Genomic DNA, 288,358 nt, shown 5'->3' on the forward strand with positions numbered 1-288,358 from the left:
TCCAGCCTGGACTTTCCCAGGGCTGCCCTACAGCCTCGGTGGTGACGTGAGAGTTATTGGGGGAGAGGGGGGAGGAATGTGGTTTCCATTTTCCTGTATATTTGTATATATTTAGTAATTTTACCTATTTATCATTACTGTTCATTAAAGTTGTGTAGTTTAGTTTCCAACCCATAAGTCTCTCTCCCTTATTCTCTCTCCTTTCCCTATCAAGGAGAGAGAGATTAATAGAGAGCGTCTGTTATTCGGTTTAATTGCCGGGCCAGTGTTAAACCGTGACACAAGCGAAAGTATTTACAGAAGGAAGATTTCAAGGTAGAGAGAATAACATTAAAAGAAAACAAAAGCAAAGAGAGAAGGGCCCAAAGGTGATAATTATTAATGTAGTTTCTTCTCAGCTTCTGGGCAGCTGAGTAAATTAAAGGAACATGAAGGACCACCAGCCACAGCTGTGTTTTATCTGTGGCTATTGAAACCGAGTGCTCCAGCAGCCAAGATTCCTCCACTGGCTTCACCCCGTCAGCGATAGATGGCAGCCACGTTCCACGGCAGACCTGAAATGCCACCAGCCCAGGTAAAAATTCCGTAGCTATCCTGAGATTATTTTTTTCCTAACCCAACATCATTTCAAGGAATCAAAAGCATGAAAGTTGCTTACTCTATGGCTATATTTAGGCTATATTCATGCTGCCTTTTGAGCTCAGAGTTCAGCTCACAGTCATACTACTCGTTAGCAGCAGGGAGTTGAGATGCTTACAGCAAAATCTCCACAGTTCACCACCGTTTTAGTCCAGTGATCTCTGTTCTGTTACAAATACGTCCCTCTTCTCCTCAGCTTGCAAGCTGACAGCCTAGGTATGAATTGAGATGGTAACCATCCCTGCTGTATACACAAATCCTGAAAAACAAACAAACAAACAAAACCCCAAACAAACCAACAAAACTCACCAGAAACAGTTACCAGGCAGGCTCCGGCCCAATTATTTAAAGAAATAATGGGAAAAGATAAAGATTTTCTACTGAAGAAAGTAGATGGTAAGCTATTCCCTCACGTGCAAGGATAGGTAGCTTAAAACACTGAAAATACTCAGGAGCTGTAGTAAATTTTTTTTTCTCCCTTGTAGTTATTGAGCCATTCATTAGGCTTCATGCTATCAAGATTTTTCTTCTACAACACTGAATGGTTATTGCTTAATAGAAACACAGAGTTGTTTCCAGCTGAAATGTTCATTTGTGATAAAGCTGTATGTGGTGAATCTCTAAGAAAAGCACCTAATGTCCCAAGGCTTCTGATAAAACTGCAAAACTGGCAACACTGAAAATAAACAACTGAAAGTAACCAAGGGGTTGCGGGAATGAATGCAAAGGGAAAATGCTCCTCTGGTATGGGGAGAAGGAGGACTGTGCTAATCTGAAGGAAGAGGCAGTTGAAAGAGACTTTAAGTTCAAAAGGACAAAAGAAGCAAGAAGACAGAATAGCACTGAAGCAGAGGAAGATTTAGAAGAGCTTTAGCAAGAAGCATGAGAGTTGTTATGGGAAAAAGGGTATGAAGCAAGAACAGTGCACATTCTTCACCATGCTTCAAGAACAGTCCTGACTGTTGAAATACCCATCCACAAATGATGTATCCACATTGCTCTGCCAGGTTTTGCTGACTTGCATTTATGTGCCATCATTTGCTGAGTGGATTTTGCATGTCATTAGTGTTACACGATCAGCTGCAGCCCTGCACAATGGCCACCAGTCTCTATTTACCTGTCCCTTGTACTTAAATACAGCTTTATGTGCAATCATAGGTTAACCTCATCTTAAAGACTGGCACCTGTTTATCTCATAAGAAAGTATTGCCCTCTGCTGAACATAAAGGCTACTTCTGAGTGTCTACAGTGACATACTTTGCCTGAATTTTTAGGACTGCTTTTAGAAACAAAGGTTTTTTAAAAATTATAGTTTAATAAATTTCTATTGCTTGTAAGAATTCTGGTTTAAAGCTTACAGAAATTGCATTAGTTTAGGTACTTTAAATGTCTCATTCAGATTTTTTTAATCTGCAAATTTCTTTAGATCCTTTTGGGATTTTTTTATATCCCTAGTTGAAGCATACTGGACTTTACTCCTCCAAACATCTTTGTCCTGCTTGTCAGTGAAGAATTTATGGTATATCTTCAGTCTTTCATTCACTGCTATAAATAAATAGGGCTTTAAAATACGGATGAAATTTAGCATCCCTTTTAAACCTAGTATCTGGAGTGATGTATTTTAGAACATTCTGACAGTTCCATCAGCACTGCCATAAACAACATTCGAACTGCAGATTAGTCTAGAGTAATTTTTCTCCCTCTACTGGACACTGATGGCCACAATAAATGAAAAATATAATTTGGACAGTTTAGTGCACATAGGTTTTAAATTTCCTTTATAGAAATCAGAAACATTGGAACAACCCTTTTTGGTCTTGTTTACACACTAATCTGAATGGCTAAATCAAGCCTGAGACATCTGTCCTATGCTATTTGTCACTCAGCAAAAACTGCATCTATATTTGCAACTAATAAAGGTGGCAATTTCTTGACTGTTAAAATTATACTTATGGCTGAACCTGGATGTAAGGCTGTAAAAAAAACCTAAGTAGTAAGGAGAGGGTTGTTATTTCAACAAATTTACAGCTAACTGTTTTTGTCATTAAAAACCAGAGCTGGAACAGTGCGATGCTGAATCGTGATTATATGCAAACCATCTGGTGCTAAAAATGTTAGTTTTACAGCACTGGAGAACAAAGTGAACAGGGTAAACATTCTGATAACAAATAGTATCTTATTTTGGTTTTAGAGAAATCCTTGCAATTATTATCTTGAATCAGACGTTAAAACAAAAGTCTTAAAATGTCTGATTGCTCACTTCCAAGAGCTAGCAGGATGAAAGATGCAATTTCACTTTATAAAAATGTGAGCAATATGTGTTTGTTATACCAGATTCCACAGCATTTTGATATTATTTCTTTCCAGTTTAGGGCCCAACCTGACTCCCAGCCCAATCAATAGAAAAACTAACTTGAATTTGGAATAGATGCAGTGCTAAAAATGAAGCAAGCCTCACAAGTCAGTAATGCTAAGTGGAATAGCATGCTTCTTCCGTCTCCTTTCAGTCTGAGACTTCCTTCTGCACTTTGACAAACAGGGGCTGTTCTCAAAAACAGAGACATATTGTTCCTGCTTCCTGTAAGGTGATGTAACTGCAATGCTGAAGGGATTAACACCGATTCTGCATTTTGTGGAAAATGACACAAATAATTTCTAAATTACATAAATAATGTTATATATAAAAAAAATTCCTTTAGCAAGAAACAATAACCTACTGTATCTGGCAGATTAGCAAATATTAACTTTTCCCTGTAAATTAGTCTTTAGTTTGCTTGTCATCTTCCCACCCCATTTACCCATTTCTTATCAGCAGGAGCAAATGCCAGGCATATCTCATTGAAAAAGGGGACTGCTCAACACAAAAGCAAACAGAGCTACTGGAGGTACTGCAGGGACTAATTTTTCTAATTATTCCAGAATTGATCCTTTCTCTACAGAAGTAATGGAAAACAATGAGACAGGAGCAGACTTTCATGCCAACAAGTTGATTATTCTTAAGGAGATGAATTTTAACAGGATAGACCTATTGATATGAAATATAAACACAATTGTAAATATGTAGAGCACTATTTTTCCTCCTTTTCTCCTGTATCTATTTAATCAACCCCTCTAGTAAAAGATAAAGCACTGAGAAACTGGATTATTAATTAAGTATTTCTGTTCAAAAACAGATTGCACATCTCCCAATATAAAATCAATTTTGGATTCCTTAGAGATTCACTTTTGGCCTACAAATAATCTGGAAGTTTTGGGTGCTCACCCTTGGCATTATGTACTATTTTGTATGTCAAAGGATATTTACCTCAATTGGGTGGCCTCTCAGACAAAGCTAGTGCAGTTTTTGTCTATAGGCTAGTTATTCCAACTAGTTTTCTTTTCCACGAAGAATTTTTTTGGTTAATTAACAAGCATGTACATGTTCTTGGCAGGTAAATTCCAGGTGAATATGTCAGAAACCAACATACTTAATCAGCATACTCGAGTTAAGTTTTCCAGTTTCCAGACACAGCACTTAGAGAGCATGAGGCTTGTTATTGCTGAAGGCAGCCACAGCCCCTTCGGTGAACTTGAACCCGTTTGTGAACACGGAGAAAGGGAGCGAGGTTTAAGAGGGAAAAATAGTAGGTAGAAGACAAGGGTTAATGATTATTAAATCACTACTAATGGGCATCCCAGGGAGCGGGGAGTCTCCGGGAGTCTCGTGGAGTGGGGGCGGCCCTCCCCACGGCGATCTCCTTCTCGGGAGCCCCCGGTCAGGCGGGAAAGATCCGTGGGGATGCGTCGTCTTGATTCACCCACCTCCAGACCTCCCTGTAGGTACGCGAAGCTGGAGGAACAGTGACTGGGAGGGTTGTGGGGTGGTTATTCCAGCCCGGAGGCGGGGCCGGAGGGCGGCACCGGGCGCTGGGGCCGCCTCAGCCGCCGAGTGGCTTCGCAGCTGTCTCTCGGCTAAAGCGGGGGCGCCGAAGAGCGCTCCCACAAGTGGTTTTTCTCCGCAGCCGAGTTGTTTGGCCGGGGGAGCCAAGTGGCCGGAGGAAGAGCGAGGTCCTGTGGGCAGCAAGAGGCCGGGGCTTGGCTTGCTGGGTAGTTCCCGCAGGTGCGGGGGAGAAGGTAAGCGGCGCGCCATGGTGCTGGCGGCAGACACTGAAGGAGGCTGAGCTCGTCTCCCCGCCTCCGGCAGTCTTCCCTGGCTCTAGAAGGGGAGCCCCTCGCTTCAGCCCGCCCGCCTCTCCCCTCCAAGCAGCTCAGCGGGACCGTTCCGGAGCGGGCGGCGCAGCATGGCATCCGCCTAAGCCCGGCCAGCGCAGCAGAGCCCGAGACGCTCCGCGGGGGCTGCTCCTCTGCCGCCGGGATGAGTGACAGCAGCGAAGGGATCATCAGCGTGCCGGTGCCCAACCCTCCGAGCGGCGGAGCCCCCTGCGAGGAGGCGTTCGGTCGGCGGCAAGAGGCCGACGGTGGCGCCCGCAGCCTCCTCCCCGAGTTGGCCGCGCCGCCGCCCGGCACTCTCTGGGTTGAGGACGGCGCCGCCGGGCCGGGCATCGCGGCTCGGGCCAAGGGTGGCGGCAGGCGGACGGCCGTCACCTACGTGATCAACGAGGCCAGCCAGGGGCCACTGCTGGCGGCGGAGAGCGGAGCCCTGCAGAGCCTGCGGGATGCGTGCGAAGTAGTGGGGGCCACCCTGGAGACCCTGCACTTCGGCAAGCTGGACTTCGGCGAGACGGCGGTGCTGGACCGCTTCTACAACGCAGGTGAGAACGAGCTGCCGGGGACTGATCCTCCGCGGGAGCCTGTCACCTCCCCGGGCCGGGCTGCCCGGAGTTCACCACGGGGCGGCGGGAGCAGGCGGGGCCCTCCCCCGCTGCGGGGTCAGCTCCGGACGCCGAGCCCTCCGCGGGCTGAGCCCCGGCGTAACCCCGCTGTCCCCGGGCTCTGGTGACACCCTTCGAGCCGCCTTACGTGGAGAGCCTGAAGTGCGTCACAGCCTTTTTTTTTGTGTGTGTGTCCCCGCTAATGTGTTTTGGAGAAGAAATTCTCTGTCGGCAAGCGTGCTGTGAATCAGCACTTGAGATTTTTACCCGTGGAGGAAACCTGACCCGACTGTTTCTTCCCCGTCTCCCGACAGAGTGTAGAGATTAAAGTTTTCACTAACACCCTGAGCACCCTGCCTGAAGCAGGCAGGAGCTGTGAGGCCCCTGGAGCTTTGAAAAGTAGATTTGGCACCAGCCGTGCAGCTCCAGCCATTTCTCTGCGCTGACACAGGATCTGGGACGCTCTGTGTGCTTCTGTTTGCAAGTTTGTGCTTCAGATATTGGTACTGTAAAACGGATGGGCTTGAGCAAAGAGTTACGTGCCCTGATCTGGTTAGTTGGTGTGAATGCCTTGTGTGTACTGCATCCTTTCACCTTGGTTTGCCACCTTTCCAAGCAAGGAAATTGTAATGCCTTCATTTGAAGGTGCAGTGACCTCAAATTGTATAATAATATACTTGGCTTAATGCCTTAAAAATACTAACAAAAAGTTTCCTCTTGTCCTTTTTGTTTTGACAGGGACGTAGCGTGAATGTAGAATTAAAGTGTCTGCTACTAGATTTGTAGACTTCATATACCTAAAGCATAGCACTGAATTAATGTCTTTTTGCCTTTAAAAAATCAAAAGAAGGAAACTGAGCTGACCTAAAATTTTCAGCTTATTGTGTGCCATAGTTTTCACGTGTATGAAATATGTGTGAAAAAAAGACCACTTAAGAAAATTTGGGTGATACTATAGTTTCCTTCTCTCATGGGAAGGGGAGGGGGGAAGAGAAAAAACAAAACGCCACCAAAAAACCACCAACAAAAACCAAACCAAAACCCTGTTGGGATTGTAGCCAGTTTCTGCCAAAGGACTCTTCAGCACAGACGTGAATATGCGTGTCATATCTTTGAAACACCACAAGATTTTTTTCATGGACTGTTGCTTTCAGTTTAGTGAGTTGGGTGATACTCCTTGCACCTCTTGCAGAGCCGTGTCCTTAGAAGTGATATTCTTGGAAGTCAGAGGAGCTGTCCTCAAAGGTGGAAATAGGAAGGCTATAGAGCTTCATTACAGGTCCTGTACTCTCTACAGGCTGATAAGAGGGACTTCACATTTCAAGCACCCTGACACCTTTTATTTGCAGGAAAAATGAGACCTAAGAGTTTCTTTTGGTTCTGTTCTGGAAGCTGTCACATAGTAAGGCTCTGAGTTGTGTGATTTGTGGTTCTATGCCTCTGACTTTGGTTAATTTTTAGACTCTGAGCTGTGTAATAGGCAGGGTCTCTAGTTCACAGAGGCTTTTCTTGTAATGGGAAATTTGACTTGAAGTGGGCCCCTTTTAAATCTGGCAGTAAGTGCCTGGCATATAGTGCTACATAACTATACACTTATGTAATATAGTTTGCTTATTTCAATAGCTTTTGAGCAAACTGCACAAATGTGAAAACATTACTTTTTTTTCTTTCAGTAGTGTTTGGCTGTGAGGAATTTAATCAAAGTATTGCAAAACAGGAAAAATGCGTTGCCCTTCTGGTTTAGTAGCAAAGCCCATAAGCATGTAAAGAACCTGGAGAGAAACATCCAGCTCCTGGACTGAAGAGAGCAGGATGTAAAAGTTTGTCTCCACATACACTCTGTAAGATCTGAGCTGACAAGTTGTAAACCAGCTGCAGTCCCAAAGCTACACTGTGATGCTGACTCTAAGGCTAAACTTAGGTTTAGAAAGATGTGGGACTTTTCATTCTTGTTTCTTTATTCCTGTTGCTTTGTTTGTGAAGCCAAGTCATGATGATTGCACCTTATATGTACACTCTCTCTGTATATATTTGTAAGAACTAGTTATTCTCCAGAAACTTTAACCTAGTCAAAAAAGGACTCAGATTAGGAGCAGAACAGCATAAAATAGTAGAAGTTGTGTAAGCTGAAGAATGTAAGTGGGGAGCAGCGTATGGAGCAAAACCAAAGCATCATGGAGGGTGTGATTGTTGTACAGATTTTAATTTTTTTTAGCTGCTCAAATGGAGCTGGGGGGGACACGGCATTTCTGTTTTACCTAAACTCCTTCCTGTTCCCTTTATTTCCCTCTCTCTTGCTGTGTGCTTTTAGTGATCAAAGATGCTATTAGTAATACTGATAAAGAGTGACTGCATATGGCATTATTTAAATAATATAGTTTATGAGAATAGGACAGCATCACTGACTATCAAATAAGTATTACTTTCAAATTAAGTAATGGTTAATTGTCTGTATTCAAGGTATCAAGTCTTACTGGACTCTGTAAAGGCTGATTGAGTTACAAGAGTAAGGAGTGATTCAATGTCATAAAGATTTGGGAAAATCAGGCTTATAGCTGTATTTGAATGAAATAAACCAATAAATGTCTCAGCTCTCGTAATGCATATAGATCAACTTTGATGTGGGGAAGGGGAAAAGCTACAGTATAGTATAAAGTATCCATCATAAAGCCTTCCCATCTAAGTGTCTTGTTTCTGCTTTCTGTAATATAGTCTGAACTCTTGGTGATCTCCGGTGTAGGTTCACTTTATGCCTTTCACTGCTTCAAAGAGAAGTTCAAGGAGTGTTAAATAAAATCTAATCTCAGATGTAAATACTCATCATCCGCTCTAAATGTAGATTAGCCTACTAATAATCTTCTTGTGCCAACTTCAGTCAACTGATGGTCCTTAAAAGCTGGGACATAATTAGCAATGCATATGATTAGTGAGTGGGTCTCAGCTATGCATAATTGAACCATTCAAGGACTAAATACTAAGAATTAGCCTATTTTAGTATTTTTGCATGCATGGTTTAAATTCTGCTTATTTTGGAAATAATAAAAAAAAGCTTTTTGAGAAGCAAATGTCAAACCAGCCCTAGAAACTGTTTGAAAAGTATCTGACAAAAACAGATTTCAGCATTATCAGATTTTCTTCAACTTAAAGAGATAGTAAGTTGAGGAGAACAAATTCTAATCTGCTTTTTTGCAAAACTACGTATCTGCGTTTGATCAGCCATCTCAAGGGCTTTTTTCCTTCATGAAGAAGATAGCTAAAGGTTTTTGTTGTTGTTTTTTCTATTTTTCTCCAGTTGTTTTAAGCTGCTGCAGGTGAGTTGCAGGTCTCTCTTAAATTCAGAGTTGAGTAGTGTTTAAAGAGTTAGACAATTAGAGACATGCCAAAATATGGCTGGGAAACCTTTCTAGAATGCAGCAGACAGTTGTGTTTTTTGAAAGGTGTCTATAATCACTGATATTTGTAAATTATACTTTCTCTATGCTATAATGATCATATTTACATATCTTGTTGATTTTTCTCTTATTTAAATGATCAGCTCCTTTGGAAAACTGATCTGTAAATGAGTACAAAGTACTTAAAAGAGCTTTTTACTTAGGTAAGCATTATTTTTTTTAAATTTCCTATCGTTTTTGGATAATTGAAGTTAGGGTGGTTTGCTGTCTGTGTGGATCTTTACACCATCATTTGGTGTTAGTACAACCATTTAGCTAAATTGTGACAGACTGGAGAGCTGGGCCAAAAGGAATCTAATGATGCTCAACAAGAACAAGTGCAGAGTCCTGCAGCTGGGGAGGAATAACAAAATGAACCAGCACAGGTTAGGAGATGATCTGCTAGAGAGCAGCCCCATGGAGAAGGACCTTGAAATCCTGGTGGGGAACAAGTTACCCATGGGACAGCAATGTGCCCTTGTGGCCAGGAAGGTCAATGTTATCCTGGGGTGCATTAAAGAGGAGTGTGTCCAGCAGATCAGGGGAGGTTCTCTGCCTCTACTCTGCCCTTGTGAGACCTCACCTAGAGTATTACATCCAGTTCTGGGCTCCCCAGTTCAGGAGGGACAGGGATTTACTTGAGAGAGTACAACAGAGGGCTACAAGGATGATTAAGGGACTGGAACCCCTGACTTACGAAGAAAGGCTGAGAGACCTGGGGCTTTTTAGTCTGGAGGGGAGAAGACTGAGAGGGGATCTAGTTAATGTGTATAAATATATGAGGGCTGGGTGTCAAGAAGGAAGAGACAACCTCTTCTCACTTGTGTCCTGTGATAGGATGGGGGCAGTGGATTAAAGACAGAGCACAGGAAGTTCCAACTCAATATGAAGAAGAATTTCTTTACTGTAAGGGTTACAGAGCCCTGGAACAGGCTCCCCAGAGAGACTGTGGAGTCTCCTTCTCTGGAGACCTTCAGGACCAGTCTGGATGCATTTCTGAGTGACCTGCCCTAGTTTGGGTTCTCCTCTGGCAGGGGGCTTGGACTCAATGATCTTCAGAGGTCCTGTCCAACCCCTGACATTCTGTGATTACTTAAATGCATCAAGAACTAGCTGAATAGAGTATTTTTTGAAAATAAAACAGCTAAAAGTACTGTAAAAAACCCCCCAAAACAATCACGAAACCCAAACCAGCAGGAACCGGTAATCTGGATCAGTTCTTCAAGGGAGGCAGGTGTTTTAAGGCAAGGTAATTTTTTTACACAGGCTTTTAGCATTAGGTAGATTTTTCTTAAAAATAAATACCTCATTTCCTTTGCAATCTGGCATTTATTTTTAAATTGCATTGATTTTAAAGGGCAGGATAGGAGGGGTGAGTGTTCATTTAACTAGCAAGGGAAGTGGTGTACAAGTGTCAAAACCATCAAAATAGAGGGTTTTGGAATGACTTGTAGAATACAGTGCTAACATACAAGTTAGGCTCTCTCTTGAAGAGGGCAATTTTGGGGGAGATATGCCTTAAGTCAGAGAGAAACTTCACTGGAAACTTGTCTTGCTTGGGAGTACCTTGCACACTCTCTTGGAGAAGCTCATTTTGACATACAGTCATGGACAGAGGGATTGTTTAGTATTTCAAGTGTGCATTCTGCCTGCTTGTCTGCCTTGCCAGATGAAGCTATGGTATATCTTCAAGGTGAAGATGTAAAATTAATTTTTTGGGAGAACAATAATTTGTCAGATGCATAGTATCAAGCATTCTGACTTCTGTGTACAGACTCAGAGGGACAATGGAAGATACAGGTCTTATGAGGAAGGGCTGAGGGAGCTGGGGCTGTTCAGCCTGGAGAAGAGGAGGTTGAGGGGAGACCTCATCACTCTCTACAGCTACCTGGAAGGAGGCTGCAGTGAGGTGGGTGTTGGCCTCTTCTCCCCAGGGACTTGTGATAGGACAAGAGGTAATGGGTTCAAGTTGCACCGGGGGAGGTTCAGATTAAATATTAGGAAAAATTTATTCACTGAAAGAGTGGTGAAGCATTGGAATGGGTTGCCCAGGGAGTGGTGGAGCCGATGTCCCTGAGGGTATTTAAAAAAGGGGTAGACGTGGCACTTATGGAGATGATTTAGTGGTTAAGGTGGTGGTGTAGGTTTGACAGCTGGAGCTGATGATCTTGAAGGTCTTTTTCAGCCATAATGATTCCATAACTCTCTGATAAGAAAGATAACACATTCAATGATTGAGGAGGATCTGGGTTTTCTAATTTCTACAGTCACTTGTTTTAGGATGGTTCTCAAGCTAAAGAGCTTGACTGATGTGCTTGTCATACAAATCTCTCTTTGTAATTTGCTTCTCTTAAGCTGCTTATGCTTGAGTTTTATAAATTGATGGTCCTTATGTTATTTTGGTCCTATGGTTATTTTGTGCTCACTCTTTTGTGTGGGGCTATTGAGGGAATTCCCCATGCCAGTGTTGATTGATTATTTAGAGTTCATTCAGGTACAGATAATAAATGGGGTTAGGCTTTTGTCATTTTTTTCTAGAACTCAGCATCATTGCTTTCAGAATTCAGGCAGACTTGGGCTAGAAATTGTCAGTGTCAGCTTACTGGCCTTCAACATACTGTGTTTATGGGGAGAATCTTGGTGTGAGAAACAACAAAATCTTCAGAGATCCAAGATCACTTGTGTGAAAGTGAACTTTGCTTGGAAGATCTTCTTACATGTTCCTGCACACTATACAGAAAATTTGTGAACTGCGCATTTATAAACATCTAGAGGCACAAAGAAATACAGTGAAACAGTACCAGGGTTCAACTACATTCTTGCATTCTGCTCTTCTCCAAATATAAATAATTTTATGATGTTGTTTTTTGAAGTGAATTATACCTTTTATATAAACATCCTGGAAGTTCTGTGATTGTGACACACTAATGCAGACTTTCCTTTTAAACCCAAAAGAGGTGATGTTCTTCCCAAAACTGATGTTCTTGATTCTAGCCTTTAATGTAAATGTTTTCCCTGATAAAGAAATGAATGCTACCTACCATATGAGCTGGTTGAAGGATCAAAAAGCACTAGCAGAGTAACTGCAAGCTTTATAATATTCCACATTGTTTCTTAGAGTGATTAGGGTTTTTTTCACCAACTTTTTCTCTATACTCCCTGATGGTTTTTTTTTCCTTTGTTTCACCAGCAGAGTTTTGTCAGACACCTGAGATACTGCACATGCTTTCTGTGATTATATAGCCTGTGCATCCATCACGGACTTTACTTTTTTGACATCTCTACCCTCACCATTCCCCCAGGTGCTGCTGAATCACCACTGCAGTTTCTATAGAATCATGGCAGGAGAATCCCTGTTCCAAATTATAGTCCTTGTTATGTATCAGAAGAAACTATCCTGCTGTGTTATTCTTGTCCAATTTCAGAGTCAAGGGCAACTACTAAAAAGAAAAAAGAAAAAAAAAAAAGAAACAGCTTTGCTTTTCAGCTTCACCATGTTGCCAGTGATGAACTGAAGCAAGAAATGCTGAGTAATTTAATAATGCAGGTGGTGGTGTGCAGAATAGAGTTGATGATTATAGCTGTAGTCCCAAAACAGACATGTCAGAGATGTGAAGTTTTATGGGTACAGAACTTTTGTGTCTGAATGCATAGTAACATTTAAATGGGGTGGGTTAAGAAGCTCCTTTTGATTCTGGATATTGATCCTGGACTATTAGAAGGCAGCTTTAAAAACCTAAAACAAATGCATGGAAGCCTAAAACAATACTTTATTCTGAAGCACCTGATGTGATCTACATTGACAACAAAAATTATGATGAATCTGAAAAAAAAAAGATCCTGATATAAATTTGCGTTTGCCTATTCATAGTTAGTACTAGTGGAGAACTTCTGAATATATGATGAAATGATGGGATTTGAAACAACAAATTCACAAATACTTCAGTTTCTGGGCCAGCTGTGAATTTTCTAACCAGATTCCAGTATAATTACTGTATGTGTAACTTCCATCAGGCTACCTGTCAATAGGTGGTTAGGAGATTATCATCCCATCAGTTCCTGTATGAAGTAGGAGGAACAGAGCCCATGAAGGGCATGCATGAAGTGGATGTATGTGGGCTGTGAGACCTGGGTTCTCTTTCAAACTTAGTCACTGGGCTGTCATGGCAGTTTGTAGCCCTTATGTGCAGTAAGAGCTTCCTCAGGCCTCTCCCCTCCCCTGAGAGATTTGTAGAGCATCTGTCATAGATGCCCCAGACACAGAAAGCCCTGATGCCAGTATGAATTTCCAGCCATTTCTATAATGTAAATAATACTATGGGGTGTGCACTTGCAGTGTTTATTTACCAAATCTCCAAGTGATACCAGTGAGACACCTGGATAGGCAGTCCACATCCAGGCTTCTGTTGGATTATTAGAAAATACAGGTTTTTTTAAATGCTGACTTCTCTATTAAGTGCTTCAGGGTGTTAGAGGTAGTTTTAAAACTCTATGTTCTGCATAGTATTTGGAGTGGTTATTAAATTATTAGGGTCTCTTAAAATTAATGAATTAATTAATGAAAATTAAGTGAAGATGTAAAAATCATTGTGAGGCATCTATATGAGCAGCCATCATGAAAGTATCCTCCCCAGTGGAGAAAATGCTGAATGGAGTAGATGCTTTTTTTGAGAGTAGTGCTTTTTGAGAGTAGTGCAGAAGAAAACCTGTGACATTTCTTCTGCAGTTTGCATTTCTCTAGCTCTGAACAGGATGTGTTACACAGAAATGACTGCTGAATTTACCACAGCCATTATAAGAATTTTACTTCTCGTTTTAGTCACTTTCTAAAGTAAAGAAGCACAACACAAGAATTTGTACATGGTGCAAAAAAACTAACAAATTGTGTTAAAGCCCAAGAGATCAAGTGAAAACTACAAAAGGCATTAATACATCATTTAGCACCATTATCCTCAGTAAATTTTGCTGTTTCTTATGATCTTAAACAACATTAAGTTAAGCAAGTGAAAGTTTCAGTTTTATGACAGTTCATTTTCTTTTGTCTCTCAGTAGAGAAAAGCTGAGTTTTGAGCATATTCTGTGCTGCTGGTCATTTTAAAGTTGTTCCTTTATTTTCCCCAGCCATATGGAACAATCACTAGTTAGAACTGCTGTTATTTGCCTGCATGGGCAACCTGCAAGTTGTACTTGTAAGCACTACCCAGAGAAACTAAAAAACCACGGTGGCTCAGCAATGATAGGAATTTTTCATCTCTGTGGTTAATAAAATAGAAGTTATTGCCGTGACTCCCATCTTTCATTGTAGGTTCCCTGTTTAGATTGTCCCTGAATATCCACTGTCCACAGAAATTTCCTACTGCTTATTTTGTATGGCTTCTCTGGGGATTTATATTCAGTCATAAAGACCCACTCAGAAGCAGAGTGGTTTTTTTAGAATGACGTAGACCTGTGAAGCAGTCAGTGAAGTGCTCTTGTACAGCAGAACGTGTGTGTCGCAGATGACAGCAGAACCTATTCAGGCAGTTAGGGAATTTTCTGATAATCACTGATGGGCAGACTTTTGTAAGAAGTTTGTAATTATTTGTATTCCAAGAGAAAATGAACCTCAGGCTGAGCTTGACACACAATCACAGTCTGCTTCTTTTTAGTTCATGTTACCTTTTTTTTTAGAGCAAATTTATTCCTTGACTGGAGCAATTATAATTTTTCTTTCAGTTATGAAGAGCTGCTGATCAACCACTAACAATGGCACTCCAGAGCTGAATTTTCTTCTAACTTCCCTTATTTATAACCTTTGGGATGTGTTCAGATGCAGCATGGAGCTTAAAGATTTCCCACAGGCTGACTCATTTGAAGTCAGTGGGAATCAGCACTCTTTCAAATCCCAGAAGAAACATGTGTTTTGATTTAGGAACTAGATACCCTTGTAAAAATTTGGCTCTGTGTTGCTCCCTTATTGTAATAAAGTAGATGGGTTGCTCAGGGACTTGTTTGCTTATGGCATCAGTGGATATGTCTTGCAGTGAGTGCACTATGGGTGAGTAAGCAGCTGCTGCTTTCAGTGGTGAAGACAGCTTTTCAATGGTGTCCTTACAGAAGAATTATCCAAGCTCTTGCAGAGAATTTTATCTACTGTTCTTCACCTTTACACAATACCTGTCTGATACAGGTATAATGCTGTTTTCAGTATAGTGTTTCTTTCTTCCTAGGAACTACAGACTCAAACCTACAGTCTGAAGTGTGAAGATTCAGGTTAAATAGAGAGTTTAAGTCCTCCAGCATCTTCCCATGGACTTAGGTGCCTTCAGCAGAAGGGTGTTCTTCAATATGCAAGAATGTGCAAGTCGAATGTTTGACTGTAGCACAGAAAGCCCTGGGTGTGAACAAGACTCAGTAATGTACCAAGAGGAAAGAAGCACTTGTACTGCCACAGGAATTCATTTATGGTTCTGAAGTGGGGCCCCTTGTGCTTGGGATAAATTTATCCAGTTATGTTGACACAGTAGTTAAGTGCTTCATTTAACTCCACCATAGAGACACTCCCATAAGATTAAAAGCTCCTGTTTTCACTGCTCCACCTTCAATACAGTTTTTACAGCTACACACATTTTTGAAAGAATGACAGTAATAGTTTTTCCCTCTAGAAAAACAGGAGGCAAGCATGCTAGATGTTTGCCCTAATTTTTTGTTTTGTTGGTTTATTACTGCCTTTTAGTGCAGTATCTGAGAAGGTTTCTCAGCCTTCCCCAGGAACATTCCAGGTGATTCATATGAAAATGAATTGACTTTAATCTGAAGTGTGTGTGCTTACCACTGGTTCTGCTTCCATGTGCTGACAATAATGTGGTATGCTGGTGAAAAGCCAGGTTTTTGGTTGTGTGCTGCTCCTGTCTTCACTTGCTCCTCACAGCTTGTGCCACCAATGGAAGTGACATGGGACATCTGTGGGGAAGTATTTGCCTCCTGAATGTAACCTTGTCTTCCAGCTCACAGTTGGAAATGAGAAATTTTTGCCAGGTTGTTAGTGTGAAGAGCTAGGAATCCTTCCAGATCTCCTTGGGAGTGGAATTTGGTCAGTTCTGGACACAGCCACCATTCCTGGGTCAAGTTCAATTGCAAAAATTGCAGTGATACCATCCTGATCAATTTCACTAGAAAAAAAAAAAGGTTGTTTACCTGTGTATATCAACCAAACTCTTATTTATGATCTATATTTCCTTGAGGTCACTTTTGGTTTTGTTTTCTGCAGAGCTGAACTCCACTGGTGTTTCATGGACTAAATTCATATGAGACTTGGAGTCCTTTAAGATGTAGCCACTTAGGAGGGTTTTCAGTGACCTTGCAAATCATACTGACTGCTATGCAGAAACTAATTGCTTTGCTTATGGTGAAGAAACTTATGTCAGGAGGTAAACTTCCCTGATTGTTAATTCAATATTTGTATGTATTTATATATTTATATTTCAAGACTGTGAAGCCCATGCAATGAGACTCTTCAAAAGCCTTTTTTTTTAATGAGTGTATGCTAATTAAGAGCAAAACTTATTAAAGATTTGTTTGTTTTTATATTTTGAGACTGCATAACTTAAGACCTTGGAGGTTCTAGTTAAGAACCTAGCAGGTTTAGTTTTATTTCTACTGGGATTTTTAAAATTCTTTGTATGTCTTTCAGGGTAGTAATTGGATGTGGAAAATTTCCTGATTTATTAACCAGGAGTAACAACTCTAGGTACAGTGAGTGTTGTACACACAAGGCATAGGAGGGATTGCAGAGCAAACCACAGAAAATAAGTCGTGCTTCCAAAATATCCTGTATGTTTATAGCATTTCTGCACAAAGCAGAATCTATGTTTTGTGGTTTTTTTATTTAAAATATGTTGGTGGAATGGGGAAAAAGCATGTTCCCTAGTGCTCCAGCTCTAAAGAGAGGAGAAGAGAGAAGGCATCACCTGTGCCATGAGTGTGCCCAGTGCTGTGATCATTGAGGATGTGTCAGGATCTTGCAGCACTGCTGCCTTCTGGACTCTTCCTGAGGGATTATATTCCCTGCCCCTAGATCAGAGTGAGCAAAGGGTTGTTTTTGGAGTTTTTTAATCTCTTCTTGCTCTGACATACCAGGGTACCCTGATTTACTCCAGCCAGAGGAGGCCATCCCTGGTAATGAAGTCCAAACTTCAACTGGAAAGAAAGTTCCTCTGCAGCAATTCGTCATGAGGAAGGATGCCCTCTGGCCTGGGGTCAGGTTTCCTTTGCTGGGTTCTGGACAGGCCTTCTCCTGTGTTAGGCTCTGTTTGGGCAGCCCAGTCCAGCTGTCCAAGGTGGAGACTGCAAGATGCAGCCCAGTCCAGCTGTGTTGGCAGCTTTTTGCTGGATCGGTCTCAGTGTGTATGGCAGAACTCTCTGTTTACAGCTGACTTTGCAAGTGTCTCATGGACTGGATTTAGCTGCCACTCAAAGAGCTTGTACTAAGCCTTTACTCATATGCCCTTAAGTCTTTGAGGCTTAGTACCAACAAAAGTTTTTTGGAGGTCCTTAAGCGTGAAGTGGTTTTAATTTGGTTTAAATTCCTCAGCGCACTTGGACCTATTTCACAATTTTGAGGAAAACAGAGAAGGTGTTAAAAGTGTGCATTCTAAAAGTGTTCCACAAAAGAAGCAAGAAAATAAGCATTCTTGCCAGTAATTCTGTTACCAGAACCAATGATCTCTCTTTTCCAGCTGATGCAAGAAGGCCAAAGATGCAATAAAAGTGTTGGGAAAATGGACTAATCTAAAGCAAGAGCTTCTGTAGCAAACCCTGCCAGATGGGTGTGTTAACTGGAAAACTTCCAGTCCTTTTTGTTGCTTAACTGCTTGCATTTTGGTTTGTTTTCTGCAGTGTCCCAGAAGTGTCCCTGTTTTGAATGATCTGTGTGCTGACAACCTGATACTTCTCACTGTGTCTTCTCTGTTTAAATACTTCAATAGTAGTTCCAGTGGAAAATTTTCCTGGTAGGCAGGCTTTGCAGGCCTTGGATTTCAGTTTATGCAGTAGCTGGTTGCAGGTGCCTGTCTTCAGAATTTCATTCAGTTCATAAGAAATTATTTATTCCTTATCTATTTTGAATTGAAACTATTGATGTAGAGCTACTGACACACTAATTTCTAGCTGCACTTTTGCAGTAGAACTGTCTCAGACTTCCAACACTAAAAGGCCTAGTTGACATGGCATCATTTCAAATAATCTTTAATGTTGTTAAATAAATAAATACAAGTAAGTTGACAGTCACTATAATATGCATATCAAAATCAGAAAAGAATTAGTCTCCTGCTAGAAGCACACTTCTGCCTCCCTTTAGCTGCAGTGTTAAGTAGGGAAAGAAGATCATAAAATCCATTTTTGTGCTCACTTACTCTGGGTAAGTAGGTCTGGTGGAAGAATTGCGTACATTGCATCCCTTTGAGATGCAATTCCAGAGCAGCTTAAGTGGCTGAAAAACTGGACTAGCACACTTCTCCCTGGTGCTTTCAGTGTCAGAGTTACATGGTGAGGTAGCTCAGGGAGCCGACCTAATTGCTAACTCACCCCTTTGTTTCCTTCTGGTTTGCCTTCTGTTGAGTCAAGTCCTCTGAGCTGACCCTGCATTTCAGGGGACAAGCCAGAAGCAGGACAGCAGCAACCTGAGCTGAGGTTGCCTAAAGGTGTGGTTTCATGTTATTCTCGATCCTGTCTCATGGGTTGCCTCATATCCTTTCCTCTTCTCGTAAGGGTGGCTGAGGAGTGTATATTTCATGTTGGCTGTGCCAGCTGCTTGTGCGGTCAGCCTGATGTTTCTCAGAAACTTTCAGTTTATGGAAATTTTGGAAAACATCATTAGGGTTTTGCACTGGATTGGAATAAAAACTTCAGGATGTCTCATCTGCTGGAAGTTCAAAGATTCTGCCACTCAAGCTGAAATTTGTGATCACATCTTTTCTATCACTCCTGGGTACCAGTTCAGTTGCCTGTGCTATGAAGTTGTTCCCACTTGTGGAATGCTTTTAGCCTGGGCCATCTACTACAGTCTCAGTCACATCCCCAGCAACCTGGGGCTGGGAGAGTTATCACAGAATGGGGTAGGGTTGGAAGGGACCTTAAAAATCAGATGTAAGCCTGACCACTGTAAGGTCCTCATGCAGAAGTGGGACTTGAGGTATGTTTAGTCAATCAGGACTGCTTTGCTGATTTCCTAGTAGAGCTCTAACAAATGTGCTTCTTTGAAGAGATTTGAAGCTTGCACTGACAGCTGAGGATGTGCAGACATGCAGTGCCATATATCTACTCAGGGTGGTGGATTAAAGTTATTGCATCTGTGAATGCACAATTCCACATCCTTCCTTGGGACCTTTAAGCTGAATGAAGTGCATGGGGGAGCTATTGCAAGTCTTAGGCTTCCATAGTAATCAAGTAAATAGTCTGCTAATTTGTGCTGTCTGTTCAAAAGGAAGAACTAGACTGCAAGAACAATGTTTGTGTATCATTTCCCTCAGGGATCATCAGTTCCTTTTTTAGCATGCAAAAAGTCACCAACTGAATATGATGTGAAAATTTTATTTTCCACTCTGGTACACTCAGGCTTTCAGTCCAACTGTAAGGCATAACTGAGAGAACACCACCGGTTTCTGTTTTCATAAAAGGTGTGTTTCAGTTACCAATTGCAGCATAATATAACTGCTCTGCACTACTGCAGTTTTACTGAAAAACCTTCAGTGTGGAAAATTGAATTCTGTTGACTGCAGCAGAAAAAAATGCATTTTCAGGTGCTTGATTTGGACTCATGCTATTGCAAATTATTTGTTCAGTGCTGGCAAAACTGGTTCCTAGGTTTTGTGATTTAATGTGCTGGCCACTGTGTCAAGGTATTTTTGGACATATCTCAGTATTCCTCAAAGTGAAAGAGTGGTCACCGCTCAATATGTGAGTAGGTGGTGGTTGTTGTAACTTTTTTTTTTTTTTTTTCAGTGTCTCCAATGCTTCTTAATCCTAAATTATTCTCCTTGTCCTATTTAGAAATTGAAGAAGAGGTTGAAGCATGAGAATTCAAGTTAATACTGTAAAAATGCAAACTGCATTTCTTACCAGCTGTGTTTGTTACTTAGTTTATGTAAAGCTGAATGTATATTTTGCTGGCAGTTATTCAATTATTATTTTACCAGTGTAGCTTTCCTGTTCAGTAATTGTTGGAGGAAAAAAAAATTCAATTTTTAGGATAAATGACTTATCTTACCATTTCATCACTTCAGCTTGAATGGAGCTTGAACCCTATATTGAATCTTGCAGTTAGATTTTTCATGCTGAGTTATTTTATTTAATTCATACCAAACCACTTGGAGTACTAATTGGACTTCAGAAATTATTTGGAATTAAAACATTTTTACCCATACATAGACTACAGAAGGAATAGAAATATAAGATTAAATAAATCAGCTGTTAAATATGCAAATGGTCACTCCTTCCATTTTGACTCTGCTAACCTGTGGTAGTCATCAAATTTTCTCTCAAACCACTGATTTAGCTTGTTGGATCTGGTGAATTCATAAGCTGCTTTTACTGTCCTCTCTATGGTTCAGTTGGCTAGCTAGCTTTACTCTCCTTGGTTATTCAAGAAATCTAAGCGATGGATTAGTTTATAGACTGTTTTCTCAAGTAGTTTGACTGTGTTCCTATTCTTTTGGTCCTTGTTCTTACTCAAGAATACTATGCTATGGGAGACTATAATGTATAGCCTCATTTGGAGATGGGATGCTAGTTATGTTTAAAAAACTGCTACTGGAAGAATATTATTTACATGAGCCAGCAGTGTGCCCAGGTGGCCAAGAAGGCCAATGGCATCCTGGCCTGTATCAGGAACAGCATGGCCACCAGGTCCAGGGAACTGATTCTGCCCCTGTACTCAGCCCTGGTGAGGCCACACCTCGAGTCTTGTGTCCAGTTCTGGGCCCCTCAGTTTAGGAAGAATATTGAGGTCCTGGAGCAGGTCCAAAGGAGGGCAACCAGGCTGGTGAAGGGACTCGAGCACAGACCCTATGAGGAGAGGCTGAGGGAGCTGGGGCTGTTCAGCCTGAAGAAGAGGAGGCTCAGGGGAGACCTCATCACTCTCTACAACTCCCTGAAAGGAGGGTGTAGCCAGGGGGGGTTGGTCTCTTCTCCCAGGCAACTGAGCAAGACAAGAGGACACGGTCTTAAGTTGTGCCAGGGGAGGTTTAGGTTGGATATTAGAAAGAATTTCTTTACGGAGAGATCACCATCAAGCATTGGAATGGGCTGCCCAGGGAAGTAGTGGATTCTCCATCTCTGGAGATATTTAAAAAGAGACTGGATGTGGCACTCAGTGCCAGAGTCTAGTAACTGCAGCAGTAGTGGTTCAAGGGTTGGACTTGATGATCTCTGAGGTCCCTTCCAACGCAGCCAATTCTATGATTCTATGAATCTGGTTTTTAATATACATGGAGTTTGGCACTGTGCTAGCTCAGTGAATGTCAATATATAAATTTAACACTTAGAGTGCTCCAATTGTTTTCTCCTGAAGTTGCTACTGCTAGTGTGGATTTCATCTGTAGATCCTACAGAGGGAACAAAAAACAAGCTTGTCATGTTAAAAATTGTAAAACGGAAAGGGCAGAGATTTTAATTGACTTGCCTAAGGCTTGGCAGTAGGTTGTTGCCAGAGCTGAGGAGAGAACTCAGTTTTCCTGAGTTTGTGAGGTGTTGGCTAGATCAGACAGACGTGCTGCTGTTGTGTTCATTGGTGGCTTAGGTATGACTAATTTCTGCTTAGAATATAAGAACTTGTATGATCCTTAACATCAAATGCTTTTAAAAAGTCTTACACAATTGTTGATATTAGAGTCTTCTGCAGTACTCCTGAATCAGTGCTGTGGGAAAATAAAAGAAGCTTTTGTTAATGGACTCATGCAGACATGGTTTGCCTTTGGAAGTAAAGTTTGAGTGTTTGTGTATTCATACAGAGGGTGAAAAGCAACAGTAAGTCAAGTCTGTTCTTTTTGCTGTAAAACTGGATTGAATGGGAATGAAATCATAGCTATTGCAGGCCACCTGGAGTTATCATTGACAAAGCCAAATGTGGACCTGCTTATCAGATCTGTTTAATCTTGTTTTGCAGCAATTAGCAGCCATCATGTCAAGCATTAAGAATTTAACTCCCGTGAGTCATATCCGTTTTCTGCTGCGGGATGCAACAGTGCAGTTACTTGTGAGGCTGGGCACCCAGTGCTGCCTTAGTGGCAGATGGTGTGTTGGTGTGAGCAGTAGTAATTTTAGATATATTCTACTTGCTGTAGTGGATTGCAAATTAATAGTTTCTTCTTGGGGAAGTTGAAAATCCAGAAACTTAAATACTAAGTAATGCCTTAGGTTCATACAGTTATTTGGTAGAGTAACAAGTGTAAAGTTTTGTCCCCTCACCCTGATATGTATAAAGGATGTGTTTCATTTTCTCTCCTTTACTTATGCTCTTACTCTTACCCTGACAGGCTTGAAATATGAGGGGTAGTGATGTGATCTATGGGACTGTGCTTCAATTAATTAAAGCAAGGAGTTGTATCTCAGATTCTGAAATTAATTTCAAACCATCTATGTAAAAGGCAGATGGACATAAGCTGCATAAAGCATCTGGGATGAATCTGTGTCTGTCTGAAGTTAAAGATGTTTTGATTCTAAAAAAGTTGCTATGTCACCAGTTCCAAACATCCAGTGATCCTGCACTGTGTGCCTAAATTAAGAAGCCAGCATAAAACCACAACTTGCAATAAAAACTATTGCACTTCACCTTTGAATGTTAATTTAAATTTTGTAAGCCTGATGTCATGAAAATTTAAGGTTTTCCAGTTTTTCCTAGATCATGGCCACATTTTATTTTATCCAAAATTTATAATGCAATTTACAGAACAGCCGTTCCAAACTTCCTTGAAGCTAGCAGTAATACTTATCCTGTAATCAAACTTGTATGTAGAATCATAGATTTCTGAATCATAGAATTGAAGTATCATTTGGGTTTGAGTATACCTTTAAGATGATAAAGTCCAACCATTAACCTAGCACACTGCCAAGTCCACCACTGAACCATGTGCCAAAGCAGGATAGCTGCACAGGGCTGCAGCTTTGCTTCTTTCTGCTGGAGATAAACTCCTTGTCCTTGTTAGCTTCTAACAAGGCCCTTTACATTTTTAAAAGGATTTCAGGCTTTTGTGCCACAGGGCAAGATTACTTAACTCCATTCTGTGGTGCACTTTGCAAAGTGGGACACTGATTCCAGCTAGATCTTCTGTGAACAGTGATAGAAGTCATAGTGCCACGTGCTGCATTAGTGGCATGTGCCAGCTTCTGGTGGAGGCTTGTTTGTTTTAATTTCTCAATACTCCAAGCCATAGTCTTGTCTCTAAATTTGAGAATGTTTTTTTGTGGGAAGTAGGGGTTTCTATGTAGTGTTTCTGGTGGAGGCCAGTGGATATTTTGAATTAAGTTTAATCAGGTCTGTGGTATTTACTCTTCACTTTCCTGTGTGAACTGAAGTACCTTGATTTGTGTGTCTGAGTGCTGCAGGTGGTACACAGGATTCAGATTTTTCCCTACTAAATCCCAAGGAAGGCTGCATGCAAACCTTGTGGTTATGACTTAAAGATCATGGAAGATCAATAGGGTCTGACCAAACCCTGGAAGGGTTCTCTTACCTGCTTTCATATCATGTTTGACTTGAGAAGCCTTAGTACTAGTGTTAAGTGGAAAAAGCAATTTAATTCTGTGGCTTGCTTTTGTTGATGAAAGAGAGTGGTGGTGGTTTCTCATAATTTATTTTTTCTTTTTAAAAGGAAGATCTGGAAACAGATAAGGTATATGAGGTTTGAGAGTGGAGAATAGTGTATCCTTCTGTTTTTCAAGGTTTGCTTTGAAATGGGACATAAATAGGCTTTGTAAAGTGCCTGTGAGTCGGAAGAATTACAAATCTTTTGAACTTAAACAATTAATATTTAGGACATTTCATGTAGACAATAAGACATCATAAATTCATGTGCTAGAGATGGTGAATTTATTGTTGTGCCTGTAGGGAAGGGACATACTTACCTAGAAACCTGCAAGCAATGGAGCAATTTATAAAGTAGTGTTAGTATAGCTTTATTTTGAGAAATATTGGTCAGTGGGGTCATGAGACTGATTTTAGAAGTAAATGAATAGACAGAGATACAAAAGGACTAAATGCTGCTGGGCATGCTTATTTTCAAAGCTACTAGGATGCCCAACAGAGGTTAGAGCCATTGTGAATAAATTTCTGAAAACCTCATGAAAGTAATAAATGAATAAAAATGTTAGGATTTTTTAGGAAAGAATAGAGGAAAAAAACAGAAAAGTTGCTTGCTTTATAAATCTCTGATGCATTGTATCTTTATTATTGCAAGAAGCTTTGCTCATCTAATTTCCAAAATTTAATTTTAACTCAGTGGAAGACACAAACAAAGGGTAAAAGGATTATAAGAAGCATTCATGGAATTGTTTCAATGCAAATGGTGACTGAATAGATAATGGTCTCTTCAGAAGGGAAACAAAGGTGACAGCACCTAAAATCAGGAACGGGAAGGTAAGAATGATTAAGGAAACATTACTCATTTTTAATCTCTGGCCTTCTAGCTCTTCTCTGCAATAAACTTTAGAAGAAGCTAAAGGAAACACTTTTCCATACATAATTATACAGTCTTCCAAAGTACTAGCATTCACAAGGGCTGGGTTTGCTGAGACCAAACATACATGGTGGAGATGTGAAATAACTTGGGTGTTGAATTTCCAGAAGCTTTGAGGGTGTACTGGGTGGTTTTGCAGTTGCAGTTTGTTTTCTTTTCCCTAATAAATGCTGTTGGCAGTGGTAGAGATAAGATACTGGATGAGATGGACTTTTTGATCTGACTTAATGCTGCTACTTTTAAGACCAGACTGACACAGTTCGTTGACAGATGATGTAAATTTTGTGAGTGATTTTCTAGACAAACGTGTTCTGGAACAAGATGCAAATGATGATGACCAAGGATCACCTATATTTAATGCCAGATGGGGGTGGGTCGTCAGCTAATACAACCTGATTCACAGAAGCACACTGGTTTGCACTGGGTGAGGATCTGGCACCAGCCTGGTATCTGAAATAGCAGAAATCCTGTCCATAAGTGTAAGTGCCAGGTTGGCTTTGGGATGTGTTTTCTGTGCACTGTTGCCCAGCCACCTGGATGGCCTCCTTAGATTCAGCACAGTGAAGCTCCAGGATCTCTCCTGTCAGGATGCTTGTCTCAGGCAGTATCTCTGCATCTTTAATTTGTGGGTCACCTTCAAAGTGAAGACAGGGCATTCAGTGTTTAAGCTCATGGTTTTTCAAGCACGAATTTCAGCAACCTGAAACTTAGACCTCTAGAGCAGAATCAGGAGGAGGAGGTCTAGGAGGCACTGAGGGGTGTATCTGAGAGGACCTTCCTAGAATGTACTGACAGAATAGTCTGGCTTGCAAATTCTAAAAGAGCAATGCTAATCATAGAAGAATGCAGGGTCGTCAGGGAGCCCATGGATACTCTAATCCACTTTTTACTCCAGGGATGCATTAGGTATTGATGCCCTCACCTCTCAACAAGTTAGGAATATGACAAGGAAATGTCCAGTAGCAAAATCTTCAACTTCCCCTAAATCTTACATGGATGCAGTTGACTTTAAAGGTAGACTGCTTTTTTCCCCCAAAATCTGTTCTAAATCTCCTGTCCTTTGGAAACAAATGTATTCTAAGATATATAAAAAAACCAACCAAACAAAAAAAGCCCAAACAAACCAGCGCTACAAAGAAGTATTGTCTTCTATTTATTCTGAATGCTCCCTTATTGTTCACAAAGGAAAATCTAATTATTGCTCTGCTTGGCACCAACTTTTTATACAGTGAGGAGTTATTATAAGATATGATATGTTCAGCAATCATTTTTTCCCTCGTAGATAAAACAACTCTAATATGGTCAGTCACATGTCTTTAAATCCCTTGTCCTTCTTGTGTTTTGTTCCTTCTGGATACTTTGCTAGTTTGATTTTCCTCTTTCAGTTATACTGGTGCATGGTATTTCATATGGTGTGTCTTGAATACCGGGTAAGGGAAGATACTGACATATTGTGTTTTTCATATAAAACTCCCCTTCACACAGTACACAATGTGGGGATTTTTTTTTTTTTTTCAGTAGCCCATAGTGCTGGCTCATGTGTTCTGTGCCTGCTAGTACATGCAAAATATTTTTTTTTCTTCTATCCTTCCTGCTATCTGGACAGTTTTACATTTCCACACCCCTAGGCATGGGGGGTAATAAACATTCATGTTTCCAGAATGTTGTCAGTCTTGCATCGGAACAAGTTCTCCTGCCCATCTGGGTGCTTCCCAAAGGGGATCCATATAGAAATTCTACCTCTATTGACATTCAAGTCAGGCATGCAAGTCTGACTTTGCACAGTTCCTTGTGGTACTTTGCTGCAGTTTGACAGTGGATTATAAGTAAATGCTCTGACCCTATAAGAAAATAACACATGGTTTTCACAGACCTTGGAGTTTGTCTTAAAACTCTCAAGAGCAAACACTGTAGGTGTATTTTGTACCTTTGGTTATGAATGTTAGGTTGGAACCTAACATTCTGAAGTCTTGCATGATTTATGAGAGAGTTTTTCTTCTTAGGCTAGAAATGTTTTCTTAAGTGAAGATATTTAACAAATGTGTTTGTTTACATCTCTTCGAATACTTCTGCTTCCAATTTTTCAGAATCCTGGGAAGATACCCATTTTATACAAGTGTTCCAGCTGCTATTCATCATAATCTTAAAGTACTATGTATGCGTGTGTTTTCAGTCTGTGCTTGTTGTTCATGAATCTTCTACATTTAAATCATTTTTGCTATTGCTGGATTGGGAAATGTTAACTCCCATGACTTGAAAATAATGTCATAAAAATTATATTAGTCTTCATCTTCAGATTAGAAATACTTCTGGGTTCTTTTTTTCTTTTATTTTTCGTTTTTCTTTTTTTTCCAGCAGCTTAACAGGTTCTGGACTTCTTCAGAAATCTCTACACACTGCTTAAGTCTGTCTTAGCCTCTTACTTTGTCTTAGTGCCTACCACTTTTGAAAAAGAACACTAAAAAGAGGAAAAGCTTTCAGTTAGCATCAAGACATCTTAAGGAAAATCTCTTCTAGAAAATGCATGCTACTTATTAAAAGGAATTTTAAAGTAATCCACGGAAGGTAGAATTGCCAAGAGGATGGAGGAATGGAATGATGTCCTTTGAAAGGAGAACTTTTGTCCAGATGATGAAACAAGTTAAAACCATAAACTATGACAAAATAAATGTGAGCCTTAGTAAGACAGTTTACAGAAGAGTGAGCAATACTTGCTGAAGACAGGCTACAAGAAGAAAGCATTCCTGAATGCTTCACCAACAGGGCACAAGGTAGGGATCCTATTCATTCAAGATGGAAAATCAGGACTTGAGAAAGATGATTGTACCAATAGGACAAATGGGTAGAAAATGTAACTAAAAAGTACATTGCATAGACACATGGGTAAAATCTAGCAGTAGGGAAAAGGTGACATGGCTTTTTGGTAGAGGTATGTCACACTTTTGTTTTTTATGAGTCTGTACTTGTATGATCCATTTAAGATGGTATATTGGGATGTCAAAAAGCTTTTGACAAGATAAAACTCTTTAAGAGACAAAATGACTGAAGTTGACATCTGTACTTCCTTCAGATGAATGGGTTCTTAAAGGAACAGAAGAGAAGATTGGTTTTGCAGTGAAGCAAGGTTGCCAGTAGAACAACGTGCTGGTGAAAGGGTTGCTCTGTACTTTCTTTTTGAATTGGGCTTTTCAGAGGATTCATGGCTGATCTAGAAACTTCCTGCTGGTGAACAGCATGATGGCAATGTTTGCTGTTGTGCAGGCTAGTTAAAACTGTTAAGACCTGGCTGTAAAATCTTGCCAGGTATCTTATGGCACCAGGCAAAAGGGCAGGTGAAGGACAGCTCAAGTTCAGTGATAGGGGATGCAAATGAACATACATGAAGAAAAAGAGCTCTAATTAGTCACACAATATGAAGTGCTGAATTAGTTGTTGTTCATCGTTTATAGTTACCTCAGGAGTTTTCTGAAAATATCTCTGGACTGCAGGCAGAAAAGGTCAGTCAGTCTTGACCCCATTCTTGCACTCTCTGCAGAACTGACTGCTGGCTTCTGGGAGAGAGGAGATCCTTAGTTAAACAGAGCTTTGATCTTGTATTTCTAGCTGCTACAATAAAACCCAGCATTGTTTTTTCAAGATTAGAGGTGGACCTGCCTAGGCATTCTTGTCTCAGTGAGCTACTCAAAGCAGCCAAATGTGCAACTGTGTTTACAGTACAAATGGTCAGATTTTATTAGAATAAAAATTAGAATCCTTCTCTTCTTAGGTGGAGAAAACTTCAGGTCACTAAGGCAGAAATAAACAGAACAGAATAAAGAGAAATAAAAAGAACTTCTCATCACTTTTCTTCCTGCCCATCCTGTCTAATAGATGGAATGTTGTTTCCTGACTTAGAACTGCAGACTTCATTAAAACCTTTAGACTTCAGAGTATCTTTCCATTAGCTCTGAGATCTGACTGTTTGCTTTCTGTAGTATCTGCATAGGGACCTGGGAGTCTGGATTGACAGGAAGCTGAACACGAGCCAGCAGTGTGCCCAGGTGGCCAAGAAGGCCAATGGCATCCTGGCCTGTATCAGGAACAGCATGGCCACCAGGTCCAGGGAACTGATTCTGCCCCTGTACTCAGCCCTGGTGAGGCCACACCTCGAGTCTTGTGTCCAGTTCTGGGCCCCTCAGTTTAGGAAGAATATTGAGGTCCTGGAGCAGGTCCAAAGGAGGGCAACCAGGCTGGTGAAGGGACTCGAGCACAGACCCTATGAGGAGAGGCTGAGGGAGCTGGGGCTGTTCAGCCTAAAGAAGAGGAGGCTCAGGGGAGACCTCATCACTCTCTACAACTCCCTGAAAGGAGGGTGTAGCCAGGTGGGGGTTGGTCTCTTTTCCCAGATGACTTTCAACAAGACAAGAGGACACGGTCTTAAGTTGTGCCGGGGGAGGTTTAGGTTGGATATTAGAAATAATTTCTTTACGGAGAGGGTGATCAGGCATTGGAATGGGCTGCCCAGGGAAGTAGTGGATTCTCCATCTCTGGAGATATTTAAGAAGAGACTGGATGTGGCACTCAGTGCCATGGTCTAGCAACTGCAATGGTGGTTTCAAGGGTTGTATTTGATGATCTCTGAGGTCCCTTCCAACCCAGCCAATTCTATGATTCTATGATTCTTCTCTGAGCTCTTTTGTTGGCTTGCCTATGATCCCACAGGTGCTTTCTTTTTGGGTAGGCTCATTTGCTTCTCCAGTGAATGAAAAGTCACTGCTTCATCTCATTTCTTAAAGACACATAACTTCAAAGCATAAACCAAAATAATCACACAGATACCACCAAATCTCCTATTTATTTGTTTGAGGCTTTTTGTCCGCTAAGGATCATCTCCAGGCCAAAAGACTGCTTGGTCTTCACTGGGGAAAAAAAAATAATTAGTGATAGACAAAACTCCTAAATGTAGAAGTACTGAGTTCCTATGGCTTGTCTTGTTTTCCTTGACTTTTTCTGCTGTTGTGTTTGTAGATTGTTTAAAAACACATTCGTGTGTGGTGCAGATCCTAACATTTATGAGCCCTGCAATGTGCTGAAGCCTTCAGCTGAGCCTCGTTAGTTGATTTTTCTGATGCAAAGTTTGGAGCCACAATAATATTCAGTATTTGGTGTTCTTGGCACTGGTGAGCCTGTTTCACTAGGACTGATACAGTTGCAGTGAGCATCGAGGTTATTTTTAAATAAATGTCTCTTTGTTTGCTTGTCATCTTTTATTCTTGCCTAATCCCGAGTTCCTCCCACATGCATCAAGCTGAGAGTGGGGTTTTTTTTGTTGGTTTTTTTCAGTTGTTGGGGGTTGGAATCATGTGATAGTATCAGTCCTTTGGGGCCAACAGAAAGTAGGTTTTTTTAAAATCTCAAGCTTTCCACTTATTTTTGTCCTTTTTTTCCCCTTTTTTTACTTTTCTTCAGCAGAAAGCTTTTCTGTATTGTCCCAGTTGTCTTAAGATCATTGCTCTAATTGTTTAGATTTTGCTATGTATTTTGGTGTCTTAATTCCTACACACTCACATTTTGTCATCTACATCTTCCCCTCTTCCTGTTCTGGTATCTATATCAACTTTATTTGTGTTACCAGTTAATTGTCAGCTTTGTCTGTTTCATTTCAGTAAGTGCCTTATGCTTTGCTCACTTCAGCCTCGAGTTACAGAACCAGAATGTTCTTTTCCCTTCACGTCCTTGAAGTGCAGTCAACATGCCCGGGGTTTCACTGGGACCCTCTGTGACACAGCATACTGTGGGATCAGTTGGTTTTTTTCCTTGTCCTCTTCTGGTTGGTTCTGCTCAGTGAAGTCTTGCACTTGCTTTTATGAGAAGGATCTGAGACGAATAAGCCACAAAAGGTGTTAGGAATAGATTCACACAGGCTTTTCTAAGCAGCACCTTGATGCATTGTGGGAGAGAGTGCAGGTTTTGCAGTGCCCCATTGAGGCATCAGAACAAAAACCACTGATCAGTTACACATCTGGGGAGCTGCTCCAGAACATCACAATTTGTGGGTTATGAATTTTCCTGGAATTTCTGTTTTGAATTTATACATGGACAGCTGTTGTGCCACACTGTAATCCTTTAGTTTAGGTGACACATTTTTCTTACCTGGCAATAAATCAGCAACTATCAGTGTTTTAAAAAGAAGAAAAGTTGTTTCTTAAGTGATTAAGTGAGCAGATCTCTTGAGACATAAATTGAGTCACATGCAGAGTCTGTCAGTATGGGTATGGATGCTTAAATTATATCTCTATTGAGGCAGATTAGGAGTGTGTGTGTTTCTTTATTTTTTGTGTTGTGCCTCAAGAAACTCTTCCTCCTGTGATGATGATGATGATGATGTATCTAGAGTTCCTGAACAAGTGGATGTTGCATCCTTGCCCACTGAAACAGTGTGTGTCCTCTCAGTCTTAAGCAGAAGTAGGGAGGTATTTTGTTGCATCCCTGCAGGTATTGTGGTGTCTCTGTACAGGTTCTAGTGACTGTGTGCATGGAATGTGAGATGATCTAACTGATCTGGGTGGCAGCTGATCCTGAATACTCACCCCACCCCTCCAGGCCAGCAAATAGATTTATTCAGTTGTCTCGTTGGGTATTAGCCATGCTGTGTCTGATACAAACAGGTGGGGAAGGATCAGGACCATCCCAAATAGTAAAAGCAAGCTGCTAGAAGTGTTTATCTGAAATGATAATCATACCTTTTGCTTTTATGTCTAGGTGTAGAAGTTCACTTTTAAATTCAAGAGAAGTTCAACTCAATTTAATTTATTCAGGGGGCAATGGGCTTAATACCAGTCTGATGGCAACATGGTACTGTTATATTTGAAGGTAACTTGTTTTTTGGGTAAGTATCAGGTACTCTAGTTATTTCTATCTTGAATTTGTGATACACAGCATCCTGAAAGGAAGACCCACCAGCCTGCTGGACTTGCCTTACATCTACTGGGAATGTGTGCTCAGAAATTCCCCTTTGAGTAGATTACAGGACTAGCTCTAGTTTATATGTGAGTGATGCAAGGCCTCTGCTTCCATTTCATAAGAACGATGCTGCTTGAGCCAGGCTTACTGGAAATATCCTTTACATAGTTTTACATTAGATAACAACTGACCCATGTCCATTGCATGTCTCTTAATGTCCTTGCACATACTTTGCACATCAATTAGATCCTCTACAAATATAGTGCTTTTCCTGTAATATGTGACATATTTAATTTGACTGTCAAGTCATTACCTGCTTTTCCTTCCCCATATCCAAGCCTCAGGTACCTTTATGCAGTTCCTTTTCTGGCTAGCCTCTTCCAACAGACTAGCTCAGCTGGATGGGTTTCCTGGGAAGTCAGCCATTCCCCAGTGTTGAGGTGTTTTCACCCCAGTGGCTACCATCAGTTGTTTATGGCCTTGAAGATGTGTGAGACACTCTTGACAGGAAATGTCTGATGCCAGTGGTGCTGACAAGTCAGTGACACTGTGGTTTGCACAGTTGAACCAGAAATACCAAGCTGTACTTGACGTGATTTCCAAAGCAGGTTTCCTCCCTCGTGCAGGTAAAGAGGAAGATATCTGTGCCAAGCATAGAGAACCATGAAGAAACAGAAGTAGATAAGGATGTTGTTTGCTTGCTTTTGAAAGCTTGCCCAATAGTAAATGGCATTATGGCTTGCTAAAACCATGGTTATAAGGCTGAATAGAGATCCTGATACTGCCAATTAAAAAGTGCTTTGTGTCCAGGCTTGCACTGGAAAAAATACTGTCACAAACCCTTTTCTTCTTATATCCCATCCAGAAGAGTATTTTAGTCTGTCTTTCGATACCCAAGTGGAAAAGAACCCTAAAGAGTGGTCTGTCTTGGAAGTTGCTGTTATCAACTTTCCTTTTGCCCTGATTAATGGTGAGTTGATGACTGTGAGGCAGTGGCCATGTGTTTAGTACCAGTTAATCAGAAGGTAATAGCAAATGTAAACATTCATTAGTTTTATAGCTGCTCTGTTTGTATTCACTCTTTTTTCCTGGCAGCACTGTAGTAAGCAGGTAGTATCAAAAAGTAGGGTGTACATTTATCATATGCCAGGGCATTTGTTTAAACATTCTTCTTTGCCCTGTTGCATTTAAACAATGAGAAGGAGATGAACTTTGACCACTGTATTTTGTTTATCACTTTCTGGATGACTGAAGGCATTGGTAATAGCCAAGTCTTTGCACAGATAGCTTAAAAAGAGCTATGTGGATTTACATTGCAGATAAGAATTGTTGATAGCACAGCTTCTCAGAGAGGTGTCCTTTTCCTTTGCTTCTGAGGCAAAAAGGGTCAAGTTGACTGCCTCCAACTTACATTACATTTTAGTTACATCCATGTAGGCCTGCCAGTTGCTTAAGGAGATGGGAGAGAAGGTTATGGCTAATCTTTACTGTTTGTAAACTAGGAAGACACAATGATTTATGGTAAGATTTATTATAAGACTGTTTAGCACTAATGTTGAAGATGACAGAAAAAAGGTGAAGACCATAATACCCCTGATTTTTTAAATAGCAACAGTGATCTGTAAAAAGGTCCACTTTCATGAAATAGAGAATGTGAAATTGAATCTTATGCCCAAGACTGAAGTGGGGGATAAAATTCATTCTTTTTTGCAACCTGTTGCAGAACTGTAGTTATTACACTTTCCTGGCTCTTGCTTTTGTTTTGTATAATGTGCTTCCACACCCACCCTCATCATTAGTCTTCTGGAGACCAAACAGACTTTCTTTGCTGCAACATAGGAGATGTGCATTTGCAGTAAATTGTCAGTCCCTGCTCTTCAGAGTGCATCATCCTGAGGGCATACGTGTTGAGAGGGCTCGACTCCTGTGCTTGGTCATTATTGTTTCATTTGCCTTGAAACTGAAACTGCAAATACTTTCCTAAGTGGGTGTTACTCCAGAGTAACTGTAGAGAGAATTCTTCCACTGTCATTGAAACACCGTTTTGCCACTTGTGAAACTGTATTTTCTGGTGAACGGAAAACGTAGCTTGCATTGCAGCAGCCTGCTAGGTTTATTTCCTCTGGGCAAAGAGAACTTAAGAGCCTCATAAACAGGATTCTGGTAGTTTATGTATTGGTAAATAAATAGTTCTTTTGTTTTGAGCTAAATATTGGCTCTCCTGAATCTACTGAGAATTTTTACTTGAGTTGTATTTGTCTTGAAAACTTGCTTACTCAGCTTTGCTAAACTTCATACTTTATGTAGCTGAATACAGTATTTATCTGCTTTATGGTGCAGTTGACAATGCATTTCCAGCACTCCATAGGAATCATTACCACTATGCTTTTTTTATGAGCTTCCATTTGCTGCTTTGTATTTGACTTCTCAACTTCTGACCAGTGCTCCAAACACCAATCTTTGTTCAGAAAAGTTGCTGTGTGAAAGAAGATAGTAAAAAATGGGTCTCTTATAAGCATAAGTTCAGGTTAATTTGATAGACACCTGGTCCAAAAAGCACACATACTTTCTGTGGCTTATTGGGATTGTAGGTAAGAAGTGGGCTGTTCCCCTTGGAAACTGTAATACCAGTCCTGAGGGGCAGCCCAGACTTTAGAAATCTGATCTCTTTGTCTTGACTTCATCTTAAAAAATAAAACTGCTGGACTGAGAAGAAAAATTTCACAGAAGTTGGACATATCCTGAGGAAGATTCTTCTTTACTAGATGAGATAATCCAGAAGATAAATTCACAGTAGTCTTAAAATATAAAGATATCCCCTTTAAGAAATATAAGTATGATGACAGTTTATACCAGTATCTTCACATAATTCTTCTTACAAATGTTTCATTATTCATGTGATCCTTCCCTCCTCTAAGTAACTCAAGGCTTTTGTTCAATTTTTTATTTTTATTTTATTTTATTTATTTATTTATTTTTAATTTTATTTCTACAATGGAGATATGACAGGACCCAAGGACTTTTCTTATACTATTGCCCTGGGTCAGATCTACTCCAACAGTCACATTAAAGGGATTTGGCGAGCTAATCTTGATGGTAATTCACACAAACATATATAGTTTATTTTAGTTTCAAAGGGTTATTCTTTCCTCCTTTATGACACTGGGAACTTGGCATTTAACTAAGGATTTCTCAAGTGTTTTCATTATTCTGAGTTTGATCAAGCTCTATGACTTTATTTTTCTTTTTTTAAAGTAGTATTTCTTTTTAATCTTAGTTGTGCAACTCTAGAGAGAGCCTATTATCTCGCAAGATTTGAGAATTAAGTCATGGCAAGTTGCACAAATTTTCCTCCTGCTCAAAGTAACAGAAGCCTACCACAGGCTTACAGCTGCTTGAGATTAGACTTCGTATGAATAAGAACAGTTAAAAATAGAGTTTGTATTTTGTCAACTTTAGGCCTAAAGAAAAGAAACAAACAAGCCCTAATCTCACCCAAACAAAATACAGCATCAATATTGCCATTCTTATTTGGCTGTGGGGATATCTGTTTCCTAAAATTAAAGAAAGTTGGCGTATGTGTGGCCTTAGCAATGCACTGCTTTTTTAACTGCAATAGAATGCATTTGATGGAACCCACACTGAAAATATTTATTTGAAATTGGACAGTGGGAGTTTCTTAAAATACATATTATGAAAGTTTTAGAAAAGTAATTTAATATTTGATTTTTGAGGGGAAAAGTGCTCCTTTTTTTTTTTTTTAATACCATGTTAGTCTCCTCTCTTTTAATCTTGTTTCTTGAAGAGCCTAAGCTTGTATAGGTGTGTTACCTGTTCATCCCCCTGTGTGTATCCATAATTTCTTCATCTTTTTAATAGTTTTGAAGCCTGTAGACCACTACATAAACCATATCAGTAAAGTATGACTTGAAGAATTGAGGTCTCAAAGATATTCAACAAATTGGAGAGATGGCCTTGATGCTTTCCCTGTTGAGAGCATGGCCACAAGGCTTATCTTTTATTGAATTATTGTTATGCTTTATCTTCATTACAGTTTTGATGATCTAAGGAAATAGGCAAGGTGAAAGTTGTGGTTGAATAGAGGTAGAATATTAGAGGTTGAATTGAGGAAAAATGTCAGAGTAGAGCAGCTTCAGCTGCTTTTTGTCTACAGAGTTTCTCTTGGTACCTGTCTTTTTCATAAAAGCATCCACAGGAAGGGGAAGTTGAGGAGAGACACTGGAAACCAAACTGGTGGTTTTTTTGGTGGGTTGTTTTTTTTTTTTCTACTCTTCATAGAACTGCATTTCTCTATTTTTTTTTTCCTGAAAGAAAAGAAAAAACATAAATTGTGTGAAGAGACAGAAGAGTGTTTGCAAGAGAGGTGGCGATGAGTCATTTTTCTTGTTTTGCTGTCTTGATCCCATAAGCCTTTTGCAGTGGAAATACACTGCCTGTTGTAATAGAAGCCTTCCCTATTTCTGATGATACTTTGTTATTTCCTCTGGTTTTACTTTTACATTGGTGTGAATCTGGCCAAGTAAACCACACTTTTCAAGAGAAATTGTGTAGTACATGCCATGTTCTGTTAGCATTTCTGCATGTGCTTAATTTTACGTGTGTAGGTAAAATTTATTCTTAACAGAATTTCCCACAAAATGAAGTTTTAACCCATATGGGGGTTTCTATGGTTTTACATGTGGAATTCCTCTTCCCTTCTCTTCTGCTTTACCTTGTCCTTGTCTCTCTAGTTATTCTCTATGAATCAAAACAGATCTGAATGGCTCTTTATGTTAGACTTTGCCTTTGCCTTTCTTTCAATTTACAGCTCTTTTCTTCCAAAGTTATAATACAGAATCTAAATAGAATATTCTGCAGTGATGTACAAATATTGGATGAATGGTTATTGCAACTTGGACAGAGGGTGAAAATACACATCAGATGTCATTTTTTTTTTCCCATAAAGTCATCAGTTAACAGATTTTACTCTCCAAGGCACCAAGTGAACTTTTTACCCTTTGCTGATAAGTGAGGTTTTACCCCTTTTTACTGGAGGAAATAATCTTATTTCTAGGAAAAAAAGGGGGGGGGAAGGAAGACAGAAAACAGAAAAAATTAAACCGCATCCTACTGATTATATTCACAATTTAGACATAACATCTAAAATGAGGAAATGCTTGTAGGTATCTTATTTCCTACTTAAAATTAGGTCAAGGCAAATTGTGTGAAGAGACATGTCCAAGAAGCATTTCCCTGTCAGAAATGTATGGCACTGACAACACGTTTTTAATTTCTTTCTGCAGATATTGCTGTTGTGGAGATGAGTGATGCCTTCCGTCAACCTTCCTTGTTCTACCACCTGGGAGTTCGGGAGAGCTTCAGCATGGCTAACAACATCATCCTCTACTGTGATACAAATGCAGAGTCTCTGCAGTCCCTGAAGGTAACTCTGAACAGAAAAACTCTGAATGTGTGTGTTGGGGGTGGAAGTCCCAGTTAGTCCAACTCATGAAATGGGTTGTCTGTTTCCATAGAAAATACAGATGCCCCTCGTGGTTCTCAAGAGGATAACAAAAATATTCCTGGGAAGAAAGGCCACAGCAGAACTCTGGAAAACTCTGTTTGATTTCTCAAGAGAGTGATTTAGATAACTTTATCACAATAAGTTAAATAATCAGGTGTTCGATGGCTCTTAACAGCAACCGAAGTTTGACAAATTTCATATGAGAATGAAATATGTGGTTTTGTCATTCAAGGGAATTACTGATGCTTGGGGTAAACTGCTGCGGTAACGGCAATTGAGTGAGAATGGTAGCATGGCAGGGTCAGCAAAATAAGGAAAGTAGCAGTTTTCTGGCCAAACCTGATGAGGTTCTAGATGGACTTCCCTATGTCTTGCTGAGTTACAGCTGGTTACATCAGGTACCTACAGAAAGGCTGTGCTGGAGATTGCTGTCAGCATAGCAGAGTTAGTGAAAAAAAAACCTTGTGCCTGGCTCTCAGGGCCACAGTTCACAGTATAGGAGGTTGGTTGAAGGCAAGATAGGAGTTCAGGATAATCTGTGGGGATGTGAATTGTGTCAGCCAAGGAGCTGATACTTGCTTCCTCCTGGTAACTCTACTATAGTAACTTCCATGAGGATGGGAGAGGGCAGACAACTCAGAGGGCAGTCTTTTCAATTATTTCCCCTATCTCAGATTCATTGGCTCTGACCCAGGAGGTGGTTTATGTTATTGCACTTCCATTCTAGGCATTGCTGAAAAGAAGTATTTTAGTAAGTGGCTCAGTGAGTCAGACTGTAATAATCTGGGCACTGCCTCCTCTCATGAAGGGTTTGCTTACTCTGCTTCTCACTAGTGCAGGATATTTGGTTTTGATTCTGTCCCATTGTTTGTAGCTTGGCCCTCTATTGGGTGGGGCATACCTTGAGTAACCCAGTTTCTTCCCCCTACTCTTGCTTCCAGATTTTCTTGGCCAACAGGACTGGTAGCTATCCAATTACTTCCTTTCTTTTTTTTGCAACACAGAAAGTAATCAGATAAAAGCCCAAACATAAGACTGCTAATGACAAAAGACATATCTGTGAATTGAATTCAATAATGCCAGTACAATGACCTACAGTGTAAACAGAGCAGAACTATTTTTACTGAGTAAGGAGCCAAATTCCTTACTCCCACTGAAAATCACTTGGAGTGGGCACCATGCTTGAGCACTTGGGAGAACTTTTTACTAGTTTAGGAGCTGGACTTAGCAAAGTGGTCACATGTAGGGTTCCCACTGACAAAAGTGGAAGCCAATTTCTGCTCAGAGAGATTTGGATGTCCCAGTTCCCCCTGGTACAGTGTCCTCTGAAAGACTCTGTTCTGTTTCCTTTAGCTTTGAGCTAGGTCCATGCTTCTGCTTATCACTGTTTGCAGGAACATTGTTGGAAAGCCAGACCCTTCTCATGGTGTTTATTAACTGCCTGGAAAAAGTAGTTGTGGGCATGCCTGGACACCTTCTCAGGCCATGTTTGTTCCTGTGTTTGTCACAGCAGATAGAGTAGAAGCAATCCTGGAGTGTGTGTGAAACTTTAGTCATGTTATAGAAGGTGATAAATTAAAAAACCCAAAAATGTTAATGAAAATGTAGTAAAAATGAAATGGTAGTACATGATTTAACTGGGGTAAACTTGTGCTGTTGGAATGTACCTCTCTCTCAACATTCAGGTGAGACTGGACAAGGCTTTGAGCAATCTGACCTAGTGAAATATGTCCCTACCCATGCTAGGGGGGCATTTGATGAGATGTTTATATCCCACACTACAAAAGGTAGCAGCAGTCATATGTGAAACATGCCCCCTCAACAGGGGAAAGAGCAGTGTTTTGGAAGCCTGAGTTCAGCAACATGGAAAGTGCAAGGTGCCTTGGGTTTTAAGGCTTTGCTTTTTTAATGTTGTGTTGTGGGTCAAGCTGCTCAGTGGTCCAGTGGGAGAGGTGTAATGTTCTTGTCTCATAAATCTGGCAGGGTTATCAGTTGCTGGGATCAGAATTTGCAGACTAAATCTTCCTGAAAACAAGGTCGATGTCCAGATATGGTTCATATTTGGGCTGTACCACTCAGATTAGTGTGCAAGAACCAACTCTTTCAATCTGTGGGTATTCCAGCATCTTATTCTCTGAAACTTTACATATAAAGTGTGGGGATACATTCTTTGCATCAGACTTATTAGAGCCGTGTGAATTTCAACCAGTTCTGGAGTATTTTAAAACTTTACAGCAATACTACTCAATAGGACTCACATGTGTTTATGTATATACAGATGCACACAGTACATAAGCTCCTGTGTGTGTAGATACATGTATCTACTTGGTTCCATCAACATTACCTCTTTATTGAGACAAGATTTGTTTTATATTGATTTTACAGGCATAGAAAACAAATACTAATCAGCTTTTTCCTGTCATGTGTCTGTAAATGGTAATATTGCAAGGTGAACTGACTGGGTATTTCACCTAGTAGTTGTTTAGTGCTATTACTTACTGCTATTAATACTGGGTTTTTTTCTTCTTTTTTTATTACAGGAAATTATTTTCCAGAAGAATAATGTAAGTATGATTTCTTGATGCCAACTGAATTCTAGGCATTCCAGACTTCTGATCTACTTAATTTTATTTATCTTATGTTTTTCACTTGAATCATTTGACACTCTCCTACTGTGTTTTACAGAGTTAGATGCAGAATTCTGGGAATCCTAGCAGCAGATCTGTGTATATCACTTTGTTGCTAGGTACCAGCCTTTCATCTTATCTTGCCTCCATCAGTGGTATTTTACTTGCTGCCCTTACTTGTCTTGTCAGATTTTTTCACTATACCATTTTGGTGTTGTTTTCTTGATTTTTTTTTTTTTTTTTTTGGTTGCCTTTTTCCAGACAGTGTTCTTTAGTGTTTTTTAAAAATACTCTATAGAAAAGGAGAGTTATTTGGAAACTGAGCCTCATTTTGGAAACATGTGGCTACAGCTATGAAAATACGTATTTATGAGGAGAGTGTGTGTGTGTACTTATTTCTATAATTTGAGTCCTGGAGCCTGTTAGTCCCAGTGTAGTGCAGATCCTGGTAGTCTGTCTGTGACTGCCAGTCATTAAAGTATAAATTTCTGCACCGTGGCATCTGTCTGGTTTCTGAGGTTAGCTTTGCAAATCCACCTTCCCTTCTGCACTGTCAAGTTGAAGAGAGGCAGACCTGTGACTGTGACAACACTGCTTTCTCAATGTGGTTTGTTCTGGAGCAACTGGGCCAGTCCTGTCAGAATATATATCTGGCACCTTGAGTTATTTTTGGCTTCACTTAGAGACTTACTGGTAGCCATATATGCCGAGGTATGATTTTATAGTGGTTATTCAGTGGTGTGTAGGTATCCTGAGGCACTATGTGTATGCTGTACACTTTCAGATGGTTGAATAACCTTTTCTAAGGGGCACGTGAACTATGTAATTTTAGAAATTGGTCAGGTTTTATTTCCCACAGTGTTAGAACTGCAATAAAACCTGCAGTATTCCTGGTTTTGCTTTTTTATTTGACAGTCTAATTTAGGGATTAAGTACTGGCTCCTGCCAGTGTGAAAGATGATTCTTTGAAAAAGATGCAGTAATCTACTATAGGTGGTTGATCTTCTAAAGAGGGCTTCAAAACCAGTGCAAGCTGTGGCCCTAATGCTGCATTTTAAGCTAATTTTTTAAAATTTATTTTAAAAAGAGGCAGGGGGTTCCATACAGACTTTCTGTATAAGTCTTAGCCAAAAGTGCTTTTTGGAGACTCACAGAATGCTGTGAATCATGTGCTAGACTAAAACTCTCTTGCCTCTCTCTAGGGAAAGTGGGGTAAATGATCAGTTAGGCCTTTACACAAAGTGAAAGAGAACAGTGAGGCCTTTCTTGTAAATGAATGTATTTCATTCTCTATTTTTGCTTGGGTGGCCCAGGATCTAGGGAGAATTGTGTGTGACTAATGTCCCTGGAGGATGGGGGAAGAGCTGCTAGCCGGAAATCAGCAGAAGGTGACTGATGCAGTGGAGTAAGGGGGAGAGGTTGTCATCTTGTCCTGTTTTAAAATGACAGATCCTGAAGCTCAAGGGCAGATAAGTTGGCCTTCATCTGTTTAAGGAAGGATTGTTCTGTTTTCCATTTAAATCTGGATAGTTGGCTATGAAACTGTCATTTATCATTTTTAGAAATGTTTCTATGTGTGTCACAAAAAAATGTGTTCCTTGAGAGCCTGAGATGTTTTCAAGCACACCCACATAACATCTTTTCTGGAAGGAAGTATTTTCCCAGGGATTAGAAGAGCAAAGTCGGTGAAACTGCCTTAGGAACTTTGCAAGTGATTTTTTTTTTCCTCCATTTGCTTGTTTTTTTGGTACGTCAGCCAAATTACTTTTTTTACAGAAAAAGACTTTTTATAGTGTTGGTGCGTGCCTAACTATTGAATATAATTCCTGTGTCGTGAAAATCATGTTTTTTCATAAATAGTTAGATTCTTGGAAGAATTGGAGGCTGTGACTGATGCCTGCCCTGACCAAATACAGTCGTGTGGATGAATATGTGAAGTTGCAAATACAAAAAAATGAAATTCACATATGCATAAACCGGGAGCTTAGCCCTTCTCTTCCAGAACGTGCTTTTCATTATCAAGCAAACATCAGCCCTAACAGGACAATGGGATCAGTGGCATCAGAAGGTTGAAAAGGCTGCAAAACAAGTGCGTGTGTGTGCATATCTATATATATCTGCCTCCCTGAAATGCCTTGTGTTTGCTTTTCCTGAACCTTGTATCCCTTAAACTAGTGGGGAGGAAAAAAATCCATTACCAGCTGTTAAGTTCTTTGTTCTGACTGAATTTTTGTCCTTCCTAATACAATGTTGCATAGCCAGGATAAGCTGCCTGGAGCCTGTCAGGGCAGAGCAGTGCAAGATAACACGGGCTCATTTCCTGTTATATGTGATTTTATAGCTATTCAGCTGGACTTTTTCCACATGTTGCAGGAATACGGAAAACATAGATTTTTACATGGAGTAATACTTCAGCAGGAGGCAGTTACATTGGTATTTGAAAACTTGAGTTTAATGTTTGCTGCTATCTGATTTTTGAGGTCACCCAACCAGCAGAGGCATTTTAGAAATTACTTGTAGAGTTTCAGTCACAAGGAGAAGTTGGTATAAAGGTTACAGTACATGGCTGTACTTTGCTTGTTTTAGCTCACTAATCTTTATTTCATCCTAGCTCTCCCGAGTTTGGATCTTATCAATTAGTGAGGTAACAGCTGCAGGGCAGGTTGCAAATAGCCCTTATTTATTTATTTTAAAATAATTTCACTTCTTGCTGAATCTGAGAAAGCTTACTGTGCATGCATTAGACATGGTTTGCAGCCTATTGTGGTAACAGATTTCAGTTCAGGCTGCTTGATTGGGCCAGGTGGGAGGCACAGAAAGCATCAGGGGCTGCCCAGGGTACAAGGTAGCAGTACAGGTGCTGGCCTGATGGGAAGGGTGATCCAGAGGCAATGGGACCCATTCTGCTCAGGCAGTTGACTTGCAGACAATAGCCATTAAGCAACAGGATTAATGTTGTATGGCTGGGAACTCTTATTAGTGTTTTCCTTTTCTGACACTTGGAACGATCAGAGACTGTGATTTTTGTGGTTTTCCACAGCCCTTCCTAGCAGCCCCCTGTTAAGGTGTAGCTCAGCAAACAGTTGGGTGTAGTGCTCCCTCATCAGGAATGAGAGAAGGAGTGACCCTGGTGAGGCATGCCAGAGGCATCCAAAAGCTTGGAGCTTCCGTATAGGTCTTGCCAGAAGACTACAGATCCCAGAGAATGTGTTTAGTTATTTATCTCTTTCACTGTGGAAATAGGGAGAAATGTCTTTACTCCTCACCCACCTGACGAGTTATTTGAAGGTAGTTTGATTTTTGGTATCCAAGTATGTAAAAATGGTACGTGCTAACCTTCAGTAAATACTTTTTTGATCATGATAACTGTGGTATTTATTGTTATTTATGGGACATCATTATCTCTTGCTTGTTCTGTCATTTTTTGAATTCTTTGACTAGTATATTTGGCACATACTTTCCTTGGAAAAAGTCGAACTTTTCATGTGTATGTTGAAAGGACCATATAAAGTGTATGCTGATTTTTAACAAGCATTTAAGGATATGGCTGTGGCTGCAGAAGAATGTTATTGCTGGGCATATAAAGAAAGAATATATTCCCAAAGAAAATGGGATGTATTGAAAAGAGTAGACTCAGTCTTCTCATTTCAGTTAATTCGAGGTGTGAGGCTTACTAATGTTCCTTTTCAAATCAGTACCAAGGCTGTCATTCATGTGAGTGGGATTTGAAGGAAACCCAAACTTAGTATGTATTCATTAAAACAGCAGCACGTTTTACTGTGTGTCTGGGTGATGGAGGGAATATGTTTAATAACTTTGCTTAGGATTTTGCCATCTGCTACATGTAACACCATGTGCAGGCAGAAAATTACCTTTATGAAAAATCTCATCAGAAGAATTAAAATAAGAGCATGTATTCCGCAAAAGAACTATTAGGAGAAATGCAAAAGACCTGATCTTATTTACAGGAAAGTAAATGAGAAGAACATTTCCTACTGTGAAAAATACCAGCTGTTTTCATTACCTTAGCTGATTTTATTTATTTAAAAGCAAACAAACAAAAAATAAAATTACATTGGATGCTGACCTGAAGCTTAGGCAGGTAGATGAGATTCTGCTGGATTCTTCCATCCATGAGTAAAGCATCACTGTTTTGTTTTGGGGGAGTTTTTATTTTCTTTGACACTTCTTTGAAGGCAGCTTTCTTCTGTTTGTGGATATTTGTAAAATATTCAAGATATTTTGAAAAATATCTGACAAATGATTTCAACTGAGCAGTGTAAGTAGAGAGCCTCAGAGAATTTAGAGGACTGCACACTGTTGACTCCCTGGGGTTTCTGGTAAGAGTGCTCTGATGAAATGGGCTACACCAGATAGTCTTTGAGAAAGTTGCCTGATGTTGTGCTGGCCCAAAGCCCTCAAAGATATTTATGTTTTATCTCATAGATATAACTCATTCAGCTGATCTGAGAGCTCAGGCTAAGTTTACCTTATCTAATGTCCTGAGCTTTTGTTCCATCAGACTGAACCATAGTAACTATCTATCTGCACACTCACAGGCTGTCCTAGCCCCTAATTTTTTCAATAGGGCTTTTCAGCTCAAACTCAGATGACCTGCAATCTCTTTTTAACCTTCATGAGTGCAGTCTGAGCTTTATGTGATTCAAAAGAGGGTTGGAAAATGAAACTTCTTGCGCCTGTTGTTGTCTGGGGTGTGTGTGTGTCTACTTTTGAAGCATCTTTATGCTACTCATGTTTTTTAAAGGATGTTGACATAACTGAGAATATTGCAATTGGATTTAAGTTGTAATTAATTTTAAAGATTGCCCATTTTTCTCAAATGGCTTGAATCTATGACTTTTATTGCACATGGTATGGTGAGTGAGAGGAATGGATCAAAGGTAAGCAACGATTTTGTCATGGGTGCTCAGCAAACTCAATGTAAAGTCAAAATGCACGGCAATGCATGAGCATCTAGGAAGTGTATGTTGGGAAGACTGCCTGATTCTTTCTGACTCAAGTTAGTGTAGCTTATATTTTCACAAAGAAAGCTGAGAAATGAAGGAAAAGCATCTGAGACAGAGGTTGCATAGCCTGTAAATCTGGGAAGAAGCAAGTCATGCACTCTGTGCCAGGGAAGAAGGTTTAGAGGTGTCTGACAATGGAGCCACTTCTCAGCTGCTCCCCCAGCCTGTTCCTCTCAGGCTCCATCCCAGCCATTGCCCAAATGCAGCTGAGTTGGCCTCTTTGTAGTTAGAATTTGTAATGGTGACAGAATTTTTTTTTCCATAGTGGAAGTCTTTACACTTTATTGTACAAGAGCAGTCTTGCCATCACTGTTACGTTTTTTCCATAGACTTTAAGTAATATATAACTTTTTTTGTTAGCTGTTTGTCAGCTGTTAGATATCTAATGTGTTCTTTAGCTAGAAAAGTGAAATTTGGGTTATTATTTCTTGTATTTCTTAACTTTACTGCATGTGGGTTGGAGTAATTTTGAGCCCGTTTCCCAAGGAAAATAAACCACCCTCTCTGTATCTGCCTGTTTTGTCTGTCTGATGAATTTCAGCCAAATTTGAGAGTTTTCAGAGGTAAAGAGCTCCTCACAGAACATACCTGTTTAGGTTCAGTTAGTAACCAGATTAGTGCCCTGACTGAGGGAAAGATCACGGTGTTCCTATACTTCTTACCACTGAGAATCAAGGTGAGATTCTGCCTGGGAACAATTCCCTGAGAATCCTGGGAGACCTCTGAAGAACAGTGAATTTGTTTCATTTTCCTCTCATGAGGTTGTTTCTCGTGTGTTTTACTGTTATGTTCTTCCATGTCTACTTCCCCAAAGGCTACTGGATCTCCATGTCTTGTATAGCAGGCTCTAAAATATAACCAGCTTTTTTTTTTCCCCCCTCAAGTAGCAGGAAAAAATGCTTGTAAACTAATTTTTGCTAGTTCTCCTTTGCCACTGAAACAGAAACCTTCTTCTTACAGAAAGTGCACTCAGGATCAGTTTATAAGAGCTCTTGCTCTGTAATGGGCTCAAGCACTTGACCTCTGAAGGAAGAGTAGTTTTCCTGTGTGTAGGATTATTTATGAGTACTCTAGTGCTGTCTCTGTAGGTGGCCTGACTGCTGTGCCAGGATAAGCTTTGGGTTCTGTGGATTTCAAAATCTGGAAACATCTTTTTTCACGGTTGATTTTTGCTTAAGATTAAAGCTTTGAAAGCGGTGTGCCAGAGGTCGGGGAAGGCCTTCCTGCAAGCAGTCTTGAATTTATTTTTAATGCACTGAATAAACATCGGTAAGTAAAATGCTTGCCCTAGGATCTCTGTAGCCCTTTCTTTTGGCTCCGATTCCCCAAACATTTTTATTTAAAAAAGGAAAGTTGGAGAATAATCTGCTTATACTTAATAGTGGCTTCTGTGCCAGTCACTGCCCACCTGTGTCCAGTAACTGCTGAAACCAGTTACAGAAAATACATGATTTCCTCTCTGCTTTTGGCTGTAGGGCTCATTAGGTTTTGACAAGGTCAAAGGTTAGTCCACTCAGTCTTGTGAGTGTATAATCCCCCTATGTGCTGGCATATTCTTAAGCAGAGGTGTTTGTTCAGTGCTCCAGCATAGTGACAAAGAGTTTGGGTTCTAGCATCACACTCATTATTGTTTGTTAAAAATATTGTCATACACTTCCCAACTCAAGCTACGTTTGGAATTGCTGCACTTGTGCACAGAAAATTGTGTCCTAGCTATTAGGCTGCAATAGTTTGCAGCTGTTGGAAGAGGAAGACTAAATCAATCCTTGTGCAAGTGTGTGCAGGCAGTAATCTCCAACCAAGTTCTGGGTTAGTTGAGCTCAGTGGACTCATGTAAATGGTTACATTGATTAATTTTACATTTTACAGAGTTTATCGGTATCTGTCAGAAGTGTGGATGGGTTACCTTTATAGTGAGGTGTAGCGGGAGGAGCCATTCTTGCTCCTGAAGCTCGACGAGCTGCTGGTCTCTTCCAGGACTCCAGCCACCACACAGCGCTTCCAGGGTAGAAGTGTAGTGGGAAGAGCCTTTCTTGCTCCAGAGGCTCGACGAGCTGCTGGCCTCTCCATGCCTCGCACCAGAGTGAGCTGAGGTTTTCTCTGTGGGTGTGTGTTCCACCTTTATTGGCCCCCTGGTCTTGCTCATGCCCAATAGGGGCCTGTCCTAATCAGGCACAGGTGGACTCACACCCACTCACTGGCAATTCGAGGCACCTGGTTGACAATGTCTCTCTACATTTCCCCCTTTTTTTTTTTTTTTTTTTTTTAACACTGATTACAGGATACAAACATTTTACAAACATTTTAACACAATTTAACACGATTTTTACTAACATTTACACTTCTTCGGGCCCCGCGGGACACTCAGCTAAGAGCATCGAGGGGGCACTGAGGGGCAGTACAGAACACACTTATACAGGATTTAGACATAGACATACAGGATTTTTACACACAAAAATTTTTTTTTTTACACAAAAATACACTTACGACTTACGGGATTTAACCCTAGCTTAGGCAACCGTTCAATGTCAGCCCAGGCACTTTTTCACAAAGTCTCTGTTCTTTCTCCCTCCTGTATCTGCTCTTCTCTTGGCTTCCCTCTGCTCAGGGGCTTCCAAAGAGAGAATCCTTATCTTGGCTTCCCTTTGCTCAGGGGTTTCCAAAGAGATTTCTGGTTCCTCATGGGTTTCTGGTTCCTCCGTGGGATTCCATACTTTATACTTTACTTTAATTAATTTTTTTTTTTTTCTTCTGGTTCCTCCGTGGGATTCCATACCATGGGATTCCATCCTCCTGGCTTCCTTCTGCTCAGGGGCTTCCAAAGAGAGAATCCTTATCTTGGCTTCCCTCTGTTCAGGGGTTTCCAAACCAAAGAGCTTGCTGGTCATACCTTTCAGGGAGAGTGTTAGCCCAGGCATTTTTTCAAATCGGGGATAATGTTCCTGTTGCCAGCTTCTCACACTGCCGCTTCTTTATGTTGCCCGCATTCTCCACCAGATGTAGCGGGAGGAGCCATTCTTGCTCCTGAAGCTCGACGAGCTGCTGGTCTCTTCCAGGACTCCAGCCACCACACAGCGCTTCCAGGGTAGAAGTGTAGCGGGAAGAGCCTTTCTTGCTCCAGAGGCTCGACGAGCTGCTGGCCTCTCCATGCCTCGCACCAGAGTGAGCTGAGGTTTTCTCTGTGGGTGTGTGTCCCACCTTTATTGGCCCCCTGGCCTTGCTCATGCCCAATAGGGGCCTGTCCTAATCAGGCACAGGTGGACTCACACCCACTCACTGGCAATTCGAGGCACCTGGTTGACAATGTCTCTCTACAGTGAGGTCTTAAAATTTAAAGGATAATAGGTGTAATTAACTTAAGTAATTCTTCACTCTTTGTAGCCAGTCTCTGATATGTACACAAACATATGTATCTGTATACATCCATTTATGCAAACTTGAGCACTTCAATCCTTCCTTGTTTTTAAAGCCTAATAATGCACATTAAAATGCATGTTTTAAGGACATAGCTGGTAGTGTGCATTTGAAAACTGTTTAGTCACTGCTCTCTTAATGCATGGAACTTGGCTTGCCAGGGGAGTCTCTGAAGTGATGTCCTTGTTGTTGTATTGACTTCTGGGGGAGCAGAAGATGCTGACCAGAAAGTAGTTCACCTTGGAAGTCATTTAGGGGTACAAAATTATGGGTCTCAAGAACTGCTTCCTTAGGGCTTTCCTTGCTGGGCTGCTGGCCACTTCATTAATGGAGTCTGAGCCTTGAGAGCCAAGTGGCAGAACTGATTTTGATGGTGTGCTGTCTCAGTTAAGACCCTTCAGAACCACAAATATTCAACAAGCTTTCTAGCTTTCTCTGCACACACAAATCTCTACTCGCACACACCACAGGTACCAGACATCTTGCCTCCCTCTTTCCTAGAAGATAAATGATTTTTTGGTTGGTTGGTTGGGTTTTGGTTTCTTTTTTTATTTTTGTAAAGTGTCTGTCATACATTGGTATACAAGAATCAAGACATTTTGGGAGTGTTAAGGCATTCCATAAGTGTTTATTCTGAAATATGTATGGTTTTAAGCCCCCCCCGGCCAGAAGGGGAATTTAAATTGTCTTCTTAATGCTAAACAACAGGAGTAATGTTTGCAATTCATATGAGAACTAGTTTTCTCTACAGTTTTCCTGTTGTGAGGCAGCTAGCTTGTATTATTGTTTCAACATCTCTAACTTGCAGAGTGCTTGCTCTCTTCTGAACATCAGTCACCTTGAAAAGAGTGCACATGAGCATCACTGGTGCCTGTCTGCTGCTTCGGGGTGACTCGGGTGTGCCCTTAGAGTTGTTTGGCTCTTCAGCCAATGTTCTGTCTGTTTTAAGGTCAACGTCGTGCTTCTGAAAAGACTCATGTTACAGGAAGAAGGTCAGAAATATGGGATATTTCAGGCATATATCATGTTTGAGGTGAAAACTGAATATTTTGTAGTCCCAGGCTTCATGGGTAGAATCTTGGAGTTGCTGAAGTAAGCGGCTTTGACTTTATGTCAGTTATATGCAGTTTTATGTCAGTACATGCAGTTGTTTGAGGCCCAGGCTTGTCGAGCAATAGCTGTCCTAAATATTGCACCTTGTTTCCTTCCAGATGTGCACTGGTAACTACATATTTGTTCCGTATATGATAACTCCACATAACAAGGTGTACTGCTGTGATAGCAGCTTTATGAAGGGACTGACAGAACTGATGCAGCCCAGCTTTGAGTCGCTGCTTGGACCCATATGCTTACCTCTGGTGGATCGATTTATTCAGCTCCTGAAGGTGGCACAGGCCAGTTCAAGGTGAGTTGGTTTTTTTGTGCTGCCTCCTGTATAAAATTCAGATATTCCTGCTGGCAGTATAAATATCAAACTCTTGCCTCGGGGTGATGCAGTGCTTTGTCTTATGTTGAGACAAATTGATTATACAGTAATTTAGCTTGATCAAGTCTTTCCACTGACACTGAGTGCTCCACACTTACCCTGTGGGAGAGCTGCAGGGTCTAGAAAAGCAAAGCTGGTGTCCCCAGTTGCTGAAGTTGTTCTTCTCCAGCCAGTATTTCCGGGAATCCATCCTGAATGACATCAGGAAGGCCCGTACCCTCTACACGGGCAAGGAGCTTGCAGCAGAGCTGGCAAGGATCCGACAGCGAGTGGATAATGTTGAAGTCTTGTCTGCAGACATTGTGATAAACCTGCTGCTGTCCTACAGAGACATCCAGGTACGAATCATATGCTTGAAGATAATCTGTAAATTAGCAGTAAATTAAACGACATTCTCAGTCAAATTTTTAGTGTGTTTTATATGGATTTGCTGATGAACTATATGTATAATGCACACTTGTAAAAATATTTTATAGTATACTCACTGAAGCATTTTAATTTTTTTTTTTTTAGTTATGATGGTTATATTATGCCTTCACATAGCTGAAAAGTGTTATTTTTTTTAACACCACCTAAAAAGTACAACACATAAAATAACTCTTCATCTCAGCATTACTATGTCATGAACAGCCTGCGATGTGTCCTACTTAAAGGCTAAGGTGGCATTCTGCTATGGATTGGTGGTATTTGTCACCATGATTGTAACATTTCTCATTGAAACAACACCTTCACACCATTTCAGCTTCTGTAATGGTGCTAGTAATTGCTTACTTTGTTACACATCATTTTAGCTGATGCTCCTTAAACTTTTTGAAGTGACTTGCTTTTTATTTCATTTTTGTTTGCTTTGATTTGTTGCTTCATTAAGTCAGGGAGCAATCTACTTTAAAAACCATGGTGTCAAAGTTTCTTCTTGTTTTGTTTTTGTGGCTCATGTCTACTTCAGAGTTTTGGGATGCCTTAATTCACATGCAATTAGCCTTGTAATGTCTGTTCAATATGAACTCTGTGATGTGTTCAGTCCCTGAAGTTAACTTGAGACATGAACTAGATATACCAGTATTTCCACAGGTCCACACTGATGGAGTACAGGAGACAAGATTGCATTTCTGTGCTAAGTACTGTGCATATTCACATTTCTGATCATTGCCAAGCCACTTACAGTTCAAAAAAGAAGGAAATCCATGGAATTTAAAATTAACTGAAAATACTTAGTATGAAACTCCAGGTGCTTAGTTCAAAGAGGAGTTTATATAGGCATACCTCAGTACAGCCACGTAACACTTCATTATTCCCTTCTTTTGAAAGGATTATGATTCCATTGTCAAACTGGTGAAAACTTTAGAAAAACTGCCTACTTTTGACTTGGCTTCCCATCACCATGTGAGGTTTCATTATGCGTTTGCGCTGAACAGGTAAGAATTTACCCTTCCTTCTACTGTTCAGTGGTAAAGCAGAACTGCAGGTGTCACACAGGGCTGGTAATCCCAGGTGAAGTTCCCTACTGCAGTTTTCATATGCACCCCCAGGGGTTTTTACTAAGAACTCTGGGGACTCAGCTTCACAATCAGTCCAAGCTTGCTTTAATTTTCACACTGTCAAATTTTATTCCTCTTCTCTTAAGCATGAGTGTCTGGTTTGTCTTTTCTTAGGTCTGCATAATTTTTTCCTTTCAGCACCTTAATCAGAGCAAAAAAATACCTATCAGTGCTTAATCTTTGTAAAATACACATTGCTATTTGGTGGCAATGCTGAGGCATGTGTGTTAATTTTAACATCTGAGTTCTAATAGCATAAGGAGTCAAGAGGAGAACTTCCAGCAAATATCAATCAGAAGATTTAATTAATAAACAAATTCTCATGTTTTATTATAAGGTCCATGAAATGTGCCACATACAGTAACATTTAACCCTTTTTTTTTTTTTTTTTTTTTTTTTTGTTAAATGAAAGCCAAGCTCAGGCTTTTTTCCTTGACACTGGCAATTGGGCAAGGCATTTAAAGGGGTTTTCTGCTCACTTGGTGATGTCAGAATTAATGTTTTGCTGTTGACACTTAAAAGAGAAGGGCAGATGTTAGCAGGCATTGGAGTTCTCAAGTGTAGAGAATGTTTACAGATCTTCTTGCTTCTCACAGTTTTGAATAGTAACTCAAGTTCAGAACTGCATGTCTTGTCAAAGTGATGTAAAAAATTTGTCACAAGTAATTATGTGAAAAAATAAACTTGTTCTTAAACCAAAAATTAAACAAATGATAAATTTTAATAGCTATCTGCCATTGTTTTGACTGAATAAAATGCCCAGATCCTTTCTTGCTCTTCCATGCCAGATATATGAAGGTATAAATACAGTACCTTTTTGGTTCCTTCTTTGCCATATGTGGAGCTTTGCAGCTAAATTAATCCAGCACCTGTCTGCCACTTCTCCATAGCCTTCACAAAAATCACTAGGTGTACCTTGGAGTTTTAACAGGTTACTTAGACCCAAAGGTCACAGTTTTCTAAAAGGAAGGTCACCTTTGAAAGCATGATTTTGCTAGTTGTCCTGGTTTTGCTGGGATGGAGTTATAGAATCAATTTTCTGCACAGGGAAGCTGCATTTTTGAGAAGACTGCAGCACATGATTTGGTGGGAACAAAGTTGATAAGACATTTTGTTTTAGTTTGTGGCCTGCCATGCTATGTGGTTTTCTGTAGCAATCTGGGTGTGTAGATCAGTTCTGAGTTAGCCAAGTGCTGCAGCTGAAAGGAGTGGGGGGGAAGGTGTGGCTTTGAAAACCAAATACATCTTGCTGTCTTTGTCTGATTGAAATATGCAAGGGAAGCTTGCTGGGTACCAGGCCTAAGCTTAGTGATGACAGTGGGGCTGTGGTATCGCCATTTTTTTTAACCCGTCATGGTTTCGCTGGGATGGAATTATAGAATCCATTTTCTGCTCAGGGAATCTGCATTTTTGAGAAGATTGCAGCTGCCAGTTTGGTGGGAACAAAGCTGGTAAGACGCTTTGTTTGCAGACAGCCATGGTATGTGTGTCTCTGTAGCAATCCGGGTGTGTAGATCAGTTCTGAGTTAGCCAAGTGCTGCAGCTGGAAGGGGTGAAACCCAACGCAGCTGACCCAAGCTGGCCAACACAAGTATTGCCTACCATAAACATCACACTCATTAGAAACTGAAAAATTTGCTGAGGAGAGGTCTCTTTCCTCCATGCCCACCATCCCTGCAGGGTCTCACCCATTGTTTTGCCCCTGAGGCCTCCTCTCCTGTTTGCTGTGACCATCGTGCCTCCAGCTGGGGCTGTGGTGCTCATAGGGTTTGACATCTGGCATTCACTACTGGGAGCACACAGCACACGACCACTGTATAGTCTGAGCATAATTTTGTGTATTTTATAGTCATATTTAAATTATTATTACTTTTTGTTATTTTCTTAAATATAATATTTTAAACCACAGGTCTTTACATTTCCTAATTCTTTAATTTTGGATGGGGCAGGGTCACTGGGTGACAGAACAACTGCCTAAATGAAAATACTAGTTCACTGGGGCCTAAAAATACTGCAAAAATGCAGTATAAACTTTTGAGGCAGATTCTTACACTCTCTTCATTCTGCTGAGGCTTCTTGCAGACTCGAAGGTCTCTTTTTATAGATATGACTGTAAAATGTAGCCTTTTAGGGTATCTGGCATATATCTGTCTTCACAGTACCTCCAAAGGAGTTCAGACCAGAATTTCCTCTCCCTCCTTTCTCCAGATAGTGAATGTATCTGGAATCCATGATGGCCATGGCAATTTTCATACTTTTGTGTGCACCAAGAAGTCATTACTTGGGCCATTTGTTGCTTTCACCCTCTGGGGAGTATAGAGGGTGTTCCCTAAGACAGGTCTGGAATACTCTGTACATGTGAATGTTTGCTGTGGAAAAAGCTGTCTTTCTCCCTTCTAATCCAGGTCACTAGTACGGAAGGATGGAGCAGCTCGATTAGTCAGGATTAGTCTGACCTAGATCAAGAGAGTGTGTGAGGGCATTGATGATGGGAAAGGAAGCATAAGGAAAAGTAGGGGCCTCTGTCTCTGGAGACCAGCAAAATGTAGATGGTTCCTATTACAAAACACTGCTGTGCTTTACTGCTTTTAAGTCATTAGGTTCTGCTGGCTATCTGTGAAAGTCCACATCAAAAATGGAAGAGTTATCCACCTGAAACTCCATTCTGAAAATCACCCTTCTGTAATGAAAGTAACTGAAAAATGTTGAGCAATTTCAGACTCATCATTGTTGCTTTACTGGACTGATCAATATGAAAAGTGAAACCCAAAGGAATCAGGCTTTCAATAACTGGACACACACTCAATTGGCAGGGGAACCAGAGCAAGGTAGAACTGAAGGACACTGTTACAAGACAGGGGTGCTTAATTTCTCTCCCTTGGGTTGGAAGTACTTGTCCATCTCAAATAAGTACCTCAGTCTGAGTAGACTTTTCCTGATCTGTTAGAATTTTACTGAACACAGAGAAGAGAGGGCTCTGGGTTTTATATGTCTTTCTCATCAGGCTGAGACATCAGTATAGGTTGGCCTAGGATCTAGATTTGCACATTTCACTTGGTTTTGTTTTGTTATGGTGTGTTTTGGAGTTTTTTTTGTTGTTGGTTTTTGTTGTTATTGTTTTGGGGGTTTTTTGTTTGTTTCGTTGTTGGTTTTTTTTCTCAGAAAAGCAGCTTATGCTGTCTTCTCAGAAAAAAGCTTTTGCTCTCTTAAGTATTTTTGTTATGATGCAAGTACTCGTTCTTCCTCTGTTACCCATTCTTGACTTAAACCTTTTCTTCCAAACCTCTTTGTTCTGGAGAGCTTTGTTCTTAGAGGTCTCAAGCTCAGGTTTCACTTGGAGTACCCATGTTCTGATTCCTCAGGTTTGACATTGAAACAGCCTGTGCAATGTCAAGCTTTGTATCTGCTTCTCGAAGGAGAAATTAAAAAAATCCATTCCTGTACCTCTGATCAAGTGGCATCTGCTTTAAGATGGCCATGCTTTTCAATGAGTTTTCTTTCTAGGGTATCCTTTTCTTGGAAGCTTCTTCAGTGCAAAGCTGACAGGATTGATAAAACCCCTACTTTTGTGTGTTCTCCCCAGTTCCGGTTGTAGCCTACAAGTAATTTCTCCAAAAGAATATAATACCATCCCCAAACCACTGAAGAGTAGTTTTTGCTGAAAAAGGAGTTATTTGCTTGTGTAGTACATGAATACATAAACAGTTTTAAACTCTTGATAGTGACTAATGCATGTATCCAAACTGTGAGTCACCAGGAAGTGTCTAATGCTTACAGTTATGTGAGTTATTTATCTGAAATGCTTTTGTTAATGCTACCTTATTGGATTCACTTCCTAACCTTTCCTGTCATGAAAATTCAGTCTGGTTTGTGCTTTTTTTGGTTCATTGCTTCACATTCAAAAAGTGTATTAAAATAATAACAAGCACAAGATTAAATCTGTTTTTCCTTTGAAGAAGGAATTATTATGAAAGAAATACTAGGTAGGAAACCTAGGTTCATACCTTGTAAAAAAGTAGCACATTATCTTTCTAAGAATTCCTCTTGAAGCTCTTGTTGCTTTTATAAGTGCTTTGCTCTAGCTGATGCTTCCTGAAAGAAAAAAAAAAACATGTCTGGGGGCTTTTCAAAAGGTGTCCTATAATGTTAAGGGAAAAAAAAAAAAAAAAAAGAAGGGAGGGAAATGTGTATATTCTGTAGTTAATTGTGTCTAAAGCACGTTCTATGTGGATGAAGTAATATATATGTATTCAAACATGGTCATGAGGAAGTATTTCTCATTAACTTTTTGATCAAAATATTTATTTCTTGATAGGCGAAATCTGCCTGGAGACAGACAGAAAGCTCTAGAAATTATGATTCCCCTGGTAGAACAGGAAGACCAAGTAGCTTCAGATATGTACTGCCTTGTTGGCCGAATTTACAAGGACATGTTTTTGGAATCTGGGTTCACTGATACAGAAAGCAGGGACAAAGGGACATACTGGTGAGTACTGTTTTCCTGGAGTGCTGTCTTTTCTTTTGTTAACTTTGGGAAAATAGTCATTAAATAAATAAATAAATATTTTTTAGCCTGAAGGAATACACTGAATCTTCTCATCTTCACTTACTTGTTAAGGAGAGATTTATACTAGTCATAGATTTGGTTTCACAGAGTTCTTGAAGTTCCTCAGAATTGGAAATTTAGGTAGTTCTTACAAGAGTATATTTTCCTCTTCACTTCCAAATCTGAAGTCTCCTGCTTATTATATTAACTTTAAGCATCTGGACCAGGAATCAGCCATGAATCAATTGGCATATCTATAATTCAGAGCAGCTTGCCCTGGTTTTGGTCCTGCTGTGGCACGGGGGTCAGACCTGATGAACTTCAAAGGTCTCTTCCAACCCCTGAAATTCTCTGATTCTGTAATCAGACAGATATTAGTTAGCTAAGCTTAAAGGTGTTCAGGTTTAGCTCTGTACCAATGCTTAGAATGTACACTTGTGCTTTGATGTCTTTATTTATTTATTATATTTATATTTATTTATTATATTTTTATTTATTTATTTATTTACTTATTAGGTTTTTGTCTTCCATGCTTGCTGGCAACAGTATCAATACCATATCATATAAGCATATTACAGAGGACTGCAATACCACTGATAGTCTAAGAGGGACATAATAAATCAGACAAATTATTGTCTTAATTTTAGAGACAAGTATAATGTTTTTTTTATTGCTTTTGAAACGCATTAAAAATTATGTGGAATAGGCTAAAAAAATTTTTTTGATCTTTTGTTTTATCTGTCAGAATTTTAATTAGCATAAGTGATGTGCTTGAAATGGAGTCACTGGACACCATCCTAGACTTCTGTCAGGATGAGCTGCTTTCCTCCATTAGGAGATATACAGTCTGTGCTTGTATATCCTGCACTTCAGGTCCTACTTCTGGTCTTGTACTTATCAGCTACCTGTTGAAGTTGAAGTAAAACAATAGAATGGAAAGCTTTCTTCTTCCTTTGTTATTTGCCACTTGTTTTCAATAACCTTCAGATTAGAACTGTCTTTAGTAAAAGATAAGATACAATAGTCTCCTATTTATGGCCTCAGAATAGAAGTAGAGTTTATAATTGCTGCTCAAGCTTTACAGTTTTGCAATGCTAACTGAATTTTTTCAAGATGTTGAAATGGCAGGAATGTAGAATTTTGTTGTCAAGCCCCATTCATAATTTGGAATTAAGGAAAAATTTTATTTCCTCTAAGACAAAGTCCCTAAGAAATTTCCAAGATTCTTTTTTTTTTTTAAATGTACTGATATTATGAACTAATATAAAAACTGTAGTCCTGTGTACAAATACTAAATAGAGTTGTACAAAGGCTAAATAGAATAAATAGAAATTAGTTTTGCTATTGTACATCTTTTTTTCTTCATTCAGAGTGCCTTATGAAGAGATAAACTGTGAGATTTTTTCAGACATAGTTGAACTAAGAATGATTATATGTATAATAGTGGTAATTACTTCTGGGATATTTCATGTAGCCATTTCAATGTTGTTTCAATAGATGAATCTTAACAAACATCATATTCATACATTTGATGGGGGGAAGGGATTGCAGTCAGGCATCCCAGCTTGGGAGAGGACAGCAGGCAGGCAGCTCTTGCATTAAGGGTGGGATGCTGACTTCCCAGGCCCCAAGTAATCCCTGGGTTACTTGCAAGTAAGGCCCCATATGGATTTCTCCAGGTGCCTGCTGCTGTAGAACAAGGTGAGCTCTGCCGTGTCAAGCTGGAGCTTGGCTGGAAGCTCTACTGGATGGGCCAGTTGCTTTTGGTTTGCACTTTCTGCTGGATATTGATTTGAATTCTTGTGTTAGTCATACAGCAGACTTGAGGTGGCTGGAGGATTGACTCATAACCCAGTGGAAAGCCCTTGGGCAGGAGCAGAGCTGATGGAGTGCTACAGCCGGCCACAACGGGGGAAGGTGTGGGCAGGAACAATGCCTCTCTGATAGTGTTACTTTATGCTTAGATAAAGGTTGTTATCTCAGCCTTGGAGTAATGGGGATGTAGGAGAAGTATTGTGAATTGCATAAGATAATGAGAGTTTGACAGCAGAAACAGAGCATTGGTTTTGCAACAACTGGTGATAAGTACTTTGGTCTATTAAAAAAAAAAAAAAAAAGAAACAGGCAAGTAGTGTGCTTTCCTGACAATTAAAAAGCAGAATAAAAGACATCTTTCATATAAATATGAGAGAAGAGATGAAGGATTAATAATTAACTGTCACTTTCTTGTGGCAAACTGACAGTGTAAATCACACTTACCAAATCTATGAAGCCTTTATTCAAATCTTTTCACTGCTACTTCTGTAATTCAGTGTCTGCACTGTGAAGTTTTCCCAAATGTCAGCTTTCAGTTTCTTGATGACATTTATAATTGCATCAGCCTCACAGGCAAACTTATAAACCTTACCAGCTTTCTACAATACTGCACGGGTTCCTTCAGTGACATTCAGGGCATGACAATGTACAGCAATTGCACCAGTTGAATTTAAATCACTTCAGTCAACAGATGAGACTTGTGAGTTGTTTGGGAAATTGAATATTTTTATCTGTTCAAAATTAATAAATACAGGGGTTTGTTTTGTTTGTTTGGTTTTTTTCTGTAGATTTTTTTTTTGTCTAGGCTCTGTGCATATCAGGCATGTCTGAAAATGTCAGCATGGGATCACAAAATCATTCTGGTTGGAAACGATTGTTACGATCATAGAGCCCAACCTTTAAGCTAACTCTTATCTCTTGCACCAAATATAAAATTATGCTTTTTGTTGTAACAATTTAGCAGAAGTAAACAGGACTACAGAGATAGTCCAAGATGCTACTATTTCTTGGAGTGAATAGCATGTAAAGATGGTTTGAAAAAAAAAATAATTTCTAATTGGAAAAGGAGATTTGGAAGAAATTTGAAAAGAAAAGACAGAACCCAGGAACAAAAATTCCCAAAACATTCTCTCTTGTCTACTGGGGGTAGGTGGTAAGGTCTTGGTGGCAGGGGACTGCAGAAGTGTCATCTGAATAGAGACAAGGAGCTGCCTTATGTTAGGCACAATCAGTTCCAACCACCTTCATTAGACTTATCACTGACCAAATCAGAGCTTATCAGCAACACTGGTGGCATCTCTGTGATAGCATATTTAAGAAAGGCTTTTTTCAGGCTGTTTCACCAATGCTATTTCAAGTAGTAACTGTTTTGCAAGCTTAAGCTCATCCCTGTCTCCTTTGGCTGTCTGATTAACATTGTTTACAGCACAAATGTACCCACCTGTTGGTAGAGAGATATTAATGTTACTTTAAAATTTAGGAGTTTTGTATGTACCTATCCAGGAAGTAGAGAAATTTTGATAGTCATGCCAGAAATCAGGTATTTGGGGACAAAACAAACATGAAAGTAGAGTCTCTTTTATTAGAAAAAAAATAGCTACTTTCAAGTTGTTGTTTGTTTCTTTTTTTCCTTCTGTCTGTCTTTCCTTTCTCTTTTTTCCTGATACTGCATGAGAATTACAGGACAGAAAAAGGGAACCCAGTTCCAAACATTACTGTGTTTTCAAACAGATTAGACAGTCAATGGTTCTCATCTAGCCTTAATGCTTACAGTCAATAAGAGTGTCCTCCTGTTTGGTTGGAGGGTTTTAATGGCAGGGTTTTTGTGGATTTCTTTTGTTACTCTGGGTTAGTGTTCTGTTGTGGGTTTTTTTTTAAGTGAGCCAAAATGTTATGTACCTTGAGTCATGTCTGCTCATCATGGTTTTTTTTTAGAGGACTAGAATCTTGTCTAATGATCAAGTTCTTTGGAGGTGGGCAACTGGGAGCTCATGTTAAGGGATGCAAGGCCCTGAATCATTAGAGAAGAAAAAAACAACAAACTAATTAGAAATCAACCATATTTTTTGTTTGCTAGGATCAAAATACCTTAGCTTTGCTTAAATGTCAAATCATCATCTGGAAGCCAAATCCTTAGCTTTTGCATAGATTCTTTCCTCCCTTATGTATTAATCTCACAACCTTATTTGTTGGGGTTTGTTTTATATAATCCATTTTTTGGTCTGTGTTTTTCTCATCTTTTTGAAAATAATTTAAGATTTACTGTTTTTGCTGTAGCAAAAGTTTTTTGAGTGAATCTCTTGTGCTCTTTAACTCGTGCAATAGTTTTGTTTGCCTCCTCCTTACAAAGGGTGTGTGTGTGTATACATTTATATATATACATATATATGCAACCAAACATGTTCTTATTCTGTAGAATTGAGTTTAAAGCATTGTAGATCTGTTGCTGTTGTCACCACAGTTTGCATTGCCAGCAGGAGGATAATGTGTGCTATGTTTTTGTGAATTCCCTTGACTTCTCTTAAGACAAGATTTAGGCCAGATGAATACTACTTCTGTTCCTCTTGCTTACTCACTTCCTCTTGAGGAGAATAAAATCTGATACAGTCCTATTTTATGTGAATAAGATGATAAGGACAGTGTTAATGAGGCAAAAAAATATGAGTAGCTCAAACTGCAGCTTAACATGAAGTATGTTCTTGTATCAGTTTGCTTTTGTGCTTATATATTTTTATATGCTTGTATGTCACTGTAGCACAGTAGAATCAAAGGCTTTAAGTCAGTGAAAATTCATATATTTGAGAGTAAATCAGTGAGCTTATTAATAAATATAACTGAAATGGATCTCCTACAAGCTGATAGTATTTTTTTCCTTTAATCTCAGAGAAAACTAGAAATCTAGTAAGATAGTATACGTCAGTGGAGTGGATGAATAGGGTCTGTGCTTGTTGTGTGAGGGGAAAGGAAATGGGAGGAGGATGTATAAATAACAGATTCCTAATGTGTGGAAAACGGTAAAATATTTTTGCTTCCATGGATTCTTGCTGTGTAAACAGAAGATAAGCACTTAAAGCACCTAAAAGTATAATTATGTCCCTATTTGATTGCATTATGTAGAAAGTAAACTTGTATGTTTGTTTTTTCTAGGTTCAAGAAGGCATTTGAGTCAGAGCCAACATTACCATCAGGAATTAATTATGCAGTACTTCTCCTGGCAGCTGGACATTGCTTTGATACTTCTTTTGAGCTGCGGAAAGTTGGTAATTATGGCTTGCAAATTCCCAGTTAAATGGCATTTTAATGAAAGTATGACACTATCCACTCTCATAGGGGAAAAAATCTCATGGTTATATACAAATGTTCTGATAGTAAACCTGTGAATATTTAACTTGGTCTCCCCCACCAACACTGATCCAACCTGATTACAGGTGAGCACTGACATGAAGACCTGGTTCAGGATTTAAGGTGTTGTTACCAGAACTTAGTGCAAACTGAGAGCCCTCCTTTGCAATGGCATCATTTGTGTGCAACAGGAATACCTGAAGGGGGAATCTGATTCCAGGTAGCATTCTTTAAAACAAACAGACCAAACCCCCTGTAGAACTGTAGGAAATATGGAGGAGAAATACATGCTAAGAGAAATACACGTGGGGAGAATGCAGCTTGGGATGGGCTGTGAGAAGAAAGTTTCTCATCCGGTGCTTTCTTTGAGGTGTCCTGAACACCAGTATTTACAGAATCAGAGTGGTTTGGGTTGGAAGGGACTTTTTAAAGATCATCTAGTCCAAACCATGCTGTAGTCTGGGACATCTTTCACTGCATCAGGATGCTTAACCTGAGTTGGAACCCTTCCAATGATAGGGCATTCACAACTTTCCTGGACAATCTGGTCCAATTCTCACCATCCTTGTTGTAAAAAATCTCTTGCTTAAGAAGGAGGAATTAAGGTGTCTGTTTACGTTGTGATATTGCTTGTGATTTTGCTGGATTTGAGGAGAGTGCAAAGTCAAGACCGTAATACTTTCAGAGCAGCTATGGGAGAAAGCATTGATTATTGTAATATGTAGTAATATATCCTTTGCAACAGGTTGGAAGGGAGCTCAAGGATCATCTGGTCCAATCTTTCTTGGCAAAAGCGTTGTCTTGGTCTGGACAAGATGGCCCAGCACCCTGTCCATCTGAATCTTTCAAGTGTCCAGTGCTGGGGAATCTACCACTTCCCTGAGGAGATTATTCTAACAGCTCATTGTTTTCATTGTGAAAAACTTTCTTCTTGTGTCCAACCACCATGTCTCCAGAAGTAACTTGTACCCATTACCCCTCATCTTTTCCATGTGACTCCTTGTAAGAAGGGAGTCTCTATCTAGTTTGTAGCTGCCCTTAAAGAACTGGAACAAGGTGATCTAATCTCCCCCAAGACTTCTTTTTTCCAGAGGTGAACCAACCTATCTCTCTCAGCCTTTTCTCTTATGGCAGGCTTACCAATTTTTTAATCATCTTTGTGGCCCTTCTCTATACCCTCTGCAGCCTGTCTGCATCTCTTTTGTAAAATGGGGACCAAAACTGAATCACAAATTCAATGTGTGGCCTGACAAGAACTGAGTAGAGTGGGTTGATGACTTCTTTATCTCTGCTGTTGATGCAGCCCACCATCCTGTCAGCTTTCTTTGGCACAGCAGCAGTGACACACTGTTCGCTCATACTGAGCTTGGTGTCCACCAGGACCCCCAGGTTCCTTTCCTCAGCCAGAAAGATCCCAGCCCGTGCTGCTCTCATGGATTATGCTTTCCTGTGTGCAAGACCTTATATTTGTCTTTTTACAATGGAATTTGTCAGTTGGCCTGAGTTGTACAAGATTTGGGAGGATAATTTAGCATTTTCTTTGCCTTGGGTTAATGTAAATGTTTTAAAAGAGAATAAGGAAAGCCATAGAGCTTGATTGGGAAGAAGTTTCAATTTTTTTTTCACATCTCAGAATTCTCTTACATGTGTATCATTCTTTTGAAATCACATCTTGTTTAGATCTGTGTGTACAGAACCATTCATTAGCAATAGTTTTGCCTGGCAGTGCTTTCAGTTTGGTGTCCACCTACAGTGTCATCTTTAGCACATAGGAATTAGAGGAAGTCTGTCTTGTGGTTAGGGGTGAGGAGAGAGGCCAGAGCAAGCTGATTGAGTGCAGGTTATATGGAAATTGTTAGGTTGGGAATGGCTAAGAAAGCATATGGGCCCTGATAGCACTTCAAAGAGTTCTTAAGGCTGTAATTAGGTGCATATCTGATTACACTGGCAATAATGTAATCCAGTAAAACTAAGTCCACTATCCAGGATGATCATGTGAAGCATTAATGAAATCCTTCTTCTATTTTCTGAATAGTATTGCTTTCTTAACTCTACAAAACTGTAGAACTTTGAGATCGAAACAGAAATGCAGTCCTTTGCATTGACAGGAATGATCTCTCTAGGCTGTGCCATTTTGACACACAAAGGATCCTGTAGTATGAATTGTTCTGTCAATATTTAAGCAGGGAAAGCAGTTTATTTACAAAGCCTCCACAGTAATATTGAACTGGTAGTATCTACTTACTGTATCTTGTTTTCTTCACAAGCTGTGGGTATACTCTTACAGTATAAAAGTAATGGCTTTTCTGGTATGTAATGGTTGCTCTGTTTTGGCTTCTTTTATTTTTAAGGCAAAATATTTTTGAGAAAATATACTGGAATTCAGCTGCTGCTTATTTTTTTCTCAAGATTATAATGGAAAGAGAGAATATCTTGACTTTGCCTGGGTTTTCTTATACTTGCAAAAAACTTTTGAAGATAGTAAAATAAAAAGAGAAGGTAAATTATGTGAGGAGACCACAAACTCCAAGTGAAATTGATAAAGACGCTTACTTTGCATGTTTGCATGGAAAGGTTGTGGGTCTTTTTTTCCCTTCCCCCCAGAAAGATAAAACTCTCTGTGAAATAAATAAATAAATACATCTCTGTAGAGTAGAGTCATAGTCTTTTGAACCTATGGTGATGTCTCTGTACTGCAACTAAATTTTTCCAGCTTGAGTTTCTGGGGTAAGTAAATTTGTAGATGAGCTTTGGAGAGGAATCTCAGCAAACTAGGGTGCATTTTAGCACTCTGAGTAACTCATCTTTCTCAGAATAATTTGAGGAAAGGCCAATGGTGGGTAAGGCAATAGGATCCACTTCACAGAGTACTTGGATGAAATTTCCAGTTTATCCAGGCTACGTAACAGTAATGGTTCCTAAAATTGTTGTCCTCACATGTCATTGCTACCACACATCCATCCTTTCTTCCTTTCATCCTACTGTCTTCTTCGAGCTCCCTCCCTTATTATGTGAGCTGGAACTCCAAATCCCTACTATCACCAGCCTTACACTCCTAACAAACACGCCTCCCTGACACACCAGTAATCCCAGTCCCTCCCTGTGTGAGTTGTGCTTTTCATCAAAACCACACACTCAGTTTGTACCTTGCTTTGGTTCTATTCCTACGTCTGGAGCACTGCAGGGTTGTGATGGGTGGATCCCTGCAGGTACAGTGAATCATGGAGGAGTATGTAAGCCTGTGAACCAGAAACCAGTGTTGCTGCTTGCTGTGACAAATGGCTTGGGAAAACTTTTCAGTGGCCACTGCAGCTATGGGTGCTGTCACCCTGCTAAGTGAAGGCCCTCAGCAGAGCTAAACGCTCCCTTTCCTTTTCCTCCCAGCACAGGTGCATCCATCTGAAATGATTCTTTATTCTTGTGATAATAATTTATTATTTCCTTTGTGGTGAGGTCACATTCAAAGCTCTGTGGAAGTTAGCAGGTGTCTGCCTTCTTCTGTATGTTGCTGTCATGGGCATGCAAATGTTTTAGACATTCCAGCAGCACCCTTCAGCCTTTGGGGATATTGCTGGAAGTGTTACTTCATGGTCTTGGGGGAGATTTTTCCATTTTCTGTGTTGCATTGGTAGCATGTAGGTTTTGGTTTCTAGAACACAACTGAAGCTGAACACATTTAAAACAAATTCTCCCTTCCTGTCCTACACTGACAAGTGTAGGTGTACATCCTCAAGTGGTCTCTTGACAATATGCATTTGTATAGCACCCTGTCTTAAAGCCTTGCAGAGCTGATGCACATGGAGATGGTAACCACAGTATGTTGTGGAGCTGATGGAGGTGATGTCCCAAGTAGATCTGAGATGTTTTGTAAAATCTATTGTGGGGTTTTTTCCCTTTAGGAATAACTAAACAAACTTTTCCCCCAAGAAGTGAATAAATAATGTCTTTGTGTGATTTAAGTGTTACTTTTTTCTATATATTACTACAGCACGACAATTTCTTGTTGCCAAGAAAGGCCAAAGTGGGAAGTGCAGTTGTGAAACAGGCTACAGACCATTTGAATACAATTTCACATTTGAAAAACATTTATTTTCTGATGCTGTTAACGTAAAAATGTGAACAATATGAGAAAACAAGTTGAACTTTGTAGACTGAAGTGCAGCTAATGTAATGATATCCATTTTGAGAAGATTTATTGCTGCTTCCAGCATGAAATTTAGTCTGCTAGCTACTTAAAGAAGGTTAAGGGAAAAAATAAAGATCAACAGTTGCACTTAAATTTCTTGTGAATACTCAGCCTTAACACCAAGTTGATGTGGGAGGGAAGCTGTCATAGTGGAGTAATGTGGGAAAAAGGAATACAAGACTGAGGCAAAGAGACTTGTAAGCTGCAAAGTGCTTTGTCTGCAGGGCATGGTGTAGCATATTTTACATTAGCTATAAATATGTATCTCTTAATATAAGCTTCAAATCGTCCTGAAGGCCACAGGAAAACCTCTAATACTAAAAAAACTTAGCAAGTCAAAACAAAACCTGAGGTTCTCCATAGCCTTGAGTTGCTGAGGGACTTATGAATAATAATAGATGTCTTTCATTGGAGTAGGACTTGCGGCAATTAAAGGAACATCACTGCTGGAAGAAGCCCAGTGGATCATCTGTTCCTTCTGCATGGGACCTTGTCTATAAAGGTAAGTTTGGGGCTTGGGGCTTGTAAATAAAAAAAAAACAAAGCAGAAAAAAACGTAATAGGTGCCTTATTAGCATCTGTTAAGTTTTTACAGCTATGTTGTGTAGCCTAAGGCCCCAATTTACCTTTACAGATGAGGTCCATGCAAGAACATAGGTAATATGTCTGTGGCCTTGTCCTGACAGTGATGTCTTAAAGTTCCTTTCTTGAGAAGCCTTTAGGAAGAGGGGGAGGGGAAAAAAGTCTGCTACCGCATAGTTTGTTTGGAAGGCATGTAACATGAAATGGTAAGTATGATTTCCATCTTACTTAATTGAAATGGAGAGGCTACAATAATAAGAGCTTTTAATAGATTTCAAATCAGGAAAACAGCTGTTTTAAAAGTGCATTAATACATTCCTGTGATGTGTTATTCTTTTTACTACAGGAGTAAAGATCAGCAGTCTGCTTGGTAAAAAGGGATGCTTGGAGAAACTGCAGAGCTATTGGGAAGTGGGATCTTTCTTGGGGGCCAGTATGTTGGCTAATGACCACATAAGAGTGATCCAGGCTTCAGAAAAGCTCTTTAAACTAAAGGCACCAGCATGGTAAGGTGATAAACAAGGTTGTGTATGCTGCTGTCTATTAAAATTTGGACTCTTTCATCTTTCACATTTCGCATCATATTTACCTCAAAGAAGATTGGTTTTGGTTAACAGATTTTGCTGTCTGTATATGGTTTCACTTCAGTTTTATTCAGACAAGGGACTCTCTTCCCCTTCTGCCCTTATTCAGGAACAGATCTGATATAAGTTCTTAATTTGATTTCTGAGCACAGCAGATTCAGCATTGGCTCCAGGCATGGAGGATAAGGAGGAAAGGATTAGTTGCTTGTAGGTACCTTTACTTCAGCAGTTACATTGCTGAAGAGATATTGGTATGTGCATTTACTCACAACTGCTTAAAAGGTTCTGGGAATGCAGACAGGCCAGAGGGGCACGGATATACCTCGGAATACTTACGGTGTGTGGCACATACCAGCTGTTTTAGGAACACATGCACATTGAATCATAGAATCATAGAATCGGCTGGGTTGGAAGGGACCTCTGAGATCATCAAGTCCAACCCTTGATCCACTACTGCAGCAGTTACCAGACCATGGCACTGAGTGCCACATCCAGTCTCTTTTAAAATATCTCCAGGGACAGAGAATCCACCACTTCCCTGGGCAGCCCATTCCAATGCTTGATCACTCTCTCAGTTAAGGAATTCTTTCTAATGTCCAACCTAAACCTCCCCCGGCACAACTTAAGACCATGCCCTCTTGTCTTGTTGAAAGTTGCCAGGGAGAAGAGACCAACACCCCCTGGCTACCCCCTCCTTTCAGGGAGTTGTAGAGAGTGATGAAGTCTCCCCTGAGCCTCCTCTTCTCCAGGCTGAACAGCCCCAGCTCCCTCAGCCCTTCCTCACAGGACTTGTGCTGGATCCCTTCACCAGCCTGGTTGCCCTCCTTTGGACCCGCTCCAGGACCTTGATATCCTTCCTAAACTGAGGGGCCCAGAACTGGACACACTAAAGTCCAGTTAGGAGAAAGATTATAAATCTAGGGTTAACTACAACCCTGTGCACTCAGTGTCTGTTATACAAAGGCCAAGAGACTCTGCCAAGCAGAGTCACCCAACACCTGTTCTGCTTTGTCTAGGCAGCAAATAATTACTCACCCAGGGCTGGGTTCCTATTAGCTGGGGGGAACCAAGACTCCTTTCTGTCTAAAAAAATTGTCACTCTGCCAACTGAAGGAGTGCATACATCACACCCTATATATTTTTGTCTTTTTATGAAGGCTAGAAAATGTCTCTGAAAGCTGATCAGAGAGGACTGTATGTATGTGTGCTAAAATATGGAAGAGCTAAATTTTTGCATTGACATAACATAGGAAACCCTCAAAATTAAGAACTCTAATTTTCTGACCAAACATTTTATTTTATAGTGGTTGTTTAAAGTGTATTTATCTGCAAGATTTTATATATTTACTATGCGAATAATTTACTGAAAAGCTGGATAACACTCTCTGGAAGTCTCCTGGTTTTCTGAAGTTTGTGAATGCCTGGTTGTCAGGATTTTATGTACCATCACCTCTGGGGTTTAAGTCTGTGGATCAAACTGAAAATTACAGTGCTTCATTTGTTGCCTGCCATGCAGCAGAGCCCACCTGGTGCAAAGGGGAGTAGATCAGTCTCTTAAGCCGGAAGAGACTGTGGCCTAAGAAGGATGATGGAAAAATGCACAGCTACGGAACAGTTCCCCAAAGTCCTTTTGAGTTTACGTTAAACCCTTTTGTCATAAGCCTGGAAATAAATCTCCATGAATAGTCAAATTGTGATTAGTCTAATAGTGATTAGATGGCTGTGATAAACCCTCTTTAAGCATGCCTATCTCATTTTTGTAGTATTCAGAAAAAATTGCATAAGATTCTGTATACAGGTTTGGTTTTGAAAATACCAAAATAAAGTAGTGTCTTGAAGAGCCCCATAAATCTGTCCCAGAAAGCAGAAAAGCAGAGAGAGGGATAAGCTGTATTTAGGGGAGATATTCAGCACTGCTGTTGTCCTTCCCTAGCGATGCCAAAAAAGCTGCTTAGATTAGCTGTTGCCATCCTTGTAGGATAATCAGTTCCAGAGCATCACATGTAGAAAGTTAAACTAGGAAACTTTTCACCTCAGTTTTTGTTTGAGGTTAGTCACTACTGAAAAAGGTTACATGAGCTCAGTTTGGTCCATGGGTAGAGGATTTAGTGATTTCATGAAGCTTTCATGGTTTAGGATAGGCAACAGTATATGGGATCAGGAATATATGCAGCAGGGAGCATCCCAGAACTCATTTGTATTTCAGGGTACTAACACAGCATCACATTTCCAGTTCTAAATGAGGAATTGTTCTTCTTAAAAAACAGTCCTAGAGAACAAAAGTCTTACTGGCTGCAATGGTGAATGCTTCAGTTGTGATTAAAGGTAGAGACAATATTATTTACAAACTGTATTAAATTTACTACCTGTCTATACTTGGATGATACAGGTACCTGAAGTCTATTGTAGAGACTATTTTGATACATCAACATTTCAAGAAACTGACTCCAGAACAACATACAGCCAAACAGGAACTTGTGGACTTCTGGATGGACTTCCTTGTTGAAGCCACAAAGACAGATGTGTCTGTTGTTCGATTTCCAGTAAGTGCTTATTTACTTGTTGTTAGTTTTTGGTTGTTTTTTGTTTTTTTTTTTAATAAATTGACAAGAAGGAAATGAACACAAAGCACTGCTTGTTTTTAGGTTGCCAGACAATAAATTACTTGTCAAAAAGAATTATATTTGGCCTATATATTAGATTGGTTTTACTTGATTGTACATGGCTACAATGGGATTGCACTGTGTGTTCCATATGAACGTAATGAAGAAAAAAAGTAAAAATAGAACCTTGCTATTTAGCCTTTGTACCAACGCATATACTTCTAAAGCAAACCTTTACAGTGTATTCCAGGTGATACTATATTAACTATATTATCTTTTCAAGTAAAGATATTTAAGATCAGTCTCTTTCTAGCTCAGCATGCTTTGCATACCCTACTGCCAATTAAGCATGTGCTCTGTTAGAGGTTAAAAATCAACCTAAGAAGTCAGAAATCTGCTGTTCCGGATACTAGTGGTGTTTTGACACCACTGCACTATAAGTGTGTATGTAGTTTTTGTATTTCTTCCACAAATATTTTTCTTAAAATTTGAATTGATATTGTACAATGTTCTGATGGTATACTGTAAAAAGATCATTGTTCCCTGTGTACATTTGTACTATATACATATAGATAATTAATAGATAACTAATGCCTTAGATTAGCCTTTCAGCTAACCATTAACAAATACATCTTTGTTGTTTTAAAAAGCAGTTGCTATTGAAAACAGATTCTTGAAGTACATACTGGTTATTTAGTACAGTTCTCCTGTGTGTAGATGGGCCAACAAATCATAGAATCATATGAATCATAGAATGTCAGGTTGGAAGGGACCTCAAGGATCATCTGGTTCAGAATTTCTAATATTACTGTTTATATGGTATGTCCCAGCATCCCATTGAGCTGAAACTTAAAACTTAGCCATGTGGGGGGGACCATAAGGAAGGCTCTAGGACTGACCAGCAACAGCTTGAGATACTAAAGTGAAAGCAACATGAGAGTCCCCAAGGAATCTGGTTCTGCATCTCCATGGAAAATGGGTGTAAAGTTTTGCAGGGAAGCAGAAAATATTTTGAATCCTCTCTTTTCTGTAAAAGACAAGACCATATTCTTTTTAGATGTTTTGGTAATGAAATGGTGCAATTTTTAGTCTCTGACTTATGAAACCGTCCAAGTGGAATGGTTTGGATTTTTTATTAATACTAAGAGACAAACTGAAACTGTTTATTGCAATATCATGAGCCAAAAGCTAAACCCACTGATTACATAGTTTTTATTGTACAGGAAGCTGTTCTGGTGTTGCAGACAGGCATACATGTCTTTCATAATACAAAAATCTGTTTGTTCTTATTCAGAAAGAAAATCACGCCGTTCAGTAAGTCAACAAAATGATCCTTAGTACCATTTTTCCCTTCCTCCTCCCAGATTCTGGCAAACTACTTATTCTAAAAGCCATGTTTGCAGATTTCCTTACTGTGAATTGTTCTCAGAGCTGGAACTTCAGGACTTCACTGTCCGTCAGTACTAGCTTAGCTCTCAGTTACTCTCATGTGGTAGCATCAATGTCATCATCCTGTTTTTGGCCTTTGGAGGAAGAAATGATACAGCATGTAGATAACTTGCAATAGGCAGAAGACCCTCATTTTGAAATGGCCAAACCTGATATTAGAAATTTTAGGTGTTTGGAGATGTTAAGTAATATGTTGAAATCCCACTTGACATCATTCACAGTTAAATACCTGGATACTTTTCAGAATTTGACCTTGCAGTCTTTCCAGTGTATCTATGTGCTCATGGACTCTGTATGAGGTGACATGGCTTAGATTTGACCCAAAGCCATGTCTTTTTCCATGGCTTTATACTTAAGTGTTTATGTATTTTTTATAAAGAGATGTAGACCAAGTTGCTCCTGTCAGTCATTATTTGCTAAGAAAATTCTTTGAATTCGAAAAATTTTCAAGAGAGAAATTCTGTATCTTGGATATTTTGAAGATGATGTTTGATTGGCACTTTTATGGGAGGGGGAAGAGTAGGAGAAAATAAAGAGATTACCAGTTTAAACAGCTTAAATTTAGTTCTATTTTATAAACCTCTTCCAGCTGAACACTGAGAGCTAGAAATCCTCCCATGCATGCTGAAGTGGAAGATAGTTTTTTCTTGACTTAATAACAATGCTTTTACATTCTGAAGAATGAGAATACATTTAATATAGAGGCAATATATATTTGGTGATTTAGATAGGAGATTTTAACCACTGAAAAACTAAAATAAATAGTTGTAATGTGAAACCACACTTTGAATAACAAAAATTGGTTGACTTTTTTTTCTTTAAAGCATGCTGGAAGCTTCAAAGATCTAAAAGTGATTCTGGCAGAATATTAGAATGTTGCAGAGTAGCTGGCTTCATTTACAGAGTAGTTCTGTTAGGCTAAATCTTGCTGCATTACACACCATCTCTTTCACATGACAGTTCTAGTTTTTGTTTTGCTTATTCCAGGAAATTTTGTAAAGTCTTCGGCTGTCAGCCTCCTTCAGTGCTTTTTGTTGTTGTTGTTGTTGGTTTTCAGAAAATCACTTGATCTAGTTGCTGCATTTCACACTATTCTAAACAAAGAGCAGTTCAGTCTAGCTCTACGTGGATGTGTATTTCCAATTTTTACCCAAATGCACTTTATTCTTACCAAAAGTGCATTACCGTGAATCTTGTCCGCATGGGAGATGGATGTACTTTATTATACTTGAAAGAGAATGAATTTTGGTGGAAAGTTTTCAAAATCTGATAGTTGTCAGATTATATTGATTATATTCCAATTATATTGATTGGGAAATCAATATATGCTACCATGTGCCACATAAGAGCCTTATATAATAACAAAATTATCATTGGCTTTAAAATAAAATCTTAGGTTACTAACAGCCACACTGAACTAGCCCAGTACCAGAAATTTTACCTTTCATTCTGTTCCTTCTGTTTTTCCTACCATGGTGTGACTACAGAAATAATTGTAGCATATTTTAATGCTTTTTAAATTTCTACATATATTTAACTGATTCTTAACAATTTTTTTCTACAAGGTTTTAATATTAGAACCAACAAAAATCTATCAGCCCTCTTATCTCTCCATGAACAGTGAAGCTGAGGAGAAGACTGTATCTATCTGGCATGTGCTGCCTGATGACAAGGTAATGCCATTATGCTGTCTTGTTTTTTCAAAGTCTAAAAATATGCATGGTACATAATGCATATAACATGTAAACAGTTGGATCTAATGATGGATTCTGCAAAGGAGAGAAGTGTTTTAGTAACACACAGGAAAACTGGACATCTGTTGCTGTGCATTTTTTTTTCTTTTTTCTTTTTTTTTTCCTTAAATATAAGTTTTTCCTGCTATTCAACAGATCTTCTGTCTCCATAATTTTAAAAAATAACTTGCATCTTCTTTTGGGGTGTTTTAAACCAGTGTACAATGTACCACAAGTCTTTTCTTTAAGACTGTGTAGGTAATTTACAGTACACAACTAATGTAATATGAAATAACTTAAGCAGAGCTATCTTCTTTCTATACTTGCAGTATTGCTTGTCAGATGTGGTAAATACTTCTTTAACATAGAAGTAAGAGACTGGTGTCTTGAAGTAGGAGCAGAATCAGTCAAAAGCCAAAGAAGTACTTGGCAGGATAGATGCTCAGAATTTGCAAAAGCTGGGTAGTCCATATGTCAAGGTGTGAGATAGCCAGGCACATTTGGAAAGAAATTTAGAAAAATCTGGAGTTGCAAAGGGAGAGGAAAAACCAGAATGGTTGTTGCCTTCTGGGATGCTGAGGAAGCAAAATTCTGGTAAGAGTGAAGACAGGGAGGAATTCACAGAACCTCGGAGCACAGAAACATGGGGGGAATACTTGAAGAGTGAATGGTGGCAGAGTCAGCAGGAGGCACAACTCTGGAGGTGGTGCAGTTCACAAGAACTGTCATTGTTCATTCTTCTGTGGCATCCTTTTGTTTGCCTACAGGATAGGACAGTGAAGACTTATTTTTCAGGTGATCCATCCTTCAGCTTTTGTACTTTTAGTCTGCTAAAAGCAAAACATTTTTTTGTGTGGAATATGTGTGTGACTGTACTACTGAGAATTTTTGTTGTGAGTTCATGAGAAAATACAAATGGACAGTGGCTGAAATAGCATATTTAGAGTACAAACTGAAGCATTTGCCTAAATTGATGATTTATGTTTGTTTGTGGTTTATTCCAACCGATATTTTTCCAAGTATGGTCAGCCTCTGAGAATAGTATAAAAAAAGTAAATCTATGCAATTCTTGGACAAAACCACAGTAAACAATGGTTTGTCAGTGCTACTGAATAAACCTTGCTATTTTAAAGTATCTGTTCTAAAAATATTTCGGTATTCAGAATTTCACTGCCTTTAGAAACTGCTAGTACGTTCATAGATTTTTGGTGGGTTTGTGGGCTATTTTGTGTGTGGATGTTGTTCACCTCTAAACAATGCTTATCATTCTGTTAAGTGGCTTATCAAAAGTATAAAAAGGAACGTATGCCTAGAAGGAATTTTCTGAACTATTAAGTCCTGTTCACCTCTGTTGCAGATACTCTTGCCATATGATGTATTGCAATAAGTGATCAAGCTCTGTCTGAGTACTAGGGTAGGTTGCACAGCTAACTGTGCTGGAAAGAGATTTGAGAATGCCACTATATTCCTAGGAGGAGCCTGGAGTGGAGTTGAGTACTGCTGGAGAAGTAGAACAACACCTTAGGCCTTCCAGCTTTTAGTCTGAATTTGTATGTTCCCATTTCATACCCATTTGTTGTCTTGCTAAAACAGTGTTTATGTTAAGTGGTTCCTTTTTCTCTCTGGTCTTTACCTTGCAGTATTTTTTATGGATAATCCTAATATCTCTTTGTGGATTTTTATAGTTTTTTTCTTAGGTAAAGCAAGCAAGCTTGGTGTACAGGCTGCAGATGGCACCTCATTTCCATGACTGCTTGATCCAGTTTGAGCTAACCTAACTTGAGAATGTGCATTCGTATTCCAAAAGTTGTATTTCATGGTGCACTCGTATTCTTTTCAGCTTCTGGGATATTTTGCTTGATACTTTCAGAAAAGATGTTTTTCAAATCTGTGTCACACAGAAAGATTTGGATGTATCATTGTACCTGTTTGGTGTTCAGCAGATGGGTGTTTTGGCTTTGTAGACTTTACAACCTTTGCTTTGTAGCCGTTTTTGTTATTGCAGTTCTGTTACTTCATTTTTAAAATTTCTTCATAGTATGTTTCATCTTTCATTTTCTCCCACACACACCCTACACCCTATGCCTTCCCCCTCCTCCCCCCCCCCCTCGATCTTCTTCCTGATTTGGGAAATGCATCTCTGTATTTTCTGGAGATTAGTGTTTAAATATTTTTTTTCTGCTGTGGTATTATTCAACAGCATTACACACTGTTGGTTTTGAGTGCACTCTGTAGTATTTTTGCTCTGAATGTTTACTGTGGTGAGCTCATTGAATAGCCCAAGATCTGATTGATACTCACTGCAGGCATCCTTGCCCTGGGAACCATCATACCCATCAAAAGAAAGCAGTGGGCAGTTTGGTAGTTACCCCTGTGGCTGTATAATTATTGTCTGTTGTTTTGTCAAAATCCTTAGAATCCCTCAGAAGCTTTACAGGGAGAAAAGGGACTGGAGACATTGGCGGACACCAGCTTCCTTTTCACTGAAATATACTCAGTATATAATTTGTCTTTGATAAGAGATTTTGAGAAGGAAGTATGTGTATTTTCTGTGAGGAGGAAGCCTCTTGCCTTGGTCTTTACTGGGCTGAAACCAGGCATTTTAAAGGCTGGTTAAGAAGCAAAGACCTCTATCCCTATTGCAAGGAATGGGTTGAAAATTTCTTCAACTAGACAATTCCCACCTACCTAGCATAAGGTCTTTATCAACTTCAGATTCATTTTGGCTCATAAATTAATGCTTCTACTTCTTTTCCGTAGATCAGTCAGTGCTATAAGAATAAGAATTGTGACTTATAACAAGTATGAACTTTCTTACATGCACAAAGAAACTGAATTTCTGTTTCAAGTCCAGTGGAGCCTGCAGCTGGCAATGGTGTAATCAATAGGCAAATGGAGAAATAATGTGGTATCTTCCTTTTCCAAGGCTTTTTTTTTTTTTAGCAACATATCTTAACATTTATGCTTTTAACAATACCAAGTTCAACTTAAAAAAATGCCTATAAAAAACCAGCATTATATTTTGTAGAATACATGCTACCTTTGCCTTGCAGTTCCCTAATTATAGAAGCCCTTTTTTGTGGGGGGCTAGAGGAATGGAGCAGTGCTGTTTGCAAGTAAGTTTTATTTCAGACAGCCTCTCTCTGTTTCATGTTGGCTTCTGAATTAATTTTAAGTTTTGTTTTGAGTGGTTGGTGTTTTTGTGCCTAACCAAAGAACAGATGTTGAATTTGGATAGCACGCCTGATATATTTACTCCAATGTATTCAAAATTTGGCAAGATTTTGAGGGACATAACTTTTATATTATTTCACTGCCTGAGAACTTAGTGGATGGTAAATAAAAGATGTATAAATATGCAAGAGATTAGTAGAATGTAGATGATAGGTAAATCTTATACAGTACTTTAGGCTTTTTGTTTTGCTTATTGAGCATTTCTCCCTGTCAGAGTGTATATTTTAACATTTTTAGACTTTAGGTTATTCCAAGTAATGGGAATTGGACTAGTATCAATAGCTAAGCTCTGAAGAGAGTTTCCAATCATGGAGAATTGCAAAGTGGCAGAGTCTGTATTTGGAGGGAGGAGTAAAAGACAGCACAGATACACCCTCCTTACTAGCAGTGGGATTGACTTGGTGACCTTTTTTCAAACAAGAGAACCAGGGAGCTTGAATAGTAGTTTCACAAACCCTTTGTACTAGCATCAGTTATCTTCACCCCCTCCCCCTTCAATATGCAGTCCTGCTTTTTCTTAATATCAGGATATTTGGTCCCTGTAGCCCACTGGAGAAACCCTTTGCCCCATTTAAATTTGGAGATACTCGAGTGATGGTTCTGTACTTTACAGTTAGCGTGAAGTTCGTGCTTCAAGAAGGATGTTTTCTTGTATTTTTTGGTAGGTTGTGTTATTACACATTTTATATTAGCATCACAACCTGTAATGTGATTTGAGCAGACAGGAAAGAATTACAGAGGAGGAGAAAATTTATGTAGGAAGCCTTACAGAAAGCTGTTACAGCTGGGAGAATTATTTCCTCTACCGTTTCCTGCACATTGTGCAACTATTTTGGCACTGTATCTGCTCTGACTTCTGTATCTTTCTCTATTCGTTAAATGTTTTACAAGCTATACATTTTCATTTCTTCTTTTGGAATACATTTTATTACGTTTGTGTTCCACACTATGCCCTTATACTATAAGTTACCTCTGCACAAGAAGTGTCTCCATGCCTTTTAATTACTCAGGTCACTAAAATGTCAAAAGAAATTAATCTCTAGAAAGCAGATGTGTTGCTCACTGTGGTGGGATCCAAGGTTGTCATCACTTTGAGATGGTGTAGCTCTATCTTTTCCTGAAAAGAGAATGTTTTCATTAGAGGATACAAAAGGCTTTAGTTTGCTACATTAAAGATTTATTATTATGTAAACATAGAGGAATATGACTGTCTACAGAGAGAACTCAGTTGTGCTGAATGTGACAGATACAATTTTAAAAGATGTGAAAATAGTTGAGGCTTGGTTATTTTTGTTTTCTCAGGGTGGTTTCTTTCTTCCAGCGGCTCTTAAGGGTTTTGGTGCATTCTTACTGCTCTCTTCTGAAGTCCTGGGGAAATAGCCTCCTTTCTGTTTCTTTAGACACGGGGCCTTCAGATTTCCTCCTTCCCTGAGCAATTCCTCCTACTTTTCAAGAATTTCCCACTTTGCTTTTCAGCACCAGACTTCCTGCTTGTAGCTCTCTCCACTTGGTCTTCCCATGTGCTGGGGCACTGGGCACACAGAGCTTGCTCTTGTTATTCTCTGAGGTGGAATTTCCCCTCCACCCTGCTTTCCAGAGGGTCATGTGTGACCTCAGGCTCAGCACCTAGACCAGGCATCCCTGGCATCCCTTCTGATCTGCTGTTTTGCATGCTTTCTAAAATAATATATTGTGTATGCTGAGTGAAGAGACCAAAAAAAAAAAACAAAACCAAAAACCAAACCCCAAACTTTTAAAGAGAAGTTGCTTTGGTTTTGGGCTAGGAAAAAAACAAAACAATGGCCTGAAAAATAAGTTAAAAGGTAATGGGCTGTTGTAATTCCAGAAATTTTCTTCCCATCGCTTGAGTTTCTGTCTAGAAGACATGCTTACTGGTACTTTATTCAGAAGAAGGAATGTTTTATCTATTTATTTTCTTCTGCATGTTACAGAAAGGTATCCATGAGTGGAACTTCAGTGCTGCTTCTATCAGGGGAGTAAGGTAAGTTGTTTCCCTTTCATACTTTGAAATGAAAAGAGTAGTTGAAGAAATATCCTGCTAGGCTGCTGCTGTACCAGACACAGGCTTGGTTTGCAGAGGATTGCAGGTACTTTCACAAGGTGCCCAGCTTTAAGTGAAGTCTTGTTCCAGATTCAGAAATGACCACTTGCAGAGTTCCCTAAGTAAAAATTAGCAAATATAGAGCATTGAATTAAAGAGCTTACATTTTCTGCAAGCTTTCTTCATGCTAATTAAGGTTGACTTAAAATAACTGCCAATGTTTTATGTCATTTTACCTGACATGAGCTGCCTGGTGCACAGAATATGTAAGTTAGAAAGTTACTTGGATGCAGAGCAGGAGGATTTGAGGAACTGAGAAGATTGGGATGTCTTGCACTATCCTAATTGCTTACCTGTTGTTGGGTTTTGGTGTGAGTGTATACTCTGGGTTTCTTTTGTTTCTGTGTCTCTTTATGGATGTGGCAGCAAATCTGTCAGAGAAGGTCACAGTTGAAGTAAAGCTACAAAATGAAAACTTGAAGAAAGCTGAAGAGGGAGTCAATAGAGGAAGAAGGAAAAAAAAAACCAAACCAAAAAAAAACCTCATCAACCTCTAACCTCCCAAAGTTTCACATGGAGTAGGAGGTTAACATGAAGTAATAAATCACAGGGTCAGGAATGGCTTGACTGGATTAGAAGAGAATGATGTTATATGTTCAAGGACATCTTTCTTTTCTTCAGCACACTTCCTTTGTGGGACAGGACTTGTGAGTTAATGACAGAGGAGAAACTTTGCCATCTTGATTTCAGCAGAATGTTTTCTGTCTATGAGGGAGAATTCTTCACTGGTTTGTGTACCATATTGCCAGTAGAGAACAGCCAAAATCAGAACTAGTGGGTCTGCTCTGATAGTACAGGTTGAATGTAGTCTGTACCCTGTTTGGCAAGGTCCAGCCTTGCAAATTTTATCTTCTGATAGTAAGAAAGTAGTGTTCTAGCACTGCTGTGTTGTCTTTAGATCAAGTCTTCATCTTAGTCTTACCAATCATCCCTGCACAAACACCCCTGTCCCCCCCCTCCAGATTTATCTGTACTTTGGCATCCTGCACCTTTTCACTTTGGTGTTTGCTTTAGTGTGGTTTTAGGGAAAAAAAAAAAAAGTCCAGAAATCATAGATTTTTTTCTTTTTTTTTTAAAACAGACATTTCTCTGTTCTAATAATAACTGTTTCATACACACAAAATTGTTGCTATGTCTGCAGGACATTTTTGCACAGATGGATGCTTCTTTTTACTTCCAAAAAGTAACTTAAAAAAACAAACTATCAATAGGCACAAAAAATCAGTCCTGCGGGATTCAGCTTATTTTAGGCAAAAATTGAAATTATACACTTAGTTCAGTCTGGTTTGGGTTCTGATTACAGTATATTTTTGTGCACTTCTAAAAAAAGAAAAAAGAAGTATTTCTTATCCTTGCTTTTTTCCTTTCCCTCCCCCTTATTAAACTATGCTGTGTTCAGTACTCTTTCTGGTGCACCCTTCTGCATTTGTTCTTTAGGCTGACAATTATAATTTAATTTGTCAGTTAAATTTCCAATCTATTCTACTGGACAGATGACCAGAACAACTTGGAAGGATTTACAGTGAGCCAAGAGTCATTGTGAATTTTTAGAAAACTCTCTGACTGCCTCCGTGAGGAGCTGCAGGGGAAAGTCTTTATCCTGTGCAAGCATAAAACTGAGTATGCCTTTTTTCATTTTCTTTCCTTCTTCCAAATGTGGGCAAGTCTCTGATCACTTCATTTTTCAGTGTGTTTCAGGGTTTTTTTTCCTAGTTTTATGAGGGCAGGTATTCTTTGGAATGGGATAGCCTTTAGAACCAGACCTGCTTCTAATCTATTTTTGTATCAAGTCTGGTTTTGGCTCCTTAGAAGGGTAGGACTCCTGGGAATGGGGGTGTTCCCAAATTGAGGAGGCTGTTCAGCCTTTTTAGACTAGTAAGAGCCAGCTTTAGAATTGCAGCCTTAATGTACAAGGCAGGTCTTTGTACATGAATCTCAGGGATTTTTTTGACAAAGACCTCCATAAATATTTACTGGATTACATAAGGAGACAGCAGGTCTGAAGAGACAGCTCAGAGAAATGACTAATGTTTTGTTAAGTACTTCAAGGAAGTGACTGAGAGTTCACTTCTTCTGTGTGCCATGCATCAGCTGATCTGATCAGCATCTTATTTAATGAGAAATAGAATTCAGCTCTCAAGAATTGAAAAGGGATTTGGGAAGCGTTTGAAGAGTAGCCCAGTGCTAAATCATAGCCTTTGTGCAGAAGTGTCATAGAAATTTGATTTCGCTCAGCAAAGTCATTGATTAGCAGTTTGTGTGATGATGTGAGTAACTGCTTTTGTCATATGCCTTCCTGACCTCTTAAACACAAATGTTTGTTATTGAATTGGGCCAAAAAGTACTGTTAATCTTCAGGGCTTCATCAGAGCTTTTGAAACTTGGCTGCTACCCTAAGGTGCTTTGCATTTTAGGTTGTGCAGAAAAGTCCATAATGTTCTGCAGAGCTGACACCCTATGAGTAAGAAGGACACCATTTTTATTTTTCCAATTTAAAAATAAAAGATAAAATAGCAGCCTGCAGCTGCTAGACTATGAGCTGGCTTTTTTCTTAGTGTTTGGGAGAAGTCTTGGCTTATGAAATAATTGCTGTTCATGTTGTTTCCATGGGAGAGTGCCTGAGAGGTCATGCTGATGAATTTAGTGTTAGAAAAAGTTGTATTCAGATCTGCATCCAGTTTTTTAGTAGCTTGAGAATTGACAGCAAGGTTGTTCATCTTCCATCCCAAGTTCTTGGAGCTTGGAATCTCATCAGACTACTTAATTGTGAAAGTAAGAGGTTGTCTGTACTGCTGTGCTACTAGAAAACAGCCAAAGTTCCACAGAGTTGCTTTTCCATGGTTGCTGCCAATGCTCTACTGTTTTATCCACTGCTTCATCTGCAAGTGTCAGTAAGCAGCAGTTACAGCGTTTGCAGTGTTTCTCATTGGCCAAGGAGAGTTTTGCATGCACATGAGCTGGGCACAAGTCTACACTGCATCATGCTTCCCCATGTGTTTTAGGAGATTTGCAAATCAGGCTCCAAATCTGCTGTTGCACAAGTCAGCAGGTACCAGGTGTTCTCTGGAGCTGCCAGAATGAGGCATCTCCTGGGTAAATTATTCTGTCTCTTTCTCTAACTTGGTGGGTTTTTAGTCTCCCTTTTTTTCACTTGGACACCTCTTTTCAGGGGAAAAGCAACATATAAACAATGTAAACCCTCATTTAAAGGCCTTAAATGTTTGTGAATTTGCCTGCCCTCTGTGTGCACTCCACATTCTTACCCTTTTATTCACTGCTGTGTTAGTTAGTGGGCTTGATAGTTTAATCAGTATAATGTTAAAAGTTGCCTGGAACTTGAAACGAGTGTGTAATTCTGTTAATATCAGTTACTCCGTATCTGGAGATTGTACCTCTATGGTTCAAAAACTTGAACTACTAGTTACTTTATAGGATGGGGACAGTGACTTTTCTCCTCAATGTGTACATCAGGTAGCACTTACAAATGTTTCCTGCTGTAAAATAAATGAATCACCACACCCAAAGACACATATTCTTATAATGAAACTCACTTTTCTCATAAGCAGATTTATAAAAGGCAGCCCCCCCAACTTGTCTAAAGAGCCATTTGTTTATCAAAAGTTACAGGGTTCTGCAACAGAGGATTTGTAAAAGGAAGCAAGCATCAGACAATCTTAGGCATCTAGTAAAGGTTGAAAATTGCAAATATTTCCTGATATTTCAAGAAAAGCTGTATGTTTATCAAATCATCAGTTCTTTGGTACAATATAGAACCCTATTCTACTTGTGGTATAAATTAAAAACATGATGGCTATCTTGATCCAGCTAAAGCAGGCTTACTTCACTACAGCTGTGGTTTTTGTCGAGTATCTTAAAAATGTTAATAAAGAGACTTAATTTGTCTTGGTTTCTTAAATACTACATTATAGTCCCTTGTAACATCTCAAGCCACCTTTTCCTTTTTCATAGTGACAATCAGTTGTGCTGCATCAGTTTGACACCTGGCATTCAACATGTGACAAAGTTACAGAAAGAGCTATTTCCAATAATGTTTAGTATTTTCTATAAAGGACAGAGTATTGCTATAGATACAAAACAGTTCTGGTGAATATGAGCATCTTTGCAAGAGCTGCAAATATTTGAAGTAGGAAACTGCCAACTACCAGAGTTGGCACCTTTTCTGCTCCTCGGAGGTATCTATGCATCCATAAGAAAATGGCATACAAACTTTTTCATTCTTTGTTCTTCTGTTATAGCAGGTAACACCAAAACTGACAAAAGGTGTGGGTAGGTAAGGGTGGTCAAGTAATTCCCCTAATTTTTTGATTCTGACTTAATTTTAAAATATTTTTCCAAAGTGTTGTCAATGTACTAATTTGCAAGGAACCAATCAGAATTTTTTTTATTCATGATTGAGCGGTGGCTGATCACTAAAGTGGGAAGAACTCATGATTTGGGTTCAAAGTCCAGCTTTCTAAAGTGGTCCTGAAAAGGTGTTTCATCCTGGCTGCAGTAGTGGAAATTAAGGGCCTTGCCTAAATGCACTGGAGACAAAAATAACTCTGGTCAACAGAGATAATCCAGTTAATCTCTTTGCTCCTACACTTTTGTGGGCAATTTGTGGACTAGGGGGCAAACTGAATGGTATCAGACAGCAGAATGGGAACTTCAGAGGATGCAAGAGTGTTATTTTACAATAAAGAAAAAAATAGGCTTAGGTTTAATATGGTGCTTTTCTGTATCAAATGGGTTGATTTGTGTTGCTTGACATAACTGGTAGAAGTCCAAATGACTCTTTCCAATAATGTGTTCTGCTTGGCTGTTCTTCCAGCATTTCGAAGTTTGAGGAGCGGTGCTGTTTCCTGTATGTGCTGCACAATTCAGATGACTTTCAAATCTATTTCTGCACCGAACTTCATTGCAGAAGGTATGTCACTTATATTGAACAAACAAACCCAACAAAAAACTCAGATCAAAACCAAAGCTCTCAAAAAAACCTGGCCTTTGATGGGGTAAATGATGTCTGCATGCACAACAGGGACTGACTGTTTCAAAACTGGTGAAAGTTGATCTGAGCATCCTCAGTGGTCGCCATCTTTCATGTGAAAGTTGAGTGCTGTGGTATCCTGGAGATGGATGAGGTTTGAAGGACCAAAGTGCAAGCTCAGACAAACCTTGGAAAAAATATGATTTAAAATTTAATTTTTTTTTCACACACTTTGTGTTATTATTTTTCTAACAACATACTAAGGCTTACTTCTAGTGTTTGTTGCCTTCCTGTCCAACAAAGCATCCTGAACCTAAAATGGACTTTCTGAAGTGGGATCATTTGGAGCAAGAACAGGGCCTGGTCGAGATTTCTTTTCTTGTAACTAAGTTTTTGTTTATGATTATATCATGCTTGGTTTCCGTTATATTAGCATCATGTTTACATAGATTGTAGCAGTATCTGTGCAGAAAACTTGACAAGGATTTTGTTGCTCAAAATTAGAGGTATCTCAGGTTCTCTAAGTTGAGGACTGTGTTCCTGAATTGATCCAGAAGGCATTCCAATAAGAAATTTGAATTCTCATGATGCTTCAGTGCTTTCATTGGATATAAAGAAATGGTGGTATAGGATGATAATTTCACTTGCTACCTAGATTTTTGAAATATGAATTCCATTAATTATTTCAGACATCATGAATGTCTTGCACATGCAAAAGGAGTATGTAAAAGGAGCAGGAAAACTACAGATTTTGACTGCTAATTCTCTGTGTAGAAAAAACCATATTTTTCTTTTTGCCAACAAGCTTCTACACTGCATTTATACTTAATGTATTTAAGACTGGTTGTGGTCATTCATTACTTTGGAGAGAAGTGTTCTCTTTGTCCCCACACTGTCTCAAGTGTATATTTGGTTTTCTTTTCTTTTTAACAGGTTTTTTGACATGGTCAACAGTATCACTGAGGAAATAGGGAAAACTACAGAGGAAGGGGAATGTGATGGAGACTCTCTTGAGGTATTTATATTCCACACAGCCACCCCCAACATACTAGGAATTTGGGGCTTCTTGTACAGCATTTCACTGACGGAGTAAAGTACTCATCCTTTCACTGGAAGTAGCTAGACAGTTATCATAGAATCATAGAATTGGCTGGGTTGGAAGGGACCTCAGAGATCATTGAGTCCAACCCTTGAACCACCGTTGCGGTTGCTAGACCATGGCACTGAGTGCCACATCCAGTCTCTAAAGTTATACTTTGCTGTTTATATTTGCTCTTCTACTGTTTATAAATTAATGATCCTTTTCTATGGTCCTCATGTAGTTTTTGTAACTGGCATAATTCACTTCATTCAGTTAGCATAATTCAATTAGCATAAGCACTTGAGTAGGTACTTAACTTGGAAATTATCCAGTTGTGCTTGTACAGAGTGACTCTTGTAACCATTACTTCAGAGTGTAATCGTAGTCAGGCAGCATTAGCATCTGCTTAAATTTTAAAGACTGGTTGTTGGCTGTTTTGTTCATCACTTATGTTATTTGCAGATAATCTGCACAGTAGAGATATAATTGCAGTAGTGGAGAGCTTGTCCTTACTGGTTATCATCTGTAGGCAAGCACTGCCATGAAGAGCAAACTCAAATCAGATGACTTTGCTGCTGAGAGTCAGCTTATACCCTTAACCCCCTAGCTCAGTCACCCTACTTCTGTGACCATCCATCAGCTAAGTTACAGCTTGCTGCACACTGTGTTCTCACCTTTGGTTTCTCTCTGAACATACACGTAGTTGAAAAGTGAATACAAGGCCATTGGGGGCAATGCAGTTTTTAGGGGTCTGGGGCTTTCTTTTAGGTGTCAGGGAACAGGATAGAATGCCTAAGCCCATGCCCTATTACATGAAAAATCTTGTGTCCTGAAACTCTAATGACATCCAGAACTGGGAGTAGTCAGCACTGGATAATGAATGCAGCCTCTGCCCCAGTTCTGATGTTGGCACTTTATGATACATCTGAAATCAGAGATGGAGCAAACAGCAACCACTAGAGTGATTTTTGGTTTCCTGATAATACCCTGTAATGAGAACCATAGGGTGCCTAATTTGTTTATTTTAGCAAGCAGAAAAGCAGTGGGTGACTTGATTAAAGCAGGTAAGTATTTTTACAGGGAAAATTACTATGTGCTAATGGTCTCTTTAATCTGTTGAAGAAAAACAAAATTAAATACGGTGACACCAAAGAATTTTGAATTAATGACTTCACCACGACAGTAATCAATTGTTGAAACCAAGTACTAAAAAGAGTAATGGATTCTCTTCTTTAGTAACAAGATACCAGGATACCAGGTTTTGAGGAAAAAATGAAATACTGTACCTAGGCTTGAGCTACTGGACTTACCAGAGTGTGTGAAATTACATGTCTGTTACACCAGAGCCCAGATCAGATGATCACTCTGATAACCATTTCTGGACTGGCCTTAAGCTCTTAGAAATTCAAATTTAGCTGGAACTGTGCTTGATGCCATGCAATCCTGCCTGACCTTCATTGGCACACTCTGCTGGCTGACCTTGCTCTGTCAAAAGTGAAGTTGTGCTGTTTTTGGAAGACGTAGTCAGGTCAGGAAAGCATGTGGAAGAAATTAAGTGTGTCCTGCCTTGCTTTCTATGGCTGTGTGGGAGCTCTTCTCCTTTTGGTGCAGGGGGCCCTCTGTCGTCTTCTCTTGTTTCTACAGCACCTGCCAGCAGAATTGCAGATGCTGGTGAATAAGTCGTGCAATTGTAACTGAATGGAATAGATAAAAACTAGATTTGCTTTACACACTTACCTGAAACTGCTATGTTAGAAGCCAGTGTTTCCTGTACAATCAGTGGCATGGCTGCGTGGTATCCAGATTGCCTTCGAGTGTTTTTCTTTCCTTTTCCATAGTCTGCAGAAAGCAACTAGTGTCCTAAGTGCCTTAAATATGAGCAGAGTGTCAGATGGAATATATCTTATCCCTCTGTTTCATTTCGTGTTATTTGTTTTGCAGTATGACTATGAGTATGATGAAAATGGTGAGCGAGTCATTCTGGGGAAAGGAACTTACGGCATTGTCTATGCAGGACGAGATTTGAGCAATCAAGTCAGAATTGCTATTAAAGAAATCCCAGAGAGAGACAGCAGGTATAGTAACTGTCTCTGATTCCAAATTTTGTGCATTGTGTAACCTCATCAGTAACATGATCAACCAGTTTGCCAGTCAAAGAGTACCTCTTCTACATAGCTGCAAATAAATTACCTGAATGTGGTATCCTGGAAAGGGATCTGGACTCCAGAAGCCTACTTGGCAAAAAGATTGTTCAGAAGCTTAATGTTACATAGATAGGAAGATCCAGCTTTCTAGGATTTAAAATTTCTCTTTCTTTGTACCACTTAAAGTTTCCTACCAAGTCTCCTTTATTCTAAAATATTAATTGCTTCATCTCACTGGAGAATATTCTTATGCTTTATTTTATTTACTGAATAATTGTATTTGCTCAAAACACAACTGTGCAGTTTAAAAGTGCAGGGGAAAGAATTATTATGGTCTTGCTGTTGGTGCTCTGAATGAATATCCAATAATAAAACTCAGGGGTACAGTCTCGCACATTTTTGCATTTCTGAATGATTAATAGTGTAGTCAGAATCTTTATAGTCATGTGAGAAGAGGTAAGCCAAAATTCAAATTGGCTTCTAGTAAATAGGCTTGGAGTTGCAGAGCTGCCTAATCACATTTGTCATTAATCAAATACTTCCTTTGTTTTCTGCAGCAGTTGTTTTCCAGAGGGCTTTTCAGATGCCCACTTTTTTTTTTTTTTTCCTTTCTCCCTCCACTTTAAGGCATTATCCTCTACTGGTAGCTTGATGTTGTTATTAGGGTGAGCTGATAACTATCTGCCCCAAAAGGGAATGGCATTTACAGACTTACAGTGTTACTTTTACACTAACAACTTGCATTTGTTCTTTGATTGTATTCCTGGCACTTCGCAGGGTCTAATTTCTGGGCTTGAGGCAGAAGGAGCTACCCTTCTAATCACCCTGAATAAATTAATTAAAATTTTTCTGCTCGTTCACTAGGGGACAACAATTGTACCAGTGCTGGTATGAAGTCTATGCTGATAGTGTCCTGCTGAAAGTGAATGTGGCATTAAAACTATTCCTTTTGGTGGCATGTAGCTGCAGTGTTAAATTTGCAGTTATATTTACTTCTCTGTCAGTGTAAACTTCTAAAGATATCTTCCATTTGCAGCTTTTTCTTCAATTTGGACTGACAGAAGGAAGTCTATAACCTTCATCTGTTTCAGCTACCCTGAAAATCTTGACTGCAGATGTTAGTGCTTTAGTGAAAATAGGCACTGAACTCTCATCATGTAATCTACCTTTTTCCAGACAGTACCCAGAATCTGGCAACTGACCTGCTTCCAACTCACCCATGGGTGCAAGAAAAGTGTTAGGGATAGAGCTGCCGAGCTCTGATGTTCTATCCTGGAAAGGGATGTGGACTTCAGAAACCTACTTAGCAAAAAGGTTGTTCAGAAGCTTAATGCTCTGAAAAATGTTTTACCATGGACCAACTTATATCTGATGAAATTGTTTTGATCATTTAATCTGAATATCTCCCCATGAAATGATTCCTGTTTTATTAGTCTGGTAGTTACCACTCTTACGTTCAGATAATACTGCTTTAATTAGTTAAAATTTAAATGTTCATTTGTTTTCATTATTGAGTTGATTTTAATTATGGACTAACTTTATGGTTTACTGGTTTACCAGTTCATCTTGGCTGAATCAAGCTACTTCCCCAACCGTTTGTTTTTTTTCTTTGAGTTAGGCTGGAGAGTTAATTTTCCACACATATTGTTTTGCTCAGCCTGTCTATGTAAAATTATAACATTTCGTGTATGTATGTATCCACAATATTATATATTTTACATATGTTTGGGCTGAAAGAAACCTTAAGGAACATTTAGTTCCAACCCCCCTGCCATGGCTGCAGTAAACACAAGACTTTCTTTCCAAAGGTCAAATTGAATAAACTGCTCCTTTTCTTTTCAGGTACTCCCAGCCTCTGCATGAAGAAATAGCTTTACATAAGCATCTCAAACATAAGAATATTGTCCAGTATTTAGGTTCTCTTAGTGAGAATGGCTTCATTAAGATATTCATGGAACAGGTGCCAGGTGGTAAGTTGTGGGGAAGATTGGTTTGGTAGTTGGTTGGTATGGTTTTTAACATTTTAAAAGTATAAAAAACTATAGTATTGGACATCCAAATGTAGTATTTTTAAATGTCTCTTTCCTAAATTTATAGAGTAAACTTTTCCTTCAAAGTGCTTGAGTCCTCTCATTCAGTATTTAGATAGAATATACTATAGATACAGCTCAGGTCATTGCTATGGCAGTCAAGTTCCTTTTACTTAAAGGTCAGAGATGATGTGGGGTCATCCTACTAGAGAGGCTGTAGGTCTCAGGTGGCTGAGCCCTCCTCAGGTACCTAACACAAGAGAGAGGCAATTGGTGATTGTTGCTTCTGTTTAAGATGAAAGAATTCCCAGCAGCCAGCTGCAAAAAATATCCCACTTCTTGAGCTTAGCTTCTCAAGAAACTGTGGAATTGATGTATGTACAAACATGCACGTCCAGCCTTTTTCACTCTTTTACAACATCACTCTGGCAGAACTTTTCTCCTGGCACAGGGGAGAGCTGAGCACATTGAATGGATTCTGATCTGCCTGCCTGTGGAAGCATGTGGTTTTCTGCTGCAGTTGTGGCCAGTGGAGATACTGAGACTCTCTTTTCAATTAGGCTTGTAATGATGCAAATAAGCATTTGCCGAGGGAGGTTTTTGGTTTATAGAAGAGGTGCCTACACTTGCACTGGGATTGATGTTTGTTACTTTTTTCTTTAAATTCTGGGGAGACTTATTTGGGGAGAATTATTTTTTGGGGGAGAATTCTTTTTTTTTCCTCTTAATTTTTTGCTCTCCAAAATTGTAGGCAGCCTTTCTGCTCTCCTACGATCAAAATGGGGACCATTAAAAAATAATGAGCAGACAATTGGCTTTTACACTAAGCAGATTCTTGAAGGACTAAAATACCTCCATGATAATCAAATAGTGCATCGAGACATAAAGGTAAGAATTTGCAGAGAATTTTCCTGATAGTGTTGTGTAACTGCATAACCATTTACTTGTCCTCTAATTTTAAACAAAATTGTTCTCTGGACGTTCTTCATTGTCACATACCCTCTCTTGCTATTCTAACTGTGAACCATTGTTGATTTGCATTTGCACCAAGAAAATGTATTGGTTTTTTTATTTTAGGAGAATTGACTTAAAGCAACTTAACATATGACAAAATGGATTTTTTATTTCTGTTTTCAATGATGGAACATTCATAAAAGCTTATTAAAAGTGAAGAAGACAAAAACAACAACCAAACAAAGCAAAACTAAAAGTCTTTCTCCCTCTCTTAATGTTGTTTAATCAAAATCCTGTAGTAGGAGAAGTTCACTTTGAGATGACATTTCTGATAATGAGATGACTTAAGGCGGGAATGCTTATTGATTCCCCTTTCATCTCTTCCTAAGAGATGTAGGAAGTAATTGTTACTAAAGAGTGCATTGTGGAAACAGACTATGCAAGAAGTCTTAGATGAAGAATCAGCAGAGAAAAATAACTGCTCTGAATGTTCTGTTCCTCAGGGTGATAACGTGCTTATCAACACGTACAGTGGAGTGTTAAAGATATCAGACTTTGGGACTTCAAAGAGGCTTGCAGGAATCAATCCATGTACTGAAACTTTCACTGGTATGTTCCTACAGAAGAGTCTCTTTCCTCACTTGAATTGTGCATGTAGGGTCAGAACCCACAGCTGCTGAACTTTTATTGCAGTAGTCTGAATAGTATTTTTGGTTTGATATAGAATGGATATGGAAATATTTTAATTTTAATTTTAAAAAAAGTTTTTTAACCCTCTCAATATTATTTGTTTCTCAGTGATTTTGTCTTGCCCTTTAGCTGTCTATCTGCATCATTAGTGCACCTAAGTAAAAAAAAGAGTATGTTTTTAACCAGGTACCCTTCAGTATATGGCACCAGAAATCATAGACAAAGGACCACGTGGCTATGGGAAGGCTGCAGACATCTGGTCACTGGGATGCACAATCATCGAGATGGCTACAGGGAAGCCCCCATTTTATGAATTAGGAGAACCACAAGCAGCTATGTTTAAGGTCAGACATCTTCTTTGTGCAACTCAGATGAGTATTTATAAACACAGGAAATCTTATGACTTATGACTACAGAGAAATTAGAGATTGCAGGAAAAGGAGATAAAGGAAATGCTTGGATAGTGAGGATGTTAAGAAGTATGAGCTGATTCAACTGAGTAGGAGTGCTGTGTACTTTTAAAGAAAGTAATGGAGCTATAGCAGCTATTCAGCAGCCTGGATGTTTGGGAAAAAAACCAAACACAACTGCAGAAGTGAAGCAAGCAGTTTTTTGCTTTGTGAGAGCCTTTACCTGCAATTGTGGTTTGGTTTTGGTTTTTTTATCTGTTTCTTTCTGCAATTTCTAATATTATTTTTTTTCTCCGAATTAGTAAACCACTGATAAAGATAATATCAAATCTTGAGAGTATTGTAGCACTTATACTAGCTGAGCACTTCTTGATGCTGTTTAGTGTTTGGGAAAAGAACACTGGAGGCCATTGTTTCTCCTTTTATTTGGCACAGGTGGGAATGTTTAAAATACACCCAGAGATTCCTGAATCCATGTCTGCAGAAGCCAAGGCTTTCATACTGCGTTGCTTTGAACCAGATCCTGATAAACGAGCTTTTGCTCATGAACTACTTATAGATGAATTCTTGAAGGTTTCAAGCAAAAAAAGAAAGTCCCCATCAAAGCTCTCAGGTAAGCATTGCTAAACTCAATCTGGAATTTTGATCTTGTCAGTGACACTTTCCTGAGACTGCTGATTTAGTCTTTAAGATGAACACAGCAGACATCCACCCCAGGTGTAACATGTTCTAGCAGCTATTTGCAGAAACTCTGTTGTAGTATAATTCTGTTATCTTGTCATAGAGGTTTATTATTATAAATATTTCTAATAACATTTCTAATTGTTTATGATTTTGTGCCAGCTTTTATTTGTGTTTTGTTTGCGTTTTTTAAAACGTTTTCATTCACAGAATGTTTGCATAGAGTTTATTTTGTGTAAGGTTAGAGCACGCTTTTGAACCTCAGGGAATTATTCTACATTTGCTTTGTCCTATAGCATGTGTGCTTGCACTGCCTTATTTTGATTTCATGTGCATTTCCCGTGTTCTAAATTATGGAAAGTAACAAAGGAGTTTTGAAAGCATGAATGATATATTCCATGTGCATGCATATACATATGAAAACATCTGTGCATTTCTAATATACTTCTGAAAACATCTGAGTATTTTTAATATGATACCTAAAAGAAATAAAAATATGAGGTCAAGGCAAAGACAATGGATGAACATTTTGAATATACATTCCACCCCTCCCAAAGTTAAAGTGACTCAAAAATGTAATAAAATACACTTCTAGAAGCTGCAATCAGGAGAGTCCAGGTAGTCCATAAAACAGGAAGAGTTATCCTTTAGACTGTGCTTAGTTTCTCGGTTAATTTCAGCACATTTCACCTCCTTTTTTCTTTGCTTGTCTTCTACAGTTCTTTCGTCTAACACAAATGGTGAGTTTTGCCATCCTTATTTATCAAATGTAACCGTGTAGATATTGCGGTTATCACTTATTCTGCTATCATTTGTTCACATTAAAATGCTGTAAAGATAAGTGGGCACAACTATGAAAATAAGTGACCTTTCTCTGTTAGGAAATTAATTCATTGTGCAATTTTATACTACTATTTGCAATCCTTCCAGACTGTGGCTTAATTGTCTAGCAGGTGGGTAATGGCTTGAAGAGCCACATTGTTGTTATGGGGCTGTTTAGTGGAAATCTAAACAGGAAACCAATTGTCTATATTATAGTATCAATAAATTCAAGGTTTGTGGAGAAAGATAACAGATTTTTGTTAGGCTAACTGCTATAATTGAAAAAAGCAGCATGCACTTGAGACTTGTACAGGGTAGTCATCTCTTCCAGGAAATGAACTGGGAAGAGCAGAGGAGGGGCAGGAACCAAACAAATACATAGGTACATTCATGCTGCTATCAAAGTTCATTTTGAAATCTGCAGACATGAAATAGATACGAGTAGTTTCTTGCTATGGATTTAAAAATGAAAGTTGTGATTTAACATGCATGTTGATTGTTAAGCAAAGGCTATGAACTAATTAAACTTGCACAAAACAATGTAGTAAATAAATGTATCTTATGTGTTTAGTATATGTACTTATATGTTAATATACATGTATACACTCACATGAAATTAAGATCTTGGAAGGTGCTTGGATGACTTACCCTGTAGAAACATTCTGCTGCTGCTGAAAGTGCAAACTGATGATACGGGATGCACATTCACTCCAGTGATGAAGTTTTGTAGCTGACTTTGCAAAGAGCCCAGCATTTCCATGTCTCAGGAAGCTTTTGAATTAAAATATAACTAAAAGATAGCTCTGTTTCAGAAGAATAAGCCTTTGGAGTTTCTTTATCCATTTTGTTTTAGTATTTTGCATTGGTGTTGGGGAAGACTGCTGTTTCCTCTGAAAGAACAGCCTTTTCACTTGAGAATTGTGATGACACTAGGAAATTCTAATTTCTGAATATTCCTATACAAATAGAATATCTTCGGAGTATTTCCTTACCTGTTCCTGTTCTGGTGGAAGATACAAGTAGCAGCAGTGAATATGGTTCTGTCTCACCTGATACAGAGTTGAAAATTGATCCATTCTCTTTCAAAACAAGAGCTAAATCCTGTGGAGACAAAGATGGGAAGGGAATCCGGTCCCTTTTTCTGAGGTAAAGAGCTATCTGGCATTTATGTTACACAATACATTAGGAATATATACACTGGGGTTGTTTTTATAAAATGTCTTTTTACTGAGTGTTTTTCATTCAGCATCCCAGATGAAAATTTTGAGGATCACAGTGCACCTCCTTCACCTGAAGAGAAAGATTCTGGGTTTTTCATGCTGAAGAAGGATAGTGAAAGGAGAGCCACCCTTCACAGGATATTAACTGAGGACCAAGAGAAGGTGGTGAGGAACTTGATGGAAGCTTTGGCTCAGGTAAAGTAATTTCAGAAAGCAGCAAAAATTTTATGCGATTTGAAGACTTATCTGCAGCTACCCAGAACTTTTGAAATTACACATAGTAAAAACAAATAGAAAATAAAGTTAGTTTAAATCAGAAAACATATGCCATATAAGTTTTCGTGGCTTAATGTTCTATTTGGGCAAGTTAAAATAGCTTTAAAAATTGTTTATGCTATATGACATATGCCTTTTGTGTTGTTTGTAAATGCTCAGTGTGTACCTGTGTATTAGTTCTGGTCAGACAATGGAAAACATTTTAATGATATTATATTTTGCCAGTGATTTTTCAAGTAGGAGTAACCAAAGCTGTCAGGTCAACTTATGTAAGATAGAGCATCCCCAGGAGCTGATTACTTTGCTACCCTTTTAGAGTCTTGTCTTCTGGCTGACTGGTTGGACCAGAGGCAGGTTTAGGTCTTTTGTCCTGCTCTGGCCTTATTTTAGGTTGTTGCATACTAAAAATGGGACTGACTGGTCCCCCATTGCCTTCTAGCAAATAGCCATAAAAGAGGGGGGGAGGGGGGCAGGGAGAAAATAAATTGCAGCTATTCCTCCACTGCAGCTGATAGCACATATGGAGGGGATGATGGAGTAACAATGGGAGCTACAGCAAACAACACAATAATTGTGGAGTGACCTTTTGACACTCCTTTGTGGTGACGATGTATCAGCTCAGGGTGGCAATGAATGAATTACAGCTAATGACCACCCTGCTAAATGTTGCAACACCATAACTGGATGACGTGATTTTTGTTCTTGTTTATAATGTGTGTGCTAGTACTTAATTGACTCACTTTGTTCTCAAGGTTAAGTATTGCTGGTCTAAAGCATATTTGTATAAAACGTGGCAACTCATCTTCTAAAGATAGTACTGTTCAGAAACTGATTCAAGCCCATGTGATTCTCATGCTTGTACTGCAGTGTAATGTAAAACTCAAAGTTGTCCTGGTAACTATAGCAAGTGTTAAAATAGAAGGCAATGAGAGAGATGCCTCTGATCTGTGCTTTGCTAGAGTGTTGCTGTAACACAGTTGTTAGTATGTACAGGAAGGGAACAATCATGATTGCAACTGGGTTTTAAGATCCAGAGAGCATGCCTGGTGTTTCCTGCCTCTCTCAGCTGGGGCCAGAACAGCCCAAGACAGGAGCAGGGACCCCCAGAGTTCAAAGCACATGGGCATGGGACTGTCTGCCCCTCAAAAGGAGGCAGAGCTGAGACTCCCAAACACTTTTTTTTCTTCTTTGAGAGAAGGACTCTGGTAGAAGTGTAGTTCTACTTTACTTTAGCCACCAGAAAGATTGGGGGGAGTTGGCTTTTTATTGTTTCCTGCTTAAATGCAATTTACCAATATCTGGAAGTCTGAGTTGCTTGTTAGGCCTCGTGAAGATTTAGTCTTTCATAGTGTTTTTCTCTTCACAAAAACATTTCATAAGAACAAATTCAACAAAGTAATTTGAGTGGGGGCTAGCAAGGAGAATGGGCATTCCATAATAAGTCACTGTTAATTATGAGGGGGGTTTTTTGGGTTTTTTTTTTCATTCCCTCACAAAGAAGAAAAGTATCTTTCGTTCATGATGACCGCCAGAATTACTCAACTATAGTTAAAGTCTCGCTCTTGGCAAGAGTTCTTGGTGTCAGTCCAGCTGTATCACTTGTGACTTGAGACTGGCAGATACAACAGAACCAAACACTGTAATATTCTTCTGTTGTGGAAATCAATGTTCAAGATCTTTAGTAAATATGAATAACTAGTTAGCTTCATTCAGAATAAGCATCTAATACTTCGCATTAGAACAGCTGGTGTGGTTTTTCATCTCTGGCCTTATTTTAAGATTTCAAACTGAAATTTGTATTCAATTGCTATAACTCTGGTTTCTAGAATAAAAAACAATCCTCTACTTCCTAGGTACATGTACTGGTTATTCTTATGAATGTATTTGAGCCTTTTGTTGTTTCGGTAAGTCATGCAAAAACACAAAAGCTTTCAGAAATACACATGTGAATATTTATATTAGAAAGGTGACAGATTTGTAGATCTGCTTTAAGAATAGAAAAGTGTAGAAGTTCTGCATCAAGGGAAATTATGTAGGATAAAATTAGTCTCTTTCTGAGCCTTCGATGTAACTTTGACTAATCCCTTCTTTTAAATGCTACTTTGGGAGTTTGCATGTTGTGTCTCAGAGGCACTCTGAAATTAGAAGCACACTGCAAAGTATCCATTTGTTTGCAATTTAAAGTAATTTATAGTATTCAGTGCACAGTATATTTATTTGTATCTTTTCTCTCCTGTACAATGAGACATTAAGACTGTAACATGCACATATACTTCAGCAACTGATACAAAACAGAATCTGCTACTTGCTTGTCAAGTAAATTTGCATTATCAGGAGCTCAGTAATAGGAACTCTGTGCTGCTGTAGTTATTCTGCTACCAATGTCTGACCTGCATCTGGATCTTTCCTTTACATGTAACAGCAGAGTTTCTAGAAATCCATATTGCCAACTGACTTTATTGGCTAAAATTCCTCTGGGTGTACATTTCAAAAGATGGTTATCAAAACTATTTCTTTTTCTCTCTTTTCTAGCAGGGAGCTGAAGAACCCAAGCTGAAATGGGAACATATCACGACACTTGTTTCCAGCCTCAGAGAGTTTGTACGCTCCACTGATCGTAAAATCATTGCAACCACTCTTTCAAAACTGAAACTGGAATTAGACTTTGACAGCCATGGTATCAGTCAAGTGCAGCTCGTACTGTTTGGTTTTCAAGATGCTGTAAGTTGCCATTTTATCCCTAAGAACTTGTTGCGCTAAAACTGACAACAACAAAAAGAAGCTAGAAGCAAACAGAATTCATTAAATTCCTTCTATGCAGAGTTACTGAAACAGTAATATCAGAGGGCCCACAGTCATGATGTGGGTTACTCTATGATCCTTTGACTGAACACAACTATTGAGAATTGGTGATTAAAGACCTAGAAGGATCAGCATGTTGCCTAAACATTACACCATAATACTAAAGCAGGAAAGCCTTTTTAAAAAAATCTCAATTGGGAGGGTTTTATGGTAGGTAAGACCAACACCAAACATCATGTTTTTTCTGCATAAATGGAGATCTCTTGAACTTGACTTCTCTTATAAATTAATGCATTAAACCACTCTATGCCCCCAACAGTAGTTTGTCTACCTTATAATATTGCATTTAGGTCTTATTCTAGAATTTTGGTTAGCAGCAGATTTCTGCCAAATTAGGCGTTTTCATATCAATTTATAATCAGAATAAGAAGGAAGAAAAGAAGGTTACTATTCCACCAATAATAAATGAAAAATTTATGATTTCCTGCAGAGCAACCAAGCACACATGAATACCTTTTAAGCAGCTAGTTTACTAAAAAGATGTTTTTTGTCTAAAGCTATGTATTCAGATATTAAATCACAAGCATTTAAGCTTAATGATTGAAATGAATAATCAAGATGGGAGAATGCAACTGTGCTGGGCATCACTTGACCAGATTCAAGTCATGGAGTAGGCATTTGAGGTGAATGATTCTGTTAGCATGTAAACCTGTGGAACTCTGACAAGTAAAAGAGCTGTCAGAGAGGACTGCATATAGTGGAGTATAAACTTTGTTGCATAGACTACACTGACAAGAATTATATGTTGCTTATAAAGAAAACAAACACCACAAACAATTAATGAGTGAAATTAATTGGTAAAAGAGATGTTTCCACACCTGAAAGTCTTCATTTTAAGTACGTTTCAGTTCTCCATTTTACTTATCCCTGTACTACTACTGTTTTGGCACTTGCAGGAAAAAACCCAAACATACAAGGTCAAGAAAAAAATTAAGAGGGGAAAAGTATACAAATATCTGAGTTGGCTTTCTGATGGAGGTGTTGCTGGGCATTGATTGCTCAGTCATAATTGCCTGAGTTATCATCTTTTTCAGTAAAAATTTTACCCTCTTCTGTTCACTCCAAATTAACTTCTTCAGTTAACTTACACATTGATGCTTTTTAACTGATAAATGTCTTTCCTTACTGTCTCCATATTACTTAACCCACAGAAAGTTAAAAGACAGAATTTGCTTTATATGTACCCAGTCTTAATTCTTTTGGACATCCTGATCAGTATCACAACCTCAGTTTCTATTCACTGTTGGGGAAAGTAGCTCCCTTGTTCTCAGGACTTAATAAGGTAATCTCAGCTAACAAGTTTTAATAATCACAATATCCTCATTGGGGCCACCAAGAAAAAGTGGGTTTGTGCTGTAATCTAACCAGCTAAATCACATGCCTGTGGATTGTTTTGTTCTTGACAAAGTCAGATCTTGCTATTTCAGTACTTTAGGATGTCTGCAGGTGTGGGGGGCTGTCGGGGAAGGTTCAAAGCGCCAGCAGACAGGAGTTGTGCTGCCTGGGAGGGCCTTGGACAAAGCTTTGGGGCTCTGAAGCTCCTGCCCGGGGGTCAGGCAGAGGGCAGCTCCTCTGGCTTTGCTGATACCTTCCCAGGTCTAATCACAGTGTCCAAGTGCCATCTGGTGGCCACTGGCAACAGAACTGAGGAGGCATAGGAACTGCGGTGGGCTGATCCCGGCTGGCAGGTGAGGGAGAGCCCCTGCCCCATCACTCGTTCACTCTCTCCCAGTGGGATAGGAATCAGAAGAGCAAAAAGTGAGAAGACTTGGGGGTGAAGATAAAGACTATTTAATATGTGAAGGTGGGGGAGGGAGGAGGGGAGAAGAGCAAGTAAACAAATCCCACAAGTGATGCAAAAGCAATCAGCACCGGTAAACTAATACCCAGACAATCCCTGAGCAGCAACTCCTTTGGAAAAACTACTCCTCTAATTTTATTGTTAAGGATGATGTTGTATGGAAGGGAATATCTCTTCAGTCAGTTCAAGTTAGCTGTCCTGGCCCTTGCCCTGTCCAACCTTGAGTTCACCCTCAGCCTACTGACTGGTGGGGCAACATAGGAGGCTGAGAAGGTCTTGACACTGTGTAAGCTCTGCTCAGCAACAGCTAAAACATGGGGATGTTATCAAGGCTGTTCCAGTCACCAGTCTGAAACACAGCACCATATAGGCTGCTGTGAACAGAATTAACTCCATCACAACCAAAAGGAGTACAGATACATAAAATACTGCATTACTGAATACTGTTGCTTCAAGGCAGTGATAATAATGTGTTTAATAACATTTATTAGCTCCACATATCTTCTAAAGGCAGCATATGTGTAACTTTAGTTGTTTTTTACAGAAAGGTTATCACAACGTGACAGAATTAAACTAAACCTTTTTTTCAGGAAGACCTGAGTGAAGTATCTTCTTGCCACGTTTTCAATAAGCAATAGTTGCAACATTTTTTTATAAGGTTTTCAGTAACTTCATAATTTTGGAAATTCAACCATGTCTGTATATTCTTGCAGCTTCCTGAGTTCTCCTACAGAGTCTGTTCCTTTGGACAGTGTCCATGCCTGGAAAACAGCATCAAATCTGTTCTGTGCTATTGCCCTCACAGTGGCAAGGTGTTTTGTTGTTGCACTAGCACCCCACCTGTTTCTTCTCTATTAGTTGGAAAATAATTCCTCCATGGTAGAAACATATTTTTAAGTTGCGTGGAGTACCCTAAGAGGCACCTGCAAATACAGCTGAAGGCAGGATTGGAGGGAATTAGGAGCAAATGAGTGTAGGAAATGATCACACTGTACAAAGTAAAAAGTAGAAGAGAAAATGTCACAGCATAGAAATGAAGTACCCTGACTATTTAACATTAATTCACTATTTTCTGAATCAAGAAAGAGCAGCAGTTCTTTGGTATTTCCTACAACTGTACTTTTAAATAGATAAGTATTGCTTAGAACAAGCAGTGACAATTATGCCCCAAAAAAAGAACAAAATTAATTAGCTTGAGTTACAAATCTTTCATAATATAGTCCTTGGTGTTTGTCTTCCTCACATTCTTTTTAAGTATCTCTCCACACCCATGAAAGTTAAGTAAACTTCAATATCTCTGTCCTCAAAAGTCACCTAACACAGGAATTAGTACTTGATTAAAAATATTGCTTGACTTGTAATAAAATGGTGATAGCTGGCAATGTTGCTATTTTCTTTGTTTAATTATATAATGTTAATCACCTAATTTATACATCACTTATAAGTTCAAACATTTTATACAATGCATTATATGCATTATAATGCAAACATTATAGTGTTAAGTTTGGGGGGGGATATAATATCTGAACTGACTTCTCTGTTGCTAGGTCAATAAAGTTCTCCGCAACCATAACATCAAGCCACACTGGATGTTTGCATTGGATAGCATAATCAGAAAAGCTGTACAGACTGCTATTACTATTCTGGTCCCAGGTGAGTCTTTTCTTAATGCTCAGCAAACACTGACTGATCTCTATAAACATGCTTTAGAGCTGTGATTATGATGCTTCACTTCGGATTTTAGAAACATCAGTGGTCTTTTTCCTGTTCACTGTTTTGTAAATCAAAAACTGATCAGTGTATTTTCCAAATTATTTTGGAAAGCATCTCTCCAGGATGCAGCATCTGACCAATTTTGCAACACAGGGAGCTGTAATAGGCCAGAGTGCTCTAGGGCCTAATGTTTTTGAGGTGCACAGTGCTGACTCTTGAAATCCAAAGGACAGACCACTTGCCAGCACATACCAGTTTTAGAAGGTGTTTTACAGAGTGCAGATTAATGATGTGCATTTTTGAGGACTCAGAAGTCTCACTGGTTCCTGGTCAGAAGCTGTCTTAAAGAAAAAAAGAAAAAAAATTATTCTGTAGTACTTGAAGTTTGACTATTGTATTCTGAGTGTTGTGGAAGTAGGGATGTATGGCCTAGCTGAGGAAAGGTGTTTGTGTTTAACGAACTGTAGCCCATTCTATTATTACCACACCTATTTCCAGTTTCTCTGCTGCTTCTGAACTTCTAAGTTTGTGATTCCACCATTTCCAACACTGAAATTAATGGTGCAGTTTTTAAATATATTAATGCTTGAAGTCTGTAGTCAGAGTACTTAACATTACAAGGGGATCTAAAAATTCTACTTAAAGTGTTATCTCTTCCTGTTCTGCTTGGTATTTTCTGTATCCCCAGCACAAGGAGCAAGGCATAAATATGGTTCATGTGTTACTTTTGAGTCATAAGGAAAATCTGTCTTTCAATTAAAATGCCAAACATCTTTATCAGGCACGTACTTTATTGCTAATATAGTAGCACTACTATAAAAGTCCTCCTTAACAGACTTTTCTTCCCCAAAGAGCTCAGTATCAGCATTAATTTTACATGGTCAAGCTTAAACAAAAGCCTTTGTGCCCTAATAGCTTTTGGACACTGATCATCTACTTCTTCCCTAATTACCTTACTCTGCTTCTGATTCCTTTCCCTTACTTTTGTTTTAACTAGTTGTTTTGGGTTTTTCCTCCCCTACAAATGCTGGCCTTAACACTTCTATAATTATGAAATGTCTCAGGCGTGGTACGAAGCAGATGTCCTATAGTTTTTCTGCTTGGATGTGAAATGGAAAGAAGAACTTCTGTCTTATTAGTATGATCCAGAAGTTAAAAGCAAATTCAATATGCTTGCTTTGCAGTATCTGCTATATAAAAAAATCTGCTTTGTTTAGTTTAGAGGAAGCACAGCTCTGTTGATCTTAGTATATGTTCAGCCTTGAAAAATCTATGAGGTGCATAACATTGAAACAGAGAGACAAGATGGATAAAGGAATGTTCTTTTTGTAAAGAAAAATGTATTTAGTTAGTTAGGTCTTTGGCAGAAAGGACAAAACCAAATGTGATTCAGAAAAAGAGTGTTTTGGGGAGATTTTAGTGAGTGCTCAGTAGTAAGAAGTCACAATTGAAGGAAGAAAAATGTATATGAAATGGTTAGAATTAATAAATGTTGTTGCAGTAATAGGTTTGTAGGAGTATAAGATCTTGTCTGTATACCTTGCATACTTGGTAAATTCTGGGAAGTGGTTTAAACAGGGAGTAACAGAAACCAGAGTATACATATAGCTTTGTGTACATGGTTCTGTGAATATACATCATTACAAAACAGGCAATGTTCTCCCTGATAAGTAGAAAGGAAGTGTGCTACTTTCGGTTGTCAGGAGTGGGATCTGTTTGGTATTTCCTCTTATATCTTGGATTACAATTTTTTTTTATAAACACAGTATTCTTATACTGAGAGAGTAATAAATATGCAGAATAGTAACAAGAATAATAGATAGATATGAGAGAAATAATGGTTATTTATTTAATAAAACATTTCAGGTCAGATTTGTAAGAAATTGCAAACCTCTAAGAATAGAATAAAGCCAAACCAAGTATTTCTGCTGCACGAAGTACTTCAGCACACTTTGACATGAAATATGAGCCAAATGTGGAATCTTATTCATCCAGATTTTTGGTTTTTAGAGCTTTTTAGCACTCAATAGGCTAAGTAATATTCAGCATAAACTAAGATGTTGCTATGGTCTAACAGTCTTAAACCCCTAGAAAATATCTTTTCTCTTGCTACAGAAATTTCACATGTGGTTTAACTGAAGCTGTAGGATGATCTATAAACAGTCACTTAGGTCTGCTTTGTTTTAATGATAAACATCTTTATAATGTTTTTCTCTGCTTATATTTCAATGTTACTAACAGAATTGAGACCACATTTTAGTCTTGCATCTGAAAGTGATACTGCAGATCAAGACGATATAGAAGTTGAAGATCAAGATGAACAGCCTCAGAATCAAACCATCCAACAGCCCTGCATTGTCATGGAGGATGCAGTAGCTACCTCAGGTGTAAGCACACTCAGCTCCACAGTATCCCATGACTCCCAGGCTGCTCACAGGTCACTGAGTGTCCAGCTCGGGAGGCTAAAATTGGAAACAAACAGGTAAGTCTGGGCATCAGGAGACACTAACCTGCTTGTGAGAGCATGTTTTGTTTTGCTTCAGGCTGAGGACAGAGTGGCTGAGAGCAGCCAGGCAGAAAGGGACCTGGGAGTCTGGATCGACAGGAAGCTGAACATGAGCCAGCAGTGTGCCCAGGTGGCCAAGAAGGCCAATGGCATCCTGGCCTGTATCAGGAACAGCGTGGCCAGGAGGTCCAAGGAAGGGATTCTGCCCCTGTACTCAGCGCTGGTGAGGCCACAGCTTGAGTCCTGTGTCCAGTTCTGGGCCCCTCAGTTCAGGAAGGAGATTGAGGTACTGGAGCGGGTCCAAAGGAGGGCAACCAGGCTGGTGAAGGGACTCGAGCACAGACCCTATGAGGAGAGGCTGAGGGAGCTGGGGGTGTTCAGCCTGGAGAAGAGGAAGCTCAGGGGAGACCCCATCACTCTCTACAACTCCCTGAAAGGAGGGTGTAGCCAGGTGGGGTTGGTCCCTTTTCCCAGGCAACTCTCAGCAAGACAAGAGGGCATGGTCTCAAGTTTTGCCGGGGGAGGTTTAGGTTGGACATTAGAAAGAATTTCTTTGCGGAGAGGGTGATCAGGCATTGGAATGGGCTGCCCAGGGAAGCAGTGGATTCTCTGTCCCTGGAGATATTTAAAAAGAGACTGGATGTGGCACTCAGTGCCATAGTCTAGTAACTGCAGCGGTAGTGGATCAGGGGTTGGACTTGATGATCTCTGAGGTCCCTTCCAACCCAGCCAATTCTATGATTCTATGATAGTCATTGTTTAGCTGTGACTGATCACTTATAGTAGTTTTATTCACTTGAGAACAACAGTGATGCAAGTTAAGGTTAATCTTGGTTTCAGGTGCCCTTTCATGGAAGGTTGGAAAAAAAATTGAGCTTGCTGCCAAGTTTCTGCTTTTTTTCTTCTTCATATGCTGTGTATGGCTGATGAGTGGTGTTATGTTTTGTTTCCATTAAGGCAGAACTTGCTGTTCTTTTCAGCAGTTATTCTCAAGCTAATTGACAGCCACATACAAACTCCACAAGGAAACTGCTTCAGACTTGTTCTGTACACAGAATTTGCTTGCAGCACGGGCTGTGCTTACCAGCAAACATTACCTTTTAATTTCATGAATGTTGTTCATCAGAAAAAGATGGGACAAATAGGTGTGTTGTCCTAAAGAAGAAATAAGCCAGAAATGTGGATATTGGATTTTTTCAGAAATGTACATATTTCACTTTAAACCTGACAAGTATCTCTTTCAGAATTTCTGTTTGTTTAAGAAATGTCAGAGACAAATATGTCTCCATTCTTTAGCCCAAATAGTTCTCTACATAAATTCTGTTTTGTTTTTCTTTTCTTTAAAATATACCAGACAGTCCACTTAAAGTAAATAATTCAGCTTTTGCAGAATTTCATTTGACTTTTGATTTCTTACTAACATATGTAGATTTTGAATATGAACTACATAGAACATCTTCAATGAGACAGTTATGCTGCTAGAAAGTTCTTTGTAGTTCTTGTTCAAATTTAAACTAAATGTTAAATTGTGCTTTCCTTTTAAACATGTCCAGTAATTTTGCCACAATTGGAGTAATTCATTAGACCACACTGTTTTTAATAAGTATCAGTGGTTTTGAGTTCTTATGTTACAATTCATTTTTGCTTGTGATGACCACTGAGAAATATTTTGATTGCCTTACTGAATCACTTAATTACATAAATAATTTAGATTTCCTATATTATTAAGTTTGTGGTGGGCAATAGCATTAGAAGTTGTCCATTTGGAGAGTTGTAAATTTCTCAATTGCAAAGCCTTTGGCCAAGTAATTACATTCTGTCATTTATGCAGAAATCTTGAGGTAAATAATACGGACAGTTCAAATATTAATTAAAGCTTTATTGGCATAAACAACAAGCAGTTATCAAGAAAAAATAGTTAATTATTTTATTGACCCTGAAGGCATTTTTCAACCAGAATGGATAGAGGAGGAAAAAATTAACTGAAAGCTGACTGCACACCTGTCTGGACAGAATGTCAGACTGCACTGAGATTAACCAAGCTGTGAGTGTCTGTAAAGGCACAAAGCAGCTCTGTTCACACTCAGGGTGGGCCTGTTAAGAATTGTTATCTCAGGTGTAGAAGCATTCAAATGCAACTATGCTGCTGGTAGGCCTACATGCAAGCTAAATATAGGGCTAGATGTTGTTACAAAGCAATTTTGTGAGATGCATTTTACTTCTCTGCAACGACAGATAAGGTACTTTTGTGGCACATTCTCTAGCTGAATTCCAGAATGTCCCTATCTTTCAGTGTCCCAGAAAACAAAAGGTTGCAGTGCTCAGCTGGTATAAGTAAAATATAAAAACAACCAACCAGAACAAACAAAAAACCCCAAACAAAACCAAAATCATGGAAAAAATCGAGTAGTTCTTGCATAGTTCTTAGGCTGACAAGGGCTTCAAGGAATGGATGAAGGTGCTACAGTTCTTTCAAGGCAGAACTTCTTAACACTCAGAAGTCAGTGGTAGGCTTATAAGTGTGTTCTCTGTGTCCAATTTCTCTGACCGAGCTCCTGAATATGTATTGTTCACAAGTCCTCCTTTTTACTAAAATGCTTTTCTAAAAGAACAAGTTGCAGCAGGTTCACATACTGCTTTTCTTTTGTATTTTTATTCTTTTCCTTTGGTCAGTTTGAAAGGTGCTGTTCACTGAATCTCTCTGTGTTTGTGTAATAAAAGAGGTCAAACATGGTTTTGGTTTTTTGGGGTTTTTTTCCTGCTTGGCATTTTCAAAAGTAATTGCTTAGGAGAAGACACAGGATACTTTGCCTCCTCTTTTTTCACTCTTCATGTGGCACAGGAGGGAAGGCACAAAGTACTTAGTCTGTAAGGAAGAAACAAACCTAGCATGGATGAGAACATGTTTTCCCCATATAAGAAATGCAACCTTAAGTTTTTGCTACAGTTTCATCACAGATCTACCCTTGCACCTTTGAAAATATTGTCTGGAGAGAAGTGCATTAGCATTTTTCTTTACAAAGGATTATGTCACAAAGTTTAAGCCTTGGCTTAAGAAACACTTTTATATTTGTTCTTCTCAGTTGTACAGTTTTGTTTAAAACAGAATGCTGACTGTAGAAATTTCACTGAAATATTGACCACACCACCTGTTTAGTGGGTGAATGAGTATACGGAGGCTGATATGTTTGGGGCTCCTTTGTTTTGTTTTGTTTTTTAAGAGCTATAGCTCCAGTAGGTTTAGGAAGCACTGAATATTTGTCTTGATATAGGTCATATTAAATCTATATTGAGAAGATATTGCTATGAAAGCTAAAGAAGTTTGTCCATGTCTCTGAAAAGAAAGTTTCCAGTTTAAGCATAGCAAGATCTTTGCTTTCCTGAAAATCTGAAACTACTTAAGGAAATGTGTGCTTCCTTCCTGTTACTTCACAGGTTGTTGGAGGAGTTGGTTCAAAAGGAGAGAGAATTTCAAGTCCTCTTACATCAAGCTATAGAAGAAAAAGATCAAGAAATCAGGAACCTACGGCTGAGGTCACAGCCAATAGGTGAGGAGAGTTGGCAAGGAAAAGTTCCAAAGTGGCCACAGATTAATACAGTGGCAGCTAAACTTCTGTTCTTTTTATTGAGTCAATCTCAGCAAAGATGCTTTGTTATACTGCTTCTGGTGGAATTTGCTTTGAAGTAAGAATGTACATTGTGGAAACAAATTGCTGAATTTGGAAATTACAGTACAAGGCATGGTATGATTTAAATGTTTTTTTATTATATGCAAGGATACAAGGCTCATATCCTATAGAATAAATATTATTTCTAAAGAGGATAATCTAGTATGCTTATGTATGTGTTGGTTGAATTACAGGCTGCTTCAATTGCTATGCTGAAATTTCAAGAGGGTCTCATTTGTGAGATGCAGATGCAACTTAAAACTTACTGAGGGAGGCTGTGTGTGATACTTACCTGCCTTGAAGAAGGTGGAAGTACTCATGCAGTTTGATGTTTCTGTGTAATGTGCTTGAAGGAAGTGTTGCTTTCCAAAAGCAGCTGATCCTCAGTCTAAGGCATTGCCTGCACACCAGTTGAACAAGTTATGCTGAACCTTTCAGTTAAATTGATGCAGCAGTCTTAATGCAGAAACAGTTACAGGGAAATTGATGTGCCTTGTACTAGCAAAGCTGTTTCCCAAAGAGGACAGAAAATGCATCACTATAAGTGTTCATCCTAATTTAACTCTATCCCTAACCAAGAAGGGAATTGGCCTATAATTGCCTATCAGCTGTAGTTAACTGTGTGCTTTGGGAACTGACCTCTTGCTTTATAGGGATGGATACTGTTATTCTAAGCTTGAAGGGGAAGCTCACTCCAAGTGCTTCAGCTGTTGGAAATGACAGGAGGTTGCTACGGCAACACAAAACCTTTTCTCAAAAATGCTTGTTCTAGATATTCCTGGCTTGTCTGTCTGTCATCGGCATTCCACTGGCACAGGGACCGAAGACCCAGATCTCATTAACTGGCTGAGAGTTCAAGGAGCTGATGAGGCCACAATTAACAAGGTAGCAATGATTCTCTTCACTCTCTGATCAGTTAAAATACCAATGCAAGCAGATAACAACCTTTTAATTACTTTAGCAGTTAATGAGGCTTGAATTTATTTTCAGAGGGCAGGAAAAAAAAGCCTTCATAAAAATACAGAATTGTTACTACTTCCTGTGTGTGACTAGGAATAAAGGAATAAAGTGTCCTGGTAAATAGACAGCATTCCTTTGGTTCATAATTTTTCAGGGTCTGTACACATTGCTGCAGTTCCTGCTGATTATGCCCTGGAAACAGGGTACATGTTCACCATTAGCTAACTGTGTTAAAGTTAAATCTCCTGAAGAAGCTCAGTCTGCTCTGCAGCAAATTATGTAATTTTAGAGGTGTTGAGCATCTCGGAATTTCATCTGAGGAAAACCTGCATATAGTTATCACACCTACAGGTGTGATCAAAGGTTCCCTGAAATTTAAGTACATCAAATTTAGGTGGCACTTTTCAAAAAGGGAGGTCTTAAATGTTGTTTTTAACTTTCTCGTGGGTGAAATGTGGGATTTATTATGTTCTAATTTGTATTCATCAGGTTCTGACTCTGAGGTTCTGGTGATAACAATAGAAATGCCAGTTGACAAAAGTTTTGAGTAGGTGTAAAAGCATGACAAGATGTTCCTTGTATCCCAGTATGTAGTATACAATATAAAAATTAAGTACTTTCACTGTATTTTTAGAAACAATGTGGAATAATCTGCTATACATACTGCATTTTGGTCCAATTTTTGGTTTCTTCTAAACTTCTATTTTTAAGGGCAGATGGTATATAAAACTTAGAAAGCTGGATTATATTTCTAACAAAATATTAATTTAAATGTCTTGTTGTAGTTCTTGGCTGAAGACTATACATTAATGGATGTTCTCTGCTATGTTACACGAGATGATCTGAAATGTCTGAGACTGAGGTAATGGTTCACAGTGAAATGAACTGTGCTGAACAGGAGCTGTGTTTTGTTACAAGAGAAAATACCTGATTCTGACTCTGTATTTATTGGATTTTGCAATATCAATTTAAATAAGTAAAACTTTCCAGTATGTCTTTGTATACTGATCCATTCATGATCAGCAACTGGTACTGCTTGAATTTTAAAATAAGCTTTTCTATTAAAGGAAAGCAAAGGGAAAATTTTTAAGTAAAGCTTTTACCTTATACTTGGAGAAACTGAATATCCCATTAGTGTCTTGTTTTTATTCTTTTAACAAGGTAGAGATAGAAAAGCCTTCTGTAGTTTATCATTATCATCAAACATCAGAAATGCTACCCATGGGCTCACACTAATACTAGATTGCACCTAATCCTTCCAGATTTGTGGGTCAACAAGTTTAAGCAGAAACAATACAAGTTATAAAACACTTTGTGTGTGTTTAGTCAGTTTAAAAATAACTAAATACAAATAATAATTTAAAATATTTTTTAAAAAGGCATGTGTTAAGATTTGTTCATCATCAAGACTTCCATAATGTTAGAAGTCTGCTGTGGGTTATGCAGGCCTTTGGACTGAAAGACTGAATTCCATGAAGCAGAGAGATGAAAAGTGGAAAGATTGCCCTGCACTGTAATCAGAAAAGGACTCTGCTCTCTATTTGCATAGAGAATTGCGTGTTGAATTTCACCTTTGATCAGCCTTCCCACTGAATTTCAGTAGTGAAAAACCAAACAAGAAAATCAGAATGCAGCTAAATTGGAATGTTTTCAGGGTAGGGAGTATCTTTGTATCTTAGCATCTGTGTAATTTTTCTTTACAGAGGAGGAATGCTATGCACACTCTGGAAGGCCATCACTGACTTTCGAGAGAAACACGCCTGACACTGAAATTTTCCTTCTCTTCTCTGCAGAGAGGAAAGGATTTCCCTTCAGCACAGAGCAGGTGTGCTGTCAGAAGGACTGTTGCACTTTAATCCAGTATTTGTTTACCAATGTTAAAAACACTGCGGCTTCCTGACTGCTTTTACTCCTATAATCCACGAGGAATCTGTAAACAACCCATGATATTATTTTATTTTAAATGTTTTTACATGCAACTTTTTCAAAAATGAAAAATAAAAAAACCACCAAAAAAAAATTTAAATTCATGAAATATTGCAGTTAAAGTAACCCGATGTTAATTTCATGGAAAAACTGATGTAAGATTTCATGTGACTGTATATCACTGGAACAAAAACAAAATGTGACAACAACCTCTCAAGTTTCTTTTCTTTGTACTATATCAATAATCTGTAGTAGAACTTCATAATTTCAATAATAATTAGATATTTTTTCTTTTAGCTTGCAAGACCTAAAAATAATTGTTTTTGCCTACTGCTCTACATAGTTTAATATTGTTTATTTTTGGTAATTTAAGTTCTATGGTGCATTTGTTTTAGAGTTGTCTATGTACTACTGAACTGTACCAGTTGCATATACCTGAACCACAGTAATGTTAGCTTGTTCTAAAGCTATCTCTGACACACACAGTTGAAAATAAAAAGAACATAACTTACTTTTTTCCTCTAGTTTTGGGCTTTCAAGAGATGTAGAACTGGAAAATATTGGAATAAAAAGAAAAAAAAAAAAAAAAAAAGGGGAAAAAAAGAGGAAAAAAAAAAAAAAAGGAGAAAGAGGAAAAAGCCATACTGAGTATCAAGGGAACCTTTCTAACACATCTTAAAGTTACTGTGATTTGAGTTAGATAACCAAAGCTTTGAATATTTTCTTATTTTTACTGTTCAGTCTAGTTCCCATGCTGACAATCCAATACTAGGCAAAATTTTTCTCTGATTGCTCTACTTGAGATATGAATGTGCTGCCTTCATGCATTGAATTTAGGAAATGGCCAGAGGCTGCACCAGGGGAGGTTTAAACTAGCTATTAGGAAGAATTTCTTTATTAAAAGAATAGCCAGGCACTGGAATGGGCTGCCCAGGGAGGTGGTGGAGTCACCATCCTTGGAGGTATTTAAAAACATGTGGACTTCAGGATCTACTCTAGTGAGCATGGGGTGTTTTTTTCTGGGTTTGTACCTAGACTCAGTGATCTTTGTGGTCTTTTCCAACTGTTAAAATTCTGTGATTCTATGAATAGTCACAGAATCATAGAATGGTTAGGTTTGGAAGGGGCCTAAAGGTCATCTAGTTCCAAGCCCCCTGCCATGGGCAGGGACACCTCCCACTAGACCAGGTTGCTCAAAGCCCCCATCCAGCCTGGCCTTGAACACTTTCTAATGAGGGGGCAGCCACAACTTCCTGAGCAACATAATCATTGTGGCCTATTGTTTTCTTCTGGTTTTGTTATGCCCTGTGTCTTTTCTCACATATAGAGAAAAACAAATATTGGATATTCCCTGTTCACGCAGTCTCGTTGTCACTCCAGCATTCTAGCACTAGGTATACTCCATATTGGTAGGCAGCTGAAAAAATTTTCATTGTGAATAAGACTTGCTTCTTTTTTCATAAGCCTTTGGTAATCAGTGAAAAAGCTTATTACCTACCTCTTTCATGTCTAGCAAGTATTTTCAAAGAGAAGTAAATATTTTTTTCTAAGCATAAATGTGTTGTCTTAACATGTATGTAGTAATTTTTGCTGACCAAACCCTAACAATTATGTATTTTTTAAAAATAGGCTAGATGAAGAACAGCATATTAAAAATTTTTAATCATCTTTTTACACTGGAGGTGGTTTCACTGCTGTTTGGGCACAAATAGGTTCAACTCATTCCAGAAACATAACTACACTTGAGGACAAAACATAGTGAGTGTTTAACCATTTCTACTGCATTGCAACTTAAAGCAGTAAAAATTCAAGGTAGCTTTAAGCACTGGAGAGATCAATGGTGGAGTCTGACTTTGAAAAACTCAAAGCAAGTAGAAACTCTACAGATGGAAAAGGGGCCCTAGGACAATGAACTCTCCAAATGTGACTTTTTTGTGTGTGTGAAGTATGATCCTGTATCAGTCCATGACTGCAGCTTTAAAACCTCTGATTTAATGCAGCATGACTAGACCAGAATATAATTGGATTGCTTTAATTGTGTGTTGATCCTTTGAAAGAATGTAGCCTGCTCTCTATTATCTATGATTCAGAGTGCTCGGTTATGCCAGCTGTGTGTAAGAGAAGGGGGTATGATCAAGGAATCATTTCATTGTCTACATGAGACCTAGCCTGGCACCTGCTGGGAATTAAGTCCTGTAATTCACTGCTGGCCTCACCAGACCCAAGGTGGCTTCTGCAGAGCTTCTTGGCAATCAGTTTTGTATTCTCCACTGTGAGACTTGATAAAGTCTGACACATGTCTAGGCTGGGCCATGCACGCTTAGGCTACTTAAGAGATTGTGAACTGGTCGGAATGTGGTTCTCTGAACAGCACAGCTTATCCATCTGTCTACTAGACTTGTGTACAGAAATGTATGTAATATCCCCTACTTCAGGATACTTCATCTAGATTGTGCTACACGTTACTTTCTATATCCTTGGACAAAATGGGAAGAAACATTTTGGGACAGGGTGCACCAGACAGGTCAACCTGGGATTCCTCAGCCTGGCTCCCTCAATATGCATGGACTGCAAGTGAGGCACTGGAGATTATATTGTTAGGACACATTATGTTTTAGTGCAGGATTTTGGGAAGCATGAACTTTTGGCTGTAGGACATATGGATGGACCTTGTGGACCATGATTAGTGCTGTTGTCTCTGAGCCTGACCCCTGGGTTACACCTTTCTACCTCCATTAAGAGAACCAGGCAAAACACAGTTGTGAAGCCTAAGGCAGTGCTGATTTTGGAAGTGTCTTGAACCTTTCAGTGTAGAGCCCAGCCTGTTCTTGTCCTGCTCACAAACCACTGGAAACATCATGCAAGCCCCAGCTCCTGTTTTAAAACAAAAACGGCTCCTGGTGCAACAAAACATTCATCCTCCCTTTCCCTGGAAGAAGACCTCGACCTCCGAGCTTAGCTGTTTGCCAGAAGAGGATGTTCTGCACCAGCACTCTTTTTCCAGCACATCGGAAGGAGGGAGCTGTGCCTCTCCATTCGCTTTCCCATCTGCACACCACAGCTGTGTGCACAATGAGTTCCACAATTCCTTCCCCGTGTTTCAAATATAGTTGGGATGATCCAACCTGCAAGCAGGTGCAAAGTTGAAATGTTTTAATCCGGACCTAGAACCGTTTTAATAGAAACACTCTTGTATGCTCCAGAGAAAGTGGTTTGGGGCAAGTTTAGGTGAACTCACGGGAAAGGTAAGAAGATCATGACCTTTACAGTAAGGGCTGGTACACCGACTGCTCTTCACAGAGCCAGTTTTGGGAAGCCGGGGTTTGCAGGCATCTTCGGGCGCCTACCCGGGGCACGTGTCGGAGTAACAAGACCACAGCACCGCAGTTTGTTCTTTCCCAAAGGACGTCAGGTGGCTGCCACTCGAGGCACCGGCGGGGAGTTATTCATCATCCCAAACCCTGATGTTTTTTATCAGCGCCGTTACCTATTGAGTTGTGCTAACGAGGCGGGAGGCCCTCTGAAAGAAAAACAAAACCAAAAAACCCCCAAAAAAGTAAACACCTGGGAAACACCGGAATACCAAGGAAGCCCGGACTGCCGAGACCGCCGGCAGTGCGGGATGGTGCTGGCCGCCCGCGCCCGCCCCCGCCCCGCTGCCTCGCAACAGCCGCGAGTGCGTGGGGTCTCGTACCGTGGGCCCGCCCTCACCTGCTCTCGGGCAGATCTCGCCGCCGGCACCGAGCGGGAGTCTGTGCGTGTGTGGGTGTGTGTGGGTGAGTGGGTGGGGAGGGGGAACGGGAACGGGACGTGGCGCTCTCACCTGCCCGGGGCCGCGGATCTACGGGGCGGAGCAGCCGCGCTAGCGAGGAGGAGACATGGCGGAGGCCAAGGGAAGAAGCGGCGGGGGCCGGCGTCCTGCAGGTGAGTCGCTGCCCGCGGTGGGGGTTGCGGCACGGCCACTGCGGACGCCTCCGCGCACTCGCCCGCCTGCGTGCGGCCGTGAGGAGAGGGAGCGCAGCGGGGCCCCGCGGCGGCCTCCTCTCGCAACAGGTGCGGGGCCGCCCCGCTGCTACCCGCCGGGCGCTAGGCTGGGAGGGGGCTTCCCTCTCCTCTCCTGGGTGTTACCCACCGCGAACCGCCGCCTGCAGAACCGACCCGGAGCCAGTCGGCGGGGTGGCCCCACGCAGAGGCGCTGCGGCCCGGTTCGGGATGCGGGCAGAGCCGGACTAGTGGGGGCGGCGGGTCCGGCCCGTATCCCGCCGTAGCGGGCGGACATCCCCGCCTGGCCGTGCAGAGGGGTGTCGGGGGATGCACCCGTCCTACCCCAGGCGCCGGTTGTTGTTCCAAAACACTGCGCTTTCAGGGCTCGTCGCGCTGCGGAGCGCCTTCGCCGCCACGGGGCTAACGCGGGGGTGCCGAGCCGCGCCAGGGAGGCCCGGCCCGGCTGGCGGGGAAAGGGCCAGGGTACCGGCGGCCGGATTGCGAGGCGGGAGTGCGGAAAAGCGGGTTTTGAACGGGACTTGAGGTAGCGGCGAGCTCCCGCACTCGGGGTGAATGACTGCAGTATCTCTTTGACGGGGACTAGGTGAGCGAGGGAGGAGGAGGAGGGATGTCTCTGTGGGGTTCAGGTACCTGGGAGCTGCGCCGCGGCTGCGGAGGGCGCCTCTCCGAGCGAGCCCGCAGCACGGCGGTCTGCGGGGCACTGGGGGTCTGGCTGCCCCCTGAGAGCGTTCACACGACGGGCTTCTGAAAGCCCCTACTTCCCCTGAGGAAAGCAGAAAGATGTCTGTGCATCCTCTCTAAGAAGAGGTGTAAAGCTGCAAGAGCGAACGACGACGCTTTGATTTTGTCCTAGGGGTGCAGGGAGGAGATTTTGGCTTACGCAAGCCGATCGACTGCTGTATCACTGTTATTGGCGCAGATGCTGTTTGCTTTTGCAGTTGAGGGGTTGCCTTTCTGGTATGTCTATTGAGAGTGCTGCTTGTTGGACTGTGAAGTCTGACTCTAGTTTTCAGGCCTCTTCTTTCTTCCTATTACTCTTCCTTCCACAGCGCAATTTCGCTCACCCTTTGCCAGTCCTTCACTTCTCTAACATAGGTCTAAATTAACCTCTGAATCACAACGTGTGGTTTTTCATCAAAGCAACATATGAATAGACCATATGGCTGTTGGTTAATAAACTGTGTTTCCACAGTATAATATTTGTATACATACTTTATATAATATGGGCATGCAGTCACAAGCAGCAGTGGTGGGCAGACACCCATCCAAATGCTGTCTTTTTTATTAAAGTTGTTAGTATAGTGCTTTTGCTCAGAAATTCTTTTTTACAAATCACTCACAGACGTTACTCTTAAAGTTCAGCTTCATAAAAGTTATTGATCTGCTATCCTGTCTGGTTTTGAGTTTTCAGATGCATTAACTTCACTTTTCACAGGAAGAATTGTCGGTCAGTATATTTTTTAAGCCACGTTTAGCAAACTCTTTTCATGTTTTCTACCATATATTGTTGATTATTTTTTATTGCTTTTATTATTTTTTTAGTATTTTTAAAATTTTATTAAATTGAATTTGTCTTTCTTAATAATTCGCTAACGAGATGCCAGGTGACAAGCTGCCAGGTGATAGATATTTTACATAGTTACACTTCTAAAAAGACTTAGAGGTCTAGATGTATCCAAGTTTGGTATGCAGTTTTGGTTTATGTTACTGTGATAACTTTACTCATCAGGACATAACCTGTAGGCAGGACGTGGATCTGCTTGCATGAATGCTTGAGTATTTTGAGTTTAAATTGGTTTGTGATGTCAAAGTTCATTCAAAGCCTCCTCCTGTGTGAAATATCAGGGTTAAACAGTTTCTGTGAAGATGTGTTGCCTGAGTTCATTCATTATCACACGGGCTGCTTTCCAGGTGTGTCAGGGAGCTGCTCGGCAGCTGTTGGGTCTGTCTGTGAGCAAACAGGGGTGTGTGTGTGTGTGTGTGTGTGAGCCCAGGGAGGGCTGGGGAGGTGGCTCTGGCTGCCGCCTGCTCCGCAAGCAGAACGCCTGTGTACGGATCCGGCTCCTCAGCAAGGTCAACCTTCCCTCCTGGTTCGGTGAAATCACCTGCTGGTTGACTTATTGCTCCTGCTTGAAAACCAAAACAAACCAGTTGCACGGCTGTGTGTGTGTTTGTGTTGTTTTGTTTTGTTTTCTTTTCCCCTGTCGTGGTTAGATGTACGGGCTTTCAGAGTTAAGCCTTAGGAAAGCTTTGACAGCACCTCAGCGACTTCGGAGAAAGATTTGAGAAGTGGATCCCTTTAATGTTGGGCAGATTAACTGCAGCAGTTAACTTTCTTCAGCTGAATAGCTTAATTATCAGAAGAAAGAGTTATTTTGCTCTGTCATTCACAAATGTGTGGATGTCAAAATGAGTACATTGCTGAGGGGATATGCTAATTTACGTCTGTTGGAATTGTTTAGTCATAACTACTTGAGCATCTTACAGTGCTAACAAAGTTATCAGTGATTCCTGAGATGAGAGGAGCCCTCTTGTGGGGAATACAAAACGCAGAAGCTCCCAAGGCACCTTATTTTATGGCTGTCCACCCACAAACACACATCAAGACATCTCCACCCACCCGCTCTCTGGCCAGCCCTGCACACAGGTGACGATTTGTACGGGCACTGGGATGCCAGTGAGAGCAACCTGCTGGGATTGCTGGAAAAAAAAAAAAACCAAACCAAAACTATATAATAAAAATGCCAGAACAAAGCTGTGATGATTTTTGCGTCCTCTTCTAGTTTTTCCTTCTAAGTGAGTTAAATGTCGCTCTGCTGTTGCAGCAAAGCATCTCCGTGCTCTGAAGGACGCGGGTGCTGGGGCCGCGCAGGAGTGCCGAACGCTGTGTGGGCTGAGGGCACAGCCCCGCTCTCGGCTCCGTGCCTGGGACGTCGCTCTCTGCTCTGACTCCCACCTGAAACCTGGGCTGTCAGAGCACCCGCTGTGTGAAGGTCTGAAGCAAAATGTTATATTGCTGTGATTCTGTATGCTTACAAACGTTGCAAGTGTTGGAAGTGTGTGTGTGTTGTTAACGTACTGTAATTTCTATCTGTAATTATTTAAACGTTAGCCCTATTGTATTTCCTTTTAATATAGAAATTAGGTTGAGGATCTGCAATTCTGCTGCCCAGGGAGATGGTGGATTCTCTGTCCCTGGAGGTTTTTAAAAAGAGACTGGATGTGGCACTCTGTGCCATGGCCTAGTAGCCACAGTGGCAGTGGATCAAGGGTTGGACTTGATGTTCTCAGAGGTCCTTTCCAACCCAGATGATTCTGTGATTATCTGTGATTCTATCACCTCCTCTCTCTGATTAAAACCTACTCAAATTTGGAGATTCTGTACCTTACCTTACTATTTCATAATTGATCCTGTGTTAATTTCCAAACTACTGTTGCTCAGATGCACAGGGACTCTGCTTTATCAGCAGCTTGTAGAATTAAAATTATACAATTAAATCTAATTTTAAAGTGTGGATGAGGCTTAAAATCCTTCTAGAAACCATCCTTCAACTCTAGAAAGCTGCTAATTTACTGTCTCTGGGTATCTTTCATTGGTCAAGTAATGTTTGTATAAAACTACAGAGTGGAAGAGTCTGAACAATACTTATTTTATGCATATACTGTAACCTGAGTCAGGCTGTATTTCTCCACTACCTATTCCCTGCACTGTTGGTGTAAAAAACATATGTGGGGGGAGGTAACAACAAACACAAAATGAACCAAAGAAACCTACCCCAAAAACAAACAAACAAAACAAAAAACCAAACAAAACCAAAGCACCCCCACAAAAATAACTTTAAAAAGCCAACAAAACAAAACCAACAACAAAACCCAGGAAAATTCCACCTTGAAAACAAACAAAAAAACCTCTCAAGCCCAAACACAGCTACAAAAAGATCTCCAGAGTTCATGAAAGAATCAGGCCTGTAAAATGATGCTGGAGCAGCTGGCTTATGCATAACTTTCTCTGCAGGAAAAGCGCCTCTACAAATCTAGCTAAAGGAGTATACATTGTCATTTTACTAGGGCTTTTCTTGGATGTTCTTTAATATATGTTATTTCAAACTGTAAAAGAGGTAAATTTGTAGTAATTTGAGATGGCTACAATATTGTTTGTATGCTGTCTGGTTTGTTGCTATTTATTACTATCTGTTTATCACAAATAAACAGATTTAATACTTTACGGGCAGAAAGTTATCTATCTGTGGTATTACAGGTAATTATTATGATCAGGCAATAATTGCCTTAATTATCTAAATACTGCATAAATTTGCACCATATTTTCTCTTCCACTTGAAAAAATGTGCATAAGTAATAAATGCAAGGCTCATTGTGCTGATACCCACACACCCACCTTTTCTCCAGTAAGGAAACTTCCTCTAACTTCTATTAAGCAAACAGGGTGGCCTGCTAGGAACCATGGCAAAACAGGCTACATACATTGGATACCTGTTAAAGGTGTAAGAGATTATGAGAATATGGTACCTGTGTTAAGCTGGTTCAGATTTAATTCTGTAGCTGTTCCTGAGTATTGATTTTGAAGTCATGCCCTATTTACTTTCATCCAAATAAGTAGAAGGTATGTCTATACTTTTTTTTTTGGCTTTGGAGAAAAATCTTGGAAATATGTAACCTGTGAGATCTGTCAGAGTTCAAGGAAAATGACCCTAAACTGTCTGTTAAGGTGACACAGGGGGGTAGGCTGCTTCACTATTCAAATGCATGGTGTTGGCAACCCTTACTCCTGTTGACTTTGAGATTCTTCAGAGGTGAATTGATGTCATGATTTATGCTCCAGTTTGATAGACACTGTGAGACTAGATTTGGGGGCTGGAGGGGGAAGGAATAAAGTACTGATGTATAAAAAAATTTCTTTTGTCAGAGTCTGATATTTTCATGTTTTATCCCTTCAAAGGAAGGTAATCTGAAAGTCCAGAGTTTTTGGTCACCTTCTAAGGTATGTATTGTGAAGTAAGATGTCAGTAAAGGGCTGGTAATTAACACAGCACAAAATAGGTCATAGAATTCCATCCATTGGACATTGTCAGAAAAACAACAACGGAGAAAATTTTGGTCTCTGCGTATTGATTTTTCTTTGAAGTATGTTCACATTCCTGTGAAAAAGCTCAGTGCCTTTTTTTTAGGTATATACACATTTCCACCAAAAAGTAGATGTATGTACATCATTTTGAGGGCTTTACAAGTGTTTGGATCTCTTGACATGTCTTCAAACTAGGTATTTTAAAAATAAGCGGTTTTTTAGACATGCAGTGGCAACAACATCTGGGCTGTTAAGTAGTAGGGTAATCATCACTAATGACTTCTTTTGCCTTCTAATTTGCTTTTTCTTACTGCCCTGTGAAGTCCCCATTCCTGACTGCCTCTTCTGGTTTAACTGAGCATCGTCTGAAGTTACATTGTATGTTCTACTATAGGGCCTGATCCAGTATAATTGTCATGTATAAATAAAAAGTCTTGGCTCAGAATGATCTCATGGTTTTTTATTCATCATTGTGCAACATTTATAATTAATAATTCTATGCAAATCCATTTAATTAAAAAATATAACAATACCTGTTAATGTACGTCTTGTATTTGATTGTTTTAGTGGTGTGTTTGTGAGACTCTTAGCTCCATGTCCACGTGTCTTTTGCTCTGAGGATGAAGTTTGACTCAGAACAGGGCAGGGCTCCCAGACGTCTCCTTGATTTCCTCCCTGTGCACAGGAATGCATACAGGTTCAGTTTGAATTACAAGAAAGGAAAATAGTTAAAGCTTCCTGTTTTGTCATTTCTGAGGAGCTCTTAACATCCCTTGGTCCAGTGTGTGGTACTGTGTATGTGTCATGGTTTAATCCTAGCTGGGAATTAAATACCCCTTAGCTCTGCTTGCTCATGTCTTCCCCCCTACCCTGACCAATGCAGAGGAAAATGGAAAAAAAGAAAAAAAAGTGAAATTCACAGTTTAATAGAAAGACAGCTTAATAATTGAAGTAAAATTAAAATACTAATTCTAATAATAATTGTATGAAAAGAAAGATTAAAAAATAAAGAAATAAAACCCAAGGAAAACCGGTGATGTACAATTCAATGCTTGCCACCCCCCAACCAATGCCCAGCCCAGTCCTTGAGGAACAGTTTCCCCTGGCCCACTCCCTGCAGTGCATATACTGAGCATGAAGTGGTATGGTATGGAATATCCCTTTGGCTAGTTTGGGTCAGCTGTCCTGGCTATGCTCCCTTTCATCTTTTTGTGCATTTTCTCAATGACAGAGCATGGGAAGTGTTATAAGCACAACTTGGCAATAATTAAAACACGAGTGTGTTATCAACATTACTCTATTAAAACCAAAATACAACACTGTAACAGGTACTTGGAGGAATATTTACTCTATCCCAGCTGAAATAAGGACAGCTGAAACTGGGAATAGGTCACTTCCAAGAGAAACCACCTGTGTGCCTGAGCACTTACACAGAGGGGAAGCTTTGTGGTGGAGCTGCCTCCTGCTCCAAGGCCTCACAGGGACAGCTGCCTGCCTGTGATTCACTGGGACTGGGAGGAAGGGACAAGATGGGGACTGGAGAAGCAAGTCTCCCACATCACATGAGAGAGTTGCCATGGCTGGTCTTAGCACCTTCAGTCCTGTGGCTGAAGAATATATTCCTGTTTTGATCATTGTAGTGCCTAGAATGTTTTAAATGTCTTTAAAACGTGTGGTGGGACACATAAATGTCAAAGGAGCCAAAGCAGTCAGGATAGATGATAAGAAAGTAAAGACCTGATGTCTGCTTTTTGTTTCCAGACCTACCTGATTTAAAAATCATTGTCTCTTAGGTAGAGATGGATAATAATTCTGAAATAAATTTATTGGAAAGGGAGATGCTGAGATACAAAACCAGAATAAAGACATGTTTCTTTAAACTCCAGAGGAGTAAGGTGAAAAGAGCTGAACCAGCCTTTCTAAGTTTACTTTTTGAAGAATCTTAATTCTTCAAATCCACTGCTGCTCCCCTCTCTTTCTCAAGTACATATTAAAATGGATGTTTGCTAACAAAGGCTGAACACTTCTGTCCTATCTTGAGTTGAAGCCCCTAATACAATGGATGATTGAAGAATAAGTTCATGAAATTCCTGTTGGTTTAAGGCCTTGATGTTTAGAAGCTGATTGCTTATTTAAAGCTCTTCAGAGTGCATCTATAATCTTGACAACAGAAATCTCATTGGTCAAAAAGATAAAGGTTTCCCTTCTTTAGCATTTTATATTCAGTCTTGCTTATTAATGAAGGAGACCTATTTTCCTTCCAAGAAGATGGAAGAAAGAAATCAATTATTATATAAAATATTTATAAGCTAAATTCTGAGGTTGTTTAAAAAAATAATATACGGCTGTAAAAAAAATATGCCAGTTGTTTTTTATTTCTTATAGAGGTGAGACCTCAGAGATATCTTTGAGGATAGACTTAGAAACTTCTGTCATTTTTTGACAATAAGAGGTAGAGAATGCAAGAGCAGCAGTCAAAAAAAATAGGTGTGGATGGTGCTTGAAAAAGTGGCTGGTTTCATGGTTGCAAGTGTTTTTTTCTGGTACAGTGGCTATTTCTGCCAGATTCAATGTAAATTTACTTCCTAAAAATACAAACAAACAAACAAACAAACAAAAAACCCAAGCAAAAACAGGGAAAAAAAACCCAAACAAAAACCAACTCTCTTTTTAAGGCTATTTTGCTCTGTCCTAGTTCTACATGGCACTGAAAAGAAGATTTTCAGAGCTTTGATGCTGAGTAAATAGCTGTTTTCTCATAGAAGGAAAAAAAGAGACTTTGCTTTCTCAGTTCTTTTGGCCTGATTTAAAACCTAGTGAAGCAGAAAGTAAATTCAGAGTGATGAGTCTCCTGAAAGAAATCAGAGAGAGATTAAGTTTGGAGTTTAGCTAGTGTCTATGTATTCCAAAATAGTCCTGCAAGGGCTAGGGAATTGGACTTTATGGTCCCTTCCAACTCAAGATTTTCTGTGATTCTATGATCAAACACTGTTTATATTGTGTATTTTTAAATTACTTACTAAAAAAAATTTTTACATAGTTGATTAATGTTAAAAATGTGCATAAAAATTGAGATTGTGTGTTTTGAAGGGTAGGTATATTGAAATTATTTTGTGTACTTTTTTTGCAGCACAGGATGGGAGGTTTTAACTCTACCTTGCTTTTCCTGTTTTTTCATCCAAGTAGAGAAACATCTGAAACCCAGTTGCCAATAGGACTTTATTGTTTCATGCTGAGAAAACATGTCTGTGAGCAGAAAATGCCATATCTTGTCCTGATGCTACTACATAGGATAGATACTGACCTTGTCCTGAACTTCTCAGTACTAAGAAAGTGAAAAAGAGCAATTAAATATTTGCATATGTTAGAAATAATAAATACAAGCACATATTAAAATATTGAGTCAATCTCATTTTTTATATGAAATGCACTTAAATTAAGGAGAAGCTTTTCTTTTATGTTAAAAGGCTTTGAGTTGGCTCCAAGAGCAGAAGTAGAACTGCATTTTGTTTTATCTAATACTGTGACCCAGACATATTCTAAGTTTGTGGATTTTTTTTGCTTGGGTTCTGTTTTGTTTTTTTCTGATACCCAACAAGAAAATTATCTTCAGCTGTTAGGAGTTCTGGATAAAACTGAAGAAAAGGGTAAGGAAAGGATTGTGGATAGTGCTCTAAAAGCTTTTCAGTTTGTGGTTTTCACAGTCTAAACTTTTATTCTCTTTGTTGTTTCAATAGTTAAATAGTTGCCGAGTAGCTTTCAGAACAGTAGAGTAATACAAAGTATTTTAAAAGAGAAAAGTATTTTATAAAAATCAATGAGTTCTTTCAGAAGAAGAATTGTTCTGAAGGTTTTATTCTACCTTATAACTGGATAAAGTGATGCCAGAGGTTATAAGTTACGTCAGGCTTTGAAGCAGTTGTCAGAAAGAAGTTCAGTGTTGAGAATGCTTCCCTGGCTTCTGAAACTGGTTTGATGCTTCTATTTCTTGAACCTTTTAAATTAATTCCTTTGGCTGGCAGTGGAGAGGGAAGGCAACCTTGAAGATATTTGTGTGTGTTAAGATTAAGTGTTTATATAGAGCAGGAAGTGTTGAGAAGTTGAGGGTTTTTTCACTTTTTTGTGGTGGGTTGGGTTGGGTTTTGGGTGTTTTGTTTTTTTTTTTGGTGGGGAGTGGTGGTGGTGAGGAGGGGGTGTCAGATGATTTTGATTTTCTGTCAAACCCTGACTTTTTGGTTGCTTAATCTTTGGGTATGGTGTTCCCTGAAACCAGTATTTTAATTGCTTCTATCCTAAGTAAATAGCAGGAGAAAGACAGGAAATTCTTATAACATGTAGCTTGATTAACAAACAGTTGGCATCTCATGAATTGTGAGGAAAATCTGTGTATTTTGAGTCAGCAATATCTTATGAGTGCTTCCATTTGCAGGGCCTTTCATAGTCAACTTGTCTCAAAAGGTCTTTCCCCCCTTTTGCAATAGTATATGATCTGGCATTCAGTTCACATGATTTTTCTGTAATGCAATCTGACATGCTTAGTGATACAAGATGGCTTCCAGTTAACATTACATCAAGTGTTTTTTTTCTTGAAAACATAAACAGTCCTATCACAGCCTATCACAGTTATCACAGCCTGCCAGCTCTTATGAAAGATGCAAATTGTCTTCCCTTTACAAGGTTTTCTTCCTGATAGTTAGCTAACTTGCACTGAATACTGCCTTTTGTCTTCCCTCCCTCCCTTTCCCCTATATAAGAGCCAAAAGGTTCACTTCTATAAGTTCAGACTGGCAGAGATTTTCACAGGGCAGCAGCTATAGATCATGAATTTAGCATTTGCAGCTCCTTATACTCTAAATCACAGTAATGAGCTTTACATAGTGTGGTTCACAGAGATTGAAACAATCCTGTGAATGAAAGAACATCTAGCATTCAGCCACAGGAAATTATTGGAGTGCCCATAGGAGACTGCACGTGGATAGCACAGTGACTGGCCTCAGCTTGCTTTTCATTTCATAGGTACAGATATCAAGCCTAAATACCTGATGTTAAAGCAGAAATATTAATTAGCATGTTTTTTACAAGTATTTACATTTCCTAGATCACAATATAATTATCCTAACAGTTTTCATTCAAACTACTGTTTAACACTGTTGCATATCAGATAATGCTTTGCATAGGTTATTACGCCTCTAGAATCCAGAGAGTAAAAGTGGGTGTGTTTACCCGTAGTGGTTTAACTGATAATGAGTTTGGAAGTGGTATAAAAAGGAAAACCAAAAATCATCCAGTGCCCTCAAGGTACACAGTTGCCCTCTTTCTATCTCTTAAGAGAGTCTAACCCCATAAATAAGAGCTCAGCTGGGATTGTACTGGTACGCATTACAACTAATGGGTAGAAAGGAGAAAAAAATCCCTAATAGGGATTGTGTGAAAAAATGGTTATCTTTTAAGTTGCAAAGCTATTAATTTCTTTTTTTAAAAAGTATGCACCACTTTGTTGCTTCAAGGGAATGTTGCTTTAATCACAGTTTTCATATAGAAGCTGCCATATATTTGAGACAAGGCTGAAATAAGCAAAGGTTTTCTGATAAGGATACCACAGGAATTTCTTTTTCTGCCCTAAACGGCTGGTTTTGTCAGTACAGACTGGTTTTATACAGCATTGGTACATTTTAATGCATGCTTAATATTGTTAACAGAAAAGGATTTTTTACAAAAAAACAAGTACCTAAAGTCATGCGGTATCTTCTATAATAATTGGTTTCTTTTATTGGTGATAGGTTGTAGGTGGCTAGGGTGCCATTTTAGTAGGCATTTCAAAGCATGGTGTGGGCTGGCACAGGCTTTAACCACGTATAACTTAAAATAATGTTGCATAAGCTGAGTGTGCTGGTGCTCCTTTTCCTGTGTCAGGGTTAACATCTGTGTTAGTAAACCAACAGAAACAAATACACACCAACACCTCAGTTGCCTGTGTGTCATAGCCCAAATCCATCTTCACCAGCACCTGAAGCATCAAACTTTGTCATTATTTTTGTACTTGGAGCAAGTCACTCTTATAGGTGCTGATGTTCCTGCAAGGACCAAGGGAGGCATTCTCAGTATTCAGCTGTTCTCCATGACTCCACAGATAATGGGAAATAGAGACTCTGAAACAGCTATCATACCTGCAAGCTTGAAAGCCCCTCTGGAAGCTCCTCCAGTCACATGTGATTTTATGTAGTAGATACTTTTTACATGTATAAAAATGTCTGTTTAAGGAGTTTAGAAATTAAAGGTGACTGACTGAACAGAATGTTTAAAAAGACAACAAACCTTTCACAGTGACTTGAAATAGTAAAAGGGGATGGGGTGATATTTAACTGAGCTGCCATATAAGTGTTTTTTGTTACTTCTGTTGGCAACAGCCTTGGGCATCTATGAAAATTATTCTTGGTAACAATTTGAGCAGAGGAGCTGTTTCTCTTACAAGCCAAAGTAGTGGTAGCAGGTAAACTGCTGAGCTAAAGAACAGCTTGTGTTAGACTTTTGTTGCTTTTTGTTTGTTTGTGGTTTTTTTTTTTTTGTCCACTCTCTTTAGTACAAAGTGTATTTAACTGTAGACATGTCATACTGTATAGATTCTGTGTACATCCAGATGGTCTAAGGTGCAGCCAAGCAGCAGAATGTAGCCAGGAGCAAATACATACTGGAGGTGGGCTGAGAACTTTGGTCAGAACTGGTGCTCTCCTGCAGAATGCCTCTGTTTTCATTGAATTTTTTTTCGCCCATGCTGGAAAAGAAGGGAGAGTGGTCCCGCTGAGCCTTCAGGTGGTGCTGTGTTCTTATCCATCCACTGGTATCTGACTGATGAGCCTGAGGTGTGTGAGAACATAGCTGTCTTTGTGGCTGAGTACGACCCAGGACCTCTCTGTAAAGAGCATCCCAGGGCTCTGGGATATGTTTTGTGTTGTCTGTCATAAAGTCTGACCCTTCTGCTTCAGTCGTTGGGGTGATCACACGTGTCTGTATAATTTTTTATTTTAAGTCTGAGCCACCTGGAGACCTGTCAACTAATGTATGTGCCATCTTGTGGCAGATGATCATGTTACATGAAGTTTCTCTTAAATCTGAAGTGGGGGAAATTCTGTAATTTTAACATAATAGTGGAAGTCTAGCTTGTAGTTTTTATTTCAAGCATTTTGGAATGGTGAGCACACACTGAACTAGGGAAGTGGAAGAGGATGAAGATGGAGGTGTTACCAGTAAAACATCCAGTATGTTGTGTAGTGGTGTTTGGAGCTGTGGAGGATGAAGCATGCAGATTGCTAAACTTCTGAGAATGTACTCTTTTGTAAATTTAGAAAAGAAAATACAGAATGCCAGCATACGAGGGAGATCCAACAAATTAAAACCAACCACGCTGTTTGTATTTTGTTCAATTTGCAGAGTGAATGTTGATGGTTGGTGCTGTAAAACTAAAGATGTAGTACAGAATATTCACTCCAGAAGTCCTTTCCTTGTCCTGTGTTGTCTGCACAAGCTAGAAATCCTTATTTCTGAGTTTTCATACATGGAGGAAAATGTTCCAACACCTGCCTGTAATTGTGGGTGTAGGCACTCCTAATGCAAAAGGTATGCACCGCATAGAAAGGTGATTAAATTAAAAGAGGGGAGGGAGGCACGGGGACGCACACCCAACATGTGCATATATGGAAGAAGATACATCCTTACTGTTTTAGTTTAGATTAGGTTATAACTTCCAAAGGCGAATAAACAGGGCAGCTGGCAAAACGCAGGTTGATGCCTGGAGCCTTCCAAGCTCATCGGCTTGTGCAAGCAGAGAGCTCCATCCTCCCGCCGCCCCGCCAGGAGCAGCCTCGCTGCCGCCCCAGCGCTACCAGCTCCCCACACGCGTCCGGGAGGCAGCGTCCCCGGGGCCGGCGTCCTGCGGCTGGGAGAACAACACTCCCAGACCCCTTCTGATGAGGATGTCTCTGTGTTGTCAGGGCGACTGTTAGCAGCGGCGTATCGTATTTTCTCCTCTTGTGTCGCTTCCTGAATATTTCAGTCCGCTGGAGCCGGGAGAAGGTTACCGGGAGTAAGGTGCTGCAGGAAGGAACCCGGAGCTCTGGGCTGTGAGCTGATTGAGCAGGTTGAGACGGCGGCGAGCAGCATCCCAACCAATGTGCCTTTAATTAGGGTTTTTCTTTAGGGTGGGGAAAGACTGCAAGCTTTTCACTGCCGAGTGGATGTTGGTATTTGTCAGCTGTTTGCATACTGCTTATCCACAGGGGATCTATTACAAGTGCTCAAATGAACAGGCAGTGTTGCAGCTAGCCACTACCCGGGGGCTGCAGTTGCTTACTTTTTTTGATAATAAGCAAGAGGCAAGAGCAACATGCCTGGTTCAACTACTGCCCTCCGACAAGAGAGATTGAAGAAAAGTGCCAGGCCCAATCCCTTGGGTTTATTCACCATCAACGAAGAGGATGAGCAGCAAAAGAATGGGAATTCCACAAGGCTGAAAGGTATGTCACCGTTCTGCAGTGCACAGCAGGCAGGATGTGTTATTAGCTGTGCTGTGTGCTATGGAGAGGCTGTAAGTTACTGCTGCAGTTTGGCAATGCATATTGGCACCCAGAAATGTGCTGTGCATGGTTGGTGTCTGTGTCTGCCTCCCTGGGATTGTTATGCAATCGTCTGATTTAGATATGAAGGAAGAAAAAAAAAAACAACTTTTAGTTATTAACCCTCTGTTTTTCTGGTAGGGATGAGAGTCCTGAATCAGAAATGTATCGTTGAATTTCTGTGTTTTATTTATGTGCACAGTCTGGATAAATACCTGGGTGTTTTTTTGGTTTTGTTTGTTTTGTTGTTTTTTTTTTTAAAAAAAGTGATTGTAGGCTTGGAGACTAGAGAATGCAATACCAGCCTGTTACAGAAGACAGCTTTGCCAAAGACAATGTAAAATTAGCTATACTTCCATTCCTGTTCATAAATAATAGCATCTTTGGCAGAGTATAGGAAAATACACTTTGCTCAAATATGCTGACTTCCATAAGTCTGGGAAAACAAACAAACTGTAACTGTTAAGTAAAATATCTATGGTGTTTAACCTAGGTGAATGGTGGTGGTAGAGTCACACTAATGGTTGTTGATTTTAAACAGAGGGCTTTCAGGTCTGTGTAGCCACTGCCTATTTTGTATCATGTAATTAATGTTTTCCACATGGATCATGGTCTTTAAATTCTGTTGGACTGGCAGGGATCCTGCACCTTACAATTGTGACTGGAATTTTAAGTTTGATACTTGGAAGGTTTTTTCTTTTGTGATCAAGTGATTCTGTTTATATGACTAGCCCTTTCTGTGGCCTTATTTTTGGGGAAAAAATGTACCAGAATTTTTGTTTACACAACAAAAAAAGTTATTTTGTAGCCTCAAGACAGTGTTTCAAATTTCAGACTTTACCATTCTGCCATGTAACGGGAGAGGCTAGCAAACATTTAAATAGCAAAGTTATAGTATGTATATTTATTAGTGCTGAATAATTTACAGCTAACTGCTTATTTTCATTTTCTTGAAAGAAGAGTATAGCTTGGTAGCTGTTAGAAAGCAATACAGAACTCAGGCTTTTTTGAGTTTGTGGTTTGTACTTTTTCTTTTTTCTCAGAATAGACAAGAACCTAACAGATTTTAGTGTTGTGATTAAGTACCTATTGCTAGTCATTGTTAATGTGCCTACTGTATTAGGGTCTTGTGTACATAGTTACTTGTTCTTCTATATATTTGAAACCACCCATATAAAATGAGGATACAAACTCTAGTGTGAGGTTATTCAGTTTTTAATGTTTTAAGAAGCATATTACTTTCCTTTATCGCCCACTGGATGACTTCCAGAGTCAACAGTCTAAGAAGCTGTAATTTTCCTGGTTTTGTTCAGTGGCACTGATAGTTTCCCAGGGTAAAAGTTCTTGTTGACTTAGCTAGAGTTTTCTACTTGCAGCAGCTACACAGATGTGCTTATCCTTCACCTCTCTTGTTTTAAATGAGGTTCTGGGTTTTATTATTCCTTTTTTCTCTTATTGATGTGAAATATAAGTAGACCAATGTGCGCCGGAGGACAGGCAGCAACCTAACAAGTCTTTGTGATTTTAATATAAAAATCACCTTGAATGGTCTTAGTGAGAAACAGCTTAGGAGGCTGTACAAAATATTTTGGAAGTATACTAGTTTGTTTCTCTTTTACTAAACACAAAGATGTCTCCTAGTGTCTCTAGAACACCATTTGCATACTGATGGATGTGGCTGTTTACCCTTCTGTATGTTTGAATGTGTTATCTGTGGTTAGGTGGGTTAGAGCTGTAATGCCTCATCGTGGGAAGTGTTTGTATTCAGGGCTGTGTTCTCCCTTCCCTGCCTGGTACTCGGCAAGGTCACTCCAGCACAGCTCTGAGAGAAAACATAAGATGTGTGATGGACCCAGCTGAAGCCTTTAGAGTCTCTTGTTGTGATACTACTTTGCAGTGTTTGCTTCAACCCAGATCTTTACCTGTCCTGTTTGCTCAGCAAGCATCTGCAGCTGCTGAGGTTTTCCTTATTTTCTTTTCCCCTCCTCTAGCACATGCTAAGTCAGTGTCATCTTTGTGGGAGATGGGCTACATGGCAACTTCATCTGCATTTTCCATTAGGCTGGACTTGTATAGCAGTTCAAAACCTAAGAGGTCTTTAATAGACCTGATTCTCCCAAGTAATAAGAAGCTTTTTCTTCCATTAATGATATTTGAGTATCATCACAAGCTTTAAAATAATAGTAATTTTAGTAATTCTGATCTTCTCAGAATACTAAGTCTTGATTAGAGTTTGTATGAGAATTGTTTCTGTCATCTGGAAAAAAAATATATATACCTGGAGCTTTAAGTCATTAACACTTGTGAAATTTTTGGTAAATTGATTTTGATAACTTCCATTTCTTTTCTTGTCTTTGGCTGTCTGTATTGTAATCTCAGACGTATGCTAGACAATGAGTTTGTTCCTCCATTGTAAACAAACAAAAAATGAACTGAAAATTATTTTTTTGATCTGGAAATGATGTTTGTATCCACGTTTTCTGCTTTATTACCGAATACGTGACTTCTTTTCCTCATCTTCACCGTATGCCCTCCCCCACCTCAGCTAAATGCATGTTTTAGGAGGATGGAAAGAGGCAGCAAATTGACTTCTGGATTCTGAATATTGTTGGCTACTAGCCTCAGTTTATCAATTAGCTAACTGATGGTTGGTAAGAGAATTTTTTTGTTCAGTTCATGCCTGAGAATTTTCAACAAGCCTGAATGTGAATTTCATATGAGCCAGTGTCTGGTAAGACATTATTATTACTCTATTAGATCTGACAGGGTTGCTGGCTGAAATTGCTGGTCACAATTGGGTGAGTGTATGCAGGCAGTGAGGGTATATTTCTCTTGGTATATTTTAGTAGGAACTGGTAGTTCTTCTAATAGATATCTTCCTTGGAAGACCTGCAAGCTGCTTGTTGTTTTCACAGAAAATGCTCATATCAGGAAAAGAGTTTCACCTCATAGACATTCACATAGGTTTGTCCCTTTTTTTTTTTTTGGGCTTTGTATTTTGGGTTTTGTATTTTTCCATTTGTTCTGGTGGAATTGAGAGTTTCCTTTAGCTTCAAAGAGGGGGGAGGTGTCAGGTTTTGGTTTTGGGGAGTTTTGCTCAAGTTTTACTGCTTTCCTTTGTCATTTTGCCAAAATACTAGTTCAGCTAGGCAAGCTTTAGTAAGATGCTTGAAATTTGCATTTGTGAGCTCAAGAGTATAAAGGATTGGACACCTACAAAATTAAAGTTTGGGAAAAGTAAATCTAGTGTCTCAGCCTGATTATTTAAAGGGGTGGTTTTTATCACAGAATGTTAATGGAGGTAAAATTAATTGTCAGCCAAGAGCAGTGAGAATTGGCATGGGTATCCAAGCTCTATGGCAGTCACACAGACATGTGACTATCCAGAAGACTTCCAAGTAGTAAATCCTGATTACAATTTGTTGGTTGAAGTCTGAACATCAACTGAGGAGGAACTTCCTACTGGGATGAGCATCTGCCTAAAAACAATCTTGCACATATATCAGGTTTTGTTCTGTTGCTCTTAGGGAGGAACAGTTTCTCAGACTATAGATCATTTGAAAAGTGTAGAAAAGTAATGCTTATATTTCTGGATTATAAACTTGACTGAACTGAAACAGCTACCTTTGAGATGTATGGCAAAAGAATGAAAAGACTACCAATAAAATAATTCACATGCCTGCTTATTTAAAACTGACCAAGGGACTATACCTCTAATCTGATGAGTGAGTGTTGCTGCTAATACAAGGCTAAGCAAATGTGCTTTAGGTCTCTGAACAGCAACACTGATTCTTTGTCATCTTGAAAACAAACAAGAGAAGGGCTTTTTTCGAATCTTTGGTGCATGGCAGTGATGTCTGTGGTTACCAACAGATTTTACTGATACTGTGTGTAATTATCATTTCAGGCGTAAGCCTTGTTCATCCAGAGAGATGAGGGACATTTCTTCTAGTATGACTGTTTATGTGATTAGTCTACTGTCCTGGGCATATTAGGGAAATATATATTCCTTGTTAAATTCAGATTAGCTAATTTTTAATTCAGTTGTTGTTTTGTTGCTATACCTAAAAAACCACAGATGTTAGATGCTTGAAAGAAAAGGAAGTTTGGCATCTTCAGTGGCATTAAATTGATGGCCCTGGAAACTGAATCTATACCCTACAAAACAGGTACTGCATGGGGTGTGGAGGTGTAATCTTATCCCACGCTTTGGAGTCTGTGCCTCAGGCCAGATTCAGAATGACAGCTTGGTTTCTGGCTTCCACCACACTTTAAACCAGCAAAACTGCTTGGAACGGTGGTTCTCCCAACAGGGCCTCTCAACACCAGTCCAATTTGCTTTGGGTAGTGAGCAGCTGTTAAAGACTGGTGAACTGGCTCATCAAAGTCAAGTATTGGAGCTTTTCATAACAGTTAGGAAGCTTTATCTTGCCCATCTGCAGCTGAGACAGAGTTAGGGGAAAGAGTGGGTGGAAGAAAGACTACCAATTCTTATTGCAATGCTGGTTGTGTAAAGGGGCAAGGCTGAGAACCAGGACGATGTGGTTTCTTATCCTGCACCTTCCAGTGGGTTCTTCTACTGTTTCTCTACACTACCTCTTTCTTTCTGGTAGCCAAGGCCAGAAGAAAAGGGGTCCAAAAATATCGGTGATTTTTCTGCACATTTATTTTAAAAACAACTTCCAAAGTATCTAGGAGGTACATTCTTTAAAAAGCCCCCATATTCATTACCTAATATGTAGCTGTTGGGAGTGCAGAAGGAAGCTTGCTTTTTTTCAGGAAGCTGCTACAAAACCATCTCCTATGTAGGATTTCAGTGTTTATAGTTGCAGGTGCTGTGTAGCATGAAACAACTTAATTATAATAAAGACAAAGAGATCCTAACATTAAGTAATTTATTTGCAATAAAGCAAAGAGACCATGCTGGAAGTCTCAGGGATAGCAAGGAATATGTCCACAGACCAGTGGAGCAAATCTGATTTGTTGTGTCCCTCTGGCTTTCAGAGTGAAAGTCCCAGGTCTGAGGACTTGCCTTGCATCGTAACACAGTCTGTTCATGAGAGTGTGTGCTGGGATTACTGAGAGCTTATCTATGCTAGGTAAGAATCACCTTACACTTCTTGCTCAGCTCTGTGAGAAGAGGATTCTGCTGCTGATTCTGAAGGATTGCATCCTTATAATTTGTCAGCTATTTTGTTTGGGAGAAACAGACTGTGATCTACTCATTTGCTTAGGGAGCATACTTGACATTCACTATGTGGATGGAAAAAGTCCAAAAAGGTAGAATGTTCACAGTCTTTAAAGTTTGAGACACTTGTTAAAATGAGTTCAGGTTAATTTGGCATGTGAAGTGAGGATAATTCTAATTAGGAAAAGACTGAATTTTGCAAAGTAACTTTTGTAAGTAAACAGGGTTTTTTCAGCCAAGATATAAATCATAATATGGTATTCACAAGAGTGTGCAGTATTTGGTTACCATACGTGCAGGACAAAATGCTTGATGAAGCTGTAAAAAGATGGGAGTTCAATTTAATTTGGATAACTCTTAAGCTAGTTTGGTGTGATAAGAAATATCACTCACTGATAGCAAGCAGCGGAGTTTCTTCCTTATTCTTAACACTGTAAAAGTAATAGCTTTAAAAACTTTGACTCGAGAGTATCATTCCAGTGGTGGGGAAAATACATATAAAAGGAATGTGGACTTAAGGTCACTTCTTATGGAAGAGAGAGAAACCTGGAAAAGTGTTAGATCTGTCCAAAGATCGTCTGAGGTCTTGTTGCATTCTTCTTTTATTTTTCCTGAAAATATGCAAACAATACCCTTTCAAGAGGGTTATACAGTAATATGCCATTGGACTTAGATGACAGTGAGAAGAAATGGACCTCTGTGCCCTCTCTGTACCACATTGCACATGCCTGGGTACTACCACGGTTTTATTTTGCAGTGGAAAAATGGGGCAATAGCTAAGCAGATATTTTTAAAAGAAACTGTAACTGTGGCATTGTCAAGATTCTTGCTGTTTGCAGGCTTGCTCAGGAACTGCTGTGTCAATTAAATCCTTCAAAGTTGCCTTTTTATCCAGGTATGTAGACGTCTGGCTTTATTTAAAAGATAAAACATTGTGCGTGTCATGCTGAACTCGAGAGAAATTGATGAGCCTGGGCCTAGAGCGTTGCTTCTGGCCATAAACAAGTGATGATTGAACTCTATTCATTACTGAGTTGAGTTGAATCAGTGGGAGTACATAATTTTTCTTCCTGCACAAACTCATACACGTATGTTCTTTGCTTACTCAGCTACCTACAGAGTATTTTTTGTGCAAGTCTTTTTTTTCCCTGTTTTTTCTAACTCAGTGTGTACATTACAGCTGGAGAACTTGTTTTTCTGGTATTTGAGAATTACGTGTTCTACGTGAAAGCACCTCCAAAGTGTTTGGTGTTATTATCAGAAGTCTCTTCAAAAGTGGTTTGTGTTTTGCTTTTTTTTTAGGCTATGTTAAGGAATTATTTAGCCTGGTCTACCCAACCTCAGACCACAACAATAATGTACCAGGACAACAAACACCATAACGATTACTACAATTTGCTCTGTTTTAATGAACTATCTTAGTTGGTAAAAGTGCATCTTGCAATGAACTTTTTTTTGCAGCAAAGCAGTACTAGATATTCATATGTGTGTTTTTCCTGCACTGAGTTGAAGCATGGTGTGAGTAGGTGCTGATGTGTGGGGGCCAGATCTGTATAATGAAGGTGAGGGAGGCTAAGAGCAATGTTTAATAAGCAAATAAATATGTGGATAAAATATCAGAAAATACATCAGGCAGTACTCTAAAACTTAGGCTTTCGCATCTTGCTGCTTCAGGCAAAGTATTTTCTCTTTCATAGAATCATAGAATCATAGAATCATAGAATCATAGAATCGACTGGGTTGGAAGGGACCTCAGAGATCATCAAGTCCAACCCTTGATCCACTACTGCTGCAGTTACCAGACCGTGGCACTGAGTGCCACATCCAGTCTCTTTTGAAGTATCTCCAGGGACGGAGAATCCACTACTTCCCTGGGCAGCCCATTCCAATGCCTGACCACCCTTTCGGTAAAGAAATTCTTTCTAATATCCAACCTAAACTTCCCCTGGCACAACTTAAGACCGTACCCTCTTGTCTTGCTAGGTATAGAACCACATTTACCGAATTCTACACTAAACTCCCATCTCAGTGATTTATAAGTTTGATTATGGCAGCCATTGAATAGCCAAATCGTCCCCAACTCCATCTTAGTTATCTGTATGTATAGATACAGCTTTACTGCTTAGGCTCAAGGTAGGAATGACTAGGGATAGCATGCAGATTGTTATACCAGCTGTTTCAGAGAAGCACTTGAATGTTAGCTTCACTTTTTCCTTTAAATTATTAACTTGCTGTAATTGCTAGAATAAACAAAGTTCCAGTAGGCAGGTCAGTGAATCTTAACCTAGATGCAGGTTTCTCTAAGGTAGAATTTGTGTTCCTGTACCAGAGCAGGAGAAAGGGTTTGGGGCAGGCTACATTGGTGGAAAGCTGAACTGCTATGTCAATACTGACAAGACCTGTAGCTGCCCTGTGTGTGTGTTTATGTTGGGGAACTGTCGAGTTGTTTTGAACTAGAATATGCCATCTGTAGCTTAAGTGGGGTTATGGTACAAGATTCTCTCTATTTTTTTTTGACAGGGTAAAAGTCCATTGAAGTTTTTGTTCCCTTGTTAATGCTGAGCAAATAGAGTATCTTCTAGGTGTTGCAGATCTGTTGAAGCCTAGTTTTGTTCTTTAGCTCCGTAGAGGCAACACAGTTTTTCTCTGGGATTAGCTATACTTCTGTAGGTTTGAGTTCATCAGTGATTTATAGAGTTTGTCTGTTCAGATGTCAACAAAAGGGAATCGGGTTTAGAGTCAAGAGTTTGAGCAAACCAAACACCGGTATCTGCTGAGATTAGTGGGAAGCAAAAGTGGGAAGTAGGAGGTTCCAAATCACAGCAATCTTGTAGAAGTTACTGTCCTTCATTTGGAAATAAAAATTTATTAGCTGTAGCACTCTTCTGGTACTAGAGTTTATAGAGCTGACTTCAAGGAAAGCAGGAGTTTCTTGTTAGAATTCTGTCGTAGCTGTGGATTTACAACTTATAAATGTCAGTCAGTGGTTTTTAAGCAGCGTGTGTTGGAGGCCAGTTTTTCAATCAGCTTGAAAGAGGAGGCAAAGGGTTAGTTTGCTTGGGAGTTGAGTTTCCCAAAAACTTCAGCAACCCAGGAGAGTTACTCAAGGTACTGGAAGTTCCAGAAGGGATTCAGTGTACTTATAGACTGAATTTGTAGCTTGGTTGTTGGCCACCTGCTCTTCAGTCTTTATTTCTCTTGTTTAATACCACCAGTCTGAACATCCAATCATGCCCAATAACTGGCCTTGTCCTTCACATGGAGGTTGATTTTTAGTTTGTTTTTTGTTTTTTTTTTTTCTCAGTCCACTTTCTTTTGGGTCTTCCTCTTATGTCTGAAGTAGATGTAAGAACAACTGTCCATCCACAATCTGGCATGCCAGGTACAGCTGCTCAAAGATCACTTCTGTGACCTGCTGCTGATTTTTTTGTTTTGCATCAAAGGGCTGTGGAATGAGGCTGGTGCCACTGCACAGCCCTGCAGTCAGGAGATGCTTTGACTGGTGAAATTTTGATTTCAGAGTCTTTCTTCAGCCTAGTGCCATAGCCATCTCCTGTTGCATGGTATACTGTGCTAGAAATGTTTTCTCTGTCCTTATCAAGAATGGGGATGCCTCTTGAAGGATCTGAAGTTAGTGGATGACACAGAAAACATTAAGAATGTTTATTGTCCATTGCTGGTAGACAATGAGAAAAAGGAGTGAGGAAGTAGCGTACACTTTCAAAAATAAAATTTCTGTAGGATATCTGAATTCTAATTTAATTAATGGGAGTATGGTTACACTGCTGATATCTTGGGTGGAGTCAATCTGACTAGTTGGAAGTCCAATGAAAACTTCTGGAACTAAAAATCTAATAATATCCTAAAACAGTGTTAAGTGTGATGAACATTTTTGAAATCCAGATCTTTTTCAGCTCAGTTTTAAATACCTGCACGGGCAAGGTTTATTATAGAAGTGCTGACGGAACTCAATTCACTCTTGTATTTCATTGTACAAAGCTATCTTGTTTCTCCATTCTGCTTCAGAGAGCTTTTCAGAAAGCTGTTTTGGAAATGCAGGTTTATCCAGTTACCCACCCTTGACACGAGGAGTCATCCTTTTATGCAGCCAATTCTGGCTTTGTTGGTTTTTGTTTTTTTTCTTTCTCAAAGTCAGTTTCTTCATTGGCTGCTGACTAATGCACTGATAAAAATTACAACACTAAATTTTGGCTTGTATGCTAAGACTCCATGAATGACATCAGAGATGTATGAGCTGTTCTTGAAGCCACAGAAATGACATGTCAGTGGTGTTTTCACTTGTTTATACTTGGGTGCAACAGAGGCAGTTGGGTAGAAAAACTTCTGAACCTTCTTGCTTGTCAATCCTTCTTTATTGTAACAGCTGTTTCATTAAGGAATGTGTACTCCGTCTTAGACAAGCAGTTCACACAAACTTTAGACAATGAACACTTTCACATTTTGTGTGCATTTCCTGTCACTAGAAAAAACAAGACATCTTTACCTTGTTCTCTTATTCCTGCATCAAAAAATAAAAAGTAGTGTATGTTTAAAAAAAAAGGGAAAAAAACCCCAAACCAAAACCCCAGTAATTTCCAGCCATCTATCTGTGTTGAAGTGCTGTGTTTAGCTGTGGTCTGAACTGCAAAATAAGAGGGTAAAGGGGTAAAGAAAAAAGCAGGAGGCACTTACCATCTGCAAGTCAGAAAAGGAGAGCAACAACCAGCTGCTGAGTGATGTATTGGCAGCAAAACCAGGCTGCAGACCAAATAGCTGGTTCTTGTCATTGTTTTTGGGCTATCAGTGTTTTGGTACGTTCTTACACTTTCTATCTGTCTTCTCTGAAATATTCCATAATATATTTATTTACCTCTGTGCCAGGATTTTTCTTCACCAGGTTATTCTCAGGTTTAAGAAACACAACTCTCAACTAGTTTGTGTTAAAGGGAATTTCTCTAAGCCTCTGTGAGGTATCAGGATTGCTGCTGTAAACTACATCTCAGATGCTCAGTGCCACAGAAGACTGTATGCAGAGTAGCTTGGTTTTTCACTGCAGTATGTTTAACAAAGGTCTTTGTAGTCAATAAATAACCAGTGCAGAACATAGGAAAACAGTATTGTGAAGACAGTGATGCTCAGACCATGCTGATGCCTTTGGATGCCATCTTTTTCAGTTAAATTTCTATTTAATCACCATCCTACAGATTTCACTTGTTTTTGGCATCTGCATGATGAGCAACATTCCAAGGCTGAAATATGTAAGATCACAGTTTGATCTTATTCTCCTGAGAAATGAAGATTGCAGTGTAATGGAGTTCTGAACAGGCTCCTGACCCCAAGGTTTGCAGGGGTGATTTATGCTCATCTTAACTCTTGCAAACTGGCCCTGCTGTAGCCTGGCTGTAAACTGGAGTTCACTGTGTTTTGCTACTGCTAGTAGTTCCTTTTAACATTCAGTGAAGATTTAGCTTAAATTTTGAGAAAGTGCTGTTCTTTGGTCTATCCCTTTGTACTCTGATTATGGATTTTTCTTAAACTTATTCTAGGATTTCTTTCCAAAAAGGTCTAGAAAACTGCCAGTAGCAAGCTCTTATCACTAATTTAGTCCCAGATGGTGAGGCTATAGCTTTTGTTACCTAAAACAAAAGCAAGGCAAGAAGATTCTGCTGAAAGATGGAAGTCTGCACATCAGTTTTGTGTGGGGCTCTTAGGCAGAGGTACTTTAAGATGTCTTTCACCTCTTTTGTTCAAGGCAGCATTTTTTTTTAAGTAGGGGAAACAACAATATGGCCTTGTAAATTTTTCCTGGTAAGTTACCCAAAGCTTTAAGAAGGGATTCTCTGTTAGTGAGAGAGGTCACCCTCATCTGTTACCATTCACTCTTGCTTTCCCCTGTGGCTGCTAAGAGCTTGGTTTGATGCATTGCAACCAGAAAGTCCCAGAAGCAGACACCTGCTCTTGAAACAAGGTAAACTAATGTAGCTTTAGAAAGAAATATAGTAGGGAGCAACCTGATGAGAAGTCTTACTTTTGTATTTGTAGTGTTGGAAACATCTGGTTTATTAATCTTTAAAAAGAGACAAGATATTTCTTATATTAATGCTGTAGAATAATTGATGTGGGTTGGTAGAGTTACCACATACTAATAATCCGGATGTTCTGTGGAGTAAGCAGGATCCAACAACTGTAATTCGAAGTAAGATTTTGAATTTTTCAACCTGGTTACAAAACATTTTGTACTGTGTGTTGGTGGGGGGCATTTAATTATTTTTGAAACCTTTGTACTTCCTCTTTTTGAACCAATTCTCTGCCACAGTATATCCAACCTGACCTGCTTACTTTGTGGACTGAAGTAATGTGAAAGTACGCCAGGTTTTTTTTTTAATTATTGTAACTTAGAGAATAACTAGTGATAAATATCACATCTAGTAACTTCTACAGGAGCAATCTCTGTTTCCCTCTCTGGGGAGGGGAAACTTGTTTATGCAGGACATCCTGACAGTAGTAATTATAATGAGCTTTCCCATGATTCAAATACTTCAGGCTGTGTAGGGATTATTGAGTATTACTCTGCAGAAAGACAGTCAGCCACTGAGGCTCTAATTCCCAATGAGCGAACAGCACTGCACCTACTTATTATCTGCACAGTGTTTTCTCCCTTTCTCTTGTTCCAACTTATTTGGTTGATATTTTGCCTGAATCTTCTTTATATTAAACCAGTATTAATTATATACTGCAAAGGGTTTCATATGTAGTATAACACACATATTAATATGTCTGCTTGTGATATATATATATATATACACACCATAAAATTGTCTTTTTACAAAAAAAGACGTATTGCTTGTAAACCTTTTGAGACTTTGCAGCTTGCAGGTGCTAAAAGATGTGAAATCATTGTCTACATATGCTTAAACTTTTACTCTGTTTTGCATTCTTGGATCTTTAAATGGGAAAATCCAATGAGATCTGGCTTTCCTGCTCCATAACATGGTGTTGTGCATTTCCAAATGCTGGAACCACCCTCCAAATACCTTTATTTTGTGGTGGTGTAAACTAGTGCAATTATGTTTAATGCTTTTCTTTTTAAAGAGGGGGAAATAAAATGAGGAAAATAAGGGGTATTGGTGTCGTGAGTGCCTTCAAGATTATTTAGGAGTTTGCTGAAAGGGAAGTTAAAATGTGTTGAATACAACTCACTGCTGAGTAAGTGGAGCATTGGGATTCACGTTAATTGGCAGTGGTGCCTTTTCAGCTGTTTCGCCCATGCTTTACTTGGTGACCTGGTTGGGCAAGGAATGAGTTGGAGCTGGTGAGAGCTGCTTAGGAAGGGATGCTTGCAAAGTAGGTCTCTTTTAATGGGCTACTTGCATAGCATGTTGGTTGTGGAGTACTGAACTCTGCCTTTCACTGGCCAAGTAGAGCCAAAAGCTGTGTCTGCTGAGCTGCTGGTTGCCAAACAGATGGCAATGGAGATTTCCTGCTGGGTTGATTTGCTGAGCAGGTCTGCTGGACTGCCCATGGACATGGTGAGATGCAGATACATCAGTTGTTACAGTCTTTTAAACAGTTTGAATTTATCTTTGTAAATGACAATATTTACCAAAATAGAAACACTGTTGCTCAGTCAGCCTAGGAAATCACAAAGCATGACAAATTCTAAAGTACTTCCATTATAGTGTGGTTTGTGTTTTTTGGTGAAGCATAGGGTCTACACTTTTCTCATCAGTGGTGCTTTCATGGTACCTACTGCCTTTGGGTACCTTTTGGGAGATGTCTTAATGTCATCTGATCCCCAAAGCATCTGAAAGCAAGTGATGTTACTGCACCAGTGTTTCTGATCCCAGCCTCTGTAACAAAGCAGAAAACACTGCTATGGTTAAGTGCTTAAGGTGAAAATTGACTCTTTTTTACATAAAGAGAAGCATTTTTCCTGCATCTGATCCTAGGCAAGTAAGGTACTACCCTTCACCTACATACTATAGCAGAGGTGCATGGCAAGACACCATTGGCAAATATTCCAATATTCAGAATCTAATTATTTGAGAAAGAAAAGGTGGAAGTCTTGCTAAGGTATTTCCCTATCCCCAGGTAGCACTTATCTGTGGGGAAGGTGAAGTATTTAAAAATGTGTGAACAGAAAAAAAAGGCTTACTGACATTTAAGTACTTAAAATATTGCATAGGGTAGTTACAGCTGAATGGTTTGCTCTTTTCAGAGTTGCAAATGTTTTCCACAGCTGTAATCTTGTCCTATGTACTTGTAATCAATGGCAGTGCAGAGCTAAGTCTGTCATAAGAAGAGGTGCTATGTGTGGGGAATGTAAGTCTCATTTGCAAGAAGATGCACAATAAGACTTCTGCAAAACCATTACAGAGTCTGGGCCAATTATGCCCCTGTTGTAGTTCTTCTGAAGCAAAGTAAATTGAAAAAATAGTGCATTTGACCTCCTCTTTTCAGGCTTTTAGAGCACTTATCTTTTTTTCCTAGTAATGGACTGAAAGCACTTACTGCTCTCTTCTGGATTTCTCTGGCTTTATTGAACTGAACCACATTTTGCAAGTAAACAATTAGTGGTCTAACACTTGCTTGAAAGGAATAATCATGTAGGTTCCTTTTCAAAGTATAAGGAAGCTTTCAAGGTCAGGTATAGCTATAGAGTTATAGAGTTAGAGAGTTAGAGCTATATATTCTCTATAGAGCTATAGAGAAGCTGCTTTGAATAAATTGATGCAAGCTCTTATTGGCCTTCAAATCCCAGGCCTGTTTATCCTCTGCATTAATGATGTGTCTGAACATCCCACTGTTACATTCAGTCCTATCTCAAAATATCAGAATATCAGGTTGGAAGGCACCTCAAGGATCATCTGGTCCAAGATTTCTCAGCAAAAGCATGGTCTAGACAGGATGGCCCAGCACCCTGTCCAGCTGAATCTTGAAAGTTCAGTGCTGGAGAATCTACCACTTCCCTGGGGAGATTATCCCAATGGCTCAATGTTTTCACTGTGAAAATCTTTCCACTTGTGTCCAAGCAGGATCTCCCCAGGTGTAACTTGTACCCATTGCACCTCATCTTTTCTATGTGACTCCTTGTAAAATGGGAGCCTTCATCTTCTTTTTAGCTGTCCTTCAAGTATGGAAATGTTATGATGAGGTCTCCCCAAGACTTTTCCACAGGCTGAACCAAACCCATTTCTCTTCACACTGATCACTCACATTGAGTTTGCCGTCCACTGGGAACCCCAGGTCCTTTTCCACACAGCTGCTCTCCAGACAGGTGGATCCTAGCCTGTGCTGCAGTCATGGATTGTGTTTTTGCAGGTGCAACACCTTACATTTATCCTTGCTAAACTTTTTTTTCATAAATTTCTTGTTTGCCCACTCTTCCTGTTTACACAGGTCTTCCTGCAGTGGGCTCTCCCTTCTGAGCTGTTTGCTTTCCCATTCATTTGGTATCATCCACAGACTTTGTCAGGGTACACTTGATTCCATCATCCAAATAATTTATGAAGATCTTAAGCATCATTGGGCCCAATATTGATCCCTGGGGAAGCCTGCTTGTGACATGTTGCTGGTTTGAAAAAAGAGCTATTTACCACCACCCTCTGGACGTGGTAATGGTAAAACTATAAAAATAGTACAGCTATAAAGTTTTGTAGTTATGCACTGGAGCAATTACTTAAAAAAAAAAAATCTTTCTTGGTAAGTAGGGAATTATGTTAGTAGGCAACTTGAAGAAAGGGAGTTTGGAGTGCAAGGCACTTGTAAAATAGTCTGAATCATCCTTGCCCTCAGTCAGGGCTGAGGCATGCTGGTAAGACTGCAGGCAGTGCTGCTCTTGCACAGACTGGTATCTCTTGTATGGAAAAACAAAGGGCTCCAGTGAAGTACCCAGCCTGCTACTCACCAGAGAGGAGAACTCCATAGGATTTCATGGGAAAATGGGTTACGAGTGCCTGGCACAGGGAAGAAAGGTATTTTGAAGAAGGAGAAATTTTTCCTACTCTAATTGTAATTTTTGTTCCTGAAATCTTGCATTTTCATTCCATATTTCTGTGTTGAAATGATTACTTACCTGGTGTCATGGTTTGTGTGGACCAGGATAAATTTTTGGTACCAGTATGAAGACCTAAAGAGAGAGTCTTTAGGATCCTGAGGGATCTGAGAGGGGTGGAACACAGAGGGGCCAATATTCCTTCCTGTTTCCTGCCCATACTCTCTAAAAGTCAAGATCAGAAGCCCCTCTCTCTTTAGCCTGCTCCTTGTTTGCTGCTGTTCCCCTGTACTCCTTTACCATCAGCTCACCACCTGCTCCTCAGAATCCACACCTATCAGGTACTGGGGAGAGCTATGGAGCCCTCTCACACCCGAGCTTCCCAAAAGATTTCACCATCTGTTTACCTGGAGTAGCATCTCTCTGTGTGCCACCAGCCCTTCTGACTTTTCTTGTGCTTCAGAGTTTCCCAAAGATCAAAGCTGCATTTAAGAGAACTGGAGAGACACCGTGCTGGACTAGGTCCAGATTCCCTGGATTTGTTCTTATCCTATTGGCAATAAATGTCTATATTGTTTTGAAGCAATGCTGTCACTTTTCCCCACTGCTTAAGCTGTGGGGACCTGGCATGGGATTCAACTCTACTGGATTTATTTTATTGCAAACAATGCATCATGAGTGAGAGGGAGAAAAGTGTTAAAATGTTGCATTGGGAGTGTCATACAGTATATATAAAGTCAGCACTCTCCAACAAAAAAGCTCGAAGTGACTGTACTGATGCAGTTAAACTGTGCCTTGGAGGTAGTATCACAAAAAAAAAAAAAAAAAAAAAAGTGCAATAATTCTTTCATGAGTTGTCTCTGAAGCCTCCATTATTTAATAGTGAATTGTCCCCAGAATTTACTGGCCAGCTTTGGACGCTTGAGAGGCTTTTTCAGTCTTGTTTTTTTCCTTTTATTTTGTGTCAAGTACTTTAACTTGTGCTAATGAGGCTGCTGCTTTAAGACTCGGCTTTGGCTGCAGCTTATGAACTGCCTAAAATAACACTGTGGGGAGTAATGAGGCTACCTACCCTTGCTACTCAATCAAATACTTAACTACTGCATGGTTGTTCAAACTCTATTCACTGTTCAGTAACTGCTGTATTTGATAGTGTGGCTGTGTTTTTAAAATCTGTTCACCAAATTCCTCAGTTCAGAGCTGTTTCCTCAGAGACCTGCCAATCCTGCAGATTAGCTAAATGCAGAAGAGACTGTTCTTTCCACAGCATTTTGTTTGTGAGAAGAAAGGAAAATAGCTTGGAGGAAAGGTACAGCAGCATGAAGGTGCAATTCCTAACAGCCTGCAGAGAAAAGATGTGTGGGTGTGCATGCACATCTGGATACAGATGTGCTTATAAAAAAATAGGACAGTGTTTCCAAAGGGTGCATCCATACCATGGCTACTGTACAATGCTTACACTTTGCAACACTACACCAAAACATTACTTTGGAAAATGTGTGCATTTTCTAAGGAAAATGGCCTGCCCCCTGAGTTGTTAGCTAAAGTTCCTGTGTCTTTCCAGTAATAACATCCTAGAGAAAATCACTTTAGCTGCTATAGCCCACATGAGTAGGAACTCCAAAATGATGGTACTATACATACATATTTTTTGACACTACATAACTGCAAATTATGAAACTTCAAGCTTTCAGATTCTGTCCCTGTTTTCAGTGTTGTTAATGGAACCTATGTACACTGTTGTTTATTGCTTATTTCTTGTAATTTAGACTTGCCCATCTTTTCTCAACAGTGGAAGCCATGCCTCTCCTGACAGCCTTCTAATGGAGACTGCATTAGACTTCATTGCTTAGGCACATCAATGTATGGAATAAATCTATAAGTTCTTCCTCTAGCACACTGGGTAGAAGGGAAGCAAATCATGGACTCAAGTGAATTCCTTCATAATCATATTATTATCAAAATAGCTTATTTTTTTAAAAAAAAGTATAGAATCTGTGGATATAGGTCTAAGTGAAATCCAGTCCAGGTGTGTACAATTATATAAACTTTGCTGTAGAAATGCTTGAAACTAAACTGGCATCTTAAGGTTCATAACAGCATACTTGAAGAAAGTTCCTTTGCTTGAAACTGTGTAACCAAATGCGTGATTATGGGTTAAATATATAGCTATGTGTGTGTGTGTATATAAATATATATATTCTGCACACTTGGATCACATTGTTGGACACAGACAACTTTCTCCAGCATACAGTGAAACTTCTTGGACTACCTGGATCATGTACAGGCTTTGTTCCTGGCAAATGGCTTATGAGGACTGGAAAAAGAGATGTAATTTGTTGCTCTTCCTGGAATGGGAATCAGAGAGTACTTCTGGTATCCATCAGCTGCCAGCCAGTTACCCTCCTATTCTCTTCTGACTATACTTTCCCTTTCGTAAGTTGTTCCAGGACAACCATGGAAGTTGATTACACTTTCAAAAAGGGCAGAAGGGATCCTTACATTGTTCTTCTTGGTCTTAAACCATCACACTCATCTCTTTTCAGCAAATGTCCTTCAGAGTCTGGGGAGTGCTTTCAACGTGAGATATCTGCTCTGAGTACCAGTGCTGTTCTTTTGTTGTTCTCTGGTGTTTATATATTAGCTTGCTCTTGAGCTCTATTTCTCTTTGTTTTCTGTTCAGTGCTCTGTGTGCTGAACCTTCACAGAAAGAGGTCTAGAAAGTTAAGCATCAAGCTGTAACAGTAGATTGCTCACTAAATACTGTACTGCTATCACGTTACTCATTTTATAAGGGCTGTGGATATAGGCTAATGTTTACACTTTAAAGGTTGATGACTGAACTTTAATTTTTTTTTTTTTTTTTTTTTTTTTTTTTTTTTTTTTAATGCCAGATGGTTTACAGGAAATGTAACAAGGCCCACCTGCAGAATACAACCAGTTAGGGGTGCAAGACATGGGTGGAGATTGCTCATGTTGTTCTACTGCTCATATGGCTAAAGGGGAAGCCTTGCCTGCCAGTGTAGGTAAATTGTAAGGCAAATCCATTTTGTCTCAGTTAGTCTTCACTCAGACTTGAGCTTTCTTCCTAAGAGATAACATGGAGGATAGCATTAGAAAGACTGACCACTATTCTCTGCACTGTTGGGAATAAAATGCATTAGTTCTGGTCACACTCAGTGTTTTACAGAGAAACATAGAATCATAGAAACATCTAGAGATCATCTACTCCAAGCTCCCTGCCATGGGCAGGGATGCCTCTCATCTAGACCAGGTTGCTCAAAGCCTCATCCAACTCGGCCTTGAATACTTCCAGGGAAGGGGCAGCCACAAGTTCTCTGGCCAAGTTGTTCCAGAGTCTCACCACCTTAGTACTGTTGAACTTCTTCCTAATATCCAGTCTAAACCTATTCCCCTTTAGTTTAAAACCATTTCCCTTGTCATGTTGCTGGACACTTCTTTGAAAAATCCCTTTCCAGCCTTCCTGTATGTTCCCTTCAGGCACTGGAAGGCAGCTATAAAGTCCCCCCAGAGTCTTCTCTTCTTAAGGCTGGACAATCCCAGCTCCTTCAGCTTCTTCTCATAGTGGAGGTGCCCCAACATACACTTGCCATTGTTCCAGTGCTTCAAAAATCTACTAAAAGAAAATGACTGAAGTTTAGGAAGATGACTCCTCGACATCAATAGTTTTTTAGTTCTTGTAATAACTTAGATTGCCTATTGCTACCTACTTTGCCATGGGTAAGTGTGGTTTGTGTTTGTTATTGCAGTGCTATAACACTCATCTCCTTTGGTTCAAGATGCCTTCAAACTGCTGTGTGGAGTGTTGGGAAGGTGGAGAAAATTATAAATTAGCCTGAAAGTATTGGTATTTGAAGGGGTCTGTCTGGCATGCTCAGATGTGATCAATCTTTGATTCCTCTAAACACATAGTGCACTGACTGACCTTTACTTCTTTAGCTCTTTCAATATATATATTTTATATATTGATATATATTACTATATATATATATTTACAATTTACCTGATCTAATAAAAAACATCAACTTTTAGCTTTTCCTAATCTCTTCAGAAAGCGGAAAGACATTCCAAAAAAAAAAAAAAACCACTTAAAAAAACACTACTAAAAAGCAGAAGACACTACTGAAAATAATTGAGAAATCAAACAGGGGATGCATCTATCAAAATTTAGGACCACGCTCTTGTAAAGTCAACTCAGTATAATGGCATTTTATTTTTTAAAAAGCACAATTTTTTTTTACCTGGCCTTTTCACAGAAAGCCTGTACCAAGTATTTTAGTGTACCCCCTTTTCCTGTTATGTTTTGTGTATATACACATACATTCCAGCTCTGCATGGAAATAGCTTTCCGATAACCCTCCCTTTTAAAGTCAGCTAAATGATGCTTATTAAAAATTAACTTCAAGGATGGAAAATTATCTTCCTTTCTCTCTTCAGTCATCCTGGTGTGTTATGAAGGTTAGTGTCTAACCCTTCCGTGCAACAGAGCTGCTCATTCTTCATGGCCTAAATGTATCTAGGGCATTCTGCAGCAGCTCTAGCACACTGTGTGGCTATTTTTGGTGATGTAGCTTTTGTCTCACAGAGCTAGAGAAGGATGGCATATGCTTAGTGCTCTGCATGTGACTGATTTAAGGGCGAATGATGTTATTTGCTTTTTGAAAAAACAAAGTCTATGTATTTATCGGTACTATAAAGAAGCTCTGCATAATGTTACAACCATACAAATTTAATATGCTTGACTGCATTAGTTTTCATTTTCCTTTTTTATGTAATTGTACGCTCAGTGGACTGTGCATTAGAAAGTGAATTAGCAAGTTAATTTTCCCTACATGCCAGTGACAGAATAGCTTTTACCTCTTCAGGCCCTGTGATCTGACCTGCAATGTGAATACATTGGAATACACAAACACTGCTTTTTATTTTTAGAACCATTGTAGCGAGGCAGGTCAATAAACCTGATTCCCTACTTAGGTTTTTAGTTCTTTTTTACAGTCAGTATCAATGGAGTGGTTTTGGATGTGTTTTCAGTGAGCTTAGTTTTGTTTGTATTTGTGTGTTTTCCATACATTATATGCTGTACCTCCAGGGGACCACTGGCAGATCAAGTTACCTGCTAATCATCTTATCAAGGATGATAAATTTAATGGTAATTGATCTTCAGTATTCATAATCAAAGATAATTAATACTTACACTCTGGTTTGTGTTTGCAACTCAAACTGCACAGAGTTTAGCAATCTGCCTCCATAGCATTTCATAGAACCTTGTTGCTTCAGGCTCACAATTTCCTAGGAAGAACTCTAGACTCCTGGTTATTGTTTCTACCACAGGGTAGCCAGCTCACCCAGCAAAAATCTGGGCTCAGTTGTGAGGCCAAAGGAGAATGTTTGCATCAGATCCAATGATTAGAATAAATGACCTGGTAAGAGATTGAAGAATAGAAATGTTTCCATGTAAAGATAAAGAAAGCCAACCATATCCTGAGCTGCATCAAAAGAAGCATGACCAACAGGTCAAGGGACATAATTCTCCACTTCTACTCCACTGTCCAGTTCTGGGGTCCCCAACAGAAGAAGGACATGGACCTGTTGGGGTGAGTCCAGAGGAAGACCACAAAAATTGTGTGAGGCATGGAGCATCTGTTCGATGAAGACAGGCTGAGAAAGTTGGGGTTGTTCAGCCTGGAGAAGAGAAGGCTTCAGGAAGACTTTATAGTGGCTTCCAGTACCTGAAGGAGGTCTACAGGAAAGCTGGAAAGGGACTTTTTATGAGGGCATGTAGTGATAGGACAAAGGGGAATGGTTTCAAACTGGAAGAGGTTAGATTTAGATCAGGTATTAGGAAGAAACTCGGAACTATAAGGGTGTTGAAACACTCATGCCTTATTCCTGGAAATGTTCAAGGCCAGACTGGATGGGGCATGATGCAACCTGGTCTAGTGGGAGGTGTCCCTGCCCATTGCAGGGGGTTGGAACTAGATGGTATTTAAGGTCCCTTCCAAACCATGCTATGATTCAATTAAACAGATCCAAGTTTTGAGAGGCCAGGTGGCATTAGCATTCCTGGGGTTGTCATATTATATGGGATTATAATTATATGGGAAGTCCCTGATAGGACCAGAGGCTCAATCCCATTCTTGCAGGCTTCCTGGCCATGTCAGCCCTAAGGCTTCTTTTCATGTTCTAGCCCAGATTTGACAGTGGTGTCAGGACAGATCTTTGACTTCTGTGGGTCTTCATAAGCTCATTGGACTGGTCAGTCTGCAGAGTGAGTGGGAGATGCTCTTGTGCCACACAAGTACAGTAGTTGTTATGGCTTAATGAGTTACTGTAGAACTAGAGTGTTTGTTCATAGAATGTCAGTGATGGCATGGTCTTGTTGGTATGATGACTTTGATTTTAATTATTATTTTGTAACAATTTATAATGACAGTTTCAGAGGAGAATTATGTTTGGACAGGTTACATGAGCAAAGTAAAATTATATAGAAGAAGTAACACTGTAGCATAAGTATTACTTAAAGTCTGGATTGAATGTGCTATTAGCATTAATCTGGGGGATGGTGGAAGTAATATAGCCCTTTCTGTTAAGATGTTGGTAACTGATTTCCCATAATATTGGGCAAAGCGATGACATTAATGACTGTACTGTGCTTGTTGCAAAAGCTCATTTGTTATCAAGCCAAAAGACACATGTCAAGAATTACCTGATGTCCAAGAAATGCCAGATGCCATATAGGACACCCAATACCAAAATAGTCAAAATGCTCAAGAAAGCAATCTACTTCTTTTAATGTGCAAAAATCCTCACTAAAACCAAGATCCCATTTCACTTCAGTTTTTTTTATCTTGAAATGCATGCTGCATTTCTTAATATTGTTGCAACTGATCTTTGCACTAAGCTGTTTGAAAAGGGGTGTGTGTGTGGGGGGGGTGGTGGTGGTGGTTGGAGATATTTTAAACTATTGAAGTGCCATCCAAGGCAAACATGGAGGCTCCAGTGTCCTAGTTCTCTGTTTTATTTGTAGGCTGGTTGGAGCTGACTGACCAAGGCCTTCCTCCCAGGCTGTGTGTTTTGTGTTTTGCAATCTGAAGTGGGGCAGTGTGGTAGACAGCTGCCAGCACCAATAACCTGTGGTCTGAGCTGCTTAACCCAGGCTAAGCCCAAATCTATTGACGCAGAGCACTGGGAAGTGCTCTGCAGAATTCTCCCCCCCTCTCTATCCTCCATATAATCTCATCATGCTGTGGATGTGACAAACTCCATTTTTATCAGACGTGGGGGCAGAATTGGTGAAAGCCCCACCAGAATTGAGCTGAAAAAGAATTCTTTGAAGGCGTGCGTTCTTGACACTTCCTGAAGCTGCACCTTTGCCTTCTGTGACACCTCCTCCTTTCTGCTCCGGGTTTGCATAATTGGTGGCCTGAATTTTTTGAATGTAGGATGGGAGACTGAAGTGCATGTTGGGTGATATGGATCGTGCTATGGATTGACAGTAGACCTCTGCAGTGCAAATGAGTGTACGGTACTGAATATAATGGACGAAATAGGTAAGCACCTGGCTCTTCATACTTCATCCTTTTAAATGGCTCCCCAATTAAAATTTGTAAATGGAAAACACTTTTATCACTATCCCTAGGACATATGTGGAGTTCTTCCTTTGGACTTTCACTTTGTAATTAATTGTAAGGAGTCTAATATGATGCAGGGGGTTGAAGAAGAGTAATCTGATATTTGATTTGTTTGTTGTGGGGTTTTTTAGACATAGTAGCAAACAAAGTTTTATCTTTCTTCAGTGTCTACTGTTAATAACTAATGCTGATTGTTTTCCAAAACACCAGGCTTATTTAAGTTGTCTTATTGGCTATACGTAGCTGTATTCTTGATATATATATATATATATATATATGTATGTAGAGTAGTTATCTACTTGCTCACAACAACATTCAGTCTAATTAGTTTTAATATCGAATTTTTGAGACTGGAATCTGAGGATGGTAATATGCAGAGTAGGAGGGAGCCTCTTTCTCTGTAATGTAATCTTTTACATTAGGTAGGGGGCTACATTTGCTCAAAGAGCTACAAGGCAACATCCCAATTCCAAATGTAGTAGCAACACTGGTATCAGAATCTTTGCTTTATCTGCCCTAGGCCAAACAGCTGGAGAAAGATGTTCTATGGTACGGAAGTTCTGTCTGAGGTGTCAGTCTCCAAATGGAGAATTAACAGAGCTTTTGTAAATCTTAATCTCTTATGCAAGTTTTTACATGCAGAGCAGGAAAACAAGTATTACTTTGTGTTTTCCTTTCTACCTCCACTTAGTTTATTTTCTGGTGACTAACCCAAGCAAAGATAGTTTAAAAAAATATTTCTGGTGAAGATCTTTTTTTGCTGTCTGATTTTGTCATTCAGCATGTCTGTTTTCCTATTTAGTAGCTGCCTGCTGTGTTTACTTTGTAAACTTCAGATTACGTGGCTGTCCTTTCTGTTTGCTATGAACTATCTCTGCAGTAATAAACTGCTTTTTTCCTTTGATATAAGTGCTGCATAACATGCCTGGAAGTAGCCTGATACTGAATAGTAGCTTGATGCTATCATGCTTTCTATAGCTTTCTATAGCATGTCCTATACTCCTCACCTGACTCATAATTCCCCTTATGGTGTTGGCAGCTTACAGTCCCTGGACAGAAATTTGGCTTTTCCTCATCTTCTGTATCCCAGGCGCCAGCTGCAGCAGGATTTTTTTGTTTGTTTGTTTTGTTTGTGCTTTTTTGTTTTGTTTTGGGTTTTTTTGTTGTTGTTGGTTTTGGGGTGGTTTTTTTGACAACTGTCCAACCTGTCGGGCTCTAGAGCTAAGGACGAAAAGGGGGTGGAAACCAAAATATATCCTGCAAAATAGGGTTTCAGCATGTCCAGATGTTGCCTGATGTTCTAGTGCCTGCCCTGGCACACAGCAGTGATTGCCCATCATACAGTCCAATTCCAGAGAACAGATTGCATGTGCACTCAGGGTACAATTAGAGGTCCTAGCATATATTGCTTGATTTGATGTATGCAACTTTCATTTCCTTAAACCAGGGCTGTCATACTGGGATTTTTCTGCAAGTGAATTGAATGGAATGTTCTTTAATCTCCCAAATCATATTCTGAAGTTAATACCATGAATTATCTGTGGGTTTATTTTGAATGTATTAGTTAAGTGAAGCAAGTGAAACATAGTACTGAAAACAAAGATTTGCTAGCATTAGCTGATAGTCTACAGCTGTGCATTCATACTTCTGTTTTCCCTGTTGGTTACAACAATTTCTCCTTATTTTTATTCTTGAGCTTAGATTTTAGGCTTTTTCTCTTGAGGCTTTTCCTCTCTTGAGAACAGAGGACAAGGGGATGCTGACCTGTGGAGCATTTGTGAGGGGAACAAGAAGTGGAAGTAGGCTGAGACCACCTACTTCACTGATTTCAGACATAATTGTGAAATTCAGATGTCAAAGGCTGACGCTTCAATTTGTTTTATCAGTGCCAAAATTTCTGGAAATTTAGTCCATCTGAAATACTAATACTAGTTGCAAAAGCAGTGGAATTCTGCCAGCCATGTTACAAAGTGGAAATGAAAGTATAATACAATAAAAATATTACTGGTGGATGTGAGCAGAAACAGCATTTTGTCATAAGGCCTTAATTGAATGAACTGATAGAAAACAAGGCAAACCTTTAGGCTGCTGTAACATGTTAGTATAATGTCTTGGTTATTTTAAAAAATAAGCAAATGTGATGATAGAATTATCAAATTAAAAAGGAATTCCTTATATTTTGGGACTATTTTAGTATAAAAGAAAAGTATACAGATAGTATAAAATTCTTCAGTACTTTTAATGAGAAAATATTACTGAGTGAGGTTTTTTTTTTACCCTCTCTTGCTATTACCCAGTGCTGTCTTGTACTTCTAAGAAGGGTTACAGAAACAGAACTGCTACAGTTCTTTAAGCACATGTACAATGACCAACATTAATTAATGGGAAACAAAAGCAAAGGCCAAGGCTGTGTAAAACAATGCAAAGGGAGGGGTCGGGGGAGGAGGAGGCTTGGAGTAGCTTGTACATTCACAGTCACATTTCTATATGTATCTCCTAAGAACTTGTCTTCCCTGCCCCCCCTGGCCTAGTTACAAAGAAGATCTATATTGTGAGAAGGATGGCACTGAATAGGGGGCATTCCTATGAAATACAACGTTTGCCTGTTTGTAAGGACTTTTCAAAACTAGGGATAGTGTAGTGACATCACTTGTGTCCTTCCAGCTTGTGGTCACAGAAGTGTGGTATTAGTAAGATGAGAAGCCCATCATACATCTCCTATAACTGAACAATCTATTTCATCAAATAGCTGTAATAGTGCTTCTTTCCTTTGATCTCTCTCTCTTTTTTTTTTTTTTCCTACAAAAAGATGTACAGATTCCTTGATCAAAAAGAAAAAAAAATTTCTCATGTATACAGAGCAAGTACCATCTCTGACAGAAAGCAGATCTGTTTCAGATATCTGAGGCAAAAGAACCAAAATTGCTTTGTTTTTTTCCTAAGCAGTGAAAGATTTGAAATAATCATGTGGCCAACCAACAAAACACCTTGGAAAAAGAAATTTATTCACTGGCATGAAATGACTGTGCAGCTTGTTCCTTGAAAGCATGCAGTAAATTAATGACAAAAAAATGAGACTTTCAGATTTGGTAGCAAACTTGCAGGGACATGTACCTTTGGCTTTCAAGCTCAGGTGGTATTTTTAACACAAAGTAGCCAAAAAAGCATTTGAAGTGACTCTACTATTTTTAATGTGTCTAGTACTTTAAAAAAATCCATATAATCCTCTTGAAACAGATGGCTACAGTGAGTTCAAATCCCACGCTAGGATTTGGGCTTTTACCTTGTGCTGAAACCAATGACGTGACACAGGGATGTCTCCCTGAGTTTGGAGGTGACAATCTATTTCAAAGCTGTATTTAAGAAAAGAAAAAAAGGCTTTAGGGAACTATGGAGTCCTTCTAGGTGTTGAGTTGTCTGTTGGTTTTATTTCTTTTAGTTTATATGTTGTATCATGTATTTTTCCAGGCTGTTCTGGAATATGGAAATTTTAAACTAACTGTTCACAAACTTCTTTTCTGTGAGGGAAGAAATCTTTAGGGAACTAAATTATTTAACTCCAAATCTTGTAAATACTTGAGCTGCCTTACTGAAGGCAGGATTCAACCTAAAGTTTTTGTTTTAACTGTGTGCAAGGATAACAAAGAAACACTTTGGGAGACAACATTGAGATGAGGAGGAAAATGCTAGTATTAGTCTTACCTAGAACTAAAGCATGCTTGCTTTTTCTTTTATTTCTTCAGCAGGACAGTTGGCTCTTTTTTGTATAGAACTGCAGCGATGGTGACAAAGCAGTGGTGTTCTTGTCCAGATAACTGGAAATAATTTAATATAGCTGGTGATTAACAGAAGAAAGGCAGGCTACTTCAATGTGATTGTTTCCTTCAGTTTTTTCATCGTAAAAGGACGCAAAAGAGTGGAAGGTTAAAGTGTTGACACATTTAAGTTTTTCCAGTGAAGTCACTTAGTAGCTAAAATTTTCCCCAGTGCATTCTAGCAGTTAACCAGAGATTAATTCAAGCCAACTGGGCACAGAAGTAGCAGTTTTTCCTCAGATTAACATCTGAATTGTACCAAAATGTATTTAGACTTAGCAAATAAAACCCGTTTTCTGAATCCTCTACTATCTGTTCCTAAAATACATGAATTTGAAGGGAAGATACTGTGTTCAGCACTGATGAGAAGCGTGCAGCCCAAGTGTGGCCTCTGGGTACTGCCCAGCAATTCCAAGGATGCGTGGTTGTTCTGTGCCATCAGGTCTCCAGGGAAGTACTCAAGCATTTGCACAGGCCTCTCACTCAATGTCATTATCAACTGCACTGCTCAAGGGGCTGAAATTATGTGAGCATTGACAGAGAAATCTAAAGTCACTAAAAAAAGTACCTGAACTATAAGATGGTGAAGCCTGCTTCTTGACATAAAATTCTAATGTGGTGCCTCAAGATGCATTCCAGACATCCTTATGCTAACCCAATTATCATAGCTCAGGATAGGTCCTTGTTAGTTATAGGTCCTTCTTTTTTGAAGGAAAAATATATACTGGAATATAGAAAAATTTCAGCAGATGACAAATATTCTTCACTGAAAGCTGAAGAAGTCCTAAAAGCTTGTAGCTCACAGTATCTGGTGTTTCTAAGGCTCTTACTGCAAGGCATACCTTTAGTGCTTTTTCTTTATTTATCTAATAGCTGCAAATAGCACTTAGAAAAGAGCAAGCAAATAAATAGCTAGCTTACTGATGACACATTAAACTTTGGCGTCTTCTTAGTGAGACTGTACCCATGTAAAAATATTTCTTGGTATTCTGAGAGTGGTTTTGCTTCCTGATAAAATTTGGGATAACTGGGCAATTCTTAGGAGGGCCTGTAGAGAGGGTAAGCAGATCTTGTAGATGTAGACACTCAAAGAGGATTTTCTCTGGACTTCAGTGAAAAGTTGTTGTTGGGCATGTTGGCACATGCTAGATTTAATCTTTAAAAAGCTGTTGATATGACACAGTCAGATCCTGTGATTTTATTTTTTTTTTCACCACTCTCTTCTCATTCAGCTTGGTGACATGCCCTATTCTCAGTTTCTTAATACTGCTTCAGCTTGACTACTGCATCAAACTGCAGAGCAAGCACAGTGCATTAAGAGAAATATTGAGACAGGGAGTAGGAGTTTTGAATGTGTTACATCCATTAGGAATGTCCTGAACAGGAAGTATTGCTGCTGGGCCTGCTTGTTGAGTAGTTCAGAAACTAGGTTACTGTGAAATAACTTGGTGCTGTTGCAGCCACAGATTATTTATAAGCTCTTAGCTGAGGAATATTTGTGTATTTGTGTACACTGAGGAATCACAGTGTATTTGTGACAAAGAGTGCTATTGTTTTGTGCCATGATAAATACAACATCTGTGGTGCTGTAATCTATACTTACACAGAGACAGAGACTACTGCCCGTGGTCTCATAGGGACAGATTTGGAGGGGATATTTTAGCAACTTTGTTTAATTAAATCATAGCCAACTCTGCCTCAACTGTATGAACTACAAATATTGCTCTTTATCCTGCAGACTTTAATAGCCTGAATGCACACATGGAAGCAAGCATTATACTCCATAAGATGTCAGCAGACTAAAATGACACACCTAAACATGACCTGGAAACAAGGCTGTGACACTCTAAGTGGCCAACGAGTTTTAGACACTTTCTGTAGTTTCTTCAGCTTTTGCTCAGTGGCCAAGTGACGCTTGGTGCCCCAAGCCTTGCAGCCAGTGTTAGCAAGCTAGTTTTGCTTAATGAAGCTGTGCCCTCGGACTCCCAGGGGGTTTCAAACTTGTGTGTGATGCAGAGTAGTTTGTGTGCTAGTGTGATCTCATTCAGATTGTCAGCCTTGAGGGAGAGAAGTACCCATGATGTATGAAGCTTGTTCCTCTGTCCTGGAAAAAAAAAAATATCTGTTCTGCCCAGTCAGGGTCAAATATGTATATTTGTAATATTAGAAACATGTAAAATAAAAACAAGAGGGGGAAATGCAGGTTATTTTTCAGGATCTTTCCTCACTGCGTCAGCCTTGTGGCTGGCTGATGCAATGGCCACAGATCCTCACTGTCCTGGAGAAGGATGTGGAAAGGGTGAGGACAGGAAAAAGCACAAAGGCATTTGATCCTCTTTTTCTTAAACCTGAACTCTCTGATTATTGTGGGATTTTTTTGGTTTGTTTTTGGTTGGTTGGTTGGTTGGTTGGTTTGGTTTTTTGCCTTGGAAAGGCTTTTCCTTAAGTGACTGGGCCCAGGACTCTACATGCTAGTGCAGAGGGATTGCATGATTTCCTTTCCCTTCCCCAGCATTCCTAATTAACATTTACATTGCTTAATCTTCACTGCTCTGCCTGCCTGCATGCCTTCTCTTGTTACAGCCTCTGAAATAAGTGAGTTAAGAATTTGGTAATTATATACCTTGAAAAACTCACCTGTATAATCATCTTGCTAGATTCAAAGCTCTCTTGCTTGCTGTCTTGTTAGTTTTGTGGAAAGACAAAATATGATATTTTTGATGGCAAAACTAGGAATAGATTCAGTACTATTTGGGAACTTTGGGAACTCTGTTAGAGATTGTAACTGAAGTTCTTGACAGAAAGTGTTCTCTACTTTGTAGAAAAAAGAAGGATCACTTTTAAGTAGGATAATTAAATACTTCTTGTTTGATGGTTGGAATTTTAAATTTTTCTTATTTAACTCACTGCTGTCTCATTGGGTTTCATCATTCAGATAGACCACACTCAGCATAACATGAACCACTTCTGGAAATCATCCACTGTAGCTTTGCCTGAGCTTCAACACTAAACAAATACAGCAATAATGTAACAAAATCATGACACAAAGTATTGAAATCATATTTTCAAAATATAATCTCAGATTAAAACACTTTGGGATGTTGGCTGCTGCTTGCTACATCTCTGGCCTCATACCTGGCAGTTTACTAACACCATCTGTGGCTATTAAGAGGGACTTAATGCAGACATCTCTCATGTACATTGTTGCTTGTGGTTTTGAGGTGAGGAATCAACCAAAGTAAGCAAACAACAAACCCCAGCCACAGATGAGAGAGCTGCCACCTGCTATGTAAATGTGTAGAAATCCATAGAAATCTGCACCAAGTTGTCTACACTTTTAACATGTCTTTAAGTGCTTAGCCTTGGGGAGGGAAGCCCACGTAAGGCTTTTTTGCCATCTTCAGATTCAGCAGTGCAGCCAATGCCTCTCAGCTGGCTCAGTTAAGCCTGAGCACATGTAGAGAAAAGAACTCCTGGTCTGTGTGTGGTTCATTGAACAAGGTGGCTGCTTAAAACCGAGGGTGTTTAGTATTGTATGTCATGTCACCCTTCACCATTACCCCAACTGACCTTTCAGCTCTGCAGAAGAGAACAAACAATTAGCCCACACTTACCACTTCAGACCACTTGCATGGCTTAGACAAAAGGAGGGTGAGGAATATATATGCAAATAGTTTCAACCACTTGCTTTCAAGGGAAGGTTAGAGCATGGCAATTTGGGCTGCCTGCTGTGTTATAGTGAGTTTGGGTGATGTATTGTCTTTTGATGGTGTTGAACGAAATGCAACTGGCTGACTGGGTATCCCTTAGCATGAACAGCCAGGGCTGTCTCTGGCTGCTGCTAGTCCTAGGAAGGGGCTGTCATATCTCCATGGCAGGATTAGGGGCATCCTGAGGTAAGGGGGTGGGATGGAATGTCTTGGACATTTCTTTGTGTTCAGAATGTTTTGTGGCTGGAATTGTTAATGGTTAATGATCCACAGGCTGCAGTGAGCTTCAGATCTCATCAGGCGTGCAAATTACCTGTTAAAAACAATACAGGATACGTTTGAAAATCATTTTATGACTAAATATAAAAAATGTACGTTACTCTGTAGTTGATTATTTGTCTGATGTTTCCCCTGCTTAGAAAATTAAGCTCTTGCAAGACTTGTTTTTAGAAATCTGGGGGAAAATGGTAACTGGTTCTATAGTAGCACTTAGATTCAACTGAATTTGGGGCATAGTCAAGACTTTCTGGATATTATTAAAATTGGAGGGGCATTTTGTTTCCATTTAGATACAGCAGTTCCTTCTGATTCATAACTAGCTCTGAGGAGTTGTCAGTTCTGTCTGTCCCTGTGACTTGCCTTACTTTCCTGTTCTATCCGACAGGCCAAGAATAAGAGCCTGTTCTATAGCACTTACAGATTCCTCAGTCAGTCCAGATCCAGCTCTGATCAAGAGTCTGAATGTGCTTGGGTTTATGCACAATGTCTCTTGGTTTCAAGAGGGCCACATGTCTAAGCTTATGTATAGGAGGAAGTGCTTGCAGAAGCTTTGCTTAACATATGCAAATACTTCAGCTATTCAGCTTTCTACTAAATATGTCATATAGCCTGATTCAGAGCAGCAGTGCATGATGAAGGAGTACTGGGTGTACAGTTTCCTTCTCCCAGGTTGCTTACAGTCTGTTAATCATTACAGCATCTAATCCCAGATTAGACTTGGAGAAAGAAGAACTGTTTCCAAAGCCAGTCATATTGTTCACTGGCTCCCCACCAGATTACTCCCTAGCATGTCTTTAAGAGATTTCCTTGGAACATCTATAGAAGATTATTGTTCTAGGACAGATCTGAGACCATCACAGACAAATTCATGTCATCTAAATATAGCATTAATACTTACAAGGAGATCATGTAAACTTCTAGAATTATCTTTTATTTTTACAATATTAATAGAGTTATCTTCTTGAATAATCATGTTCAATGGCATGTGTAAATCAGCATATTACCTGAATTTCTTCCAGATTGAGAACTGACAAGTGATCCGTCCTCTTCACTAGAACTTATATACTTTTGGTAATATGATATTTTTTTGCCCTTAAAAATACATTACTTTGTTTGGCAGTACACTGAGTGCAGCTCTGGGGACATGAATGATGTATATCCTGCAAATGGTAACAAATTGCATAAATTTAGCTAAGTCTAATTGCATAGATCCAGTCTACAAAAAAATAAAATAATTAATTCCCAACTCAGGATCAAATCTTACTGGTTTCTGAGATTGTTACTATCATCAAAATAAGATAAAACATAGATAAAGTTTTTATATTAGGTGCAAAATAGTCTATTTTCTCCTTACAACCTCAAATTAATTAAGTTAATATTTCTGATTTATAATTGATGTAGCAGTAGCAGGATGCTTAACTGGTCTAGCAAAATTTACATGGCTCTTAATTTGCAGAAGTTTAGGAGGAGCTGATAGCTAGGACTAACTAATGCTAATTATGCAAGGATAAGCGTCAGTTCACTGTGACATTAATAACTGTTAATTATGTATAGTTTGCAAACGCAAACGTTTGGGATTGGGTTTTGATAGGCACTTTTGGAACTTCAAGAATGAATAATTATGCAGGGTTTTTTTTTCTCTGGCTTGTGGTGGCACTGATGTGGCACAATCTAGAACCAGGTGCTGTTTTTCAAGGTGATACAGAAATACCAAGCAGCAGTCTCAGTGCCTAGAGACCTCACAGTATTTAAAACCTGTGAATGTTCAGCAATTGGTAAAGTATTGTGTTTCTCTTGATATATAATTTGCAAGTATACTTGTAATAATTTGCAAATATACTTGTAATATACACACAAGTCCTATGAGGTGAGGCTGAGGGAGCTGGGGCTGTTCAGCCTGGAGAAGAGGAGGCTCAGGGGAGACCTCATCACTCTCTAGAACTCCCTGAAAGAAGGGTGTAGCCAGGTGGGGGTTGGGTCTCTTCTTCCAAGTAGCTACCAGTAAGACAAGAGGGCATGGACTTAAGTTGTGCCAGGGGAGGTTTAGGTTGGATATTAGGAAAAAATTCTTTCCAGAGAGGGTGATCAGGCATTGGAATGGTCTGCCCAGGGAGGTGGTGGATTCTCCATCCCTGGATGTTTTTAAGAAGAGACTGGATGTGGCACTCTGTGCTATGGTCTGGTAACCACGGTGGTAGTGGATCAAGGGTTGGACTTGATGATCTCAGAGGCCTCTTCCAACCCAGCTGATTCTGTGATTCTATACACTTATATTTGTGTTATGTGTATACTTATATTTGTTTCAGTATAAGAGCACTGGAAAGAATTATAATTCAGCAAGGAAGGCCTTGACTTTGTCTCACTGTGATGGCTGCAACCAGTTTCTCAATCACTTCTTTCCTGAGACCTCACCAAAGATCACAAGCCTGTTCTTACTCTGCTTAGTCTTAGCCTTCTTTCTAGGCCCTAAACCAAAACCGTTCCTGGTCTCTTCCTAACCTACTCCAAATCAAAGCTATATAAGGAAAGATACCAGTTTTTCTACTCATCTGTTGTGATCCAGGCTTGTGAAAAGAAGTATGGACAGCAGAGTAGACACCCAGCATCTGAGGAAATCCACTTCCCAGGCTTGTTGCCAGGCCATGCATAGCGTGGGGCTTGTTAGCTGAAGAGCCCTGAGGGGCATTTCAGGTCTAAATTTACTGGATGAAATGAGGAAAAAAAGAGGATGGGGAGGCAAAGAGGGGGGGCTGTGCTCTATATAAAGGCTTGAATAACTGGAGCTTTGCCTTGGACGGGTGACAAGTCAGCAGAGATCTTGTGGGCAGAGTACAGATGATGCCATAGTCAGTGTCTGCTGCAGACCTCCTGGTGAAGAAGTGGAAGCAGATGCTGCTGCCTTGAGGCTCTGGTGAGAGCCTCACTGTCACAGGCTGTGGTTGTCTCTAAGCTGCTTTTCTGGAAGGGCAGTGATGCAGCTGGGTGCTAGAAACCAGGAGATGATTTCAATACATTCCAGAACAATTCTTGACGAAGGTGATCAGGGACATGGGGACATGCTCTGCTGGAACTGCTACTCACTGATATGAACTTGTGGATGATGTACAGGTTGAGGGCACCTTTAAACTGCTACTTGCAAACCTTGGTTTTGCAGAGTGCATGTCTCTAGTTGCATCAGCTTCTGGCACTGATATTCTATTGAAAGCAATATAAGTGCTTGTTGGAAATAAAAAGTGCTGACAAGCTTGTTTTGGTTTGTTTTTTTTTTTAATTGCATACCTGGCACAGCAGTAGGTAAGCACTGATGAAAGTAAGTTAGCTGGCACTTAAGCTTTTAGAATTAATGTTTTTAAGTGTCTTGGACAGAAACAGAGTGCATATTGTTATTGTGTCCTCTGTTGCATGGCTGTGATATGAATCCTAATTGTTCAGAGCATGGACGGTGATGGTCTGAAGTTGCTGGCTGTACAGAACAAGGGGTTGTAGAGCAAGGTGATCTCTCTCACACACAGCAGCACTCTGTGTGACTGTTTAAAAGAGATTGACATAGAAACAGCCATTCGGTGAATGAAGACAAACCAGGGAGATGGATGTGCTTACATTATTTAGTAACATTCCACAGAGCTTTAATCTTTTTGTAGCCTGGAACCTCGCTAGTGGTGAGCTATTGACTGCTTAGACATGGGGAAAATATTGCTCTCTCATAGATGAAATGAGTGAGACGTGAGAAACAAGAAGAGATGTCCTGAAATAAAATGGCAACATATGATGCCTGCTCTGGAATATATAATTTTTTTACTCACAAGTGTCCGAGTCTGCTTGGATAGTGCCACAGGTATGCATTAAGAAATAGGAGTTTGATTGGAAGGTAGGCAGGTACATGGTATGAGCAACTACAACCTGATGGTCATCTGGATCAACAGGAAGATGGGTACTATGTTAATAGATTTATGAAGCATGATTGTAAAGAGCAAATGCTCTGCTATCAAGTGAAATTCAGCATAGCTAATTGTCTTGGCCTTTGTGGAAGACTGGCAGAATGATGAATAACACTAACACCCTGGTTTGGAGCTGTTTGCAATTGGTGAGACTCCATTAATTACCAAAGCCTTGTCTGAGAGTCTAGTGTGAGTTTGCTAGTGTTTAAATGCAATGAGTTGGTCATTTTGAGTCTGTATTATAGTCCCTTGTGAAGAAAAATATTTTTATGAAGGACTGAAACAAGCCTGATGTGTCTTTTGTCTCCCTGTGGAATGGCAATCAAAAGGACATCACCTTGTAGGTAAGGTCGTTTGCATCCTTAAAAATATTTCCCAGCAGAACAATTTAGGGAGCCCAGGAAGCAGTGAATGCTTGGCCTGCTGCCAGCAGTGGCCGATCTGTGGGGCTCCAAGTTTTGTGTCACCAAACCTGGCGTCTGTCTCCCATAGAAGCAAAACCTTTATTGTATTCAGTCAAGCCAGCAGATTTTCTGTTGGGGGATACTAAAGGTAACTTTAGAGAACCACTGTGCTGCTGGTATGGAGCCAGCTCTGTTCAGTGGTTACACACAGGGAAACTTAGTGGCTCTGGCACCCAGCCTCTCAACTGCTGTCTGTGAGGAAAGGGAAGAGCTGAAGGGCAGTGCTTGGGTGACTCACCTGAAGGTGAAGCAGTCTTGAGCATTTTCTATCCCCACCTCTCCTAATAAGAGCAAACAGGGGAAGCCCCATCCCCTGTCTGAAGTTACTATGCTATTACAGACTACCAGTCATTGGTACAGGCTGCCTGGGCTTTCAGAAATATGGCTTAAACATATGGCAACAGATGCATTGCTGTGTGGAGTCTGATACTATGTTTTCAGCATTATGTTGCTCATCTCTTTTCTCTTTTTTATTTTTTTTTTTTTTTACTTTTGCACTATTTATATAACATATATATTTATATGATGCTTTTTTCTATGCTGAATATTTAATGCACATTAGAGAGTGATAGATTGAGCAATAGATTGGATTTTGAAGTATTGCAGTGACATGGTAAAGTCACTTGAAACAAGCACTCTTATTTGACAGTCCATTTTTTCTCTATTTTTGTTAACCAAACAAAAAATTTGGCACAAAGAATATGTTCTATAAAAAGTTCTAGAAGTATACATAGTATACCATAGTTTAGTCTAGCAATCATTGTAAAATATTGGATTTTTAAAGGCTGAGATCTAACCACTATGTAAAATATTATTAATATTTTCTCATTGGTTCTGTGGTGAATTCAAACACCTTTAATGAAATTATATGTTTCTTTCTGCTGTCACAGAGTCATATCTGTTTCATTTTTGTTGCTTCCATTCTGCCATGGTTAGAGTTCTGCAGTGATGTATGTGGCTTAGAGGTCTGAATTCTTTGTTTTCTTCATCTACAATAGAGAGGAAACCACTGTGAGTTAAAAAGCAGTGATTCCATGAAGCATTTCAGTGGCGTGGTTGTAAAACAAAAATGTATTGTATAATAAAATAACGCTAAAGTGCAAATTTTATCCTTCTCATGCTTGATTTGAGTTTTACTGGGCAGATGGCAAATAATTATGGTTGCATAACATTTCTCATCAAAAGAGCCTTGTTTCAGTCTCTTTCCAACTTTGTTAGATTTAAATGGTTTAGCCTCTGTTTCTCTTTTGCTAGGTTCCCTCCCTCCTTTTCTATTTTGTTCATCTTTGGCAAATGGATTAGCTGCTGAAGAATGTGACATGGGAAAGTAACAGAGACTTTTCCCTTGTAGAAAAAAACACATTCTTGTAAGGGTGGCTTCAGGTTGCCATGCTTTAGAGGAAAGATTTGAAACTGGGAACAATATGAATCTGGTTTTAGAACTACACCTCCTGTCCCTATGAAAAGACATCTAAATGAGCCACGTAAGAAGTCACAATTAGCTCATGCCTGATAGTGCCACATTCAGCATTCAGGTGCTGAATTTCTGTCCAGGTTTTTGGCTGAACTGAGGCAGCATCCTTTCCTCCCAGATGCTTTGGGCTCATCAGTCTTTGCAATGATTCCCTGTCTCTGTGGAATGAAGGACCATGCTCCTTCCTGGAGCTCCTGGGGCTGCCAGGGACTTTATTCCCCTTCTCTGCTTCCCATCTCTGCAGGCTGCCACAGCACCAGGCACACTGACTACGAGCACAGACACTTGCATTTCTCCAGTGCTGCCCAAGTACTTTCTGCTAGGTGTGCATGAAAAGTGATCTGTTGCCACTAAAGACAGGTGGGAAGGAGGACAAGTTTGGGTTGGGAAAATGCCAGCCAGAAAATTACAAGGTCGAAAAGTAGAAAGGCAGGAAAAGGGAGTTGCAGTTTCAGGAAGAAGAGGAGGAGGCAGCACCTGGAGAGGTGTGGAAGGGGATGTAAGATCAGAAAAGGAACAAAAGATGTAGTTCCATAGGGGAAGAGAGAGCACCTGCTGGAAAGGAATGGAAAATACTGGGAAAATGTGTTGTTCTAGCCTTCTAGTGGCAGGGTGGTAAGTCTACCAAATCAGAGAATACAGCTCTGAGATTTCCTGAGCTGATTTGATAGTTAGAGGGTAGGGGGGAAAATGGTATGTTAAGTGACTTATTTTTTGTTTCAATGGTTTTAATTTCAGGTGACTGATATATGCCAGTATATGATGCAAGTTTCTGTTAACTTTAAACCTTAAAAGTTCAAGCACTGAGAAGTTGAGAAACCTCAGAGTGACACTTCTTCATGCAACTTGGTTTAATGTAACCTATGCATGTCCGTACTGTTGAATGATTAAGCATTTGATTACACTCTTGGAAGTGAATAGTCCTCTCAACAGTTACGCTAAACATCTGAGAACAAAGTCAAGCTTTGATCTGTCTACATACCTAGGAGTATGGAGAAGTAGGAGTACTACATACCTAAAGCTGTGGAGGTTTAGCTTCATAGAACATTCATTGTAACATTTTTCCTGGTCAGTGTCCTAAAAACATTCTGGGATTTGAAACAGTATGTAGTTTAGTTGCTAGTGAGCAGCACTAGTCCAAACACAAAGATTTGTGCAAGTCTTGGTACCAAAAATGGGAGGCATTTGTTGCAAAATACGAATAATTTAAGGTTTTTGTTTAAAATAACTTCCAAATTTGTTTTCATTCTTGTATTCTTAAAATTTGGTGTTAGATTTTTTTTTATTACATCATCATGTAGTTGCTTAGTAAGATGTTTTATTTTACATATTCTGTCATGTCATCCTTATTAAAAAAAGTTATAAACACATCAGAGGAACAAAGCAAGATGTTTAACACTTATCCTATTCTTTGTTCTGTCTATTAGTCACAACCCAACCAGCACGATGGAGCATTTTTGCCAGGTAATTTATGGCAACAAATACAATCACAATAATACTTTTTTAAAAACCATCTTTTATTTGGAGGATAGACAGACCATGTATGTGTATCAGACTAAAAGCAATGGGATGAGGTCAGATAAGATCTTTGTTGCTCCTGTTAAGTAGACTAGCAAATGTTGTGTTTGATTTATTTTCCATAGAAACCCATTCTTACACATGTTATGTCAGTGGAAGACTTAATTTTCAGAGGCTGTTTAAGCCTGAATATGGCTGGATCCTTTCAGACTGGTTTCTCTGAAGACAAAAGGGGACAAAAATTGAAATTTATGTCGCCAAGGCTAAGACCTGCAAATTAGGGTATTCAGGCAATGCAGTAGTCAGGATGGCTAATAAGCAAGTGCTTGGAAAGCCAACAACAGCAATGCTTAAACAACTTAAAGAACACCTGTGTGGAATTGGAATTATTTATGTTTCTATAATGTATATAAATCTGTCATAGTACTGGATTTAGGGGCAATATTTGTACTGCAAATAGAGCAGTCTGTGGCTGTGTCTAAGAGATATCAACTGTCCACAGAGATTCTGTAGAGAAGGAATTTTTTTTTTTTAAAAAAAAAGCTTATGTACATGTTGGGAGGGGGTGGGAGGTGGGAGGTGGGGACTGAGTAGGCCATCAGTATATATAGAAAAGCTCTACTTTTTAGTGGTAGCCCAAAATTCCAGAAAGAACTTGGGAAAAAATATGCTTTGGTTTTGCTAGCATACCCAAAGTGATGAATTATAACACAAATGTGAAAGAGCTCTAGTAACCATTTGATGTGTTCATATTAAAGAGAATTTTCTAGTAAATGTTGGTATTATATAAAGATTGTATGTGAGTACATTCCTGTTCAAATGTTTGCCTTCCTAAATACATATTCAGTTGTATAGTTTTTCCAAAGATATGGAGGTCAGTAATAATTAAGTTTGCTTGTGTAGCCTCAATTCTGTGTATTATAATTATTTATTAGTCTACTGCCTTTATGCCAAGAAACACCTTACTCCTCAGGAAGTCCTGGTTCCTGGCAGCTGTGTATGCCATAAAGATTACGGTAAAGAACGGGTCCTTGAATTGAAGATAGAATTTTCCAGTATCCTATGATGTTCACTTTGAAAGACAAGTTTTCCAATAAATGGTGTCTTGAGAATTTAGTTGAGCTCTTAGCTCTTAGGAGCTGAATATTCCTTGTGCCTCCTTAAATCTGACAGCGTAGTCCTGGCACAGTTTTAATTTGAAAGTGATTGAAGTGATTTAAGGATAAATCATGCAACAGAAATGTATTTTCTTAAGTCAGGTTTTCAGCTTTGTTTCCTGCCCAGCAATGGTAGGAAACATTCCTTTTTGCTTCACTGTTTCTGAATATATGATTTTTCACCATATCATCCACCATGTTTAGCTTACAGTAATATACTGTACCTTTTGTAGGAAGAACAGGACAAGAATTAGAAAATGGAGTGTTGTGCTTGCTCTTAAGTAGTTCCAGCATCCTTTCTGGTGAGGTAGAGGCAGGCTAGCAGAAAAGTGACTATTTCCTCAGGCAGTGTACTCTTGATTAGAGTAATAACTTGAATTTGTGCATCCAGGAACTCAACTGCTAAATAACAGCATGTGGTCTTTCTAGTTTTAACTGTTTCAGAAATAATTGCCAGCACAGAGTAGGTTATATAAACAAAGCACTGCTTCTCTGCCTCTTCTTGCTGTCTTTAGTTGGGAGGTTGTTGTTGCTATAGCAACCAGTAGGCATTGCTCATGTTTTATTTCTCTAAGGCTGGAAGGGAGGACTGAACATCTCTGCAAAATCTGTGAGCTGTAGAGCTTTGCCCATGAAACTGCAGCAGTGAAGCTGTTATCTACATTACTTGTGTTGGACTCACTCACTTGTGGTGGTCTAGAATTTACCTCTCTGGAAGAGAAATCCCAGCAGATGTCCCAGGCATAAATTTAAGTGTCCTAATGTGGTGTTGTGTGAAGGTAGTTAGGTACCAGGAGCACTGTAGCTATCTCAGTATAATGCTTAACTTCAGCCTGAACAAGCTCTTGTGTTGGAGTCTAGTGTTGACAAAGCTCTCCTACCTTCAGAACCTAACCTAGCTCAGGGTGCTGAATCAGGAGATGAAACCCACATGGCAATGAGCTTTTTTGTTAGTAAACAGGGTCGTGGTAATTCATTATTTAAGAAGCTGCATCTTGCAGAAATCTCTGCAGATTCTATATAGCCAATTATAGTTGAATTTACCCCATGCTGCTTTGCACGGAGCACTAAATGCCATAACTGGTAAACATTACTCCTTTTTCCCCCCCCCCCATTCTTCCCTTATTGCATTTTGAACATCCTTATTTTTGCTAATTCTATGGTAACATATTAGTAAGATTGCTCTACAGGCAGTTGTCAGGGCCAGTGCTGAGCAGTTTCTTTGGGATAAACCACTTTTGGTTTCAATTCACTTTGTCTGTATTGTTGAATATATTTCTGTTATTGCTGACTATTGATGAAATAGCTGCTAAGCCTACAGGCTAGATTGAAGTTACCCTGTTTCCTCGTGATGGTTTATTCAATAGTTTCTCTTCCAACCCAGCTTTTTATAGAAGCAATAGGACGAGACTGAAGATGGTTAAAAGCAGTTATGGGATCAAGGCCAGGAGTCCACTTAGTTCAGCAGATACAGTGATTCTAAGTTTAAAGCAACTGAAAGCAGAAGAGGGAAAATCTTGGATGATGGAAATCTCCTAAGCTTTATTGTAGGTGTCTTTTATTAGGGATAGAAAGTGATGGAGCTGTCCTTCATGTGGCAGGCTAGTAACTTGGGATCCCGTGAGAGTTGAGGTGTTGCCAGTAGAAGCTCTGCAGCAAGAAAATGGCTGAAGGTACTGACCCAGCAGGTCAGGGGGTGGTGATTGTGTCTTAAAAGTAACGCTGTGGACAGCTGTGTTGCAGATCTCACTTGCATAGTTGTGTAAGGTAACATTGCAGAGTAATCTTACTAGAAAGCAGGTTTTAAAGGGGAACAGTTTTATTTTTTAACTTAATTTCTTCTGCTTACTTAATATAATTTCATTTTTGCAGTATTTCATGCCTCTTTAAAGCACTTGCAACCCTTCCTCTGTGTGTGTGTGTAAGGAAAAGCTAGAAGCACCCTAGTATTTAGAGTATACCTGCAGTGATACACGCAGCAGAGAGAGATCACTAAAGTAGGAAAATAAGCAAATAAGCTGCTGAAACCTCTCTTAAGAATAATATCCAAAAATCCCGTACCTATCTGGATAGATATCTATCTGAATTTGCTTCATATAGAAAAAAGTTATTCCAAAGCCTAACTTTGTTCCCATGGTCTAAAGCTTGCCTGTCAAAAGCAAAGCTCAGGAGACTGAGCTGTGTGTGAAGATAATGTGTTTTTATGCAGGGCATACTCAGCCTGCACCTGACCATCGTATGCATGTATGGGGATGTCCCATGTGGCAATGGGATCACTTTTATTATAGAAAGGGATTAATTACTGTGAGACCAAAAAACATTTGTGCCTTGCTTTTGAATGATCGGCATGTTGCCATGGTAGAATTACCACCATTAAAGCTTGTTCTGTATCTTGGATGTGAAGTTGCTGGAGTGGTAACTATCAACCTCAGCACACATGGCATTAAGTCCTGACAAATTGGTACAGCAGGAACAAATTTGGGAAAAGATGAAAGAATGGATATGCACTGAGTTCAGTAAGAATGTGATGGCTTCTGTATCTCAGTGGGCTTGCAAAAAGAAAGCACCAAAGTGGTCTGGGAACTTGTGGGAGTCTCCTAAATTAATAAGTAGATATTGTGCATTTAGTGACATTCATTTTAGTTAAAAATATATATTGCACCAAAATAATGTTTTATTTTACATTACTTTTTGCTATTTTGGGGAGAAAGCATTACCTTCTCTTATTGCAAAGCTGAGACCAAAGAGATTGTTTGGCTTTTAAAGATGTTTACATCTCACAATGAAATTCTATGATAGACGAATGTATAGCAAGGTATCCATTTTCTCCTTCTTTCTATTCCCATGTTCACTTTACTGTAGTTCCTATCTATGTCTTTTTAAAACTCAGAGCCTGCAATATGCTTTGGTCATTGTGCCCTCTGAACAAGGATATCAAATAATGAATGCTCAAGTTGCTCTCTGCAGCTCAAGCAATCTGACCTTTGGATTCAGTGTGATACTGAAAGCAGGCAGGCTGGTCTGTGCTGAAGTCTCCAGTTCTCAGTGGTTGGTATAAGCTTCATTGTGACTTGGAAACATTCACAGGAATTACCTCAGAGTTTGGAGCAAGCTCTTTAGTTGAAGTCCAGAGGAGTTTTTCATCTAGAAAAATGCACAGGTGCTCCATTTCATAATCTCTGAGCTCACCTTCCCTGTACAACTTTTATAGTGATACAGATCCTGGACAGATACAGATCTGTCTGATACCATGGTAGCAAATGCAGCCTGCAGCAGTCAGTCTGAGGAGGAGAGGAAGCTGTTAATCTCGTGCCTTGACTAAAAGTATTCTTTCCTTGAGCAGTAGGGTCACAGATAAAACACTGCAAGTTGCATATTGCCTGGTCCTGGTGTTTGGAGAGCACACGGCCTAAAATAGGCTGCACAGCACAGAATGTCTGGTGTCTGCAACTGAGGATGTCCTGCATGCCCTCAGGTCATGAGGTCCTGGCATTTATTTTAGTGATGTGTCATTAAAAATTTTCCATGGATGTGTCTCATCTGTATCTGGTCTTTTAATATTGTTTTATATTACAGTAAGATGATACAATATAATTATTCAGAGAAAATAATGTGAATGACAGATTTTTTAAATAAATACCATTACAGTTACTGTGTTTATCAGCTTTAAGAGATTCTAAGCAACATAACAACTCTCCCTACAAAGGCACTCAGTTTGATGTTCTCCTATGTTATTGAATAATTCAGGATGCAATGATTCTAAATCTTTTATAAATATGCATATCCTAATAAAGCAAATACATAATTTTAACCTGTAAAATGTGCCCCTTTCCCTGTAGTTATTTGCATCATCCAGTTTTATGCCTGTGGATTGCTTCCAAAGAAATCTATTTATGCTTCTGTTTTTAGTGTTTTGCAGTTTAGTGCTGAATTATCTGTGACAGTTTTAAACCATGTTTATCTTCCTAATCTATAATATGATAAAAACAATGGCAACTTCTATGCTCTTTCATGAGTAGTTCACACTAATGCTGTGTGAAATGCTAATTCTTTTCTACTTAGCTCAGCCAGGACACAAGAGATACTGGTAACTGCTTTGTATGGCAACTCTGATTGCAGACTCCTGTGATAAGTGCCAGAGCAAAAAGAACTGGGATGGTCACTCCAGCTTTCTGTGTTTTAACTTTTTTATATTTGCAAACCAGATCCTTGTGTGCTAGAAGAATGAAACTATCTACTTTAGTTTCGAATCTTCTAAGAACTGAGAATATTTTAATGTAAATTTTTTTCATAGGTGTGCTTGAATAAAGCATGAGCTTTTCTGTTTCAGTGAGAAGAATTAAATATAGATATTCTGTCACACACCTGAGTCAAACCTCTAATTTGCAAATGTACTGTGCGAGTACTGCTCTTTAGACTTCAAAAGAATAGGCATTTTCCATTTGCTAATTATGGATAATTTGAAAAGCTTGTATCCTAAATTGTGAAGAGTTGTATTACCTGTACTAAAAATAGCAAACTGCTCTATAATCTGCAAGTACTCTTCCCTTTACCCTAGTAGTTCCCTCAAATGTTTCTTCAACCTACTTCCCTGAATAAGAGAATCAAAGTGTTGACATCTAAGAGGAAGTAGGCACATCTCTTCATTCTTTTGAAATAGAAGTCTACATCTTAGTTTTAAGTCACTGCAGTGCATTAAATCTAAGCATTTTAGAGAATTCACACACATCACAGTTCTTGCTGCCTCACTGCTATAGTAATGGGGAGAACCTTGTAAATCTCTTTCAAAATAGTCTTATCAGTGTTGCTAATTAGAACATTTTGTTACAAGAGGATTTTGATTTGAGCTCTAATGGTATAATCATACCCATTCTGCTAATGGCTTTCTGAAGCATTTAAATTAAGAAGCCTGAGGATTTTGTTTTGGATGTGTTTCTCTTTCTTCTAAAGTGGTAGCTCCCTTAAGGAAATCTTTCTAGTGTCTGTTTACAAACAATCTACACCAGGGCTTTTAAGAGGGCTTGGGATAAAACCACAAATCCCCAAAAAGGATGGGATGGAGGGGACTTGATGGTAAGCCACAGTATAGATTTTTCATCCTGGTACTTTGGTTCTATCCCTACCTGCATACTTTTCTTGTCAAAAGGACTAACCTGGAAGAAAACCAATGCACCATCCATTTCTTTGTTCACCCTTCTCTGAAAAACTCACATCTCCAAACTGCTGCAAAGTGCATCCTAATGTCCCACAGGCCTCCTTTGATTCTCTCCTTGTCCCACTTGCAACCTTTTGCTACAGTACTCACAACCCCAGATATTTCCCTTGCTTTCTCAGCACGTTTTACCAAAAAAAAAATCTTGGTTTCTGAGCTCACGCCCAACTCTGACCCTCCCATTTGATCTCCCCACTGAACTGGTTTCTCAGCCTTTCTGTAGACACCAGGAAACTTTGTCCATAGTGACTGAAAGCAAGGACTTCTTATTGTGCTGCTTTGCTTCTGTCCTGAGCAACCGCTCAGGCAGCATCTGACAGCTACCGGGACCTCACATCTACTGCATAGCAATGGCTCTGCAGCCACATTTTCTTTCAAAGGATCAAGTTTGCTTCAGTATGGTCTGTGGATAGGAGCTGACTGCTGACAACCCACAAACCAACATCTATTCCTGCAGGAAGGGAAGTTTTCAGTTGTTGCAGAGAAGGACAAAAGGAGGAATTGTTCTGTACAAATCAGATACTGATGCTTAGTTCCTGTTTTCCTGCACAGTTCAAGTGTCAGAGTAAATATCAGATACAGCTGTTCTGAGCAGTATGCACAAAGTAATTTCAGTGATGAGAAAGGAGATGTCTTGGGTTTGTGTTCAGCCTCCTCTGTTTGGGACTCTTTGTTTGATCCATTTCCATGATTTGTAGCAGTGTTGTATTGTAACGTGTTAGCTGCAAGTAAGAATTTTACTCGTTTTGAAGGACTTTATTTTGGTAACTGCTAGGTATGGATTGATGAGAGATTACTGAAGTCAAGTTAGCACTTGTTGCAGTATAATTTGGCACTGTTTTAGAATAAATTTATGAAAAACACATCAGATCCTGAGCAAGATCAGGGCTCCAGAGTGTGCTTACACAGTGAATAAATGAAATCAGGGAGTAGCCTTGACTCTGTTCAGCTCAGACACTGCTGGTAGAAGCAGCAGGAAGCTGATCTGTCCGAGGTCAGTCCGACTTCCAGGACAGTGCAGCAGTACCAGGAAACAGTGTCTCCAGCTTTGCTAGAATAGATTGCCAGGATGCTTCTCTCCGGGCTCTTTTTGAAGTGAAGTTTCAGCATTGTTATTGACAAGTGGATTTTGTGAAAACTATTGTTTAATAGGTGAGCATGTTTGTGTATTTTTAAGGCTAATTGCCTCTCACAGTTCTGAAGAGGAGAGTAACTTGGCTACAATGTAACTTTCTCCTCACTTAACTCCAAAGATTTTACCTTTCTGTCTATCAGCTGAGCTGTATGCAGCTGGGTAATTTTCAGCCAGCCATAAGACTTTCGGACCTCTTTACCACTGAGGGGATCACTGTCCTTTGTTCCTAAGCTTCCAGTTTTAAAATACAAGTGAAAGATAAGTATGATGTGCAAGCAAGTATGGAATGAATAAGTACATAACACTGGAGCAATAAAAGACAATAAAATATTAAATAGTATTTTGTTTGTCTAAGTATATATATGAACAGTATTGATAATACAAAGTATAAGAAGTGCTAAATACTTGCAAGGTATATTTTACTGTAAAGACAGCAACTTTTACATTTGTTTATATTACCAAAGTTTCATAAGCTGTGAATGTAAGAGGAGCCAAAAGTCACAAGCAGTTGGGAAGCTTTTATTAATTATGAGCTTTTTTTTTCCTCCTGTATAGATCATGGCTCAGGTGAATATGTTAACAGGACAAAGCCTCCAGTTTAGCCATTACAGACAGTGTAAAATTCCAGACTGACTCTGTAAAGTTCAGTGCTGTTGCTCAAGAATAGACCAGCCAGTTGCTGAGTGCTCAGACTCTTATTTCAAGTCAGGTATTCAGGATTTTGGTCTTAATGTAAGCTAATAAATTTTGTCAGATCTGACCTGTATCTGCACTTCCAACATACTCCACCAAGCACAGTAATATCTCTGATTTGATTGACATGCTAGCTAGACAGTATTCCCAGTGGCTAGATAAAACTGCCTAGAGTAACTCCACTCACTCATTCTTGCTTTTACAGTCCTAAAAGACTCTTTTCTGCTTAATGCTGACTAATTCAGACTTTTTACATTGTGTGTATCAGGCATAAAATGCTGTATAAAATAAGCAGCTAGAGTGGGGTCTTGTTTGGTTTTGGAACAATGTTCACAATGTAGCAGAATGATGCTAAGAAGCAAAGAATGTAGCAGTTCTTCGTTAACTCACTTTATATTTCCCAGGTTAGTGCTGAATTTCCTCTGCTATGTATTGGCAACACTTAGTGATTGAGGCACCAGTTTGTTCCACTTGTCACTTCTGATGCCTTCTCTGTCTCTCAACATGCACCCCCAGCTCTCTTTGATGGTTAAGTAGCTCTTCAGTGACAAGTGGCCTGGACATAATAACTATATTTTTTTTTATTTCCCCTCTAGTCCTTCCTTCTGTGGTCTAGCTATTTTTTTTTCCTGGCTGGTCTTCACTACTTCTGTCTCTCTTTTTGAATTCTTGTGGAATTAAAGCAAGAAACTAGAAGGTGATATTTCCTCTTCACTGCTCTGTGCACCCTTTACCCAGAGGTGTATCTGACCTGTCAGGCACATGAAGCTGTCTGCATAGATACTTCAGGCTTACTTGTACCTGTGCAGGTGATGCAGCCCTTGTACAGTTCCCTTTTTCAGATGTTTGCTAGGCTGCACTTCTAGGGGTGAAGGGAGGATTTCTGTGATCATCTTGACCCTGACATGGATCTGAACACTGTCTTTTGCTTGTGGTCCCTAAGTACCCTTTCCCACTGCATTTCAGCTTTTGAAGATTCCACTTCTGCAAGTAGAGACCCAGTAGTACAGCTGCCACTGACCTATGGCTGATGTCCTTGTTGTACAGAATAGAGCTTTTCCATCATCTTTCCAGGTATCCAGCCTTGCTGTTGAGGCTCTGGTTTGCCATTCACCTCACTGGGGATAGCTGGTTCATGTTGTGCAAACATGCATTTGATTTGTCTGGAATCTGCACAGCTCTTGTGTTTAAGAAGCCTGACAAAATGCCAGTGTGTCGTTGGTGTTCTGTGGCTGTTCCAGGGTTTGGGTGCATGTTCTTCCTGCTTTACAGGACAGCCTCCCAGAACTACTGCTCAGTCAGGCTTTTCCCCATAGGTGTACTGTCTTGCTTAGCCTCTCAGGCCAGTCTCCTTTGACCAGAGCTTATCTGGCAGATAAGAAAGTGCTAAAAGCTTATAGTTTTTCCTCCTTTTTCAAAGTTTCCAATTGAAACTTTTCCTTTGCTTTGTATCTTTTAAGATAGAATTTCTCTTTGCACTACTCTTGCTTCCCATTGCTTGTAATTCTTATTTCTATTCACACAGAGTCCTTTGGAGAAGCTGGAGAGAGTTGGTTTCTTTACATCAAGAGGAATACCTTAGAAAAAATGCCTTTAGTAACCTTGCAGGCTATCTGACAGATATCAATAATGCAACAGCTTTTTAATGTACTTCTTTCATTTATAATTTTTTTTTCCCTTTTAGAAAGTATGCTTTGAGATAGGTGCTTGAGACAGGGAATCTTGGCTGTTGTGGGAAGTCACTGTCTGTAATTATAATGGGGATGAGAAGTAATTAGTTCCTCTAGATCTTGTACTCATCCTGGTAACAGAAGCATTAATTAAACCTATGTGAACGTAAACACACAGACATATAAGACTGATCATAGATTTGTAAATAGAATTAATTTCCATGATGAAAATAATGGAAATTATTTTATGGATAACAATATCATAATAATATCATAATAATAATATCATATATCAATATCTTATATCAATAATAATACCATGGATAATATTTTATGAATTATCCGCCAGTTTGGCACTTTCCTTGGTAGAAGATAAAAACTAAAATTTGAACCCACAGAGATCCTTCTTAGGTCTTTTCTTTCACCCCTGCCTCTGGAATGTTTAAATACTGGATTCTGTACTTTGACTGGTTGTACTTTAGATCTTGGTGTTTACAAATTCATCTGTATTTAGTAGCAGCAATTTTTTTTTCTCTTCCTTTTTCCTTCTTCCAGATGGAGAAACTGAGGATTAGTTTTCTGTTTCACACTGTGTCATGTAGTAATGTCAGAGCTGAGAGAGAGAAGCAAAGTATCTTTTGATTCCCACTCAGGATCTTATTATAGACCATGCTACATCTCAAAAAAGACCAAAATACAACTTGTAGTGCATGTATCAGGATGGCAGCAGGATCCGATGCTGCCTTAGTGATGTAGTTCTCCATTTTATTTTGCAGATGTATCTTCTAATTTCACAAGTATAGGACCTAAAGTAATAAAATTTCACGTGACATTTCTTTCTTTTCTATTATAAAATTAAGACAGAGTAATTTAGCATAGATTCTCTCCATTATTTTCTGGTGACTGTTAAATACTTGATACCAATTATATTCATAGTTATTTAGGCAACATAAAATCCATTTTAACTCAGATTAAATTTAACTTGTATTGCCAAAGGAACGTGTTGTTCAAAGTATTATAAATATATTTAATCTCCAAAATCTGCCTTAAAACTGAAGCTGTTCTATCCATATCATACTGTTCTATCCATTGAAGTAATTATTGGTAGCATGCATTTTAAAATAATCTGATAGCTGTGCATTTTTAGTAAGTCTGAGCTTTAATTGCTTTACATAACTGCAGTTAAGAAATCATGTTTGACTAATCTGAGAGCCTTCTGTAAAGTTGTGACTGAATGGAGAGATGCAGGGAGAGCAGTGGATGTAGCCTACCTTTACCTTAGCAAGGCTTTTGACACAGGCTCCCATAACATCCTCTTGAGCAAGCTCAGGAAATAGACAGTGAGATGGATTAAGACCTGGCTCCACAGTAGAGCCCAAAGAGTGGTGATCAATGGTGCAGAGTCCAGCTGGAGACTTGTGACTGTTGGAGTCCCCCAGGGGTCAGCCCTGGGTCCTCTTCAACATCTTTATCAATGACCTTGGTGATGGAGCAAAGTGTTTTCTAAACAAGTTTGCTGATGACACAAAGCTGGGAGGGCTGGCTGGCACCCCAGAAGGCTGTGCTGCCATTCAGAGGGACCCAGACAGGCTGGAGAGTTGGGCAGGGAAAAATTTAATAATTACAACAAGGGCAAGTGTAAAGTCTTGCACCTGGGAGAGAACAACCCCAGGTACCAGTATAGGGTGGGGACTGAGCTGTTGGAGAGCAGAGAAGGGAAAGGGACCTGGGGGTGCTGGTGGATGGAAGGATGAGCATGAGCCAGCAATGTGCCCTTGTGGCCAAGGAGGCCAATGGCATCCTGGGGTGCATTAACAGGGGGTCAGTGGGTTGAGAGAGATTCTCCTCTCCCTCTACTCTGCCCTGGTGAGGACACATCTGGAATATTGTGTCCAGTTCTGGGCCCCTCAGTTCCAGAAGGAATGGGAACTGCTTGAAAGAGTCCAGCACAGAGAGACCAAGATTAAGGGAGAGGAACATCTCCCTTATGAGGAAAGGCTGAGGGAGCTGGGTCTCTTCATCTTGGAGAAGAAAAGAATGAGGGGTAACCTCATTAATGTTTATAAATATGTAAAGGGAGAGTGCAAGGAGGATGGAGCCAGGCTCTTCTCAGTGATGTCCAAGGATAGGATAAGGGGCAACAGATACAAGCTTGAGCATAGGAGGTTCCACATAAATATAAGGAAAAACTTTTTCACTATGAGGCTGACAGAATGTTGGAACAGGATGCCCAGGCAAGTTGTGGGGTCTCATTCTCCGGAGAAATTCAAAACCTGCCTGGACACTTTCCTATGTGACCTACTGTAGGTGACCCTGCTCTAGCAGGAGGGTTGGACTCAATGATCTTTTGAGGTCCCTTCCAACCCCTAATGTTCTGTGATTTCATGCAGGTCTGTGTAAATAACACTAGAGGAAAAACATTGGTGAAAGGAGAGAGGGGAAACGTTGCAAACAAGAGAAAGTATTTGACTTCTTTAAGGAATCTGTATTTCTGACAGCTGGAGTAGATTATTTCACAAGATTGGAGTAGCTTTGTCAAAGCTTGTATCATAGCAAACTGGACATTCACTAACCTGTAGCGAGCTACTGAAGTTTTTTACATCAGTGGCTTTGGATGACATGTTAGATAATGTTAAGGATGAAGTTGTAGTTGCATAGAAGTAGGGATATTGCTTTAGTCAATAAAAGTAGTAAGTTCAAAGCAATCATTACACTAGGCCATTGCTCTGTCACCATCCATTGCTACCAAGTCAGTGATCATGCAACATGAATAACTGAGGATGGATAATCCAGCTCAATTTTAAAATTATTTTTTACCTTAAAATATATACTTCTACCTTTAAAAAATGGAGAGGGAGCTTCCAACCATGATAATACAGTATTGCATTGATGTGTTTAGAAAGAAAACAAGGGTTTAATTCTGCTAGTGCTTCAGTCAGTGGTGACTTCTATGCAGTCTCTGAAAACAGTGGAGTGGAAAAGTAGGTAAAATCACATATTTTAAATCAACAAGAGTTTATCTGAAAGTGTTATCGAAGAGGATGAATGTTAGATAACATCTCACTTGGACAGGAAAGCCAAAGAGAAAGGTTAAATAAATCACCAGAGCATACTGGTTTGAAGAGTTCATTTATTGATGGCTGTTGGAAGACTGGTAAATGAACAGGTCCTTGCAAAGTGAAGGTGGGGTGGTGCAGCTCTTCACAGCTTTTCCCGTCAGGGGAAGGTCAGAATGGAGTGTTTATCCATATAATCTTTCCTTCAGCTGGGATGGTTCTTGTGCAAACTGCTTAGTGTTTCATTTCAAAAGGAAAAAGATCAAAGAAACAACTTATCAGGAAATTTCTCATGAGGTGGAACGAAAAATGAAACCAGACTCCTCTTTGTGGCACACAGTGACAAGACTGATGATGACAGACACGAAACTGAAATACATGAAATGCCATTCCGACATAAGAAAAACCTGTCTGTTGTGAAGAGTGGTTGAACTGGCACAGGTTGCTCAAGGCAGTTGTGGACTCTCCAACCTTAGAGATATTCCAAACCCAAATGTGTATGACTTGCTCAGTACAACCCCTCTTTGAGCACAGGGGATGGACTAAATGATCTCTGGAGTATCTTCCAGCCTCAAACTCAGATTCCCCATTATATCTACACTATTACCAGGCTGCCTTCAACCTTTTAACTTTCCAAAAAGCTTCACAGGAAACTATCATCTTATTTCTAACACTTCTTTATGCAACTTCTATTATCTCCATGGAAAAATTGCATTCAAAAGGAGCAACAGAGCAAGCATTAGGTAGCTGAATGATGTCTGTCCTGGCATGTGCTAGGTTATTGAGTCTTTCTGGAACTGGTGCTGTCAATATTTAAGTTTAAATTTTAGATTTGTAGTTGTCTGATCAGTCTGCTTGTATCTGAGAACAAGAAGTATCTCATGTGGGAGCACACCTACACAGTAACTAAATACTTGTGCCAAATCTTATTTGATATTCAGCATTTTAAAAATTCATGGCTGTGTCATCTGTTCTTTTCTTTATCACTTGTCATATGAGTGGTCATATGAGTATGTATTCAAACTATCAAAAAATACTCTAAGGAAATGTCAGGGAAGAGGAAATATGGGAAAAAAATTTACTCTGTGTACCCAGGCTCTGTTACAATTCTGCATGGAATTTAAACCCTTGTTTTGAAGTTAAACTTGTGGCACAATGTATGAAAAATAATGTGTATGCACAGTATGAGAGATACGACGAAAATTGTGCTGAAACTATTAGAACATCAGTGTTGTCACTAATGCTCAGAAGCAATATATTTACTGTTTTATCAAGAGTTTCCTCTTCTTTATGGTGCCCTGGGCCAGGCTGATGGGAATCATGCTGTGGGTCGCCCATGCACTACAACAGGACTTTTCTGAGGATGTTCTAAATGACAGACTAATGCAGGAGGGAAGTCTGGTTTACCCTCTGATTCCTCCTAAATTAAGGTAGTACTAAAGATATAAAGACTTAAATGGACTTACTCTGGTGAATAAAATGCTTTTTCGCAGGCTTAGTACCACCCGTTTGGAACTCTCTGAGGAAAAATAATGGGGTTTGATCATACAAAGTCTGGAGCTGTATTCAGTGTTGCTCAGATTATCTTAGCAAAAATCAGCACACCTACATATAGGTCAAACTAGTACTTTGTATGAGGCATTTAAAATGGCAAAATACTAAAGTATATTGTTGGAATGCCTTTGAGGTTTGACAATTCTTACTGTGATTTCAAATCAATATTTGTTATGTTTGATAGTAGTTACTTCTACTAGTCATAAGAGACTTGATACAGTTGTAAGGGAGGGGAGTGAGGGTTTTTTGGGTTATTTTTTTACAAATATTTAAACTTTTAAACATGAGTTTTTTAAATGTCATTTTTCAAGTGCTGCTCTTAGCAAGACTTTGCTCATGAACACTAAACTTTTGATCATAATACTATTTTTCTATTTCCCTCACTTGCCTTCTGCCTGTGAAAAGGCTACAGTAAGTGTCACATAGGCTCCTTATGCTGTCTTTTATCCTTGAAGTTCATCCTGAAGCATGCCAGAGGAAGAAGGTAAAGGCAAAAAAAGGACTTTTTCAAGTTGTATAGGGAGTGGTCTCACTGAGGCCCTAAGGCCTAAGTGTATATTTTTAAAGCTGTCAAGAGCAGGAAATTGCTTTGAGCCTCTTGAAACAAACCTTTTAAAATAATGTTTTCCAAAGTGGATCTAACACTGGAGAAATAATTTTTTTCCCAACTCCCTGTTCTAGTGATACTTGAATTTAAATGAATTGTTTGGGTTTTTTCCTCCCCTAAGCTTTAGTGATATAACTGTCTCTCTGGATTGCATATACTTTCAAGATGTTTGAGTAAAGGTTCTTAGAATTCTTTCAGTCTGTCTTTAGACTCTTCCCAGATTGCTGTGTTCTGGTCTCAAACACTCCTTTAGTTGAGCTTCTGGACATGATTAGAAGTAAGCTGAGAAAATCATGGAATCTAATTTTATGGCTTGATACATCAAGCATGACTGAGAGGGAAAAATAAATTTGCTGCATGTATAGCATTAGTATAGCATGAAAAAAATTATATACATTATATTGCATTATTAAAAACAATGCTGTTAAAAAGGAATTTTCTTGTTGCTCTTTCCTCAGTTTGAATGGGAACTTGTACTGTGGCTTCAGTGTTTTATGTGTAACCCTCGGGGGTTTTTTGCAAAAGGTGTAGAATGTTATTTAAGTGGTACTTCTGAATGGTCTCATTTCAAAGGGAATTCAGTGATGTTTAAGTTGCATTATAATAGAGTGGTTGAACTGTTGTTTAGTGATATGGTTACATTTCTTTCCTTTTTCTTCCTTATTTTAGCAGCTGAAGGTTCTAAACTGCAAGACAAGAAAGTTGCTTCAGGACCAAGCAGTACTGGAACTAAACCAGGTAGACCACTCCATATGCTTCGTGTTTGATTTGGCGGTGCATGAAAACAGCTGTCATCTAGGGAACTTTAAAAATGTCTGATGCTTTTATGCCTCTCTTGCAGCTTCAGTCAAAAGTGGTATCAATGACTTCATATTTAGTTAGGCTGGAATCTCTTTTTGCAAAGAAGCAAAATGGAAAAAAAATATTTGTACAGCTTAGGAATGAGAATTGGTAAGTGAGATAACACAAGAAAAGCCACTATACTTGCATCTGTGCATGTATAAGAATTATGCTGTAGGCAAAGATGTACAGCTTTGTATAAATGTGCTTCTGTTCAGACATTTCTTCACTTATCACAAAGCATGCCTCATTCTGTAATATACTCTGTGCAGTGTGAAGATGTTTTTCATTACTTCACCCTACCTGACTGGTACATTGTATAGATTTCATTCACTGTTTACTTACACAGTTGAAAGTCTATGTACTAAAATGCTTACTGTAGTCCTTGATGCCACAAATCAGTTCTATTTGCAATGTTAAGACCAAGATCCAGAGAAGCACTTAAGGATTTAAATTCTCTCTGCGTTGCTATTCCAGCACCCAAGGTTAATGTATGGATTTAATAATGATGTATAGATGCCTGAGAAAGCAGAGGTGCTTGTGTTGCTGAGGACAAGACACTCTGATTGGAACTCCTTGACAGCCTAACAACCCAGTGGCTCTTTGGTACTGACAGGCTCTTCTCTATCTCCAAACCTTTGGAGCTTTGGCCCAAAGAGGGAAGCAATCCCAGGGCTGTCTGTGTTCAGATCACACCTCACTGCTCTGCCAGGCAGCACTGGCTCTGGCACAGAGTGCAGCATTCATGGCTGCTCTCAATCAGAACAGGGAGAGTGTGGAGGTAACATTACCCACTTCCACAGGAAAACAGAACTCTAGACATTGGGTAATGTTCAGCATCTACTTGGTCCTGCAGTAGTTAACTATGAAGTTAGCTTTTCAGTTAACTTTACATTTTTCAGAAGGCTGCCTTAGCTACTCCTTTGTTCCCTTCACCTGTGCTGGTGTGTCCAAAGAAACATAAAATTTCTTGGGCTGCAGAGGAGGGGAGTGGGGGGGTAGGGAAAGGCACAAGTGCAGGGTTTAGCTCTGCACCCAGATGTTGAGAGTCCTTTCTGAAGAATCTCCTGAGAGCTGATGGTTTCTTTCCTGTTTGTGATTAGTGGTTGTTTTCCTTTAGACTTTTGTGCCCAACAGTGTTTTGTTTCAAGACCAAACCAAAGAGTTAGGGAGTGACAGCTGTCACTAGAAACAATGTTGTTGTTGTCTGGAAGGTGTCTACAAGCTGAAAAAGTATTAGGAGTCCAAGGCAATTCTGAGTGTGTGCATGGCAGTGGAAAGGAATCTAGAGAGAGTTTGAAATCCAAGCGAGGTGATTTCAAATTACATTGTGCTTACATTTATGCCCACCCCAGCACCCCTGTGAGCTAATATACACACTGGGGCTGTTGATTTCAACTTGATACCCTTTTTAGTTTCTTTAATACAAGAAATTTACATCCTAGGAGTCAGGGGCAGAAGAGAAGCAGACATTTGTGAAAAGAGACTGAGGATTATCTTTTGAAATTAAGAATAACAGTAGTCTGACTTGAAGTCATGCTGAGTGCAGCTGATAATTCTGTGAGCCACAGCCCCTGACCATGTATAGTAGGTGCATATAACAATTAATAACTTAGCAAAATTACAGCCAAATGTCTACAAATGTCAACTGAGTTCTGTATTTATAAGGCAGAAGTCTTGAAAAGTTTGTGTTTTCCTTTTGTTAATATCATTAGGGACCAAAAATGACCGACATTTCATTGCTGATTTTCTGCAAAATATACCATTTGTGGCTCCTAAGCTCTTGTAAATGAATAAGCTAATTCTTAAAAATGTTTTGAAGCAACCGTAAGTGATTTAGTCATATTGTTTTCAGTATTGACTGACTGTACTTTAGAGGTGTCATTTCTAGCAGTGAGTGCAAAGTTAGTTTCTCCTAAAAATAAAGTATGGCTTATTTAATATCCAAAATTCCCTCTTTAGTCACAATATTAAATGTTTGTATGTTATGCAAGTGTAGTGAAATAGATTGCTGAGCATGAGTTCACAACATTCATCATAATTAGACTGCAATTTTCACAGCAGAATGTGGCTCTTCCTGGAGGGCTTTCTTTTAAGGTTTCTGCTATCAGTTGTGCAGCTATCAATTGCTTCCCCTAAGAACTGAGAGATATTTGCAGGATTTGTTGCAAATGACATGTTTCCCATCACTTAGAGCACCAGCTTAAAACTATTGCTTGGTGACAAATACAAGCAAGAGAGTACAAAGTACCTTATGTGTTTTTTCCTGCTATTCTTGCTGACTAAGAAGCAGTGCCAGTCCCCAGGGTTAATGAGCAGAGATGTGGGAAATGAAATGAGCAGGCCCAGTGAACTTGCTACAATTTGAATCTATCTATGTACTAGGGGTTTCAGCAGGTCAGCTGGATTCAAAGTACAGTTTCTGGAGCTTGGGTTTTTAGTCTTAGTCAAACTATGAAGGATCACTTTTAAGGCTTAGAAAAGGCTTTTCAATTAACAGTGTAAAATTTGCACCATGCTCCAGCTTCCAGCAAAGGCAGTTCTAGTCCATATTTGTGCCAATATTGATTTAGTTCTTCGTGATCTCAAATGTATGCAGAACACCTTGTTACTGAAGACATATTAGTCTGCATAGCCTGAAACTTAATGTGAATTCTTCAGGATGTCCTAACATCTTTGTGAGCTGGGAGAAGGAGCTGAGTTGTGACCACAATCAGGTGTATGATATAGAAAAAATAATTGGATATCTTCAAAAGGAATGGCAAAGAGCAGCTTTAAAAATGTATTTTATTCCTTCCATTGCTTATAATTAGGAATTCTTAAGGGACACCTTTTCAGTTTGCCTATCCATGCAACCCTCCTGCCTCTTTGAAGAACTGCTTTTTCTCCCTGGTAGGGAAATCTCTTCCCTTAAGTGGGGAGCTAAAAAAAAACCCAGCTGGAAGGAGAAGAGTACATTCTGTAAGAAGCTGAATTTTGTTATTCCCCAGTGTCTCATCATTCTCTGTCAACTCAGTGTTACATTGACTTTTCTGACATCCCTTGAAGGGAATCCTTGTTTCTCTGGGAATTCACATTGGTTGTGCATTATTCCACTAGCACTAATTACTCATGCTACAGAAATTCCTGCTTTGTGAAACTCATGTGCCAGCCACAAGAGAAAAAGAATATTATTATCCTTTTGACCTGTGTCTGCATGCTGAAGAGACTGCATGCAAGTCAACACACTTCTTACCATCAGCCATTGGATAAATCTATGCAATGGCATGATTAGGCATAGTTTCATAAATGGCAGTGCTGTGTGCTATATAACCAACATTAAAGGATCTTTGAGTATTGGATAACCTTTGTCTTTGCTGATGATTTACTCACTTGTTGCACCTTTCATTGGGGCTGTCATATTTGAATATACTTCCTACCAAGTGTGCAATGGGTTTTCTCCTTGCAGCTCTTGCTTTGCAATGCTGTTAAAACCATTAGTTGTGACTGTAGTCTCTGACTCTTGGTGAAATTATAGTTTTTCACTTATGAGAGTTCAGGAATAATGAAACTGAAGCTAGTCATCAGTGAACTCATTCATGCAAGAAATCCTGTCATCCTGAAGCAGAAACTGGAAATGTGCATTACTGATTTTTCATCTAATTCCAGTAACTATTCAAAATCTGTCTGGCACATCCTTATTCAGGGATTTGGTTTTGCATACATCTTTAACCTGATTTTTATGACCCATTGTATTGTTTTGTTAGTAACTTTCTTCATAGTTGTATAGTCTATACACAAATTTCATGTGTTTGCAAATTGCTTTACTCTTGTATTCACCCTGAATAGTGGAAAGAATCTGTTGTCTTGTTTTTATTTGTACCTTATGGTGACAGTATTCTAGGCAGTTCTTTAACTTAAAATATTTAAATTATACTTTAAAAACTGAGTTCCCAATACTAAAATAAATCAGATCATTTCTTAATACTCAAACATTTCAAATTTTTTTCTGTGGGCTTTTTGTTGTGTTTTTATTCAAAGCAGGTTTTTCCAGTGCTAGTGAAAAAGCAGAAAATGAACAGCTTTCCAGACTTAACAGAATAGGCTAAGGATGAGTAGGAAATGAGTTTTGGCAGCATACTGAGATGAATTGGTAACTTGGATTTTGTTCACTTTTTGTCTGGAACAGGTCCACTACCGAGTCTGGAAATAGGATGGTAGCTGTTTAGCATTTTGTTGTTTTCCTGAGCAAGTGATGCCTGGGCTCTGACATATATTTTTAGTATTATTTTTAGTCTTATTGATGTAATCCAAGTGGCAAGGTGCAGCTGTTTTTAAAGAAATTGTGTCATTAACTTTCAATCTAAAAGAATAGTTGAGGAAACAGTTATCTTACTTTACTGGTATTGTACCAGTCCATGCATATGATGCATTGTCTTGATGTGTTCAGCAGAGCTTTCAGCACGTGCATGCATGCACACATCTGTGGAGATCAATATTATGCAATCTTCAGAAGCTCAGCCAGAACTACTATGAATGTTTAGATACAGCCTGTTCTTCTTGGGTGCTGATATTCTTCAATCCTTTGGAATAGGGCTTCTTGTTTTTTTGAGACACTTCTAACCCTGGTTAGAAGAGGGTGCTGCGTTATAAAAGAAGCTAGGGAAGTGATTGTGCCCCTGTACTTAGCACTGGCGAGGCCACACCTCCAGGATTGTGGTAATTTCTGGGCCCCTCACTACAAGAAAGTGCTGGAGTCAGTTCAGAGAAGGGCAACCAAGCTGGTGAAGGGTCTGGAGAACAAGTCCTGTGAGGAGAGGCTCAGGGACTTTGGAATTGTTTAGTTTGGAGAAGAGGAGGCTGAGAGGAGACTTTATTGGTCTCGACAACTACCTGTAAGGAGGTTGTAGGGAGGTGAGTACTGGTGTGTACTCTCAAGTAAATAACAATTGGGCTTGAGGAAATGGCCTGAAGTTGTGCCACAGGAGGTTTAGATTAGATATTAGTATTTATTTTACTGAAAGCATAGTCAGGTACTGGAACAGGCTGCCCAGGGAGGTCGTATACCTGGAGGTGTTTAAGAACTGTGGAGATGAGGAACTTCAAGATAAACTCTAATGGGCATGGTGGGTTTGAGGAGGTTTGGGGTTTTTTTTTGACAGTTGGACTTGGTGATCTTAGAGGTCTTTTCCAAACATAGCAGTTCTGTGATTCTGTGAGGTTCCTGTAGAAGCATTTTGGAGAGCTTATAGAGTAGTAGGCGGTATATTGTCAGAATGTTCTCAAGCAAACAAGTTGTTTTAGGCTTGGAAACAAAAATTTTTTCCTGGGCTTTCACAGGCAGTAGTCTTGTTTGCAGTTCAGAGTTGAAACTTATTTCATTCTTTGGGAGTTTTTTACATCTTGGCCATAAAATGGCTGGAGTTGGAAGGGACATTCAAGATGATCTGGTTCCAACCCCCTTGCATGGGCCAGGGACACCTCCCACCAGACCAGGTTGCTCAAGGCCCCATCCAACCTGGCCTTGAACACTTCCAGGGAGGGGCAGCCACAACTTCCTTTGGCAACCTGTGCCATTGTCTCACCACCCTCACAGGAAAGAATTTTTTCCTGATGTCTAACCTAAATCTCCCCTCTTCAAGTCTGAAACCATTTCCCTTTGTCCTCTCACTACACACCCATGTAAAAAGCCCCACCCCAGCTTTCTTGTAGGGCCGCTTCAGATATTGAAAGGCTGCTATAAGGGCACCTCAGAGCCTCCTCTTCTCCAGGCTGAACAATCCCAACTTCCTCAGCCTGTCTTCACTGGGGGAGTGCTCCAGCTCTCTGATCAATTTAGTGGCTCTCCTCTGAACATGTTCCAGGAGCTCTGTGTCCTTCTTTTAAGCTGGGGACTCCAGAACTGGACACAGTGGTCCAGGTGAGGTCTCACAAGAGCTGAGCAGAGGGGCAGAATCACCTCCCTTGACCATCTCTCTGTGCTTGTTTTGATGCACCCCAGAACCCAGTTGGCTTTCTGGGTTGCAAGTGCACACTGATGGCTCATGTTGAGCTTCTGGTCCACCACCACTCCCAGGTCCTTCTCTTCAGGGCTGTCCACAATCCTTTCTGCTCCCAGCCTGTATTCATGCATGAGATCGCCTCGACCCAGGTGCAGAACCTTGGATTTGGCCTTGTTGAACTTCATGCAGTTTGGGCAAGGCCACTTCTGCCTTTGTCGACGGAGGCTGTGACCCCATCGTAAAAGGCCACCAAATACGTTTCCTGTTTTTTAATTGTTCCATCTTTTTTTTTCAGAAGATGGATTTCTGGAAATGTGATCTATTGCGAAAGTAAAATAAGTAGGGCTGATTAATGGTCATTCCCCTAAAAGTTTTTTTTATGGATACTATTTGGTTTTGTTATATGCATAATATTTTTCCCCCTCCCTCCATTTGCAGATCACCCAACAGTACTAAAGGTTGATGACAGGCAACGGCTTGCTAGAGAACGGAGAGAAGAACGAGAAAAACAGCTAGGTAAGTCCTACTCTATATTGGGTTTTATTATTCTGTAGGGTTTTTTTAATGGGATATCATTTTCATGCAATATTTTTGCCAGTTAGCTTTGAGGAACATTCAGCAAACTGATTGTGCTAGATATGCAATAATGTCATGTTAGATAAACTGTTAAATCTTTAAAATAGATCTTAATTTGTGCATATCACGAGATTCATCATTACTGTATTTGTCACATGTCTATTACTTGTCTTTGAATCTGAATCAAAAGTGGGTTGGTTTTTGAAATAATGCAAGGAAGCTTCACTGATGTAAATGGAATTTTCAAAGTTCAGAGATTTTTTTTAAGATTAGACATCTTAACATATTGAATGCATATTTTATTATAATATTTTATTGCTATAAAATATGCTGGAATTTTTCTACATAAACTTGGATTTCTGTCAGGTAAAACCTTTAGCAGGGGCTAAAGAGATGTGCTCAATGTATTATTAAGATGTCCCATTTACATGAACATACTTAATGCTATTGAAGCCAAATTGATGTCTTCATGAAAACTGTGTAGACATTTGGCTGCCACAACATTCTGTGGCAACTGGTAGGCTAGGGGTCATAAGTATTTCCTCTTATTTTTTACATGTTCACAGCAGTTTCTTTGGATGCTTGAGAAGCAGAAATTATTTATTTTCTACTTTCTGTAAGTTTATAGAACTATACCATAACTCCAGCTGGAGTTATTCTACTTTTCTAACCTGAAGTGCTATTTGTTGCCATCTATATATTAACAGCATTAACATCCTTCCTTCTTTAGAGCACCTTGTAACATTGTACTATATGAATCACTGTGGCTGTTTGGAAGGAAGAAGAGGAAAGCTTTGGTCTGGGCTTGCTCAGGGCTGTAACGTGACAGCTGGAGTTGATAGTATGCATAGACTTAGTTTCTTGAGGCTCCAGAGCAAACGGAGATTAATTTTAATTAATTTGTTATAGATTACAACTTTCATGTCTTGAATTCATTCTTTTTTCAGCTTTGATCCTTGTGCAGTAACAAAACTTTGCTCAAGCACAGGGAGAAATGCTTTCCTTAAGTTTACTTGAACACTGATTTTTCTAGCTATTGATAAATGAATATTTGTTGTTTCTGGAAGGACATGGCTTTTGTTGAGAAAATTGTCATTTTGTGTGACACATTTAAAAGCAGCATCAAACCATGTGTTTTAGATTAACATGAAATAGTTCATTCCTAAATGGGTGACTTCTGCATATGTCCATGATGCATGAGTGTATTGTGCATTCTGGCACTAAGAATTAATAAGAAAAGTGGAAGTCACATTGTATTTTGATCTATATATTTGTCTTCTAACATTATGATTTAGGAGCTGTCTCTTGAGATTTGTGCTCCAGTATAGCAAAGCAATGATTTTTACAAAGACATGCAACCTTTGGGTTTTTTCCTTGCAGAACCTAGATAATCAGTCACTCATGTCATGTCAACCATAGCAAAGGAACGCCTAAGCTGTCTATATTAAACATCAAGTTGTGTAACATTCTTACATAAATGTGTCTCGCTGAAAATTAGAGTTGGATTTTGTTAAAACTAGGATGTAAGGAACCGAAGGATGGTATTTATCTATTTGTTTAGAGAATTAAATTGGATTTAATCTTAATTCCTCTCCTTTTGATTCAAGAAATCTATCAAGTTTAGCAAGGAGTTCCTTTTAAGCAGAAGTTGAGAATTCCAGTCATACCTCAAGTGAAATTACTCTCCGCTGTAGCAAAAAAGACTGTTCAGTTCTGTATGTGTAGAACTGGTAGTAATCTAGCAGCTTCATTTTGTACTTTCAGCAACTTGAATCTCAGAAGGTCACATTATCTGATCATGAAAATTAAGTTTCTTGGCCCCTCTGTTAAGATCATTGGGGTGCTACTTTAATAACAACTATGGTTTTTTGTTGGGCAATATTCTGATGTTAGAGGATTGATTTGAGGCCTATTTTTCCCTCCTTTTGTTTACTCTCAAGCTTTAATTTCTGTTTCAGTTTCACTTTGCTGAGATAGATGTGGCTTTCACTGTGGCATAATGGGTCAGTATGTGCTCTGCACTCCTGAGGATTTGCTTGCACCCGGTAGTGGGATTTTAGCAATCTTATTTTACTTACCACACTTGGGTGCCTACTTCTCTTTTTAATGAGAGCTGAGACTAGAAAAGATGAGTGCTGTCATTTTTATAATCTGGATATATATAGAGATTGTGTGGTAGGACTGTCTCTATCTGATATTTCTTGAGGATCATGTTATGCTGCCTAACTGAAAGGAATAAAAATGCTTCTACAAAAATGCCCCTTTCACCTTAGTATATTCATATCTAATTTTGGAACTTTCTTCAGATAATGTAGAAGGCAAAAAGTGACATGCATGATATTTCAACTAATCAGCCCATCAAGGAAGAAGGATTTTTTCAGTTCCTTCACTGTAGAAAAAGCATTGCTTTTGAAATGCCATCCCAGCACTTCTGACAGATTAGTTTGTTGGCTTTTTTTCTGTGCAACTCATGTTTTCTGTAACTAATAAGTTGTATAATTTGTTTGTTATATTCTTCTCTAGAAATTATTATTCTATATAAATTCTCTATACTTTTGTTATATTATTCTTAAACTTGCCTTTTCATGTGAGCAGAAACAAGGGAATTGCTTAGCAGCCATGCTTCAAATGTTTTGAAGTTTACCTGACTATTTGGTAACATATTAGTTGTTAATATGTGCATTCAGACCTTAAAGGATTTTTTAGGGTAATCTCTATTTGACTGTATTAAATGTGTCCAACGTCTTCCAATGTGTCACTGGATCTTTAGTAATCATTTTTGCATTTATCATGTTTCTGCTGACACTCTTCCCCACAGTGCCTATGCCTGAAGTTAACATTTGTGCTTTAAAATAAGAATATCAGTTCTCTCTTTGTGCAGCCAACCTCTCTGGGTTGTGGAAGATGGGGATCCCAAGGGAGGGGATGCTAAGTGAGGTTGGTAGATGTCCAATGAGGCTGCTCTTAGAGGACAGAGTTGAAGAGGGCTGCCACACTTCTCCTGGCTCCAACTCAGCAATGTGCCAGCTTGATTGGCTTTGTTTGGTCCAGGAGGCTCTGTATGGCACTCAGGTCAGGAGTGAGTTGTTTGTGAAGGCAAACATGGTAGATGGTCTGGTCAAACTGGAAAAGTTGAATAAAACCTTCTGCTTTTTCAGCAAGTGACCTTCACCCTTAATTCTGGCGCAATGGTGTTATCTGTAGTGGTGAATTAAACAGCACTGAAGAGCATTCTCTGGTGCTGAATCTGAATTTTTCTTCTATTCAGCTGTTATGATGGATCCTGGCAGGGTTTTGCCTCAGTTAACTAGCTGTCTCTTTTCTGATTTCCAGACAAGGTTTGGAAATTCTCAGGGGATGCCCATGGGCATTTTCTCAGGTATTGGTTGAGTAATGTCACTATTTTAGGGAATAAAAGTTTAACATACTAGGTGAATTATTTTCTGTGCCAGTTGGTCTCTGGGCATGTTGCATTTATTAGCATAGACCTAGTTCTCCATAAATGGAAAATAAAATAAAAATGTGTTTTTCAACAGTGAAAGTTACTGTGATTTTAAAACAGGTTTCATTCTGATAGCGTTACCTTGTTGCCTAGCAAAGAGGAGGAGCCGGGGATATTTTGTTTTTACTTCACAATATCCCAGTCCCTGATTCCTGAGCAAACCATTTCAAGTCTTACATATGTGAATCTTTTACCTACACTAATACTGCTTGTAGACTGACCTTTTTAAATCACAATTATGATCCTGACAAGGACACATGGCTCATTTAGTTTCTGGCAATGGAAACAAAAGAGGGTAATCTTGTAATCTGATTTAACCTTTTGTTTAAGGAAATGTGTTATTAATCTTAGTTTTCATAATATGACTGAGTTTCAGGTTGGTTAAATATGAAATTCGTAATACTTATAGTAAATGCATAAGCATTAAAATAATATTTAAAGATTATGTTATGATCTAATTCCTTCCCCATTTAAAAGTGCTAATCAGCAAAATATCACATAAATAAAAATACAATTTTTTTTTTCTGTCAGTGAATTCCTTCTAGCTTATTCTCTTCTCTGATAGTTGGGGACAGAGCTTTATCCAGAATTTCCACAGTCAGAATCCCTGCAGAAACTGGGACTCTAGAATATAAATTTGTGATGTCCTTGGAGAACCTGAGTGTTAGAAGTGTTTATAAGACAAGAAAATGATTTATAAAGAAGATTAATTTAAAAATGTATGTGCTGAATGCCCCTCAAAGTATCGTTACAGGGGAAAAGGTGGCTTAGAGAATCTTAACATCATTTCAGCTTTAATTACAGCTCTGAAATTCACCTTACAATTCATTAAGCCAGCTGTTTCTATGGCCTGGTGGAACATCCCTATTTTTAGGTATGGCTAAAGCATCACTGATCTCTTTTTCTGCTAATGCAGCAGGGAGGTGATCACAGTCTCAGACAGTGCAGAGCTGGCAGAGAGGAAAGGTGGAACAGCAGTCAGAGGAGAAAGCTATTGCTGAGATCAGTGCTGTAAAGTAAAAAAAAAAAAAAAGGATGGAAAGATTGGCAAAGACTATAGGATCTCTAGTCAGGTAAGCTGTCCTTTCATGATGGATGCAAAAGACAGATTGAGAAAGTGCAGTGCTAGACTTGATCTTCCTTAAAATATAGGCAGTTAACCAGGAGCAAAAGGACTAAAATGAAGGGACAGCAGAAGGGGCAGTAAAACTGGGAGCTCGGGAGGATGAGCTTCCCTTGCTTCACATGGATAAACAGAAAATAGAGACTTAGACACTTTGTGCATGTTCCACCTTCCCTCACGGCTTAAAACCCCTGCTAAGAATGTCTCTGTCTGTCTGCATAATAGGGGAAAGAAACCACAAAATTATTTCCCCACAAAACATACATGGTTTGCACCTAACATCTCCCTCATTAAACTATTTAATTGTATGTAAATTGATCCATTTCAAATCTTATGAGTCTCTTAATATTGGAATGTTTCTGGCTTGATTGACCTTATTTTCTTTTCCTCAGTTATTCTTTTCAGAGGTGCCAGCAATACAGCCTTCATTATGCTGTTTTCTAATATAATCCAGCATTACTAGTCTGCAAACAAGCAGAAGGTATTAACAACATGTCCAGGATGCAATTTCTAAATCTTGGTTTTGTGCTCTAATTTTGTGTCCTTGTGTCACGTGACTGTGTTAAAATGTTAAAATATATAGATTTTACTAAGTCATTAGGGCACTCAGACTTTTCTTTGTATTTTGCAGCTTTAATGAAAATGTTCCTATGCCATTTAAGCTTTTTTTGCATGCAGGTGCTATTTGAATCTAGTAAAACTTTCTTTGAATGATACTTGCGTGCTGCCAATGAGCATTTTTAAAAGGGAGAAAAAAGCTTCATTTTTAAATTTTTTTTTTCTTTTAGACATACAGGTCTAAAAAGTCCAGCATTGGCTAAACCTGAGCACAGGTTTTAGCATTGCTCTAGAGAAACCATTATTAAAGTGCATATTTTCCACATCCTGCAGATCAGCTGCTTTTCCAATCTGATCAGACATTTTAGAGGTATCATTATTTCCTGTAGGTTCATCTGCTGATTCCTTCTATCAGCAAGGCATTTGGTGTATCTTTATGAAGCTGTTTCTGTGCTTGCTGTTCTTCTAAATCACACCTACATATTCAGAAAAGGGCTTCCTAATTTTTACCTTAGAGTAGCCTTTCTTTAACCCTTGAGTAAACTTTAAGTTTTACCTTGGAATATAACCCGTTATTTTTTGTGGGATGTAGCAGGAAAAAAGTTTCTGCAAATTCCAAAATAGAGATAGGAGAATGAAATTAAAATATATTACTTTAAACTTTTTATTTTTCTTGAAGATATCATCATATATCTAAGGACACTAACTTATGTCACTACCTGCTTTGTAGGTGGCAAAAAGTGAGCCCTCAAGGTCATGCAAGAATCTGAGCAGTGTGTATAAGAAGCAGTGAAAACAAAATAAAGCATTCTCCTTTGGTTCTCATAAAAAGTAAAATGTGATTAATACCATTAAAAAAAAAAAAAAAAAAAAAAGGATGAAAGATTATTTCCCTATCTACAGAAAAAGTTAAATTAATGAAAATAGATATTGCACTTTTTCTCAAGAAACAGATGTAGCATAAATCATGCTTTTATGAACTAGTTAAATACTTGGTCTGAGCATAAAATTAGTAGGTTTTTTGGCTTAACAGGTGAGTGTATATTTCCTGCTGCCTTTTGACTATAAATTAAAGATGATAGAAGTAGCTTTTTTTTTGCTTTTTTTTTTTTAAAATCAGCTTCATATCTTTTAATATAACTTATTTCACCCTAACACTTCCATTTTCCTTGGTTATTCCATCAGTAGTGTGTGCTCTTATCATTGTAGCTGTCTTTCCTTATCAAGAACTGATTTTATCATCCCTTCTCTGGAAATTAGTGTTGTATCCAGAGTTTTAACATGATGATTGGCTTCCTAGCAGTGAGTGTATGTGAAAATTAAGTCTTTCACATACCATAACCTAAAGAAATATTTTCAGCCTTTTTCTTTTTCTGAACCTACTCTTGAACTATTTTCATTACTTTTTCTAAATAGCATGACAGGCTAAAGCCTATGGAAATTACCACCAGGAATGCAGTTTTAACAATTTACAGCACCAGCTGTAAATCAATCTCCATGTCTTTTAGATATTCCAGTGATAAAAAAAAAAAAAAAAAAAAAAAAGTTGTTGGCTTTTTATTCTTTGCTTTTCTTAAATTTCTTGTATCCTCCAGGGATACTTTAAATAAAGCAAGGACGCTTTATTTTCAGTAGAGAACCAAGAAGCCTTTTCATGCTGGGTTGTCATTGTAAGCAGACTCCAAGCACCAAAGATCCAGTTGATCTGTGGAATTCTTTTGGCTCAGAGCAGTGGCTTGTCTTGATATTATCATTATGGTCTGTACATCGGTGACTACTGAGTGGAAGCCAACATGCTGCAGGTAGATGGACTTTGATGAGGTGCATGAATTAAGGTCCTTAGATGCTCTTAGCTTTTTCAAAGGAATGGATGTTTCAAGACTTCCCCAAATAGGTTTGGTTAAATTGCAGTTTTGAACAACGTTGTTGGGGTTACTTAGTGTGCTCAGGGTCTATAAAACAGGGTAGCTGTGCTGTTGCTATGGGATTTTAAAAATGCAATTGTATAGCACCATGGTGATCTAACTTAGACTGCATACATATGATGTTGTTTAAGGGAAAGATCTAGTTCTGCTCTTGAATGGTTACCTAGGGAAGATAAAACGTATAACAAAGGTCAAATTATGCATACACTAAATGAAATAGACTCCTGATTTTCTTTTAAGAAGAGGATAGGGAATGATTCTCATTTTTTTTTCCAAGATCCATGTATATGACATCTACAAATACACAAATAATAAAGACTGGAAATTAAGGCAAGTTGTTACAGATTGTGCATGCTAGAATAAAGTAAGTTAATAAAATCCTATACTTTTTGAAGTTACTACAAGCTCTGTGCCTGTGTGTATCTGCACAATGCTGCCCTCAGAACTGAAACATTTCCTTATCAGAAATGAAACATAACAGTAGTCTCAAATAGGAAACAATTCTGAAGATGAAAACTAACAGGAGAACCTTCACAGGAAGTAATTATACAGAAAGAACAAGAGAGAGTAATACCATGTCCTCCAGGGATAGCATTTAACAGTTATTTAACATTACTACAGTCTAGCACTAATGAACAATTATTTGAAGAAAAAAAGGAAGATTAAAAGTGTTGAAATGGGAAAAATGTTGTCTTGTTCACATTGCATTCTTAGTTAAGTTCTGTTCATTTTTGGGTTTATGAAGTAAAATATTTTATCTATTAAGGCCCATAAACTCAGGCTCTGAGTGTCTCTTCCCTTCTTTTGTGTCCTCATGCGTAATAGGCAGGATTTCCCAGCCTCACTGCACCTTTTATCAAACTCCTGTTTTCAGACAGGTGTCCAGGATATAATTATTGGTTCTTTTGATGGAACCGAAAGAATTAAATTTGAAGAAAATATATCCTGTCTTGTGTCAGGATTGCTCAGTCAGTCCTAGCTGCACTGCCCAGCAGTCCCATTTCTGCCCTGAGGCTTCCTCTCCTTTCAGAACACCCTAAACCCATTTGGCAGGATGTCTTCTTACCCATCTGCCCAGGCTGACCAATCTCTACTAGGACCAGCTGCAGCTAAGAGTGTCAGAAACTTAAAAGTGTGGAAGCAACCTGTTTTTTACTAGTTTCCTTGGTCCTCCTGATCTCAGTCCCACGTTGTCAGCATGGGGAGGAGGAGTTATGAACTCAGGACCTAGAGAAGGGCAAGCGCTGCTCCTCTTGGTGCCAGCTAGCATGTGGTTAAAATGGTCATGAAACCTCACAGGAATGGGTAAAATACAATTTTAGAATGTGTGTGTTATGAATAGGGGGATGTAAAATGGTCCTATCCTGTAATAGTGTTAACTTTCTCTGAAATTTTCATCAAAGATTCAGGAGAAAGGAGTTAACATGAAAAGTTAGCAGTGCAAAATCCAAAGATTTGTGTTTGTCTAATCTGTTTTCCCTTTAAGTGTAAGCACTTTAGAAATGCCTTTTGCCACTTTTTAGATAGAATTAAAGATAGTAATTATTTACTTTTAAAAAATAAGTTTATCGGTTGAAATTTCCTGGGTTGCTGAGAATGTTATCCTTAAATAATTCTTCAGACATTTCTGAAGAAACCAAGGTGAATGCATGTAGAGTAAGTGGAAAGAACAGTACAGTTCATACTGATGTGGTTACTTATTCTTGGGCTGATCATATGCTGCAATCTAACTGTTCAGAATCTAACACTAAGAGCAAGCTTTTGCAAAAAATCACCACTTTTCTGGTGGCAGGCTGACAGCACTTCTGTCCAAGGCACTGATTAGTGAAGCTGAACTGTTAAGCAGAAATCAAATACAAAAAGATGGGATGGTACCTCAGAGATGACATGTCTGATATTTCAGTTCTTCAGGATGTAACCCAAACTACTGGAAAAGGTGCTCAGTCTTCTCTGGGCCCAGGCAACAGAAAGACTGCATCATGAGAGGTCATATAGTCCCAGGAGAAGGGTAGCTCACAGTGAGAGTCTTCTCTCTGTCCATCCAATTTCTTGATAAGTTATCGGCTCCCAAAAAGGAGCAGCAGACGAGTCTTTCTGGTTTACAAATTAGTCTTCCATTTGGAACACCAATTTTGGCTCTTTTGTTACATTATTTGGCATTATTATAGAGGAAGGAGCCTCTCTGCAGATTTCAGTTAGCCTAGAAGCTGCTTTTCTGATGTATTTTCCTCTTTTCTGCCTGTCTGCAGGTCACATTTCTCCTTCAAGTCCCTTAATTAAATTAGCATGGAAAAGTATTTCCATAAATTTTCTCATGTCTCATGAGAATAGTCATAAGTATTCCACGTTCGTAGGTGACTCCTGTTATTGTAATTATTTAGTAATTAGTTAATATTGTTAATACCTCTTAGTAATTGTCTTAAAGCAGCTGTACTATTCCTTCTTGTTAACAATGTAGCTATGGTTGTTAAATTTCCTGAAAACGTCTTGCTGAACTTCCACCAGTCTTGCCAAGAGGGTTCCAGATGGTTGCTTGTAGCTGCTGAACAAACATCTCTGCTATTTCGAATACCACATCAAAGCTAAAACTGCTGTTTGCTTTTCTCAGCAGAGTATTTGACATCTGAAATAGTGCAGAGCTGTTTTCTTAAGGGAGATACTCTGCATATGAACTTGTCTACACAGGGTAGAAATTCTTTAGTGAGACAGCAAATTCAAGTACATAAGGTTTAGAGTACAATCTTACCTCTTTACCAGGTGAGCTGGAATTTGTTCGAGGAGAAAGAAGAGCAGTTTGGTGAAGGTGAGCCCTAGCATGGTTGGCAGTGATTGGAATGTCTGCTCTGAATACCTAGAAGCATTCAGTTTGGGTTTTTTTCAGATATGTCATTGTGTCAAATAACACCTCTGATAATTGAAGGCTGGAGGTTCTGTTCTAGAGCAGTGATCATAACATTATGGTCTCTTTTTTCTCTCTCCCTCTCTCTCTCACAAAGCCACACATGCAGATACACACAGCTCCTGATCGAATTTTGTAAATACTCTCCCAGAATTAGGTGGAGAACTTCCTCACATTGATGGTCTTGGAAATTGAAAATCTTTTTGATACTTTGCTGTCCTGGTTCCTTGTTGCTGCTGTGTTTTCAATGTGCACCTTCTGTGTAAAGTTTTCTAATGAGGTTCTCAGCAATGTTTGCCTTGCAACCTTCACATTCATGTCTTCGTGCATGCCCATCTGACAGTTCCTGAAAATGAAGAATTTTAAAAAAGAAAATAATGAGGGGTTTTTGGAACACAGAAGATTTTGGGATGTGAAACTCAAATAAGCAATGGTGAGAGGTCTAGAATATCATATTTAAATGGTTTCATGTGGACTGCAGTTTGAGCCTGTGTTCCAGACAGTACCTTCATGACAATTCAGCCCCTGGTGGGGAATAAAATTTGTCTTGTGTAATGCGTCTTGATTCATCTTGACCAGCACTTCTGAAACCCATCATTCAGAGCTCTGCAGCAGTGGAGTTGTATGAAAGACTGAACTTTGGACCTTTGGTTTCCTTGGTGGGTAACTGGTTTCCTTCTGGTCCGCTGTTTGTACAGCTAACAGTCCAGGTTCTAGAATTGCTATCCCATTCATTTCTACCATAAGAGTTTTGTATTCATCATATAGTTATACACCAGTAATAGTTTTATCTTTTTTTTTTTTCTTTCTCTTCGCAGTAAAAACTTACAGAGAATTATCATGCTTTGTGTAACAGAAGTGCGTGTACAAATATCCAACTTAAATATTTAGGTATTGTAAAATAAGAAAAAATGTTGTCTTCCTCATAGAAACTACGTGCTCAAATAATTGAACTGTTTCTGGTGCTGACTCATAATAAGTAAATAGAGATGAAATGAATGTGTGACCAAGATGGGATTAGGATATTACGTGTATCTTCTTAAGAAAATGGTTTCAAATTTTTTTCCATTTAGCTTGGTTATCCAAATTGCATTAAAGGCTTCGGCAGATATAGCATGGTACTACTTTTATTGCTGATTTTTCTCACAGCGGCAAGAGAATCTGTTTGGATAGAAAGAGAAGAGAGAGCCCGGCAACATTATGAAAAACACCTGGAGGAACGGAGAAAGAAGCTGGAAGAGCAGAGATTAAAGGAGGAGAGAAGGCGAGCGGCTGTAGAGGAGAAGCGAAGGCAGAGATTAGAAGAAGATAAGGTAAGAATAAATGTCCTGAAAACATTTTTCATCTCGCTTTTACCATAAGATAAGGTGAAACAATTGGAGCAGCAAAACCTTTAAGAGAGTGTGTATGTAATGAAATATGTTCTTGTCTGACTTGTCTCAGTCAAACTGGGAACTACATGCAGCTCACGCTTGTGTCATTTTTTTTGTTTCCTCTCTTTCCCATTTAGTAGGTGGGATACCCAAGGTGGAAAGTAGCCCCAGGGTGTTTTTGTATAGTGACTGCCGCAAGAGGGCCACTGTTTTCTCTCTGCAGTTCTGTAGGTCTCAAACAGATCTTACCTTCCAAAATTACAGTTAATATTTTAACTTATTTATGGCTTAATTACTGCTTCATCCTGTTCTAGAGTTAGGATGGTTGATCTGAGTGAGTGTCCCAGTAAGCAGCACATAACCTGCCAGGATGCCTGCTGCGTTTTGCCCACGTGGAGGAGGGTAGAAAGGTTTGACGAGACGATTAAGTTAAAAAAACTATATCGTGCAAATGTGTTGTCCTGTTTTACTTCAGGAACGACATGAAGCTGTTGTACGTCGCACAATTGAAAGAAGTCAGAAGCCAAAACAAAAGCAGAACAGGTGGTCCTGGGGAGGAGCACTCCATAACCGCATTAATAACACAGGTAAAGAGGGAGGGAGGCTTGGGTTGCTAGCCCAATTTTCTGCCCCACCAGTTAGCTGGATTTACTTTGCCTCTGTTAAGAAGAAGGATGATTCAGTGTGTGCTGGTGTAAATTCTTTGCTCTTGATCTTATTGCTAGCAATGGCATGTTTGTGGATGTTGTTGTGGAGCAAAAAGATAACAAAGAGAAATCTGAACAAAAGGCACTTTTCAGGAGTTGATTAGTTCTGTAACTCTGCCTTGCTGCAGCTTCTCGCTTCTGCTGCTCTGCTGTTGTTTGTGGGTGTGCCTGTGCTGTGTCAGTCTTGTGTTATGAGCTACTGTGTGCAAATGCTAAATGTCAAGGCTCGAAAAATAGGTCTGGTGGAAATGACCAAATACTGAGATTAAAACAGACACAAGGAAACAAAACGCTTCTTTGCAATAAGATTATCTCTGCCTTGTGCAGATATTTTTGGGATATTGAAGTCCCTTTTTTCTCCTAGAAAATCTTAAAATGGGCAAATTAAGGTTAAAGGAATTTTACCTATTTGCTTTTCTGAATAACTATCTTCTCTAACTTAATATGCCGATCATTAATCTGTATATGCCCTGTTAAATATGAGTGGAACCTGAAAAGGAGAACTTGTCCTTTATTTCACCAGAAAGTGTTACTTAGAATTCCTCTCTTTGTACTTTAATGTGTACATTCCAATATATCCAACCTTTCATCAAGGAGGAAAAAAAAAAAAAACAGATGAGAAAAGAATATTCTCAACTCTGTCATGTATAAGTTCAATAAACAGTTATTTTCCCATACAAGGTTACTTTTTTTGCTTAACTCTGTATAACTTACTTGATTTTTGTTTTCTTTACTGTGAAAAATCATTGTCTTGCATTCTATCCCTAGGTTATTTTTTTGAATCATCATTCACCTTTCTCGATTTAGCAGGCCTGGAGCACCACTTCAGATCTCTGGGTGGTGCTAGAAAACCTGGTACATAATTGCTGTGGTTTGTTGACTCCTTTACCCATAGCTAGTTCTCAGGAAATGAGATCACAAGTAACTAAACCACCTTCATGTAGTTGCAATGCATGCTTAACACCATGCTGATAGATTAGAACTATTGTTAGTATCAGGTTTATTCATTAATATTTATTTTTTTCTATGGAGAATTTCTACTGGCTGACTCTAAAGATTTGGCACAATTCACTGAAATAAAGAATAATACTCTTTCTACTCGAATTCAAGAAAACCCAGTTGGAATATTTGTTTTTTTCTAAAACCTTTTTAGCATACTGTATAATACAGGATTTACAATTATTTTGCGCATAAACACAGAGAAGTAAACAGCTCCATTGGCTGATGTGTTACTCATGGATAGTTTAATTCTTTTTTTTAGAACAAAGAAACCATCAATCTTGTGGACGATGGATTGCATTTGGCCCATTCTACATTTATAAGTTTCATAATGCCAGCACTTGCACACAAGTCCTCATGCTGAATTTCATTTATTTAAATAATGTTCACAGACACAGGAGAAAAGTTGGCATGCCAAATGCAATAGGTGATTTTTTCATATTGTCACTTGTCATCTTCCAAAAGCTGTTTTATCCATTACATTCTTTATTTTGTTTTCTGATATACTACAGATTTTCTCATCTATAGATTAGATATAGGAGATTAAATACCCACCCCATTCCCACAAATATTGTTCTGACAAAAATCTGCATAACACGTAGCCTTAGTATCCAGTCTCCAGTACTGACTCACAGACAGCATTCTCCAATATAGATCAGTGTGGGATAGTCATGTCAGAGGTCTTGTTCTTAGTTGTAACATTTGGATTTCCTTTTAAAGATCTTAAAGATTCTGAAACTCATTTTGGAATTTTATCCCTGTTCCAGTACCTGGTTTACTGGTTCTGTACCCACACTGAGTCATTCCAGCATCAGACAAAGTGAGCAGATAATCACATGGGGAAAGGGAGAATCTTTTTCACCCCAATGATTTCTAGTGGATTCTATAAATTTCATAGATCTAGACAGAATCAAAGTGGTTTTATGCATTATCTTTCTGTGAAAATATTTTGTACAGAGTGAGTATACCTTAATCCATTATATCAGAAAAGGTAAATACAATGTTAATGAACTTGTCTTAAATAAGCAATTGCAGGTAATATTTCAGCAACATCCTTCTTAATGTTGCCGGTGTCCTGAGTTTGTATCTGTTTCCAAAACATGGACATATTTTTGCACACACAGATATGAGTCAGCAGAGCAAATTTGCATATGTTCAAGCTTCATTGCATATCAGCATGGCTGAATGCTTTTGCTGAGTAGTGCTGAGGTTCAATACACTCTAAAATGTAAGCAAAAGAAGAACTGTTTCTCTCAGCATCTTCCAAATGTCAGGTATCCAAGTGAAAATTTGCTATGGAGGACGCATAGTTGATGCATGTAACTTTGTTTGTTTTCAAGAGAGAACAGAAGGTGTATAGTTCATGCCTCCTATTCTGCCATGGGCAGCAACCTGCATGTGGCACATGGTCATGCACAAAGTGTGTGCTATCTGTATGCTTGAAACATCCATCCCTGCCCCAGCAGTGTGCAAGCTGCTGACTCTGCAGCAGTTGCACAGGCAAATGATGTAATACTGCTCTAACATGTACACAGCCTGAAAGCAAAATAAACCCCTGTGGTATTACATACCAAGGATGTACATTGGAAGTAGGCTCTAGCCTTTCACAGAGACTCATTTTCTTTATCCATTAAGTTTTGTGCTGTTTTGGATTGAACAACTACAATTTCACACACATCAGGTAGAAAATGATCCTGTGGCAGGTAGTTTAGCACTTACACATAACTCCAGGATTTTGAACTAAAACTTTTAATTCCTTTTGGGCTTCTACTTGCTTCCCTTGTGCTCTAGTCTTCCCATAAGTTTTCAGCACTCTATTGTCATGATATAGACCTCTGCCTAGTGATAGTGCCCCATCAAATTTCACCTTTTGTGCAGGTGCTAAGGGCTTTTTTATGAATAACCTGACATTTCCAAGCATCTTGGTCTTTCCCTGAAGCTTTCTATTCAAAGTCATCAGCACAGTTTTTCTGAGAACATTCAAAGGAGCAAGGAAATGCCATCTTGTCAACTAGTATTCACTTTAAATCCTCCATTACATCCTCACACTGCAACCTGATTGAGTGATAACCAACAAACAGAATATTTTATATGCTTTAAACTCGAATTCAATGGTTTTGTGCCGAGTCTTTGAGTCACCTGTAGCGCATCTGCTGAGAATTCCATTCTGTTTTGAAAGTTCTTGTGGTAGAGCAGGAGTGACCTAGTCATGTTTTCCTCCTCCCACTAGTGAGCTAGGAAGTTGCAGTACTGCATGTGGGCTGTCAATTAGCATTATCTCCATTTGTTTTAGATCCAGACAGGCGGTCTGTTTCAACAATGAACCTTTCGAAACATGTTGATCCAGTCATTAACAAGCGGCTCTCCTCCTCATCTGCAACATTACTAAATTCTCCAGACAGAGGTACAGTTTCAAAGAAAAAAGGAAAAAATAAGAGCAAGAAAGAATGTTCTCTAGCAGTGTATTACTTTACACATGAAACAAGCTTCTGAAGTCATTTTCTGTACTTCATCTAAATGGGAGTGAAAAGACTTCAAGTGTGAAAAGTAAATGGTTGAACATTTTTTCCTGTGAGAAGTTAATATATATTTCTTGTTTTTTAAAACAAGACACCTGACCTAAACAATCTTACTTTAGCAAATTATAAAAGCGGTGCTTCTGTCAGGTTTTTAGTAAATGAGGTACAGCAATTGAAAGAGCACATTGCTCCATAGTGCATGCAATCATGTGTTACCTTTTATTTGCATTAGGCCATTCTGGCTTTGTTTTATTTTCCTTTCTTTGGTAGTAGGTCTTGAATATCTAAGAACGTGTTGCATGAAGCTTTCAAACAGTTATTACCATTTCTGATTATTTTTATTGAAAAGCTATGGGTTGGTTTTATGTGGTCTGTTTATTGACTTTTTGTGTCCAGTTACTTTTCAAAGATTGCTTTATTCCGATGTATGTTTTTTATTTTTACAACTCTGCACAAATGATAAACAAGCTTTTATAAATTAACACAGCTGAATTGCTGCCTGTGTTCTGAGGATTTATGAGATTGAAGCATTGAGCTTAAAGGAGTTTTATAAAAGAACATCTCTTGTATAACATGTGCAAAGAGCTTTACAGAAAAGTACTTGATAGGAATTTTTGTCCTCGACTAAGAATGAAGAGTTCTGTACCATTTCAATCCTGATAAATGCATGTTTCCAAAAAAAATTTTTAGAATGGAAGTTTGGTTGTGTTGCAAAATTGATTGCTGGATATCATCATTAAGGAAGTGCTGGTTTATGTGTATGCTTGTACATGTGTATCTGGTTGATTTAATGAGCCATGTTAATTCTAGTGGGCTAAGCTACTTGCAGAGTCTGGTACATTGTGAAAAATAATGGATTATGTTAGAAAATGATTTATTCCAAAGCATCTTTTGCTCTAAATGTCGAGATCACATCAGTTTTAATTTTATTAGTTTTTTTGGTGTCTATATAGTTTTCTGGATGATTGCTGTTCTTTGCCAGGGGATGTTTCTCTGTAAAATGATCTTTGGAGGGGAAAAAAGCCAGCATCAAGCATTGAATATGAAGGATAGTCTCTTCTGGACCGTAACTGATTGAGCGATAATTTTTACCGCCCATTTCAGAATTAGGAGAAGTTAGGAGGTCTAGTGGTGGGGAAAGGGAAGGAATATATGGAAGTGATGGTCTTATATCAAAAACTTCAAATGTTATGCTTTTTTTGCTTGGCATTTTTATTAAAACTGCACAGAACTCTTCAGAAGTCTCATGTCTTTCACAGATTCCAAGACAGAAAGCAAATCCAAATGCTCTAAGTGCCCTCTTCCTTATTAAAGGCATTCACCTAAATATAGATGAGCGTGTATCAGGAGAAGCACCACTGGTCTTTCCAGTGGCCTCAACATCTTAAGACAATTATTTAAAGGAAGGATCTATTTACTCCCCATTTTACCTTCTAGAAGGCACCCAGTCACACTTAGTATGTAATGTGTACTCCTAGCTGCAAAAGAGCAAATTGGAGATGAGGATGATAAGCTTACCTTAAGTGTCTTATACCTGTCATCAAGAGCATGTCTTCTGTTGCAGCATTTGAAGGACAGGATTATTTTGCTTTTAATTTGGTCTAGCACAAGACAAAAGCTTTCATTAACTAATTGCTCAAAAGACTGGTCAATTCTTTTTCAAGTATAGTATTGCTGTATAGCTCTATATCATAGTTTTTACAGTCATGCAGATAGAACACATTTCTTGCTCTTTTATGCTGGTGGTACAGGTCAGTGGAGTTGAAACTAACAACATGAACACATATTCAAGTGAAGAAAAGTGCTGTTGACCAATAAGTTTTGGTAAATGTGCTCTTTAGGGAAAGCCTAGCAAGTGGATAATATTTTAGATGAGGAGTGAGTTACACACTTTCTTAGTTTTGAAAAGCAAAACTTGCAGCATAGTTTTGTTCCTCCTCCTCTCTGCAGTGCTTTTTTCTTTCAAACAAGGGATGGTCTTAATCACACAATCAACTTTGTCTTCCACTTTTATGGAAGAAATACAAGAGGTTCAGTATTGCTTCCTGTTGAAAGGGAATCTAGGCATAAAGTAGTTTTTCCCCATTTACTCTTCAACATGTTTGTTGCTCTCTATGAGCAAACACCACTGTTACCAATAAGAGTCTCCTTCTTGGTGCTTATCAGGAGGTATGTTAAATCCCTGCCTACCATCTGTTCCCAGAGCCTAATAAGTTGCTTCTGTTTGCTTAATTTCAATTTATTTTGCTGCTGCTAAGACAGTGTTAAGTTTGTGTATCCTGAGGACAAATATAGATTATTTTAGTCAATTCACTCTTGCCAGCTCCCTGGGACTTTGTGTGTTTTTCAGTTACAAGGTAGGCTTTAGAGATCTTCATTTAATCTGTTTAAACTAACTGGCTTGTAGCTGGAGGTAGGGGTGCGTGCACCAGCAACCCTATTCCTTCCTGTGAGGAAACCAGGAGCCAACAGTTCTAAGAGTGATAGCCTAACACTGCATGAGCACAAAGAATATTGTTTCCCCTTGCCTTTCAGATGATTTGAAGGACTAAATCTTGAAAACATCACTCTAAAAACCAACAACAACCTAAAACAACTCTAAAAACCAACAACAAAAAACCATCAACAACCAAACAAATAAAACCCAGCAAGAAAAAACGCACAAACTGACCTCATTGTTTTAAAGCTGGTCTAATTATTTTGGGATATTTTTTATTTTGTACTCAGTTTGCTTCAGTGTGACATGGACACCAAAGTTAAGTTGTTGAAAGCATTTAGATGTTAATACTCTTCTTGAAACTCAGTGGACAAGTGGACAACCCTGTTGCTTATATGAAGAAGAGAATTTCTTGGTGTCTCTGTTGGCAGTTATCAGCTAGTTCACCCCCAAACATGGCCTCAGTGCTCTTAGGTGGATGCTGTGGGCACAAGATTGCTTCTCTTAGGTGATGTGGCTATAAGTTGCCCCATGCTGGGTCCAAAAAGAATGGAGAGTTAAACCACACTCACCATTAGGGCAAATTACATGCAATAGGTGAGACACAATGATTTAGTGTTTTAAGTCATCAGTCTCTTAGCTGTGTCCTCTTGACACAACTTCTTTGCAGCTGGCTTGCAGGGCCATGTTACACTAAGGGATTTACACATCATCTGTTCACATGAACTCCAGGGTATTGATAATATACACATTTACTGGCCAAAAATTTCTGAGGCTGCTTTCTGAAGTTGTGTGATTTTTGTGTTGAACTATGATTGATAGTTTCTCCAGACTTGTCCATTCTTATGCCTGTGAGCCTCACCTACTAAAGCCTGAGACAACACACACAAAAAACCTGTTATCTTGCAACAACAGCTTTCTATAGTGATAATACTGAGCGTGGCGCCTGGATAAGAAAGGAAGAAAAGATTTTACCATTATTGCATGCACTTTAATGGTAGTTCTGTGATTTTTCTTCATTGTTAAATTACAAGGTTAATGATAATGTGTGCATTGTCATGGAGGTCTCTTTAAGGCATTTTGTGTCTCTGTATAATCTGTACCACTGCAGAATGGAACCATTAATCACAAAGAGCCCTGGCAGTAGTACATTGTGTAAGGACATTTATTCAGACAGCCTGCTGTTTATGAGAGTCCTATATTTCTATACCAATGCCCCTTATTGAGTTAGCAGAATTTAGGCAGGCAATTTTTGAAGTGAAAAGCTTCACTGAGGGTGTATTAGGCAATTACATTGTCATAGGATGAGATTGAGATCAGCTCCTCTTCATGGGGCTCAGCATGGAGTAAATTAAAGACAGATTCAGAGTTTATGACTGTTAAAAGTGATGGATCTCTGCCTTTAAAAATGCAAATTAATCACAGGTTTATTACAGCCAGTCACTTCAATGAATGTTTTAGAGACTCAGCCTCATAAATTCAAACTGCAGTTTTGTTACCATAAGCACCAAACTAAGGCAAATGGGTGTTGAGATGTAAGACGACCTGATTTCACTTGCAACATCAAGATTATTGCTATGGTCTAAGCTTATTTCAATGAACTACTCTGAGAACTAGTTTAATATTTTGTTTTGTGATGCTTATAATACAATTTATTACATCAGAGTATCAAAGAAACATCTACTTCAACACAGAATAATTTATAGGGCTTCTCTGCTTGCAACTTCACCATGATCAGTGTTTAGTATTTTAAAATAAATAAATAAATATATAAATAGTGAGGCAAAGGGAATATATTGACAAGCTAAATATGCATGAGGCAATTTTGGAAAAATCAAAGCAAGGGAGTGATTGCAGCCACGTAAATATGCAGTGTGTTTTCAAAACAGACTAACGGAGCAAAAATGTTGGCTCTTGTTAATGTTCTAAATTGAAAACTATCTTTTAGCAGGACTTTTTGACAGAGGACTTATGATCAAATGTACTTACTGTATTCTGTGATTTCATGTGTTATTGAGACAACTGTAGCTGCTGAGCTTGGTGCCTGCAGTTGAGGCACTTTGTAACCTTTTTCAGTGCTTTGACAAAACCTCTTTCTTTGGCAAAATTCTCTGTATGATAGTAAACAACCTTCTTTGTTTTTTTCATTAAGGTGGTTGAGTAATTTTGGGTTTTTTTGTTTGTTTGATATTTGGAACTATATACCTTATGTATAGAAAGAGCTGGGACAAAGCCATCTCAACATCTCTGTTGAAGCCTATAGGAGTGGCAACAGCTCTCCTAGTACTGAAGTTACGCTGTCATTCCCAGCAGGGAATGTGGCATATGTGCAAAATATCAATAGTAGTCTGATAACAGTTTGCCTGAATGCCACAAGCACTAACACAAACTGAATGTTCAGATATCTATTGTTAATCTAATAAAATAAGAATAAAATGCGAAACACTGAATAAATGATCGTACGCTTTTCATCTCTGAAAGGTGTGTCGAGATTTTTGCGGTGTGTAGTAGTGAGGAGATAATACTAATATTTCTGCAACAGGTAGTTATTTGTAAAGTGTTTGATCTAACATCTTGCTTGTATGGTGCATGTTCAGCTCGCCGGCTACAGCTGAGTCCATGGGAGAGCAGCATTGTTAGCAGGCTGCTGACGCCCACTCACTCATTCCTGGCCCGAAGTAAAAGCACAGCTGCATTGTCTGGAGATGCAGGTAAACTGAGAAGCTTTATGGCTAAGCCACTTATTTATTCAGATTCCTTGTGGGATGTTATAAAGTTATCGATCTGATTATGAGTGTATCCTAGAATAAGCTTGATGACATTGGGCAGCATGAAAGCTTTTTTGTACACTTGTTTGCTATGCCTTCTTCTCTTTCTCCCACTACCTCTTTCTTGATTCCTTTTGCCTTGCTATTAACACAATTAATGCATGGAACATACACAAGATAACAAAGTAGGGCTGTCCATGTCTGTTAAAGAAAATGCCCACTGCTAAGGCTGTGAGCTGCTTGCTGCAAAAAATATTTTCACTCTGTACCAGGGCACTTCCCACGTGGAACATGTTCGACTTACAGAAAGATAGGCCCTGGCTACAGTGAATTTAATAGCATTTGAAGTTACACGTGCGGGTTTAATGAGGTTACACCGATTGTAACCAACTCTGCCAACATAAAAACAGTTCTCTGATGTGCTCCTGAGGGGAAAATTAACATTCAGAAATGTGAAAATTTGCTAGGTGGTAATTTAAAGCTCAGGCAAAATTCCATTCTGAAGAGATCCAGGCCATACTCGCTTATTAGGTGTTTTAGGCAGGTGACAGCTGCCTATTTTTTTATCATAGGATGTGTTTTGATCATGCACAGGGACTTCACTGTTACAATTGTCTTTTTCTGCACATACTGAATGTCTAAGTCTAAGCAGGCCTTTCCTGTCTGATAGGGACAGGATATTTATTCTAATTAAAGGATGTAGAAGGTAAGAAGGAATAGAAATCTGCTAAGATTACTTGTAAAGAAGCTTTCACTTAAGAACTCTTAGAACTAATTAGGCTGCAGTACATTTCCACAAGTGTAGTGCTGTAGGAGCAAAAATTTGGATGATATTCTGAAAACAGTGGGATTAACAAGGACAAAATTCCTTTTTACTCTTTCCAAATGACAGCTTGTACAATGAATACTTAATGTCTTTTACCAAGCAGGATATTGAAAATTCAGCTCTTCATTAGGGAATAGTTGAGAAATCAGTGACTTAATTTTGTAAGTGGTTACTGTACTGGAGCAAGTATGAAGGTTATTTTTTTTTTTTTTTTTGTGACTGATACTGTTTATGCTGTCCAACAAGCTCTAAACTGAGTGGGATATTGAGAAAGATTGCAGATAGCAGGAATGACTAATTTGTCAGTCATCAGTCTGTGGTAATTCCCCTGAAATGTCTTCTCTATGCTAACTGGAACTGTACCACCCAGAAGAATAATCCATCTGCTCATTGTTTCCAAGTATTATTCTCTGAAGCAATAACTGCAACTCCTTCATGCAGGACACTTCCTGGAGATTAATGATCAGGTGGTGGTAATGGCTCACAGCTGTGCTCTGAGCACTCAGCTCATCCCAGCCTGTCATTATTCCCTAGAAAATTACCCTGCCCTTTGACTGTAAAGATAAATTGCAATGCCAAGAATCAAAACCAAATTAAATATGGATTCATGTTCTTAAATTTTAGCTATTAGGGATGTCCAGAATAAGAGTTCATCTGGATCTTTTTAAAATAACCATTCAAAACTAAGGTGTTTTTTTGTTGTTGTTTTTCTTTTTTAAAATAAGCTCTAAAAGCTCTTCTGAATATATATAATTCTGTTGGTAAAGGATTCCCTGGGAGTGCTTTCTAAAGCATTGTTTGACATCACAAATGAAAATTAACTGCTTGTCTTTTAATACTTATGTTGTCAGCCTTGGTGGTAACTTCAGATAATCGACCTGCAGAAAGAGACTTGACTCACAGAGGATGGAACCACACACATTATAAACTGTTTAAAACATACGTTGTGCCACTGCCTCCTGTATGATTTAGATTCACTCAAACAAAAAAGAAAACCCCACAAAGAGCCCTGTTTTCTTGTTTCTCAATTTTTATTTACTATTTTTGAAGTCGACTTATAATACCTCATTAAACACAAACCCTTATAAAAAGGCAAGCAGGGGTGCCCTTGCTGTAACACTTTCATGAGACTCTCTTTATTCATAATGTTAATCTCTCAGTGGAGGAGAATTTGCAGTGTTAGTACTGCTAAGTCCATGATCTCTTCCTGTAACAGCTGCACTGTAGTTAGATTGGAAGAATTAACTGTATGTAGAACTGCAATCTTTCAAGTGTGCTCACTCACAGAGGGAGCTGTCAAGTAACATGGTCGATAATATAAGATATTAATATAATATAATATAATATAATATAATATAATATAATATAATATAATATAAATAGGATTACGTGAAATAACCAGGAAAGACAAACAGGAGCAGAGAAGTAAAACTGCAGTAATAACACTCTTTTGCTCAGTCTTCTCCTTCAGTTAGATCAAGAGAAAGTCCAAGAACACTTTGCTGCAGGAAGTTCTCCAGGATAAGTTTTACAGTGTAACAATTATCTTTGAGCACCTAATCAGAACACCTTCAACCAGATAACTTGCCATTTGCAGGAGATTTTGGCAGGAATCTTTGTCCTGTGCAAGCCAGGGGAAACTGCCAACCTGGTTACTCATACAAATACTAATTAACAAGTTGATTTGTTGTTGTTACTCCACTTTTTGTAATGTATAAAATAGTTTGTTGTTTAGAATGTGTTTGAGTCAGCTGTTATTCTAGTATTACCAAGAAATATTAAAAGTTCTTAAATGGATAAGGTTAATATATTCATAAAACAGATTTTTAAGACTGCATTACTTGCTAAAAAATATAGACTTCAATTTCATTGATTTTCTATATGAAGCAGTTTTGTATTGTTTGTGTTTTTATCTGTGTGTGTGCCTCCTTGTATTTTCTTCCACTTTCCAAGACCAGTTAATAGACACTTTTATTTTAGTATGATTATTGTCTATTCAGAATATAATTGAAATTCATATGAATGCACATACTAAGCTAGTCAGTCAGACCTGTCATTATGTCTACTGCTTTTTCAGAACCACCACTTGTATGAAAACTTAACAGAAAAAAAATGTTGTTCCTTTCTACTACCCAGTTATGTGGCATAAGTCTTAATTTATATTTTAAATAAAGTTTTAGAAATTGAAATTATAATTTCTGTATGTATCTCCAAGCTAATGTTTCAAGTGATGGTTCTGACTTGAGAATTAGTCATTCTTCTGCATATTAATACCTTCTTTCTTTTCTGTCTTTCTCGGTTGTTTCTGTTCCTGCTGGCTTTCCTCTGTCAAATCTCCAATGCTGCTCTGTAATTAAAATTAATTAATAACAAAACCAACCAACACCGTAGTTATCCCCATTTGTCCCCGTTCAGCATCTTGCAGCCCCATCAGTCCTCTGTCCTACAAGGCCATGAGCTGTAGGAATCCAGGAGAACGAGCAAAACTTTATGCCTCTACTGATGCTGTTGGACGTAGGAAAACAACACACCAGGCAGGGGTAAGCATGCCAGTTGTACTCTGACTGTCTTGTGCCATGACAACCTGAGTGCATTGTTTGTTAGGACATGATTAGTTGCAAGGAGAGTTGACTATGTCTGATCCTCCTCTCTGTGCTGTCCCCACCCCCCCTCCAATTTGTTTCGTGGTTGGCTGGATTTTAACTGAAATATTATTATGTGGTGCCATGGCCTGATATTATTCATCAAAGAATCTGCATGGAAAAAAACCCATATTTGCAGAGTGGCTGCCTTAGATTCTCATGAGACACAGAGGCAGTCAGAGTGTGTCCTCTTTTCTTAAGTGGCTTCCTTGCTGCATTTTAAGTCCCAAGCTGATGATGTAGCTCTTTGCTCAGTGAGGAGGAATCTGCTTTTCCCAGCAACCTGTTTTCACAAAGCCTGTAGAGCTTCGCATCTTCTGAGACCTCTAGCAAATTCAACTGAGCCACTGGGATCAAGAGGGAAGGAAGCCATGTACTCACACATTCCCATATACATAAGCACACTGAGCACTGTCACTTCAGTTTACTTTTCTTAGGAGACTAAGAAAAGTTTTTTCTCTTTGTTGAGAAGGAAGAGATTGGTTTAGGAGCATGGTTTGTGGGGCTTCCAACAGGTCACCTCTTGATTCTGAATTATTTGGTTACAATACTGTGACTGATCTGAGCTTTCAGGAAAATCAGAAGAGTGTGATACAGGCAGACCAAATTCATGTTGACTGTGCTCCAAGCCAATGGGATGCAGTCATCTTCATTTCATATATTCTTTGCAGTTGTATTTTTCTTATACTCTACAGGCTGAGTTTTTTCAGAGTGTGAGAAGAGTGAAGTAATTTCTGAAAATGATTGTGTAAAAGGTGATTGCATTTTCATTTGGCATGATGAGCAAAATGTTTACATCCTTGCTGAAGCAATGTTAATGAAAATCAACAGTACTTAATATTTCAGGCAGATGGTATATTGCAGTTTAAGTTAAAGCACAGCAGTGGGATCTATCTGCAGAGAAATCTCATACTATGTGCATAGTACACTGAAAGTTCCAGGGCTATCAGTATAGCACCTCTTGAGTCTTTTGCATTACAAGTGGTTTAAGTTTTTGTTTGTTTGTTTGTTTTCTGGTTTGGGTTGGGGTTTTTTTAATTAAAAAAATAAAGGTTGATACCGTTTGGTGGAGGAGACAATGAAAATGTTATTAATACAAAATGAATGAGTTAAGAGATGGTTTTGGTAGCCTATGTACTGTGGAGAATCTTTTACTCTCCTGTAGACTTTTATAGGAATTCAGTTTTTTTGCTTTAGTGATATTAAGCAAAATTTTCTGATGCTCTCATTTCCGAAACTAATAAAGTAGCTCCAGTTATTCCTAGAGATCTGAAATTATTCTTTGTTGTGTTTATTCTGGCTGTGGATGCTTTGAAAACTCAGGTGATTATCATCAGAATAATCAGTAAATATCTGGTAAATTATATTGCCCAGGAGCTGACTAATTACTCCTTAGTAATGACTTCAGGATGGACACCTTCTATTGCTGATATTCAGTTATGTTTTTGGCAATTAAAAATCACTAATTTAAATCATAATGCCCCCTCTTGGATTTATGAAAAAAAGCAAAGGGTTTAGTGGTCATTAATTTTTTCTTTTCCAGTGTTTAACTTGCTTTTTGGTTTAGTAGTTGAGCATTTCAGAGCTCTCAGCCTGTGAGGTTCTAAATCAGCATAACACACACACTGCAGGGGTTGTGCTTAAGCCACAGCCAAGGTGTTGAGTAGCATCCCCACTGCATCATGTTGGCTGAGTGACATCTTGGTGTCCTCTCCAGTATTCTCATCCTTCAGACTCGTAGGGTCTGAGCTCAGTTTTCCAAAAACCTCAAGCTTTTCATCTAGGGCTAAATGGAGGCGGTATATAGGTGCCTAAATGGTGACATATTCCTTGAACATAATAGTTCTATTTATACAAACCAGACCTATAACAGAGATATATTTAAAAATAAAATCTTGAGATGTAAATAAATAAAGAGGAAATTGCTACCATGGATGAGAATCGATAGCAAAAAATGTGTTTGCTGTGGAATCATCCAAGATAAAAAGAACAGGACAGCTGTTGTACCACATTTAAAGGTTTTGTAGTGGTAATATAAAAGCATGAAAGCAAAAGGCTTGTGCTATATAGGAACTGTGACTAAGTGTGAGTATGTGGGGAGGGTTTTGCTCTTTCTCCCAATGAAATCCAGGGCTTAAGGGGACTAGTGGAAGGTACTCAGCAGCAATCAAAGATAAAACCTTAAGAAATAGAGGTTTTCCTGTGTAAAAATCAGTCTCTGCAAATTAGGCTTTTATGTCTTATGATAGTAGGGAGCATGATTAAGAAGGATTCTTATTGTCAAATGCATATTTACTGACAAAGATGGTGGCAGATTACTGGAGCTGTATTAAAGAACTTGTTAAACAGGCTATAGGAACAACTCGCTCAGCACTGCTTTTTCAGCTCCTCAGCCCCTCATTTTTAACTGAGATTGCTTTGCTTTCTTTAGCCCTGTGAACTCTGGATTGACTTTGACTTTTTGTTTGCTGAACTACAGACTGACAGAAAAGAAAAAGAGAGAGACCATTTTTCATCCAGCTTCTCAGCCAGCTTTAGAGGAGGTCATTTTTCATCCAACCCCAAAGCTAGATCACCAGCTCCCTCTCATGTTTGGTAAGCCAAGTACACACTTAGTTGGAGGTGTGCATAAGCTATAAGCAGCTCTGATTGTTCTATTAATTAAATGAGAAACACTGCAATCTTATTTGGTGGAGTAGATATTTTCTCTCTGCAATAAAGGAAAAAAGTCCCACTTTTATAAAAATACTACTATTGCTTTGAGAAAGGGGAAGAAGGAGGAAGTTCCCTGGTTTCTGCCCTCTTTGCTGGGCTCAGTGCTCACTGCAGTTGGACAGAGAAACATTTTGCATGAAAGCTAATCAGTTGCTCCAGCATTTCTGCTTGCTAACAGAGAAACAAAGAAGTTGGGGTTTTTTTTAGCAATTTTAGTTGTAGAAGTGATATGTAGGTGGTGCCCGGCAGAGAATGTCTTGATAGTGATTGTTGCTCTTTGTGGTTACGCAGGCGTGCGTCGAAGTCCTTGCCTGTTTTGCCTGGCGCACCCAAGCAGATAACTTCCCCACCTGGCTCTTCCAAAGTTTCCTCTGCTCAGGGACGTCCTCCTTCTCCTGGCAACATCCGGCCTGTCAAAAAAGAGGTCAAACCAGAGAATGAGAAGAAAAGGCCAGAAAAGGAGGCTGAAAAAGCCAGTGAGGAGAGGAGAGAAGAGAGTAAAGCAACTTCAGCAGGTGCTGTAGTAACTGCAAATCAGGAAGAGCTCAGTGTCCAGGCAGAGCTCGCTCAAGGTAAGGAGAGATGCTCCTTTAGGTTAAGGAATTCTGAGAGTCTTCTATGTTTTTCTCTCCCTTTCTCTGAAACAAAATAGCTTTTGGTAGTTTTCTATCAGTTGTTAATCTAAATTCTTCAGATTTCTGCAAACTTATATTTGTTATGAGGGAAGTGTAAACAAGTTGAAGCTCTCCTGCTCGTAACAGTCAAAACAACACGCAGCCCTGCATCCCAAAGGATGGCTTCATCACTCTCTTTGCTGCCATTTTGGACTGGGATTTTGTCCCTCAGGTCATGACACAGCTTCTTTTCAAACAGTTGAAGTAGAGTAAGTATCATCTAAAGACTAATGGTACAGGAAGCCATTACATAAAGTAGTGTGGGCAGTGAGAATTTCCAGCTCTGCTAGACAGTAGAATGGTGCTGACAACACTGCCAACTTACTTGTAAAATTGCAAGAGTACCACATCATGAGAGAGATCAGCAGGATAAAGTGGAATGCAGAGGAGAACCAAGAAGAAGAGTAAAGAGGAACAGGCATAATTTTTCAGGGAAAATTAATTATTAAAAAAATGCCAAAACCGAACAAACAAGAAAAACCCAAACCACACCAGCCCTGAAAAACAGCAAGGAAGAAAAGGCTGTACACACAAAATAAAAATAAGGATCATAAAGTGTATGAAGGGTGATAGGTACATACAAGATCACTTGGTATGGAAACAGATTATGAGGGATAAAGATACTCAAAAGTGAAGCAGCTTGCATTCATTGCAAAGAAAGAAGTAGTGGAGGGGGGTATAAGAGAAGGATACTATAGTCAAAGTGGTGAGCAGCACTTTAAGCCAAAGCCAAAGGAAGTGGTGGTTAAAACCAAAGATTGAGACCTTAGGCTAAGAATTTTACAGATAAGGTTAGAAGACACTCTATGTATGGCATATGAAGGCCTAAACTACAAAAATGTAGTCAGTGGTTGAATGCAAGAATCTGGAGATGGGCAACTTCAGCATTTGGAGACAGAGGGACATTACTGATGATGTGTCCTAGGTCTGTGTTGCAGGTGAACATTGCTGATTTCTACCAGTTAAGTGAACTGGCCTCTAACCTCTCTGGTTCAGGTACCTGCTAGCTGTGTAGTCACAGGAGCCAGGAGGTCAGCAGGTAGTGATCAATGATGGAGCTATTCACATTTGCAGGTGAATTCCACATGGCCAATGAATTTTTAAAGGTATTTTGGGTGTGGCTGTGCAAGCTGTCATCTTTTCTAACAGCAGGGCAGGTGTGCATTAAACAGGCTGCTTGTTACACTGCTAGCTTCAGCACCTGAGGTGCAAAGGGAGCCCCAGGCAGCACAAAGCTGTGGTCTCTTCAGGAGGAACAGCCCTTCCTTGGCCCATGTTAGTAAATTAAAAATGGCTGAGACACAGGAACTCTGTCATTTATATTGTGTAACTATTGCAAAGGCTCTCTGGAATGTTTCTCATTCAGGTAGTAATTGCAGTCCCATATTTTCTTAGCTTCTGTTCCCAAGGCTACTTAAGAGCAAAGCTAAAAAGGTCTCCAACGCTTTAGAGTGATCAAATTACTTACCTTTTTTATTTGACCATCCCAAAATTTCCTCAGTTTCCAGCTACATCTGGGAAATTATCCCAAGCCTTGATTGTTCCCTAGGTGTGGACTGAATACATGTTCTGGGAGTGTGAGAGAATAGTATTCTGTCCAAGGCTGAACTGCCAACTTACCTCAGGGCTAGAGAACAGGCCCTGGAACTCTTTAAATTACTGGTGTATGTGTACCATTTTAATTCAAAGTGAATCCAAAGCCCTTAATCAGTTATAGACAAAACTCCATAGTTTTTACTTGGTAGAAGTAGAGAGTGGAGAGCTCAGGAGATGTGAGTATTAAGCCCAGAAAAAGCAGCTGAATTTGTTTTTGTAAACATAAAGAGGTGTAGGAGGGGTGGAATCAGGGAGGAAAAACCCCTCTTGGAAGTTGTTAGTGAGGTGAGGAAAATGCTGTGAAATCCCAAAGGGTGGTTAGAAATGTCGATTATTTTTAATCTCCTTGCTGTTCCTTATGCCTTGTTTTTACATGCAACTTCCCAGGATTGGAATCTCTTTCCATGGACAGTTCAAATTCTTCCCTATCCATGTTTGTCTGCATTACCAGATGTGATTGCTTTGGGAATGATTCCTTCAGCTAATGTGTGTTGGCAATGGTCCCTGACCTCTAAAGAAAAAATGCAGTTGAGGCAGTGTTTACCTCTGCTAAAGAATGCCAGGCAAACTTATGGAAATGTGAACTGGTGTTTAACTTGAGAAAAACCTGTAACACCTTCTCTACCAGGAGGAAAAGGCTGGTCCCAAATGGAGAAATTATATGAAGGCACCATTAAGTTTTGAACACAAGTCATAATTCACCAATAGTGGCAAACCTTGTTAAGAAGCTGTGTCCTGGTCTCATGAACTGCCTCACATTGGAGTAACTGCAGATGATAAGTATGTGTCCAGCTCTTATTGCAGAGCACTTCAGAGAGTTGATGTTTCAGGTCACCTAGTCACCAAAAGTGACTGCGTGTCACAAAAAAGTCTGACTCTGCTCTTCAGATGTAGACTACGAGACAGAAGAAAATGTAATATCACAATGTTTCACTTCTGACCTCCGAACAGATTCAGGCAAATTTAAGAAATCTGACGGCAGGAACGTGCTGGGTCAGCATAACTACTGTTGAGCACCTGTCAGCTTTTATTGTTCGCACAGAAAAGTTGCTTAACATTTCAACTGGAACTGCTTTCATGTGTCCTGCAAAAACAAACTTTTCTTAAGGAATATGAACTCCTACCCTCTAGAAATTTCTCTTTCCTCTGAATCATTTATAAACCCACATAAGGTTGAAAAATTTTTACAGAGTATTTAAACCTATTTTCTGTTCCTTTCAAGGGAGTATCATCTTTGTTGTGCCTGTACAAGCTAGTTTTCCTTCCCGTGTGTTTCAGCAGCCAGCCCATCCATACCTTCTGCTCCATCAGCTCTTCCTTCAGCCCCCACAAAGCCCTCTGCAGGTACCACTGACCCTGAGGAGGCGACACGGCTGCTGACGGAGAAGAGGCGCCTGGCCCGGGAGCAGCGGGAACGGGAGGAGCAAGAAAGGAGGGAGAGAGAAGAGCTTGAAAGGTGTTTCTAGACCTCTGCAGTTGACAAGCTGTATTTTTACCAGCCTCCTAGCAGCTTCTGGTGTATATTCTGCTGTTACATTGTGATCTATGAAGCATAGTACTGAAGTGCAAGGAAGCACAAGTTCCTTCCCAAAACTGAATTTTCTTGTTGTTTTTCATTGGCTCAATACAAACCTGAGCAGCTCTATAAGGTTAAAACTCATCTGAAATGGTGCTTTAAAACAGAACAGAAGGAGAGAGCAGATCCTTGTAGAGATTAATTGTTTCCTCAGAGATTAGAAAAGCTTTACTGGTTTATTCCAACTAGGGAATATACACAGCTTTTTTTAAGTCTGTGACTGGGACAACATCTCTTACTTTGAATGGTAAGATCTCTGCCTTCAGAGAGGTACCTTCAGGTGTTCAACAGCTGTGATTTTTCTTATTTAAAATCAAGAACCCCAACAGAGGGCAACAGATTTTTGCATCTCATTTTCTATTAGATCTTTATGCCTTTGGCTACAATACAAGTTGAGCATCTTTTTAGAGGGAGGCCACGCCTCTGTAGTTGGTGTAGTCCTTGAACAGTATTGTTGAACACAGAAACATGGAGCCAGTTAAAATATCCTGGATTTCCAAAAGGCTCACATCATGGTCCACCTCAAAAGAGACTTCAGAGAGAGTAAACTACTGTGGCATAAGAGTAATATGGTGAAAAAATATTAAGACTGAAGGATCAAAAAAAAAAAAAAGGTAAAGAATTATCATCTCTCACAGTGAAAGGAGTTTTCAGTCTCTGTTCAGTGCCTTCATAAAAGGACTTGAAATGAGTTGTGGCCAGTGAGCAAATGCTGCTCTTCATGAGATAAAGCAGTTGTGAAGTGTTTCAGATGCATCTTATGTTGCTGAGACACAAAATGGAAGTGGCAATGCAATACCACTAATCATAAAGGAACACAGGTAAAAAAATAATTTATGTGGTGGTGGTGGTCTATGACCTAGTTATTTCTGGTGGACGAGATCCTGTTTGGAGTTGAGGATATGAAATTAGCGGGTGAGTGATGATCAAAAAACTAAGTTCTGAGTTACAAAAAAAAGGAGAACAAAATAAATATGTAACTCTGAACTATCCATGGTAAATCCACTTCTTAAATGTTGATTGTTGTATTTGTTGAGATAGTATATTCATTAAAGCTAGGAAAATAAGTGCACACAGACATTAAGTTCACAAGTGCAGGACACCTCCTATATGAAAATCTACTAACCAGTGAGGATTCTTTAGCTGGAAAGGCCATCTGCTCTCTCTTTCTGAGTGGGGATATGGTAAGCTACATAGTCCTAAATAATTTAGGTGAAGGGAAAAAGTTATTCACTCCCATAATACAAGAGTGAGAGGGCATTAAGTGAAGTTAGGAGATAATGTTCAGAAATCAGCAGCATTATATATTCTTTTCTTTTCAATGCAAGTCATTGCCACAAGATAAGGTGGGTGCCAAAGATGTGTGCTATTTCAAAATACAATCTAATGTAATAACAGAAAGAGGTGCTTTGCAAGATGCATTAGAGTCAGTGATACCCTTTCTGATTCAGATAGCACCATAGAGCAGTGGAAGCCAGGCGTGTGCTGGAGAAGTAATTTTACTCTAGGGCTTCACCTTCAGCATCTGCTGGAAGCAGAACAGACAACTTGGCTTTCGGTAGTTGGGTGTTTTGATGTTCTTATGAACTAGAGAGCAGTGTAGCCTTTATCCAGGTGTTCTGCAGTACTGGTGTCTTGGGTCTGCTTTGAGTTTTTTCTGACCTTTTTTTTACTTATTTTTCTTGTGTTTGTTTCATGATTGCAGGCAAAAGAAGGAGGAGCTGTCACAGAGGATAGCTGAAGAAAGAGCTCGCCGAGAAGAGGAAGAAGCTCGCAGGCAGGAAGCAGAAAAAAAACGAAGGGAGGCAGAGGATGAGCGGGAGAAGGAAGCAGAGCTGCGGCGGCAGGCAGGAGAGAGAGAGCAGAGGGAGAAGGAGGAGATGGAGCGTGTTCAGAAACAAGTAATGCTCCCCTCCTGGAATTCTGTGCCAGTCTGGTTGGCAGGGAAGTGGATGAAGCAACATCTCTTATGCAGCACCTAGATTAGATGGATCTCTAAAATTCAAGTGTTACGTACAGCAAAGAGGGTTGTGGCAGAATTCATTCCATAGGGTGGAATAAAGAGTAAAGATATTTCTTCTTAATGAAAATATGTAGTTGGGAGTTCAGTTTTATTTTGGATTTTTTCAGTGTAGGATTTTTTTTTTTTTAGAACAAATCCTTTCCTATTCCTTAGAGATGATGGGAAAAAAAATACTGATTTGTGATGAAAAAAATTAAGAGTTGTATTGGAGGATTTTAATGAATGGTGTAATAACAAAGAACTCCTCCTCACAGTTACAGAAAATTTAGATGCCAAGATAACTGTTCAGAGTGCTGGAGACATAGCACTGCTGAGTTCTAATCCTATCCCCAATATCCCAAATACTGCTTTTTTGTGGGTATAAAGGGAAGGCATAGGTTTTGATCCCTTTAATCAAGTCAGTGAGAACCTTCACCTGCTACTCAAGAGAGATAAGAGTAAATAAACCAAAAGTTTAAAGTGCTCTCATTTTTGGGATGGCATAATGTTGGTTTACCAGTTTCAGGAGAAGCTGTGGTAAGCATTTTGGATAAGATCCTTCCCTTCTTGCATATGCTCCTACTTTGTGCATACACTTCTTTACCCTCAGGATTCACCACTTCCGTGTGCCTCATAGAAATTACTGTTTTCTTCTGGTGTATAATCAAATGCATGCATCTGAAAATAAATGTTTAAAGGACTGGGTTACTGAATATAGCTTAGAAACTGCAGGGTGTTTTTTTTTTCAAAAAGTTTATGCTGCTGACTTTCAAATCCTAAACAAAAGTACGTCTGGGGATGAGTACCAAGTACACATATGGACTCACGGCCAAGTGTTTTTTGGAAGCCACAGCCTTAACTGTTGTAATAGTTCCATCATATAACACTGTCACTGTCAGGGAGCAAGGCCTCCTACAGTATATTCCAGACAAGTTTTACACTTAATCAAGAAAGCAGGAGGGGAAACTTGTGCAAATGTACCTGTGGCTGTTTGTCCTTGATCTCACTGAGCAAATGCTTTGTTGGCCAAATAAAATATTCTGCTGCTTTTGTTTGACTCTCAAAAACATCCACCACTTCAAAACATGAACACTGTGAATACTTCCCTGGATGCTGTTTTAATGGAGAAGGTTAGGAAATGTATTCCTCATTTTTCATCTGGTGTGGTTTCAGGCACATAACCAAATATGATGTCCATTGTCTAGTTACATGGTATGCAAAATATGGAAATTAATCAAAAAATGTGCAATTCAGTCTAAAGAGATTGTTGGTGATTTGTAAACCCCGAGGTGTCTTTTTAGGGTGTTGTAGACATGCATAGTTAAGCAGGTATCAGTGTAAAAATGTCCTTCAATAGTAAATTGTTTGTAATTTCTTTTCCTTCTGCCATCCACTCAGAAAGAAGAGGAAGCTCGGCTGCGGGAAGAGGCAGAGCGGATCCGATTGGAACGTGAAAAGCATTTCCAAAGAGAAGAGCAAGAGCGCTTGGAAAGGAAGAAGGTAACTCAGTACATGCAGAGAAACTGTCATTCAATTTGCCTTTAGTTAGCTTCCATCTCAGATGCAGGATGTTGTCCATGATATAAATGTGCCCAGAAAAGATGCTGTCCACATCTGTGTCGCCTGATGTGAAAATGAAGGGAATATTGGAAACAGGAATAAACTATTCATCTTTTTTACAATAAACAGATGCAACTGATAAATGCCAAAAGCATCTCTCTCAAAATGCAATTGCTTAAATTAATGCCAGCAAACATTGTTTTACTCCTTTACATTTCCTTGTAGAGGCTTGAGGAGATCATGAAGAGAACTAGGCGTGTAGAAGCTGTAGATAAGGTCAGTACTGTTACTTTACATGTGTAAACACTGGGCATGCTTCAGTTCCTTAGTGCCATTTTTGATGTACGAAACTGTGCTTCCTTTGCAGAAAGCCAATGACCAGCAAAATGGACACATATCAAAGGCAAATATTGCTGGAGAAGCAGGTATTGTGTTTAACCATGTCTCGAGTGCAAATAAGCACAATGATTTGAGATACAGCTCTGAAACGTGGCACACTAATTGCAGTAAAGAAAATCATGAGAGAAGTATAATTGAAGTCTTAGCAAATATTACTTATTTAGCCTTTCTGTACAAGTCATTGGACTTTACTAAATGAGTCAGCTGTTTTATACAGTTTGTCACATTGGTGTTTAAGAAAAGGGAGTTGCTCACCTAGTTTAGTTAATTATAAAGGGAAAAGAAACAAATTCTGTTCTGATTCTGGCCACAGAAGAAACTGATCTTGTAGTTTCTTTCTGCAACAACCACAACTGGAATACTGTGCAACTTATTCCATTTTCTTAAATGATTATTTCACCTCTGTCGCCAAAACAAACTTTTCTTTATCCAAACATCTCCCTGTGAGTTCTCTCATCCACACTTGCTGGTCTTGGTCTTAGTTTCTATTTCATTCAAAATTCAGCTCCTGTACAAAAGCTTAGTCTTCCCGTTACAGACATACTTTCAGTCTTGTCTTCTATTCCGTTCCTTCTATCTTTTTTTTCTCCCTGGATCATTAAAATGCTGTGTAAGATTTTAATACTCACAATGAAGGAAGCGACCAAATGTAGCCCATATTCAACAATCATCAAGTTTGAATTAGTGCTGCTCAAATATACTGCTATCCAATGGCTTGTTTTATTGTAGAATAACACATTAAATGACACATCTTTATTTCTCATCAGTGTTTGAGTTGAGTAACATGTAGGACAAATAACAGTACTGACTGCGTGTACTCTTCTTTTTTCTTTTTTTTTCTTTCTTTTTTCTTTTTCTTTTCTTTTTTAATTTTTTTCTTTTTTTTTTTTTCCTTTTCTTTTTTCCTTCTCTGTTTAAAGTCAATGCTATTGTTAGCACTTCTGGGAAACCCTTTTGACACAGATTTCTTTATGTGTGGAAGTTATTTGTTTACATATTCTCTTAGGAGGGAAAAAAAAAAGTTTGGGAACTGCTAATGCAGAATGCTTCTGAGATGACATCTTTTGCTGTGGGCACTGTTGTAGGTGCTACAAACCATTTAGATAATTCTTGAAACTCATAGGTGGTTCTATAAACCCATGGCTAGCACTTTCCTGCCTGAAGTAGAATACAAGTAGGCAGTTTTCTAAGGCATATGAGAATTTGGACCTCCATTTCCCTAGGCCCAAGGGAAGCCTGAAGTCCATGAGTGACTGGATAAAGATAAAACTGTCCTCTCCTTCAAGGCTTATCTACTACTTTGCTTTGGTTTATCTAGATGTGCTGTTGCACTAAAGGTATGAATGAATGGATGTGTTTCAGCCAACTTTATGCTCTGTTATTAGCGTTATTCTCTAACAGATAGAATTCAGACCATACACAAATGGTTATTTATCTTTTTTTTCAGTCTCACTTTTTGGCAAAACACCTTTGTGGGAATGGCCAGATTACACAATGGAACAAAATCTATCACCTTTTTGTCATCTGTTTGGCTTCTGCTTCAAAATAGCAGATAACTGCCTTTCTTCATCTTGTTTCTTCTGCTCTTCTCATTTAAATGTTAAAGCCAATGCATTTTCCTTTTGTTCCACTTATAGAATCACTGAAATATGTATTGCTTGCATCTTCCATGTAAAAAGTTGCCAAAGATCAGACTAAGACATTCAGCTCATGCATTTAGAGCATAGCATAACAAGACCACTTGAAAGAAAGTCTCCTCAGATGAGGTTTTGGGTAACTAATTGTGTCTAAGCCTATGAATACTACACTGTCCTTGCCATTCTTCTAACACATGGGTGTTATGGTGGGGTGCAATTGCTTCCTTTTACTGAGCTGTATGTGAGTTAGTGTGAATGGAAGCACAATGCAGAAGGCTGTAGCTGTACTTCAAAAGCACCATCCTGAGACAGGGAAATAGCATCTATGATAAATTCTTTGGATGGGGCACAAGGGTGTTCTAATTTTCTGTTGCTCTTTAGAGGATTTCATAGTTGTGATTTTATGCTTGTTAAAGGAAGCATCTTTCCCATGGAGATTTTCTCCTCTTAATTTCCTTTTGGGTTACAGCCAGTGATCAACATGGGAACCAAGTAATACTGGTGTATGGAGTTGATAATGTCCCAGTGTGTCTCCTGTTCCATTAACTATTGCTAGCTAAAATTGCCAACAGCATGTTCTGTCAGATGTCAGCCTATTTTAACCATTGGCTTATGTTTTGGAACTGTGTATATAATTATACATAAATCTATAGCTTTGAAATCTGTGGCATTTACATCAGGCAGAAACTGGGCTTGTGTGCCAAAAAAGTTGACAAAGAGGGGGAGGGGGAGAAAGGGGTATGGCAACTCTGTATTTTAAAGCTGTCACTTGTTTTGACAGGGCTGTCTTTTATAGGAAATATTTTATCATCATCTGCAGGTAGATGATACCTCTTGGTTTTATTAAAACCTTTTTTTCTCTCTCTAGCCATAACTAGTCCTGCATCTCCCTTGGAACCTGCAGGAGGACCTCAGCTTCAGCAGGCAACACAATCTCCACACAATGGGACCCCTGTCACCTGTACACATATGATTGTTTCACATCAACCCCCTGTAACCATGGACAGGTAAGAACACTGCCAAGTATTGTAGGATGTTTAGAGGATGAGGGTTACTAGACTAATAAATTGTTTTCAGGTGGCTGTATTAATTAAGAGACAGCTGTTCAATCTGCCTTGTTTCCTCTTTATTTTGGTCTTTTCCTGTGTTCAGAAGAGAACTTTATCATCTTTCACTTAGCAGTAACCCATTTTTGCCAGCTGACAGGGAAGAATTTTGTAAAAATGCAGAACGTCCTTCGCAGTGCTTGAACAGTGTCTTGTTTGCCAGCAGTTGTTACACGAACTGAAACTTAATGGAAAGGGCAGTTTTTTACTATTCCTTTCCATGAATTAAGCATCATAAACCCCACTTTTGATTTGCAGTGCTATTTTTCTTGATTTCAGTACTAAACACTCTACTTTCAGCCCAGATGTTTCGATTTCTGAACTGCTTGAAAAATTTGCTGGTTTTGCTTACTATGCAAAAGCCCCTTGCACGAGTTATGGAACTGCTCATTTTGGCTTTGCATTTAAAAAAACCCCTTTTGTCCTCTGTAAGGAGAATTTGGGGAGACAGATATTTAACACTGGGAACTTTCTGCAGTCATGAAGCAAGTCACTCAGACTTAGAGAAATTGTTGAAATGCTTGTAACCTCAGCATTGAATCAAGTGAAATCTGTTACGTAAGCATGAGCTGTCAGCTATTTCAGTTTTTAGCAATTCAGAAGCCAAACAGTCCTATAGTCCTTTCATGTTTTATGCAGTTAGTGCCATAATATGCAGGGAAAAAACTGAATACGGGAAGCAGTCATGTAGTGTGTAATGGGCAGTATACATTGGGGTGTGATTGGCACTAATTGAAGGAGGAATTTGCCCTCTCTCAGTCCCTCCATATGCCTGGGGGATCTTAGCCTGCTGTCATGCCAACAAAGAGCTTCCTGCTGAGAGAAGTTCTGTCAGTGACACTGAGCACCAAACTGCAGTGTATGAGCTGCACAGGGCCACCTCTTAATTGTCTCGGGCAGCTATTAGATGTTAATTGCTCCCAGCCTTAGCTGCACCTTGATGGTTGTAATATAAAATGTGCCACGCTAGTGAATGCTGTCATGGAGTATTATATTCTGTGTGGAAGGAGCCTCAGAATGGCAAAAATAAGGAATAAAAAGAAGGAATAAATGAGACTGAAGAACAGCAACAAAAGGAGGAAATGTGTATAAGGCTGTGGAAGGGGAAACTGGAATGCCCCCTTAGTGTGCAGAGGGACTCTAGAGGTAGGTCTACACTGACTGAGAAGGCAAAGGCTGAAGCACTCGGTAGCATCCCAGTGTAAGCTTAGCCCAGGTGGCCTGAAAACCTGTCATAAGGAATAAATACATAGCAGCATAGATTTTGTCACATCAAAGAAGGCATAGGTTCCAACACCACTGCTACTGCTTCTCATGTGCAGGAGCTGTCTGACACCTGGATGTACCTGAGGTTGTAGCACAAACACCAGCAACAGGTGGAAATGGTCCCTTATGTGAGTACCTCATTCCAGTCCCAGGAAAGATTTGGGTTTCATCTGGAAAAGGCTTGGGCATGTTTTAAGGGCAAGATAGCTCAGATTTACGGCCAGAACTTTAAAAAAAAATTGCCCAGGGCAAAAAACTAGTGGTATGTGCTTGTATAGGCAAGAGGAGGGAGTGAAGGAAAGGAGTCACCTTAAGGCTTAGAGCAATAATCAGTCTCATTCTCCTCCTAATATTTTGGAAGCATAGGAAACATAAGTGTTGGTGGGACTGTTTTGTACAGCACTAGGATCTTATCAGTGTGCCTTTCAACAGGACTTGTGCTTGGTATTCAGTGACCAAACTCAGAATACCTGTATTTGGGGTCAAAATGCCTGTAGTGAAGGTGCTCTGTCCCTTGGACCAGCAGTGTTGAAGAAGGGTGACTTGGAAAGCTAGAGGTTTGCATAAAGGCAAGGAGTTCTACTCTGGGGCATGAAAAGAAGCTGCCTGACAGCTTGCTGTGCTGAACCTTCATCCCTGTTCCCCCCCATCATCTGTGGTGGGGATTCAGCTGGAAATAGCCTGCTTGCTTCTCTGATCATAAGAACAATGCAGCGGAGAAAAATCAAAACAATTCTGGCACCGTGAAGGCAATAGAATTAAATACTTCACGATTCTCTGTTGTTGCTTTTGATCAGCAATGCAGGTGCTGTTGTAAAGGAACTTCACAAGCTTTCCAAGACAATTGATCTTCATAAGCCTCAATGAAAATGCTGTGATCTGCTGCATTATTTACCTTATATCTATTGACAACAATTGTTAATTTTATTAATAAAACACCTATTGCAGGTGATGGATTAGTGCAATCATCTAATAGTTTGTAAAAAAATTTATTGGTATTCCTACTCCTGTGTTTTAAACAAATTAATCAGTTTTCCTTCAGCTTAAAGTTTTTTCACTTTTCATCATGAAAGACAATAGATATATTGGTTTGTGAATTGAGCAGTGTTGCCATATTAGCACTCAAGTTTTTCAAATAAATCTTACCCAAATACCGAGTACATAGAAACAAAGTTGTCTTAAGTTAAAATGACATGTCTGAAAATGAACACATGGTACTGCAAGGGCTCTGATTTTGATTGCTCTAAGGATCTTCTCTGCAAGTAAATGGGGTTAAACAATTTAATGCTCAACTGCTAATGATGAACAGTGAATTATTGGGGGGTGCAGGGCATTACCTTATATTTGATCTACAAGCCTCAAAACTGAACTTAAATAAAGACATTTCTCATACAGGTGTATGATGGAAAGGGCAACACTAAATATATTTTTAAATGGGGTGTACCATGGAAATTTTCCAGGAAGTAAAGTATCTAAAATTACCAAGAAAACTGGTAGCTCATGGATGCTACAATAGTATAAATGGTCTGGTACTTTCTGGCTAGATTCTGGGGTTTTGGGCAGGCAGGCAGGGTCCAACAGATGGAAAAATTAGTTTGAGACCATTGTTTGAAAATAGTTTACAACATGTACTTTCAAAGTTCTTATAAATTATAAACATTCCAATGAGATTTTTTCTTTTTTTACTGAACAGTAAATCAGTAAGAAACACAATGATAGTTGGCATTGGATAGCCAGTACATCTGCTAAATCCATTTCCTGCTTGCAGATTATGGCTTGTTCTCTGCTTTCCAGTTCTTTACCTGAGTTAGATCCTGTCTATTTCTCAGAAAGTTATTTCAGTACAGTGGCTTATGTTGACAATATTTTCCTTATGACACTTATTCTGTAATTCCATTTTTTTTCCCTGTGCTGTGTTCCTAAAAATCCCTGCATCAGTGAGAGAAGTTCAGCTTATCTGTGTGTCTGCATCCTGTATAAAGGGAAATGGATAGGGGTAGACTAGATAACCAGTTTTTAGAAACATACAATTAAACAAGTTGAACACCTCAGTATCTTGTCCCTGAGAAAAAACATTACTGAGTTCAAATTCTTATGCAGTGTTCATTGCTCAGCCTGTAGGACAGCACTCTTGAAATTTGCTTTAGCATCACCTTCCCTTCTTTAAGCCTCCAGCTCCTCAATGCCAGCTGATGCCAGAGAAACACAGAATCAAAGAATGCTTTGGATTGGAAAGGACCTTAAGATCATCTCATTCCAACCCCATTGCATGGACAGGGACAACTCCCACTAGAGTGCAGTTTCCCTGCTTTTCTCTCTGTGGATTAAAATTAAACACTGCATTATCTCAATAATCCAAAAGTCTGGAATCCGTTTTGCTCCTGATGTCTATTGGTGAAATCTCCACTAAAATAATGTCAGAAAATGACATGAACAATATTGTCTTTTCAGATCAGGAATAGCAGGTGTGGAGGTATTTTGGCACACTCCAAAGTCATACAAGTCAGTAGGTTTTTATTTTTATTTTTTTTATTAATTTGGTACTGGTTGCAGATGGATGGTCAGAAAATCAGACATACTAAATTTTGAATTATTTTTTTTCTTCTTTTTTACCCTCTTCAAATTCTTTCTCATACAGATGATGTCTGCACAGAGCTTTGACTAAAATCACCTGTGTCAGATGTAGTTTTCAGTAGTTTTTATCTTTTTTGATGCCCCAGTTCCTTTAGTTAAATTAGCTGCTCTTCTGTCAACTACTTCTTGCCTATCTGGTTAATATGGATATGTCCAGTTCAAAATGCAAAGCTGCAAATATGCCTTTTTTTTAGCTGCCATGAGGCTGTCCTTCAGATGCTTGCGAGACTGCTCTGATTGGGAAGCACTCTGAATAAATCAACCAACCTTTTTTTTTTTTTATCATATGAATATGTAGGTGTGCTACAGCCACAGTCATGGAATATTTTACAATGCCAAAATCATCCAGTTCTTATAAACATACCTGCAGTATTTTATGCCTGAAAAGGGTATCCACAGTGTTGTGCTGGACGGAGACATTGCCAAGGATGTAACATAAGAGAGTAAGAACAGCTGTAGCAGGTCAAAAAACATTACTTTTTTGTAGTCTCTGCTTTAATTGCCTGTAACAGTCTCTTAGGGAGAGAATAGAGTTAAAAAGGAAGTACCAGGAGATCCTCTGGTCAACGAAGGGTTACTGAGCATCGTGATCCAAAGGCAACCATAGGCTCCAGTGGTCCCTGAGCTGCTAATTACCAGAAGCTGGAGGGTAGACCAATCTCCTGGGAATTTGTCTAATCTCCTTTTGAGCTTATGGCCTCTACAATGTCAAGTGGAATTAATTCCACAGTTCTGTTTTTCCCTTTGTTTCTTCTAAATTTACTCCCCTAGTAATCTGGCAGAGCAAAGAGCATAAAATATAGAAGACTTTATAGCATTAAATATAGAAGATTCATAGTAATGTTTTTTTCTTCTGTAGCCCCTTTATGATTGTATAAACCCCGCTGTCTGAAAGACATCTTTTAGGTCTATGAATCTGCTCTAATACAATATAATACTGGCAGTGCAATGAAAAATAAATAGGAAGAACTGTTTGTCTATGAAGTTAGTTGATCAATCAGATGGAAACATTAGTATCTGTTTGCAGAAGAATCCTCTTCCTTGGTGAAGTACTATGCTGTTTCATTTATATAACTTGCCATGTTATCCTAGCTCTGGTAAGGTCATTCCTAGTAGATGAGGATGAAATAAGTAATAGGATACCTTATAGTGAATAATGACCTACTAACTATACATTGTAAAGCAGGTTTTATTAGTCCTAAAGTATTTCACGGGTTCTGCTCCTCACCCAACAGACTCAGATCTCTGGCACAGGAGGGTGATGTGACTTGTGACCTCTCCCCAGCAGGCAGTGGGGTTTCTGTGTCTGCTCTCAAACTCAGTGCAGTGAAACATACTTTTCACTTTGAAATTCACTCAGCATATCCACAGATGAAAAAAAATGGGAGCATCTTTCTTAAAAAAAACTATTGATGATTTGCAAAATGGGGAAAGGCTTTATATGAAAACCAGTATGTGATTCTCACAGGAAATCTGGACTTTGGAAACCTTCAAAGAGCAATAATTATTTTCTGTCTTTTGGAAAGTACTGTAAAAGGATTCTGTTACTGATTTTGAAGAACAAAATTAAGATGCCAGCAAATTAAAGGAAAGCATATGCCAATTACAGGCAGGTTTTATTTGGTTGGTTAATTTTTAAGACTAGTAAATGTACTGTCAGAAGAAAATCCGCCTGTGGAACCAACCCACCTGCTCAGAAATGGCCTAAGGAAACTGATAGCCTAGTTAAAATCTGAGTCTTTGTGCCTGTAGGATTTCCAGACAGCTTGGATAGTTGTGACGTGGTCTGAATATGGAATAGGTACCCAAGACTGTCAGATCTAACTGCTGAGACCCTTAAGAGGCACCTGTAAAAGTTCAAATGATCTTTGACTGTCAGTTAAGTATTTCCTCTTCTGGTCCCATTACTGTCATCCTGTTCACTAAAGTAGAACCTTAGTTACTCCCCTCTGGCAAGACAGTGCATGTCTTCTGCAAAGACAGCAGGATTTGACAATACAATGCCTAATAAAAGGGTTGAGAGGGGAGGGGCAAGACTGTGAGCCATAATCATGTGTCTTCTGAGGAGAGTACATGTAATTGGAGAGCCTGTTTGTACCTGTACTGCTGCCAAGTGGGGGAGATGTACAGGAGTTTGCTCATAAGGCATCTCTGTCAAGTGGGAGATGGGAAAAGAAAGTGAAGACTGGCATGGGGGATGCTGGAGGGTGATGGCTTTGTTGGGTTTGTTTTTTTTAGCTTGGGCATGATGAACAGGAGGAGTTATGCTGTGCCTTGGAAATAAATCCTAAGAACTTGCAAGGGAGGGAGGGACTGAAAAGAGAAACTGTGTTGGTAAGGGAGTTTTTTCTCTGGCTGAGTGACAGGTGAAGCTGCTCCAAAACTGGAGGCAGGAGGTGATCCAAGGAATTACAAAGATTACTGTGATCTTATCTAAGGACAATTACATTGATTTGCAATAAGAAGAAGGGTATGGCAAAGGTTGTGGGAACTGAAATAGATGGCAGAGGTTGTAAGCTGCATTAGGTGGGTGGCTCAAGAGAGCAGTTGTGGTGCTGCAGGAGCTTTCTTGCTTCGTCTCATTGGAGTCACCCCTCAGAACTGCAGGGTCCATATAGCTCTCTACCCTTCTGCCCATCATGAAGGCAAATGTAGCAAATATCCAGTGAGTCTGACAGAAGGCAAATCAAGCACTTGGCTGCAAAGAGTTTTTTTCTTCTGTGGTAGAAGAACAGATTTGTTTTTGCTGGCTGAAAGAATGCTCTAGTTTAATGCATAGTCTTCCATTTGCAATATTTTTTGAGAAGGTATAAACTGCTGTTCCAGATGAACTGTATGAGGAAATACTTTTCTCTTTCAGCAATCTCAATCAAGAGAAAAATGCAAACGAAAATGGAATGTCTATGCAGAATGATAACTTTGAAGAGATTATAAACCTGCCTATTGGTTCTAAACCATCCCGGCTGGATGCCATGAACAATGATGGAAGCAATAGTCCTGAAATTCCTTTGAATCCAATTCTAGCCTTTGAAGATAAGGGGACTCTCTTGCCTCAGGTAGATAGTGTTCAAACACATCAAACTGCAGGTAGGTTTGCCTCAGTTCGTTAACACTTGTAATGTGTTGTAATTGACAGAGGACCTAGAGCTCTTAACTGATATAAGCTGCTTACACATTTTTAAACCCCATGTTATATGAGGAAAGGAGCATACCTCCTCTTTATAAAGCTAGGCATGACAAGTACATTCAGATGTTGTACAAATTATGGTGAGGATTTATCATTTGATTGAGGGGATTTGTGCCTTGTCACTTTCTGCCTAGTGAAGTTGCTTGAAAATGTTTGCCCTGTGCTCTCAAAGGGAAAGGATAACGGTGACAAATGCTGCTCCCAGTTACCATCAGCAATCTTGTTCCAGTTCCGCAAGTGTGGTATCTGATACCCACACTGGGAACAGGGAGCTGCTCCCTGCCTCCTGTGTAAATTCCAGATGTACTTTCCTCATTGGGTCCTTGCTGACATTAATCCTGAGGGATGTTTACCCCGCACTTGGTTTTTCTGAATTGACACATCTTAAAGTATATTGGGTAAACAAATAATAATTTGGCCAACTGGAATGCCATTTTCTTTCTCTGTGGCTAGAAAATGTAAGGGAAATGATTTGACAATAAAGGAATTGCATAAATGCATTTTGAAGTAGGCACTGTCACTCTTTGCTGACCTGTCATTTTTTATACCTTCTGTTATAGAAGTGATCTGATTGTTTCTTCTGAAGAACCAAAGGTGATATGAGCATCTCTGCAGTCTGTGGAGTTTCTTCTATGCTATGAAGGCGTGTTTTATTTTTTCTCTCCAGTTTTATATCTTTAATATCTTTTTTGGAAGGACTTTAGTAAAACCAGCAGAAGAAATGATGGGAATAGACTTGGATCACCTTTCTAATAGCTTTCACTAGAAAAATCATGCTTCACGTGCATTACTTAATATGGCTTTTTCCAACAAGCTTTTTCTGTTAGTAAATGGATGTTTCTGCATTCCTTAAGACACAAGACACTGGAATCTGAAAGCAATGGTCTGATTGGGTGGTGGGACTGATTCTTTTTTAAAAAGGTGGGTGTTGGTTTAAAAGGCATAATTGTAAAATTGGCAAAGAATCTTTTACACTTTGTGGTTCTAATACTTGAAAAATAAATACCTCATTGCTCTACAAGTAGAGTTAATGGGGTCTATTATTTAAACCTGTTGGTTTAAATATTATTGCAGAGAACTCTAATTATGGGGGCAAAGTATAGGCTTCTGTATCAGGTTCTTGTAAATGTAATTCCTACAGGGACGTTCTGTAAATTGAGATGTCACTATGATCTTCTTGCATTTTCTCTAAAAACGCAAAAAAAGCAGGTTTTAAAATGTGAAAAATTGAAAGCATTATTTTTTCATGGACAAGAGGATAAACCTATTGTTCTCCTAGATGATGTATTTATGAATTTTGTTCAGTACAGAAATCATTTATTTGAATAAATTAGAAAAATGGTAAAATGATACTGAAAAACTGATATTTTCTTTTTCTTACATCCATGTTCACAATACTATAGAAGATGTGTATGCATATGTGCACCTATGTGCACACACACGCGAGGAAATATCTTGTTCTGAATCCTGTAAATTGCTGCTGTTCCAAACAATGGAAGACTTTTCCTTTGCCTTATTAGACTACTGAAGACTGTGTGAAACCTGAAGTATTTCATTTTTGGATGACAAAGCAGGTTTGGGAATCTTTTGGTTTTGCTCGTTTCAGAGCAAAAGGAAAATGGTCTTTGTGCTTTTTTATGTAGTCTGTGATTTTTATAGAGCAGTGCAGTTTGAGTGGCTAAAAGAGCAATGCAGGTTGCTTTCTCTTTGGTTTGATGCTGATTTCTACTGTCATTATTTCATCCCTCACTTTTGGTTGCTATTGGGCAGAACTGTAAAATCTTGCACATTTTTGTGCTGTGATAAACAATGCTGTTGCAGGTAGAGCTCACTCCTGGTATTTAAGTTTAAAGCACCAACCCAGGCTTGCTGCATTGTCAGTGAGAAGATCCTTGGCTAAGGAAATGAAGGTTTCTGGGGTTTCACTTTATGCTACCGAGAATGTACCGTTAAGATTCCTGCATTTGTCTTTAGTGAGCACTGAGCTAGGCCTGTAGGAAGCTGTGCAGAAAGTCTGTGCCAGCAGGAGAAACCCTCCAAGACAAAAGCTGAAGAATTTGTTGAAGAAATTACTTTCTGCTGCTCTCAAGTGTTCATCTTATACAGGAGATGGGATAAAAGTAATGGAAATGCACTGAAAAAGAGACTTCATGTGCCAGAAATTATATATGGAAGGGAAAAAACAGCCATTCAGTCAGAATGCTTTCAATAGTAGCTTGTGACACAGTGACATAAAATGGGTTCCTTTCTTGCTTTCTATAGTTTTCCATGTACATAGCCATAATATTTTGAAGTGTCCAAAATATGTAGTTTTTCTTTAAACCTATATATAGCATGTAAGTACCAAATAAAACTTGTTTGAAATATTTACTTCTATTTATATTTTCATTTTCTTGTACAGTTGAAGCAGGCCTCGATCTGTGACAGAAAACTCACCTTGCTTCTCCTGATCTGCTTAAAACTTTTCTTCATGTTACCTCTAACCTGTCTACTGGAAAATCAGTACAGGGTCACTTACAGCTAGAAACAGAGCAAAGAAATAGCCAGTAAGGCTTAGCTTCTGTTTTAAGTTGGAGATTTCATTTAAGGCCAGGTTTAAATTATGCTGAAAAAATGAAAAAGGATTGAAATTTTAAGTCTTGGTTTAAGCCCCTTTCTTTAAATGCAGGGAAGAATAGTTTCTCTTCTGTTGTTCTTGATAATAAAATATGGTATGAAACGAATGGTGGCTTCTTTGGCTGCTATTGCACCTGGTTTTGGCATTTGTACTGTGAGAATCAACACTTCAGTGAGGCAGAACTGGCCAGTGCAGAAGTCACAGACAGCTGAAGATACAGAGTAATAACCTTTTGCAGCAGCTTTGGAAAACTGCTGTGTGCTTTGGAAAGACTCAGCTCCTTCCTCACATTTTAACATCAGTTCTTGGGGAGAAGGGGGGTGGAGTGTGACATTCAGTGAGTTCAGTTCAGTGCACCACAACCAATGGGTTCTTCACCAGTCCTTGTTTCCCTTGTTTCTCTCCTCATTCCTGATGAGGAATGCTTCCTTAGTTTCCTTATTGCTAGGACCTTGGACTGATGTTTGCTATTTAAATGCCTAAGAAAGACAGATTCTAATTTCATTACTTAATATTGCCCTGGTTTTCTTTCTGGAAAATGACCTGAAATCACCCAGGGAGGTGGCCTGAAGTGTGAGATTTTCTGGTTTTGTAGCTGGCTGTGTGATCCAGCTTGTTGTAGTCCTCTCTTTTAATAAACCCAGTGACCAGCAGCTGAGCACTTGGGTCTTTTGCATGAGATTTCCAAATTCCTGTCTCACATGAATATTGAACATAGAATCATGCCATATTGCTTTATCTGAATTCTCTGTCTGACATGTTCTTTAACAGGTCTTTTACTGTGCTGCAGAGAGGCTTTTGCATGTGGTTTTGGTTGGGTTTTTTTGAACGTTACCATTGGAGAGAACTTGCAGTATTAAAAGGAATCATTAACACAGATGCCTCTCCCAAGCATCAAAACTGAGCTTAGGGCTTTGAGCCACAATAAAATGCATTGTTGAGCTCTTAATTCACAAAATTATTTTTTATTGTCTTTATTTTTTTTTTTTTTAATCTCACTTTTTTTCCATGTTTGTACCCAACAGCAGCTTTAAAGCTCTACATGCGTGTAGGAGTTATAGCACAGTCAGAAGTACCTCAAAAGACAGGAAACTCTTCAGAAATGTTTTGGTAAGAAACTGTGCTATCCTGAAAGCAGATCTTCACCAGAAGACTGGTTCCAAATTTCAGTGTGCCAGCCAGTTAAATGTCAAGTTTCAGAAGGATTTTTGTATTTAAAAACAAGCGTATTGATTACAAGTGGAATTAGATAACTAACAGATTATTGTTATTAGATTACTATTCTCTTACAAATGAAAACTTCAATAAAAAAAATAACCCCCCCCAAAAAACCCCAACCAAACAAAGAAAAAAAACACCCCAAACCAAAAACCAAAACAAAACGATTTTTTCCTGAAAAAACCTGTTTTGATTGGCTAAAAAGTCTCAGATAGACTCTCCCTCTGGAGAAGAAGGAAGGAGAGGTTGTTCAGAGTCCTGTATACACATAAGAAAATTAGCTGAATTTTTATAGTATTAATGAGAAAAAAAAGTAACTCCTTTTAAAATGAAATATCAAAATATAAGAAATTCCTAATTCTGCCAGTTTTTTTCACATCTTCCTTGTTGCGAGTACATTTGGAGATAATTTTGCAGAATACAGATTTCTTTACTCAAACACATCTCAACTAAATCTTTCATGGTAGCTCCTATATTCTGAACATGGTCTATGCAACATTTACCTGCCTCAATGTGTCTTTGGTCTTCTGCTAGAGAGCAGTGCTTACAGTGTAGGCTTGTTCTATTTTTTTTCACCAAGTTCTTGCAACTTCTCTGAGTTGTCCTTTAGCAAGTATTTGCTATAGTAACCTGTTACTAGCTTGTTACTTTTATGTGTTAATTGAATTATTTGTTCTAAAGTGAAGTCCTTGAAGGGGGACTTTGTTTAGTCCCATCTAAATGAAGGGACATGGAACAGAGACAAAATAAAGGTGAATGCAGAGGAATGTGTGTAATTGAGAGATGCCTCTTCAGTAGAATCATCCTGTTCCATGAATAAAACCTCATGAATGCAGCACTGCTTTTTGGATGTGGTGGCGAAATAAAAAACCCAAAACAAACCATGGAAGATTACCCAAGCATGAGAGGTGTTTTCCAATCCCCTGGATGGAATGCAGCGGTAGTCCTCAAGCACAATGAAGCAGCCAAAGTGTTCAGAGGACTGTCTCTGACCTGCTCTGATTCTTCTTATTGGAACATCTCGGATGAAACTGCAAGTAGCAGGAAAACTTTAACTACAGGAAACAATTGGAAGAATTGTCTTCTCTAAAAGTTTGGGCCTTGTAAATTTTCATGAGCCATCTGGCTTAAATATTGTCTTCATGGCAAACAGCTGCCTTGAGGAGTTCTTGAGTCTCTTCTGTTTGTTGACGGACTTGCTCAAGGAGTTTGGCCATTTGGCTATTTCTGAATGCTAATGAAAATTCTGGATCTGAAGAGGAAAAACAAGTGTTAGGCAACCTGCTGTTTTTCCGCGTATTTTAATGCAGATGTTTAAAAGCTGGTCCTTCAGGTTAGATACTGTTGATGGGTTTTATTACAGTGTAAATTATAGAGAAGGCAGAATAATATTCTACTACACAAAGTAGATACTAATCCAGTTTTCATCCCTATGACCATTCAAAATTGTTTGCTGTTAAGTTCTCCTGATCTAGATGTCCAAAGTTCAGTTGCCAAATACAGCCTTATGCAAGAGGTGCATATCAAGACATAGCAGGGTCTTGGCTCTGGCTCTACATGTGTGAAGATACATGCTATATTCATTTATTACCATAATGTAATTGTTACCTGTACTCAACTTCTATCCAAAACAACAAAAACTAATGAAAAGGGAAGAAAAATAAAAGTTTTTAAGCTGCATCCAGTTCCAAACGTTCTTATACTACAAAAAAAACCCACCATCTGTAGCTGAAGTCCTGCTTCCCTGCTTATCAGAAAGCTTTAAAGCAAACAAATTAAAAACTAACCAGGCTTGCTTCATGGTAACATATTTTGTTTCTTCAAAACAGGTAGGTAACAGCTACCCTTGAGATTTTTCTGCTTCCCTACGTGAGCAGAGTTGCTCCTCAGGGGAAGTTGCCTGGCACTGCCCCAGCTGCTGTAAAGCCTCAGTTTGCCTCTGACAGGAGCAGGCACAGCCTGGCAGCACCCTGGGGCTGAACCCGGCAGGAAGGACATACACACCTTCTCGAAGCCTGCAGAATGTGGAGATGCCCAGCTGCTGAAAGCGGATCTCTGGGTGGATAAGAAAATTCGTGAGGTAGGCCTGAATCTCTTCAATGTGTTGCTTCAACAAAAGCATCATTTTTTCTGCATAAATGGGAGAACCACTGGAGATCAGTAGGAGCCTTTAAAACTTTGTGGAAAATGATTTTTTTTTTATTTTATTTTTTATACTCTAGAATTACAACATCAGCATTTTGTTCATTAAGATCATTTCCTGTTGCTTATCAGGGAGCAGAGCTGGTCTAAAATTTTGGAACAAAACCATCCCATTATAATTGGCTCACCAATCTTGCATCAAATATGCAATGATAGGGAGGGTCAAACAGGAAGATGCAACAATACCACTTGTCTGAAAAGTGTTCTTATGCTTCCCTTGGTACAGAATATTTTATGTTATCCTTGCTACATAAGTTGTTTTTAAGGACCTTAGGATTGGCTGCAGACTAGCCCTGCAGAATGGTAGTGCTTGAAGAGGGCAACACCTGAATAAGATCTCCCATGAAGAAGGCTGAGAGAGTTGGGGTTGTTCAGCTTGAAGGAGAGGAGACCACCTTGTAGTGGTCTCCCAGTACATGAAGAGGCCTACAAGAAAGCTGGGGAGGGACTTTTTATAAAGGCATGGAGTGATAGGGCGAGAGGTAATGGTTTCATGCTGAAAGAGGGTAGATTTAATTTAGGTATTAGGAAGAAATTAGTTAGTGTGAGGGTAGTGAGATACAGGAATAAGTTGGCCAGGGAGGTTGAGGATGCCCCCTCCCTGGACATGTTCAAGGTCAGGTTGGATTAGATGGGACTTTGGGCAACCTGGTCTAGTGGGAGGTGTCCCTGCCCATGGCATGGGCGTTGGAACTAAATGATCTTTAAGGTTCCTTCCAACCCAAACCACTAAATGATTCTATGATACGATTTTCATCCCATGGCTTTCTCATGCACTCAATCACTGTTTAGTGGTGTTTATGTTTGTGTTCAAGGGTGACTATAGGCGCTTTTATGCTAATAAATCTAGAGAGACCAAGTGGAGGATGCTACAGCTATAGGAATATCAAAGGTTGGTTGGTGCCTGACAGTTAACTCCTTTGAAAAATGGCTCATTTCAATCCAGACAGTCATAAGTATCTTTGAAAGCACAATTAATGCTGTGTGACAGTTACCATGACCCATCATGTGGTAGATGATGGAGGCAGCTTGAAAGCACAGCTCAGGATGTTCCAGCCAGCCAGCCAGTCTCACCAAACAGTTTGTCAAGGGCTCATCCATCCATTGGACCATACATAATGTGGCTCCTTCTGGAAGACAAAGAAGAAAGTAGTCTGTAAACAGAAAGTCTAGTGCCCAAGAAGTTGTGAGAAGCCTGCCAGAAACCATACTGCCTAAATAGAAAATCCTTCACACGGCTGGAGAAGCAAATTAAGTGCTAAACTTGTGGCATAAGTACATATTGGTTGTGAAAAAGGGTCGTGTTCTGAGGTTATGCTCTCAGTAAGGCAAGGCCATGGATTTGTTTCACAGAAAGGCTGGTGGATTTTTATTTTGTTTGGTTTGTTTTCTGAAAGAATGAATCATTTTGTGTACAAGACCTGCTCTCACCTACTGTACTCAGTCTGTCCAGCAGGTTCTGGGCACCTCTCGCAGAAGTTAAATGGGACAAGGCATCAGTTGCATGGCAGCTACACCAGAAACAATGTTTGACAGAGAATATGCAATGCTGGGCAGTCTGGGAAAATTTACACTGATCCTCTGCCCTGAGGAGTGCTGTAACTTTCATAGGTGGTAATCCAGGATCCATCATAAAAACTATGTGCAAAAAATTTAAAGAGAAAATCTCTTTGTAATTTAGCCTTTTTCTCTTCTTATATTAATTTCTTCTATTGTGAAATAAAAGCTGGAGAAATGAAATGACAAGAAGAATAAAAATAAAGTTCTGTGCAAAGAATTTTGAGTAAAAAAATATAAGCGGTTTCAACAGAAAAAAAAGTGCAAATAGTGGAGCCCATGTCTCCTGCCAGGAAGTCAGATCTTGCTCTTCTTTATACTCATGGCAAAACTCCCAGTAAACTGAAAAGGGAAGACCTGGGCTGTCTGCCCACCTGTGTTTCATCTCCCATTAGGATAAATGAAGGATACATCTATGTGATACATACATGATTTTGGGTGGGATTGCTTCCCTACCTTGCTTTGCCAGCTCAGCAAGGCAAAATGTCACATAATGAAGGGAATCTTCCTGAATGTCAGTAGAAAGCAGAGTCTGGAGGAGACCTTCAACACATGGGCTCTCAATGATTCTCTGCAAGAAGAAAAAGGTTTGTGTTTAGCAATTCCATTATTTTTTAGTGGTGTCTTAGGACTTCAGAAGTACTGAATAGCTCTTAGCAATACTGAGGGCTAACACATCAGTTTCCTCCCAAATCTAACAACACCTTGGGTTGTTCTGCGATCACCTGATTTTCAGGCATTTTCCAGGGCTTGCTTTTTCTGTGGGATGTTGTCATGATCACACATCACACTAAGCTCAAAGCATTTCCTGACCTGATCCTGCTGTACTGGGCTCTATGTTAGTATTAAGCTGTCATATGCTCAAGTCTGGCTACAGAGATGAATAAACCAAGTGCTCCAGGGCAAAGCATTGGGAAACAAGGAAGTTCTTTATGTTCTCTTATTTGCCTTCAGGGCTTTGAAAACTTTCTGCTGTTGAAACACTCTGATCTGCAGAAATATGAGATGACCTCTCACTAGCACAGGTGAGTTCTGCTTCTGGAGAGGGATGCTATGAATTAAACATTTCCGTGCGTCTTTTGTCTTTTAGGTTGACTCTGCTATGCCAAAAGTGGTGTCAGACAGCACATCTCTGTACTGGGATATATATTTTAGAGACCAAGTTGAAAGCAGATAGGAGACTTAGCCTGAGCTGACCTGGACAGAAAGCACATGAGGCCAAGGAATGAGTCCTGAATGAGTCACCTGGAGATGACTGGTTACGAGTGAAGTTGAATCACAAAGTCATCAGCTCTCTGGGAGGTCCCAATAATGGAAGCTGCTCACACCTCCATAAAGGAGTTCAGGTGTCCATCAACAGAAGGAGGGATATCTTTTTTGTGGGTATTTATGCTCATTTTATGTTGCAGCTTTTTCAGCTTGCTTCTTAGACATTAAAGCTGGATTGAAGACTGTTGCCTCTCGAGCTCCCACACCACACTCTGTTCATGTCCCCTCTTGTTGGCATGAAACCACTGCTCTTCCCCTTGTGTTGAGGACTCCTGTTTTAAGGATGGTTCCTTAGAACTGATCCTGGAAACCTGGCAGTCCCACTCATCTCTGTGGATTCCCTTGTGCAGTGAGAGCTAAACAATCTATATATTATAAACCCTTATGAAGGTGAATCAATTCTTTGCTGATAACAGAATGAAGTCACACTTAAAGCTAAAAGTAAGGTATTTTTTTAAAACAACTTTGAAAGGATGGTCCATTTTACTTTTACTATGGACCTTAAGTTTGAGAGAATCTGTTTTCCTGCAAAATTTGATTTTATAAGAAATTAATATAATCCTTACCTTAGTATAAGAAAATAAATATTGTAAATAGTGCCCCTTTTTAGTTTAAATCTCTGGAACTAGTGGTAACTGGTCATGACAAAGAAGAAAAAAAATTATTTCTTATTTTCATTAGCATTTTTGCATTGCATTGGAAAAATATGAATAAACCCCCTTTCCATTGTGGCACATCAGGTCCTTTTATTCATACACAGTTTTGCATACAGTATCCTTGCAATATGTTTCATTTTTTAAAAACACCTTTCTTAGGTAATGCTGATTTGATATAAGGATAACTGCAACCTCTTAGGGTAAAGTTCAGTGAAACACATCAGGTGCCTACCTGTCTGTTTTTGGAAAGGCTCAGGTTATTGATGATACAAGCAGTATGGCCAACAATCACAGGGTCTGTTTTATGTGCTGACAGTAGCATCCCCAGGCTCTGCAATAGCTCAGCACATGCCAGAGTGTCCTGAGAAGACAACCAGTATCCCAATTACATCCAGCACAGACAACACAATGCAACTCTACAGGAAATCATAGAAACACTGATCTTTGCTTTGAGAGAAAAGCATTACTTAGCTCATTTAAACCACTGGTGTAGTGGCTGGGTCCAGTGCTTTTTCCTCCCAAAATACGGTCTACAGATTGGCACTGATCTAGAGCACTTGCTATGAAAAGCTGGAGTCTTTAAGGTCTGGTAATTTATTTTTGCTTGTATCAAGCACTTGCCAGAGGTTGGTTGTAGTCAGGGGAAGGATGTGTGATCCTGACTGCAAGGAGAAGTGGTCAGGATCAGTGTGAAAGACAAAAGTACGTGGTGAAGCAGCAGCAGTGTGTCCTTGGGTACCTCAGCAATTTACTTTGCCTATAATAATGGCTGTATGTGTAGAGCAGTTTGTGACAAGGCATCACTTTAGTAACATGTTTGGAACAGCATTTTTTGAGTTTATACAGATGTTTCTCTGCCATCTGATGGATGGTTTAGAGGGACTTTACCGAGTCCCTCTCTCCCTGCATGTGCCATTTTGTTTCTCCAGCTACCATTAATATTAATAGAATCTTACTCTGAGTTTGGTTTACTACCCAGGTAGTTTCCTCATTAACAGTACAGATTATAAGATAAACTGCTGTTTATAAGAGCAACCTGATTTCAGCAAGCTTTGGGTTAGGCCTACAAGTGAAAGCAACACACAGTTTCCTCTTGGGAGATTTTTTTCTTTCAGTCTCTTTCCCTTAGGTATTTCAGTCCTTTATGCAGTTAAGTTTTTTAGTAATGAACTATATGATCTGTGTTACTAAGAAAAAGAGACTTACTAGTGAGAGTGTTCAACATAAAGCAAATCATCAGTCCTATATGCAGTTGAAAAAATTGCATAATTCTGAAACCTATGAAATGTCAGCATCACTGAAGCAGTGTGAAGGGCAGACGTCTGAAAAGATTAGTTTAAGTTGCAGCATTCTTTCACTTACATTAAATTTTAAAAGTGTATTTTGTTTCTTTTGGTAATAACTGGCATCTTTACTTAGGTTCATTTTTAAGCACTGTCACAACCAGTAATCCTAAAGTAAAACATGAAAATGGCTGGAAAGGGCAGTCCTATGGCTAAACTCAGGGCAGAATTCTATGTGCAGGTATGGCTGCAAATTTTCTCTAATCAGCTTTCCTCCTCTTCAAAGGCTGAAATAATATCATTTTAGATAATCCGATTATATTACAATTAATAACTGTTTCCAGTGCTTTTGTCCTTAGTGTCCTCTCTTCTATGTAATCCCATCAACTACGGTACCCATATCTGGTTTTGCTACAGCCTGAGAGGAAGAAATTGTCTACAGACTATAAATGAACTTTCTAACATATAAAGACTTCCCTGCCAAGCACTTCTGCTTGTTTAGGACCTAAATTAGCAAGTGACAGTACTCTTAAATTCTGCTGAACCTCTTTTGGCTGGCACATGGCTGGGATCCAGATTTTGTTTCCTGGCACAATCCTGCACAGAATGAGAGGATCATGAGAAAATTCTGAGTAAAAAATGGATTTGGTGGTTCAGGTGGACATTCATCTGACCTCACAAAATAGAACAAAACAAATAAAAAAAACAAATTAAAAAAACAAAACAAACAAACAAAAAAAAACCAACAACAACAAACCACAAGGAAAAGCATTCCAGCAGCAGCTGTGTTTACAGTTGTGATCCTGCATTGATACCTCTTGTCCAGGGATTTCTTGACAAGACAGATTTTGTTTCCTGTTTACCAGGTAGCAAGACAGGAAGGCAAAATTATTTTGTTGCTGGAGTGGTAAATCAGTGGCATCACTTAGAGTAGACAGGCCCCTGCCACCCTGACTTTCAGGTCTTTTGCTTAAAAGAATGTGATTTAAAAGGCTGTTTTCTCAGAAAAGCTTGACTCTTTCTTTAGTGTTTCAGGGTTGCACTGTCCTTGGGAGAGCTGAATAAAATTCTCCCCACAAGAGGGAAGTTTTCCAGCGCTTGCTGGGAATTGCTGTCTACAACTTGGCCAGGGGATTGCTAAAAAAAAAAAAAAAAAAAAAAAAAAAAGGGGTTCAAGCAGGAAGAGGAGCTCTTTTTAAGCATTCCCAGGGGTTTGCTTCATGGTAACGAAAGGGCAGATGAATTCTGCCCTATTGTATCCTGGGTTGTATTTGTAATAATTCAAGCATCACTTGACTTGGCTGTAAAGGTTAGCTTTGTTCAGTGGTTTGTTTTCCAACAGCTGTTCCCATGGAGAAGTCTCTCTTTCATTCACTGGGAATTCATCCTGGGTTAGAGAAAGAAGCCTTGAAGCTATTTGAAAAACAGGCCAGAGAAGGCATGGAGGTGGGGAGGCAGGAGATGAGTAAGGAGAGGTCAGCCCCTTCTCAGAGTGCCCGGGGCTCGCTCGCACAAAGCAGCAACATTCAGTAGTCAGGGACAGCTCTGTCTGCTCACTAAAACAAATTCTGAGTTTTCGATACTTCTCACTGGAGAATAAACCTTTAAGGGTCTTTTTTCCCCCAAGAAGGACAGACAGGCTGCTTCACTGCTGGTTTAACAAGCGTGAGCTCCTGGTGTGTATCTGTGCCTCACTGAGGCTGCACCGTGCCCTTTGTAGCTGGGGTAAAGACATGTTTGAGGATTAGGGAGGAGAAGAGCTGCAGCTATTCTTTTCTGGGAGAACAAAAGGTGTAAACGGTGTTTGGGGGCAAGAAAAAGCAAAAAGGGCTGAGTACAAGGTTACAGCATAATGCCTCATACTAAGTAATGCTTCTACTGTGCAAATAGCCTCCAACTAACTCGTCAATTTGGTCCTAATGCAGCCAGCACAAAACCTATGAAGCCTCAGTGCCTTTGAAAAGCTCTGTGCTCTGGTTGCTGCTTCCCAGGCACTGAGCTGACCCATTTTTTCCATCATGTCCTGGAGTTAGAGGAGATGCAGTTTGGTTCGTACCGTCCTGTTTACGTGGAACAGAGATGGAAGGCACCAGACTTCCAGTACTCAGAGGACACTTTAAATCAGACTGAGTGTATTTTAGCCATCAGAACCACCTAAGCCCAGATGTGGTCACTCAGATCATCTGTCATTACTGCTAACAGCAATGTGGCAGGAAAGACTATCTTTTTTTTTTTTTTTTTTTTTTTTTTTTTTTTTTTTTTTTTTGCTTTATCTACCCAAACTTTCTTAAAAGGTTCTTGTTAGTTTAAGACACCTATCAAAAACCTTTCACATCCAGGTTCCTAAGGGTGCCTTTGATTCTTGTAATGGAAAAGCACATTTAAAAATCTGTCAGTGACTACTTACTGGTTTTATGTGGAGGATGAAAGTACAGTAGGAGTGTCTGGGTTTTTTATTTGCTTTAGCTTATCTCTAGTCAGACTTTTCCATGTATTTGCCTAGCATTGCCTAGCATTGCACTGCTAAGGGCGGTGTTTACCCTGGAAGTAGGTGAAAGAACTGTGTTGTAACTAAAAACATTAGGAGACACAGTGAAGTCCTAAAAGTTAGCTAAAGATAGGTAGGATTTCAAATTCTATTAGCCTCCCTTTCTGTCTTGATTCTAGTTCAAAAGGTGCTAAATTTATGTAAATGTACTTTTGGATAACTGTCCATACATGGAAGAAAGTATTTCTTCACTTGATTTTCAACTGATGCACTTTAGGTGCACACATTAGGTAGCTTGCTTTTTTCAAAGTGTGAGGAAGCTCTGTTACCAAAGAATAACTTCCTCAGCTGAATACTATGAATTCTTTGAATACTTCCTCAGTCCCGTATTATGACTATGGGACTGTTTGGCTCCTTTTCAAAACAACAAATAGGCTCTTTGGGTAGTCAGTGACGGTGCAGATGCAGCAGACAAAACCTCATCAAACTGTGTGGGAAGGAGAAGGGTTGGGAAGCCTCACGCAGTCTATTGCTCATTCACAGAGTGCATTTCATCCGCAGCTTTGCCATAACCTAGGCAAGGGCCAGAATTTTTTCCTTCCCTCTGGCCTGGTGAAATGAGCTCCCCTACCTGGTTGTGTGGGTGCTGGGAGAGTATCCAGAGCAGAGCAATGGAGGCATGGTGCACATCCTTGCTGCTGGATGCCAAGAGAGAGCACAGCTTGGGCAGGACATCCTCAGCGACCATCTCAGACTGGATATCTGCTGGTTTGGGAAAACAGACAAGGTCAGAGGGCTTCAGAGCACTGCAAGGAGAAATTCAGGCCCTGACTCATAAGCATTTGACTGCCTCAGCGATTAACTGAGAGGGGACCTCCCCATCTCCAAGGGATGGGGGAATGTCAGGTGTATGGTTATTTAAAAAACCCACTCTTGTTTTTCTGGCTCCTTTTGCCAAAGGATTAATACAGGCTTGAGAGCAGAATGTAGCTATGGGCACCCTTCAGTTTGAGTCTGAAACCTCAGCAAGAAGAAAGGAGAAGAACTTTCTGAGAGCTTCAGCCTAAGGCACAGTGAGAAGGTGGCAGCTTCTACTGCACAGACAGAAAGACCTCCCTAGGCACCATCTATCTCATAGAATTATAGTTATCCAGGGGAGGGATCAGCCATCCTGCTGAATCCTTATCACTGACTTGTCCCTGCAAACTCAGTGAGTTTTTGAGCACCAAAGGCAATGCCACAGTAGCCAGCCAGCAGGCTAAAAGGCAAATCAGTCCAGGGATTTTCAGCCATGCCAAAGAGCAGTTCAGCAGTTCCTTTATTTTCAGCTCCTCTATAATTATGATTGGATTTTCTAGATGAACAACTCTACCCTGGACCCTTGGGCTCTAATGTTGAGTCTGCCAGTCCTTTGCTTTCATCTCCTAAGCATGCTGTAGAAATGGATCTCAGGCATTTAAAAGGATACAGTTTCTACAGAGGATGACAAATGCCTGGGAGAAAATTATATTTAATGATAGACAGATCCACGCCTTGGGAGAAGGCAGTTCCCCAGTCAGGCAGCAATTTCAGAAGATATTCTGCCCTAATAAAGTTTAATGCTTAGAAAACATGGAAGGGACAAAAATTTAACATAGTTGCAAAGGCTGTGTGCGTAGGAAAATCTCTGCTGTGTCTCTCTCTTCATTCAGATACCTCCCCCTGCTACCTGGAAACTCTGAGGCTGGTTTAATTAGTAAACCTGAACCTCTGTCTTGCCTTAATATACAATTAGAAAAAGCATAAAAGAGGGTATCTCTTAATTTTTTAACATGAAAGGTTCCCAGCCCACTGTGCTCACTCAGAAAGGCAGGGAGAGAAAGAAAAGAAAAAGTATGTTTTGCTTATCTCCAATATATTGCTTACCACTGCTAGCCAAGTTTCTTAGGCAAACACATGCCTGGCTTGAAAGCTGCTTGTGCAAAAAAAAAAAAAGGAAAAACAGAGCAGTTTCAGTAATGCATGTTCTTGCTTTGGATGCAAAATAAACATAACAACAATAGAAAAGCTAATACATTATCTTTGAAGAACTCATTTTGGGACACAATTTTTTTTCAAAGTTTCAATGAATTTTTTTAGCCTCCACTAGTATCAGTCATCCTGTTGATTAGGAAAAGACAGTGGGATTCAGATGTTAATTTATTTTAGGAATGCCATCTAAATTTTAGGAAAATGAAGGGAGTTAATTGGTCTCATTTGCTTTACCTTTTTTCAACACCCTCCTACACAGAATTTAAGGTTTCATCCTTTAAATCCTGGGCTTATTTAAGTTTTGTTGTGGCTCTAAACTAAGCCAGGTTTTCAAGATGTTATTATTTGAAGCCATATAGTTAAAGTTACAGATACCAAAAAGAAGAAAACAAAACAAAACAGTAACATAATAAATACTCCAGAACCCTTTTGTTGCAGACACAATGATCAAAGATAGTTGAGAGCCTGGACAGAACACTTCACACACATAGTTTCAAGTTAAAGAATACAGGCCATCCTAGTCTCAAGAAAGTGTCCAGGGCTGTGGAAGAACTTTAATGATTTCCTTTCCTTTTCTTCTATACGGAGAAAGAGAACTTCTGTATGTACCTTCTAATGTGTCTTTCCTCATGGGGAAGATGCTGCACAGGCACCCACACTGTAGATGGGCAGATTTGTGCAAGACTGAAACTGGAAGCCCAAGTTTATAACTCTACTATGATGCTAAGCCTTTGCACAAATAGAAAGCTACAGCTTTACCTTGTTCACAGAGGAGGATAGGAGAGAGATGAGTGTCCGGAGCAGCGATCTGTTGCCAGGTCTCAGCATGGCTTCATGGTGCTGAGCATTGGCTGCCACGTTGCTTAGGGCAGCACAGCTGTAATACTGCAGAAAAACGTAGAGAGGAGGTCACAGTGGTGGCATGTTGAAGAGAAGAAAAATAAATTGGAAAAATGCTCAAATTTACAGCTGATGAAAAGAAAGCACTTTTTTTTCACTTTAAGGGTGCTTTATGGGGTAGATGTGGTAACAGCCTGAGTGGGCTTCCTCCCGGAAAAGTGATGCAATCTGCTGTGGCACTGCATGGTGTACAAGCCCATTAAGGCCTTGAGTATTTGGGAATGTCCTGTGCTGCTGTCACGACACTGCTGCTTGCACCTAAGTTAGCTCATCTGGATCTACTGTATTACATGTTTACATTGATTTATTCAAGCCCCATGTAGTCGTTGCCCTAGCACGCCAAGAGATTGTTTTCAAAGGATTTAAATATTAATGCTCGGGAGGTTTATATAGATATGAGAGTATGTATTACTAGGGAGGTATAATTAGAAGAAACAGGTTGAACTGCAGAGAAGAAAATTTTAAGATGAATCTCAGAGAAAGCTGATGATGTTGAAAGTCTGCAGAAAGCAATTCCAGAAGCTCCATCACTTTTAAAAGAGAACTGAACAGGCATGGCAAAACTGAGAGGGGAAACAATCCTGTGCTCAGAGGACCAAATGAATGAATCAGTGGATTTTAAAGTTTACAACTGATTCACTCATAGTTTTTCATCAGCATATTCTTGCTGGTGATACTTTTGAACCAAGAGTGGCTCTCTGTTAAGTGTGCAGATTGACAGGTGTCTGTGGTAGGCATGAGGTAGGAAGATTTTCCAGACATTTAAAGCAAGAAGAAAAAAAATCTTAGCGAGTCACACCTTCTCAGACCAGTTAGTAAAATTGCTTAGAGTGGAAGATCAAAGTTAGTATGCAAAAAAACACAGAGGAAGAGGCTTATCTGCAACTTGTCTGATGATCTGAAAGACACAGGAAGGTAACCACATAACAACTGTGTGCATGCATTAGTGTTTGCTGGCAGATGCACTTCTGCTTCATAAACTTTCTCCTGCACAGCTAGACAAACTGTTTTGAGTATACTTCAGGTGACTGAGATGCTCTCTTGTGTTTCCCATCTTTTCTAGAGAAATCTTTTCTCCACCTCTCCATTTCCTCATGCTCTGGTTTGTGCTTTCCCAACAGTCACAGTTACTGTTTAAAAATCTGACCTGCTAGAGACATACCTGCACTTCTGGGTCAGGAGATTCCAATAGCAAGGCAAGAACTGGCAGGGCTCCTTCCTTGCACAGGACCTGTTGAATTTTCTCTGCCATTAAAACAAAAACAAAAACACACAGCATTGGCAATTAGTCTTGCCCTTCCTTACCTCTTTTCTTGAGAGGATATTCACAGTCATTGGATTCTAGAGTGTGGGGAAGTTGTCCAAATATATGCCAATCAGTGTGACTGCAGAGTATATAATTTATAGCTTGTGCAATATACCAGAATGCAGACAGTTTAGCAAAATTAATAGCAGGCTGCCTAATGGATTAAGCCTTTGCTGAGCTTATGGAAAAGGCTGTCAAGAGAATCTCAAGCTGAAATACCTCCAGTATGATATCCACCATGATTTCTGTGTTAAAAAAATAATTATAAACTCTGAATGCATAATAGACAACTGTAGAAGTTCTTGACAACCATTCTCTTCTATCACATAGTGATAACAGACATTTTTCACAACTGTTTCTTTTAGCTGTGTGAGATAATGGTATCATCTAGATAGGTGAGACATAGTGCTGTTTTGTTTCGGAGTTAATGTATGGTTATGCACATATTATTGCAGAGGTCCACTCTGCAATACTGCTTTTGCTAAAGCTGTTGGCAGATATCCCAGAAGCCTTTAATGTCTGGCCCATAATAGTTATAGTATGCATCTTCCAATATCAAGTTGGAAGTACAAGTGAAACGTTCTTAGAGCTTGACCTCAGAGGGTAGATTTAGGTTAGACATCAGGAAAAAATTCTTTCCTGTGAGAGTGGTGAGACATTGGCACAGGTTGCCCTTCCTGGAAGTGTTCAAGGCCAGGCTGGATGGGGCCTTGAGCAACCTGGTCTAGGGGGAGGTGTCCCTGCCCATGCTGGGGGGTTGGAACTGGATGATCTTGAAGGTCTCTTCCAACCCAAACCATTCTGTGATTTTATTATATATTCCATGACCTTGTTGGATAAGCTTCTGAGACTGGTTCAAAGAATGACTAAGTATGCTGTCAACCTTTAAGACCAAGTTATTTCTTTTAAAAAATAATTACTTGTCTCTTTTCCTGGTTATTTAAGTTACTGTACATTAAGAATGTATAAGAAAATCAAGTCTTCCTATTTTGGTACTAGGCAAAAAAGGTTCTGCATTAGCAAAAGAGAGGCCAAACTTATGTCACCAGCCTATGGTATCAACAGGAATGACATATTAAGAAGGAACAACTTGTTACTCAGGTATGCTTTTATTCTTGCCTTAACCCTTTTGAAATATTTTTACATTGGTGAGAATTTTTCTTTCAGCAATTTTAGGTAAACCATTAATCAATACAGTACCTGACTGTGTGAGGTTGAGAATAGCCCCAACTGCGTTTTGTTGGACTCTGGGATCATAGGAACTGGCAAGAGACAGCAGGGGTGTAACTCCTCGAGCAGCACCTATAGCCTCTCGGTTGGACTCTGGAGAAAAGATTCCAAGAAGGTAAGAAAAAAAGAAGATATTGCCATCCTACTATGAGCCAGAAGCAGGACAGCTAGCAGGACTAGATTTCTTTGGCATTTGCTTCTCTGATTCTTTGGTTTATATCAAAATTTCCCTGCATGCTCAAAGGAACATGTTAAAAATTCTAGTAGGTTAATGGGAAAACTAAGTCATGACTTCTGGATTAACCATAGATCACATCTGATTTGATGCTTTACTTTGTGACTAGTGTGATTAAACTAAAAGGATCATAACTTCCCTTAAACAGGTTAGCAAGGTGTCATACTTGCCTTGTACCACTGGTATGTCTAATCAAGCTATTCACAGCCTGTCAATCAAAACCTACATAATTAACTGCAGGTAAGACTGAATTAATTTAGCAGGGTATATTCAGGGCCAGTTTTTCACTTTGAATATGCCTGTGTCACTCCTATGACAGCTACAAGCAATGCAGAGGTTTCTAAAGACAGAATTTGACTTAACCACTGGAATTTGAAAATGCTTCTTCTCCGACATGGTGAAGCTTCCTTGCATGCCAGCATATTAAGCTGTACTCAACATTCTGGAGTACAATGAGAATTCAAATAAAAAGATCTGCAGAGGCTCTTGAGACTCCTGGGTGGAAAACTCAGGAAAAAATAACTATTACTTAAATAATCATCTGTGCCATATGTATCCTGGGCTACACCAAAAGAGGCATGGCCAGCACATCAAGGGAGGTGATTCTCCCTCTCTACTCTGCTCTCATGATGCACCACCTGGAGTACTGTATCCAGTTCTGGAGTCCACAACATAAGAAGGACATGGAGTGAGTCCAGAGAAGGGCCACAAAGATGATCAGAGGGCTGGAGCACCTCTTCTGTGATGAAAGGCTGAGAGAGTTGGGGTTGTTCAGCCTGGAGACGAGATGGCTCTGGGGTGACCTTATAGCAGCCTTCCAGTAGCTAAAGGGCCTGCAGGAAAGCTGGGGAGGACTTTTTACAAAGGCATGTACTGAGAGGACATGGGGAAACAGTTTTAAACTGAAAGAGACTTAGGTTAGACATCAGGAAAAAATTCTTTCCTGGGAGGGTGGTGAGGCACTAGCACAGATTGCCCAGGGAGGTTGTAGATGGCTCCTCCCTGGAAGTGTTCAAGGCCAGGTTGGATGGGACCTTGAGCAACCTGGTCAACTGGAAGGTGTCCCTGCCCATGCTGGGGGGTTGGAAGTAGATGATCTTGAAGGTCCCTTCCAACAAAATAGTTCTATGATTCTACAGTTCTATGAAAATCAAAGTCCATAGTCTGCATCTTTCATTGTTTATATGAGCCAAACTGCCACGGAAGACCACAGTATTATTACTGGCGTATTGTTTCATTTACATACGTTCCTATACGGTTTAAACAGTAGCCAGTCTCTGGAAGTTTGCTGAGAGAAACATAAAGCAGAAGAAAGCAAGAAATGTGGAGGTATTTGGATGAGATCAACTCTTCTTTAATTGAAGAGAAGGTGCCAACTAACTTAGAAAGTTAACAGAAGAAATACAACAACAAATATTTCTGTACCTCAAGCCTAATTATACAGGGGAATAATCCAGCATATCTGTTCAAGTACAGTTCATCCAGTGTCATCCCAGGACAAGTCCCTTTCTGCATTCATGTGAGTATTTTATACTCAAGGACATGCCTTTTATTCTGGGAAAATATACTCTAATTTTTTAGCAAAATAACTGCTCTGGGAAGAGTAATGTATTTAAAAATAGCTTTTTCCATGTGAGAAGCTATTATTGTGGTGAAATTTTCTGCCCATTTTTGTCAACAAGCTTTTCTCCAATGTAATCTGCCTGCATATTATTTTGTTTCCCTCAGCAGAAGCAGAAACTCTTTTGTGCTGCTCCAGCTGATGGAAACCAGCCTGCTGTGATGTAAACTCTTACTAGGAAAGAGTTTACTGAGTAAAGAAGAGACGTAAAAAGATTGAGAATTCATATATTGCTATTTGCTTGATTCTTTCACACAATACACTCCATGAATGAGTGTGAATGTGGAAGAGATCCTCAAATTTGGGCAAAGGGATTCAGATGTAACTAGGGCAAAATATGCTAGCACATGAGACATTGGGTACTTCAAAAGCTTTTCTTTCTTAAAGAAAAATCTAACTGGCTTGACTGGAAAGGCTTCACATCCCTAACACCTCGATTTGTCTGCCTGAGGGCTCAGAGGTGGTGATCAACACTGGAAGCCAGCAGTGGGAGGATGAGCTCTTACAGCCTGATTCAGAGCAAGGAGGCACACGGAGACCCGGGGACCCTACTCCTGCCTGGGAGGGACTAGAGTTCCCATTCCCATTGTGAGAGAGGGGAGACACCACAACTGGTACCCACCACACGAGCAAAATAATTATTTTTTCTTTCCTTGGATCATTCCTTAGCTGACAAGTTTCCTCTGCAGACTTTGTTAGTGCCCATTGTGGGTTTGCTGAGTTTATTTTTACACATAATTTTCCCTTATCCATTCTCATTCTAGTTTTGGTGAGACAATGTGGCTGAACGGTATCTGCTTTGTCAACTTGTAGATGGAGATATCTGTCTCAGCAAGATGTATAACTGTACTATCATCTCTCCAAGAAATGTGGCAGGATAGATGTTCCTCTGCTGTTTTTCTGAACTAGACAGTTAATACAAAGGTATATATTGTCAATGCAGTAGAAGACTGAAATATTATACAAACATGAGACAAGTTAGAAGACTGAAGCAACAGAAACAGAATGAAACCTTACAGTACAAAATGCAGGGACATGCACCTGGAAATATTTGTTGTAGACCCTTAATTGATTGGTATCTACTGGAAATAGAAGCAGAAGAGGAGAAAGACTCAGTGATAAAGTCAGCTGCAGGACAGCAACATCACCGTGATGCAGTTACAAAAAACCCCAAAGTGTTAACATGAGATGTACCCCAAAACGCATTTCCCCAGATGCCACAATAAAAGACAAGGTGAGACCCCAAATGAAATAACAAACATTTCTGATGACTTCTCTTTCAGAAAAGATTAATTCAAAATGGAACTCCTGCAGCATTTATGTACATCTTGGGCCTGTAACAATGCCTGAGGTCTGTGGGATCACTAAGCAGGAGATGCAATTGCCATGTTCCATCTCTGGAACTTAAATTTACAGCCAGAAGGGCTGTGAAGATGAATGTAGATTCTAACTTGCAAAAGGGCTTAAATGAGCTTGCCTTTTCAGTCTAGTAAAATGAAGGATCCTCATCAGCACAGACATCAGAGAGGGAGAACTACTGAAGCAAAAAACCAATGTAGACACTGAAATAAGATGGTCATAAATATATTTAGGTTGGAAATCAGAAAAAGGTTTGTAATCATGAGAGAATGAAAGACAGAAACACTGAGCTAAAGATCTTAACTGGAATCTCGAGGCAGAATTTATTATGTGGGAATACTAAATATGCTACTTCATCTTATGACTCAAGCCAGTTGCAATTAGGTTATTTCACCTTGAAACATAGCATACAAGTTGAATTAATTCACTGCAGAACATAAAGGGAAAGAACAGTACACTCACCTGTACCAGCCAAAGTCATGGTGCAGGCACAGGAATTACACTGGACAGCAGGATCTTCTGACTCGAGCAGATCCAAAATTGGCTCAAGTAAACCCATTTGGACAACCAATTCTTTGTCAACTATTCATAAATTAAAGAAAAAAAAATGAGAAACATAAAGGTAAACAGATAATGTCTTTGTGAAAATAGTGTATCTTCTCACTGCTCTGGGGATCTGTTTTATGATTATGCAAAACAGATCTAAGATGGAGACAACCTGAGAGACACTCAATGTTCCTAGATTTGTTTTCTTGATTCCTCGTCAGACTCATGAAAGAATGTAAAAGATGTTCAGCGGCTCTAATTCAGAAGGTCCCAAATATATTTGCTAGCAATTCTTTTTTCAAATGTATGTTCAGTTTGGAAAGTGGAGCTTTCTAATAGGTTCACAACTTAATCAATCCATGGCTTTTTTTCTTCTGGAGTTAAATATCATTGTTTACTTGTAAATAGTGACATGGTATTATTAGCAGCAAGATCCTTAATAAAATAAAAGAAAAAAGCTAGCTTTATTGAAGACTGATCCTGGATTCTGCTGTTATGGGGTAGCATTTCTTGTGGCCCAGATGACAGGAAGCAGAGTAGTAGATGCAACAAGGACTCTGCTGATGACGTGTTGGGTGTTCCTGCCCTTCTATCAATATAAATTTTATTGGGAAGGTTTTAATCTTCAGTTCCCATGCCCTATCTCGATTACAATTGCCCTATCAGCTACAGAAAGAAGAAAATTCTAGTAAACATTTTAATTAATTTATTTTTTTAAATCTGCAGGCAATTTGAGACAAGTTCTGTTTAAAAAATTACAAGAAAATGAGCACTATCTCATAGGCAGAGTTTATTTCTATGAGCTGTACCTGTAGCTTGAAAGGGCAAGTGGTGGGCTCTTGATCAAAGAAGGACAATAGTATAGGTGTTCTACCCCAGTCTGGAAATAATTTATCAGCTTTTGCACACAGATCCAAGATCTCTTGCCACATGATATAATCTAGTGGGAGGGATCTGATATATCCCGGTGCAACCAAGATCCATGTGGCTTGAAGACAGAAAAACCTCACACCTGTCCCATCAGGCACACACACACAAAAAAGGAATTCGGGTTTGTGTAGACCTGGGTGTGTAGATGTGCCCTACTTCTGTCTAAGTCTGAAGAGACACTTTTTTACTTGAACAGAGATGTGTTTTTAATTACTCACTATTTTCTTCCAGCAAGAAGTTGACAAGGGACAAGGAAGACACCTGCTGCACCTCCAGGTCAGCAGACCGTAGTAAGGCGTAGAAGGCTTCCAGATGCTCTGCAGGCAGGGGAACATTCACTGCAGGATTGAGGGAAAATATTCAGGAGTCTCATCACTCACCACAGTCACATTTTTCTCTTGCTGGTCTTAAGCCTCAGATGCTACCATACATAGTCTGAGTGGTATTTCCCTTCATTTAAATTCCATTGCTACTAGCAAAGCAGGGCAAGTTTCATGAAAAGGTTATGAATAATCCAAGTACTTCAAAAACATCATGTGAAGGGAAAGCAATATGCTTCACTACCAAACCAGTCATTCTGCTTCATAGCAGGTCCTCAGGTTGTGACTATCTGCACTTTTTATCCAGCAAAAATATAGGGATATCAAGGATATAAATATGGAGATATATATATATATATGGATATATGGATATATACCTATAAAGCCAAGTGCCAGAATATTCTCCTTGAAGTAAATTGAAAACAAAGAAGTAAATCACAGTCTGCTTGTTGCTAGTATTTCTGCCTTTTTGTAGAACACAAAATCTTTCTGGAATCTTCTTGGGCAAATCTAGGCTGACTTCTAATCATTTACAAATTACCTCAGGACCCAAGTGTCTGCATGGAGTAGCTGGGACAAACAAGAATGTTTTCTTCATAAATCTACAGTACAATCTGGCCTCTAGAGCTTTGTCCTCTTCCAAAAATGTTATAATATAAAACATTTAATGATCATTATGTCCGTTTCCTTCTACCATAGTTTTAACCGTGTTTCTTTCAGGAGACTCAGTATACATTGAGTCTAATTGCTTTGGGTTCTGCTGAGTTTTTTCAGAAGCATTACAATTACAAAAATGAGAGACATGCTTCTAATAGCAAACCCCAAAATTACTCTGTCCACATGGCAATGACAGCATTGTCATTTTCATTAGCAAATACCACAGCATAAAGGAAATAAACTTTGACTAATGATTCAAAGGGAGTTTCACAGTTGAAAAAAATACTTTTATTTAAGTGAAAATTTTCTAATGCACTGAGGTAACTTACTGTGCTGACTCATATGCAAGTAGTAGAGGGCAGCAGACTGCTGTAAACCTGGGTTTTCAGAAAAAGCTAAGGTCCTTAAGGCTTCCAGAGATTCAGTTCCAAAGGGTGATGCTACACAACCTGAAGAGAAGATGTACAAAGGCAGCACAGACTCAGTTATACCTGGAAAGGGTTCGTTCACAAAAAGAAATTTATACCCAACCAAACATAAGGATTTTTGTAGTGCAACAACTCCATAAAGCCCATATATCCTCATTAATGAGCAGAAGTAATAAATGAATCTGGAATAACCTGTCCTTGGCAATGCCTCTTGTGAAGCTCAAAAAGCTACTGATTGGAAGCAGGATAAATTATAATCTTTAGACATTTTTATGCTATCCACAGAAAAGCAGGTGGTCCTGTTCATGATAAAAATCTCTGGGTTATTTTTTTTTCCTGGATTATAGATCTTTGTTAACATATATCTACTGCATGTGGTTTTCTTACTTATGAGCTATAGAAAGAGCATATATTTAATTTACTGAATTTTACATTCACTATGTTTCTCATCCTGGATATTACAGTACAAAACTTCAGGGAATAGCAACATGAGTTGCAACTGGGCTTGCCTCAGGCTCAGATTTCTAGTATGATTCTACCTACTCCCAAGTATGATAGTTCCCCTGTGAATAAACCAGATGTTCAGCAATAGCTATAAAGCAATAGCAGTCATGCATAACTTCTGTAAGTGACTGTATAATGTACTTATAATGTCTGGAAAGAAGCAGCAGAGTTGTTTTTTTTTTAAAAAAAAAGCCCATTGAACCACTGCTCATATATATAAAATGTTGAAAAGCTAATGCAGAATCAATTGACTGGTGAAGCATACAATTGTAAGATATATTTTCAGACAGTAGATCAAAGTAGTATATTAAAGACTGAAACATTTCTATGAACAAGAACTAGCTACTTTGCCTTCCATGGGATGAAGAGAGGGGAGGGCTGTGAAGGTGTGAGCTCTCATGCCTTGCTGCAAAGCTCAGCTGATATCTCAAGGCATTAGAAGCTGCTGACATGTCAAGAGTAGCAAACTCCTACAAGATTAGGTAAGTGGGCTTCACAGAACTGTTTGGTGTAAAGATCGATTTTGTTTAATAATGAACAATACACACAAAGTAAGGACTAGCCAGCGTGAAAGATTATACAGAAAGCCAAAAAAATATCTTCATGATGTGGTTGAATTCTGTTCCTTACTCAATGGCTACCTGAATCTCCCACATATCTGTGCATTTTTATTTGGGAAAGCCACTCAAAATCTTCACCTGCTTGTAATAACAAGCATTTGCTGCCCCAGCTAACGGTGAGTATAATGATGAACCATAAAGTTTCTCCTTGCATTCAAACTGTCACAGTCTTGGCTCCCTGGTTATTATTATTATTTGTCTAGAACTGAGGATGGGCTTGCTCCATCTTGGAATGAAATACACAAGAAAGTGCTAAAGTAAGAGGGATTTGTCTTGGTACTCTTCATGAGGCTTCCTTGCCTCCATTTGTCTTGGCAGCAGGATTTGGCCACTCAGAGAATTAATCTTGGTTCTTTTTCCTGGGTGCCGTGTATCTCCTGTCACACACATTGGGGACCACCTTGAGAGCACCCATTGCCAAGTGTGCACTGCTGTCACACAAGGTCTAGGCTCTCTGCTGTTGTGCCCCAGTTCCTGAGGTTCCAAGACTGATCAGTCTTTTGAAGACCCAGCTCAAAGAGGGAAGGATTTCTCAAGAAAAAAATAATATTTTCAGGAAGGATTAGTGGGTGCTGCAAAAGGCCATTCTGGCCTCACCATTTCTTTCAGACCACCCTGTCACTGCACCTGATCCATCAACCAAGATAGGATACTGCCAAGAAAATCTCATACAGCCAAGAGCATGGTAGTCTGGAGAAACAAGCTCAGACTTGGAAGATCCCCACTGCATGTCAAGCTGCAAAGTCTGGCTCTCTTCTAGCTGTGGACTCCAGGATTTAGCCAGTGCTTAATGTGCAACAATGAGTGAACTGTATTGGCAGCATGGGACCCCCCACATTCACTGGGCAGTAACACCAGCTGAGGAGAAGTCACGCATGTTCCCAACAACCAGCGTCACAGCAATTATTCCAAAGGTTGTTCCATGACAGACCATTCCAAACAGCATTAACTCTGTCACACCAAGTAAAAACGTCTCTCCTGGTCCCCCTCACAGGATGGTTTTATGTCCCTGAAAGTGCAAGTAAAGAAGTAGTAATAATAGCTTCTGTTCCACTCTTTTTACACAAATGAAAGTAGAGGGCTATGCAGAGTAGTAGTTTTAACCAAGTATCCAGCTTGATGTGAGACAAAGCAAAACCAAACAAGAAATGGGCCAGGCCCAGGCTTGAAACAAGAAATGTTTTTAAGTTGGACAAATGAAGAAACACACTCATCCAAGGAGATTCACTGTGATTGCCAGAGCAAAATAAAAGAAGTTTTCCTATTGATATTGCTGAATCCTAGAACTGGATAGAGAGGACATCACAAGCATTTAAGTAGGGGCACTAGGGAGGTAGCCTGTAAAGCAGAGGAGATACATTAAGAGTTATGGATCTAATTTGATTAAAGCAGAATCCCATGACTGTTTTCAAGCTTTGTGTCTAAAAAGTCTGCAGACCAGTTGCCTGGGATCTGAGGAAGTCATGTGAGATCAACTGTGCTTGTCCCATGGTGAATTTTACCTTCCCCATCCATAATGCAGACACTCCCACTGCAAGTCCAGATTTTCTGCAGCCAGCCCACATGGATGCACACAGCTCAGCCAGGGTCACACTCAAAGACAGGCATTCGTGTAGCAACCAGTGTTGGTACAGCCTGTTCCTAGCTTTCTGACCCCAGTGGTGGGTTTCAAAAAAATTAAATTTAGTTATTAGACTCTTTTTTATGCGGCATACTAACATGTCCTATGTATTAACAGTAGTGGCAGAGCAAGAAATGGACTGACCATTTCTAACTAGATAGAACTGTTATTTTACTTGAGCCCTTGGTGTCACATATATAAAGAAAATGCCCCATAGGTCTAGCCTTACCCACATCACCAAGCTGCTTCATGCCCTAAACAAGCAGTTCAAGCCAGTAATCTATTTTCAACCCACAAAAGGAATCTCCTTGTTCCTTCATAACCCTTTAGGAAACAAACAATCCCTCTTACCTGTTTCAATATGCTGCAGAAACTCCTCTGCTGTCACCCTCTCATGAGGCTGCAGGATGGGTTTGTACAGTTGTCTGGGTTTAGAGCTGTTTTGTTTTAAGCAGCAGCATTTGCTTATCAGAGTTAAGCATTCCTTGATCCTGCACACCAGGCTGGTGCACATCCTCTGCACAGAGGCCACGAAGTCCCGCAGCAGTTGCTGGCATCGTCCACACAGCTGACCCATTCTTGTTCCAACAGGCACAAAGCAGGAGGAGAAGTAAGGAGATGGAAGTAAAAGTTTCTTCTCAACTTTTCCACGTTTTGCACTAACTTGCTGCTCCAGTGCTCGTCCTGTCTCACAGATGTTAGCACTATCCTGTGTGCGGCTGCTGTAAGGCAGACAAGCCTCTGTGTCCAAAAAACTACATTGCACAAGGCTGGTGTGTGCAGCCTGGAGTAGGAAGGCTGGAGCCTACAAAACACTAGTTAAAGGGCTGGACTGGAGCCACATTCAAACACCTTCCTTTTGCTTGAAGAAAAATAAAACAATGACGTAAGCACATTTTGTAAAGAACAGTTTAACCCTTGGAGCATCCATCAAAGCCTTCCTGCGTCTAGAAGAGCTCTGAGATGTTGCGAAAAGCAACCTCAGTTTTTGTAAGGCAGCCCTGCACATGAAAGGGAGGCACCACCTTGTCTGCATGTATACAACCTGCAGCTGCCAATAGGAGAGGAAGATCAAAAAAAAAAAAAAAAAAAAAAAAAAAAAAGGAGCACTTGAACAGGTTTTTCCAGTTTTTGCTGAAGCACAGACCAGAACAAAGGCCCTGTTAAGCAAACACCTCTTAACTCAGTCAACTGAGACTGCAAATGGAAAAAAGAGAAAGCTGGGGGAAAAAAAACAAACAACAAAAAAAATCACAGTGGCCAAATACATTTAGAGCAGTTTTTCTCCTGCCAAGCAAATCCTGCAGAGTGGACTGGATAAGCTAACAATGGGAGAATGCAGAAATCATCTACAGTTTTCATGAAGGAGAAAGAAAAAGGGCAGTTCTTTTTCACCATCCTTTTCCTTAAATCATCAGTCTGGTGCACATGCCCAACCTTAGGTGAGCATTTTTAAAAATTACCTTGGTCTGGCTAATGTAGCACGAAGTGACATTTGTAATATTCTTGGGGTTTCCAGTAAAATCTAGCTTGATTCAAAATGTCCTTCATTTGAAAACCAGCAGGTACTGGTCTGCTAAGTGTTGATCGTTTTTAACTTCTCATTACTCATGGATTTGACTGATTTATTCTAAAAATTACATTTGATAAATTTATTGGCAAGCTTTAGTCTCATTGTCCTTTAATATATCCTAAGTTTCTAAATAAATCATGTTTGAAAATCAGCCCTTTGTTCTGCACCCATCTCCAATCACTCATGAACAGGCTCACTCAGATCTCACCAGTCTGTCCAGCTATGGCTATTTCTTCTATTACTGACACATGATGTATTTTTCCTAAACACAAATACCACACACCACAGATAAACCCACCTACACTCATAAATCAAAGGGTATGAGACCTCTATTACACAATGCAACCCATTACAAAGAATCAAGGCATCAGTTTTTCTGGCTACTTCCTTGAGCAGCTCTGCAAGCCCACGGAGTTCTGATCTCCGCCTGGATTTTTAATATTACCAAAAGTGAAGCTAATATGCCTGTTTGCTCACCATGTCTTTTGGAACCTTTCAGCAGGGATCTTGTAAAGTTTAGGGAACCCATGTGGTGGTAAAGTCCTGCTTCTGCCACCACTTGCTCTTCATATTTTCATCATCATCATCATCTTCCACCCTTTGAGTTCCACCCTAAAAGCAGTGAGGTAGCAGAACCATCAGAACCTATTACATGTGCCTTGTGTCTCTTGCTCTGTTGTTTCTACAGGACTGTAAGGTTTAATAGTTGTGAGATTTTTTTAAGGAAATTTGAATTGTACTGCATAGAGATAATTAAAAACCAGAACAGTTTCAATGACACATTTGTTAGTAATGAATGCATTTCTGTAACATTCTCAGTAAGCAGTTCAAAGCATATTACAAAAAGCAGCTTTCCAATGTATCTGTAAGAAAGATATTTCCAAAATGGTTAAAACAAGTTTCAGAGGTGCTAAGCTCTTGTAACTCCATTTAAAACAAATGGGAGTTAAAGAAATGCACCACACCTGAAAATTAGGCTATGATTTGCCTAAAGGCATAGAACCCAGGTGTCCCAATATTTACTTTGATGATTCAGTCAGGAAATTGTTTTTCTTTGATTTGAAACCACTACTTGAAAGCCAGTGTAGAAGGTTGGTTTATGGGTCTTCAAATCTCCTCTGAATTCACAATAGCTGCGATAAAGGTAAATATTGCAACTATAAACCCAAATATTTTTATTACTTTTGTAGTTGTGTTTCCTTATTCAACTAAGCAGAATTTGGGCTCTAAGCAGCAGCATTTGCTTATCAGAGTTAAGCATTCCTTGATCCTGCACACCAGGCTGGTGCACATCCTCTGCACAGAGGCCACGAAGTCCCGCGAAGTAGAAAGGCGAAAAGATTAGTGGTACCCCACCCTGATTTGCTTTCCAAAGGAAAAGTCAGGTCCTTTGAGAAATGTTAAAACAATCATCTCCAAACCATTTCCATTCAGTTGCGTGCAAAGGAGACTTCTGAGTAGTAACCTTACTGTGTGAAGACGTTGCAATTATGGATAAAATGCATTTAGAAGTTTAAATCTTTTTGCCAAATAGTAGATGATTGCTGTAACTAAATGGTACTTTCTGCAGAGAGTTTTTACTAAACCAGCATTTTATCTGCTGTGTAGCTTCTCTAAAAAAAAAAAAAAAAAAAAGAGAAAATACTGCTTTTGAGAACAGTCCCTTAAACCTCTGACATCCACAGTGGGTTTGTTTAGTTTTGAATTAAGAAGAGAAGGCCCCAAAATTTATTTATTTATCACTAATTTCATCCATGATTTTAGCCATGCAGCGTGCCACTGCTTGAACCACTTCTTGTGTTAGAAATTCCATTATCGAGTTCGCAGTGGTGAATAGCTGCCAATCTCTCAGATGCTGACTGGGACTGGAATATAAGGGTAAAGACAAATACTCTTACACTCCTCTTTCATAGAGTACCAAGGGCCTCTTCGTTCTAACAGGCCCCCCAAACCCTCAGCTTCTGACATGAACATTGGAAAAAATGAGTCGACAGCTTTACTTGAGCCAACAGTGTGCCCAGGTTGCCAAGAAGGCAAACAGCATCCTGGCCTGTATCAGGAACAATGTGAGCATCAGGACCAGGGAGCTGATCTTACCCTTGTACTCAGCCATGGTGAGGCTGCACCTCGAGCACTGTGTACAGATTTGGGCACCAGAGTATAGGAAGGACATTGAGGTGCTGGAGAGGGTGCAGAGAAGGGCAATTAGCTTGATTAGGGGTCTGGAGAACAGGTGCTATGAGGAGAGGCTGAAGGAGCTGGGGCTGTTCAGCCTGAAGAAGAGGAGGCTGAGGGGAGACCTCATCACTCTCTACAGCTACCTGGAAGGAGGCTGCAGCAAGGTGAGTGTTGGCCTCTTCTCCCCAGGGACTTGTGATAGGACAAGAGGAAATGGATTCAAGTTGCACCAGGGGAGCTTCAGATTGTATAATAGGAAAAGTTTCTTCAACAAAAGAGTGGTAAAGCATTGGAATGAGCTACCCAGGGCGTGGTGGAGTCGCCATTACTGCAGGTATTCAAAAAACAGGTAGACGTGGCTCTCCAGGCATTGGTTTAGTGGTTAAGGTGGTGTAAGATTGATGGTTGGACTTGATGATGGTTTGTGATCTTGAAGGTCCTTTCCAACCATGATGATTCTATAATTCTATGGTAGGAAATACTTAATGCTTAAAAATCAGTAAATTGAAATAATATATTTAGATTACTCAAGAATCCCAAACTTTAAAAGTTTGAAATAATTAATTTTACATTTTATTAATGTCCTATTTTTTTTATTGAAACATTTGTCTTATATTTCTTTCACTCTATGGTCTAGAAAGTTGTAAGATAATGGCTTTGCATTACTGCTCAGTTAGCAACAGATTTGATTGAAAAGATGATAGCTCCACTAACGCATTGGTGGTCTTTATTACCATATTACTTTATTACCATACCCGCAATTGAGGCCTCCCCTCTTGTACCACTTCAGTGCAACTGCTCTCTTAAGCTGGATTTTTAAAATTCTGTGGCTTCAAAATGGCAACAAAGAACAACCAAAGGTATTAAGTTCTTAAACTGGACCTATAATTGACAAAACAGTAAAATAAAATAATGACTTGGAAAAAAAATGATTGAGGAAGCAGAACAGTTCTAAGCCCTGAGTCTGATGTGTGTACATTTACTACTTAAGGCTTTTAAATATATATATCTTTTATATATACAATATCAATATTTTAAATTTCATAAAATCATAGAATTTTGGTTTCGGTTGAAAAAGACCTCTAAGATCACCAAGTCCAACCACTGACTGAGCACAATGCCAAGTCCACCATTTAACCCTAAGTACCAAGTCTGCAGGGCTTTTAAAAAGCTCCAAGGACAATGACTCAGCCACTTCTCTGGGCAGCCTGTTCCTGTACTTCACAACACTCTCAGTGAAGAAACATTTCTTAATATCCATTCTGAACCTCCCTGGCACAACTTGAGGACATCTCTTCTTGTTCTTTCTAGGGATAATGAGGGAGAAGAGCTCAACCCCCACCTTTCTACGGCCTCCTTTCAGGTAGTTGTAGAGAGTGACCAGGTCTCCCCTCAGCCTCCTTTTCTCCAGTCCAAACAACCTGAGTTCCCTCAGCCTCTTCTCGTAAGACTCGTGCTCCAGACCTTTCACTCACTCAGTGACAATCACATAGTGAGGGGCCCAAAACTGAACACAGTATTCAAAGAGCAGCCTCACCAGTGCTGAGTACAGGGGGACATTCATTTCCCCAGTCCCACTGGCCACACGATTCCTGATATAAGCCAGGATGCCCTTGGGCTTTTTGGGCACCTGGGCACACTCCTGGCTTATATTCAGCCAGCTGTCAATCAACATCCTCACATTCTTTTCCTCTGGGCAGCTTTCCAGCCACTCCTCCACAAGCCTGGAGCGATGCATGGGGTTCTTGTGACCCAAATACAGGACCCAGCACTTGGCCTTGTTCAGTCCCATACAAGTGGCCTCAGCCTGTCCAGGTCCCTCTGCAGAGCCTTCCTACCCTCTAGCAGATCAATCCTCCTGCCCAACTTAGTGTCAACTGCAAACTTATTGAGAGTGCACTTGATTCCATCATCCAGATCATTGATAAAGATATTAAAGTGAACTGGATCCAACACTGAGCCCCAAGGAACACCACTTGTGGCCAGCCTCCAGCTGGGTTTGGCTCCACTCCCCACAGCTCTTTGGGCCGGGCTACTCAGACATTTTTTTACCCAGTTAAGTGTACACCCATCCAAGCAATGAGCAGCCAGTTTTGTCCAGGAGAATGCTGTGGGAAACTGTGTCAAAGGATTTATTAAAGTCCAGGTAAACAGCATGCACAGCTTGTCCCTCATCCCTTCATCCACTAAGAAGCTCACCTTGTTGTAGAGTACATATATACATGTATGTGCCGGTGTGTGTTTGTGTATATGCTTATATACACTATATATACACACACAGTATATATATTTATTTACCATTAAGATTTCAGGTTTAATTCAGGCTGAACATAAACAGACTACAGCAATTTAAGCAGGAGGGAAACAAATGTGTGGACCTGGTAGATCTGGATTTGTGAAAAACTGCCAGGGGTTACTTCATTGCATAGTTGGGTAGAGCTTTGTTTGCATTCACTGAAATTTCTGTAGAATACAAAGGAAGTTGCTTTCAGTGCATCAAATTCCTTGGCTGAGGCATCTGCTCATCCTTGCTCAGAGGGAGAGTGCCATCTACTGAGGCATCCCCTTTTACACAGCTCCCTTGAGCCTTGTCCCACTCACGGGTTGACAAAATTTACCCAAGGGGGCTGTAAAACTGGTTAAGGTTTTAACAGGAGAAGCTGCTGATGAGGAGAATCTCTATTGTAAAACAACAGCTGCATGTAAAGGAACCAGGTACGCAACACAGCGAACTTGTGCAAGCCTGCACTCCAGTTTCTGAAGAGATTAAATGCAAGCTCGCTCTAAAGCTTTGGAATTGAGGCTATGTTATCATTTTGTGAAACTTAAGAGTGTCATTACCCAATGGGAACAATCTGACTTCAGTGTTGTCTATTAACCATGGACTTTCCTACTTTCCTCACTGCCTGTTCTATATTAGTGCTCAGAAGATATAAAAGTACTAAGCTGGCTCACTGACTAGTTGAGGATATCTGCCAACCATCAGCAAGCATTTGGTTTGGGCCAGTTATGACACAGTAATATCATGCTGCTTTGTCTTCATGTATCTTCCCTTTGCCTTGAACTTCAAATTTACTGGAAATTTTCTGGACTATTGCTGTGTTCAAATAAAGTGGCACTTTTTGTAATGACCAGAGCTGTTATCTCCTATGATAAACACATAAACATTTTTTGGCAAATTTATTTCTTTGCAGCAAAATACGGTGCCTCCAAAATATCAAAGGCATGGCAGAGGGGCCTACCTACCTTCAAGGTCTGAACAAACTGTATTGATATCTATATGAAACTTTATGAGTTAAATTGCCCCTCAAAGGCGAGGCATCAAGTATTTGAAAAAGTATTTCAGCCTGCAGGACTGAGGTGAAGGGAGACTTGTCAGTCTGTGTTTCACAGACACTACCATTAGAAAACCACTGGTATGATGTGTTTCAAGGCGCAGTTGTATATCCTGATGTTTTTGCTAAAAAGGGACTGCACTGAAGAATCACACACAAACAGAATCATCATGGTTGGAAAAGACCATAAGATCACCGAGTCTAACCATCAATCCAGAAAAAAACAACCCACTATGCCCTTAAAGCATGTTCCTAAGTGCCACATCTATACATTTCTTAATACCTCCATGGATGGTGACCCCACCACCTCCCCGGGCAGCCCATAGCTCAGATGTCAAATCTTTGAAAAAACAAGGAGAGAAACTTGAAACAACTTGCACTATTTGTCATTAGGCCAAATATATTTGAAGTGTTTAAAACATATTTTTAAAAAAATTGTATTTTGTTTTGTTTTGTTTTTTCTTCTGGGACCATAGTATGTTGCAAACACAATGGAGAACTGAAAGAGTAGAAGTGACCACCTTTTCTGTCCTGGTAAGATACAGCCCACGTAGCTCAGAAAAAAAGAAGAGAGCTCTCCATAAGTGAAGGGAAACAACACGAGCATCTCACAGCTTTTCAGCAGCATTGAGAATTATGTGTATGTGTGTATGGAGGCTGTGTGCAGCCAAATGCCACAACAGTTCTAGAAACCTAACTCTCCCTAGCAAGCTGGCTTCCTTCCATGAGTCTGTTATCAAACAGCTTCCACAACAATAGCTTTTTATTGGTCTCACAGCAAAAGCTGTAGCACATGCACTACACTTGAGATACAGGTTAGTTATCCCTACTCCTGTGTAAAGGAAAAAGCTTAAAAGGAGAGAGGATCATGTGCCTTTCAGGGCCAGGCTGTCAATCAGTTAGCCAAGACTGGTCAGAACTGCACTTTCTCTGTGCTTCATTCAGCCACTCATTGGTTGCTGCTTCCACAGAAGGTTTTGCTTGAAGAACTTACAAGCCAAAGTAATAAATCTAAGCAGTGCATTACTTTCCCCCCGACAGGAAACAGCAAACCAGCATTAGGGGATTATGCCTGCTTCACATCTTCTCTGCCTTTTTCCTCCACCAGTTGGTTTTGGGTGCACCCCAGTCATTATCCCCCCAATCTTGAAAACTTGGGTTATTGTGCATATACATCTTTTCCTGCTGGTTTTTTTCGTGCCTCAGAAGTAATATTTAACTTAAAAAAAAAAAGTCAGGTGTGTACGATTTGAGTGAACTTCTGTTTAGTAAAACCGTTGAGTAAAACTCAGGCGAAACACATCTTTGTTCACCTGTCTACACATACACATAAAATACAGCCATTTGCTAAGTTTTTGTTTGTTTGTTTGTTTGGGTTTTTGTTTGTTTTGTGGTGGTTTTTTTGGTTTTTTTTTTTTTTTGTGGGTACAGAAAATCCTGGGGCACGGTGACCGCATGGGCTGCGCCGCTGCATCGCACCCCGGCGGTGGGCACGCATCTGCTGCAAACGCTGCTGCAGTAAAGCGCGGCTGCTGCGCCATCGCCTTCCAGCTGCACCGGAGGAGCATCGGCCGCAAATGCCGCCGGACGGTGAGCCGCAGGCTGAGCTCCGCTTTACAGGCAAACCCTTCGGAGCAGCTGTCGTGGATGGATGCGCACCCTGCCCGACAGGTAACGGGGCAGCGTCCGGAGGTGGGGACGGGGGCGGGCGGGCTGATCCCTCGGATCGTTCTTTTGGGGAAGGGGAGGACAAAAGGCGACAGCTCGTGGTGGAGGCGGTGCGGGAGGAGACAAGAGCTGTCGCTGGCGGGGCATGGAGCCTCCGGCCGTTGAACAGGGTAGAAGGAGGTAAGGCAGGGCCGCTGCGCTCCGCCGGGACATGGGCCGGCCTGCTGGTCTGTCACCTGCGCCGCGGGCCGCCATCTTCCTTTCGGACAGCTACCCAAAAGCAAGATGGCGCACGGGTTCTGAGGGGTGCGGGAGTTTCCCCGCCCAAGGCGGAAGTGATGCAGCCGCCGCGGCGGCCCCCCCCCCCCCCCGCCAGCCCCCCCGTCTCTATGGTGGTTTTCTTTTTCCCTTTGGGTCCCGCGTCTCTTCCTCCGGTGAGACGGGAAATGGCCGCCGAGCTGCCATAAGGGAGCGGGGCTGCCGGGAGTTCCGCCCGCCAGGTGAGGAAGGGGGCGGAGGTGATGGGACCGCGGCGAGGCTTTGCGGGACGGTTCTGCGTGCGTAGCCGCGGCCAGGAGTTGGTGGGGAGATGGCGGGGGGAGAAGGGGAGGAGGCTGAGGGGGAGCGGCTCCCCCCATCCCTTCTCCCCCCTTCGATCTGATCCGATCCGCGCCCCTCGCGCGCGGCCGCACCTCCCGCCTCCCCTCCCCCCGCCGCCGCGCGCTGCCCGCGCGCCGCGCGGTCCCGCCCTCCCCTGCCGCGTGACCTGGTCGCTCCGCAGCCATTATCCTCATCGCAGTTCCCCCTTCGCCCCTTCTCACACACACACAGCCCCCAACCCGCCACAGCCACAGGGCCACGGCCTCACCCGCTCCCCCGGGGAGGGGCCGGGCTGGGCCGGGCGGCCGCCGCCGCCGCCATCGCCCTGACGGGGACCTACGCTTCCTGTGGTAGTCGGGCCGAGCGGGCGTCGCGCCTTCCCGGGCCTCCGACGGCGCCCCGGGGAGTGAAGGTAGAGAGAGGGAGGTGACCGCGGAGCTGCTCTGAGCTGGTTCGCGGCTTCTGGAAGCCCGCCGGAGGTGGGTGTGGGTGGCGTGAAACGGGCGGCCGGCCCCGCTGGGCCTCCACCCCGGCCGGCCTGGGTTCGCAACCTATCCGCCTTCTCTGTGGGAGTTAGGCCCCAGGGGTTCGCCTCGCAGCACTGGTTACAGGAGTGTGAAATCTCTCCGTTATCCTCGCGGGTGTGACTCTTACTTAAGGAGAGAAACGGTGCTGGGGTGAAAGGATGCTTCCCGGTATTGTATAAGCCTTTACACTCGCTGGAGGAACTTCCCCTCGGGCATGGCTGCGGTTCAGGCGCTTGTGCTGTAAATACTGCGCTCCTTCTTGCTCCTTGGCGTTATTTACCCTGTTATCTACCCTGAAATGCCCATAAAAGCTGGAGGGGCGGGGGTGGGTTTTATGCTGATAGAAGCTGTTATATTCCTTGCATTGATCACCCTGTAGCATACAAACTGTACAGGATCTTGTCCTTTATTTCTCTTTTGCTTTGTATGCCCCTTACTTTTCGCGTTTAGTTTTCGTGTGAAAATCGGATTCTTTTGTCTATCATGGTGAGGCTTTGCCAAATTATTAAAACCACTTTTTTTATCTCTGAGAAAAAAATTTGTACATTTAAAGTAAAAGGCATTTAAATTTTACCACAGAAAGACCGAGGCCATACAAAAGAAAGGAATTGGTACTGCAAGTAGTCGCTGTTGGAGTAGTGCTTGGTTTATTACAAATACATAAAATCATTCCTTAGAGTAGTTGTTCTTAGCGTGGGAAGGATTGATTTTGGAGCGTGGGGTTCCCAGAAAATGCTGTCTAGCTGTTGTCTTTCTCCTCCTGCCTCCATCCTCTTTCTCTTCTCTGATAATCTCTCTCCTTTAGACAACAGTGGAGAAAATGAAAAGGGGCAAAAGCTCTGGGCTGCGAAGTGTGCTACAAGTATGCAGCTTCTTGTGTCGGGGAGGGTAGGAATTGCTTCTTCCCGCTTGTCCGTTTTGATGTGGAGTGATAGGCTGTTCTGAATGGCAGGAAGAGGTTTAATGTGTTACATATATCAGAACTTGGGGCGTGACTGGCTCTCTCCTGAGCACTGTCTGTGGCTTGAGCAAGGCTTTAAGTGGGCCTGGCTGTAAGGAGCAATTTCTCCAGTGAAGGCTGTGACAGAAGGACTCTTTCTTGGGGGAACAGGGAAATGGGTGGGGGGAACATGTGCCATGTGCAAGGGCCTGTTGGTACTCGGCATGCAAAAAACTTGTAATGGTTGTAGGAGGTTAGAAAGGGTCTGCAGGGAGCTGTTGTTTGGACCTGTGGTGCAGGTATTTGCGTGGATTAGATTTGGACTGGTTATCAAAGAGAGATTGTGGTGTAAGGGCTTGAGGAATGCCAGAGAACATGAGGGGTTTGTTTATAAGTACTGAAGATAGGTCAAGGATACTACTGAATAACCTAAGACTTTGTTTAGAGCTGTGTTCAGTTCAGCTGTGTGAGAGTTTCTCCCAAAGGTATTCTGAAAAAGTACACTGCTGTCTTGTGTGTTGTGCTGGCATCAGCCTCCATGCCGTCTTGTGGTAAATAAGATCTAGGAGATGATGTAGATGAAAAGTCAGCTTTGTCTTTTTATCCAGCGTAGTTTCTTTCTGGATGAGTTTACTGCTCCAACTCACTAAGCACCTATATGAATATGTCTTGGAACAAACGAGAGAGGGAAGGGAGCCTTCCCTGCAGCAGCTTGCGCAGATGATAGGAAAGATCTTGTGGAAACCACTGTGTAAGGGTGTATGAAAACAATGTTTAAAACACAAACAAAAAATAACAAGAGCGGATATACAAAATGTGTATCCCATAACATGCTAATTCCTTTTTGTGTATTGACAGAATTCTTAGAAATACTTGCTTTGATTTTTGTGTTTTCATTTGGAGGAGAAACATGCTTTTGTTTGCCAATAGTGTTATATAAAAGAACAGCTCCCAATCATATGACGATTTTGCAGAGCTTATTTTACTGTTACTAGGATGCTGTGGTTTTTTTGTTGTTGGTTTGTTTTTTTTTTAATTTATAGAAAACAATGTAAAATATTTGCAAATTAAGAAGTGAATGAATTAGGAAAAAAAGGAGTTTGTATGTTTTACTGTTACAGTTACCCTTTCATGCTATGATTGTTATGTGGGTCTGTTTATTCTTTGTAGCTGTGTAGATATCATGAAGATAATATTATATAGCAAGAATATAAAATGAGGAGAAAATATGCATCGCAGCTATTATCTATAGGTTCTGACATAGCTTAGACAAATTAGCTGGGGTATTTTAGTATTTGTAGGATTCTATTGATTGATGATCCAAGTGACAGTTTTGCAGTCACTAATGAAGTGTGTTCTATTATTTGTGAAATGCTGCTGTTAATTTTGTGGACATTATAAACATTTTTTTAAAGAAAAGGTGGGAGGTAGGGTAAAGAATGGAAAAGAAAGCACGACAGATGTACAAGCACTGAATAGTTGCCTTACACTACTGTCTAAATAAGACTGAATTTCTATAGTACAGTGTATGCATTATGAGGGAATATTACAAATTCTGTGGAATTTCTTGAAGACTGTCCTTATCATCTGTTGTTTCATCCTGGTTGTATAATCCTCATTTCATTTGAAGCTTGAATCTCAGAATGAAAATGCATTTTGTCAGCAGCTTGTGAATTATGTTAACAAGATTTTTGACTTAAATCTTCTTGACAGCTTTTAAGTAATGCTTGAGAGAAACATAGACTACTAAATTATAGAATAATTTTGGTTGGGAAAGGTCTTTAGTATCATCAATTCCAACTGTTAACGCAGCACTGCCAAGTCCAGCACTAAAACGTGTCCTCTAAGTGCTGTATATGTTTTCAATACCTCCAGGGGGTAAGTGAAGGATAGCTAAAATAATGAAGCTAAGAGGAAGCAATGTTTTGTTAATGTAAGGAGAACTGTCATTAAATGTCTTTAGAATGTTGTGTGGTGTAGCACTTCTAAAAATGGCTTAACAGATAAGTTTCTTCTGCAGTCTGTGTGCTTTGAGAAAACTTTAACATCAGTGGTGTAGTAAAGATTCTTAAAAAATACTGTTTAAACAGAAATGGAAACAATTTGCTTTGTCCTCTATTTTTCTTTTAAGCATAGCAAATGCTTACCATGATGTGTTGCTTTAAGTGACATAAGAGTAATTCTGTTGTGTGTCTTTGCTTTTGCTTACTGGCCAGAGTGTGGCAGAGGCTCATTTAAAACACCTAAAGATCCTGCTGTCATGTTATTAAGAAACTTGACTCCTCTGGTCATGAATATGACTTGGTATCTGATGGGTAGTGGACTATCCATTTTTTAAAAAATTTCTGGGTTTCTGTTTAAAGATTTGGTTGTTTGTGGGTGAAGTTTTTTCTTTGAGTTTTGTTTTGTTTTTTGCTTGTTCTTTATGCTTACAAGTACTATTAAAAAGCTGAAACTTCCAAGTTTTTTGTTGTTGATGGCTTTGCCAAGCTAGTTTCAGGGAAGCTTTAAGATTGTACTGCTGCCAAAAGAAGCAGTTGTCAGGCTGCTATTGTGACTTCTCTGTGTTTGGTCCAAGTGTTCTTGGGTCAATGTAGTAAACTGTATTGGGAAAAGTATTTGTATTGAAACTAATTCAGGTGTTCCATACATTTTCTAATCTGATTCACTGTGTGCAAAAATACTCATGTTGACATCAAGGAGGTGGTATTCAGGAATGTGAAGAAGCAAAGGGTGGGAGAGATGGGACTGTTACTTCAAACCAATGATGCTAAATTACTATGGATCTGCAGCAGCTTCCTTTGTAATACGGGGGTTTCCTATCACAGGAGTGAAATGGTTGAGAGCCAAACAGCTCTTTTACCGTATTTAGGGCAGAAAGCTGGGGAAAAAATAAGCTAGCAAAAGGCATGTGTGGGTTACAGTCCTGGTGTTTCAGGCATAGACCATGTTCCTAGCAGTCATGGTCCACTCCTGAAAATGCATGGTGTTAGTGATGAGATCTTGTGCCACATTTTTAATACACACCTTTAGCAGACTCTGTGTCTTCCCGAGACTAGCCCAGAGATAAAGCTTCATGCACTGAACAGGGAGGGGCAACTACTTTTTAGTTTTAGTGATACTGTGAAGCTAAATACAATGTTAGCACCTTTTTCATTCCTCGGCTGATAATGACCATGAAAGTCTATGGGAAGAGACTGTGGTTGCTGTTACTTGGTACTGTGAAACAGTATTTTGTAGTTGTGATGCTTTCGGTGCAATGTGTACTTTATCTATTAGTGTGTGAAGCATGTAGGAGCTTACTGTTATAAAGTGGCTGTTTTTCTAGCACTATTCTTGAAACTAGCTTTAATAGATACGAACTGAATTTTAGATTCTTGCATGTAAGGGGAGGAGGTAGGTGTTGTGTGTCAGGCTTTTACCTATTACAATTAAATGGAATCAAAAGCTGCAAACAGCTGAGGATTTTTTTTTATTCGATGTTTGCTATTTTCTGTTCAAAATTCTTTTCTTTAAAAGTGTTATACACATAATAATTAAAAAAAAAAAAAAAGAAAAAGAGAGAGAAGGCCAGCAAATATTTTTAGCTTCCAGGAATATGGTACATATCCAATGACTGTTAAAAAAAAAGTAAATAAAAAAAAAAGGATGGCTACTTCTCACCTTTGCCAGTTGGTAGAAAAGACTCCTAAAACTGTGCAGAACTGTCTGCTGGAGTTTGAGCTATAGTAATTTAAGATCCTGTCTTCTGCCTAGAGGTTTTAAAGGTAAAGTAACTGTTTTTGTTCTATGTCCCCTGGATCTAAAGACTTGTCTAAATTGGGATTTTGAATTTCAGCTAATACCAACAGATTGTTTTTAAAACTCAGTAGCGGTGATTTAAATACTGATTTAAAATCTCAGACTAAACTTAAACTATTTAGCTGGAGTTTGTGTTACTTTTAGTGTACAAGACTTCTGAATGTCTTAATTAATCTTTGCTAGCTAATACCATCTCACCTTTTGTCTAGACAAGGTCTGAAATGGTCTGATATACCTACTCTGCTCCTTCAGAGATTCATACTTGCTGGTGATGGGAAGTAATAACTTAATCTTATGAAAGCATATATTTTATAGAAATTGGAAATATCTTGGTCACTTCTAGTGAATGGTAAGTGGACTTTTGAAAGCTGTGTCGATGAACACAAATGTTTCATTTCTGCTTTTAAATGAAGAAAACATTGAAAATATGTATAAACAAGTGTGAAAGTGTCATGTAGGAGCAGGATGTTTTACAGCTTTGGATTTAATGAAGAAATTTTTAAAATGCAGAATTTCTGAGCTATTAATCCCTTCTTCATTGAATTGGGACAAAATTCTGAGTTGCTTGAGTGGAACTGTGAAGTTTGCTTAATGTTAAGTCCATAGTCTTAAGGCTTCGTGGTAATTAAAAGCTGAGGCCACTGAAAAGTTTGTACTTTCGAGTTTGATTTCATTATTAAAATGACATTTTTTTCTGTATGTTGTAAAAGAGATTATTTTTGAAGAATGAGATGTTGGTTATTTAGGTAAACTCAAATACTACATGCATTTTAAACAAAAAGGTATAAGGAGCCATGCGCGTATAAATGTTGCAGAGACACCAAAAGAGAAACCTTTCAGTATCTTTTTTTTTTTTTTTTTTTTCAAAATAAGATGGCTCCAGCTTATTGCAAAGCTGTATGTCAAGAGTTCAGACTGGTCTAGCAGTTTGTCACTATGCTTTTTATCCCCTCCTCCTGGCAGCATGTTCTTTCTCTGTACTGCAGTTCTGACACTTGATTGGTTCTTCATGAAGCCAATTCAATAACCTAACCATATGAAAGTGACTTCTGGGTATCACTGAAGGACCCAAAGGGTGTCAGGGCTGTTGTGAAGGTGAGTATAGTACATTGCACAGCCCTGTTAAGCAAGGCTGATGGAGGAGTGATCTTGTATGGAAGGGGAATAAAATTTGTTTCTCAGTAGTGGCTAGCACTTGAGCTGCTCCAGTCTTAACATTCAGCTTCACTGAGTCCAGGACTAATGTTGCTATACCTTATGTGTTGTCTCTTCATGATAATCAGATTTAATGCTTGAACCCATTTAAGCAAAAGGTATTACCTGACATTTATTAAAAGTTAATGTTTCTGACATTCTCTTTTTCTATAGGGATCAGTATTGCTGAAAGTACAAAAAGAGAGTTTTGAAATACTTACTTCATTGTCACCACCTAACGGTTTGAGGTAAGATTAACTTTTGCTTTTAAAGTGGTCTTATTGAACCCTGTCATTTAAAATTAAAATTGATTTTGTTTTCCTAATATTTATGCTGAAATATATAGAACTTTCTGAAAATAGCATCTCTTGTAAAGGTCAGCCATCATACAGTAAATATATAGTTATACTTGGAAAGCAAATGTATAAATATTATTGTTAAATACAGGGAAAATAAAACATATTTCCTTTTAAGTTGACTTGGGTTATAAACTTAATGTCATCTGAAGTTTGTTTTGAAAATTACTTGTAATAGTAACCAAAACTTTTTACTGTGATTTTTGAAAATTGGTACACCTCAGGTCTTACATTTTAAAACCTCTAAATTTACGTTGCCTGTGAGTAGATGAGCATAAGAAATTATAAAGTATATTCTCAGAGTTTAATTGAACGCAATGAATTAGAAACCATCTCCGAGTATAGGTCATGTAAAGTTGCTATTGGAAGGAACCAGTAAAAGACAGTATTGAATATACTATTCTTCTCCAAAGTAAATTATATTCTTAGTTAAATGGAAAGCTGGCTTAGGTTAAAATTCATTTTTTGCTGAGTTAGTTACAGATCAGATTGCATCTCTTTGGGAACCATGCTGCTATGGTGGGGAATGTGATGTGGGGCAGGAGGGACTAGTTGATAAGGGAAGTGTTGGTCTGCATTTTATGTCTAAAACCTCTGAAATTTTATTAACTTTAAATTAAGCTCTAATGCTGTTTATTTGCCTTTACATAAGTGAACTATCACCCAGGTAGCAAGACGAATTATATAAAGTACATTGTGACAGAAATTTCTTGTTGTGTTGAGCTTGTATTTTCAGTACAGTAATTTTAGGCTTTCATACTTGTTTTCAATAAAAGAGCTAAATGTTTGTTTTTTCTAATTTTTATTTAGTTATTATTAAATAATGATGATTATAGATATTGAGCATACAGCGGCCTAAAAATGTGTAGTTACTTCTCCACAGTTTATGTGCAGGCTGCTTAATGTGACTTTTTTAAGCTGGGCAATTTCAAAAGAAAACTGTAATGGCTCAAAGTTGTTACTAATTAAATTGGGGATTTTTAGCCACTAATTTGAAAAAAAGAGGAAAAGGCGTGTGGGATTTTATGCTTAGTACTAATGAATTCTAAATATTTATTGTGACTATATGTAAGAAGAAATGATAGTTCATTATAAGTTTTTTTTCTTTTAGGATTTATTGCTTTATAATCAATTGTAGTTTTCATGGCTTAATTTGATCTGAAAAATACTGAATTTTGTTGCAATCTATATTATTTAGCTAGTAGTCAAAAGTTTTTAAGTAGTCCATGCATTTTTCATGTAGTTTCAAAGGCAAATAAAAAGTAAAAGATGGGCATACTGACTGGTGGAAAATTGGGTCAGAGTGATTAGCTTTGGTATATGACATTAAGATAAAACACCTGGCTCAAACCAAGAATTGATGGACAGAATTCTTCATTGCTTTTCTTTACTTATGTAAAAGGTACTTTGTAAGGGACTATAAAGTTCTTCCAGAGAAAGATTGGTGTAGTGGAAGTGCAAGGACACTATAAACCACATAAATAGCAAGAATTGTGTTTAAAATTTATTAAAATGTGCGATTGTCCAGGCTTGCATATTTCTTGCATTATGTTTGTACATTGCTTCCTCTCTCCTACGGGATCATTTTGCAATTAAATCTGGAACACCTTTTACTGTTATGTTTTCTTTAGCTATGTTAAATTCTTTAAAATGTGTCTGAGGTGTTGATTTGCTAACAAATGTACTCATATCCTCATCAGAGTTGGGTTTTTTTTGTTGTTGCTGTTGTTTAGGAAATGTTGTACCTCTATCTAATAATCTCATTTTAGCATATAAAAATTTTTGTTCATTTATATGGTTTACGTGGATCCAGTCACAGTCACTTTTTTTTTCCCCCCCCTCCTCTCATTGCTTTTCCTTTTGAGAAGGAGTAGATCTACTGGGAAAAATGGGTCGCTCTAATTCTAGATCACATTCATCAAGATCAAAGTCCAGATCTCAATCCAGCTCTAGGTCAAGATCCAGATCACATTCTAGAAAAAAAAGATACAGGTAAGTTGGTGCCTTACAGCATAAAAGTTAGTTCAGTGTATTAGGTTTTGTCTAGAAATTATTTTTTACTTGCATGATGCCTTAGCAAAAGAGAGCCTGGGATCTTACTCCTTTTAGGCAGTAGGTAAATTCTGCTGAATGTAATTTCTGTTTCTTATTTGTTTAATACTTGGCTCTTTTCTCTTTTATTGCAAGATAATTTCAGAATGCTAATGCTTCTTTGTGATGTGTGGCTTGTTTGATTCTCTTCTCTGCCTTCTCATTTTCTTTGTCCAGTCTCTTTCCCTGTGATCTGTCCTGTTTCTCATGCAGCTTTTCAAATCTGGAATAATTTAAGGCTTCAGCAGATGAGCTTTGCTGTATCTTGTCTTCTCACTTGCCTCCAGACTTTCCTTCATCTTTCTTGGGGGACATTACCATCTCCCAGAAATGAAGTGACTGAATTGAATGTTTACTGCTTCCTCAGCTGCTCTCCACAGGCTGGCATATTAAACTGGTGGTCATGTAACATCTTGTCCCTGGCTGTGAACCATGGTGGCTGAGGAACCAAATGCCATGCTCCAGTGGGGTGGTAGTCTCTAATAAAATGGCAGGGCATGCCACTGGGGCTGTTACTGTATTAATCATGTGATGCTGAAGTCCCAAGTTTCAAGCTCCTTAGGAGTACAGACATGTTTATTGTAATCCTTTTGTGACAGAAATAATAAATACAGATGATAGACGTTACTTTAAGACTGTTAAATCTCTTCCTTTATCATTCCAACTGCTTGAGAAATCCAGCATTTAGTGTCAAAGCACTTTATTTTTTTTTCCCATTCTTTATTAGTCAAATATTAATGTTTGCTTTTTTAATTTTAGTTCCAGGTCTCGGTCGAGGACATACTCACGATCTCGCAGCAGGGATCGTGTTTATTCTAGAGATTATCGCAGAGATTACAGAAATAATAGAGGAATGAGACGTCCCTATGGTTACAGAGGAAGAGGTAGAGGGTATTATCAAGGAGGAGGTGGTAGATACCATCGTGGAGGTTATAGGCCTGTCTGGAACCGAAGACACTCCCGAAGCCCTAGGCGTGGCCGTTCACGTTCCAGAAGTCCAAAAAGAAGGTCTGTGTCTTCCCAGAGATCCCGGAGCAGATCTCGTCGATCTTACAGATCTTCCAGGTCCCCGAGGTCCTCTTCATCTCGTTCTTCATCCCCATACAGCAAATCACCTGTCTCTTCCAAAAGACGTGCGTCTCTGGAAAAGCAGGCAAAGAAAACTGAAGGGGCTCCTTTGCAAGACAGCCCTTTGAAAAATAAATCGCAAGATGAACAGAAGGATACATTTGAACATGACCCATCAGAGTCTCTTGACGATTTTAACAAATCATCAGCAGCTTCTGGCGACATTTGGCCTGGACTTTCAGCATACGATAACAGTCCAAGGTCACCCCATAGTCCTTCTATTGCCACCCCACCTAGTCAGAGTTCATCTTGCTCCGATGCCCCTTTGCTTAGTACAGCCCATTCAGCAAAGGACACACCTCAACATTCCCATTCCATTCAGCATAGTCCCGAGAGGTCTGGCTCTGGTTCTCTTGGAAATGGTTCTAGCCGTTACAGCCCTTCTCAGAATAGCCCATTGCATCACATCCCTTCGAGGAGAAGCCCTGCAAAGACAATCCCATCACAGAGTGCTCCGCGTGAGGAGGCTCGAGTGCGGTCATTCTATCCCGAGGGTGGTGAGCAGGAAACTGCAAAAGGTGGCAAGTTTATGAAAAGGTAAGAATTACATTGGAAGCCTAATGTTGCTTCTTGAAATGCCATTTGTTAGAGTTCTGAAATGGCCATCTCCATGCCTTGAAAAATCGATACAGAATACTGTGAAAATAAATTTAACTAATATTGGTCTGGTTGGAATTGAGCTTGAAGCATATGCCTTTTCCTCCTAAGACTTTTAAATTTTTGGCCATTGGCTAGTGGAGATTGGGATGTGTATTCTAGAGGCAAAATTGGTTTGTTCTTTGCCTTTAGGGTTTATTTTCTGATAGACCATATGCTGTTAAGAAAAATCTTAATTTGGAATCATGTATCAGACTTTCTTGTTTGATAGTGAATACTATTCAAGTATTTCTAAATTTTAATCTTTAATGTAGTTTGAAATGCAGATCTTCTGGAAGTCTCAAAGTTCAGTCATTTCTTTGTTAACATAGCTTCCATTTCTAATAGTGTAGTGCAATATACTAACTTTGGTGTCTTGACTTGCGTTATGCATGAAGGAGGGAAGGTCTTAATCTTCCTGAAACGTAACCTTTATTGATGCGAAGGACAACATTTAAAGTTTATTGCATATTTTCCAGCTGACTTAAAATTCTTACATTTGTTCTTAAGATGTTTGATTTTTTATTTATCTATCTATCTATTTATTTATTTATTGCAACTTGTAAAAATTACTAGTAGCCTACTGACAGTAGGCTGTTCCTTTCTAATGTGACTTGTACTTTAGTGGATTTCTTACAAAATGAATTATGGAGAACCACACCATGACTGTGCACTATTTAGGTTTGATTGTAGGCTTTTAAATGAATCTGTCCAGTTGGTGACCTATTATGTAAAAATACAATGCTTAGGAGGAGATTAAAAATACAGCTTCCTCTGGGTTAGATGTGTTGGAGTTGGTGAATGTAAGGACCTATGTGGAAGCAGTATATAGATAAGGCAGTAGCTGAAATAATTGGTAAGTGTTTCTGTGTTAAGCAGGGCTGCCTTCTGAAAGTTCCCTGCTTGTACTCAATGCAGTGAATGCATTAAAAGAAATACAGTGATAAATTGTAGTCTGAATTAATCAAAATTAATTTGAATTTGGAGGAAAAAATTACTGCTCTCAGACAATCTGAAATAGTACCAATTAAGACCAAAGAAATCACTATCTTTTTTTATAAATGCAAGCAGAGAATTTCTAGGTGCTCTACAGAAAGGCATTATATTCTTCAGATGCTTCCAGTAGTATGTGAATGACAGTGGGTACAGTGTTAATGGTGTGCAGCTTGTTGCATGCTGAAGTTGAATTATTCAGAGGAATGTATTTTCTTCTTGGTGTGGAATTGTCAAAAAAGGGGAATGCAAGTAAACTCGAATGAATGCAATCCAGAGTTACCAGTCTCTTCTTTGCTATCCACAGGTACACAGATGAAGAGTCTAGAGTATACCTGCTTGATAGGGGTAATACCAGGGAGAAGGAGGCCCAGAAGGAGAGAGGATCAGAAAAAGGGAGGACAGAGGGAGAAAGGGAATGGGTTGAACAGGAAACTTTAGATTTTTTTGTTGATAAAGAGACTGGGAAAGAAAAGTTTAATGACTCTGAAGGGGAGGACACAGAGGAGACAGAGGATTACAGACAGTTCAGAAAGTCTGTCCTGGCAGATCAGGGTAAAAATTTTCCTACTGCATCTCACCGGAATGCTGAGGAGGAAGGAACCAAATACAAATCTAAAATATCAATCAAGGGCAATAGAGAGAGCGATGGATTTAGAGATGAGAAAAATTATAAGCTTAAAGAGACTGGCTATGTAGTGGAAAGGCCTAGTGCAACAAAAGATAAGCACAAGGAAGAAGACAAGAGTTCTGAGAGACTAATGATGAAGAAAGAAACTCAGTCACCTGAGCAGGTAAAGTCTGAAAAGCTCAAAGAACTCTTTGATTACAGTCCCCCTCTACACAAGAATCTGGATGCGAGAGAAAAATCCACCTTCAGAGAGGAGAGCCCACTTAGGATCAAAATGATAGCCAGTGACTCCCATCGTCCTGAAGTTAAACTCAAAATGGCACCAGTACCTCTTGATGATTCCAATAGGTAAAGTATTGCACTTTACAGTGTGGTTCTCCACCTGTCTGCAGTGTCATTCATCTTTATTTAAACTAGTGGTTTCTTTTTGTGTGTCTTTTTTTTTTTTATTGTTGATGCATTTTAGACCTGCTTCCTTGACTAAAGACAGGCTGCTTGCTAGCACACTTGTCCATTCCGTCAAGAAGGAGCAAGAATTCCGATCCATCTTTGACCACATTAAGTTGCCACAGGCCAGCAAAAGCACGTCAGAGTCATTTATTCAGCACATTGTGTCCTTGGTTCATCATGTCAAAGGTATGTGTTAAGTTTATTGTACCGAATACATATTTGACAACTTCATTTAAGCCTATTATCTCAAGTACAGGAAGATTTCAGCCCTCTTTTAATGTAGCTTTTGTCAGACTTTCTTCTTTTTGAGGTGCACAAAACTAATAGCCACAAAAGTTAATATTAAAAAAAAAACAAAACAAACCAGCCCGTACTAACAAAGCAATGCAGAGCATAATAGCAGCTAGACTGTTTCTGGATAAAACTTTAGCCTAAGTTTGAATTTATGCAGTGTAGTTTAAACTGGCTGTATGGATCAGCCTTTTTGTGCTTAGTTTTATTAGATTGGCTCTAACATAGGATTTTATATAAAGGGATGCAATGCGTTATCACAGGTGTCTTTTGCACTATAAATACAATGGCATTCCTCTTGGAGCACCCAAGAGCTCATTTGCACATTCAGAGGGCTATTTTGGTCTAAAAAGATTTAAGAAAAATTGTGCTCTACATGATAATGAAATATACCATGATAGTGCATTTTATACCTCTGACATTATTGTAGTGCTGAAGCAAGGAATTTCACTTACCAGTGGCTAAATAAACCTCCATTAATAGATTTATATGCTGATTATTTTCTGGTTTAACAGTAGTGGCTGTTGCTTAACTATACTATAAAACCCAAACAAACTCAACCAGCCAAGCAGCAACAAAAAAATTCCCAAACCTGCCAAAAACCTCACTCAAACCATCAAAGTAGATTTATTTCATTCAGGTCAGATACCCTGTCAGAGTTTTCAGATGGAAAATAGGTAATTCCTTGAAGTCCAGTGAGGATATCTGGAGAGTTCTTTCAAGGTTTGTTTTTTTTTTTCCCATAGCATTTACTTTTCATTGGGCTGTTGTCTTGTTTACATGTATAATGTACTGAGATAATACAAAGAATTTGCTAGTGAAAATAATTTTGCTATGTGATCATACCAACGGAGAATGTGGAAATGCTTAATTAGGTGACTGGTTTCAGCCTAGGTATCTGTAAGCATTGTTTTTTAAGATGCTCTAGCTCCTGATATTGCAAAGATTTGCATGCTAAAACTATGTGCTAATGTTCACCTAAAAGTCTAATTTTCTTGGCAAAATTCAGATTGCTAAGGCCAGATGATTTTGTGCGTTTTGCGTTACGTACAAAGAAGAAATAGTCAACAGTAATGGATAATGATAATGTATTAGAGTAAAAAAAAAACCAACTTGTTTAGAGTATAATTAGCTTTGTTGTTGAAGTACTTATTTTACTGGTATATAAAGAGGTTGAAGGCTAAATCCATTGAGAGCTTCTGTAAGTTTTGCTTATGTGGTAAACATGTAGGCAAAATAATGTTCCTGAAACTCTCACATGTTGATCACAGAATAGACTGTTACCCTATATACTTTTGTATGTTAAACAAATACCTCGTAAATGTAACAGCTTAAGAGCCTGTCTGGTCAAGCTAATAGAATATGTACAGTTATGGTTGTTTATGAAAGCTGAATCTCTCTTTTAAGTTTCAAATTTACTGTAGTCTGTGCTCAGATTTTAGTAACTCTTGACAAATAGAAGTTATGTACATTATTGGTGTGATGCGACCAGTCTGAACAGCTCTTTATTAATGTAGAGCTGAAAATGCCCAGTGATGTTTTCTTTTTCATTGTAACTAGGTCCTGGAATGTGTTTTGAAATGGCAAAATCCATGTTACAAAAGTAAAATAGCTGTTGAAAGATACAGATGCCAAACAGGCAAAGTTGAACCTTCTGTCTTCCTGGCAAAAATGGCATAAAAACAGAGTTGCTAGCTCAAATTCCTGTGTTTGATGGAATTATGATTGAGGCACTACCCTTGTAGTGGCCGTTTCAAGTTTTATTGGTTGGTTATGAGACAAATACTGGATGCCGGGCGGTAAGTTGATACAGATGTATGTTGACCTGTTAAGCAGATAGCTTGCTTCATATGTAACATTTCATAGCTCATGACTTTTATGTATTTCTATATTACATTTAAACACATTCGTTGAACTGGTTTGAAAACTTGAGTTTTGCTGTTGCTAATTTAGCTGTCTCTGAAGGAAAGAGAATTTTTCAGAGTTGTCAGGTTTGCCAAGATGCCAGATGCTTAAATGAATTTACTTACGTATAGGTGTGTTAATTGTCTTGGATCTTTATCATCACAACTTCAGATCAAGAAATTGTATTCTTTTAAGGAACTGCTTGTTAGGTCATGCCTCTAGTTATTGAAGCATACATTGCTGAAGTGCTTTCACTGAATTAGTTCTTAAGTTAAACGTGAGTTATATAGCAAAATGTATTTATTGCAAGTATTAATGATTCAGGGTAATTTTGTTTTCTCTTATACGGGCCACGTATAAAATAGGAAATTGATCCTTTCTCTTTTGTCATTGAAAATGAGCAAGTCCAATCAGTAAATGATGTAATACAGTCATGGCATAGTTATTAGTAGACTTGCAGTGATGCTCTACAGTATTACTTTTTGTTTGGGTTACAGAATGTGTAAAAGTAGAGAAAACACTGATGTGCTTGCCCCGATAGATTTATATAAAATACTTTGGTTTTGCCTGCTACTTGCCTTTCTGTCGGGAGTAAAATACTGTCAGTTGAATTAAACTAATGAGACAGTGTTTTTCTATTGTAACCAACAGAGCAATACTTCAAGTCAGCTGGAATGACCCTAAATGAGAGGTTCACTGCATATCAAAAAGCTACCGAAGAACACTGCACCCGACAAAAGAGCCCAGAAATACATAGGTATATGTTAATTGCATATGTAAATAGTTTGTGTTTCAGATAATGTCTGCTATTACATCTGAGAACCCAGAATACTTTTTTTTTTCTGATCTTTTCAGAGTAACTTATCAATGTCTCTTTAAATACAAAATACAAAAGCAAACCCCACCAGAACCCCCTTCTGTAAAAGAGAACTCATCTGAGCCAAGTCTGGCTTCGTCTGTGGTGTTGTATCAGATGTCTTCTCTACCTCTGTATCTCATTTGGGATATATTTACTTTTCTCACATGCAGTGCTCAAATATTGAGGGGCATATGTCTTGAAGATGAAAAGAAGCCCTGTACATGCATCCCTATTCTTCAGTGTGAAATGTTCCATCTCATGCTACTTTAGTTTTTGTGTGTGTTAATTTACAGCAGTTTTTTGAAAAATCTGAGAGCCTGAAAGGTAAGAAGGTAGGCATGCAGATGTAGTTTCTGATGATGTGCTGTATTTTTGATGCAGTGTACTATATATTTGTGTTGCATGTGAGGATATATTATCTCCATATTCAGTACCCAACTTGTTAAGCTTTCTTAATTGTTACATATTTTTGACTTTACAGCAGACTGTCACAGTGTTGATGATAACTTTGGGGGGGTGGGTTTTCAACTGGCTACATATATTGAATTTCTGAAAGAACTCATCACACATTTTTTTGTATCTTTGAAACCATACTTAAAATGTAAAAAATCAAACTGCTTGTTTTCTGTATTTGTGTTTGTAGCATACATCACACAGAACAGAACCAAGATTTTTTTTTTTTTTTGTAGTCTGCTTCTGTATTCTGATGGTGGGGCTTAACAAAAAAGTTTTGTTCAACTGCAAAAATGCTTTGTTTCTTAGTTTTCTGTTGAAACATGTGAGGCCATTAGCAGTCACATGCACATATGGCAAAACACTGCTTTTATTTTACATTTAGGAGGATTGACATCTCTCCAAGTACCCTGAGGAAGCATACCCGTTTAGCAGGTGAAGAGAGAGTCTTTAAAGAAGAAAGTCAAAAAGTAGGTTCTAAGTAGACATCCTATCTGTATTTTCTAAATTTATTATGTTTCCCTTTAAATCTGATCTCCAACATTGAATTTGTGTATAAAAATAAAACTAATAATCTGAATTTATTCTATCTGGAGTATTTGCATTGAGAACTATTTCTTTTATTCTTTGAGTAAAAAAGTTATTAATGATTTTGCTATATTGATAACGTGGCATGTAAGGTTAGATCTTCCTTCCACCCTTTGTTTCTTCTTGGACACTTCTTGACCAATTTTGCGTTGCTATCCTTAAGGGCAAAGAACAGAAGGGGGAAAGTAAAAGTACCGAAGTGGTGAGTGAGTAGTGTGGTTGAATTGCAAAGGTTCTTGTGCTCTGTTAAAAAAAATTCCCCAGCAGAAGTGAATACTGCCTACATCCTCCTAAACAATGTATTGTGGTCTGCCTGCATCAAAATCTAGATACTCCATTGGCTTGATGGGAATGTTTTTTTGAAACTGAAATTCTTAGCTGTGTTGTTTCTGGATCTGCCTGTTGTATGCAAAGGGCCTTCACTTGGTTTGTGTGCTGAAGAGTTTGTTGAAAAAATAGGTAAATTGTATCTCACTTTATTGATAATTGATATGTAAATTGCCTTTTAATTCATATTATCTTCTGGATGTTTGATTTCAGAGTTTTGTTCCAAAGCTATGTATTTGTTTGCAGGGGGATAAAAAATTAAGGTGCGATTCTGCTGATCTGCGGCATGACATTGACCGACGTAGAAAAGAGCGAAGTAAAGAGCGAGGAGACTCAAAGGGTTCCAGGGAATCCAGTGGGTCAAGAAAGCAGGAAAAAACTTCAAAAGATTACAAGGATTACAAATCCTACAAAGATGACAGGTAAATATTTGAAGTCATTATGTAGGTTTTTAGCTTCTAATTAGCCTTTTGTAATTGTAAGCTTAATTGCTTTCAATTTTCAATGTATAATGGAACATTTAAATTTAAACAATTAAAATTATTTGTTTTACAGCAAATATGTATTATCTGTCTTTTACACGGCTTATGGTGGATGAGGACAAAAACTTTGGAATAGCAAGCTAACACTGAAAAAAAAAATGACAAATTAATCTGTCCTATTATCCAGGCTACATCAGGAGGTTGGACTTCAATGCAGTACATTTCTATAAACAGTTTGTGTAAGAACTTTGGTTCGTTATGCTTGATTCCGCACTTTTTCAACTCATAACACCCAGAGTATGAGAATCTTACTGATACTTATGTTTTAACATGGGTGAGAAGGGGAATTTTTACTTTTGTCTCTAAAGCCAGTGGGGCTGTTTATAAGAAATAAATGTTAGCATATCTTAGTGGATACTGTGTATCAGTGGTAAGAGTTATGTCAGGTATGACCTTCATTTGAAAAGAATATTAAAATCTTGTAAATCAAATTAGTAGCACTATGGGGTCACTGAAAGTCTTGCTGTCTTGCAATAGGAAAAAAAAATCCCTACCTTGTACTGGATATCCTATTTTTACCAAAGCTTCTTATTTCCCATTTACTTTCTGACTTTGGTATCCACATTATCTTCCACTGGCTACAGCCATCTATGTAGGGGAGCCCACGCCATGTCTTCTGAACAGTATGCAAACTGAACTATATTAAGTTGCTGTAAAAGTTTGCCTTAAGGGTTTGCTTCCCTTCAGTTTCTGTTTTTCTGCCTCAGAAGGCAGACCTTAAAAGTAACAGAATCTCTTCATGGCATCAAAACCTAGAACAACTTGCAGTTTGCAGACTGCTGCTTTCCAACTCGCTAGCAATGGTACATTTAGTGCATTTAAATGTATAAGAGGAGGCTGGAAAGTGGAACTGTACTTCACCTTAACATCTAAAATACATAACATGTGACTTTGTAAGAGAAGGGGGATAGCTTTTCATAAAATATAAAGAGACCCCTTTTAGTATAGCATGCTACAGACTATCTAGTACTTTTAAAATAGCACACAGTGTATCTTTTTTATTTTTCAGTAAACAAAAAAGAGATCAAGACCGTGCTAGGTCCTCCCCATCTTCCTCTCCATCTTCTTCTTCATCCAGTTCTCGAGAAGAAAAAGATTGCAAGAAAGAAAGAGATGAAGAGTTCAAAAGCCACCATGAACAGAAGGAGTACTCTGGTTTTGCAGGTGTCAACAGGCCAAGAGGCACCTTTGTAAGTTGCTCTCTTATTCTTCCCCCAAATAATGAGCATTTTGCCAACTGCAAAACAAGTCAAATGTAGAAGTGTTGCAGTGATTAATATTAGGCTACACTTCTTTCATAGCCATAATTCTTGAATTCTTTTATGTGATGTATCAAACCTGAAAATGTTGACTTTTTCCCAGCACTGCCCAATGTCAGTTAATTGTTGTGTTAACTGGCATTATTAGCATGCCAGTAGAAAACCTAGTGCAAGGGTGAGGAAAACAATTTCTTGCCTATTCCTTGCTCTTTTGTAATAACGTTATTTCCTAAGAGGGTCTGAAAATCCACCTTCCTGTAAAGATTAAACCTGTGATCTTTTACCTCCTTGCCTCCTACAGGTTCTGTTATTCCATGTTATTTTCAGTTTGATTTTGCCCTCTCTTGTGTGTGATGCCTGTAGCTTGTTCAGTGGCATATAATAAAAAATACACATCAACCTTGAAAGAGTTGTACTGAGGAGAGGAGATGGTATACTTGTTATTTTTCAGTGTGCCTTTGGCGTGGAGTAGCCACAAGGAACATGAAAGCTCAGTTTCTTACCTGTGGCATGTTTTTCAGCATTGTGATTTGGAAAGTGACACATTGACCACTATAGTCCTCAGAAAAATTTTAAACTTAAAAATACCATGTTAAACTAATTACTGACATATAATTGGGAAAGGTAGAAGCATTAGGAGAGACTAGGAATCAATAAAGGAGGCCTTGAAAAAATAAGGAACACTTAAAAAAAAAAAACCAAACAAAAAACTGAAAGCAAACAAAAAAAGCCAACAAAATAAAACCCCAAAGCCCCTGCCAACAACAAAACACAAACCACAACAGAAAACCCGTAACCAAACCAGGAAAAAAAGAATTGCAAGTTCCATGTTTGAATGTGTAAAAAATGACAAATAGACTTACATATAATGGATAGGAGGAGTAACTTCATACTTCCACAAAATTCTTTCATATAGCCTGTAATGAAGACTAAATAATGCTAAAAGGTATTGCTTGATATAATGCATATTGAAATGTTTTTAATAGTGTAAAAGCAATTTTGAATACATGCGAGGGCATATGAAATGAATGTGGGGTGTGCAGCACGAGTTAAGATTTGAATTTTTCATCTAAAAAACTGAAGCTATGTAGACTTCTTAAAATACAAAATTTCTAATGCTATAAAGACATTATTTCCTCCTTTCTTGTTATTTTAAAAATATAATTATGCTAAGGAACAGCTATGTGGCATAAATACGTAAACCCTTGGGTGGTGAAGGCATCAAACATGACAATACCAGCACAATTTGTAGCTTCATAAGCCAGTGGCACCAAGTTAAACAAAAGCAGAACTTAAAACCCCTCTCCTCTCGGAGAATCAGTTGAAGAAAACTTCACTGATGGAAGTTTTGGAGTGATGGAAGCCTCACTACTTTGTAAAAGCAGGTTCTACGTGAAAGATCTTGTTAAAAAGATGCTACTTCAGATAAAATCTAAGCAGAAGTGAATTGGAAATTTAATAGTCTTCTACTAATTTAATGACTAGTGACTGCCAGATCTGACTATTCAGTACTAACTGGTTAATGTTTCCTAATGACATA

The 288,358-nt window shown here is 39.4% G+C and overlaps 4 protein-coding genes and 1 long non-coding RNA gene across 29 annotated transcripts in view; 3 read left to right on the top strand and 2 right to left on the bottom strand.

Annotated features, from left to right (window-relative positions):
* The first annotated feature begins 4,973 nt into the window (after positions 1-4,973).
* Positions 4,974-108,674, top strand: MAP3K5 (mitogen-activated protein kinase kinase kinase 5). 3 transcript variants are annotated; one of them, XM_030447658.1, is made up of 30 exons: positions 4,974-5,390; positions 36,837-36,976; positions 39,598-39,621; positions 49,337-49,530; positions 49,781-49,949; positions 50,920-51,026; positions 55,465-55,635; positions 60,658-60,770; positions 65,967-66,126; positions 68,594-68,747; positions 71,822-71,929; positions 77,176-77,225; positions 82,177-82,272; positions 83,266-83,347; positions 85,355-85,488; positions 87,400-87,527; positions 88,339-88,475; positions 89,045-89,150; positions 89,418-89,575; positions 90,077-90,254; positions 91,042-91,062; positions 92,113-92,290; positions 92,391-92,559; positions 95,173-95,361; positions 98,851-98,956; positions 101,258-101,498; positions 104,958-105,070; positions 105,963-106,075; positions 106,936-107,012; positions 107,854-108,674. In XM_030447658.1, the coding sequence occupies exons 1-30, from the start codon at positions 4,994-4,996 to the stop codon at positions 107,912-107,914; spliced, it is 4,074 nt and encodes a 1,357-aa protein (XP_030303518.1). In that variant the 5' UTR covers positions 4,974-4,993; the 3' UTR covers positions 107,915-108,674. The 3 variants fall into 3 exon arrangements, with proteins under 3 accessions (XP_030303518.1, XP_008492271.2, XP_030303519.1); XM_008494049.2 differs by having other exon boundaries at positions 95,176-95,361; XM_030447659.1 differs by lacking the exons at positions 4,974-5,390; positions 36,837-36,976; positions 39,598-39,621 and having other exon boundaries at positions 49,372-49,530; positions 49,785-49,949.
* Positions 108,675-110,939: 2,265 nt separating this feature from the next.
* LOC115598053 lies at positions 110,940-112,924 on the bottom strand. Its single transcript, XR_003987359.1, has 2 exons — positions 112,712-112,924; positions 110,940-111,596 (listed from the first exon to the last, which is right to left on the bottom strand). It is a non-coding gene; the product is annotated as an uncharacterized LOC115598053 (long non-coding RNA).
* Positions 111,900-233,282, top strand: MAP7 (microtubule associated protein 7). 8 transcript variants are annotated; one of them, XM_030447448.1, is made up of 18 exons: positions 111,900-112,000; positions 179,559-179,627; positions 186,149-186,226; positions 197,443-197,606; positions 198,142-198,253; positions 201,666-201,776; positions 206,926-207,039; positions 210,338-210,462; positions 213,044-213,159; positions 213,571-213,851; positions 216,828-217,005; positions 218,831-219,026; positions 220,526-220,627; positions 220,913-220,963; positions 221,055-221,112; positions 223,592-223,730; positions 230,590-230,816; positions 231,477-233,282. In XM_030447448.1, the coding sequence occupies exons 1-18, from the start codon at positions 111,955-111,957 to the stop codon at positions 231,485-231,487; spliced, it is 2,178 nt and encodes a 725-aa protein (XP_030303308.1). In that variant the 5' UTR covers positions 111,900-111,954; the 3' UTR covers positions 231,488-233,282. The 8 variants fall into 8 exon arrangements, with proteins under 8 accessions (XP_030303308.1, XP_030303309.1, XP_008492270.1 ...); XM_030447449.1 differs by having other exon boundaries at positions 179,562-179,627; XM_008494048.2 differs by lacking the exon at positions 111,900-112,000 and adding an exon at positions 125,061-125,674.
* Positions 233,283-235,516: 2,234 nt separating this feature from the next.
* Positions 235,517-259,298, bottom strand: LOC103528712 (vacuolar protein 8). 4 transcript variants are annotated; one of them, XM_008494088.2, is made up of 14 exons: positions 258,845-259,298; positions 255,650-255,769; positions 254,562-254,681; positions 253,330-253,449; positions 249,623-249,745; positions 248,279-248,361; positions 246,976-247,101; positions 246,112-246,157; positions 244,838-244,971; positions 240,668-240,796; positions 238,967-239,081; positions 237,949-238,083; positions 236,756-236,881; positions 235,517-236,003 (listed from the first exon to the last, which is right to left on the bottom strand). In XM_008494088.2, the coding sequence occupies exons 1-14, from the start codon at positions 259,068-259,070 to the stop codon at positions 235,879-235,881; spliced, it is 1,728 nt and encodes a 575-aa protein (XP_008492310.1). In that variant the 5' UTR covers positions 259,071-259,298; the 3' UTR covers positions 235,517-235,878. The 4 variants fall into 4 exon arrangements, with proteins under 4 accessions (XP_008492310.1, XP_030303314.1, XP_030303313.1 ...); XM_030447454.1 differs by having other exon boundaries at positions 244,838-244,968; positions 258,845-259,122; XM_030447453.1 differs by having other exon boundaries at positions 237,949-238,080; positions 258,845-259,122.
* Positions 259,299-267,049: 7,751 nt separating this feature from the next.
* The window catches only part of BCLAF1 (BCL2 associated transcription factor 1), a 25,786-nt gene continuing 4,477 nt past the window's right edge, over positions 267,050-288,358 (top strand). Inside the window, exons 1-10 of one of the 13 annotated variants that reach the window (XM_030447245.1) lie at positions 267,050-267,250; positions 274,484-274,557; positions 276,534-276,657; positions 277,516-278,421; positions 279,821-280,492; positions 280,611-280,780; positions 283,442-283,547; positions 284,488-284,572; positions 285,264-285,439; positions 286,569-286,749. In XM_030447245.1, coding sequence (XP_030303105.1) covers positions 276,554-276,657; positions 277,516-278,421; positions 279,821-280,492; positions 280,611-280,780; positions 283,442-283,547; positions 284,488-284,572; positions 285,264-285,439; positions 286,569-286,749 — 2,400 coding nt within the window. In that variant the 5' untranslated portion in view covers positions 267,050-267,250; positions 274,484-274,557; positions 276,534-276,553. Of the gene's footprint in view, positions 267,251-267,308; positions 267,428-267,613; positions 267,748-268,124; positions 268,327-273,330; positions 273,465-274,191; positions 274,211-274,483; positions 274,558-276,533; positions 276,658-277,515; positions 278,422-279,820; positions 280,493-280,610; positions 280,781-283,441; positions 283,548-284,487; positions 284,573-285,263; positions 285,440-285,572; positions 285,739-286,568; positions 286,750-288,358 lie in introns of those variants that run through there. The other 12 variants (XM_030447253.1, XM_030447256.1, XM_030447250.1 and 9 more) reach the window with 12 other exon arrangements.

Source organism: Calypte anna, chromosome 3 (genome assembly GCF_003957555.1).
Source record: "Calypte anna isolate BGI_N300 chromosome 3, bCalAnn1_v1.p, whole genome shotgun sequence".
Classification (NCBI taxonomy): Eukaryota; Metazoa; Chordata; class Aves; order Apodiformes; family Trochilidae; genus Calypte; species Calypte anna.

Coding starts and splice junctions, on each gene's coding strand:
- LOC103528712 (XM_008494088.2), bottom strand. CDS start 259,070: ATGGGTCAGCTGTGTGGACGATGCCAGCAACTGCTGCGGGACTTCGTG. Junction 253,450..254,561: donor CTTCTTGCTGGAAGAAAATA/GTGAGTAATTAA, acceptor ATTTATGAATAG/TTGACAAAGAATTGGTTGTC. Junction 240,797..244,837: donor CCCAGCACCCACACAACCAG/GTAGGGGAGCTC, acceptor TTGTCTTCTCAG/GACACTCTGGCATGTGCTGA.
- MAP7 (XM_008494048.2), top strand. CDS start 125,545: ATGCCTGGTTCAACTACTGCCCTCCGACAAGAGAGATTGAAGAAAAGT. Junction 213,852..216,827: donor CCAGGCAGAGCTCGCTCAAG/GTAAGGAGAGAT, acceptor CGTGTGTTTCAG/CAGCCAGCCCATCCATACCT. Junction 221,113..223,591: donor AAATATTGCTGGAGAAGCAG/GTATTGTGTTTA, acceptor TTCTCTCTCTAG/CCATAACTAGTCCTGCATCT.
- MAP3K5 (XM_030447658.1), top strand. CDS start 4,994: ATGAGTGACAGCAGCGAAGGGATCATCAGCGTGCCGGTGCCCAACCCT. Junction 77,226..82,176: donor GCTTCTATCAGGGGAGTAAG/GTAAGTTGTTTC, acceptor CTGTTCTTCCAG/CATTTCGAAGTTTGAGGAGC. Junction 85,489..87,399: donor ATCCCAGAGAGAGACAGCAG/GTATAGTAACTG, acceptor TTTTCTTTTCAG/GTACTCCCAGCCTCTGCATG.